Raw genomic sequence first — 288,358 nt, 5'->3', positions numbered from 1 at the left:
CAACAGGCAAAGATACCTAGATAGAGACTTAGGTGATTAGGCAAAAGTCTGGCTATTTCCAGGTCAAGATATAGGCATGAACTGATAGACAGCCTAAATCAGTAGAAACTAATGGGTTGGTTGATGGGGGTGGGGGGTGGGGGAGGTGAAGACATGCTGAGATATGAGAGGACAATGCTGCCCCTTCTTCTTCCAGTGGCTTATTGCCACCAGCCAGGAGGCAGTCCCAATTGATCCTGACAATAATCTAGAGGTATTATTTTATTAATTAATTTAAATTATATCCCACCCTTCCTCCAAGAAGCCCAGAGCAGTGTACATGGTTATGTTTATCCTTACAACAATTCTGTGAAATAGGTTAGGCCAAGAGAGAAGCAACTTGCCCAGAATCACCCAGTGAGGCCATTCTCATAATCAGCTCTACTTGGTCATAGAGCTGCTCGGGTCTGATCCTGGTGCTCTTTAGCCAGGTAGCCAGGGTTTTTTTTAACCCAGGCTAATAGTGAGGTAAGAGAGCACATGTGTTCCCTCCTTACTCATTGCTGGTTGTGAGCAGCTGGGCTGCTGGCAGCTCCTTTTGGGCTGCTGGCCTCCATGTAAATAATAAAGCCCAGGGGAAGAAGCGACCTTCTCCTCCAGCATTTTCACAATGCTCTGTGCTGATCACATGGTGCATTATGGCATTCTTGGGGGCTGGGCTTTGTTTCCCCAAGTTCCAGACCACCATGCTGCTTGCCAGAGAGACAGACAGAAATTGATTATGTCTGACCAAGAACATGTTTTCTTCTGCATTGTGCCTGGTTTGGGCACTCATTCTGTGTCACTGTATACATGTATAGAATTTACTTCTGGGTGCCTGGGCCAGGACCATGTGTGATCTTGGTCAGTCACATGTTTTCTTTTGCCTTATTCTCCTTTTATTGGTGATCTTCATCAGACACATGTTTTCTTTTGCCTTATTCTCCTTTTATTGAACCCCCTCCCCAACCTGAACACTACTGAACACTGAAGTCCTTTGCAAAATCTATCTCTGCATATTTTATTTATTTATTTTATTTATTTTTTACATTTTATATCCTGCTCTTCCTCCAAGGAGCCCAGAGCGGTGTACTACATATTTAAGTTTCTCCTCACAACAACCCTGTGAAGTAGGTTAGGCTGTACTTATGTTGTACTTATGGGTCTAGCCTACGTGCTAAAGTTCCTAGATGTTAGGGTTATAAGAGTGTATATTTGATTGAGTGTATATTTGAATTATTGGAAGGGTGGTGCCACAATGATTTAAATATACCTCCTACAATTGAAAAACTTATGACTCCCTTGGCCGCTTGGATTGCAGGAGCTGTACTCTATTTTGAGTGGATCCCTGTGAGCTGGGACAGCCAAGGACAAAGGGCAATCAACAGACCTCTGTTGCTGTGGAGACCTGTGAGGTTGTAAATTCTGCCACATTTGAAGGCAAATATTGGGCAAACTATTTGGTCATGAATAGAAAGCTCTCTCAGACACATGCTTGTATGACTTTGATCAATGTGACTGTGAGATGCACTCAAAAGAAATGGGACAAGAGGGGGTGCTCCCTTTTGACCCACACTCTAGGTCACAAAGCAATATGGAGGATATAGAGGTCATTCCACATCAGGAGATGAGCTGTGTTAAATGCTACTGTATTCATGTTTATCTTTAACCTATTACCCCAACTGCACAAAGGTGCAGCAGTGGAAGACTCTATATTGGAGCTCCTGCTTAACACAATCTGGTTTAAAAGATGAGGAGAGGAGAGCTGCTCTTGTGGTAGCAAGCATGAAAGGTCCCCTTAGCTAAGCAGGGTCCACCCTGGTTGCATACAAATGGGAGATTAGAAGTTTGAGCACTGTAAGAGATTCCTCTCATGGGATGGAGCCTCTCTGGGAAGTGCATCTAGGTTCCAGGTTCCGTCCCTGGCTTCTCCAAGATAGGACAAGATTTTTTGATAGGACAAAATTTTTTGTATTGAACCAACAAACTACCAAAGCATACAGTACGTTACCAAAGTACAATTATATACAAAGTGGTTGTTTGTACATCATATATCTACAAAGATTTACAAACAAGGATTTGGTAACCCACAGGGTTATAAAGTATATGCAGGCAGTACTGTAACTGGGGTATGGGGGATTACAAGGCACATCAGGTAATCGGGGGGAGGGGTTACGTCCAACGTCCATTTCCACAATTTGTCCCATTGCTGTTTAGAAGAGATACACTTTTCTTTTTGCACATAACCATACAAACTTTTCCAGAGGAAATTTACTGTCTCATCCACGTGAACCTCTTGATCGCGTCTTCCCTCCCTATTCCTATGCAGGAGCATTGCATAGATGACATACAGGTTTACTAACCTGATTATGAGAAAGGGGACGTTCCAATTCCCTAGTATAAGGGCACCCCTTCTGTCCCATTTCCCTGAAGGTTTCTTTCTGGGACCTTGAAAAGAGGTTCTATCACTCAAACTCGAGGTTAGTTCTTCCCAGGTCTGTTTTTCCAAATCATGCCACTCTAACAACTTGCTTACTCCCTGCCACACTCTTTTGGCTACCACACACTCTTTTAAGAAATGTGAGTGAGTTTCCCTGAATGTCTTGCTTAGCGCACTAGCTAAGTAGTGATTTTGCAGGTGATTTTAGGACACTCTTGCTTGTCCTCTGGGAGTAGTTTGCAGGTGATTTTACGACACTCTTGCTTGTCCTCTGGGAGCCATGGCTTAGCCGCGTTAAGTGGCAGTACTTGGTGGTATAAATGCCACCTCATTTCCCATGAATGGAAAGGGACCTTTTTCTCCTTAAAGAGAGCGATAGGGTGATCGGGTTGCAACAAGTACTGTGAAGTGCGGTGTTTGTGGCATTTACGTTCTAAATCCGGTTTTAAAAAACCCACTTCTAGAATCTCTCCATAAATTGTTTTCCTTAGCTGCTTAACTGAGGACGATCCTTTAAATAGATCCGGTTCAACCTTCCATTTTAAAAGTGTGAATAACAGATCTCTCAAGTAGTCCGGGTGTTCTCTTTTTAATACTTGTGTGATATTACTGTTGAAAGATCCTTTCCCCCACCATGCTATGCCCCATGCTGACTTTCACCAACGCAGAGTGAAACGTGAAACCCAGGTTTTTTGCAGGAGGTTGGATGTGTTATGGACATTCATGAAAATCCAGTTTCCAAAACTGTAGGACATGAATTCAGTTACAAAATAGGGTTGCAGGGCAGGTAGGGCTAGGCCTCCCCACTCAACCTCCTTAAATGCTACCGCACGGGCCAAAGGGAAGGACGCCATGTGCCATACTAGATGGAAGACCTGGCTTTCAACTCTCTGAAGGAGATCGAGCGGAGGAGGGTAGACTACTGCCAGGTTGTGCACCGGGGGTATCAGGTAAATCCGGATATAAACCTCTTTCTGGTACATGGCAAGGCTCCATTTTTTCCACATGGTGATTTTAAGCATTACATTTTCTTCCCAATCTGTCCAATTTCCACCCCCAGATTTTTTCCTTAATCCCGTATTCAGTCCCCAAAATATTTACTGTATCTACCCACTTCAGTTTGGACTCTGGGGCCCCTTTACTTTTACATTCAGAAATGGGTAGGCATGAGAGTTGCTGGCATTTGGGGTCCATTTTAACAAATACACTTTTGTCAGCATTTAATTCTGAGCCCAAGATCTTGCATATTCCCAGAAGAGGTCCAGTATTACAGAGATTTCATTTTGATCCGATAACAGTAATGTAACATCATCGGCATGAGCTACAAATTTTACTCTAAACTCAGAATGTGGTTCTGAGTGGACAGGTGGTTCGGCCATCCCATCACTCTCCCTCCTCCTCCCTCCCGGGAAGATCTCACAGGGCGGAGGGATAGAGACCGAGAGTCCTCACAGATGGGGTTCTCTCTGAATCCTGATCAGAATCGGATCTAGGGTAAACACATAAATTAATGGGCTCAGTGGGCATCCTTGGTGGACACCTGAATGCAAAGCGATTGGGTCACCCCGCCATCCATTAATCTGCGGTGTCACCTTTGCATTTGTATAGAGCAGCTGTATCCAAGTAATGAAGAGGGGTGGTATACCTTTAGCTTTCAACAATGTCCACAGGTAATTGTGGTTCACTTTGTCAAAGGCCTTAACTTGATCCAATAAGAGTAGGTGACCTTTCCAACTTCTGCCACTGTGGGAAGAGCAGAAGGTTCCAAGTTCCCTACCTGGCTTCTCCAAGATAAGGCTGAGAGAGATTCCTGCCTGAAACCCTGGAGAAGCCACTGTCAATCTGTGAAGACAATACTGAGCTAGATAGACCAAGGGTCTGACTCAGTATATGGCAGCTTCCTGTGTTCCTGTGTTCCTATGTTCCTATGCAAAAGCATCTGCCGGTGAATTTTGAAAAGCCTTTTGAGTCAGCTACTGAAAGAAGCAGGGACAGCTATAGAGACTGTCCACTGCTGTCTTGTGAACATGCAATCAGGGAAAACAATCATTACTATATGTTAGGCTTAAGTATTGTCTGCCTTAGTGTGCTTATTTTTTAATAGGTCTATGCACATACCTTTCGCCTAGGGCAAAAGGGTATGTGAGAGGGGGACATGTTGTGGCCACTCTGACTACAGCATTGGACCCAGAACTACTAGTCCAGAAGTATGTAGAATCCAGACCAATGTCTGACTCCATTTTATTCAGGAATCAATTAATGCCTGAATTCAGATGAACTGACCAGTGCATGACACCCAGGTCTCATGACTGCCCCTGGTAATTGATTTGTGAAGGCAGAGTTAATCTAACATTGTTTCTCAGTGTTTGTGAAGACACAATGGCCAGATGCTAAAATTAACTTGCTCTCAGGTAATCCCTTACCTCCGCTGCTAGAATGCTTATTGTGTTGATGTCATCTATATTGTTCTGCCTTAGACAGATGTATTAACTAGCCTCAAACATGCACCCCTTTGCTGTTACTTTAAACATGCTTTTTCTTAGAATCACACACTAAATAGTTGTATACAATAAGTAATTTAATTGCTGTCTCACACATATAGCTTAGCTTCTTCCTTCTTAGACAACCCCTTTTGACTTTTAACACTCTTTGGGAGACCAGGCACCAGAGAATCTGGAGACAAAGGAAGATGTCCATTTGCAAGCTCAAGAGAGGCAAATTTGCTTTGGGGAATGCCAATACCCATCATCATCATCAGTTTTATTACGGCCATTGGCCAGCAAAAATGGTAGTAACAAATATACACAATACGTCAATAAAACAATGCTAAAACACAATATGACAGATTACAATCAATAATAATAAATTATTTAAAAACAACAGACAGCTCTCGCAGTTAGGCACTTAATAGGGACCTCAACCTAATGGCAATATAGAAAAATTTAGCCACAACTGCTGTAGTCCCAGGGCTCGAATCCGCGAGGCAGTAATAAGTATAAAAGAGATCACAGCTTCCGGGAAATTTAAGTAACAAAGGGGAAATGAGCTCTTCTCTAGCGTCCCGATACAACGAGCAGTACAACAACACATGGGTGACAGTTTCCAGAAGGCCAACGCCACAAGGGCAGAAAACCACAACAGAATTATCTTTTGCAAACCTCCGATCCAAAAGAGAAGAGGGCAACACATTGAACCGGGCCCGGGCAAATGCAGCCTGAAATTTGGAAAAATGTAGCGTTGTCAAATAACTAGCACCTCTATCTCCCCAGGGTGGCAAAATCCCAAAATGTAAAGGGGAGCAAGTCCTATTGGCCGAAGACCTAAGTTCCTGCCGTTCAATATCGTGCAACCAGAGAAATAATATTTCCTTCACCTTATTATATTCCCAAGTGAGGAGTTCTGAAGGAGAAAGGCCCAGTTGAATAATTTTATTATTTACAAATGTTAGCCAAGGGTTAGGATAAGAATCCACCCATAGATGTTGGAAAAAAGAAAATTCCTGAATCTCAGAACAGAGTTTACTCCATCTAGCGAAAGTAAGCTCCCAGGCTTTACAGACAATAGAGAAAGACCCAGATTCCAAACATAGAGCAGAATAAGGCACACATCTAGGCACTGCAAAAATTGCTCTCAGAAAAATAGACTGTACTCTCTCCAGTTCAGCTGTTACACCCTGGATCCATAGCGAAACTCCAAAAAGTAGTTGGGCCACAATCTTAGCACGAAATACCTGGAGTGCCATGGGAACAAACTGGCCCCCTTTAGAGTAGTAAAATCGCAAAAAGGCACTGAGGATATTGCGGGCTTTGTGAATTGAAGACAGCCTTTGAGTTTTCCAATTTAGATTATATTGAAATGATATGCCTAAATATTTATAGTTGTAAACCTGCTCAATGTGGTTCTGATTTATTACCCATTTATATGTTTCCTGGATTTAGAGAAAACCAGGACCTTTGTTTTTTTGTAGTTAACTGTTAGTTTGTTATCATTGCAGTAGCCGGCAAAAGCACGCAACAGTCTTTGTAAACCTAATCTGGACTGGGATAGCACGGCTGCGTCATCGGCATAGAGTAAAATGGGCACTCGTTTGTTAGCCAGCTTTGGGGCATGGGAGTCCACACTCTCCAGAAATGGAGCCAAATCATTGATAAAGAGATTGAACAGTGTTGGGGCCAAGACGCAGCCCTGTCTAACCCCTCGAGTAGAGCGGATAGAATCAGTTAGGGCCCCACTGATAGCATATCTAACCCGTAATGAGGAATTTGAATAAAGCTGCATCATAAAAAATAGCAATCTCTTATCTATTGTTGTTTTTTCAAGTTTGGACCATAATAAATATCTGGAGATAGAATCAAACACGGATTTTAAGTCAATAAAGGCAACGAAAAATTTACATTTGGGGCCACTAGAGTATTTCTTTGCTAGATGGTGCAAGATCATACAATGATCGAGAGTAGAGCGGCCTGCTCTAAAGCCTGCTTGTTCAATCCCGAGAATTTGATTTTCTGAGATCCATGCCTCAAGCTTATCCAAAAGGTACAGAGCATATAATTTGCCAACCACTGACAGCAAACTAATGGGTCGATAATTGGATGGGTCTGAATGGGAACCATTTTTGAATATGGGAACCACTATTGCTGATTTCCATTGCTCTGGAACACCTGAACTATTGATTGATGTAAATAAATTAGCTAGAACTAAAGCCCACCATTCTATATTAGATTTTAATAGTTCAGGAAGAATAAGATCAGGACCAGGAGCTTTTCCATTTTTAAGGTGACCTATTAGATCCGTTATTTCAGCGGGCGTAACAGAAGGCCAACGGGGCAACTCCCCAATCAGAGGGGGAACAAAGATCTGGCTAGGCTGGGCATCACTATAGACAGCAAAAAAGTGAGATTCCCACGATCTAGCCAGAATTTTACAAGGGATATTAACCTGGCCGGTTGCCGAAACCAATCTCCAAAAAGTGTGGCTATCTTTATGATAAGCTTGTTCCAGACATTTCGCAATGCTTGTTGTTTAGCATATTTAAGACTACTTTTGTATGCCTTTTTAATCTGATAGTAGATTGATGGGACTGTTTGTTCTGTACCCGATCTGTATTCTCTATAGATACTCAGCAGTTGTTTACGTAAAGCCCTGCAACGCAGATCAAACCAGTTATTAGCTGCTCTTTTACTATAGGTCTGTGTGGAATGTAGCTTACTACAATGTAGGAACTTTTGCATAAAAGCAGTTTCCAATTTTCCGTATGCAACAATTGTTTGAGTTCCCAGGTGAGCTTGCACAATGGAATCAAATAAATCTCTACCTTCAGGAGAATCATAGAACCTGGAGATCTCATTTTCTACCTCCTTGGACCATTTTATCTTGCAGCTAAGATTGGCAGAATTTTCCTCAAAAGCACAGGGGAACAAATTACCCCTCCTTTCTTGCGGAAGATCTAAATAGATGTTCATGGGTAAGTGATCACTAAAAATTTGCTCACCCACTTCAAAGGAAGATACATAGGGAAGGATCGATTTGGAAACCATAACATAGTCCACTACACTATTTCCCCGGGAGGGAAGAAACGTATATTCCCCAGGAATATCTGAGGGTATAGTACCGTTTTAAATGGTCAACTCATGTATCTTAGTTAAATAGAGCAATTGAGCTCCTGATGAGTTGATACATTTATCTTTAGAATAACGGTTAATGAGAGAAGCACCATCTATGCAATCTTCCCATTTCCAAAAACGTGAGGCCATCAACGTTTTATCATCGGTACCACATCTGGAGTTAAAATCCCCCATAAGAATTACAGAAGCATGGGGAAAATTCAATAATGCTTCGGTTATATAGATATCCAACTTTTCCCAAATTGTAGTAGTGGAATTAAGTGATTGACTGGGAGGCAGATAAACATTGATCAATAACAAGTCTCCACTCCTAGCCTTGATCAAAATAGCCATAGCATAGGGGGGCAGGTCAGCTAATCGGATAGATTCTACATTTAAGGCTAGCGATATACAACATGCTAAGCCAGCCTTCAGCCTTCCCCTATTGGTATCTGAGTGGGCTTTCAGTGAGTAGATGGTATAGCCACTGATATTGATCTCATCTTTCATCCATGTCTCCTGAAACACTAAAATATCCCACTGTTGGATAAAAGTAATAAACTCTACGTCATTTCTCTTCCCGTTCCGCCCGGCAATATTCCAGCCGAGAATTTTCCAGGTCGACTGTTCACCGCTCGCATAACAAGTCATTGAGCGGGCGGGGAAGAGCTGTTTGGTTGAAAACTCCAAAAATGAGGGACCCACACCATTTCCCATCGTGGACTTTGCCACCAGGGTTTCCAACTCTGAGGAACCTCCCACACTCCCTTCTAGCAGTGCATCCGCAGATGTAAAATTCGGATACTTCGACTTGGCCAAGACCAACTGAGACTGTCATTGCTGCGAAAGAAGATTGGATACATTTACAAAACTTCCTGCAGTCTTTTCCAAAGGGAGAAGAAAATTTGTGATTTTAGTCTGTCTCATAAGATGTAGGTCATCAGAAGCCAAGTTGCTCGGGTGATCCTTCGAGCGGGAGAGATTAGGCTTATCAGTCTCCTGTAGATAAATAGATGAGATAGTATTACTTGCGCTTTCTTCTGGAGAGATCTTCTTCCTTTGATTCCTGTTGTCAATTAAAATAGCCTCGAGAGATTTTAACTTAGAGATGTTAGACCATAAACCATCCTTCAGGAGTGATCCCGCTATTAGTTCAATCTTAGCCATTTCGCCTGACAGCTCTATTGAGCTGGTAGCGTTGGGAGCTAACAGAGAGTTCTTAGAAATAGAATCATTCAGCGCTTCCAAAGGTTGCAGAATATCAGAATCCAGAGACTTCAATTCTTACGAATTAGGAACCAGACTAGACTGGATATCCTCCTGCGTCGCCAAAGATGAATTCCCATGTATTTGAACTATATCACTCTCCTCCAAAAAGTATGGGGGTTGCAATCCATCGGATAGTTCGCCCACTTCCGAAACAGTGACAAACAAAGAATCGTTTGATTCACTTGAGCCTGGTACAAGTGAATGTACAGCAATAGTGTTCAATATGGTACAGCAATAGTGTTCAATATGGGATCTGTGCACCAAGTCTGAGTTTGATTATCTTTCTTAACTATAGGGGAACTGCATGAGGATTTTCTCTTCTGTGGGTTGCCAGTAGCCAGATTTGCTCGTGTGATCATACCTTTCCTCATGGACCCCAGATATAGTTCGACGGGGTCCTTGGGAGTGTTTGAGAGCTCCCCAATAACTCTCCTGGGGAATATCTCCCAGTTAGCTAGACAGTCCCGCATTCTGAGCAAAGATTGAGGAATTAGAGCATACTCAAATCTGAGCAACAGTTTGAACATGTAAGATTTAAAAGATTTGAGTTTAGAGAAGGAAATCAGATCAACTGCTTGAAGAGGAAAGCACAAAATCTGAGCTAATGAAGCTCTAATTTTTCCTTTTGTATTCCAGTGCTGATGATTAGTAGAATTATGACAAATGTCCAAAATAATATGGTTTGGGTGATAAGTAGACTGAGAATTGCCATGTTTGGCACATGAGGGGAGATATCCAAGGGGGGCAAACAAACCTCCCCCTTGGATAAAATAGAATACTCAGTTAAAGACACATGGTCAGAAACTGGAATCTGCACACTTGTTTGAGAATAAGCATCAGCAAGCTGTTTGCCTTCCTTTACTTGCAATGATTTACTGTCTCCAGATCTACCCAATGGAGCTGAGTTAGATAACCTTTTTCAAATCCATGGCTAAAGAGTCCATCTGGGCTGTGATTTTAGAGAGACGCTGAAACAAGTAGATCAAAGTCTCCATTATAAGTTTGGACATTTTAAAAGGTATTTCCTCACTGATTTCCTCACTGATAGCAGGAGTGGGAGATTTCCTTAAATTGCTCGGAGATAAATTAGCTGGGTCATCCATAGAGTGTGAGGAGGGCTCACTCCTCCCGCTCAAATTGTGATGAAAGCCGGGTAATTTATTACATACTTGACTCTGCTCATGGCAGACCCCCGCTGGACTAGTCCTTGGGCTCTCAACGATAAAGTCATTCCCAGAGTTTTCAACATGCAAAGAGCCTGCAGACTGAAGTTGCAAAAAAGAGGAGTCACTCTTCTCTTGAGCAGCTGTGTCTACTGCATAGAAAGGCTTAGAGACACAGACAGAGCTCAGAGCGGTTTTCTCAAAAAGCTTAACTTTGTTAGTATGTTTCTTAGCCTGCCTCCTCCTCATTTCTTACTTAGCTGCAGACATTCCTTGTAGACTGCAGACACTCCTTGCAGATGCTTCTCATTCACTCCTGCTGAAAACCGCTGAGTCAGAAGAGACAAATCTTGCAGTAAAATAAACTTAGTCTTCTGATAGTGAAAACATTCCTCAAAATTAACACAGCTTCAGAACACAAGCCAAACAGCTCAATTAGGCTATAAGCCAAAGGCAAAAGTCTCAATTAAAAAAGAAAAACAGAAAATAAGATAAAAACAGGAGCTCAGAACTTGTGTGTTGCTTCCTCCTTTCTCCCGGAAGTCGGGGAATGCCTCCCTGGCTTCTCCAAGATAAGGCTGAGAGAGATTCCTGCCTGAAACCCTGGAGAAGCCACTGTCAATCTGTGAAGACAATACTGAGCTAGATAGACCAAGGGTCTGACTCAGTATATGGCAGCTTCCTGTGTTCCTGTGTTCCTATGTTCCTATGCAAAAGCATCTACCGGTGAATTTTGAAAAGCCTTTTGAGTCAGCTACTGAAAGAAGCAGGGACAGCTGTAGAGACTGTCCATTGCTGTCTTGTGAACATGCAATCAGGGAAAACAATCATTACTATGTGTTAGGCCTAAGTATTGTCTGCCTTAGTGTGCTTATTTTTTAATAGGTCTATGCACATACCTTTCGCCTAGGGCAAAAGGGTATGTGAGAGGGAGACATGTTGTGGCCACTCTGACTACAGCATTGGACCCAGAACTACTAGTCCAGAAGTATGTAGAATCCAGACCAATGTCTGACTCCATTTTATTCAGGAATCAATTAATGCCTGAATTCAGATGAACTGACCAGTGCATGACACCCAGGTCTCATGACTGCCCCTGGTAATTGATTTGTGAAGGCAGAGTTAATCTAACATTGTTTCTCAGTGTTTGTGAAGACACAATGGCCAGATGCTAAAATTAACTTGCTCTCAGGTAATCCCTTACCTCCGCTGCTAGAATGCTTATTGTGTTGATGTCATCTATATTGTTCTGCCTTAGACAGATGTATTGATTAACTAGCCTCAAACATGCACCCCTTTGCTGTTACTTTAAACATGCTTTTTCTTAGAATCACACACTAAATAGTTGTATACAATAAGTAATTTAATTGCTGTCTCACACACATAGCTTAGCTTCTTCCTTCTTAGACAACCCCTTTTGACTTTTAATACTCTTTGGGAGACCAGGCACCAGAGAATCTGGAGACAAATGAAGATGTCCATTTGCAAGCTCAAGAGAGGCAAATTTGCTTTGGGGAATGCCAATAGAACTCAGACACTGTTTACCCTGGACTGACTTAATATTCTGAGCTAATTTTGATAATAAAAAGACAATTTCCAGAGGAGACTTGATGGAGATCAAAAGGAAGAAGCAACTATAAGAATTGAACATACCAAAAGAGAGCTAACAAGCTTTGCCTAACCAGCAAGCTTTGCCTAACCAGCAGATCTTTGCTCATGTGCCTTGAAATATGGGTGGTTGGTGGCACCCATGGGGACCTACCCACCACCCAAATTTGTTGCCCCTCGGGCCTTTATAAGTGATCTGAATCAAACCAGATCCAAATTGAATTGAATCAAATCCAAATCGAATCAGGGGTGATTTGGGGGTACAGATTCAGACACAAAACAAATCAGGGGTGATTCGATTCAGGTACAAATTGAATTTAAAAAAGTCAATTATTTCACATCCCTAGTTCAGGGCAAGTGGAGGACATTGTCCACTATGTTCTACACTGCCCTTTTAATGATGTGATCAGGGGGGAATGTTGATTTGCTGAGGCAAATTATTGATATGTTTAAGGGCTCAGGTGTGGCATGCTTAAACTACCTTCTTGTGGATACAATTCCATATATTAGTTACCAAGTTATTACCTTTGCTTTATTGTCTTTTAAACTTAGAAAGAGATTTATATCTACTAAGCCTTTCTCTAAATTCTAGAGGTTTGGTCTTATTCTATATGCTTTATTGATGTAAAAACAGATAGGGTTTTTAGGCTATTATTTTTAATATTTTTAATATTTTAAAAATATTTCTTTTTTCCTATGTTATGCTTATGTTAGGTTTCATGTTTTTTGTTCTCTTTTAATGTTATGCTATGTTTTGCTATGTTATGACCAGTGGTTACAACAATAAATACATTTACTTACTAGTCCATGATTAGGAATGATTCCATTAGGGTTTATATAGATGGGGCATAGCTCAGCAGTAAAGAACAAGTTTTGCATGAATGAGGCCCCAAGTTCAGTTGCTACCATCTCTAAGTATGCTGAATAAAGATGTGATTATTTATTTATTTATTTATTTATTTGATTTCTTTACGGCCCCCCCAAAAATGGCTAAGGGTGGTTTACACAAAGAAACAATAAATAAATAAGATAGATCCCTGTCCCCAAAGGGCTCACAATCTAAAAATAAACATAAGATAGACACCAGCAACACTCACTGGAGGTACTGTGCTGGGGGTGGATAGGGCCAGTTACTCTCCCCCTCCTAAATAAAGAGAATCACCACGTTAAAAGGTGCCTCTTTGCCAAGTTAGCAGGGGTTCAAGTTAGCAAGTTGCCAAGTTAGTAGGAGGACAATGACTATGTCCTCTGTCTGAAATACTGGACCAGGGATTATCAACGTTAGGCCTCCAGATGTTCTTGAACTTCAACTCCCATAAACCCCAACCAAAGGCCACTGGGGCTGGGGATTATGGGAACTGAAGTCCAACAACATCTGGGAGCCCAACATTGAGAATCCCTGGTCTAGACAACACTGAGCTTGTCAGACCTCTTCATAGGAGGGAAGTTTATAATATGTAAGCTGTCCATTTGCAAGCTCAAGAGAGGCAAATTTGCTTTGGGAAATGTCAATAGAACTCCGACCCTGTTTACCCTGGACTGACCTAATATCCTGAGCTAATTTTGATAATTAAAAAACAATATCCAGAGAACACTCTATGGAGTTCAAAAGGAAGAAACAACTATAAGAATTGAGCTCACTAAACAGAGAGCTAGCAAGCTTTGCCTAACCAGCAGATCTTTCCTCATGTGTATATTCCAAGTGCTTGCTGCCAGCTGGCAGAGGCCTGAAACCTGTAGACAAGAGACTGCTCAGTGATTCCTGCCACGGGACGAAGAATCAAGGGCTGACTCTGTCTATGAAATCCAGCACCAGCCTTTTTCCATCTGAAGCCTGCATCACTCTCAAGCCCCAGCAATGAACTAGTTCTTTGAAGCCTTCTTCATGAACCTGGTAAGATGCCTATTCAACACACAGCCCAACCTGCTCCCTGCTTCCCTTCTCCCTACTAATCACTGCCATCTCTTTCCTAGGCCCTCTCTTCCTTCTTCTCTCTCTATTTCTCTCTAAATGCTTTATTAGGATTTGTTAGACAGCTGTAATTATTGATTGCACACACATATGATAGCTAGGCACATTGCACTACAACTTGAATCAGAAACATGTTTGATTTGGATGACCTGTTTGAATTTTATCCTGATGAGCAACTTTCTATAATAAAGCCCATTGAATTGTTTGAGAGTATTTTGGATCTTCTTTCTACCTTCGTGCCCAGACTATACATGGTCACCGTATAAAGAACTGGTTACTTTGTGACACCGGTGAAACCAGCCTAATTTCATATGCTAGCTCTAGAGCATATCTAGTATACAAATCAGGCTTGGATCACAACACCGTAGTGATTGTGTGCATAGGCAAGTGGCATGCCCAGAGGATTGCTACAATCTTGTGGGGGAAGGTAGGAACAACCCTGCCTCCCCATCGCACAGCCATTCCTGACCCTGGCTTTTATGGTCATGTGGAAGACCTTAGTGATTTTAATGGCTCTATGGGGATTTGAACTTGGGTCTTCCCAGTCCCAGTCCAACATTCTAATCACTACACCACACTTTAGGGACTGAATAAATACAAGCATTTGGTAAGAGATCAGACAGTGTTGTTAATTATTAGCCTTTTCTTAGTCTTAGAAAAGTCTTAGTCTTAGTCTTAGTCTTAGTCTTAGAAAAGCATGCAACTTTTCCAGGAGTAATTATGCCTACAGCTATGCCCAGTTACCTCTATATCTTTTAATACTACAATCAGACCAGACGCAGTGTGAGCACATCAAGTCATATAAAAAATTGATGACTTTAATAAACATCTTGCATGCATCTGTGTTAAAATCTATTGTTTGCCTAGTCTTCTGCTCTGATTAAGTCATCCCACAGTTTCTGATAATTGCCTTCTGTTAAGAGGCTGGTGAATGAGCAGGTCTTTCAGTTCTGTGGACTAATAATATTTCTACTCTGCTTGCCTATTTTCCAGCCAAACATAATAGATTTGTGTGAATGACTTTATTGATTTATACTATTAGTCAAATTTATGTAGGATATCAATTTGGGTCTTTTTAAAAAAAACTTGCTTACTTTTCTTTTCAAAATGCAGTTCAAGTGGACTCTGTGGGGGATTGATCTCAGCATTGTGGCTAGGAGGACTCTGAGAGCTGGTGACAGTTTCCGTCACGGTTTGCTTCTTTTTTATTCATTTTCAGAAATGCACAGACCTTTCAGTTTGTTTAGTGGAGACTTTAGTACATAGTTGAAGTGTCTCTCAGGAAACCCATATTGAAAAGTCAAGAAGTCAACTTGCCAAAACTTTGGCTTCCATTTTTATCTGATAATGAGTAAAAATGTGATGTGGAAAATACAAGCTTGGGATCAATACATCTGGTTTAACTGAGAATGACAAATGGTCTCAGAAGCTTTACTGAATGGCTAGATGAAACATTATCAGCCTTATTTCTTTCTTCCATGCTACTAGGAGCCTCTCCTAGTATGTTTAGGATCGCTTACATATTATGAACCTCCCTCCTATGAAGTGAGACCATTGGTTTGACTAGCTCAGTGTTGTCTGAACTGACTAGAAGTGGCCCTCCAGTGTTTCAGACAGAGGACATTGTCATTGTCCTCCTGCTAACTTGGCAACTTGCTAACTTGAACCCCTGCTAACTTGGCAAAGAGGCACCTTTTTAACATGGTGATTCTCTTTATTTAGCAGGGGGAGCGAAACTGGCCCTATCCACCCCCAGCACAATACCTCCAGTGAGTGTTGCTGGTGTCTGTTTATTTTTAGATTGTGAGCCCTTTGGGGACAGAGATCCATCTTATTTATTTATTGTTTCTTTGTGTAAACCACCCTGAGCCATTTTTGGAAGGTATAGAAATCAAATATAATAAAATATTCATCATCATCATCATCATCATCATCATCATCACATCTTTATTAAGCATACTTAGAGATGGTAGCAACTGAACTTGGGATCTTCTTCATGTAAAACTTGTTCTCTACTGCTGAGCTGTGCCCCATCTATATAAACCCTAATGGAATCTTTCCTAATCAAGGACTAGCAAGTAAATGTATTTATTGTCATAAGCACTGGTCATAACATAACAAAACATAGCTTAACATTAAAACAGAGCAAAAAAAAAGAAAAAAAAGAAACATAACATAAGCGTAACATAGCCTAAAAACCCAATCTGTAGTTACATCAATAAATAAAACATATAGAATAAGACTAGACCTCTGCAATTTAGAAAAAGGCTTAGTAGATATAAATCTCCTTCTAAGTTTATATGGAACTAGTATTTTTAAGCCCGTTATGATAACGGGCGCTAGCTTTCTATCCCGTCTTTTCTGTCTCTCTCTCTCTCTTTCTGTCTCTTTTTTCCCCCCTTGTCCCCTCTCTCTTTTTGTTTTTGTTGTTGTTGTTGTCTCTGTTTTTGTTCTTCCTTATTTTGCTTATACTTTTGGGGGTGTGTGTGGATGAATAACGGCCAAAATGGCCCATGAGAAGGTGGCCGCCCCCTCCTATCGCCCTCCCGCGCACCCAGCTGCCGGAGCCCACCTTACCCGCTCCAGCCCGAAGGAGAGGAGAGGAACTCGGGAACAGAGCTACTCTCTGTGTTAAGCTGCTGCCCATACTGTCGCAATGGACGCAATAGGCGTCCTTTGCATCCATAGCGGCAGTTTGAGCAGTGACTTAGCACAGAGAGGAGCTCTGCTCGTGAGCTCCTCTCTTTTCCCTCGGGCTGGAGCGGGTAAGGTGGTCTTCGGCAGCTGGGTGGGCGGGAGGGCGATAGGCGGGGGCGGCGACCTTCTCATGGGCCATTTTGGCCCTTAATCTTTTTGGGGGGGGGAGCGGGGAAGGTGATTTTGGGCAGCTGGGAGGGCGGGTGAGCAGGCGGGGGCGACGGCTGTGAGCGGGCGGGGGCCTCGTTGGCGGCTTCGCCGCCACCTCGCCCAGCTTCCCTGTCCCCCGTCTCAGTCTTCCCCCGCCGCCATTGCCCTCGCCTTTTTCAGGGCGGCCGCTTCTGGTTGCCTCGGTCTCCTCTCGCCGTGCCTCGGCCACTTTCCCCCGCCGCCACACACCGGCTAATGGCAGCCCAGGGAGGCAGGGACGCAGATCCCCAACGTTCCAAAGCCACGGCCACTCACTTAGCCTTTTATTATATAGGATTGTATCCACAAGAAGGTAGTTTAAACATGCCACCTGAGCCCTTAAACGTATCAATAATTTACAAATCAGCATTCCCCCCTGATCAGATCATTAAAAGGGCAGTGTAGAACATAATGGATAATGTCCTCCACTTGCCCTGAACTAGTGATGTGCAACAATTAGAACATAAGAACAGCCCTGCTGGATCAGGCCCATGGCCCATCTAGTCGAACATCCTGTTTCTCACAGTGGCCCACCAGATGCCACTGGAAGCCACAGACAGGAGTTGAGGGCATGCCCTCTCTCCTGTTGTTACTCCCCTGCAAATGGTATTTAGAGGCATCCTGCTTTTGAGGCTGGAGGTGGCCTATAGTCCTCTAACTAGTAGTCAATGATAGACCTCTTCTCCATGAAATTATCCAAACCCCTCTTAACCATCCCGGTTGTTGGCTGTCACCACATCTTGTGGCAGAGAATTCCTCAAGTTGATTATGTGTTGTGTGAAAAAGTACTTCTGTTTGTTGGTCCTAGATTTCCTGGCAATCAATTTCATGGGCTGACCCCTGGTTCTAGTGTTATGGGAGAGGGAGAAGAATTTCTCTTTATTCATTTTCTCCACACCATGCATGATTTTATAGACCTCTATCATGTCTCCCCACGGCCGTCTTTTTTCTAAACTAAAAAGCCCCAGGTGTTGTAGCCTTGCCTCATAAGGAAGGTGCTCTAGGCCCCTGATCATCTTGGTTGCCCTCTTCTGCACCTTTTCCAGTTCTACAATGTCCTTTTTTAGATGTGGTGACCAGAACTGTACACAGTACTCCAGGTGTGGCTGCACTATAGTTTTGTATAAGGGCATTATAATATTAGCAGTTTTATTTTCAATCCCCTTCCTAATGATCCCTAGCATGGAATTGGCCTTTTTCACAGCTGCCGCACATTGAGTCGACACTTTCAACGAGCTGTCCACCACAACCCCAAGATCCCTCTCCTGGTCAGTCACCAACAGCTCAGATCCCATCAGCGTATACTGGAAGTTGGGGGTTTTCATCCCAATGTGCATCACTTTACACTTGCCAACACTGAATTGCATTTGCCAACAACCCTGTGAGGTAGGTTAGGCTGAGAGATACATTACTGGCCCAGAGTCACCCAGTATGTTTCATGGCTGAATTGGGATTTGAACTCAGGTCTCCTCGGAGTCCCCGGTCCTAGTCCAACACTCTAACCACTACACCACACCTTCATTTCTTCTGTTCATTTTGACTGTCATTGGTCAGTGCCAACTGTCAACTGCCATGTGTCAGCCGCAACCCCCCCAATCCACACACACATTGGGATACTCAGTTTGTTTTAAGGTATTTCTTATGTATTTAGATTCTTTGCTGTCTTTATGACACACCTTCATTTCTTCTGTTCATTTTGACCCCACTGCTTTGTGGTTGGGGGTGGAGAATTAGTAGCATCCCATGTGCCAACTACCCCCAACCCGCAAACCACTGGAAACTCAGTTTATATTTTAGGAATTATTGAGGTGTTTAGACTCTTTGGTGTGTAATGAATCATCATAGGGATTCATTATGAGGAAAGGTTGTTCGACACCAAAACACTTGAAAAAATTCCTAGAACATAAACTGAGTAGTACCCCACTTCCTTGCGGGTGGGAGGGGGGGTGTAGGTGTCACTGTCCAAAGACAGTCAAAATGAATACAAAAAATGAAGGTGTGCAATGAATCCTCATAAGCCACCTAACGGCGTAGTGGGGAAATCACTTGATTAGCAAGCCAGAGGTTGCTGGTTCGAATCCCCACTGCTACCTATATTGGGCAGCAGCAATATAGGAAGAAGCTGTAAGGCATAATCTCATACTGTGCAGGAGATAGCAACAGTAAACCCCTCCTATATTCTACCAAAGACAACCACAGGGCTCTGTGGTCAGTAGCAGTCTACACTGACTCAACGGCACACTTTACCTTTAATGAGTCCTCATAGCGATTCATTGAGGAAAAGTTATTATACACCAAAGAATCCAAACACTTGAAAAATAGTGGTCACACATTTTGCTCCATAACCATTTTTACTCCACTTCTACAAGGGCTAGAGCTTAGGTTTTTTTTGTGTTTTTTTAAAAAATGAAAGCTGGGGATGTGGGGAAATCCATAGGACAGGCATCCCCAAACTGCAGCCTTCCAGACGTTGCTGAACTACAACTCCCAGCATCCCTAGACACAATTTTTTGTGGCTGGGTATGCTGGAAGTTGTAGTTCAGCAACATCTGGAGGGCTGCAGTTTGGGGATGCCTGCCATAGGAGGAATCTGAATCACAAATCAATTCAAATTGAATCTGGCATGATTTGATTTGAACCTGAATCTAGCCTATGAACCACAGGGGCAATTTGTTCTGTCTCCAAATAGCCCGAATCAGCTAGATTCAAGTACAAATATATTTGTACCTGAATCGATTCACACAGCCCTACCCTGGACCACAAGAGCAAAGATGCTGCTCCACTGGGAGTTTGTGATATCTACCTTCAAGATACTCTGTAGGCGTGGTTTGAAAGCGTAAGATGGTAAATGCCTTCCTCAGTTGTTCACAGGTGAACTTAACCAGTAATCATGGACTAAAGAGTGCACACCCTGGGGTGCTGGGGGGATGCCTTTAAAAGAGCAGGTAAGAAGCTCCTTATCTGCTCATCCCCACCCCATTACCCCCACTGGTGCTGGGTTTTTTAAGAGATGTGCAGGGCTGCAGGGCTGCTTCCTGCAGCCCTGATAGGTGTTGGTGCATGCAAAGTATGCATTTGCAAAGCATACTTTGGCACATGCAAAGTATACATTTGCAAAGTATGCTACCACACAAATGACTCGGGTGTATGTGCCCCAGCCATGTGTGTGCTGAAAAACTGAGTGCCGGGTGGGGAAAAGCAGCGGGGCGGGTAAGACTCTACTTACCTGCTCTTTTTAAGGCAACCCCCCCCCCCACACACACCATTTGGGCCAGTTCAAATGCCAGCGTTTGAGCGAGTTTGGTGTTTCCTTTTGGAAGCGCTGTACTGGTTTGTGCATATCCCTACTAAAGAGATAGAAATCCAAATTATGGCTTCATAAGGATTTCATTCCTAGGCCATGGTCAGGTATTTATGGGGAGGGGGGAGGAAAATCACTGAGTTACATTTTATGTACTTTGACATGGTTGGCTGAAGCTAATTTAAATGACAGACTGTAATGCAGAATGGTTGATACTAGGATACAGTAATTTATTAATTTTGGTTTTTAGTCCATCTAGTCCACTTAACACATGCCATGTTTCCTTTATTTTGTGTTTGGAAACTGCTATGACACTGATACACTGGAGATGCTCTGTGTAAGCATTCAGACATTGATTTTATTGTTCTTCAGCCAGATGAATTCAACTGAGCTACAGTAATTTCATATATAAGAGTCCACAGGTATTGAAAAAATTGTGTGCATATCTTTCAAGTATGAGCAACTTACTGTATTTGATAGTTCCACCATCTTTTGAAGAGCTGAGAGGCTAGGAGGGTTCAGGGGGAAAAGACAAGTTCTATGCAGTGAAAGATGGACACTTGAGGTTCAGTTCCTTGTTCCTATTATTTTCTCTGGGACTTGGGCTCCTTCACACAGATTGCTCCATGACATTAAAAGCCTTCTCATAAATGAGTCACTAATCTCACTGAAATTTAAAAAGGTGCTTAGATCATTGCATCATCCTGTTGGGCACACTATTGGCCACCATCTCCTGACGCCAACTAGCATGATCTAATCATTCAGTTCAAATTAGCTGGGAATGGACTTTGACCAAATTATTACATATCACCAAATGGAGACAAAATCGACCAGGTTATTAGACATGCTCGTAGGAATGTGACAATGCAGATTTGACTCATGTGGGGAGTCATGACACATCCTTCAGGGAAAGATGGAAGTTTCCCAAGGACATCAGTCAATCTGATTCAGCAGTGCCCTGTTCCAAAAAGTGGATCTCTTGAGGTGAGGCAAGCAAATTGAGTTGAGGGTTGTAGCACCTTGGATAGCTCCCAGTGAACATTTGGGTCCAACAAGGGTCAGAGGTGCATTGAGGTCTTAAATACTTCACCTGCCTCCCTGGCTGGAGAGCAGATGGATTTAAAGGGGCAGCCTTCTGCTCCATTAAGTCCCTCATGGTAGTGCTAGCACTTTTGTGGGGAGCATGAGGTATGAGGTGTGGAACAGACCAGTTCACTGGAGGACTTGGACTCAGTCTCTATGCATGGTTCTTGGGTCTCAAATTCTGGAGTCTCCAGTTCTGGGATCTCCCAGTGGGTAGGCTCAGGCTCCAGACTGGCATCAGACTGGGCCTGGGGATGGGAATCGTTATTTGTCCTGACTAATCCCCACTCTTCAGGTCAGACTAAATCATGTTGAGTGGAACTCTGCATGTTTCAGCAAGACTGGCTGCTCAATTTCTCAGGAAAAAGAATGTTTCATATTTTAAAAGATTTCCTTTTCATACTGTCATTAAGAAGAGGTCATCATCCAAAGAACCATGAATTACTTCTGTGAATCCAACAGAGATTCCCTACTGTGCTGCACAGCAAACTACTTTTAGAACTGATTATAGTTTCAAAAGCAGTTTGAAGGGAATGCAGTTTGCTGCTCAGAGAACAAAAACAACAGTTCTGGGTGCATGGTTTGTCTCCTTGGACAAACCTAAAGTAGCTTTTTGAATTCTAACCATAATGTTGGTTTAGAGGCAAAAAGTCCATTGGATGAGATAATATGCTGATCTAAACAATGAAAATGGATCTGACCTCTGTATGCTAATAGGTAGATTGTAGAACTGAATATCTATTTTCTTGGATATGTAATGTTTTCCTTTTTGCTTTGGCCTACATAATAAGTAGTCTTCTGACTCAAGGGTTGGCGGAGTGCCTACAGAATTCATTGTGAGGCCCTAAAACCTTCTGGGAGTTTCATTCTAAACAGAGATCATTGTTTTAAATAAAATAAAAGGGACTACTGCCTAAAATTTCTTAGAAAATAGAGGAACTGAAGTTGATAATGCTGTTTTGCTTTAAATCTTCACATTTCAGAAGTGTACACCCTTGATTATTGAGATAATGTGTAGAATAAATGTATTACTACTACTGCCATACTTACAATGTACGTATTATTTTAGAACCTCTTCTCAATCAAGATAACATACAAAAGGTAAGGCAAGAAATGTCAAAGAACAGTAATTAATACTAGCTGGGCCGGGAGCAGAGCATCTGCCAGCCCCACCCACTGCTGCTGCTCCCCTCCCCCCTGCATGCCTGGCTTTCTGGCTGACCATCAGCTTCTCCCCCCCCCCCACTTTTCACCCGGCCACCCCTGGTTTCGGGTAGCTGGGTGGCTCACTTCTTCTTCACCCCACCCCCACACTTTCAGGCTGGCAGGCTGGAAAACCACCTTCTCCTGCCTGCCCACAGTGGCTGCCTCCTGCTGGTGACTGGCCCACCGCCACCTCCTGCTCCTGTCGGCTGGGCTGGGCTGGCCCCCACCTCCTGCTGGTGGCTGAGTCACCTGCCACTGCCTCCTGCTCCCGCCAGCCGGACTGGCCCGCTGCCACCTCCTGCAGCCAACCAGCTGCCACCACCATTGTCGTCCCCATTGCTATCCCCCAGGCTGCTGTGGGGGAAGCTCTCTTGTGAGAGCTTCCATACATGGGATTAGCGATGGGTACATTTACGAGAATTATATATAGAGATGGGGTTTTTTTACACTGCCTAATACTCCACTGTACTGTTATAGGCAGCATTCGCATGTAACACAGAATCTCAGCCTCATTGGACCCAAGGTTCTGCACCTCTCCCCCTGCTCTCCTATTTGAATTCATGGCTGACCAGCTCCAGACACTCTTGGAGGAAATTGGTTATCTAGATACATTTCAATCAGGCTTCAGGCCTGGCTTTGGAACAGAAACTGCTTTGGTTGCCCTGTGGAATGACCTGTGCGGTGGCGGGGTGGGGGGACAACCCTGTTAATTCTCTTGGATCTCTTAGTGGCTTTTAATACCATTGTTAATGGTAATCTTTTGGATAGGCTGGCTGAGTTCGGTGTTGGAGGCACTGCTTGGAGGTGGTTCCATTCCTACCTCGAGGCCTGTTTCCAAAAGGTGGTGCTGGGGGATTACTGCTCAACCCCTTGGCAGTTGTGCTTTGGGGTTCTTCAGGGTTCCATTCTTTCCCCTATGCTGTTTAACATCTACATGAAACCACTGGGAGAAGTCATCTTGAGATTTGGTCTGAGATGTCATCAGTATGAGGATGACACTTGTATCAGATTCACAGTCTGGGACTGCTCATCGACCCAGCACTGTCACTAGAGTCTCAAGTGGCCTCTATGGCTCAGAGAACCTTTTATCAGCTTCAGCTAATACTCCAACTGCGACTGTAATTGGACAGAGATAGCTTGGCTGCAGTTATTCATGTTCTGGTAACTTCTCGCTTAGATTACTGCAGTGTGTTGTATGTGGAGCTGCCTTTGAAAGCGGTCTGGAAACTGCAGTTGGTACAAAATAGGGCTGCAAAGTTATTAACTGGGACTGGGCATTTTGATCATATCACGCCAGTGGTTTGTCAGCTGCACTGGCTCCAGTCTGTTCTGGGCCCAACTCAAAGTGCTGGTTTTAACCTTTAAAGCCCTAAATGGCTTGGGACTGGGTTACCTGAGAGAGTGCCTTGCCTCATATGTCCCAACTTGGACCTTAAGATCTTCTTTGGAGGCCCTGTTCCAAGTGCCCCTGCCAAATGAGGTGAGGCAGGTGGCTACTAGGGTGAGTAGTTTTTCAATGGTTGCACCCTGTAAATGGAACAGCCTCCCCAGTGAAGTTCACCTTGCATTATCACTTGGTGTTTTTAGATGCCAGGCAAAGACCTTTCTGTTCACTCAGGCCTTTTGAATTTGATTTTTAAAACTGACAAAAAAGTTTTAGAATTGTTTTGTGCTGTATTTTGGGGTTGTTGTTTTTTGGTGTGTTGTGATTTCATGTGTTTTATGTGTTTTTATTCAATGTTTTAATGTTGTGTTGTGAGCTGCACAGAGAATGATTCTAACAAAGTTTATTTATTTATTTAAAGTTGTTTATTATTATTATTATTATTATTTTTAATAATAATCCAAACACCCATTTTAAATATGGTGAGGCAAGCACATCAACTAACTACTTCACATTTACTTAGGAGGTAAAAACTGAGGGGGGGGGGAATGAAACAAGGCCAGAGGAGCAAATGTTAACGTTAATGATGAGATAATTCATGCTTCTATTTACATACAGGAAGTGTCATCTTGTGCTGATTTATGTAGTTCTTGAAGGCCATAATGCTCCCCAAAGTAAGGAGAAGAAAATGCAACAAACTATTGTCTGCTGAACCTGCCACAACCTGGTGATATAATTGTTTGTGTTACCATCTATGTTTATTTATACACCTAGGAAACCCTTTGGATAGTTTACTCATTTCCCCTCCGGTTCTATGTTCTCACTCAAGGAACTAAAACTATGCTATCCCATTGGAAACTGCCATCTATCCTCAATTTATTTAAACAATGATCTAAGCATGTGGAATATTTCAGATGCAATTCCCTGAGTCCCCTGGCTCTCTAAGCATACCTACCTCAGATCCATGTAGTACTTCAGCTAGGATCAGATATCATTGTCTAGTTAAGAGGCACAGGCGTGCAAATTGCATAATGGCAGTTGTTATGGTAAGGTTGGTGCTGTTTGTGAGGCAGCCAACAGCATGAATTCCTGGAACTGCAACCATCATAAACATTGGCACTCCTACACGTGAGGCACTGTTTGCCATTCTCCTCATCAGAATATGCATCACATGAACATCTGCCACCATCCTCTACCAGGTTCCCTTCCCTTAAGTCTCTCGTGTATCTGTGGATTTCTCTTTATTCCACCCCCAGCACAGTACCTCCAGTGACTGTTGCTGGTGTCTATCTTATGTTTCTTTTAGATTGTGAGCCCTTTGGGGACAGGGATCCACCTTATTTATTTATTATTTCTCTGTGTAAACTGCCCTGAGCCATTTTTGGAAGGGTGGTATAGAAATTGAATGTATTATTATTTCTTGTTTACACAGTCAGACGGGTATTATTGACTAGTTTGTTTTATCCAGACATCGAGTCTTTCCCAAGGACCTGGGATGGCTGAATTTTATCATCAATACTGTTGGTTATTATAGATATTGTCGCAAAATATAGGCTGTTCCCAGTAAAGCTGCTTTTTGTAATTGGCTGATGGTGATTTCTGTGGCCCCTATGGTGTTGAGGTGCTCTTCAAGGTCTTTTGGAACTGCACCCAGGGCACTAATTACCACTGGGATTATTTTGGTCTTTTTCTGCCACAGCCTTTCAATTTCAATTTGTAGATCTTTGTATTTGGTGATTTTCTCTATTTCTTTTTCTTCTATTCTGCTATCCCCTGGTATTGCTATGTCGATTATTTTAACCTGTTTTTCTTTCTTCTCGACTACAATTATATCTGGTGTACTGTGTGGCAGTTGTTTGTCTGTTTGTAGTCGGAAGTCCCATAATATTTTTGCATCTTTGTTTTCTACAACTCTTTCAATTTTATGGTCCCAACAATTTTTGGCTATAGGTAGCTTGTATTTTTTGCAGATGTTCCAGTGTATCATCCCTGCTACCTTGTCATGCCTTTGTTTGTAGTCAGTCTGTGTTATCTTTTTACAACAGCTGATTAGGTGGTCCACTGTTTCATCTGCTTCTTTACAAAGGCAGCGCTTGATGTTTGTTGTGGATTTTTCGACTTTGGCTCTTATTGCATTTGTTCTTAGTGCCTTTTCTTGTGCAGCCAATATTAAACCCTCTGTTACTTTCTTCAAGCAACCATTCTTAAGCCATTGCCAGGTCTTGGTGATGTCTGATTTTCTGGTAATATTGTGCAAATATTGACCATGCAGGGGCTTCTTTTTCCATTTTTCTGCTTGGTTCTTGATTTGTTCTTTCTTGTAGGCCTGCTTTGTTTCATTGGTGTTGAATAGTTTTGCATTATTGACCATTTGAAGTGCATCTTCTTCACTGTCCTTGATATATTCTTCAAGGCCTCTTTTCTCCTCCTCTACTGTTTGATGGACTTGCAGCATTCCTCTTCCACCTGAGCTGCGAGGGAGGTATAGCCTATCGACATCACTGCGGGGGTGCAGAGCATGATTGATGGTCATGATTTTCCTGGTCTTATAATCTAGCGTCTCTAGCTCTGCCTGGGTCCAGTCTATTATTCCTGCAGTGTATCTGATAACAGGTATAGCCCAGGTGTTCATGGCTTGTATGGTGTTCCCGCCATTGAGTTTGGACTTGAGGATTTTTCGAACTCTCCTGATGTATTCACTTCCAATTTTTCTTTTAACTTCAGTGTGTGCAATGTTATCAGCCTGGAGAATGCCCAAGTATTTGTAATGTTCTTTCTCTTCCAGGTTCTTGATCTTGCTTCCATTGGGCAGTTCTATTCCTTCTGTTTTTCTTATTTTCCCTCTGTTCATTATTAATGCAGCACACTTGTCTAGTCCAAACTCCATTGCTATATCGCTACTGAATATACGGACAGTGTTTAGCAGTGATTCAATTTCTGACTGGGACTTTCCATATTATTATTGTTGTTGTTATTATTATATTAATACAGGACTCCTGGAGGAGGTGAGGAAGGCAATGCTGGCTCCAAGATTTGGGGATACTGGGAAAGACACCTAGAAATGGTATCATTCTGTCATGCTGCATCTTACTTTGCAAGTAAAAAGGGTGGTGCTGTGAGGTCTTTGTTGGTCATAGCCTTGATAAATGCCTGACCTCACTATTCTCTGGAGCCAGGCCTGTGAATAAGTAGAGAAAGCACCAATCACAGTCTATTGCTTAACTTCTGGCTCTGTATCCATAATGGGGGATAAAACCCACAATCTGTCCATACTTACTGTATTTTTATCCTGCCCTTTCTCCACAGAGCAGCATAATTGGTCCCCCCGTTAGCCACACAAAAACCCTGAGAGGTAGGTTACAAAGAGAGGGAGGGAGGCAGGGACTGACCAAGACTGGCAAACTTCAGGACTAGCCGGATGCTCTAACCACTGCAGCATAAGCATGCAGAAATAAATGAATGAAGAATATTACTTTCTTCCTGTACCTTCTCCAATCCTGACTGTGAATATGAAAATTTAGAATGTGTTTAATATAATTCATCTGCATTTAGTAATGTGAAATATGCTTCTGCCCTTATTTATGAATTGAGTTCAGAAGTTCATTTACATGAAAAAGGCAGGAGCAAAGCAATCAGTAAGGATATCCACTGTTGGGGTTGGTATAATTATTAGCTCCACCTTAAGCCAGTGGCAAGAAAGAAAATAATTTCACCTCCTTTGAAGGGGTTCAGTTGAATAGTGATTGATCATGATTTCACAGCTCATTCAAAGAGATACCTGCTTTAGGAAAAAGATATAGGAGACATGAAAGTTTTCTGGGGAAACCAAAAAGGAAAAGTTGAAACAGGTTTCTATCAGTCAACAGGCAAAAAGCCAGAGTATACCCTATTGAAAAATTTGTTTACCTTGATATCATAAAGAGTTGTTTCCAAATACATACAAATTAGAGTGTAAGAAACACAAAATGAGTAGGTGTTGCCAAAAGCCATGTTTTGGGGTAACACAAAAAGCACCCCTCTGTGAGATGTATTAGCAGCATGAGGCCATGGGATCATAGTCTCCACGAACCTTTCACTGCATGCTAACTCAAGCAGTTTGGCAGAAATCGGTCATTAAGCCCAGGCCAAGTTTGAGTGTGTGTCCTCAGGTTAAAGAGACAACAAACCAAAACAAAATGCACCAACCACTCCTTTAATAGATCCGTCAAACACAAATTGCTCTGGGACCAAGTACTCCCGCCCAAGAGAACAGTTGGAATGCTTTCCAGAAAAGCACAGTAGTGGCCATTTCTCACCCTATTAAGTCTGAGAAGTTGGCTAACAATGATCAGGGAGGAGACGCTTGTGAGCAAACAACACATCTGCATTTTGCACCTAAGACACCTCCATCCTGAGATAGCAAACAAATATAGCCTCATTCTCTCAATATACGCAGACACACAGCCTGCCTTGCTTTTTAAAAATTATTATTTATCAAATTTGTACACCGCCCCAAACTTTCGTCTCTGGGCGGTTAACAATAGCATAAAACAAGTTAAAAACATATACAAAAACAATTTAACAATGTAAAAATAACCCAGAAATTAAAAATTTAGGAAGCTGAGAAAGTTTGGGTGAAAAGATGGGTTTTCAGGTGTTTTTTGAAAATTGCCAGAGATGGGGAGGATCGTATCTCAGCAGGGAGCGCATTGCACAATCTCGGGACAGCAACCAAGAAGGCCTGTCTCTGTGTAGCCATCAAACCAGTTGGCGGTAACTGTAGATGGACTTCCTCAGATGACCTCAATGGGCAGTGGGGCTTGTAGTGAAGAAGGCACTCTCTTAAATACCCAGGGCCTAAGCTGTTTAGGGCTTTATAAGTTATAACTAGCACTTTGTATTTTGTCACGAGGACAAAACTTTTGCCCACAAGGACAAACCTGCAGTGACACATCCATCCCCACAATGAGCTCTGTTGTTTTGCAAAGAAACTTCTTGCCCTCTAGGATGGGATAGCCACCTGATTGAATCAATAGTTGCCCCAGGGCATGTTTGCAACTATAACTACTCTAAGCTAACCACATGGCTTCAGAGTCCAGAATCCCCCAGAGTCTTTGCTCCCTATGACCTCTCAAATGCTGAAAGCTGTGGCTGCTGTCCCTCTGTTGTGGTCCAGGCCTGATTTGTATACTAAATATGCTCATTAGCTAGCATACAAAATTAGGCCTGTCTCATCAGTGTCACCAAGTGACCAAGTTCTTTTACATAGTGACCATGTAGGATCTGGGCGCAAGGAAGAAAGGAGATCAAACCAATCCTAAATTATTCAATGGACTTTATTGAGTATAAAGGAATAACAACATCAATCTAGCTGAGCAGAAAGCAGAACATTCTATCAATATTACTAACAGTATTTCAACCCTAGCCAGCACCAATATTCACCCAGTGTTCCTAACTAACATATGTGCGTGTATTAAATCTTCCTAGAGCCTAATACAATTCAGATATAGATGGAAAATGGGGGGGGGGGGAGGTAAGGAAGGCTGAGGGCTGGCATGGTTTGGGGAGATCAGGGATTAGTAGAGGGACGAGGGGAAAGGAGTAGAAGGGGGAAGGATGGAGGGATCCAAGGCTTGTGGGGAGGCATATTACCCAGATCAGAGGCTTGAGAACAGTAGAGCTTTCAGCTGAAGGAGAGTGGCTTTTGGCTGGAGGCAGGAACTTTTAGATCAAGCATGCAGTTTGCTCAGAGCATGGCTGAGAGTCAGAGCACCATGGCTGGAGAAGTCTTGACTTCTCACTTTGCAGCAGAAGCCACAAACAGTCCCTTCTCCCATGGAAAGAGTTCCTGCCTTTAGCCCCGCGGCTTGGGCAGCAAACCCTTGGATTGCTCATGAGCAGATCTTGCTTGTAGGCACAAGATTGCTTGTAGGCACAAGACTGCCCATCTGCCATGTCCAGAGACTCCTTCTTATAGTGGTTCCATCCTCTGATGTTCATTTGAGTCTTCTGGATCACAAAAGGCATCTATTCCTGCTATCCTCTGAATATTGTCTTTTAATTACCAAAATTAGCTCAGGATATTTGGTCAGTCCAGGGTAAACAGGGTCTCTCCTGTTAGCAGAGTATTGTTCTATTGTCATTCCCCAAAACAAATCTACATCTTCTCCTGCCTTGTCCCAAGAATGCTAAAAGTCAGGAGTTAGTGAAAGAGTTAGTTCTATTTGTGTGAGACAGCAATTAAATTAATTATAACAAAAGGATATTTAAAGTAACATCAAAAGGGGTACATGTGTGAGGCGAGTTAATCAACACATTTGACTAAGGCAGAAGCATCCTGTCAGTGAGGTAAGGGGATTACTGGACAGCAGGTTAATTTCAGCAGTGTGAGACTGCTAATTAAGCCTGACCCATTGTGTCTCTTGTGAGTTCCACAAACACTGATAAACAATGCCAGATTACCCCTGTCTTTACAAATCATTTACCGAGCATTACCCAGGCAGATCTGGGTGTCAATTCACCCTGAGTCCAGGCATTAATTCCTGTCTTAATAAAATGGAACCAGACACAGGCCTGAATTCCACATACTTCTGGGTTGGTACCTCTGAGTCTAAGGTTGGGGTACATGTGCCCCAACACCTCGCCCTTCTTCCTTTTACCAGCTGCATTCTGCTTGGCATCCTACACAAAGGAGGCACCTTGCCTGACTGTCATGCACTGAATGCACCCAGGAAGGATAGGTAATACTAACAACTCAAGCCATCTATCCCTAAACATCCTTGCCTCTCTTTCTGCCTCTGTCTCCACTCTCCAGGCACTCTTTATTGCAGACCTCCAATTAGTCTGTCTGTCTCTTTCTCTCTGATAAATGTTTCTCCACTGAGCCAGTGTGGTGTAGTGGTTAGAGTGCTGGACTAGGACCAGGGAGACCCGAGTTCAAATCCCCATTCAGCCATGAGACTTGCTGAGTGACTCTGGGCCATTCACTTCTCTCTCAGCCTAATCTACTTCACAGGGTTGATGTGAGGAGAAACGTGAGTATGTAGTACTCTGGGCTCCTTGGAGGAAGAGCGGGATATAAATACATAATAATAGTAATAGTAATAATAATAATAATGAAGGATATATAAAGGACAGTGAAGAAGATGCACTTCAAATGGTCAATGAAGAGAAACTATTCAACACCAATGAAACAAAGCAGGCCTACAAGAAAGAACAAGTCAAGAACCGAGCAGAAAAATGGAAAAAGAAGCCCCTGCATGGTCAATATTTGCACAATATTACCAGAAAATCAGACATCACCAAGACCTGGCAATGGCTTAAGAATGGTTGCTTGAAGAAAGAAACAGAGGGTTTAATACTGGCTGCACAAGAACAGGCACTAAAAACAAATGCAATAAGAGCCAAAGTCGAAAAATCCACAACAAACATCAAGCGCCACCTTTGTAAAGAAGCAGATGAAACCGTGGACCACCTAATCAGCTGTTGTAAAAAGATCACACAGACTGACTACAAACAAAGGCATGACAAGGTAGCAGGGATGATACACTGGAACATCTGCAAAAAATACAACCTACCTGTAGCCAAAAATTGGTGGGACCATAAAATTGAAAGAGTTGTAGAAAACAAAGATGCAAAAATATTATGGGACTTCCGACTACAAACAGACAAAAATCTGCCACACAGTACACCAGATATAACTGTAGTCGAGAAGAAAGAAAAACAGGTTAAAATAATCAACATAGCAATACCAGGCAATAGCAGAATAGAAGAAAAAGAAATAGAAAAAAATCACCAAATACAAAGATCTACAAATTGAAATTGAAAGGCTGTGGCAGAAAAAGACCAAAATAATCCCAGTGGTCATTGGCACCCTAGGTGCAATTCCAAAAGACCTTGTAGAGCACCTCAACACCATAAGCAACTTTATTTGGAACAGCCTATATTCTGCATTGATACCTATAACAACAGGAACAACATTGAGAATAAAATTCAGCCATCCCAGGTCCTTGGGAAAGACTCGATGTCTGGATAAAACAAACCAGTCAATAACCCCTATCCTGTGTAAGCAACAACAACAACAACAACAATAATAAACACTAGCCAAAGATACAGAACTTGCTAACCAAATGCTCTAGCCTTCCATATTCCCCCATCTCTACCCTAAATAAAGCCTTGAAACTATATCTCCTCATCCTTTCCATTGCACCAGACTTGCTTAAATTGATACTGTGTCAGAACTGCTCTCCAATTCACCGAACTTTAGCCCCAAAGCATAGCCCAACCAATCGCTCCTGTGCAGTTCTGCTAACAAAGGACAAAAGTCAATAGGCTACATAGTTGTATTGACCAAGCTGTAGAAGTAAATCAAGGCCTTTGGCTATTGTGGTTGGGGCTGATGGGAGTTGTAGTCCAACATCTGTGGACCCAAGATTGGGAACTGCTGAAGTGGGCTGCATCTTGACATTTCTGCTTTATGCTTCAGTGGTTTTCTTTTAGGTGCTTAAGAAATAGCACATATTTCAATTAAATATTATGTAATATGCTAGGTTTCTATCATATCTATTCCTTAGGCTAATCTCTATGGAAGTCCATTCAGAAGTATGAAAAGCAGTTTGCTCCTGTGTATTACTATGATTCTATTGTTTGGTATGCAATACCACTTTGTTTGAGAACCAGAGAAAGCTGCTAAAACTGTTTCTCTGTTAGATGGGAATTGGGAAGGGAATTCAATTTGAGGTTGTTCTTTTGGGCAGAAGACAGTCAAGTATAAAGTCTTATTCCATTTGAAGAGTAGCTCTTTAAAAGCCCACAGCAGCCTTTTGTTCTAAATCACTCGGTTATGATTTTGGCATCACTAAAATATTAAAAGAAACTCCTCTTCTTCCCATACAAATCTAAGGGCAGGGGGAACTTTCCTCCAGCCTCTAACCACCACATTATAAAAAAAATAAAAAATCAACCTCCACCTAATTCTATTTTTAAAAAATATCTTCTAAATTGTGCTGTGAACCTTCCCTGAGGGATAGAATGGGTAGAAATGGTTTCTAATGTAACAGATGTCACAATAGGCACTGCAAAGATGCTCAGATAAACTGGTGATGACAACCATCCAGAAGCCTATAGAGAATGGAATTAAATCAGCCATTACAGCAACACAAAGCAGATGTTTCTGCTGAGCATTATTCTGAGCAAGAGGCCAGCACAAATACTATTGCTAAAGTTAAAAAAGAACAGTTGCTATATACAGATTGTACACCTGATAATATGAACTTGTTGCTGTCCTGGTCTCACTTAAGGGGACGAGAAGTTAACTGAATCAGTGAAATCAGTTGCTGTCAATGCTGCAATGAAGATCTCCTGTGTGGCTACACAGTGCCTCCCACTGAAGGTGAGCTGGGATAGATCCACTGGGCTGTATCCTAAGCTGTTGGAATTAGCAAAAGGCAGGAAGGTTTAACCCCAAATGACTGATTGATCACGAGGGGATTTGGAACCTGCCTGTGCAAAATGTTTCATGGATCAGTTCCAGTAAAGTTAGCCATCCATCTGCAATGTCTTAACTTCTTGAAACAAGAAGTTAACTGATATTAGGGATCCTTCAGGACTTTCTCTACATACATTACTTGTTGTCTAACTGGGCAGAAGGCAAGGGCTTCATTTTATTAATGGTTTTAAAGAACATTAGGTATCCCAGAACACTCATATTCAGTGCAGATGGGTGCAACACACATGCACGTGCACACACACACACACACACACACACACACACACACACACTCTCGCTTTAGATTTGCTCTAAACCACATTTTCTGTTGAATCCCTGAGGCTATTCTCATGACCAGGAGAAATCGGGCTAAGGGAGACTAGCCCGCTTCCTCCTTGTCATGTGTTGCAATGGGAGCAGCATGGCTCCCGGCAGCAAACCTCGCAAAATACCCCTCCCCTTAAATGAGGTTAGCAGAACCCCATTTTCCTGATCGTGAGACACTGGTGGCGCAGCTCTGTGCCATGGTGACTCACAAGGAGACCCTCGACCAGGAAGCTACAGCAAGCCTCCTGGCCTCAGGGGACTCCCCAGAATGCCCCGTGCACTTGCACAGGGCATTCTGGGACTTCCAGGGGCCAGGCGGCCCCCAATGCCCCAACCAGCTCCATGACGGAGCCTGTAATCATGTGGGCAGCCAATCCAGCCACCCAGGGTAAGCTCTCTGCTCGTCTGTGGGGAGAGCAGGTTAAGCCTGCACTGCCCGCAGCGCCCAGTTAGGCTCTACACATGGATTGTGTGTAGAGCCTCCCTGTGTGCTTAATAGCCACCTAATCTGACTTCAGCAAACTCACAATAGGCTGTATAGCTCTCCAAGTGTTGTGGCTGCATTCCAGTGTGGCTTGTGTAAAGGAAGTTCTACTGAAAAGAAAGGAATGTCAGTTGACGATATTTCTCACACCCCATCTCCTTATAAGAGGAGAATTGTAGCTTCATAATATAGCAATTAAGCTCTGGTTATTTTTAAATTGTTAAAGTGTTTTTAAATTTTTGTATATGTTTTTAACTGGTTGTATGTTATTGTAAACCACCTAGAGATGAAAGTTTGGGGCAGTATACAAATTTGATAAATAAATAAATAAAAATAAAACAAACATGATCCAGGTATCAGAACTGTACCCATGGGCTTATGGGTCTGATCTGCCAGCTTTCGGGCAGGTCCTGGAAGCTACTGAGCTATGTTTTGTTACTGTATCTGTTTTGCTTTAGTTGCTTTTTTACATCTGTCACCTGTTCCATTGCCTGTTCAAAGTATGAAGCTGGAAGGTAGACCAAATTTAACAATATTTCAGATTTAAAACTAATGGCTTTTCCATCACATCTGATTCATCTCTGAAATGTTTGTTCTTTTCACTAGATATAGAAGGGTTGTATTTTTCCATTCTTACAAAGCCTTGGGCTGAATAGTTTTCTTCTTCGCTTGACAAACGGATGTAAATTGGATATATTTAACATTTTCCCAAACAACTGTTTTCACTTTACATGCAAAACATGGACAGTTGCATCAAATTACATGAAGCTTATGGATCTTTTTATTAGAACAAATTACTACTCTTTTGTAGCACCACTTATGAATTTATCCAAAATGCTGGGATTGGGTGAGCAACAGCCAGTCAGTCACATAAATGACAAGCACTTTTATGCAACCCATGGATTCTTTTGAGAATCCCATTATCCTTAGCTTTCATGGAAAATGTTAAGTTTCTAGTCCACAAGACAGCAATGATAATTTGAAAATGCTTGTGCTTAAAGATATTGCATAGTGCACTTAAGCCAGGTCCCACTTCCCTTTTCCAGTAGTATTAATGAGCAAGCATGGGTTCGGATTCAAATGTGGTATTTTGCATAGAGAAGGCAAGGAATCGTGTGTGTGTGTGTGTGTGTTTGTGTGATGTTGTTCCACTTGCACAACCTCTTGGAGGTTGTGAAAACTGCTATGCAACACAGCTATCACAGCACTACATGGATTTTATTAAAACTCATGGCTATTTTCCTTTGGACCTAAACCATTGTCATCAATACATTTGAATAATTATCAGATGGCAATCTTTTATCAGTTCCAAAACGCATTTAAACCATCCTAATAGTTGTACTGCGGAAGCAGAACAAAGTTTTCATCTGCTGTTGTTTCGATTCTATTTGAGCAAATAGGGATGCGGAATTCAGCTTTGAAAACTTTTGAAATCTGTTGAATATCCAATTTTTGCAGCCCTGCAGAGTTTTGAAGCCCAAAACTTGACCCCAATTTGCTCAGAAAATTAGCCTGTTATCCTGCATCCAGTGGGTCACCAAAATCAAGATATTTTTTAATAAGGCAAAAACTAATCTTCACCACAGTGTATTTAATTGAACTTTCATGTACAAAACAGTGTGCACATTCTCTAACCTTAGAGCTCTAGTAGTAGAGTGTGGAGCTGCCATTCAGATCAGGACTGTAGTACAGAGGGAGGAGTTTTTTTTAACATGGCATACTAGAGTCAAAAGAAGGCTCCAAGTGGGAGAACGATGATCATGATCTCTCCCCCCTTTAATTAAATCTTCAAAGAGGTCACATGGGGATGTTAATTTGAATAAGGAGGTAGTGCTAGTAGAGTGGTTGTTGAACCTAAATGGCCCCTAATATTACTTTTAGCTTTGTAGAAGGAAAAAGACATACAGGTACATATGCTGCCTTTCTCTGCCCTCTCCCACAGAGCTAATAAAACCTTTGTGGAGGAGAAGTTTAGCTCAGGAAACAGCATGGAAGAAAATGTTTACAGTCCAGCTCCATTTCCACACATCTCCCTCCCCATTCTCCTAGCTCCTGTTCCTCCATCAGTGAAGTACCACGTGTAGTTGTTTTGCAGTTAAAACAAAACCAATCAGCATGTTCTGATCCTAGATTTCCTACATCACCTAGTTTGGCCTTTAGTCACACAGTTATTCTTTTTGACAGTCCATACTGTATGATGCAACATGTCAGGTTTTTCATGCTAGACAGCTTGGAGGGGAAATTTATTTGTCTACCCCAGCTGCAGCGGAAGTGCACAAGTAAGGAGAGCACTGCTAATTAATATTGTCTGGAGATATGGAGTTAAAGTTCCAAATGAAGTCGTTTGTTTAGGAAACCCATCAGGGAGATTGATAAGGCCTGCATGCCTTGCTGTTAATTACATACAGGAAGAGAGACGGAGGATGTATCTCTCTCCATGTGAGAGAATGAAACCAAAGAATGAGTCTAACAAAAGGGAAGTAGAGTAGAGAAAGTGTGGTCAGCGAGGGGATTCCCTTGCTCACTATCTCTATCCCTAGTGCCCCTAGTGGTCAATAGGGTTGCTGGAGTGGAGAGTCGATGCCATCAGGGGCTGCATTTCCAACATCCCTTTTCATCATCTCATGCACTGATCAACAACTCCCATCTTCTTTCACAGAATCTGGAACTAGTCTCTTGGTAGCAGCTTGGTCAGCCCATCTGCTACCATGTCTTGAGTTGGGTAGTACTTGAGCTTAAACAAGTCCATTCTTGTTTAAGCACAAGACCTCTTGAATGTAGTGGTGCTTTGTTCAAGATATAGTCCTTTCCAACAGAGAGAGTTGGATACACACTTAGTTGTCCTCAAACATCTCAGCTGACTTTGGCTCATTGATTCCAAAGTATAACAGTAGCTTGTGTAGCCATGTGGCTATTTGACATGCTTAGCCAGCTGATATGCACTCTGCTTCTGTGGATTAAAGCACAACAATTGACAGCTTCTTGCTAGTCCAACTGATGGCTCCACCTCCATAGAAAAACAGGTGTCTGCTTGTGGACTTGTGATCAATTCTGTCTTTGGCTCAATCTGCATCCGTGTATCCCACCAGTCTGGGTTTGCTGCTTGCAGGTATCATAAATTTGAAGTGCTCTGTACTCTTCATGTATCTTCCCAGTCTTTTGACTGCTGTCCAATCATTCTTGGTTGGTGCACTTACTCTTCTGTTCAGAATTCCACTGCTGCAGCTATGTCTGGCCTTGTGACTGTTGCTATGTACCAAAGCTTCCCAACTGATCTTCTGTATAGACTGTTGTCTGGCAATGGCTCACTGTCCTGATCTTGCTTCAGGAAGTTTGTCTCCATTGGTGTACTGACCTCATTAGCTTCTGTCAGATTCAGGCATTCTAGGAGATCAGGGGCATAGACTGCTCCATTTCCCAGGGAGGGGAGCGCATGGGTCACAGGGCTAAACCCGGGACAGGCCCAAACCCGGGACGGGCCCAGGCATCTTCATCTATATGTATTCATTATTTATATTTCTAGAAATGTATGTTTCTAGAAAAAACAAAATATTTTTTTTCACTCTGAGAACTGAAGCCCTCAATCTAAAATAAAAATCAAGAAGCTTTTTACATAAATTAACACAAATTTATTATAGCCAAAACACTGAAGAGTAGTTAACTACAAAGAGCACCAATGAGAAGAAATGCATTAAGTCTATGCGCTACTAGAATTCTTCCAAACTGAATGTATTTTTTATGATTGGTGCTGACTGGATGAACTCATTAGTTATAATATTAAGATTCATCTCCTGAACTATCTCTTTATGTCCATGTAAAACAGCCATTTGATTGAGTCTGGCTTGCCCCAGGTTTGACTGCAGAAAGGTCTTTATCATACAAAAGACATGAGAATGACCTTTCTGATGTACATGATGAAACAGGTATAATAAGGCTAATTATAATCAGTTTTGTCAGTTCTAGTAGTAGCTGTTAGATGCTTCCCTTGTGTCCCACTCAGAAGATCAACCTCATCATGAAGAGCTGAAAGTTTAACTTTCCACTCCCTTGCAATATCCAACAACATATCATGATGAAGCTGTAATTGAGAAGCATCCATGTCAGTTGCATAAAACCCTGCAATTGATATGCTACCAATCTCTCCATAGCAAACTTCTCAATATTGTCCATCTGTTGGAACACATCTGAGGAAAAGTGATTGCATAAGCTGCTGCTGCTATTATCAACCACACCATAAAAGAGTTTCCTGTAGAATTCCTCAGGAGACAAACTGATGAGGCTTGCACCCAGCATCAATTTGTTGTGGGGGCTTTCTGCACCTAGGAAGGGTTGGACTTTCTAAACTTTGACCAGAACTGTTCAAAGTTGCTCCTCAGTTGCTTTGTACTCTCCTTGGACATCAAAAGAAGTTCTGCTTGATGGAATTGTAGGTTACATTGTTGAAGTGTTGTATTTAATGTGTCCAAACGACCAAACATAAGCATCAATAGCTGCAACATAAAGACTCAAACCTCTGCAGGTTTCTTGCATATCCATCTACTTTTGCCCCAACATCTCCTCACTCATTTTACACATCTTCAAAGAACTCAGCAATCTATAGTTAATGGCAACTGAGTGTAAGGAAACTGCTCCAACAGTTCATGTTGTGGGACAAACTTATTTCAGATGTATGTTCTTAAAATCATGGCTAATATCAGGAAATGTTAAGATGTGTAGAAAGTTTTTGAGTGAAATAACTGACCTCATTGCCTTTGTCATAAGTTCACCCAAGCATCTTGCTTGGTTTAAATACTTTCAAAAGAGAGAGCCCTTGAAAGTATAAGTATTTAAACCAAGCAAGTTGCTTGGGTGAACTTATGACAAAGGCAATAAGGTCAGTTATTTCACTCAAAAACTTTCTACACATCTTAACAATTCCTGATACATCTTGCAGCACCACTAGGTTCACAGCATGGGCTACACAATGCACATAGAGTGCTCTTGCTTCTGCAGTCCACTAATGAGCCTGTAGTCCACTAATGCGTCCAGCTACAATTGGGGCTCTATCATAGCATTGGTCATGGCATCTATCAAGAGGAAGATTAAAGAGGCAGAATACAACCTTCAAAATAGCAAAAATAGTTTTAGAGGTTATGGCACCAGTTTCATAACAGCCCCCCCCCCCCCAAAAAAAAGAATCCTTCCACAGACATATCCTCTGTGGCAATGCAAAAGCAAAATGAAAACTGCTCCTCTGTGGTAAGATCTGTACTCTCATCCAAAATTATACTGTATAATTATACTGTATATATACTGTATACTGTATATTATACAGCTTTTTCAATCCCTCTCAATGTACGTAGAACATTCTGAGCCATGATTTTAAGTATCCCATTCACAACTGAAGGTGAATCCATTTGCAATTTGTGTGATTCAACCATGATCTCAGATGGGGAACATAATCAGGGTGAAGCAGCAAGAGCTGACTAAGGTTTGCCCCTTCCTCAACATGACCACAAACTGCCAGACCCTGATAGGCAAGGTACTTTACAGAGGATAAAATGTTCAGCAGTACTGTTCTAGCTTCTGGCATTTGCTTCTGTTTCCCTTCCAAGCAAAAGACAAACGCATGTACCCCACCTTTAACAGCAGCAATAGCCTGAACAGCTGCAAGGTGAAAGTTTGAATTTTGATGGCTCTGAAATCTTTCTAATGTTTTGTCCAGTTTGAGAACCCTTTCTTCACAAAACTTTCAAATGCATCCCTCTCTCTTGGATTTTTTGGAAGAGGATCATTCATTTCATTAGCTGTTCAACAGGTGCTGCAATATGCTTTGTCCATTTCATAAGAGAGCCACTCATACATGGCTAGCTAGAGGAGAGGGGCCCGTGTTCACCCCTCTCCCCTGTGGCCCCTCGGAGTGAGGGAAATAAGGAAGAAAATAGGGAGCAGTGGAGCTGGGGGACCCTCAGGAGCTGCAACCCTGCACTCATAGGTTCTCTTCCAAGTGTCTTGGACTGGTGGCCAGGTACCATCAGATCAGGAACACTGATCTTTTCAGATCAGAAACAATGATCTTTGAGGGGATATTTTCTGCAATAATGGAGGAGAGGTCTATCTACAGCTACTAGTCGGAGGGCTATAGGTCACCTCCAGCCTCCAAGGCAGGATGCCTCTGAGTACCAGTTGCAGGGGAGTAACAGCAGGAGAGAGGACATGCCCTCAACTCCTGCCTGTAGGCTTCCAGAGGCATCTGGTGGGCCACTGTGTGAAACAGGATGCTGGACTAGATGGGCCTTGGGCCTGATGCAGCAGGGCTGTTCTTATGTTCTTATGTTCTTAAGTCTGGTGGAACTGACAGTGGAACTCTCGCCATCGCCAGTGGCATTAGCAGCACGAACCACAGCATATGTTTTCTGCTTTTTTGTTAAAAATCTTTCCATAGTCGTAGTGGTGATGGTCTGAATCTCAATAAAAGAATGAGGACTCTGTAGGACAGGGTTTCTCAACGTGTGGGTCCCCAGATGTAATTGGACTTCAAGTCCCATAATTCCCAACCAAAGGCCACTGGGGCTGGGGATTATGGGAGTTGAAGTCCAATAACATCTGGGGACCCACACGTTGAGAAACCCTGCTGTAGGAGAACAGAACAGATGCTGTATACATTAAAAAGACAAAATGAAGACCAGAGCATTTCTTCTCTAAAGGAAGGCCAAGGACAGCAGAACCCCTTTACATTCCACCCTTGGGGAACTGGTTTCTTCCCCCACCTCCCCTCCCCCACCAGTGGTGGCTGGTGATTTTTTTGAGGGGTGGGGGGTGGAGATACACACATTTAGATAACCATTGTATGCCAAAAATTATTAATTTTAATAATTTGTTTTAATAACTGGTTTATACTTTTTATTTTAATCTGTGTTTTTAGAATTTTGTACACTGCCTAGAGAAGTACATATATATATATATATATATATATATATATATATATATATATATATATATATATATATATAATATTTCTATACTGCCCAAAACTTGTGTCCCTAGGTGGTTTAAAATTAAAATAATTTAAAACATTACATAAATCAACAATTAAAATCATTCAAAAGATTAAAAACATTAAAAATCCAGGAATAAAATTATTTAAAACTATAAATCTAATTAGAAGTGGGTGAATAAATGTGTCTTCAGTGCCTTTTAAAAAGTTGCCAGAGATGAAGAGTCTCTTATTTCAAGAGAGAGCACATTCCAAAGTCCAGTGGTTGCAACAGAGAAGGCCTGTTCCCGAGTAGCTGCCAGATGAGTTGGTGACAGCCGCAGGTGAACCTCTCCAGATGATCTTAGCAGACAGTGGGGCTTATGGCAAAGATGTTCTCTTAAATACCCAGGGCCTAAGCTGTTTAGGGCTTTTTAGGTAATGACCACCACCTTGTATTTTGCCCAGAAACGTATTGGCAGCCAGTGCGATCCCTTCAACACAGGAGTAAAATGGTATCTCCTAGATGACCCAGAGGCCAATCTGGCTGCTGCATTCTGAACTAACTGCAGTTTCTGGACTATGTACAAAGGCAGCCCCACATAGAGCACATTGCAGTAATCCAGCCTAGAGGTTACCAGCAGATGTACCACTGTTTTGAGGTCACTCATCTCAAGAAACAGATGCAGCTGGCGTATCAGCCAAAGCTGATAAAGCACCTCTGGCCACCGCCTCAACCTGGGACACCAGGGAGAGGTTCGGATCCAGAAGCACTCCCAGACTGCACACCTGTTCCTTCTGGGGGAGCATGACCCCATCCAGAATCGGCAGATCAAAATCCTCTCCTGAGTTTTGACCCACACAATAAGTATCTTATCTGGATTCAGCCTCAGTTTCTTATCCCTCATCTAGCCCATTACTGCCTCCAGGCAGGCGTTTAGGGAGGTTATGCCTTCTCCCAGGCGCGTAACAATGATAGGGCAAGGGGAGACAGTTGTCTGGGGGCCCCACTGCATGGAGGGGCACCCCAGAGGCACCTCACGTGACTCCCCATTGCCCCCTGCCCAGCCCCATATCCTCTCAGCCACTTGCCCTCTTCGCCGTCTCTCCTGCTTGTTCTGCTGGCCCGCAATCGAAGCAGCGGGCAAGCTGCAAAGAGCTCCTTTTCTCCCGCCTCTCAGCTGATCGGCGGGTGGGCAGGGCTTCCACGGAGGCCTCCGTGTAGGCAGCAGTGAAGCCTGAACTCGAGTAGGGCCCAAGCAAGCCAGGAAGGAGGAGGCAGCCAGAGTGTTCTCTGCAGCAGAAGACCCCTTGCTGCCCTGCTTAACCCAGACCAGCATTTGCCAGGTAGAGTGTGAACTCCTTTTTGTGGTTACCTTTCCCGCCCCCCCCCCATATAGGGATCTGCTTGCCATAGGGCTTGGATATGGGGGGGGGGGGGAGGGACCGAGAAGTCTCTGAATATTTATTTTGAAACAGCTTGGAAAATTTGCTGACTTAAAAAAAACTATCTAAAAAGTCCTATAAGTGGCTTGTTTCATGGCAGAAAATTGCAAAAACTTCTGGAACAATATTTTATTAATTTTATTTATTCATTCATTCATTTATAAATGCACTTATGTTCAAGTTGTTTTGCAGCCCAGAAGGTCTGAGTGAGAACTGTGAAGCATGTGTGGTGCTTTTATTTTATTTTTCTTGTGTGTGAACTGCTCCCCAGTAACTTGCAGGGACTTCAGGGTAAATCTGGCCAACATGTGAATGCAGCACCTCCATTCCAGAGGAGATGTGTCTTAAAGGGCTTTAAAAGCCTCCTGTGAAAAACCTCCTGGAATCAAACTTGACTGAATTTGTTCAGAATTCTGAGAAAACAAACATAGGCTCACCCTGCATGGTTGAAAGTCTCCTTTGCTATTCTGCAGCGAGGGGCCCATTTTAATAATTCATCTTTCTAGTGTGTTCTAGGCATTAAAAGTAATACAAATGTATAGTACTCAATGTATATCACTATATATTGTGACATGTGTGTGTGTGTATTCAGTGAAATGTATTTGCAGGCAGCATACTTATTTTGGAATATCAGACTTAAATCCTTGGGGGCCTGGGGTGTGCGGGGGCCCTGGACTTTGAGGCGCTGGGGGCCCATTTTAAAATCTTGTCTCTGGGCCCACTCCAACCTTGCTACGCCCCTGCCTTCTCCTGATGATGTCGACATGGAGAAATAGGTTTGGGTGTCATCAGCATATTGATAACACCCTGCACCAAATCTCCTGATAATCTCTCCCTGCGGTTTCATGTAGATGTTAAACAATATTGGAGACAATACGGAGCCCTGAGGGACACCATACTGAAGTTCAGATTTTGAAGAACAACAGTTTCCAAGAGACACCATCTGGAATCTGCCAGTGAGGTAGGAGCATCACCACTGCAAATCAGTGCCTCCCACCCCAAATCCCCTCAGACGTTCCAGAAGGATACTATGGTCAATAGTATTGAAAGCCTCCGAGAGATCCAAAAGGACCAACAGAGTCACACACAATTCCCAATTGGAGATCATCCATCAGGCCGACCAAGGCAGTCTCCACCCCATAGCCCGCCCAAAAGCCAGTCTGAAATGGGTCTAGATAATCAGTTTCCTCCAAGACTGCCTGGAGCTGGTCAGCCACCACCTTTTCTATCAGCTTGCCCAACCATGAAAGATTGGAGAAAGTCCTGTAATTATTTAACTCTGTGGGATCCAAGGTACGCTTCTTCAGAAGTGGTCTAATGATTGCCTCCTTAAGACAAGGAGGCATCCTGCCCTCCCTCAGAGAAGCATTTATAATCTCTACCAGGCCCTCTAAAACAGCCTCCATGCCAGATAGTATAAGTCATGTCTGGCAAGGATCAAAAGGGCAGGTGGTAGGCCACACCATTCCAAGCAACTTGTCCACATCCTCAGGGATAATGAACTGAAACTGATCCAGGGCAATCACATAAGAGGAGCTGCTGGACACCTCAGCATCTCTAACAATTGTTTAGTTTGAATCCAAGTCGGCCTGAATACAAGTCATTTTGTCCACAAAGAACTCATTAAAAACATTACAGTGTGTAATTGTTGGTTCTATGTATTGATTCAAGGGGGAAAGAAGTGCACGTTAGCACCTTCATGACCCTGAACAACTCTGCCAGACGTGAACTTGCGGAGGCAATATGGGAGGAAAAGAATCGCAAATAATTGAAACAAATACCATACAGGCGCGTAACAACGATCGGGCAAGGAGAGACAGTTGTCTGGGGGCCCCACTGCCTGGAGGGGGCCCCCAGAGGCACCTCACGTGGCTCCCCATTGCCCCCTGCCCAGCCCCAAGGCCCCTCAGCCACTTGCCCTGTTCGCCGTCTCTCCAGCTTGTTCTCCTTGCCGGCAATCGAGCAGCAGACACGCTGCAAAGAGCTCCTTTTCTCCCGCCTCTCAGCTGATCGGCGGGTGGGCAGGGCTTCCACGGAGGTCTGGTGTAGGCCTCTGTGAAGCCTGAACTCGAGTAGGGCCCAAGCCAGCCAGGAAGGAGGAGGCAGCCAGAGTGGCCACCAGTGTTCTCTGCAGCAGACCCCTTGCTGCCCAGCATTTGCCAGGTAGAGTGTGAACTCCTTTTTGTGGTTACCTTTCCCGCCCCCCGCCCCCCGGATACATAGGGATCTGCTTGCCATAGGGCTTTGATATCGGGGGGAGGGACTGAGAAGTCTCTGGATATTTATTTTAAAACAGATTTTTTTTTTTAAGCCAGTAAATTTTCCAAGCTATCTAAGTCCTATAAGTGGCTTGTTTCATGGCAGAAAATTACAAAAACTATTGGAACAAACAGTATTATATTTATTTTATTCATTCATTCATTCATTTATAAATACACTTATGTTCAAGTTGTTTTGCAACCCAGAAGGTCTGAGTGAGAAGCATGTGTTGTGCTTTTATTTTATTTTATTTTTCTTGTGTGTGAACTGCTCCCCAATAACTTGCAGGGACTTCAGGGTAAATCTGGCCAACATGTGAATGCAGCACCTCCATTCCAGAGGAGATGTGTGTGAAAGAGCTTTAAAAGCCTCCTGTGAAAAACCTCCTGGAATCGACTGAATTTGTTCAGAATTCTGAGAAAACAAACATAGGCTCACCCTGCATGGTTGAAAGTCTCCTTTGCTAATCTGCAGCGAGGGGCCCATTTTAATAATTCATCTTTCTAGTGTGTTCTAGGCATTAAAAGTAATACAAATGTATAGTACTCAATGTATATCACTATATATGTGATGTGTGCATGTGTGTATTCAGTGAAATGTATTTCCAGGCAGCATATTTATTTTGAAATATCAGACTTAAATCCTTGGGGGCCTGGGGTGTGCGGAGGCCCTGGACTTTGAGTGGTGGGGGCCCATTTTAAAATCTCGTCTCTGGGCCCACTCCAACCTTGCTACGCCCCTGATACCATAAAAGTATGGTAAATAAATAATAAATAAATTAAAAATAAGCCCTTAACCAAAGAATCAAAGGGTAGAATAGCATCTTCACGGTACTTTTATTATGGTTAATGAAATCATATCTATGAAATACTTTCAAAACTCAGAAACATAAATACTATTATTCACCATACTGAACACCAGTATGGTTTTTTATGTTTTCCCAAAGATAAAAACCCTATTCAGACATTAATTTAAAGTTGCTCTAATTCTGTAGGGCTATAGTCTCTCCTACCAACTATAGAGGCACTAGCAACACAGACTACCACTCACTTCAAGCAAAGCCCCAAAGAACTACAATAAACATACAACCCAGATCCAAACACTTAAAAAATAAATAAATTCCCGGACATGTCTAACTAGAATGGCCCCTTTCTTTCCTCCTTACTCCCAGGTAAGGAACTTACAGTTGACTCCCAGCCCCAAGGCAGACTCCCTTTCTCCTCAGCAGCTTCTCAACTAGCTGCACTATGAGAGGCCTCTAGGGCAGAACTAACCCCCCCCCCCAAGTGAAACCCTCCTAACTCTTCTATAGGCTGTTGTAGAGGAAACACACCCCACACTCTGGGTTGGGCTACAGAAGTTAGACTTTCTCGGGCTTTCCCCCTTATTAAGATAATAATAGGAAAAGCTTCCTAGTACTTTCACATCTACTTTTTTGTTCATGTGCTCCACAATCTCTTGACTGTTTTGTTTCTTTTCATAGCAAATGATCAAGTCATCAACATAAGTCAAAATGTAAGTCCATCTGCTTATTTTTGAATCACAAGTACAGGCAGAGGCCAGCCTTTCCTTGTGTGAACCCCTCCTTGAGTAACATCTGGCTCGGCTTCTCATTCCATGCTCTAGCAGCTTGCTTCAAGCCATAGATGCTTTTTTGGAGTTTGCATACAAGCCGCTCTTTCCCAGGTTCTTAAAATCCTTGTGGCTGCTCCATTTAGATGTCTTCCTCTAATGCAGAAATGCAGTAGGGTTGTGCGTCCCACCCCCCGTTTTGTTTTTGGCCTGAATCCAAAACACCCCCATTTTGTTATTTGTTTGAAATCAGCCAATCCAAAACACCCCAATTTTGTTCTTTGTTCAAAATTGCAAAATCTGAATCAAAAATGTTTTGGATTTTTAAAAAAGCTCCAGGGCAAAACTAGTGGGTGGGGGTGGCAGTGCCCAATGGGTGGAAGCTACCACTCAAATTTCAGAGGAATTGGGCAAAGTGCTGATTTTTGGTGAAAGATTTTTCCCATAAGGAATAATGGTGCATTTTTTGACATTTCTGCAACAAATTGGAGCCTGTGGCACCACACAACCAATGCAAGCAATCTAGTTTGAATAAAAATGATGATGAAGCTAGAAGTCACAATATGACCCAATCTTCATTGCAAAGAAGAAGTCCAGAGAGACAGAGAGAGCGTGCGCACCAGGATGTCCATCCATGAGGTCCCCAAAATACAGCACAACAACCATCCAAGGCATTTGAATTGCATAATATACACATTGTAACTAGGAAACAGATACAAGGGAACAGATAGGGACCAGTGAGGGAAGAGAGATACAAGCAGATACAAATAATATAACTAGTTCCCAGAATAGATACAATTAACTAATACAACAAGAGTGACTAGGGAAGATCATATAATAGGCTGCTGAGCAGAGAATATCAGTTATGGAGCAGGCTTCTGTTTTTTAGAAGTGCCCCCCATCAAGTCTTTGGAGTGGGGGAAAAGACAGAATTGTTTTTTTAAAACCACAAGGATACACTACTCTTAACCACCTACTAGTATGGGGATCTCTCCCACACAGAACCCCTGTTTAAACTGGCTAGCCAGGTGGCCAGTGGCCACCGGGGCTGAGGCTGGTGGCACTGGTGGCTGGCACAGACACAGCAGGCACAGGCAGGGAGCGATTCTCTCAATGGGGTAAAAAAGAAATCTTACAGAGCAAAAAGCAATGCAGCAGATAAATCCATTCCAAGGCTGGCATGCAGTAGCCATGGCAGGCTGAGCTCAGGCTGGCAACAAGGCAGGCATAGGCAATGGCATGGCATCTCTCAAGGGGATGAAAAAAAATCTGGAACAACAAAGCAATGTAGCAGATAAATCCACTCCTAAGCTGGCATGCAGTAGCCATAGCAGGCTGGCAGGCTGGGTTCAGGCTGGCAACAAGGCAGGCAGGCATACGCAATGGCATGGCATCATCATGGCAACTTGAGGCATGCCATGCAATGCAAACTAGTCCTCTCTCTCTTCAATGGGGCAGAAAGGCAAAATGGCAAATGAGTAACTAACTTGTTGAATGAATTGAAAACCCCTCCTGGAACTCCCCTCTCCCTTGCCCCTTCTTCGACCCTTCCCATGGTCAATGTGGGGTCAGTAAAGAGTGGCAAGAGGCAAAAGAGCCAATGGGGAACAAGGAGGGAATCCTCAGCAGGTCAGCCAATGCTTTAGGTCACCAGTTGGAAGGCTGGAAGGGTGGGAAATTTAAAGAGATGTCAAACACAAAATGGAGACTGACTCAGAGATCGCCACAAAATGGAGGTCCGAAACAAAACGTTTTGTAGCCAAAACAGGGACATTTTGTTTTGTGTACAAAACCTTTGGATTTGGGAAATGGGTGTTTTGTTTTTTCTACAAAACACCCAAAATGGCCCGTTTCGACTACAAAAGGTTTTGTACCCGAAGTGTTTTGCACATCCCTAAATGCAGTTTTCACATCTAGGTTATCAACTTGTATCTTTCTTGTTGTTGCTGCTATGCTGCAAAGTGTTTTTACTGAAGTATGCTTCACAACATGAGCAAATGTCTCATCATAGTCTTCACCATACTTTTGAAAGTATCCCTTGGCTATTAATCTGGATTTGTAGTGTTCGATGTCTGTTTCTGCATTGTATTTAGTTTTGAAGACCCATTTGCATCCTACTGACTTTCTTCCAGCAGGTAGTCCACAAGTGTCCAAGGTTTATTTTTATTCTGTCTCTTCTTCTGCAGCTTTCCTCCAACCTTCAACTTCACATGTTGGCAGTCTTTCATTGTCTTTCCATGTACAGGATTCTTGGGTCTCTTCCTTTCTGGCCATGTAGGAAAGTCTCCTGGGTGAAACCCCTTTGTTGGGTCTTTGTGAGCATCTGTTTCCCTTTTGGTTCTTGGAGTGGTTAGCTCCAGGCTTATGGAGTTATCTTGGAGTGGTTAGCTCCAGGCTTATGGGAATTTCTTCTACTTTTGGTTCCTTTTCCATCTGGCTCTCTGGTCCAGTTTCTGGCACTTCACTTATTATTGACTTTTGTTTTTCATCAAAGTATACTACATTGTTTAGTCTCATTATTCCAGTGGCCACATCAAGGATTCTGTATCCTTTCCCTCCTAGTGTATATCCAGAGAATATTTCTTCTTCACATCTGCAGTTCAGTTTATTCCTTTTCTCTTTAGGAATAGTTGTATATGGTTTTGATCCAAACACTCTGATATGTCCTAAGTTGGGTTTCTTCTCATACCATAATTCTAAAGGCATCACATCTGTTGCTTTGGCTGGCAGTCTGTTCTGTAGGTATCTGGCAGTCATGACTGCTTCTCCCCAAAATTTGCATGCCAATCCTGCATCCTAGAACATGCACATTGTCATCTCTAATAGGGAATGATACTTTCTTTCTGCTATGCCATTCTGTTGTGTTACCAGCTGAGCTTATTCCGCTCGCTTCCAGAAGCCTCCCTGGTTGCAACTGCATCTCCAGGCTTGGAGATTGTGCTTTTGCTATGCTCAGGAGCTGCACCACAGTGAGGCGGGTCTCACGATCCGTGAGACCCACTTTTGCTAAAACTGCGGGGAGAGCGGGCTAATCCTGCTCTCCCCGCAGATGAACGGGCAGGGATCCCTGGGCGGCTGGTTTGGCCGCCCACATGAATGCCGGCTCCGTGACGGAGCCAGCGGGGGATGAGGGGAGCGGGGGCTGCGTGGCCCCCGCAAGCCCCAGTATGCCCTGCGTGAGCACGCAGGGCATACTGGGGAGACCCCCGAGCCAGGAGGCGGCTTTTTGCCTCCCGGTCGGGGGTCTACTCATGAGTAGGTGCGGCATGAAGCCACGCCGCAGCTACTCATGAGCCTAAAAAGCAGGTTTGCTGGACCACTCGCTCCGCAAACCTGCTTTTTAGCAGGGGTTCTTGAGCGGGTTAGCTGCTCAAGAACCACCAGGCTCGGCTGTGAGCCCGGTGGTTCTTACGACCAACAAAAATCGGGCTAGGCTCTCCTAGCCCAATTTTTGTTGGTCGTGAGAATCACCCCAATGTGAGCTCCCAGTCTATGTTATATATGGGGACCCTAGATTTCTATGTTATATATGCTTGCCCCTAGATTTGGCTGCAAGCCCCACAAACTGGAAAGGGGATTAGCTTCACACTCTCTATGAGGGGTGCCTAGCTAAGTAGACTCCCAGGACTAGCTATTGCTATTGCTTAATGGGGAGATCTCAACATCTACCCCTGGAGGCTCTCTTGTGCCCTTGCGGTTTGGGTGAACCTGAATCAATGCTCACATTTTACTACGCTGTAGATTCTACAGTAACATTAGATGTTATTTGATTCTGCCGCTTCTTTCTAGGTTTCAACATCAATCAGATGATTTTCTGGTGAAATTTTTACTTGAAGATAATGCACTCTGCATCTCTCATGTTGTAGCAAAATTTTGTTATATCGCAATTAGAATTCGTAGCTCATTGATTGATGTTAAAGTTAATGACTAAGTTAATGTTGAATGCTGGAATAATGTTTATTGTTTGTGTTGTTGTTTTGTTTTGGCCATTGGCCGTAAATAAAGTATCTATCTTTGTTGTTTTGTTGTGAACCGCCCGGAGACTTGCGTTTTGGGAGGTATATAAATGTTTTAAATAAAAATAAATATCCTGAAATCTAAAAATCACAAATTCCAATCTCCTCTTTTGATTCCAAAACAAAATATATCACTTGAAATATTTCTGTTCAACAATGGCTTCATCTGGGAATCTTACATTTTCTTGGGCACATATCCTTGCAGTATCTAGGATTTGATTAACATGCTCAGTTAAATTCTGTCTTCCTCTGAGTTTCATATTACACAATCTGACAGTCAGATCAATGTTAGTATTAGTTGTCTTTCTAGCACACAGGTGTTTTAAAGTCTCCCAAACTTCCTTAGTTATCTTGGTCTTTCTCATATGCACAGTGATAGGTTCACTCACTTTCAAGCAGATGAATCCATAGACTTTTCTATTTTTAGTATCCCGTGCTACTTGTTCTCCAGCTGCTTCAGATCTGTCCTCTTGCAGGATGCTTTCCAGTCCCTGAGCTATGAGAAAGGACTCCATCCTGAATGACCACGTTTCATAATTAAATCCATCCAGTCTTGGGATCTCTGGCTGCCCCTGTGCTGCTGCCTCCATGGCAAAAAAGCTTCTTTCCAATCAAGCAGGCCTTCCATTTATTTACTGTGCCTCTTTGTCGGTTTCCCCTAGGCTTCGTTTGCCTAGGTTCTTTCTTTGGGATCACTGGGTTCACTGGGCCCATAACCAGTTTTTTTAAAAAAATCTACTCCAGCTGCAGCGGAAGTGCACAGGTAAGGAGAGCACTGCTAATTAATATTGTCTGGAGACATGGAATTAAAGTTCTAAATAAAGTAGTTTATTTAGGAAATCTATCAGGGAGATAGATAAGGTCCTTGCTGCTAGCTACATACAGGAAGAGGAGAAGGAAGAAGAAGGAAGTCTCTCTCTCTCCAGGTGAGAAGATTAAACCTGAAACTATTAGTCTAAGAAAGGGGAAGTAGAGTAGAGAAAGCATGGTCAAAGAGGAGATTCCCTTGCTCGCTATTTCTACCCCTAGTGCCTCTAGTGGTCAATAGGGTTGCTGGTGCTAAGAGTCCATGCCATCAGGAGCTGCATCTCTAACATTTCAATCAATACTGGCTAACATCCCGGCTAAGTTACTCAGTAGTACTATTCTGGAGTTACTTCAAAGGGTATTTAATTTCAATAGGACTTCCATTGAGGAATTTAGTCAGGATGTCAGACACTTACCTATCACCATTTTTACTGTGTGCAATCCACTTGTAAATTACACTACAGTATTGCAATTATGCCATTAATTCAGGTGTGTGTGTGTGTGTGTGTGTGTGTGTGTGTGTGGTCTTTTTTGTAATGGTGAAAATACTGTCCTTGTCAGTAGCCAACAACATTTTTATCCACACCTGAATTCTGGAATTGAACCCAGGAATGCTGAGATTGGTTTTAGGCCTACAGAGAGGGACCTGAGCCCTATTTAGATGTTAATCTAAAAGATGCTGTACTCACATACACCATCTCAAATGGGACCAAAAGTTCTGTCCCGACCCATGTTGCTAATGCATAAGTCAGCATTCATCTGAAGAGAAGAGTGCTGTATCCATTACAACAGGCACTTCTGTTATCTGGAAGCACTTGCCATCACGAATACAGAGGCAGGCTGTGGGGGTGAGTGATGGGACCGGAATGGGACTTTCAGTCCCATTTGAAATGTATGTGAGTACAGTGTCTTTTAGATTAATGTCCAAATGGGACTTCAGAATCTGAGTAATCTGTTTTATGACGGCATGGTTTTTATGATCGTTCAGAAGGATCCATTGGTATGTTTAGATTTTAATCTGTTCATACTTACATTTCTATCCTCTTCCTTAACCTAATGATTCAAGCATGCCCTTTTATTAGGACTTGAAACAGATAACTGCTGAGAAATTCCCTACACAAAGTCTAGTAACAACCAACAAAACAAAAGCATCCTTTTAACCATTGTCGTCATTTTCTGTCAGGAACACAGATATACTAATTGTGGGTGTGTATTTCTCAAACAACTTTATAGGAGCTGAATTGGAACCTTGTTCCCTGAGCAACCACCTGTCCCATAAAAAACCACAGATTTCCTGAATTTGAAGCAGCTCCAACAACTCTCTGCATTGCTCTGCTTCTCTCCCACATGACTGATCACTTGCTTTCCCAGTGCTTTCTAAACTTCCTCTTCTTACTAGTAGACATGATCTGTGTCATGAGCCATCCCCTTCTTCCATTCAATATGACTTCTTCCTTCTTGTTTGAATCAGTAAATCTCACTCATCCTTAACTCCATAGCCTTGTTAGACCTTTCCCCAGCCCTTAGCCCTACTTGCTTACTACTAGCCAGAGGCGCTCTTACACCTGAACTTCGGGGCCGAAGTCCAGGGCCTCCACACCCCTGGGGGACTCCCAAATTCTCTTTTGTCTGTCCCATGCTGCGCAAGGCAGCTGAGTGTGATTGCAACCTGCACCGGGTGCTTTAGAGACAGAAGGGGGAGTGGGGAAAGAAATATGTGGGATGTGAATATGTTAATTTTTGTGTTGAAATGTTTCTGCTAATGCATATTTGCATAAATATACCTGTTGCATATTTTTACATTCTTGTGAGCAGAGTTGCTGTTTGTGCCCTCAAAAACCCACATGTTAATAATACTGCATATGCCATGGGGTGTGTGTAGGGGGGTGATGGTTAACTTGCAGCGGGGTGGTGGGTGGTGGGGGTGGGTTCTGCTTGAATTGACTCGAGCTTGACTTCCAGAGTATGTATCTGCCTCATCTCTCAAGGACAGCTTAGCCTAAATTTCTTTGGACAATCCACCCAGTTATACAGTCTGTCCTTTATAGTCTCCCCAGTCTACTTGCTTGGCCAGTAGAGCTTCTGATCATCCAAAGCATGGCAGCCTCCACAAAATCACAAAAGCCAACCTAAGCAAGCAGGTTTTCAAACTGCTTCTGAAATGTGTTATTTAATAAAAAATACCCAAGGATGTTTGTTTGTTTATCATATTTCTATCCATCTCTAGGCGATGTGCAAAATTTAAAAGATTTAAAAGTTACAGATTAAAATACATGACAATAAAAACAATAGAATAAAATAGTTATTAAAACAAGTTTTTAAAAATAATTAAAAAGCGAGACACCAAATGAGTTGTGCTTTTTCTGAGCTGTAGTGCACTTGCAATGACATTTGGTTATGTATGTTTGCATACCCCCACATTTAAGATTGTGAGCTCATCTAGCTGGAATTCATAAGTGTGAATGTTAAATCCGCTCCCAGTGGCAGCCTTTAGGTCAGGGGCATGGCAAGTTTGGAGTGGACTTTAGGACAAAAACCTGAGGTGAGCCCCCGACCTCCCTGCCATCTTCTTCAGAGAGGCGTGAAGGGAAGGGTAAAGAGCAAGTTGTTGCCCTGCCAGCTGTCCCCCAACAGGGGCCCGGGGACATTTCCCCCCCTCCCCCCTTGTTCAGTTATAGCTACACCTCCTGCCTGAGGTTGCGAGATGGTAAGGGCCTGACTTCTAAAGAGCCTGCTGGTTACATTAGATGCCAGAACTATATTCTATTCTTGCCCTTGTATATTTATGGATTTATTTTTTGTCTGTGTTGGCCTTCCAAAAAGTACCCGTTGGTTACTAAGGAAATCTTTTGCACTCAAAAGATTTCCCAGATAGTGAGCCTTGGAGGTGCATATTCTCTGAAAATGTAGTGAATGGGAATTCAGCTATCATGCTAAGTATACAGTATGTAAGCTCTTGTCGCTTATATTGCTTCTATATATGTAGATGCAAGTCTGGACACCATAATTTTGTAATCTGGTTTTTTTAAAAAAAATAAATGTGATGCATCCTCACTGAGTATCTGGTTTGGATTTGATCCCTGTATGAACATTCCACATACTTAATTTTGATCTTTACTTGAGGGTATCTTGTGACTTACATAATGTAGTCCACATTATGGTTTTTCCATGTTGGTTTCACTCTCTGGGAAGATCTGCCTTTGTTTAATGTCCACATTGTTCCAGAATGTATTCATTTCATTGCTAGAAATATTTTGTGTGTAAATATTTTTAGTGGTTAATTATTTCCAATATAGTAGAGATGTAGTTCAGATTAACAGCTGGAGGACCTGCTGTGAATAATTGCAAGACTGTCCTTTCCCTGAATTTTTTTTTTTTAAGTCTTGGAATTGGAGAGTACTTAGCAACAAAAACAAACAAACAATAAAGGCCTTTGTGTTACAATATGTAATTAGTTTACCTAGCATGGTGCTTTTTATTATTATTTGAAAGACTGTGCTATACAAAAAAGTCTCGTGAATTCTAGCACCACTAAAGGAAAACCTACAGCAAGGATATCTACTTCCTACTACCAGTCTGTTCTTTTATTTTATTACTTTCTGGTTAAAAAATATTTCTTAAAGAAATATGTGTGTCATTGGACTTGCTTTTGACATATATACATGTAATGTGCAAAAAGTCCGATATATCAATTGATGATGGAAATCTGGACATTTATTGCAGGTATTCAGTTTTGCTTTTTATTGGTAAATGTTAGGATTTTCTGGCATTTACCTCTGGGTCTCTAAAAGAATTCTTTAGAATTGCTGGTGGATGTTAGCATTCTCCACATACCTGATAGTTACCATAACATGCACTGAATGAACTGCTCGGCACAACTCTGAATGAAGAAGGTGTGTTACCTTGAGGATTCCCACCCCCTGCAGGGATGGCAAGTAGTGTGAAAGAAACTGGGGAAGAAGAGGCATTAAATAATTTGGTGGAATGTAAAATAAAGAGTTACAGTGTGGGTTGGGACACTAGAAGAAGGCCGGGAGGCAAATCATCAGCTGTTTTATGTTTTTGTTTGCAACTCCACTTGCAGTAAAATGTGCCACTTGCAATGGCAACTGCAGTGACTGTTGTGCCCACAGAGATACAAAAGAATTCATTTAAGAGCCCCTGGTGGCGCAGTGGTAAAACTGCTGCCCTGTAACCAGAAGGTTACAAGTTCAATCCTGACCAGGGGCTCAAGGTTGACTCAGCCTTCCATCCTCCCGAGGTCGGTAAAATGAGTACCCAGAAAGTTGGGGGCAATATGCTAAATCATTGTAAACCGCTTAGAGAGCTCTGGCTATAGAGCGGTATATAAATGTAAGTGCTATTGCTATTGCTATGTCATTCGCCATTGCAGACACTATTGGCATTTATAGTGTAACACTGAACTGTTTTTCTCCTCTAACTTCCAGTGCAAAGTTTTTAGGCTTTCACCCTATCATCCAACTCACTTTGGAATCCGTAGGATGCTAAGGGATAGAACACCACTGCTCTGTATCCATAGAGAATCATGTCCAACAGTGGAGTTTGGTTTTTACTGGATGTACAGGCTATGTTTCACTGTAGTATTTTTCAGCTCTGTGATTGTAACTCTAGAGCCTTGGGCAGCCACAGAGTCATCGTACCCACCTCATCCTTGCCTAGATGTGCTCATGCTTGGTATCCTGGAACCATCTCTAACAACCTCTATGGAGGGGTGTGCGAATCAGGTTCAAGTTGAACTGGACCAGCCCTCCAAAAAGAGGGGCTGGTCTGAGTTCAAGCCGAATTGGGCCTGGTTCTGATCGAAGCCTGGTTTGACCATTTGGTTGCTTGTAAAGAGGAATCTGGTAAGGATTCCCCTTTACAAACTTCGGGGGGGGGGTGTTTTGAAAAGGGGTAGGCAGGGGTGAGTGGGAGGTTATCTAATGTACTGCTGTAGCGCAGGGCTCCTTTGTGGCAGCGGTGGGCTGGCAGTGGCTCCCCTAGGGCCTGCCAGCGCTCCACCCCATCAGCCAGGCCAGTGGGGGTCTGGTTTGGGGGATCTGCACAAGCGTGGAGGCCATCAGAGTCACATCTGCACATGTGTGGTGATGCAAATGGTCTCAGTGCATGCACAGAGGTCACCCTCTGAGGTCACCCTGCTGATGCCCAGTCAATGCCCTTCCCACTCCTTCAGGGAGCCAGGGATATCTGCCCCCACCTTGTTCAATTATATTTATGCCCCTGCTGGGTAAACTCTAGACATCAGGGATGTGCAGAACGTTTCACTGGTTAAATGATTCAACTCAAAATGGTCTGTTTTGAGTGTTTTTAGCTCAAAAAGAAGAACCTCTGTTTCGATCAAAGCACCATTTTGGAGGTTTGTTTTTCCCTTGCTGATTGGCTTTCTGGCACTGACTTCTGTTTGGCTTGTGATCTCCTTACTTCTTGGTTCGCTTGTTATCATAGAAATCAAGTGTTGTCATGGGCAACCGGGCCCCATTGGCTGGTGGGAGGTATGAGGGAGGGGGAATACCAAAGGAGGGAATTTCAAATTCAAAATTTATTCAAAGAGACTTGGAGGCAGAGAGAAAGCCATTACTGTGACTCTCTAGAAGAAGAGGACACATCAGTTCAGGAGCAAGGGGGGAGGTTTGATTTTGCATTTTTCTTTTCTCAGCACTCAGTATAATATGCTGTGCTGTTGCCGCTATAACGATCTGGTTTTGCTGGATCTTAGATTGACAAAGGCAGAATTTGAGTGCCCTCCTTTCTTGAGTTGCAGTTTGTTTTGTTTGTGAGATAGTGTTGTGGCGAGAACTGGACAGTGGCAGCTCTCTCTCTCTCTCTCTCTCTGTAATATTTCTTGGTGATTGCTGTGACAAACTCCAGGACTGGCCTTGAGACTAACTTGTGCTTCACTCACTCCTCTGGTCTGCTCTGAAATCTGCATTGCAAGGTGTACTCACTCAAAATGTGAAAGTTGCTCTAGTTGAGTGTATGGCTATACTTGCTGCTAATGGTGCTGCTGTAGCAGCTGTAGCAATGCTAGGAAGTAAGGAGTCCTAATTATGTGTGAGACAGCAACTTGTGCCAATGATATTACTGCAGCACAGGCATGCTGACTGGCGGTGGAATTTGGGTTAGTGATTCTTTTTTGGCCATGTTTGGACTGTGTTTGAAATGTGTGTGTGTGGGGGGGTGGACAGAGTCCCTTTTACTGTGTGCTTCTGAAGTGTTTCTCAAGGCAGGGTTGCAAAATGCATTACAAATTGCTATGCAAAACTTGTGTGCAGTGCACTCTGTGAGTGCAGCATGTTCCGGTCCTAGGGAACAATGGGGAAACTCAAAACACCTATTGTTCCCCATAAGTAGCTCCCAGGGACACCAAAGTGGGTTGTTTCATAGGGCATTATAGATTCTACCTGCCACACAACCCACAAAAGGACTGGGCAAGCAGGTGATATTAAACACATTTTAACCTTCCCCCCAAACCCCATAGAACGATATACACCATTATATAGTGACTTGCCCATTTCTTTTGTGGGTTGGGTGGTAGGTAGCACCCATAATTAGAATGGTCCGCCCGAAGTGGTTATTTGATCCACTAAGATTCCAAGAAGCCTTGGAGGGATTTAATGTTGGCTTTGCTGGTGATCCTGTTGATGCCCTGGTTGAGAATTGGAACAACTTGCTTAGCAGGCCAGTAGACAAGATTGCTCCCAAGCATCCCCTCCGATCCATTTCAGATTTGGCCCCTTGGTATACGGAAGACCTATGGGGGGCTGAAGCAGCAACATAGGTGACTGGAGCACAAGTGGAGGAAGACTCGACTCGAATCTGACAGATTGTGACATAGAGCACATCTAAAGATCTATGCTCAGGCAATACGTGTGGCAAAGAGGCAGTTTTTTCTGCCCGTATTGGCTCTGAGAGTTCACGTCCAGCGGAGTTGTTCAGGGTTGTGAGGGGATTAGTATCTGTTCCCCCTCCCTTGAATCAGAATTTGGAGTCATCAGTTACCCGCTGTGGTGTGTTTAAATAGTTTTTCGCAGATAAAATCTCTCAGATTCAGGCCAACCTAGATGGAGACTCCACAGTTAATCTGATGTCTGGAGGTGCCCAACGATTCCTCTTATGTGATTCGACTGGATCGGTTGCAGTTTGTGACTCCTGAGGATGTGGACAAGCTGCTTGGAGCAGTGAGGCCTACCACTTGTTCTCTTGACCCTTGCCCAACATGGCTTGTTTGATCTAGCAGGGAGGTTGTTGTAAACAGCCTGGTGGAAATCATAAATGCTTCTCTGAGGGAGGGCAGGATACCTCCTTGTCTTAAGAAGGCAATCATTAGACCTCTTCTAAAGAAGCCTGCATTAGATCCCTCAGAGTTGAGCAATTATAGGCCTGTTTCTAACCTCTCATGGCTCGGCAAGGTAATTGAGAGGGTGGTGGCCTCTCAGCTCCAGGCAGTCTTGGAGGAAACTGATTATCGAGACCCATTTCAAACTGGTTTTCGGGCGGGCTATGAGGTGGAGACTGCTTTGGTCGGCCTGATGGATGATCTCCAATTGGCAATTGACAGAGGAAGTGTGACTCTGTTGGTCCTTTTGTATCTCTCAGCGGCTTTCAATACTATTGACCATAGTATCCTTCTGGAACGTCTGAGCGGCTTGGGGTGGGAGGCACTGTTTTACAGTGGTTCCACTCCTACCTCTCGGATAGATTCCAGATGGTGTCAATTGGAGACTGTTGCTCTTCAAAATCTGAGCTTAAGTATGGTGTCCCTCAAAGCTCCGTACATTTTCCAATGCTTTTTAACATCTAAATGAAACTGCTGGGAGAGATCATCAGGGGATTTGGAGCTGGGTGTTACCAGTACACTGATGACACCCAGATCTACTTCTCCATGTCAAATTCTTCAGGAGCTGGCATATCCTCCCTAAATGCCTGCCTGGAAGCAGTAATGGGCTGGATGAGGGAGAATAAACTGAAGCTGAATCCAGATAAGACGGAGGTACTTATCGTGCGGGGTCAGAACTCTAGAGATTATGTCAATCTGCCTGTTCTAGATGGGGTCACACTTCCCCAAAAGGAATAGTATCGCAGTCCGGGAGTACTTCTGGATTCACACCTCTCCCTGGTCTCTCAGGTTGAGGTGGTGGCCAGGGGTGCTTTCTAACAGCTTCGGCTGATACGCCAGCTGCGCCTGTTTCTCGAGATCAATGACCTCAAAACTGTGGTACATCTGTTGGTAACCTCTAGACTTGACTTTTGTAATGCGCTCTACATGGGGCTGCCTTTGTACGTAGTCCAGAAACTCCAGTTGGTTCAGAACGCGGCAGCCAGGTTGGTCTCTGGGTCATCTCGGAGAGACCATCTTATTCCTTTACTGATGAAGTTACACTGGCTGCCAATAGGTTCCCGGACGAAATAAAAAGTGCTAGTTATAACTTAAAAAGCCCTAAATGGCTTAGGCCCTGGGTATCTAAGAGAGCATCTTCTTCATTATGAGCCCCACCACCCATTGAGGTCATCTGAGGAGGTCTGTCTCCAGTTACCATCAACTCGTTTGGTGGCTACACAGAGACTGGCCTTCTTGGTTGCTGCCCCGAGATTGTGGAATGCGCTCCCAGCTGAGATACGATCCTCCCCATCTCTGGCAATTTAAAAAAAAACCTGAAAACCCATCTTTTCACCCAAGCTTTCTCAGTTTCCTAAATTTTGGGGGTTTTAATATCTGGTTTATTTTAAAATTAAAAACCTGATTTTGGGATTTTAATCACTGTGATTGTTTAATTGTTGTTTTAAAATGCTTTTAAATTGTTAATTGTTATATTGTTTTTAATTTGTTTTAGCTCTCTACTGTTTTAGTGGTTTGTTTTAATTGTAAACTGCCCTGAGCCATTTTGGAAGGGCGATATACAAATAAAATAAATTAACTAACTAACTCACTAACTAATAATGCCCCATCATCCAACTCACTTCGGTGTACCTAGAACCTACCCATGGGAAACAATGGGGTGTTTTGAGTTTCCCCATTGTTCCCTAGGACAAAAACACTTGAAATGTTTCAAGTTTGCTTTTCCATCCCTTCACAGTTGCAAGATATATCTGCATTAATGAGTGCTTGCAAATAAAGTGATCAAGGAGTACTGTAAAGTGGTTAACATGAGAACATAAGAACAGCCCTGCTGGATCCAACCCAAGGTCTAACTTGTCCAGCATCCTGTTTCACACATTGGCCTGCCGGATGTCTCTGAGAAGCCAAAAGGTGAGGGCATGCCCTCATACACCATTGTCCTGGATCAGTCATTCATATTAGAGTCAATATGAATGTTGAACATTTTAAAATGTTGTTTTAAAATTTTAAATTGTTGTAATGTTTTAACTTTTACTATATTGTTATTTTGTTTTAAATACTGTTTTAAGTTTCCTGTTGTCATTTATTTTAACTAATGTATTAACTTTTTGTTTGCTTGCTTTTTGTAAACTGCCCAGAGCCATGAGTTTTGGGCGGTATAGAAATATGTTTAGATAGATAGATAGATAGATAGAGGGAGGAGGGGCAAGATGGTGACAGGCTAACAGCTTAATTTCCAAGCTCCTGCCTGTGCTCGTATGTTCCCCCACCCCAGGCATGTCATCCAAGGGGCTGACCCCCCGCACTCCGGGGGAGAAAAAAACTACAGAAGAGTCCCAGCAACAAGAGCCCACCTGAGGAAGGAGGGTGAAGAACTAGGAAGAAGAAACAGCTAAGGATTGCAAACCTCCTACCCCCAGCTGAGGCACCACAGTTTGCTATGAGTACCAAGAACAGATTCGCAGCCCTGGCCATGGAAGCCCCCACCCCCATCGCCAAGCTGGTTCCCCAAGAGACAGATATCAAACAATCCCCCTTAAAATTGTCTCATCAGAGAGAGGAGGAGGGAAACTCCCTGAGACAAGGGGTCCTAGCTGGACAAGCACCTAGCTCCCATTCTGACTTTGTTACCCTGCAGCTAAGTGATGCTTGCCTTATCTCAGCAGAAAGCCTGATTTTAATTTTAGGGCATCTGAACCAAATTGGGGGGCAAATAGAGAGTTTAACACAGGCTTTTGCCTACTTATCAGCTAGGACCCCAAAAGGGGTTAACAGCTCAGCTGACGGCAACAGCTCCCGGCCAGCCCTCCCCTCTTCCTTGACTTCTGACTCACTGCACTGGGTATACCCAGAAGCAGCTGGAAATAACAGGGGAAAGCTACAAAGAATCTTGCAAACCCATCAGACTCTTATCCACTTTCCCAGGAAGGATTCATATTTATGGGCAAGCAAAATAAAGATACTCACCTCCCTTTCGGAGCTCCTAAACCAACCAATATCCCCTTCAGACACAGAACACTTTCACTTTCTACCGGCACAGCTAGACCATAAAAGGCTATTCATAACGTTCAAGTGTGCAAGGGTGCCCACACAGCTAATCCATTCATCCCAGTGCTTGAGACAATTCAACATTACTTCGCACTGTGTTTTTAAAGATTTTGGCTTCAGACTATTAATTAAAGTCCTCAAAAATATTAGCAGCAAGAATCCAGTCTCCTACACCCTCTGAGCCATAGCAGAGGCTCGGGATGCTCTACCAAGGACACAAATCCAAAACAAGCCTTCTAGCTAAGATAAGCCACAACCTTCCCTCTCTACAGAGTTGGCAGACTCTCAACCCTACAGAAAAGATGATCTGATACAATTAAAGAGTAAACCTGCTGCACTTTTGAAGAGATTGAGCCCAAAAAGACACAGAGATGGCTACTCAGCCACAGACCCTACCACAGACTCTGAAACCAATCAGGAATTATCAATGGATGTCTAGCTAAAATCACCCCCCAAAAGACTTTTGAAAGTGATCACAGAAGATCTTGCAGCTGATTCAAGATCTGAAACGGATCTGGAAAGTGACTGTGATTAAGATCAATCCTCCAGGCTTCTCCCTATCTCTAATGAATATCCTAAGACATTCAGGACAGAGGCCCCAGAAGTGGGTGAGGGACCTCCGGCAGGGGCCACCTCCTTGCAAGAACTGCGCCCTGGAATGCTATTTGTCAGTGACCCACACTTTGACAAGGTTACTGCTCTGCTGAACTCAGGAAACCCGTATGTGTCAACCACCCTAGGGGAGGGTCTCCATGCCCCCCCATCATCTCCAAAACCTGAGGAACGACAAACCATCTTGGATACACGTGGCAGTAGTGTGTGTCCCCAGCTCCATTTGTCCCCCTACTTAAGACACGAGCAACTGGTAGACGAGGCTCCTTCGGGACAGCCATCACTTCAGAAGCAACAACAGATGCATACATCACTGGAAGAAGGTAATTTGTCAGAGGTAGGGCCCCCTGCAGTGCCCCCATTGATTGAGCCCCTCTCTGTAACCGCAGAGGACACCAGCACCAGGGGCGTAACAAGGTTGGAGTGGGCCCAGACACAAAATTTTAAAATGGGCCCCTCGCTGATACACACACACACCACAACATATAGTCATGTATCTTGCCTCATGTGACTTGCCTCTGGGGGGCCCCTCGAGGCATGGGGGCCCCCAGGCAGCCGCCTCCCCTTGCCTAATAGTAGTTACGCCCCTGACCAGCACACAAGGCTTGGGTCCAGGAACTCTCCTTGACAGCAACACCCTCTCTGACACTTTTACCATGCTCAACCCTCCAGAAGACTCATCTGCGTCACAGGGTCTTACAACACAAACTGCAGAGATTTCCTCCCAGGGAGGACTGACACTCACAGAGGTGGGTGCCCAGGAACCTGAAAGTGCTCCACCTGCTATCTCTCCTCAGGACATATGCTTCCCACAGCAATCCTGTGTGGACCCAATGATGTCGCAGAATCTCTCCACACAACTGCCACCCTTCAACTCTGTGCAATGACATCCCCCAGACCAGCATGCGACCAGGCTCATATCATGGAACCTTATTGGCTGGGTTCATTACAGACTGCAACAACTTCCTCTCACAATTTGATATTATCCTAGCCCAGGAAACCTGAACAGTAGCTGATCTTACACTCAATGGATTTCACTCATTCTCTTTGGCGGTGGTACCTGGGACTGGGCATGGTAGGCTCCAATGAGGCTTGGCAATACTTGTCTCCACCTCCTTGTGGGCAACACTGACCCCCTCACCTCGTTAAAACAATATGCTATGGCCTTGTTAATCCATTTTGGCCCCAATTTGCTGCTGCTAATCAATGTATATTTACCACAGCAATGGAAAACTGTAATTTGCTCTTTATGGACTGAGCTTGAGCAATACACAAATGGCCTACTGCTGGTGAACCCCAAAGCCCTGGTGGTGATGGGAGGTGACTTCAATGCTAGGATGGGACCAGATGACCAGTCCTTTTTAAATCGACATCAGCTATCCTCCCCTCACCCAGGATCAGAACTCCTACCCCTGACCCGCCTGTCAAAGGATCTGAGAGCAAATCATGCGGGACTCTGCCCAGCACAAACGACTGCCAGACTTAACCTTCAGATCCTAAATGTCTCACTGTAAAGTGACCATCCAGGTGAATTCACATATCTATCCAGTACCAAAACAAGCACCATATACTATATTGCTGTTACTGGGAACCTGCTCCCTTTGGTGATGAACTTTGAAGTCATCCCTCATGTAGATAGTGACCATTTTCCACTCCTCCTTCAGCGGGCACCCTTGGCTCAACAGTTACGCCTGGAGATTCGCTACACTCCCAATATTTTACCAGAGGGTCAGAGGAGATGCCATGCCAAATGGACACCTCAGCTTGATCAAACGATAAAAGAATTGCTTGCAGTAGAACCATTCCTGACTTATCGGTGAGACCTCACGTCAAAGGAGTCATCTCTTGCCTCTCTGGAGAGATATGACGCTTTGGTACGTGAACTCCAATATCATTTAATTAGGAAGGTGGACTACGCTTCAAAGCCCCCCAGGCATCCATCCAAACCCTGGTTCAATAAGGACAGCATAGAAGCAACGAAAGCCCTTACATCCGCTTACCTCTCCTACAGCTCTGGGGCAGACGCCCTAGAGGGCCTCTCACATCTTAAGAAACAATATCGGACCTCTGAAAAGTATAAGCATGCATATGTATTCAGTACTTGGTTTGGGCCCCTTTTGCAGCAATTACTGCCTCAATGCAGCATGGCATGGATGCTATCAGCCTGTGGCACTGATGAGGTATTATGGAAGACCAGGATGCTTCATTAGTGGCCTTCAGCAATTCTGCATTGTTTGGTCTCATGTCTCTCATCCTTCTCTTGGCAATGCCCCATAGATTCTCTATGGGGTCAGTTCAGGTGAGTTTGCTGGCCAGTCAAGCACAGTACACTGTATACTTTTCAGAGGTCCGATATTGTTCTGTTCTTCAATCCTTGTCTTATTGGTTCCATGTAATATTCTAATTTTCTGGGATTGTGGATTTGGGGTTTTCATGAGCTGTACGCCATGATCATCACAATTATAACAAATTAAGGCTTGACTTATCTTGCTTTGCATGTAATGCGTCTGTCTCATATATCAGTTTCACCTTTTAATTTGCATTACTGAAATTAATGGACTTTTGCACGATATTCTAATTTTCCGAGTTTCACCTGTATATCAACACTGGTTTTAGAGATGTGTAAACACCATATACAGAGCACTTATGCATGCAAGTACTTTGCTCATTCATTCAAAGCTGTTTTCTCTACAGCTGTTCCTCAACTTGCTTGGCAAGTACGTGTCTGAGAGTGAGCAGGCTGGAGAGTAAAGTGCGCTTTGTCCCATAAAAACAAAAATGGTTGTATGTCACCTGGAACAATGATTATGCCCATGCACATATGGACATGAATGGATGATTTGCTAGGGTTGCACACAGTCAGGATTAACGAGCAGATCCTAATCCTGGCCATTTGTGCATTGTGTTAACAATGTAGTGTGTAGGCAAGATTATATTGAGCTGATAACTGGTATCAGGATGCGGGGGTTGACCATTAGCAAAGATCTGGCTTCTGTGAAGGCATCAGCCACCTGTAGCAGTGGCATTTTAAAACCCTACCTTCCTTGCTTGGTGGCACCCTAGAAAGCACCAGGAAAGGAAGCAACATCATGACCTTGTGTTCTTTTCCTTGTGCATTACTAAAAAAAAAAAAGACCACATCCTGTAACTATAGGACATGACTCCCCCACCCCCACCCACTGCACCAGGAAAATGATGCAATGTCTTGACATTGCATTCTTGATGCACAGCCTTTGTATGCATGATTGTCCTTGATTGTATGCATGCTTGGTTGGTTGGTTGGTTGGTTAAGTTGGTGTTGACTCTTAGCGACCATATCAAAATATTCTCTCCAGGATGATCTGTCTTCAGCTTGGCCTTTAAGGTCTCTCAGTGGTGCATTCATTGCTGTCATAATCAAGTCCATCCACCTTGCTGTTGGTCGTCCTCTTCTATCTATCTATCTATCTATCTATCTATCTATCTATCTATCTATCTATCTATCTATCTATTGTTGCATTTATATACCACCTTTCATTAAAAACCATCTCAAGGCGTTTTACAAAAGTGAAAAAACATACAATAAAATGACAATAAAAATATTATGCTAAAAATATAAAAACAAGCCAAATTTAAAATCTATAAAATACAAGCATAAAAACTATACACGGGCAAAAACACATAGAAGCAGCAATATTCTTCTCTTTCCTTCAACTTTCCCCAGCATTATAGACTTCTCAAGGGAGCTAGCATAATGTGTCCGAAGTATGATAGTTTGAGCCTGGTCATTTGTGCCTCGAGTGATTCTGGGTTGATTTGTTCTATGATCCATTTGTTTGTTTTCCTGGCTGTCCATGGTATCCTCAAAAGTCTTCTCTAACACCAAAGTTCAAAAGCGTCAATGCTTTTTAATCTTCTTTTTTCAAAGTCCAGCTTTTGAATCCATAGAGTGTCATGGGGAAAACCATTGTCCGAATGATTCTAATCTTTATAGATGTAGATTTGCATGCTTATGGGTGTGCAAATTGCTTTTGGGTGAAGAGGTTATAAGTATACAAACTTGGTGGAAGAAGATGCCAAATAGGAGCTTATTAAAAGCAGGGGCCAGAGCTCAGCACATTCATGTCAAACGTCCAATGTTTGGTTCCTGGGAGAAGGATCTCAGATAGTAGGGCTCAGAAGATAATGTGCTTGAGACCTTGAAAAGAATGGCTGTCAGTTAAAGTAGAAAGCATTGGGGTCTGACAATAATAGGCTGATAGTGTAAGGAAACTACATCAGTCCATCAGGGCTGCACATTGTTTAAGTCATCTCTCATTCAGAGCATGAGATTCCTACTGCAGTCATTTGTAAAAGGCAGTAAGTGGAATAAGGTACAAATTAGTAGAACTCCATCTGTTTCTCAGATTTATGAGATCACATCTGGGGACAACAGCTGAATCCTAGTATTTTGTGGTAGTAATTTGAGTGCCTGCTTGAGACTCTACAGCTCAGGGGAATTGTGGAGTTATATGACCAAACATGGCAACCAGGCCTTGTCCTCTCCATCCCAGATTTCAAAACGTTGCCCCAACCAGTTTATCATCACCAAAGGCATTGCTTAATGGCTTCTCATTCTGAATTAAGGGCTGATCCTGCCCTTAGAGATCACAAAGATTTCTATGGCCCTAAAGGGATTATTGCATTCAGGGCAGAGCAGAAAAGGAACTTAATGGTTTTCCATTCCGTTGTCATGCTTGCTATCCAGATCATTATCAGCAAACTGAAGAAAGTGGGAGAAATTGTGGTTTTGGCAAACAGGAGCTCAAGAGTATGTTAAATACAATTGGAAGTATTAAGTCCCCAATAAGACCACAGGCAATAGCTGCAGAGCTGAAAACCATCTTGTACAAGGACAGGCCAACTACATGTGCTAGCTGGGAAGTTTTACATCCATCTACTGAATACAAAAAGGTTCTGAAATACAGAAAGTTATTCTGTTCCATGGTGACCACCTTTTAACTGGCCTAGAGCCTGTGACCCGTAATGGTGGCCTGACAAAGGCATGTACCATGTGAAGCTTTCCCTAAAGCCAAGGTGAGACTGAGGCTTCAGATAGCTGTATAACAGAAATGTAGCAGAGGCCACTTGTCTTAACACTGCATTTCCACACTGAGAAAAGCTGTACATGTGGGATTTTTGCCTGTCATGCAGTGGTGGATGGATCCTTGCTTTAAAATAGAATGCCACCACGGTGTGATATCTTTTCCTTTAAAGATTGTTATCTGGGAATATTTAATTCTCTTTCTCCATTTCCTTATCTGTAGAGCAGGAAGATGTCCCATAATCCAAATTATGGAATGTAGAGCTGGATGAATGACACATCCAAGTTGGCCCTGCCCACCCTGTGATTAGGGGCAGCCACAATCACGCCCCACTTCCCCTCTTGCACAACCCCCCTCATTCTTCTGATTGCATAACTTGGCTGAACTACTCACTCACTTATGATCTAAATACCACAGTAATGCTACACTATTTAGAACAAGTGTGAGGGGCCCTTCAGATGAGCCACCTCTCACAAAAGAAGGAAAAAGGTGCACCAGGCAGGGAGCAAATGTGCTTGTGCACATCATTAATTGTATCATGGAAGGGCTGGCTTGGACATATTGTTTAAACTGACTCACTGGCTGACATAGTGTGCAAGGGAATGCAGGTGCAAGGGAACAGAACTGCCCATGAGGTTTGGCAGCAGGGCAACTCTGGTATAAGCACTCTGTGCATGCAGTTGCGTGAGGCGATGCCCATTGGACGTCACATTACCAACTGTGTGCATAAAACACTTATCCCTGCTAGGGATGCGCACAGAACTGGGTGGGGGTGGCTCGAAGGGGTGGGGGGTAGGACTTTAAGGGCGGGTGCACTTACCGCTCCCCCTGCTTTCCCCTCACTGGCACTGGAGTTTAGTAAAATGCCTCGAGGTGGCAGCGTACCTCCCTGCCTGCCGCCCCTTCTCCTTCTTCGGCCCCAAGTGACCAGAAGCGTGCAGCGTGCGCGTGTGTGCGTGCAGCGTGCACACACGTGCCCGGTACTTCTGGCCACTTCCGGCAGAAGAAGAAGGGGTGGCAGGGAGGTATCCTGCCACCCTGAGGCACTTTGCTAAACTCCAGCACCGGCGGGGGGAAAGCAGGGGAAGGGTTAAGTGTACTTCCATCTTATCATTAGAACAAGTATCAGTTACAATACCCAAGTCTTGCTGGAATTTAATTGTTCTCCCTGGTTCTGCTATATTTTAATGCACTGAGGGAGTATGTGTAATGTTAGGATAGGATTCACTTGTTAAAGAAGCTAACAGCCTGATTCAAGTTTACTCAGAATCAAGTGTCACAGATTTCAATGGGCTTTTTGCTAAGAAAGTGTGCCTAAGTTTGCACACTATGTATATTTTTCCTAATGGGGAAAAGAGCTTGGCAGTGAGTAAAGGAAAGGATCAAATGTTAAAAACATGCTGCTATTTGTTCCTGCACCACAGTTCCGATCTGCACATGTGGAATTTTTGCCTGTCAAGTAGTGGTTAAAGGCAGAACCTTGCTTTAAAATATTACCCCACCATGGTGAGTTATCTATGGTCCCTATTTGCAAACGTTTAAAAAGAAAAGCGATGCATTCACACACATCATCTTGAACCTTAATTGAACATTTATTATTGAACATTGGGATTTACTCCTAATTCTATAACTACTGAGCGGTATGGTTCATTATTCTGAAAAGGATAAAAGACCAGTTGCAAGGACACAGAGTTGTTAAGAACATAAGAACAGCCCTGCTGGATCAGGCTCAAGGCCCATCCAGTCCGGCATCCTGTTTAACACATTGGCCCACCTGATGCCCCTGAGAGGCCCACAGGCAAAAAGTGAGGGCATACCCTCTCTCCTGCTGTTGCTCCTCCTGCAACTTGTATTTAGAGGCATCCTATCTCCGAGGCTGGAGATGGCCAATAGCTACCAGACTAATAGCCGTTGATAGACCTGTGCTCTATGCATTTGTCCAAGTCCCTTCTAAAGCCATCCAAGCTGTCACATCTTGTGGCAGAGAATGCCATAGATTAATTATGTGCTGTGTGGAAAACTACTTCCTTTTGTTGGTCCTAAATTTCCCAGCCTATCGTTTCATGCGATGACCATTGGTTCTTGTGTTGTGAGGGAGGGAGGAAAAAATTCTCTCTGTCCACTCTATACTCCATGCATACCTTTTTACACCTCTATCATGTCTCCCCACAGTCGCCTCTTTTCCAAACTAAAAAGCCCCAGATGTTGTAGCCTTGCCTCATAAGGAAGGTGCTCCAGGTCCCTGATCATCTTGGTTGCCCTCTTCTGTACCTTTTCCAGTTCTACAGTGTCCTTTTTAGGATACGGAACCAGAACTGCACACAGTACTCCAAATGTGGGTGCACCATAGTTTTGTAATATAATAATGTTATTATATTAACATTTTTATGTTCAGTCTCATTCCTAACGATTCCTAGCATGGTATTGGCCTTTTTCACAGCTGCCATGCACTGAGTTGGCACTTTCAATGGGCTGTCAACCAAGACCCTAAGATCTCTCTCCTGGTCAGTCACTGACAGCTCAGATCCCATCAGTATATATGTGAAGTTCAGTTTTTTTGCCCCAATATGCATCACCTTCCCGTCTTCTGGTACAGAGCCTGATTATAGGGACAAGTTACATTTTTTGCTAGGAGAGCAGCAATTTCACATTTGAGTTCCTTCAGAACTCTTGGGTGGGTGCTATCTGGCTCTGGCGATTTGTTTATTTTTACTTTTTCAAGACACATTAGAACATCCTCGCTCATCACCTCAAATTGGCCCAGTTCTTCAGCCTCTAAGCCTGAGAAGTACAGTTCCAGAGTGGGGATATGGTCAGTATCATTCAGCTTCTCTGCAATCTCCTTATCCTCTTTAATAATTCCTTTCACGACCTCATCATTGAAGGGTCCAACCTCTTCCTGGGCAGATTTTCTGTTTTTAATATATTTAAAGATGCTTTTGCTACATTTATTCCCTTTAACTAGCTAAATGCTCCTCAAACTCTCTCTTTTTTAAATCCCTTATTCTCCCCTTCATTTCTTTTGCCAGAGTTTATGTTCCTTCCTGTTCTCATCATTTGGGCAGGACAGGACTTCCATTTCCTGAAGGAAGTCTTCTTCCCTTTTATAGCTTCCTTCACTCTACTCGTTAACCATGCTGGCATCCTCCTGAACTTAGTGGTATCTTTCCTCCTTCTTGGTATGCATTCCAGCTGAGCTTATTATTTTGGTTTTTAATAAGTTCCATGCTTTCTGGAGTGATTTGACTCTCTTGACTTTCCCTTTCAACTTACTTTTTATCAATCCCCTCCTTTTTAAGGTTTCCTCTTCTGAAGACCAACGGATCTGTGTTGGACTTCCTTGGCAATGTGCCACTCACATATAAGCTGAACTGGATCACACTATGGTCACTATCCCCCAGTGGTTCTATAACTCTGATATCTCACACCAGGTCCAGGGCAGCACTCAGGATTAAGTCCAAGTTCGCCATCTCCCTGGTTAGTTCCACGACTAACTGTTCTAAGACATAGTCATTTAGCATGTCTAGAAATCTGGCCTCTCTTTCATTACCTGAATGTGAATTTACCCAGTCTATGTTTGGGTAGTTGAAGTCACCCATTGTTACTGCCCTGTCTCTCTTGGATGCCTCTCAGGGTGTAGCTGTAATTGAGCATATATATGGGTTCAAAGAACCCGGGGCCCCCATCTCCTGAAGGCCCCCCAGATCCATCTCTCCCTATTTTATTCATTATCTACCTCACTCGAAGGGGCCATGGGGGAGAGACGTGAACACGAGCCCCCTCTCCCCTGATGCCTCTCTTATTTGCTTCTTCAAATCCAGGTCACTCTCAGCATTTGATCTGGAGAGTGATAGTATGTCCCTAGTAACACAATTCCTTCCAGACCTTTTATTTATTTATTTATTTAACATCTTTTTATACTGCCCAAGACTTACATCTCTGGGTGGTTTACAAGACAAAAACAAAAGTAAAACATTAATTAAAAACAAAAAGAAATTTAAAAACAAGAAATTTAAAACACAATTCAACATTTAAAACAATATTCTAAAAACAACATTAAAACAACCAAAACAATATCAGTTAAAATCCTGGGTGAACAGATGTGTCCTTAAAGACTTTTTAAAAGTAATGTTACCCATAACGATTCTGTGGAGGACTCCAGTCCACCTAGGTTTTCTAGCTTGTTGGAATCTATCCCTTCTTTGATATACAGTGCGACTCCTCCCCCAATCCTCCCCTCCCTGTCCCTTTTGGAGAGTTTATGTCCATTGGTTCTCACCATTCTACCAGGTTTCCGTTATACCCACTATATCTATGTTTAGTTCGTGGAGACAAATCTAGAAGGTAATATAAGCGGTTAAAGTCAAAGCAAACATCTAATTTTTTTGAGTGTGATTATGTACCCTAATCCAAATTCTTTGAACCCATATATATGCTTAATTACATTAAGTAATTAAGAGGCATCCAAGAGAGACAGGGCAGTAACAATGGGTGACTTCAACTACCCAAACATAGACTGGGTAAATTATGTACCCTGATCCAAAATTTGTATACAAATGGGCAAGTCCACCACTGGTGATAGAACCTTTTCTATTGTATTTTCCCCAACATTTTGAGGATCGATCTGAGTTGGATGCTGCTAGCATATTTGGGGCACGGTGCCAGTGAGTGAGTTGTACTGCACTCTTTGATAGTCTGGGTGTCAGTCACTGTTCTCGGAGATTAAATTGGGATCTGTATCTGGATTAAAGCAGCAATGTTTTAAAGACAAGGTATTGTAACTTCTTTATATTCCATACGTATATACTTCATAATACTCATACGTATATATTTCATAATACTCATTCTGTTGACAGAGTTGTGCACCACAGCAGTTCTACTAACATTACAGAAATGCAGTTGTGTAATGGGACATCAATTTTTTCCTATGGGCATCCCATTCCACAACTGCATTTGTGCAACATTACACTGGAGTGGGGCTGCCCTGGTGTACAACTCCTTAAGTTGAGTTTACACTGATGCAGCAGCACAGATGGGTTTCTTACCACCTGCATTGCATTGCTCAGTATGTGAGTGGCTATCTATCTATCTATCTATCTATCTATCTATCTATCTATCTATCTATCTATCTATCTATCTATCTGTCTGTCTATCTACACACTTCATAATGCACGTAGTAATGTAATGAAGACATAGGAAGCTGCCTTATCCTGAGTCAGACCATTGATCCATCTAGCTCAGTATTTCTTAGACTGGCAGCGGCTTCTCCAAGTTTGCAGGAAGGGGTCTCTCTCAGCCCTGACTTGGAGGTGCCAGGGAGGGAACGTGGAACCTTCTCCATACAAGCATGCAGAAGCTCTTCCCAGAGCAGCCTCATCCCTCCGGGGAATATCTTACAGTGCAATTCATGCTTGAACAGCTCTCCTCACTTCATATGTCTAAGCATCACCTTTTTATTCTGGGCACCAATCAGGATTAAGCCCAAGGTTGCCTTTTCTCTGGTTGGTTCTGCGACCAACTATTCTAAGTCACAGTCATTTAGCATGTCTCACAGTCATTTAGCATTTCTCAAAATGTGACCTCTCTGTCAATATCCATACATGAATTTGCCTTGTCTATGTCAGGGTAATTGAATTCACCCATTATTACAACTCTGTCTCTCTTTGACACCTCTCTGATTTGCTTTTCCACATCCAGGTCACTCTCAGTGTTTTGATCTGGAGGGTAATAGTATGTCCCTAGGAACACATTTCCTTTCAGTCCTTGTATTATCACCCATAATGATTCTGTGGAGGATTCTGGGCTTCCTAGGTTTTATAGCTTATTGGATTCTATCATTTAATATACAGTGCTACTCCACCTCCAATCCACCCCTCCAATTAACCCCTCCCTGTCCTTTCTGTAGAGTTTGTGCCCAGGAATAACAGTATCCCACTGGTTCTCACCATTCCGCCAGGTTTCTGTTATGCCCACTATATCTGTGTTTTCATTAGCAACCAAGCACTCCAGCTTGCCCATCTTGGTTTGAAGGCTTCAGACATTGGAATATAAACACCTACGGTATAAGCCGAGTATCTTATCTGGCGCTGGCATGTGCTTTCTCCCTTACTGTCACTTGACCTTTCTGACCAGCTGTCATATGTTTCTGTCTGTTCTACTCCTGGTTCTACTCTTTCCCTTCTGGTTTATCAGAAACATTGGCACCTTAAGGGATTTTGCTTGCCAAATCAGATACCACCCAGTTCCTGTTGGCAATCTCCAAGGTGTCATTTTAAGAGCTGCTCTGCGACCTTTTTGATTTTAAGTGCCAGCAGTCTGGTGCCAGCAGTCTGGTTCCAACTTGGTTCAAGTGAAGCCATTCCTTTTGTACAGGCTTTGCTTGCCCCAAAATGTATCCCAGTGCCTAACATATCTAAACCCCTCCTCCTGGCACCACTGTCTCATCCACGCATTGAGACCCCTAAGGTCCTCCTGTCTCTCTGGCCTGCTGGCCCTGTGTGTGGAACAGATAGTATTTCAGAGAACCTGACCCTGGGGGTCCTGGACTTAAAAAAACTACCTAGCATCCTACATTTGGCTTCCAGGACCTCCCAACTGCAGTTCCCAACATTGTTGGTGTTGATGTGCACCACGGCAGCTGAATCCTCCCCAGCACTGCCTAATATCATCTCTAGATTATGTGTGATGTCCGTGACCTCTGCACAAGTCACTGTGCGAACTACACGTGGGACACAAACCCATCTCTCTATACCCCTAATGATCAAATCTCCCACTATTAGGAGGCCCCCAACCCCTGGATGAGTATCTTCTGTGCTAGAGGATATGGGCCCATCACCCAAGGAAGGGGTCCCTTCTAAGGGAGCATTCCCCTCTTCCTCAGACTGATGACCTCCTTCCTTGAGACCATCCCTGAGATCTTCTCAGCAAAGTATTTTAGCTGTATGCAGCAAAATGAGGATGTGTAGGCAATTGGCAAATAACAAGAATTTGTAATTTCAAACAGGCTGTTAAGAAATACCAGCAGAAAAAAACATGTACTGCAAGTTATCACGTTCTCCTGGTTCAGTATAATAGATAGGAAAATAATTCAAGCTCAATAACAAAACAATGGTTGTTTTCTGTTCTGGTCAATAGGATTTTTCAAGCAGGCTGTGACGAATCTGTGTTATGGTGAAAGCTCCCTTTGCATGGCTAGAATGCAAACAGAAAGCAGATTCAGAGCATCTGTCAGGCTCCACATATTCCATGGACCCTGATGAAAACAAACAGGACAGCTCCCTTCTGTTTTTGAACTTGGGTGTAGGTGTATACAATGAGATCATGTGCACCCAGGTGCAGCCATTCAGGAAATGTTCACATTTCTTCAGAGCAATGGTTCCTCATATTTTTAACTGTTTCAGTGGATGCAAAGGACACTAGAAGTGGGATACTACTTCCTTGTAGAGATTGTCATACTTTTAAGGGGTGGCAGAGGGGGCCTGGTCCCCAGATGGCCCCATTAGCTAGTTTTGGCAAACAAGCTGGCTAAAACTGGGGGAAGGCTTAGGGTGTCTCCAATGACATGATAACTAAAGCAATGGGCAAGGGGCTACAACCCTTGTTCTTTTCAATATCTTCAGATTAGTTTGAGAATTTAAAAGACATAGGCTTTGTGTGCATGTAATGTCATGCAAATAGCAGCTTGTTCAAGGAGGATAAGCAAGTTTGGGGTGTGCATGAAACTTTCTGCCGCCTCCCAACATGCATCTTGCTCTTTGGGTATTGGTGGATTAAAGGAGAGGCAGTAGAGGCAGCTGCCTACAGCAGCAAAATCCCCCCAGAGGCAAATTTTGGAAACTATTAAAGACCAGGCCTGATTTATACACCAAATATGCTCATTAGCTAGTATACAGGTCTGGCCCACAATGTCATCAAGTTCTTTATATGGTGACCCGTGTGTGATCTGGGCGCAAGAGGAAAGGAGATCAAACCACTCCTAAAAGGGTTCAATGGGCTTTATTGAACATAAAAGGCTTAACAACAACCTAGCAAAGCAGAATTGCTAACAGTATTAAAACAGAACATCTAGCCAGTACCAATATTCCACCCAGTGTGCCTAACTAAATTTAAGTGTGTGTAATTAAATCTTCCTAGAGTCTAGTACAGTTTAGATACAGGCGGAAAAAGAAAGGGGGGGGGAGGCTGCGGGTTGATAAGGTTTTGGGGGAGATCAGAGATTAGTAGAAGGGAAAAGGGGAAGGGAGCAGGAGAAGGGGAAAAGATGAAGGCAATTCCCAAAGTTTGTAGCATATTACCAGGATCCGAGGCTGGAGGCTAGAGAGAATCACTTCAGTTGAAGGAGTGAGGCGCTGGCGGAGACAGGAGCTGTGCAGTTGCTTCAGATCAGGAAGCTAGGGCAGCAGAGCTCAGGCACTGCTGTAGTTTCTGTTCATGAACAGAGTTCCTGCTTAGCCCCGCAGCTTTAGCAGCAAACTCTGGGATCTTGTGAGCAGCTTTGCTGTAGGCAAAGATTGCTAGTTCTCTGTCTCAAAAGCCTCATCTTATAGTCATTATCTCTTTGATCCTTGAATAGGATCTATTCAAAAATCTCCTCTTTTCCTGTATGTCCAAACAGGTGTCAACTTCCACCTTCTGAACAAAATCTTAATTATTCAGGATATCAGCTAGTCCAGAGATATCTTTGGATTTCATCTCTGTAAACAGGAAGGGAGGAGTGGGGAAATCTGCATCTTAAGATGCTGCAAATTACATCTTGGCAGTCTGGTCCCCAGAAGGTGTGAAAATTCAGCGTTAGTAAATGGAATTTGTGGAATTGGTCCTATTTGGTGTCAGTCATTTCATTATGTACCTTTATCCAGTGTTTTGCTTGTAATTGAAAACAAGAGAATATTTAGAGGAACATACATGTGTGTGAGACTTGTAGCATTAGTGAGGTGAGAATTAAAGTCTACAAGCATCATCTCTGTATCCATTTGGCTGTTCCTATAGACAGCAATTGAGCTTAATCACTTGGGCCTTACAGGGCCATTACTGACAATGGAAGGAGGAACTCAACAGGTCTGGCCAACCCGTCCACAGCCACCTTGGTAGCTAGTTGCAACTTAGCATAAGAAAGCTTCAGGCCAAAGCCTTTGTTCCCTTGCATATCCCATTTTAACAACACAATGCCAGGTTCCTCCTGCCTCTACAAATCATTGACCAGGCAGTCATGAGATTCACCTCCAGTTCAGACATGGAACTGAACTCTTAAAATAAATCAGAATAAATATCTGCCTGAGTGACTGAGGGGTGTGTGTGTAGAATGCACGCGGGGATGGGCAGATAGGATGGTGGCGATGTGAAAACTAGTTGGCCTTGGTTGGGCAGGAAGGAACTAAGCAGCCTGAAGTGGGGTGTTATTTTTCTGTTTGCAATTCTCTATGGCAGCAAATCTTGGGGAGCAGCAGATCTTGGGGGGGCAGGGGAAAGTTATATCTTTTTTCAACTTTCAAAACTGTGCCACAGCAAGAGCTCCCTTTGCTAGTAAAAGGGCTTGTGGGGGAGGAGTTGAGTTAAATCTATTTTTTAACCTTCAAAACTTTAAGGTTAAAAGTTTAGCACAGCAGCGAGAGCTCCCTGTTAACCTGCCCACCTCCCAAATTATGATGGTGTGGCAGGTGCAGGATGGTATTGGCGGTGGAGAGGGCAGCAAGAGAGCTCCTGACACGGGCCCGCCTGCCTCCCAAATGACAGAGATCAAGCCGATTTCAAGCCTCTGTGCAGGTGCAAACCGTCATCAGTTTGGAGGTGGGCAGGCAGGTCCACGAGGAGGTCTTACTGACGCTGTGCGGTGGCAGTTTTAAAGGTTAAAAAATAGATTTAACTCAACTCCTTCCCCCACAAGCCTTTTTACTTGCAAAGGGAAGGGGAACCCTTGCTGCAGGAGCGTTATATCTTTGGCTGCCTACCAGCAGCAAAAAGCTTAATCCGCCCCTGTCTTTGGGCAATAGCATGGATGTGCAAGGCCCTTGAACATCCACTTGTCAGCATGCTTGATACTGTCCAAAGCCAGCCATCAGGGTCTCAGACATGTCAACTAATTTCAAATGCTGGTGGTATTGCCTACTTACATCTCTTTTGGTCTTGTAATTACATGTTTCTAATTCACTATTTTAAACAGAGAGTCTTATTAGGTATTCGCCATGGCACTGAGCCTTCTAAAGTGCGAGTTTGTGCTTTCAGTGGTTTAGAGTTTTGTTGAAAACTATAATAAGCATAAGAGAGTGTGTGTGTGTGTAAAATACTTTCTGCAAGACTGAAGTAATGCTTATTGATTACAAATTTATAAGGATATTAATTATGGTGCAAAAATAAATGCTACAGCAAAAATTTACATCCATTCATGTTACCAGATTAAACCACTTTTCCCCACCTGAAGTATTATGATGAGGCTTTTAAACAATATTTAATTTACCTGGTTGCGTAGCAAAACCCATCCTCTCTCACTAACAGCAAGCTCTCTTATCTTTATTCATATTCTCCAGAGAAATGAACACCTGAACCAATTTGAAAGACTGTTAAGTATATTAATTCTAACCTCATCTATTTTGATTGATGGGTTTTCAGAACTTTTTGTTGTCAGTGCAGGCACGATTAAGAAAAACACATGCTACTAAAGTTAACACCTGGCACATTGCTGTGTGGCAGTCAAGTAGGAGGAAGTAGGAGACAAATTCTTCCTTCTTGTGAATGCTGGGTTTTGCTGACATCCATTATGGCTCCTGGAAAATTGGCAGTCTTGGCTTGTTCTGCTCTTCTTCCCTCAAAACACCTATCCCCTTGTTTGCTTGCAGTTGGCACAACTTGATGCTAGTCTCCATGGCTCCTGTGGGTCAAAAATACATCGAAGGTGGGTTCAGATCTCACACAGAACCTTGGTTGAAGCCAAGCTCCATGTGACATCCCTCAGCGGCAGGAGCACTTGCTTCCCATCCCCATATGAGTGTCTACTTCCTATCTAGGTTAGAATAAGCCAAGAGTGGTTGCAATGTCTAAAGCTACCAGTCTCAGCTTATTCTAATCCACTTATTTCAGACAACCTGAGACCTGAACCTGAGATGATGCCGAGTTATAGCAAATGCCGAGATTGGTGGGATCAGACATTGCAACCAGTCTTGATTTATTCTATCCTCAAGAGGATAGATGCTCGTATAGAGATGGGAGGGGGAGCATCTGACCATAGGATTCTGTGATAACCTTCGTTCAGTGGTACAGCAAGATTTGCATGCAGAAAGTCCCTAGCTCTGTCCGTGGCATCTCCAGTTAAAAAGAGCTCAGGGAGCAGAGCATCTACCTGGGGCTCTGGACAGCTCCTACCAGTCAGACTACACTATTCCGGACTCAGTGGATCATGTGTTTGATTTGACATATATGATGCGATGCAAGGCAGTTAGAGGCAACCTTGTTGTCCATCCTTTGGGACTAGATGTGGGAGGGGAAGAGCTCTTCAGTAGCTTGGACCTATTCATCAGCTTTCGGTGCTTGTGAAAGGGCCACTACAAACTCTGTAGGTGCTATTTCATTAAAATGTTTCACAGGACCAATCCATTATGGACCAACAGTTGGCAGGCAGGAGGCATTGCAAAACTGGTCCTACTTAGCAATCTCCTTCACTAAATAGTTGTTTCAGGAGTATTTCAGAATGTGTGGATGCACTGCTTCCCTGGGTATTTTTACTTGATCTTGTTTCTGTTCTTGTGATTTGTAAGCCAGTCCCATTTATTTTGGTAGAGTTTACTTCCAAAGCGCAGCCACTAAGGATTGTTCTTTCAGTCAAATGTCCATCTTGGGCTATTGGATTCATATCAGTTATATGCCCAGAGGACAACTGAACAAGCAAAACTGGTAGATGAAGAGGAAATATTTCTCTTCCATCTACTAGGGAAAAAAATAAATATCTTTATCTACCAGGCGGGGTGGTGGTGGTGGGGACTTCTGTTTGTTTAGGTTCAGGCAGTTTGTCTCAGAGTTTCCAAGGGCTGAATAAACAGTGGTCACATCATTACTCTGGAGCTTCTATATTTCATTCACCAGAAATTCAGCTCAGAGATATTCTGTATTTAGTATGCAGCTTATTCTCCTTAGTTTGTTACATGTATATCAGACTCTTCCTCCAAAGAGCTCAAGACAGTGGCTGATATCTAGACTATCTTACACATGAGTAATCCCATTGAAATGGAACTAACGTCTATTAATTTTGATGTGACTATTCATAAATAACTTTGTCTGTTTGGCCACATTCACATATCATGCGGAACCATGGGTCCAATCCGCAGTTCCGCTTCCCCCTCCCCCCACTCTTTGCATTCACATGTAATGGAATGCAGTCACAGAGACTGCAGAGAGAAAGAGGAACTGGTTGCATCGGCTTCCTTCTTAACTGAAGGACACCCCCCTTCCCCCTGAGGGAAGCCCTGGTTACATTTTCTGTCCAAACTGAACACACATTTGGACATACACAAATTTCAACGAGAGGCCCCTTCAACTTCGGTTTTGTGTTGCATGTGAATGCAGCCTTTGTCAGCCAGTGTACACAAGACTGTCACATGTTACCATTATAACAGCTTTGTGAGATAGATTGGTTAGGCTGAGAAAGAGAGTCCAAGTGAGCTTCTAAAACTGGAGCCCGTGTCTATCCAACCCAACCCAACCCAACCCAACCCAACCCAACCCAACCCAACCCAACCCAACACTTCATCCATTGAACCACACTGATTCTCATTAGGAAACATGAAACTATTCTGTTATGTCTAAAGTATAAGAATGGTTCTCAATTCTTGGGTACATGGCTGAATTATTTGTTGGTTGAGGCTGTAAAGAGGTGACACTGTACTTTACCAAAGGTGACATTGTACTTTACCAGTTAAACCACTGCTGAGTTTAAATAACTCCTTATGTGTAGCAATGAACTGTAGGAGTAACAAAGACTTTTACACATTTCACATGTATACTAATGAGGTTTTCTATATAAATATATGGCAATTATCTACTTATGTCCCTTGGACATAAAAAATGTACTAATCACAATAATGGGTGTCTGTGGACTATCACTAAGGGAAACAGTGAGTGACATCCAGTCTAACCCTCCACCGACATGATAGGATTTTCTGTTGTGTGAGGGGAGAGTGTAGTTTTTAGCAATTCACACTTCCCTCTGCAGCTCCCTGTGTTGCTCTAAACTTCCTGAGGGTTGGAGGGCCTCCAAGAGATTGTATTGGTAGACATAGTCAGCTGAAAAGGGGATTGTCAAAAACTGGTCCTCCCTCTCACTCAGTGGAAAACTCTGGCATGTTTGTAGAGGGTTATGAAAATAGGAACATTTCCGGAGTCAGACCATCTAGTTCAGTATTGTCTAGTAGACAATGTCTATACTGACTGGTAGCAGCTCTCCAAGATTTCAGGCAGGTATCTTTCCCAGCCCTACTGGAGATGCCAGGAATTGAACCAAGGACCTTCTGCATGTAAAGCCAGATGTGATACCACTCTGCTGTGGCCCCATCCCCATTCCCACTGGGCTAGACTGGTTGTTGGCCAATGTTTCTTTAAACTAACGTACTTTCAATGAATGCATTGATTTTGTATTAGAACATCAGTTACATAATATCTCCATTTCAAACAGCCTCACTTTCTTTATTCTGTCCCCGTCCCTCACAATATTCCCGCTTATTTCAAGCAAGCATGTTTAGGATTACAGCCTTAATCTGAATCCAGCCATAAGCAAACATTTGCAAGTTTAAAGTCTGACTTTGAGCATACATTTTTTTTTTTAAAAAAATTGAATGTTCTCCTTTTCCCTTCTTAAGCACTGATTGTTGACTCGCTTGCTCCTAGCTTCTATTCAGTCACTCCAAAATAACACGTTAAGGGCTGGTCTCTCCCATTTTTTTAATTGACAGATTGAGACCCTGACATATATCAGTCCTATCTCTTAAGTCTCTTTGTAAAGGATCAGAAATAAATTACCTGAGGTCAAGTTCTGTTTATACAGTGGACTGTTCTTTCAGAATTACCTCCTTGATTTAATAGCTTCCTTTTGGGTGACATTTCTCCCAGAAAGAAGACAAATTGTCTAAGGTCAACCGGCAGATCAGCTCAGAGTGTAGGAGGAAATTGTATGGGATCAGCTAAATTGCACCAGGTCTACCAGCCAGCATTTGGCAGCACGACGGCAGTTGCAAGATGCAGCGAACAAACGCAGCCTTCCCTTAGTGGACAGAAAAAAAATGCAGCCAAATGTGTAAGAAGGACTCTTGAATTAGGCTGTGAGACATCCTAGTGCTTGAATGCTTTCCTGTTTAGGCTCTTCATGAGAATGAAAAATGAACCACGCATGACGAGTGACACCAACATAAGATCAGCATATGTTTCATTCTGGCTTCATAGTGAAGGATACATTCCCCCCTATTTCTTTGAAAACGGAAAACACAACAATTAATTATTTTGCTTGAAGAAATTAGCTATTTAGCTGATCCCATAAATTATACTGCATAGGCTGAAAACATCTTTACTTCCCTTCTTCCTGTGCTTTTTGTCTTGTGATGGACATAGGACCTTGTGGAACTGTACAACCCAATAGACAGGGATTTCTCATTGTTTATAGCACAATGGAACATTCAAAATGAGTGGTCTGCAATGCATGGTCACTTCCCCCTTTGTTCCTGACGCCTATAAAATGCATGTGATTTTCCACTTGCAGGAATAGACTTGGAAAAGCATCCTCACACCACCTAGTTCATGTGAAGTAATCTCATTGACTAGTAGGAAAAGTGCTTGAATTCTGATGACAAGAAGAAGCAAGAAGTTCACTTGTTAATGAAATCCTGAAGCTCCAGGCCCTGACTTCTTCCAGTCTTAGACAAATAAAGGTCTTCCTGTATCCATCTACAAACAGTAGCAAGTAATTTGAGCTTGGTATGATATGAGCATTTGCACTTGATATTTGAGGTTGGTAAGTTTTTCCCTTCCCCATGAAGGGCTTGCTTAGCCTTTCCCCTCTCCATCAATTCTTCCTGAAAATGTTCCCAAGAATGTTTTTAACTAGTTTTCTCCAGCTAGACTCTGAAACCAGGACAGTTATAAGAGAAATGGCCTTAGAGGGCATTTGTAGAGTTAAGGACACTCTCCAGTTCTCCCTTACTTCAGTAAACATAGGGTTGGGGATGTGTGTTTGAACAGGTTATTCTGTTAGGTAAACTTAGGTTTGGCTGAACAGGTAAAACTGAAGGATTAAAAATGCAGAGATTCGTTGCATGGGAGTCCTGTGAATTCCATTCATTTTTCTGGCCTCTGGAGAAAGGAAATAAAAGGTGGAGTAAGATTAAGCTCAAACAGTATTATTTTATATATAAATATGTGAAGTCAGTGAAATACTAGTGATTTGTCAATATTATTGATTATGAAGTTGTACAAATAAGCACAGCAAAGCTCTCCATAGCGTCCAAAGGTTCTCAGCATCTCAGATGTGCATGGGCTTTCAAGAGCAACTGCTTCATATTTATAAAATCATGAAAGGATTAGAAAGATTTGCAAAAGGAAAGGGGAAAGGAAAAGGTATTTTTCCACCCATCTTACAAAAAAAGACAGGGTTGTGAGGGGGGAGAGAAAGAAATACAAGTCTCATTTTTAATTAATCTCCTTATCCTTTGAAGTTTTCTCTTTTTTTCACATTGATGATGTAATTTATGTAAATAATCATCTATCTATGAAAGGAGTGTGTCTGTCAAAAGCTAAAATAAAAAACATCCGTCATTTTGAAGTGATTAACATTCTCCAGATGTTTAAATCCTCAGATTTCAGGAGTTTCTCTTTGTTGTGATAATGATATAGTATCCAGAACAAGATTGTTTACTTTTTTTGTATGGGTCAAACACAGATTTTTCACAATCCTATTAAAGCATGCCGTACATTGTAATTGTATGTACAGATGAAAGCCTATTCAGTTATTATTATTCCCCTTTAATGGTAAACTGCTGCTGGTAATTTTACTGTAAGGCTGAAACAAAAGGAGCGAACATGAAAGGACCACCATTGCCCACTTATGTAATCAATTTATAGATGTCAAGTTTGCGCAAAGATGGTTATCCTTTTCTGTTACCAGACATGAGACATGCTACCACCCTGCAGCAGTAGGAAATGCACCCTTTGCTTGGGCAAGCCCTCCCCCACCCCCCGTCTTTTCTGGTTGCTTGGAAATACAGTAGATGTCGTTGATAATATTAAATGACAGTTTAGCATTGCTTTATCCTGAACCGTTCAGCTTTGCAGTCAAAGGAGGCTGAAGTGGAAGAATATATTCTCCAGTGAGTAAGATTCCAGGAACTCTCAAAGACCACTGGCAAGGCCTAAAGCTCCAGAATTATTATTATTATTTTAAAAATAATGTCTTCAAATGAGTTTCTTCATTCAGACGATAGAACATTTGTAGTTAGCAATTTGATTTACTTTCAGGAAAACTTGCTCATATCTAGAAATTATTAGCAGCTTTAAAAGTAATGGAATGTCCATCTTTTGCTCCTTCTAAATAGTCTTCATTATTTCATTATATATTATTTATTGATAACCAAACAAACGAACTTATGGTTTGGAGTTTTCTAAAGCTATTATTATTAGTCTGGCAAAGTTCTGTCTGCTAATATTTTTCAACCCAATGATATTATTTATTTATTTATTTATTTATTTATTTACTCAGTCAGACAGGTGTTATTGACTGGTTTGTTTTATCCAGACATCGAGTCCTTCTGAAGGATCTGGGATGGCTGAATTTTATTATCAATATTGTTATTATTATAGATATCATCGCAAAATATAGGCTGTTCCCAGTAAAGTGGCTTTCTGTAATTGGCTGGTGGTGATTTCTGTGGCCTCTGTGGTGCTGAGGTGCTCTTCAAGGTGTTTTGGAATTGCACCTAGGGCGCCAATTACTACTGGGATTATTTTGGTCTTCTGCCACAGCCTTTCAATTTCAATTTGTAGATCTTTGTATTTTGTAATTTTTTCTATTTCTTTTTCTTCTATTCTGCTATCACCTAGTATTATTATTTCTTGTTTACACAGTCAGACAGGTGTTATTGACTGGTTTGTTTTATCCAGACATCAAGTCCTTCCCAAGGACCTGGGATGGCTGAATTTTATTGTCATAGATATCATCGTATTATTATTATTATTATCTTGTTTACACAGTCAGACAGGTGTTATTGACTGGTTTGTTTTATCTAGACATCAAGTCCTTCTCAAAAACCTGGATGCCAGAACTTTGTGATAAATATTGTTGTTGTTATAGGTATTGATGCAAAAAGTAGGCTGTTCCTAGTAAAGTTGTTTTTTGTAGTTGGCTGATGGTGATTTCTGTGGTGTTGAGGTGCTATGGTGTCAACACCCAATGGTGTTGAGGTGCTCTTTAAGATGTTGTTGTTGTTGTTGTTAGTAATTTAATAATTAGTAATTAATAATAATTAATAAATCACTTTATTTGTTAGCCACCCCATAACAAATTGTTCTCTAGGTGGCTCACAAAGGAGGATTAAAAAATACAATAAAAACACATAACACATTAAATCATAACAGACAAAAACAAGGGTGAGAAGAAAATTCAAAATACAATACAAAGCAGCTTAAAAACTTATTTTAAAATTAGTTAAAGATCAGATCAGATCTGAAAACTAAGAATTAAAAAGGCTTTGATGAACAGAATGGTGTTTACCTGGCATCTAAAATAACAAAGTGATGAAGCCAGCAGGGGTGTATCTAGGGTAGGGCAGGCAGGGCACGTGCCCCAGGCACCACTTGAGGGGGGGGTGCCATTTTTTAAATGGCAGCCAAAAACAAAATGGCCACCGCGCATGGCATGCTAGGCCATGCCAGGCCTTGAAGAGGCCATTTGAGCATGCGAGATGGCCATTTTGTTTTCAGTGGTCATTTAAAAAAAAAAAATTTAAGTGGCCACCGCACATGCTCAAATGGTCCCTGTGAGGCACTAGAGGCCAGTGGGGTGAGGGGGAACGTTTGCAGACCCGCCATGGCCTTTAGGAAGCTCCCTGAAAGGGCTACACGTTAAAAATGTTTTTAAATTTAATATAAGTCATGGTACACATATTCAGTTTGGCACTATGTACAGAGAATCAGGACTTGTGAATACTGAGCTGAAGCTTATGAGCTAGGATTGTATTCATTTGCTCTTACTTTGCTTCTTGTGATAAGTGAGTTAAATGTGATGTCTTTATAATATGGCTATTAATGGTGAGTTTGTCTTTGAAACAGTGTGAAATCCTTAGTATTAAGGCCCACTGGGAGTTTCTTGCTCTCTTGCTCTCATTTTAACGTGTCTTTCTGAAATACTAGAATATATTCCAAGCAGTGACACAGTTTACTCTGCATATCCTTTAATTATTTGCAGAGTATCTGGGAAAAGGCAAATACTCCATTTATTTTTAAAACTTATATAATAGTGATGCTACAATGCATAGTAGAGAATTAGACCGGCACTTCTGTTTAGTTTTCCAAGTACACCTCCACATAGTATTTGGGTATTTCATGGGCCCCAGCATACTGAAATTTGTAGTTTTCCAGCATTTTTGGTCTGACTAAGTCCACTGCTAAATAGTTTTTGAAATATTAAAAGATCAATGAGCTTTTCTTGTATTTTTTAGCTGATATTATGGTAAAGTTATCTGAAAGATGTGTGTCAGATGTTTGGACAGGGGGCGCAATTTCAGTGCTTGCCCTAGGCGCTATTTCCCCTAGATATGCCTCTGGAAGCCAGGTGAACTTCCCTGGGGAGGCTATTCTATAAGTGGGGTGCAACCACCAAAAAGGTCCTCTGCCTGGCAGCCACCCACCTCACCTCCTTTGGCAGGGGCACCTGGAAGAGGGCCTCTGAAGAAGTTTTGATTGGGACATATTGGGCAATGAGCTCTCTCAGGTAACCTGGTCCCAAGCCATTTACGGCTTTAAAACCCACACTTTTAAAATGGAAATGGACTGGGAGACAGTGCAGCTAATAAAGTACTGGCATAATGTGATCAAAACGTCCAGTCCCAGTTAATAATCTTGCAGCCCTATTTTGTATCAGCTGCAGTTTCCGGATCATTTTCAAAGGCAGCCCCATGTACAATGCATTGCAGTAATCTAAGTGAGAGGTTACCAGTAACGGTGGCCAAGCTATCTCTGTCCAGATAAGGTTGCAGTTTGTGTATCAACTGAAGCTGATAAAAGGCACTCCAAACCACAGAGGCCACTTGAGCTTCTAGTGATAGTGCTGGATCAATGAGCACCCCCAAACAGTGAACCTTGTCCTTCAGGGGGAGTGCAAGCCCATCTGGAACAGGCTGAACATCATTCACCCGGACAGAGAAACCACCGACCAACAGTACTTCTGTCTTGTTTGGGGAGACAGACAAGCTTATTCACCCTCATCCAGCTTAATAAGCTTACTCAGCTTATTCACCCTCATCCAGTCCATTACTGCATCCAAGCACTGATTCAGGACAGTCACCTCTTCATCTGCATCTGAGGAAAAATGAGATACAACTGAGCCTCATCTGTATATTGATGACACCTCAAGCTAAATCTCTAGATGACCTCTCCAAGTGGTTTCATGTAGATGTTAAACGGCGTAGGGGGAAAAGTAGAACCCTAAGGAAGCCCACAGCATAACTGCCAAGGGGTTGAGCAGTAGTCCCCCATCACCACTTTTTGGGAACAGACCTCGATGTATGAGTGGAATCACCTCCAAACAGTGCCTCCCACAAGCAACTCGGCCAGCCTATCAGGATACCATGGTCAATGGTATTGAAAGCCGCTGAGAGATCCAAGAGAATTAACAGGGTCTCTCCTGCAGGGCTACCAAAGCAATTTTTGTTCCACAGCCAGGTCTGAAGCCTGATTGAAATGGATCTAGATAGTCCATTTCCTCCAAGAGTGTCTGGAGCTGGTCAGCCTCTACTACATGCTCAAGCACCTTGTCCAGATAGGGAATATTGGCCACAGACCTATAGTGGTTTAAATCCTCTGGGTCCAGACTGGGTTTCTTAAGGAGTGGTTGAATAATAGCTTGCCTCAATGAAGCTGAAGAGGATGATTGCATGATAAGGGCCATTTAACATTTGGCTAAAAAAGTTACTTGCCATTTCGGGAATGATAATGCTTAGGAACACTCTAAGTTCTGTGCATGTTCCATTGGTTACGAGCAATGTGTATAACATACTGCCAGTCTCCCCTGTGTTTCTAATCCTCTTTTTACAAGATCCAACACTCCTGAAAATCACTTTGAAGGTGGATTCAGACAGCCCATTCACACCATTCCCACTTGCATTTTACTACGCATGACTTTTTCAGTCATACACTGAATTAAGATGTAACAGGAAACTGCCTGAGGTGCCTTCACCTCTGGTTTCATTGGACATACGTCCAAATCCGGGAAACTGGGGTTGAAGGTGAGAAGGGACCCACAGTTTCCCTCCCTGAACTCCATTCAGAGTGGAGTTTGGGCACCTCCAACTCCAGTTCTGTGGCGCCAGAGTTACATCCCTCTCTATCCCCTGAATCCCTGTGTGCCTCTCCCTCTTTCGGACAAGCTCTCCTGCATGTCCAAAAGAGGATGGGAGAGCAGGGAGGGGGCGCAGAACCACGGGTCCATTGGACCTACAGCTCTGCATTAAATCTGAAGGAGGGTAGTTTGTTGGGAATTGTTATTGTGTATGTTACTATTCTTAAATACCTGTGAACGAATTTCAGTTCTTTTATATTTCTCTGAGCCAATGTCTTTACCAATTCCCATCAGTCTTCTTCTCTTCTTATTTTAGGGACAAACTGGATGTCCACTGGGAATGTGTGCTCCCCAGGAACCTCTGGTTCCAATCTTAATTACTTTTGGGTAGTCATGTGAACCAGCCTTGTATATAACAGGGTCCTGCTATCCCTTCCTGCCATAAACGACGTGTTTATAGTTTTCTCAAGAAGTAGTTGGATTGTACGTACATTTCAGGCCATGGGATTAGGGAATTACTGTAGAAAGTAATTCTCTTTGCATTCTAGCTATGTCCATCTGCCTTTTGTAATGCCCTAACCCTCGTCCACTCTGTGAGTTGCCAAATATCCATGTGGTAGCTTTGGCGCTTCATTTTAATGTCTGTGACTTGAAGCATCACAAAATATACAGAATGTCATGGAAGGAGGCCTTTTCTGATATTAACATATTTATAATATGTTAAGTATAACACTTAATAGTTAAAATTGTCATTCACTGCGCCTAGGGTTGCCACATGTCCAGGATTGATCTAGATAGTCCAGGACCTATCCGGGATGTATGAAAAGTGTTCACCTGGATAGGAAAATGTCCAGGAAGTTGAGTGGGAAGATTGCTTTAACAAATTTTACCAATTTTTCTGTTTTTTCTTTCCAAGCATTATAGCTATATGGTGTCAGTGTTTTAAAGCTCCATGTTCTTACTCTTTCTCTGACATCAGTGCTGCTAAATAGCTAGGTTGGGTCTCTATATACAATTCAGGAAACCCCTTTTCTACCTTTCTGGATCATCCCTAGAGTTAATAAGGGTGGTAGTGGTCCTCTGGGTTTAGCTATAAAATATATGGACAGCTTTTCTACAGTGGCATTTTTGGGGTCCCACTTCTCTCTAGAAGAGTACTGCACAACTTTGGCCCTCCAGTTGTTTTTGGACTACAACTCCCATCATCCCCTGCCACAATGGCCAATAGTCAGGGGTGATGGGAATGGTAGTCCAACAACAGCTGGGGGTGGGGCAAAGTTGTGCAGCCCTGCTCTAGAGCACTCATTGCCTGATATACCACCTTCAGTCTTGTGAGAGTCCCTCCTTCCAACAGGAAATCTCTCCTGTGTGGAGTAGCAGAAAGAAATAGAACCTTAAAACACAACTGTCCTTTATTGTTACAACATGAAAGCAGAAGAGGCTCCTCATTTCGGGCAGTTGCCTCCCCTCTTTGCCAGTCCCACATTCGCTCACGAAACATACAATTTCTTTCTTTTTGTCTTTCCCTCTGTGTGCCTGTCTTTCTTGCCTGAATGTTGTTTTTGTATTTTCACTGCTTGCCAGTAGATGGCACTGGCTCTTAAATTCCTTTGTAAAGCCATTTCCTCCCTCTTAGGGTGTTCAGTGGGATCCATTGCCCCCAAATGAAGTAATTACCATACTTAGTCACTACCCAAACTGCGTATTTAGCGCCTCAGCACCAATCAGGATGTGCCGTTCTTTTATCTCCCCATCCCCCACAAACATGGGCAGGGGCTAGCCCCGCCCCTAAACAGTCAGAATAGCTTACAGGCAGCTATTCTGGCCAATAGCCAGCAAACAAGGCCAGGCCAGTCATTTGATTTCCCAGGGTACTTCTAGTCAAGCTGAGCAGACTCTCTGGAGATTTGTATGCAAAATGGGAGCACTTAGTCTACAAGCAAATGGATTTCAGAACAGGTAGGAACCTTGGCTACCTTTCTCCAGCCTCCCCTTCTCCAGAGGTAAGCCAGAGGACTTTTCTCAGTTCCCCAACCAAGCCCTCAGGAGGCACTGGATTTTTTCAGCATTTGGTAGGAGTTCTTTCCTTTCACTTTTTAAAATGCCACTAGCAAATCTGGGCAAAATTCAGAGATCTACAGAATGAGAGGGGAAGTGCGGGGTATGGTGGACTGGCCCTCCTCTTGGTAGTTCTTTTACTAACTAGCAAGCAGCCCTTAACCTTTCCTCTTTGGGACTTGAGCAAAGCCTCGTGCTAGCTTCTTTGTCTGTCTCTCACTCTCTCACCTTTCTTGAGGGTGAAAGAGAGGAAGCAGGGTTATAGCTTCCAAATAAAACATGGCATTTTAACTGAAGCCAACAGAGCCGGTGCATAGCATCTGCGCCGCTAGCTTGTTGCCTCGCTTTCCTTCCCCTGCTGGCGTCCACCTCCTCTCACCTTTCCCTCCCCGCCCACTGGGAGCACTTTCCTTCCCTGCTGGGACCCCAGCCAGGCTCCTCTCAGTGGTGCAGCTCCTGTTCTTGCCTTTCCCTCCCTGCCCACCAGCCCAGCAGCACTTTCCTTCCCCGCCAGGCACAGCGCAGGTCCACCGCCCGCCCGCCCACCCGGGCTGCTCTGGGTGGTGCCATTCTGCCGCCCGCCTCCTCTCAACTTTCTGTCCCCACCAGCCAGCAACACTTTCCTCCCCCCCCCACTTTCTCCCCACTCCTCCCAGCGGCCAGGCCAGGGCCCTCCTCCTCCTCAGCCTGACGGCTGCTTTGCCCACTAGCCGTCCGCTTCCTCCTAACCCTCGCCACCTGCCCTAACCTTAACCCCCTTGCCACCTGCCCCGCAACTTTCTTGGCCAGTTTGCTTCTTCTCCTGCCTCTCCGTGAGAGTTCCATGTGAGAATTTGGCGGCTCTCACAAGTTTTCCCTTTCATCCACGCATGGACTGTCTTAGTGAAATAAATATATAGAAGATGACTAATTCAACCGCTTCTATTAGGGATGTGCACATGTGTGTCGGTGCCGATCGGGGCTTCAGGAAGGAATGCTGCAGCCCTACGTGTCTCTTTCAAAATCAAGCTCCGGTGGATGGAAAGTGGTAGGGAGTGGGCGAACAGGTAAGGAGCTCTTTACCTGTTTTTTTAAAGGCACCCCACCACTGCCTGTCAAGCCGGCTCAAATGCCAGCATTCGAACAGGTTCAGCACTCCAGAAAGGGAGGGCCGAACCTGTTCGTACACATCCATACTCCATAGTCCTTATGCCAGTTTATGTTTGTTGTTGTTGGTTATTTTGTGTGTTACCTTTGGTGGGGGAGGGGTGAGTGGTAATAGTATTGAAAGGAGAGATCCTCAGCCTAAGTTCTTTGGACAGGTTTGTGATTTATATGGCTTAATTTTCAAATCTGATAAAAGATTCTCTCAAGTAAATGTTGTGTAGAACTGCAGCCAATTCTATACAGCTTATTCCAAGTGAATGAGCTCATTGGGGCTTATTCCCAAGTAACTGCTGTGTGCATAGGATTGCAGCCCAAGGACATATCCCAGGCTTGCTTAATAAATAAACAAATATGCATGTCCATATGTGTGAGAAGAGAAGAAACTAGTGGGCTCTGTGTGTGGCCAAATGCATTGTGGTATTTTCAAGCAGGGTGAAACATGTGTAAGCAAATGCTACCTGCAAATAGGCACTCAAGATTCAAAACCCTCCCTCCCCCACTAAGTTCATCTTAGCCTAGTCCTTCATGGGGTGAAGAGGAGAGGATTGAAATTGCAAGGAGGAGGAGAAATGGAGGCGATGCTGATGGAGCTACTGAGGGGAAGGAGAGGCATGGGGACTTGAGAGAGAGACAGACAGAGAGAGAGAAGGCATTGCTACTTTCCACAATCACACTCACCATGAACCTCTCAAGGCAGGCGTACATTAGTCACAGCCAACCCATGGGTGAACTTAGCACTAAACTAGCACTCAATAGCCAGTTGCCAAGTACTGGTGTGACTTATGGACATTTTGGTTGAGACAAGTACACAGCTTTACAGATGAAGAAAACATATTAGAGCATATTAGAGTGGATTCATGGTGTCTCATTGAAAATCTCATTTGCTATCATAGAATCCACACTCAATACCTCAGAAACAAGAGAACCCTGTACCCCATGGGTTAGAAACCCATGGGGGTGGTTGGCACACTATGTGCACTACACCACCACTCGCTCTGGGCCACCCCAGCACCCCCCAAGTGCAATTATGGGGCTGCTGAAAGCTCCATTATAACTTATTATGAGGAAAAACCTTAAAGATGCGTAAACTTCAACAATTAACCAAAAATCAGCCCTCTGCCCAAATCCTTTGAAAAAATTCAGGTAGCTTCCTTGCCCCTACCTGGCACTACCACCAACCCCACACTGCTCTAGGCCACCCCTTTGCCCCCGACGTGAAGCTATACATTTGCTGACACCTCCATGCTTCTTTATGGAGAAAAACCTTAAAGACGCGTAAACTTCAAAAATCACTTAAAAACCACCCCTTTGCCCAATTCCTTTCAAGTAATTCTGATAGCTTCCTTGCCCACCCTAGGAACTACCACCCACCACACTCCACTCTACGACACCCCTTTCCCCCCGACGTGAAGCTATACATTTGCTGCAATCCTAATTATTCTCTATGAGGAATTCAAAAATACTTTAACAATTCACCAATAATCAGAGGAGTGTCCAATTGCCTTGGGATTTTTTGGGTGGTAGGCACCCCTGTCTGTCTACCACCCACCCTGCCTTTGTGCCCCTAGGTGCTCCACAATAGGGGATATGGACTGGTTAGGGTCCCATTATACTCTATGAGAAAAATAATTAAAATATTTCAAATATTCATAAAAAATCATAGGGGTGTCTGATTGCTTCAGGGTTTGCATGGTTGTTGGCACCCATGGGTGCTCCACAATAAGGAATAATGGCCTGGTTCGAGTCCCATTATATCCTATGAGAAATAAATAAAAATAATTTTCAAAAATTCATAAATATCGTACGAGTGTCCGATTACTTTGGGGTTTGGGTGACAGGTCCCCGTGGGTGCCAGCTACCATCCTACCAATTTTTGGGTGTCTGAACCAATCTGAACCAGTCCGAACTGGTCCGAATCAAACCACCCCCGGTTTGGTTCGAATTCGAACCTGCAGCCCGAACCTGATGACTGTGTTCAGTTCAGATCCGAACCGCCGAACTGCCCCGGTTCAGATTCGAACCGGTTCAGATTCGAACCGGTTCACACATCCCTACTCCACACCCCTCCTCTCTCATCCTTGTCCTCGCACAAGAAAACCTCCACTTTTGGTTTGAACTAAACCACAATTCTGTGATGTATAGACTCAAAGGACAGTAGTTTAATGAAACCCTAGTTGTGTAAAACAAGAAGGATCATCCTGAGGTTTCAGATCCTGGTTTGTTTCCTAAATGTGGGTTGAATAAAACACAGCTTCCTGAGAATGGAATGGTGGCTTGGTTCAAACTGAATCTGGAACCATTTACTCTCCTTTCTTGTGTAGGGAGCTAATCAGCCCAGGGGCCTCCAAGGCTCATTCCCTCATGGTAAGCCATGGTTTCCTATTACACCTGAAATGTTCCTTCTTTTACATGAATCATCTGGCAGTTAAAAGAACATTGCTTTTTGAAATGAGCAAATCCCCAAAGTACAGCTCACCATAATACCTGTTCCTTATTTTGGAACATATTTTAGAATGCATTATTATTGCTTTACTGGATTGTTTGATGACTAGCCTGTGTAATCGTAATCATTTGTAATGTTTTTATTTATTTATTTTATAAAAAACCTGTCTGTTACACCTTTCTGTCCCATAACGACTAGCCATGTGTGGATCATAACCAAAGTTTAATCACAATTACAAATAACTTTACATTAAATTAAAACGAGGATCTACAGCAGAACAAGATAACATCTAACTAGAGGACAAGCTCTCGTTTTCCTTAGGCATGTCTAAACAGAAACATCTTTATCAGAAATCTAAATGTTAGCAGAATGGGGCCCAAATGAGCCTCCTGGGCGAAGCAATTCCAGAGTCTCAGCACCACAGCCAGGAAGGCCCTCTTCCACACACACCCCCATCGCACATTTATCAGGAACATGCTGAAGGCTTCATAAGAAATATTTCCAAAGGGAACTGTTTTGAATGCTCATTAATAACACCCCTGCTAATTGAGCAAAAAGGCACCTTTCAAAGTAGTTTTTCTTATGTTTAGCGGGGGAGAACAACTTGCCTTATCCCACCCCAGCACAGTATCCCTCCAGTGGCTGTTGCTGGTGACTACCTTTTATTTATTTTTACACTGTGAGCCCTTGAGGAACAGGGAACTATTTTTTATTGTTTTTCTGTGTGAACCACTTTGAGAACTTTTCTTGAAAAGCAGTATAGAAATATTCGTAGTAGGAGTATCCACCCTTATTTTGGAACATATTTCAGAATGCAGTATTATTACTAATGTTTCATGCCATATTGAGATTAGATGTTATTTTACCACCACTTACACTACTATACACAATTTTGATAGCAAGTCTCTTAATTTTATAGCAAATCGTTTAATTTTAGGGTCTCAGAAAGGCTTATTTCAAATTGCTTGGCATTCAGAGCCCCAGATTGTAAATCCATTTCCCACAAAATTTGAAATAAGTTATTGCCAGCTACTTTAAAGCAATGAGAATACACAAAGTATCGGCATTTTGAGACCACAGCTGCAATTTGTATCCTTTTTCATTTCAGAAGAGGTTTTCATGTCCTCGCACTTTTGCTAGCTGTAGTAAGAACAGACAGTAGAGCCTAAAGGACTCTACAGGTATAAAGGTGTATGGATTTTTGTCATAAAATTGTTAAGATTCTGTTACCTCCCTAGAAAAAATATTAGAAAGTGTATTTTAAATTAAAAGTCTTCGTTCAGACAAACCAGTAAGAAACCTTTATAAAGAGGTGCTCGAAAAACATGCTTGCACAGAAGTAAATTTATACCTGTTAATACTGTTAAGTAGAAGATGGTTTTGAATGTATATGAGCAATCTGGACCATGCTATATAGTCGCAGAGCCATCCACATTATCAAACTGGCCTTAGAAGAATTGCAACTGGAGTTAATCCTGTCTGTGGATTGAAGCCATCTGTGTTGCTGTTTAAGCCATGGTAAAGCAGTTCTCTAAATGCTGCAGCATGTATAGAGATCGTGACTGACTGATTAAGTACCGGCAAGTCAGTGTCGACCCTTAGCGACCACATAGATAGATTCTCTCCAGGATGTTGTGATTCTGGAGGTTGAGAGGTTGTTGTGATTCTCTCCAGAGATGGTAGCTACTGCAAAACTTCCAGAAGTGGATTGAGTGTACCAAACTAGAAGACTATTTGCCACAACCAAGCCAAAGACCAAGCCATCAGAACGAGTCACTTTAATCCACTTATTGACTTGCCAAATAGTGTGCAGATAAGCCGGCTTTTATCAACGGACTAATCCCCCACTTGCAATCTAGCACCAGATTCCCTGAATTCACAAATCCCTACATAGCTTTCAGGATCCCCTTCCCCTTCCTTATCAGTGCAATCCAAAGCCAGCGATATGGTATGCAAATGCAGGCATGAATTCTTTTTTAAAAAAAAATCATTCTCAGCAATGCAAATCCAGTGACGCAATATCAGCTAATTTTGGGGGCTGGGGGAAATTTCTGTCTCTCTCTCATATATATCTATAACATGTAGTGTACACACACTCTCTCTCTTTCTCTCTCTGATGGAGGCTAAAAGGTGGCAGCTGTGCCAAAGTAGTGGACCCCAAATCGCTGAGCAGAAATGAGCGGAGAAAGCTTTGATTGCTTCTAGAACAGTAGTGAGTAGTGTCTCTCAACTACAAATCAAGCAAGCTACGAGGGGGAAAAAAGACCCAATCAAGGCAATAATGGCCTCCACTTCACAATCAGACAAGTGCTCCTACTTTAGAAATCCTACCATTTATGGCTGATTGCTAAGCCTGGCCTCATTTCTAATCTAAAGGGCGAGTAATAATTTGAGAAAGGAATTATAACAACTTCCCAACAATTTGGTAAATTGTTATTATTTAGAGCGGGGGGGGCTAAGAGGAAGAGGTTGTTGTGAAGCTATAGCTGTTTGTAAATTATTTCCCACCCACCCCCCAAAAGAAGCCTAGTGTACTGCTGTATCCTCCACATAGATTCTTAGGAGTTCCATCCTAGAAGGAAAAGTAAGATACCATTGAAATACAGAGAGAGAGAGAGACTGAGAGAGAGAGAGAGAGAGAGAATCCATTGACTATCTCAAGCTTGCAGCAAGTTGACTATCATGAATTTTGCTTTCATAATTATGCAAGAATCCAAATGAGCTGTTTCATCTGGAAATGGGGTTGGAGAGGAACATGCTGTCCAGGTAGTCATAGACAATGCCGCCAACATTTTATACCACTGAAATATTGTTTTTAATAATGTTATTTCAGCATTGTAGTTTCTGCAACAAGCAAAAACTGATTAAATTGCACATTAGGAATAGATTTGGCGAAATAGTTTTAATCCAAGATATATTTTCTTACTGGCTATTACATCCTGATGTCCACACTGTTGACAACCTCTGCATAACTCTGGATATGGGCAATTCTTGTGAAATTGTTTTCCAAATAATAGCAGATTTATCTGAGTTACATAGTTTTGTTGTTTGTTCTTGTCGTGTAGTGTTAAATAAATAGGATATTAATCATGGGCAGCTGGAGGGGAAGCAGGCAGAGGCAGTTGCCTCCCTGGATTGATCCAGTCCCATTTAATTCATAGGGACTGAAACCAGTAATTGGATATAGGAATGCAGGCTTTGTTCTCCCTCTGGAAAAAGTCCCACAAATGCACATGCATTATGTTGTTAACTCTCCATTGAAATCAGTGGAGCTTGCAAGTGCTTAACTTTGGCTAGATCATATGTATAAGCTGTAATATTTAATGTCATTACTTCTTTTACAATCTGATCAGAAGCAAAATATTTGGATTTTTTAATGCCTAAATCCTAAACACACTTACTGGGAGCCTCAACTTACATCCAAGAATTACATTCAAGGGAGTGCGTTTAAAATCATAGTGAAATACAGAGACAAATCTATGAGTAGCCCAGCTTTGCAAGTTGGACAACTCTTTACTGTGTAAGTTGAACTGTTCCTGCAATTTTATATTGGTTTTCCAGAACTTCATTCAAAATTTTGGATACCAATGAGGTCCAATTAATCAGTGTTCATTTTGATCAAAGATTAAATACAGAGTTTAAAACAAACCATAACATAAAAATATTTCAACCAATTGGATCATGACTGTGTCACTTGTCATGTTTTCCCTGCTGCTACACAGAATTTAGTTACCCTGCAGGATGGTTTGACTTGTATCAGAGAGCAATAGCTTAGTATATAGAACCCCTCCAGTCTGTCCGGGTGCCTCTGCAGTTGGATACCAATTCATTTTACTGATATTATGGCTGGGATGGATTTGTATATGTTTTATGTTTCAGTTTTCTTTGTCAATTGCATATACTGTATTCTGAAGTCTCAGTCTCCCTCTCAGTCTTTTATTATGTCACCTGTGACAGCTACCTCTAAAAGTAATACAGCTTTCTGGTCTTATGTTTCATCATGTCATTACTGTGTTTCTAAAAAATTACCACAATGTTCAAGAACCTTCTAGTTATGAAGTGTTTGGGGCTGGCACATCTGCAGGAAAACATCCTTCCCAGTTTGAAACTTTAATCTGTAAGTGGAAGTATTGCTAATAAAAAACCAAACAGGAGTATGAGAACCCTTTTCTAAGGTCCAGCCATCAACTGTGGCTGACTGTTTGCAATCCTCTTTCTATGTCTGAATGCAGAACTGGCACAATGTGTATCAGATATGCATCCAAATCTGTGAAATAATGCCTGGCAGCTAAGGAGGCTGTTCTCACATGCAGTGCAGCCTAACCTGAGCTAGGGACACCCAGCCTGAGTTAGGCTACACGTGAGAACCACTGGGATAGGGTATGATCCCAGTGGGCCAGGTGCCACTTAGCCTGGTGGGCCAGCACCGCCTAGCCCAGCTGTTAAGCCCGGCTGTTAACAGGGCTTAAGAGACTGAACGCCACTTACGGTACCTGCTCATGTGTGAGTATGGGCGGCTTCCAGCCCAGCCCCACACAAAGATGGACACCTAGACCACTCATCTCTTGGGAGAATCCCCCAATGCAGTGCACGTGTCACATTCTGCATTGTGGGCTTCATGGAGGCCTGGAAAACGAATCCTGGCCTCAGCTCAATCCTCCCTGTTCCATACTGGGCAGAGCAGGGCTGATCATGTGGGAGCTCAGAGGCCCCAATGTCTGCCTCATTTGAGGGAAAATGAGTGCATAGTTTAAACATTTGTGTTTAATCAAGGTTATAGGTAATTCTCATGAATGGCTAGCTTATTTTGAATGTAATTTGCATTTTAGTATTCTTAAAATATATATTTACACTTTGAAAAATGTAGCACCCATAAAAACTAATATTTGCTTCAGTTTATTACTCTAACAAATATTTTACAAAAAAATGACCAGTTTTTCTGAAGACATAATGAGGAGATTATGGCTTGTGAATTTGCTGAAAACTCTGTACTGTGTAGCAAAAGTGGGATGGTTTTAAAGCACAGGCTGCAATTTAAATATGCACAAAGAACTGAATGTTTTTTTAAAACGTAGTACAGGCCCAAATCATGAGCCCAGTAAAAATGTTGCATGAGAAAAAGCACAAGTCTTGACAAAGACTATGTGCCATTTGAAAGGTTTCTGTGGTACAGGGGGCATGCCTTTACCCAGAAATTATAATGTGATTATACTTGATAATACATTAACAAGTGTCACTTTATCAGGTGCAAACTAGAATGTAACACTTCAGAGATTAACACATTTATAATAACAAAAGTAGGATGCATGACTATTTTAACAGAAGAGAATATATTTTAGCTAAAATATGTAATTAAATGCCAGGGAGTACGGTGTGTGGGTGTGTGAGGGAAATAAAAACCTAATATAGTTAATCACAGTAAAGAACTGATGTGAAACCATTTAACCGACAGACAAATGTTGATTTTTGCCAGCAGCTTAAATAGTATATATTTAAGTTAGTCCAATATATTTATAAATGTTCATAAACAAAAACTTTCTATAACGCAATGGGATCAATTTACAGCCATATTAATAGAAAATTGTCAGTCAAGACCCAGGAAAATGGTTTTCCCAGTACAGCTGTATTCTAGGAAATTTGTATTATCTGAATGTTTAGTATTTCACAGCAGGAGTGTAAGCTTAAATGACCCCTAGTGTCAGAACGCAGCATGCTTAAGACAATTACAAGAGCTGATTTTCCCCCTTCAAGTATAGTGTGGTGTGTGTGTGTGTGTGTGGCGGGGGAGAATGAGAGAGAGAATCTAAACTACATGAACAGTTTGATCTAAAAATAAGATGCCAACTGCTTGCAAGATACAATTACATAACTAAAAGTAAAACAGAAAAAAATCCTGGAAAATACATTTTATGAAGAAAAGCTGACTATTCAATTTGATATTATTTCATAAATGTATATAATATGAGTATTCTAACAGAATATGAAGTGAGAGTATATAATCAAGAGTTGCTCTACCAAACTGCAGAAGTCAGAAGCTAGAAGTTTTGAATCTGTCCTTCTAACATAGCTGTCATTCTAACCAGCATAATTCTGGTGCAACCATACTAAACAAAAAAGCCACCTGTGCATTTAAATTCATGAGAAAAACATGCATTATTCTATTTTCTAATTTTAGAAACTGGTATTAAAGGTTGTGGGATATTTTTGTAAATCTGTTTGGCATACTATTCCACACACATTAAATTTTCTATGGAAACTGATTTCTTACATTAAATATTTAATGAGATATGATACAATTTCTTAAATCTGTAATTTTATTATTAGCAAATATTTTAACCTAGTTAGCCCACTAATCATAATACAGTAAAATAAATCCCAATTGTTTTTCAGAACACTGGTTGATACGGAAACCATGTTATAGATTAACAAAAGTACTCACTGGTCATAAGACTGGAGCTTTGCAAGTATTATACAGATGGAGAAGATGAAACTCTTAAGGTCCTTTAAATGGTTAAGAATCTTAGGAGGGAAAATAATTCCTAAAAGATTATAGAGCTGACTATAAAAACTGGAATGTTTCTTTCCCAGAGAAACTACATGTTCCTATCCAGTGAGTAAGTCTACAGATATAAAACATTGTATAAATATGGAAATTAACAGAAAATCTTTAGAGTCAAATTAAGGGTAGGCTTTGGGGGTAATTGGAACTGGTTAGGGTTTAAATCACATTCTGTACTGGTGAACTTCTCCCAGTTATCATACCAATAACCACCAATCAAGAAGTGAGAAAATCCCAGGGTTGTCATTTCAGATTTTAGTACTGGGAAGAGGGGTGTAAAGATGATGGCTGACACCCATATGAATAACACACATGTGGTTTGCGGCATTCCAGACAAAAGTAGCACAGGTGCTCATGTGGAGAGGATTTTTACCAATCTCCCCTTCCTTCAGGAGCACTCTGTGCCACCTGAGAATATGTTCCTGAGGGCTATGCAGCCTTCTGGAAAATATTGTTGTGTGGCACAAAAGCCACCTACAGAGTGAAGGAGAGATTGGCAAAAATTGCTTCCCCATGCGAATACGCACGCTGCTTCAGCCTGTTATACAGCATCTGCATGCATTTGTTTACTGCATTCGTTTACTGTACTCTTTTTACATTTTAAAAAATTGTTTTAGTAAAATTAAGATACAAATGGCAAGATAAAAGGAAGAAACATTTGAAGAAGACACATAAAGATCATAGTGGATTGCCAAAATAAGTAAGAAAAAGTATTTAAAGCAACCCGCCCACCACACCACTTTTTGGTTATATGATTGTGAGTGAAACCAAATACACTGTTGAGCTTTACACAAGCTTTATAATTTGGAAACAGGTGTTTTGTTTTTAAACCATTGATAGGCCAACCAAGCACAGATACAATTAAATGACGAAGAGTCATATACCAGGTCTTTTCTGGTTTCTACATATAGCCGATAATTGTTCCATCTACGGGTAAACCACTTAGTGTGATGGTACATGGTGTCTGGTTTCAACATCGAGAAAATCTTGTCCATCAGCATGACAGATCATACTCTATGAAACCAAGTTTTAATTGAAATGTGCCCCTAGGCATGGGAGGAGCCAAGTGGTGGCCAGTGTTCTGCTGCCGCTGCAGCCCCCAAGCCCTGCCCCCTGTGCCTGACGTATGATTCAGGGCACATTTAGCTACACCCCCTGCATCATACGTCAGGTACAGGGTGTGTGACTTTGCTCCCAAATGGGGCCGCAAGGACCCGTTCAGGAGTGAGATCGGCCAGTGCTGCATTTGCAGCACGGCCAAAGTAACTCTCCCTGACTTTTAAAGGCAGGGAGAGCCGCTCTGGCCACACTGCAAATGCAGTTCTGGCCAATCTAACAGCCCTATTCTAGCAGCCCTGTATGGGAGCGAAATCAGCCAGCACTGCGTTTGCAGTGTGGCCAGGAGCGGCTCTCCCTGATTTTAAAGGTGAATGCAGTGCTGGCCGATTTCACTTGCAAACAAGGGATACACCTCTGATGCCCCTGACTGGCGGCAGCCCGGGCTCTTTGAACCCATTCACCCAATGGTGGCTCCGCCGCTGTGTGCTCCTTTGTTTTCCAGTTTGCTGGAATTTCGCAGATATTGATAAAAGGCGAAACAGTTCTTTCTGTGAAGAGGAACATTTAGAACATAAGAACAGCCCTGCTCAGGGTCTGCCCTGGTTGCTTATGAATGGGAGACTTGATGTGTGAGTACTGCAAGATATTCCCCTCAGGGGATGAAGCCGCTCTGGGAAGAGCAGAAGGTTTCAAGTTCCCTCCCTGGCTTCTCCAAGATAGGGCTGAGAGAGATTCCTGCCTGCAACCTTGGAGAAGCCTCTGCCAGTCTGTGAAGACAAAACTGAGCTAGATAGACCAATGGTCTGACTCAGTATATGGCAGTTTCCTATGTTCCTAAGTTTCCTAAGGTCCATCTAGGCCAGCATCCTGTTTCACACAGTGGACCATCAGATGCCTTTGGGGAGCCCACAGGCAAGAGGTATGTGTATGCCCTCTCTCCTGCTCTTGCTCCCCTGCAACTAGTATTTAGAGGCATCCTGCCTCTGAGGCTGGAGGTGGTCTGTAGTCACCAGACTAGTAGCCATTGATAGACCTGTCCTCCATGAATTTGTCTAAGCCACTTTTAAAGCCATCTAAGTTGGTGGCCATCACCACATCCCATGGCAAAGAATTCCATAGATTAATTATGCGCTGTGTGAAAATGTACTTCCTCTTGTCAGTCCTAAATTTCCCGACCTTCAGTACCATGGGATGACCCTGGTTCCAGTGTTGTGAGAGAGGGAGGAAAATTAATCTCTGCTCACCCTCTCCACTCCATGCATAATTTTATATACCTTGATCATGTCTCCCCTTAGTTGTCACTTTTCCAAGGTAAAGAGCCACACATGCTGTAGCCTTGCCTTATAAGGAAAGTGCTCCAGGTCCCTGACCATCTTGGTTGCCCTCTTCTGCACCTTTCCCAGTTCTACAATATCCTTATTAAGATACAGTGACCAAAGCTGTACACAGTACTCCAGATGTGACTGCACCATAGATTTGTATAAGAGTATTATAATATTAGCATTTTTATTTTCAATCCCCTTCTTAATGAGTCCTATCATAGAATTCACCTTTTCCACAACTGCTGCGCACTGAGTTGACACTTTCAATGAGCTATCCAAAGATCTCTCTCCTGGTCAGTCACAAACAGCTCAGATCTCACCAGAATATATGTGAAGTTGGGATTTTTTGCCCAACTTTACACTTGCTTTCATTGAACCGCATTTCCCATTTTGTCGCCCTCTCCCCCAGTTTGGAGAGATCTTTTTGCAGCTCCTCACAATCTGTTGTGTATTTTGCTGCCCAAATTTGGCCACTTCAGTGGTCACCCCAACTTGTAGATCATTTACAAACAAGTTAAAGAGCACTGGTCCTAGTACTGATCCCTGGGGGACCCCACTTCCTACTTCCCTGCATTGTGAAAACTGTCCATTTATTCCTAACCTCGGTTTTTTGTCCTTCAACCAGTTACTGATCCACACATGAACCTGTCCCCTTATCCAATGACTGCTAAGTTTACTCAAGAGCTTTTTGTGGACAAGATCCTGGGCAGTGTGCAGGCAACATCGTGTGCTCTTGATCCTTGCCCTTCATGGCTAATAAAAGCTGCCAGGGAGGGTACACGTAGATGGTTGGAGGTGATTATTAATGCCTCATTAAGGGAGGGCAGGATGCCATCATGCCTCAAGGAGGCAGTAGTAAGACCATTATTTAAAAAGCCCTCCCTTGATCCCTCCAACATGGACAACTATAGACCGGTCTCTAACCTGCCCTTTTTGGGCAAGGTGATAGAGCGTGTGGTGGCGTCCCAGCTGCAGAAGGTCTTGGATGATACGGATTATCTGGACCCTTTTCAATCTGGCTTCCACCCTGGATATGGGACTGAGACTGCCTTGGTCACTCTAATGAATGACCTACTCCAGGAACTAGACAGCGGGAGTGCGTCCCTGTTGGTTCTGCTGGACCTCTTGGTGGCTTTCGATATCATCGACCATGGTATCCTTCTGGGCCGCCTCTCGAGTATGGGAATCAGAGGTACTGTGTTGCAGTGGTTCTGGTCCTTTCTTGGGGGGAGGGTCCAGAAGGTCGTGCCGGGGGTCTACTGCTTGGCTCAGTGGCCATTGGCCTGTGGGGTCCTTCAGGGTTTGGTCTTGTCCCCCATGCTGTTTAACATCTACATGAAACCGCTGGGAGAGGTCATCCAGGGACTTGGACTGAGTTGTCAGCAATATGCAGATAACACACAGCTCTATCTCTCCTTGGCAGCTGATCCTAGGGAGGCGGTGGATGTCCTGAATCGGGGGCTGGAGGCCGTTATGGGTTGGATGTGGGCTAATAAACTGAAATTGAATCTAGACAAGATGGAGGTGCTGTTGGTTAGTAGGAGAGCCAATCGGGATGAGGAGATTTTCCCGGTTCTGGATGGGGTTGCACTCCCTTGAAAGAGCAGGTGTGCAGCTTGGGGGGTATTGCTGGACCCAGCTCTGCTTTTGGAAGCTCAGGTGGAAGCAGTGGCCAAGGGTGCCTTTGCACGGCTTCGGCTAGTACGCCAGCTGCGTCCCTTTCTCAAGAAGGCAGATCTGGCTACAGTTACCCATGCCTTAGTCACGTCATGGCTGGATTACTATAACGCACTCTACGTGGGGCTGCCCTTGAAGAATATTCAGAAACTGCAGCTAGTACAAAACGTGGCAGCTAGGGTTTTATCTGGAGCTGCCCGGTGGGAGCACATCACACCCATTCTGAAAGAATTGCACTGGCTGCCAGTTTGTTTCCAGGTCCAATTCAAAGTGCTGTTTTTGACCTTTAAAGCCCTTAACGGTTTGGGCCCAGGATACCTGAGCTACCGCCTGCTGTCAAGGATTGTTGCCCGCTTGATGAGGTCATCTGAGGGGTCTCTGCTCTGGGTGCCGACAATGAGGGAGGCTAGGTTGTCGTGTACTCGGGACAGGGCCTTCTGTTGTTGCCCCCAGACCATGGAATGCTCTCCCGGTGGGTATCCACTCCTCAGTCTCCATCACAGTTTTTAGAAAGCATGTCAAGTTGTGGCTTTTAACCCAGGCTTTTATATTATTGTCTCCAATGCTGCTTCTTGTATTTTGTACTGTTTTTATGCTAGTGTTTTATTTTTTATTTTATTTTTTAAAAAATCAGATTTGTTTATATATTTTTAGCTTAATATTTTAATGTGTCTTTTTTATAATCTTGTTTTTAAATTTTATTGTGAGCAGCCTTAGGATTTTCTTAATGAAAGGCAGGGTATAAATTTAACAATAAATAAATAAATAAAATAAAAACTCTGTCAGAAGCTTTTTGGAAGTCCAAGTATACTATTTCAACTTGATCACCTTTATCCACATGCTGTTGACTCTAAAGAACTCCAAAAGATTAGTAAGGCAAGACTGGTCATTGCAGAAGCCATGCTGGTTCTCCTTCAGCAAAGCCTGTTCTATCTGTTTAACAATTTTGTCCTTAAGTATGCTTTCGATCAATTTACCCAGCACCAAAGTTAAGCTGACTGACCTGCAATTTCCTGGATCTCCCTCGGATCCCTTTTTGAAAATTGGTGTTACATTGGCTACTTCCCAGTCCTCTAGTACAGAGCCTGATTGTAGGGACAAGTTACATTTTTTGCTAGGTCAGCAATTTCACATTTGAGTTATTTCAGAACTGTGGGGTGGATGCCATCTTGCCCTGGCGATTTATTATTTTTTAGCTTTTCAAGACAGAACATCTTCCCTTGTCACCTCAAATTGGCCCAGTTCTTCAACCACTAGAGCTGAAAATCTCAATTGTGGAGAGAGTACATGATCAGTATCCTCCGCCGTGAAGACAGATGCAAAGAACTCATTCAGCTTCTCTGCAATCTCCTTATCCTCCATAATAATCCCTTTCACACCCTCATCATCTAAGGGGCCAACCGCCTCCCAGGCAGATTTTCTAAAGTAAAGTGTGCTGTCAAGTAGATTTCAACTCCTGGCATCCACAGAGCCTTGTGGTTTTATTTGGTAGAATACAGGAAGGGTTTACCATTTCCTCCTCCCACACAGTATGAGATTATGCCTCTCAGCATCTTCCTATATTGCTGCTGCCCGATAAAGTACCAGTGGGGATTCAAACCCGCAACCTTCTGCTTGTTAGACAAGCATTGCCCCACTGTGCTACTTAGGTGATCTGACTTCTGATATATCTAAACAATTTGTTGTTATTCCCCTTGACACTTCTAGCTATATGCTTCTCAAATACTCTTTTTGTATCCCTTATCTTCTCCTTGCATTTCCATTGCCAGAGTTTATGTTACTTTCTGTTCTCTTCATTCAGGAAGGACTTCCATTTTCTCAAGGAAGTCTTCTTCCCTTTTATAGCTTCCCTGACTCTACTTGTTAGCCATGCTGGCATTCTCCTGAAGTTAGTCAAACCTTTCCTTTTTCTTGGTATACTTTAGGGATATGCACGGAACTGGGAGAGGGACATTCAAAGGTGGATGGTTGTATTTAAGGGCGGGGGAGGGTGCACTTACTCCTCCCTCCATTTCTCCCAACCAACACTCGGTTTTTTGAAAGTCCATCGGGGTGGCAGCATACCTCCCTTTTGCCCCATTACCCTCTAGACTGGAAGGACCCGATGTGATTGTGTGCATCAAGCGCGTGTGCGGATGCAGCAGTCACATTGCGTACATGCACCCAACGAGCACAAACACGTTGGGTAATTCCGGTCTAAGGGGCAATGGGGCCACAGGGAAGTATGCTGCTGCTCCGATGGACTTTCAAAAAACCGACCGGTGGGGGGAGGGGGAAGGGGAGGGAAGGGTAAATGCACCCACCCCTGCCCTTAAAGACAAACCACCCCCACCTTCGAACTGGCGGAACCACTGGTTGTTCAAACTGGTTCAGAGGCCCATAAAGGGCCTCCGAACCGGTTCTGTGCACATCCCAAGTATACATTCCAACTGAGATTCTAGTATTGTGATTTTAAATAAGCTCTATACTTTCTGGAGTGATTTGACCCTGCGGACTTTCCCTTTCAACTTCCTTTTTACCAGTCCCCTCATTTTTGAGAAGTTTCCTATTCTGAAGTTCAATGCATCTGTGTTGGACTTCCTTGAAAATTCTCCAATTGCATATATGCTCAATTGGATCACACTATGGTCACTATCCCCCAGTGGCTCCATAACTCTGACATCTCACACCAGGTATTGGGTACCACTCAGGATTAAGTCCAAGGTCACCATCTCTCTGGTTAGTTCCATGACTAACTGTTCTAAGACATAGTCATTTAGCATGTCTAGAAATTTGGCCTCTCTTTCATTACCTGAATGTGAATTCACCCAGTCTCTGTTTGGGTAGTTGAAGTCACCCATTATTACTGCCCTGTCTCTCTTGGATGCCTCTCAGGGGTGTAGCTATAATTGATCATATGGGTTCAAAGAACCAGGGCCCCCCAGTTCCTGAGGACCCCCAGCTCCACCTCTCCATATTTTATTCATTATCTCCCTCACTCCAAGGGGCCACCGGGGAGAAGCGTGAACACAAGCCCCTTCTCCCCTGATGCCACTCATATTTGCTTCTCCAAATCCAGGTCACTCTCAGCATTTTGATCTGGAGGGTGATAGCATGTCCGTAGTGACACATTTCCTTCCAGTCCTCGTAATGTTACCCATAACGATTCTGTGGAGGACTCCAGTCCACCTAGGTTTTCTAGCTTGTTGGAATCTGATATACAGTGCGACTCTTCCCCTCCCTGTCCCTTTTGGAGAGTTTATGTCCATTGGTTCTCACCATTCCACCAGGTTTCTGTTATACCCACTATATTTATGTTTAGTTGTAGAGACAAGTCTAGAAAGTAATATACGCGGTTAAAGTCAAAGCAAGCATCTAATATTTTTTGAGTGTAACTATGTACCCTGATCCAAAATTTGTATACAAATGGGCAAGTCCACCACTGGTGATAGAACCTTTTCTATTGCATTTCCCCCAACATTTTGAGGATCGATCTGAGTTGGATGCTGCTAGCATATTTGGGGCACGGTGCCAGTGAGTGAGTTTTACTGCACTCTTTGATAGTCTGGGTGTCAGTCACTGTTCTCAGAGATTAAACTGGGATCTGTATCTGGATTAAAGCAGCAATGTTTTAAAGAAATGCTGTTGTAGCTTCTTTATATTCCATACGTATATATTTCATAATACTCATTCACAGTATTCATCTGTTGACAGAGTTGTGCACCAAAGCAGTTCTACTCCGACATAACATTACAGAAATGCAGTTGTGTAATGGGACATCAATTTTTTCCTATGGGCATCCCATTCTGCAACTGCATTTGTGCAACATTACACTGGAGTGGGGCTGCCCTGGTGTACAACTCCTTAAATTGAGTTTACACTGATGCAGCAGCACAGATGGGTTTCTCACCACCTGCATTGCATTGCTCAGTATGTGAGTGACTCTCTCTCTCTCTCTCTCTATACACACACACACACACACACACACACACACACACACACACACACACACACACACACTCTTACGGTGCTCACACATGTACTGTAGTCTCCCATTCAATAGCAATCCAGGGCACACTCCTTAGCAGTTAGCAAAGGGGACAATTCATGCTTGACCAGCTCTCCTCACTTCACATGTCTAAGCATCACCTTTTTATTTATGAAATGAAGAAATGTATGACTTTGACATGTTCACATAGTACATGGCATGTACTATTGCTAGACTGGCTATTAAAATTTGTCTGCACGGAGGTTTCCACTGGTTTCCACTCACATTAGGTAGGCCACTTCACTGAGTTGACACAGCGAGGCTGTTATCACAACCAGCCTAACTCTGACTGGGCTGCACCAGGCAGGGTTAGGCTGGTTGTAAGAAGCAGTGGGATCCTTGCAATGAGTGTGCTGCACATTGCATTGAGGGATGCCTGGAGGCTGAAACAAACAAGTTCCGGCCCCAGATCCCTCCACTCTGCTCTGTGCTTGACGCAGTTGCACAGAGCAGGGCTGCCCGTGTGGGCGCACTGGAAGCACGCCAAAGAGGATCTGCTTGGTCGTTTGGGGGGAAGGTAAGGTGAAGACAGCCTTCCCCGCACTGCGCTTCCCTGCCCAGGGAAATTGTGTGAATCGCCTCATTGAGTGTCTAATACGAAAACATTCTAATAGCCTAGATTAGCATATGGTACAATGAAGTTGCCTGGAAATATGTGCCCATGGGGAAACATCACCCATGGTGTGATATATGGGAGGAGGAATGCCCTACCTAAAATGTGAGTGAAAACTGGCGAAAATCTCAGTGTAGACAAACCAGTAGCCAATCTAGCCCAGTATTGTTAAAAGCTCTCTAGTAGGGGCCTTTGCTGCTCCTGCTAATTCTTCAAGCTGGAATACTTGGGACCTCCTCCTGAACCTGGGACCTTTTGGCTGACATCCAGACTAGCACTGCGCAGTTGCAGTGATCACAGATGCAATCACAAGATGATTGTGTAGCTGAGTAGATGCTCAAAGTTGTGCAGTCTTTCGCAGTCTCAGCCTGCTTCTGCAACTGTTGTGATTGTGCAGCAGGGATAGCAGATAGCTTTGCATCATTCTCTGCAAATATGCATGGACTGAGGAAGAGGTTTCACAGCAGGAGGCTCATTACAGGTTGTGCAAATGCACCCAGTTGAACTGATGCCACACTAAACTAGAACAGAAGCTCTTGACTTGGAACTAGCTTGCACATCCTTGCATTAGTGCAACATGTTTGCACTAGTGCTGCATTAGTCTATGTACAAAGCATGTTCACTTTCATTTCCAGTTGAGACAACTTGCTCTTAAAACCATACACATAATACACTCCCACTCAAACCTTTCTGCTGCATATTATAAACTAGGGATGTACAGAGCTTCCTTGAGAAGGTTCACTAATCAAAACTCTTTGGGCTTCTTTTTCCCCTCTTGGCTGTAAAGAATCTCCAAGAAAAGGATCTTGGTTTTTTCTTGAAAAGAATCTCCAAATTTGCTTTGAATTACCAAGCCACACTTCCTCTTTCCATTACCCCACTGAAACATCTGTGCACGAATGATTATAGAACTACTCTTAAGTATCAGTGCACGCGTTTCCAAGAAATTTTAATTGTAAACCGCCCAGAAATGCAATTTTATTGGGGTGGAATTAAAATGTTAAATAAGTAAATGAAATTGCATTTTATACTGTGGTTTTAGTAGTGCATCATAATATTTACTTGACAGTCAGATCCTCAAAGTGCTTCACCAGAAGAATTCACCAGAGAAACTACTTCAGCCCTGTTGCCCTTCAGGGAATTTTATGAGTTCCTGGGTTAAAAGCTTGGTTAGGACTATCTGCCAGTAACATATAACTTATGAAGTTCCCAGTTGTTTAGTCCTTGGGATTCTTATTAAACTGTCAGGGCTGTAGAGTTTTATATTTCGAAATTACCCCTGCTGTCTTGTCTGATTAAGTGAACATCTACTTCCATGTCAGCAGAAGTATCAGTTTTCAGGAAAAAGATTATTTTCATGAGAAAATTGATAGAAATAAAAAATGTATAATGTAATTATAAAATATAAAATGCTAAATGAAATATTAGAAGTAGCACATAACAACTCTGTATTCCTGTCCCACCCATAATTAAGGTAGGTAAACAGCATTTACAATGAAAGTAAGCATATAATTTTATTTTGTGTGTGTTGGGATCTACTTAGCTTTGTTTTGCTACAGAAACAAGAGAAAAATACTGAGCAATGCATAATTTGTTCTCCCACCAGAGTTGAAAAATCAAGATTCCTAGAGGTTTTGGTTTCTTATGTAAAATGATCTGGGGCTCTGGGGGAATTTTTAAACCAATGAAAAGGAGAAATCAGATACAAAGTCACTAGAGTACCCCCCCCCCTTCTTTATTGCAATCTAAACTGCTTTTTGCTTGCTACATCAGAATTTTCATTAACTGGAACCAACAATTTATGATGATGTTTTGGGAACCATAAGGTAAATAAATCAAATTGCATTTTTTTTAAAAAAATAAAAAAGATAGTTATTAGATGTGAAAATGGCCTTACAATATATAGCTGCAAATTGTCAGGTATGCAGAGATGCCATTGCACATCAGGAGGGTGAAGAACAGAAGATATTTCTGTAGTTTTGGGTGTCAGCATTCAACAAAATCCACAATTCCAGTTACAGATATATGAAAAAGCTGTGAAAAAGTAAATGTCTGTGCTTTTTATTTTCTACTGATTTAATTAATACCCCACGAGACTAACTACTATAGCCAAGTATGGTTCTGTGGTGTGCCTCAGGCTAGGATCCTGTGCACACTTTCCTCAAAGTAAACTCATTGAGCTTCAGAGGAACTTACTTCTAAGCAACCATGCATAGGGTTGCCTTTCTAGTCCTCTGTCCGGAGAAGAATTTGCCAGGCACCAACATTATTAGCATTTAGCTGCCTGGTTAAAGTTTTGCCTCCATGCTTCCACTCTCCAATAATCCAGTGGTAATTTGAGCTATTAGGTTTGTTGTTGTGATGCTGGCTCTTGCTGAATGGTCTTCATTTAACAGTAGATTATTCATGATATTTCATTACAATTATTTTTAATGTTTTATTTTGTTAGCTCCCTTGGAGACATTCTGGCTGAAAGCTGGCATAAAAATGTTTTAAATACATGAGTATGTTTAACATAGGCATGTCTTTGAAGCAAATATATACATGTTTTTGTTGTACAGACTTAGTAGAGAGACATATTTAATTTATAACAATAACCATTCAGGGCAGTGCCATGTATTATGGAAGGATAGTGTTAGCACCAGAGTTCTCCACAGCAAATGTGACAAATACAAAAGTAATATAGGTGTCCTCACACATGTAGGAAACTGGGTCCATCACATTTGACATGGATACTGCAGAAAACCTAGTGGGAATTGTGCATGGTAGGTTGCCTAAGTGTGTAAAATGTCAGAACTGACCACAGGCGCTGGTGAATCTGGTGAATTCACCACCAGATTCATGTGGTCTGAAATGCTTCCCCTCCCTAAGTGGTACCCCTGTTTACATAAGAAAAATCACATATAAGAGAAGGGTTAATACCAGGTACTTGAGGACTTGTTTAAAATATCAGCATTACTTTGTTTTCAACAGTGGAATTACCAACACAAATCTTGAAAAACTAGTCATTTTGAACAGAAGATTAGAAATATGATACCAGTAATAGCCTTTTAATGTTTTTATGAAAGCTCTCAAGTCATAGACACACACAGAGCTCGATGCTGGGTGAGGATAACTATTCTGAAGTCTATGACAACAGATGGGAAGGAACTGACTGATGTTTTGGAATTTGAGCAAACACAGCTGTAGGTATTTTAGTACTAACGAAAGCTATTATTTGTTACACATGCTGAAGATGCACAGGTTACAAGATTGATTTAACTTGATTCCAATACTTTTCCATACCTGATTGTGACTGAAAATTGATGTTATAGTATGTTTTGGTTAAAAGTTCTAGAAAAGAGATAGCTCGTTGGTTCTCATGCACATATGTGCTAACTGGTGCCAAAATAAGATTTGATTTGATTTTTTAAAAAAACATTGAACTAACCTTCATGCATTGCTTGTATTTCTTGTATATTGGTCTGTGACCGTAATAAAGTTCTGTTCTGTTAACCTTCACTTAAAAACTGTCAAATTGGGGTATAGGCAATGGTCATAAAATTTTATGCAAAATAAACTTTAAGCAAAATAAACTTCAGGAAGCTTAGTAATATAACCAAAACGTCATGCTTCGGTGGAGACCCTTTTGCTTGCTTTGCTTTGCTTGTTCCAGTGGGAACCCTAGTCTTGTTGTTCTCCCGCAGAACCATCTCAGAGGAGACACAGTAGCTTGGCCTTTGCATGTGGGTGCATCCCTTGCTTTCTCCCCTTCCATTGCTGCTGCTGCGAGGCTGGTGACTGAGGCAATAACAGATTTAGTGGTCCTTGGAAGCGTATAGCGTGGGCCCCTGTCTGTTCTTCCTCCCAACAAACTTTGTCTTGCTCTTTCCCCCTTTCTACTGTTTGGTGCTCTGCTCTTAAGGCTACAGCCTAAGGCATAGTGGTCCCTGGACGCACATCTTTGGTCTGTGTACATAGTGTGAGATCCCCTTTCTATCAAAGTAACTAAGAGCTTCAGCAGTAGTGCCAGCTGCCTCCAAAACTGAAATCATAACAAAACATTTTTAAAAGCCCATATCAAATGCATAAACCCCATAAATCGGCACCTCTAATGTACAAATGTAAACTTGAGAAGTTTCTTTCACAGTGGAAAAAAAGTCACAAATGTTTTAGAGCATTGTAACATTTCATATGTGACTCTGTGGTTGCACATGAGCAGTTCCAATTTTTCCAATTTTCTCTCTCTAATGAATCTTAGATAATTCATTCAGTTAGCATGAAGTTCTATTCCCTGGCATGCTTCTAAAATAATAAGGGCAAACACTATATATTTTCTTAAATAATTTTAAATATTTTAAAAATGCAGGCTTAAGATTGCGTTTTCCAGCTACAGTTCACGTTGACTGTGACAGCTATTCTAGGTGATGACTGGTAATAATTGGGTACTGACCTTGTAGATTTTTCATTTAGTGGAATGGGGCATTACTGCTCCATTATTAATAATTTTGTGACCCTCTTTGTGTGTTTTTTTCCTGATGTTAACTGCTTTATTGAATGGCCAATTGACACACATCCTGACACAAAATATGAACTCTTTGGGCATATGGTTAGTTCAGTCCTTTTTTGAAATGAGATGAATACAAAGACAAAATATCATAACTAAAGTTTAATTATCTGAATATGACATTAATGTCACACATTAGTCTATGCTCATTCATTCCTATTATCTAGTTTCTTACCAGAAACATTTTTGGTACTGCATATATAATCTAACATCTTAGGAGATACTTTATTAGTACTTAATATATTTTCTGGCTAACCTAATATGCGAAGGAACAGTGGTTTCCAATATTTATGTAATAGTAGGATTTATTAAAGATTTAAGGAAATTGCCTGTAGAGCATTAACTACAGTTGGTCAATACATCACTGTCCTGGAAGTAAAGCATTCTACATTAAAATATTATACCTTAAAAAAAAAGCCCATATAATTTATTTCTCTCATTCCTTGAGAGAAAACAGCTTTGAGGCTGTTCTCATGTGTCCCCTAGCATGGGCTAGGGACGCCCAGCCCATTTTAGACTGCACATGAGAACCACCAGGATCGGGCCCGATCTCAGTGGGGCAGTGCTGCCTAGCCCCATCTATTAAGCGAGCAAGTGCTCCCTTACTCTCAGCTACACGGGCTGCTTCCAGTCCAGCCGCACACAAGGGAATTGGGGGAATCCCCCAATATAACGTGCATGTCACATGTTGCGTTGTGGGATTCAGTGAGTCTGGAGTAACAAGTTCTGGCCCAGAATCCCTCCACCTTGCTCCATGCTTCACAGAGCAGGGCTGCTCATGTGGAAGTGTGGAGCGTACTCCCACCATCAATCCCTCAGTCGTCTGTGGGGAAGGTACGCTTTTTGGAACCTTCCCCACCTCTGCTCTCAGTGATTGTGAGAATCGCCCTCTTTTCTCATTGGACACTCCCGCCCACCTCCGCTTCTTATCCTTTGTCTCAGGTCTTCACTTCCCATTTTTAATCTCCCGTTACCCCTCCTTCATTTCTTTTCCTGTATCTGGGTGTTTTTAAGAAGGACCTGAAAACATAACTGTTTAGACAGGCTTTTAATTTATAGTTTGTAAAGTTCAAAGTTTTAGAATTTTTATCTGTATTTTAAACTGTTTTAATTGTTTTGATGCTTTGATTGTTGTGTTTGTAGATTGTGAACTACCCAGGGACTTGCGTATGCGGCCGTATTAAAATGCGTTAGTTAAATAAATGTATGCTTTAGAGTGTAAGCAGGGACTCTGTCTACTCGCTCTATGAGCAGCATTTCAGTGCTGTAGGCACTTCATAACGCTCTTTTAAAAACACACAATTATTAAGACACAAACAATTAGAAAGAAGACAGGAACGGCATAACTTGTTAGTCAGTGGCTTGTTAAAATCACATGGTCCCGAGCATGATTTTTTAAAAAAGGCAGTTCCACTGTGTGGATACAAAAAGGCTGCTGATACCACATCTGCCTGTATCATCTATGCAGCATTGCCTGTCACTGTGGAGGGTCCTCTAGACTTCAGGAGTGGCTTGTCAGAGGGGAGGGACTCCAGTCCAAAGGGACTCCAGTCCAAAGGGAGGTGCAAAAGGTCTGGTCTGCAAGCAGATCGCCATGTGTAGCCCTTTGCAATATGTATTGGCTGTGATCCAAACTTTGTTTCCCCCCATAATTAAAAATATGAAAAATAATTTAGGCAGAGGCCGTACCTCAGTAACAGATCACTTGCTTTTTATATAGAAGGTTCCAGATTCAGTTTTGGCATCTCATGCTAAAAACAGCAGGGCTCCAAATCCTTTGGTTGAGACTTTGGGAGGCTGCTGCTCACTCAGAAGAGACAAAACTGGAGTAGATGGATAAATGGTCTGATGGTATAAGACAATTCCATGTGTTCACTGGGCTTGGCATGGGGACAGGATGCTGCACATGCCATGGCCTTCACACAGCATCCAGATGTACTCAGATCCAGAGGAGATACATTATCATGGCTGATGGCAGAAGTGGATTGCAATCCACCCCAGGGCCTACTTCCATTTGACCATGACAAACATAGGAACATAGGAAACTGCCATATACTGAGTCAGACCATTGGTCTATCTAGCTCAGTATTGTCTTCACAGACTGGCAGCGACTTCTCCAAGGTTGCAGGCAGGAATCTCTCTCAGCCCTACCTTGGAGAAGCCAGAGAGGAAACTTGAAACCTTCTGCTCTTCCCAGAGCGGCTTCATCCCCTGAGGGGAATATCTTACAGTGCTCACACATCGTCTCCCATTCAGATGCAACCAGGGCAGACCCTGCTTAGCTATGGGGACAAGTCATGCTTGCTACCACAAGACCAGCTCTTCTCTGTGACAAGGCCATCCTGTTCTAATTTATTGGGCCTTTCTCTACATACATGGTGGGATCCAGTGTGGGTTTGTGAACTTAGAACAAGCTATTCTATGAGTACTACTCCCCCACAGTGTACCCTCCAGGACAATCATTTGGGTGCAATATTAATTCTTTAAAAATCTTTTGCCCTGTAAACAATGTTGATTTTAAACACATTTTAGTTTGCAAAAAGTATATGCTTTTAAAAAATGATGTACAGCTTGTCTGCTCTGAGACTGGAGAAGATCTAATCTAGGTTATAGTTTGTCTACAATATGTTATGCTATGGATACATATTGTTCATTTTCAACTTTCACATTTTTACTGACTGTATGGCATTTATGTTCTGCAGACATTCTAGTATTTTTTTTTTTAAATCAGCCAAGCATTCTGAATGAGCTGTTTGACAGGATGTTTTCCACAAAAACCTGAGCAGCTTGCCTTTATTATTATTATTTTTAAGTACAAAAAAGCCATTGGAGTACAAAATTTGGAATACAGGTCTCTGTATGGACTATATGTAGCATACTGCCACCTGGTGGTCTGCCATAAAAACTAAAAACATAACATTACATACTAAGAATTCTAATGTTCTGTACACTATTGTCTGATCGACACTGCTTACCGTCTGTTCAAGCAGATGTTTCTGATAGCTGATGCAATTTCTGAACTAGTTTTAACCTCACTTAACAATGCAATTGGACGGAAGAATGTAATATTAAAAGTTGGGCTGATGGCCTCCCCCCACAAAAATGTTGATTTTATTTATATACGATCATCTGGCAAATATTATACATTTTACATTCATTATGTAGCTTGCACCTAAAGAGTGCAGCCTAAATATATAGTTTTGTATTTACAGTAAAGTCAGGAGCCATAAAATACTGATGTCTGCATGTGTTGCTTAAGTCATGACAACTGCTTGTCATTGTACAATGCTGGGCTTGCAGCAGCTCTCTAGATGATTTGAAGTGAAATTAAATTTGCTCTGATGAATGAAGAGGCCAACTCTGGGTTAGTAGAACCAGCCGTATACATTGGTGAGATTCAGTGGGTGATTTGTGACTGAATTCTGCTCCTTACACTTAACGTTTATTCAAAAGCCAATGGATCAATTTCTTGGCAGAGTTGTGTGTGGCAGCCCAGGGTTTGTGATGCCAGAGCTTCACAGTCTTCACAATGACTGCAGCACTGGATGGCAACTTGTAGCGTAATCGTCGTAGTGGTAGAGCATCTGCTTGCATGCCAAAGGTCCCAGGTTCAATCTCTGGCATCTCCAGGTAGGGCAGGGAAATACTCCTTGGGGAAGCCACTGACAGTCAGTAAGGTTAATCACACGACACGAGCCACCTAATGAGAACAGCCGCCGCGCTTGTGGCATGGGGCACTCTGGGATGTGGGAGGAGGAAGTCCTCCTTCACTGCTCTGTCGCTTGTGTGGGTGCACAGTGTGGTTAAAGCAAAGATGATGCAGCATGTCTGCTGGGGAAGACAGGCATGCTCCTGCCTTCCCTGCAGACCCCCCTAGTGGGGGCATGAGGTCCTGTGAACAGTCGCAGTGTAGCTAATTCTGAGCTAGTTGGACTAGTGGTCTGACTTGGTATAAGGCAACTTCCTATGTTCCCAATGCTTTTACAAAACAGAGTCAATGCACACATTTACCAGTGGGTTATCACATGTTAATCAGATTGAGTCAGTTCTGTGTAAACTGTCCTTTCCTTTTTTTATATCAGACTTGGGATAACCTCTAGGACTAGGTTTCTTAGACTTGTGCAGACATAACTAACTAATCTAGTTGCCTAATATGGCTAGGCAATTTGGAGGACTAACCATACTTATGTACACTGTGTGTGTGTGTGTGTGTGTGTGTATCTATATCAGGCAGTATATAAATATGATAAACAAATAAAGAACATCATACAAGTGTAGGAAGTTACATCATGAAAATTGAAACATAGATTGGTTTTATAAAAAAGCATACAATGGTTTAATGTGTAAAGAACAGGTAGACTCAAATATATTATTAAGGCTACTGGTTGAAATACCATATGGAAACTTTAGTAACGAAGTATATGAGTGCAATGAAGTTAACCATGAAACATAATAATCCTGCTGTACTTTCTTATCACATATCTCAAAAATATGGTTTGGTTTGTGAACTATTACATAAAAGTGTCAAGTACATGTTAAACTGTGTCTCGGAAAACTCTCTAATTTCTGTCTGTGGATATGCTATAAATCTATGTGCCAATAAGCACCCATCACCCCAACTTCGGTAGTGTACTTATAAACAATCCATTTACTACTTCCAACCAGAAGAGGGATAGAAACCATTCCAAATATATGTATTCGCTTAGGAGTGGTGTGGCCTTCCCAACATAACTCATCACTCAGGTGAACAAGTAGCTGGTGACTTTTCTTTTAGACCACAAATGATTAATGTAGGTATGTTCTGTAGCCTAGTAACTTTTGCCAACTTATTTGCAAACTATGGCAAAGCAACATGAAGTCCATTAAGTATGTTTGTGTGATATTATGAGCATACTAAAAACAAGCTAACAAACCTGGTTTTTCTTATTTCTTTTTTTCTTTTTAATGAAGCCACATGATTTCAAGTTTAAAATAAGAAAATTTGATGCCCAGTGTTTCATTGGAACTCTAGAATGTGTTTTGGCTCAGTCTGAAATATGTGAAGTACAGTAACAATAGATTTGTTAGATTGTCATTTGGCATATGCACGATGACTCCCTGCCCCACACCCCCATGTATATCTGAAGTCTATGAAACAAGTCCTATATTTCCCCCAGTGAACTAAATGCGAGTTGAATTTCTTGACCGAAAAGGTACTGACACACTAAAGGAAGAAATCTGGAAGTGGTTTATTGATATAGTAGCAATTTAATACTGGCATTAATGATTAATAATAATAATTAATAAGGCATTTAACACTATAAAGCAATGGAACATAAGTCATATAAATGAAGATAAACATATAAGACAGAGATAAACAAGAAAACAAATTTACAATGTCGCTGAGTACGAAGCAAATGATTCATACGATTCTGTGGCCCCACATTCTATTTCTATGTATCCCAGCTCTACACATTTCTCCTGCCCTTACTATCCTAAGCTCTTCAGTTTTTATCAAAATCACAGAGGACTCTGTGTGTGTGTGTGTATGTGTGTGTGAGTGACAGACATAGAAAGCACATGAAAGATTAGCATATGTCACTGAAAAATGTTGCATCCAAACATTAAAGCAGAAAGGAAATATGAAAAATACTTAACGAATCAGTAGGTACAAGAACATACTAGCAGTAACCAAATGCCAGCCACATCACTTACAAGAGAAACGCTCATAAACAAACTGATCTTTTAAATGCTTTTAACAGAATTTAACATATTTTAACAAATTTGAACTTCTACCAATTTTGCTGCTTGAAAATCTTCAGGCAGTATTGTGGAAAGATGAGAAAACTAATTTATAAAAAAGGAATAATTAAAATTAGGTTATCTTGGAAGAGAAAAACACTCCACACCAAATAAAAGAATTCCAAAAAAGAAAGGCTAAGATATAAGAATGAGGCTAAATAAAATGATTTTCTGAAAGAAATGGAGATGTCCCACATCCTCTGTAAGGTTTCAAGAAAGGACAAGAATACATTTTTGGTGAAAGGAGAACTCAAAATGCAACTTTCCTTTAAGTTGTCAAATCAAAAGGATGAGTAAAGGACTCAGCAATTTTTTTTAAAGCTCTGTCTTCCTTGCAGCATATAGTTTTATATCTTTACAGACCTATCCTACTTTGTTTCATACTCATCTGTTTATTTCCAGAAATAACCAAACAGGTCAGGATTGAACAAGGGTGGTTTCCCGAGTGGCTGGAAATGACTTCTGGTTTCATTTCTGGCCACCATTTTGAAGCACAGAGCCATTTTGTGGCTCCTTCTTGTTTTAAAAAAAATTAAATGAAAAATGAGGATTTGGGGGAATTCCTGGAGACCTGGATACTATGCTTCCCTACAACTGTAGCAAATTTGGTTCAAATCAGTTAGGTGATTCACAAGTTTGTCCACTTGCGCCTCAAACGTTTATGCATCCACCATCTTGAATCAGGGTGGATGACATTGTCACAAACGACACCATTGAGGTGTCCCTCTGTGTCACTCGCTACAACTATACAAAAATTGGTTCCAGTTGGTTAGGCAGTCCACAGGTTTGCCCACTTGTGCCTCAAATGTTCATGCATCCACCATCTTTAATTGGGGTGGATAACATCATCACAAACCATGCCATTGAACTGCCCCTGTGTGTCCCTACACTTATTTCTGCCCCCTACCTGCTTTTTTTGCATTGTTTTAAGCTCAAGGAACCTATAATCCCCAAAGGATTAAGGTCTCTTTATTCACAGTTTCATTATCTGCAGAAATTTGTGGGAACGGAACCCCCACAAATAACGATTGCTACCTACATATTGTGAAGGGCCAAAATGGTGTTTTGCAAACTTTGATTCAGACATGGCCTAGCATATCTCTATAAGTAGAAGAACTCTCCCAGCATTAGGACCCAACACAGCCAACTCTCTCAGGAACATAGGAAACTGTCTTTTATCAAGTCAGACCATTGGCCCATCTAGCTCTCAGTATTGTCTACGCTGACTGGCAGTGGCTCTCCAAGTCTTTTCCAGCCCTGCCAGGAGATGCCAGGGATTGAACCTGGAACATTCAGAGTCATTTCGACCGAAAGCAAATATCCATGCTGAAACCAAACTACTTTGTACGTCAATATCTTCTTGAACAGACAGCACCCAATTATATAAAACTCAGCTTTAACACCATGGCTTTGTTACTGATGCTGACTAGAAAGAAATCTGAATTGCTGAAAGTAGACATCTTTTTTTTAAATATACAAGGACTCCTTGTACAATAATGTATTTTGGGCCAATTTAATTGCTGAATTAAGATCAACTATCTTCTTCCACATCTCCTGAGAACTGTCACATCTATACTCATAAGAGATCATGCAAATGTTATGGAGCAGTGTAAAATGTATGTACCAGCCATGATCTAACTACTAAATGATCACAAATGGTTTTTTCCATCTGCAGCTTATATGAGCTACAGCTGTGGTGTCAGTGAAATGAGTTGTGTACTGTTCCATTAATGACCATTCTTTTAGCAATAAAACAGATTTTGGGAAATCCTTCCAAGGGCAGGAGTCTTTAGGGCTGATTCAGCCATTTTTCCTCCTGATTCATGCCTATGAGATTCACAGAAAAGGGGGCAGAAAACTGCCAAAATCTAAGAAGTTGATATAATGATGTGGTTGTAGATCTAAACACATTTCCTTAGGAGAAAGTTCCTCCGAAACCAGCGAAACCTCTTTCCAAATAAATGTGTTTGGAACTGATGTGCAAGTAGAAAAATCTCTTTCTGTGGGGAACTTGCTCTGAATTAGGAAAAGCACCAGGTTAGATTTGAATCTTCTCATTTAAGGAGTTAAGTCAGGAGAGAAATTAAACTTGGAGTAGAATCTATTAGCCTTCTGATTTATATTAATTTAGAGATATCATTTAATAAAGAAGTCTTAAATAAGAATAATCACTTTCCCCCCCTCATTACCATCAAATTCCCTTTGGCTTGATTAACCCTGGCATGGTTGTATGAGAGGGGCCTTTTTGGCTATTCACAAAATAAATCTGATGTCCCCTGCTTGTTATTTCAGTGTCTGACATTCTCTACAATTAAATTTTGGTGGTACAGATCCTGCCACAGGTCTAAATAGTAACTGGCCCTATCCACCTGCGGCACAGTACCTCCAGTGACTGTTGCTGGTGTATATCTTATGAGTTTTTTTAGATTGTGAGCCCTTTGGGGACAGGGATCCATCTTATTTATTATTCTCTGTGTAAACCACCTTGAGTCATTTTTGGAAGGGCGATAAAGAAAATGAATAAAAAATAATAGTACAGACACTGCTGCATAAGGCCATACTGTTCCTACTAACCATTGCATAATCACAGTTGTATGCTTCTTCCATTGGGAATATTGCAAGGCAGTTGGTAGGAGCTAGACTGCCCTCTTGCACAGCAGCATCAGTGGGAGATTTAGAGCCACACCAGCAGGATTGTATTTGTTACTTTTAGCCTATTTTCCAGTAGGCCTATGAGATCACCCAGCATTCCCTGTGTGCATGTATGTCCCCCACCATCAACTTCGCAGCGCCTGGACCAATATGAACCAAATCAGGTTCAGTTGTAGGGACACATAGGAGCAACTCAATGGCATCGTTTGTGATTATGTCATCCACCCCAGTTCAAGATGGCATGAACATTTGAGGCACAAGAGGGTTAACCTATGGACTGCCTAACCAGTCTGAACCAAATTTTGTACAGTTGTAGCAAGTGACAGACAGGGACAACTCAGTGGTGTAGTTTGTGATGTCATCCACCCTGATTCAAGATGACAGATGCATAAATTTTTGAGGTGCAAGTGGGCTAACTTGTGAACTGCCTAACCGATTTGAGCCAAATTTGCTACAGTTGTAGGGACATATAGGGATGGCACAAGGGTGTAGTTTGTAATGTCATCCACACTGATTCAAGATGGTGGACACATAAACCTTTGAGCTGCAAGTGGATACCAATTTGGACCAAATTTGGTACAGTGGTAGGGATAGTGAAAGGAAAGTAGGCAGATAAAGTCTTACTAAAACAACCTATTTACACTTATATTCCAGTCTTCCTCCAAGAGTGGTATACATGGTTATGTTTATTCCCACAAGCACCACGAGAGGTAGGTGAGGCTGAGAGTTTAGTGACTGACCCAGTCACACAGTGAATTTCATGGCTAAACAGGGATTCGAACTCATGTCTCCCTGGTCCTAGTTCAACATTCTAACAAGTATACCACCCACGTTTTACTGTGGAAAATGTTAGCCCGTGTTTCAGGCAAATATCGCCACATAAAACCTTTAAAGCAGCAAGAACAGGAGCAGAAATGACATCTTCAGTAAATATATTGTGCTCTATCCACTAAAAAGTGTGAAAAGGTTCACATACTTGAATTTACAACCATGTGGATATCTCCTATAATTTTTTTTAAAGGTTTACTCATCTGGAGAATATAAAACTGATTATTAATGGTGCTTGGGATTAATACTTGTTATTTATTTAGCAGCTTGATCAAGCATGAATTTGTCTCATGCTTTTCTTCTTTCAAACATTTTTGTAGAAAGCAAAAGCATTTACTCTCAGAAGAGACCCGATGGTCTCAATTACACCTACTATGTGACATAGGAAGAAATAAGTCTGTAATAGAAGTGTGTTTTAGACCAGTATTTAATCCCCCAAGCTGCATTTTCAGGCAAGGAAAGCACATATAGATCAAAAACAAGGTTTTATTGATGATTTATTAGGTACAGCTTGGAATATTCCATATCAATCTATATATGTAACACTTAGATGGTACGTGGCAAGCCCCAAGCCTGCTGCAGCCATAACCAATGAAAATGCAGGCCAGGGGCAGCTGGAGGTGCCTGGAGGAGACAACACAGAAGAAAGCTGCCATGACAGCCAGTAAGGGGCCTGTCAACCCCCACTGCTGCTGCCCGAGGGAGGGGTGGAATAAGCTTTTCACTGCCTGTAGGCAAAAAAGATTTGCTGTCCCATCTTGAGGGCTTGGGCAAATAAAAACTTATTTCTTTAACCTTTAGAAACTGCCATTGTGTGGCAGGATGGCGGCAGCGGGGATGCAGCTGGCGGAGCACGGTACTCCAGCAGTGCTGGCGGCAGAGAGGGGAGACCGAGGTGGGGGTGGTGGCTGATGGCAGCAAAAGCCCCTTCCGTGAGCCTGCCTGCTGCGCAAATGTCAGGTCATTTTTGGCCCATTTTGAGGCCCTCTGCATGCATGTGCACACAGAGGCTAAAACTGGGCCAAAATCAGCCCAACCTGATATTTGGGTGGCAGGCAGGCTCACGGAAGGGGCTTTTGCTGCTATCTCAGCCACCATCCCCACCTCGGTCTCCCCTCTCCGCCGCCAGCATTGCCCAGGGAAGGAGCTTGAACCTCATTGAACTAGGGCCCTGCAAGGAGGAGGAGGAGCAGGGCTGGTGTGAGGGTGGGGAGATCTCTGGAGTGAGGGGCTGTGGTGCAGGGCAAGAAGAACAGTCTACTAAGCTGCAGATGCTCTGCACCAGTCAAACTAGTTTTGTATTAATGTAGCTTTTCTTTGGTCCATCTTTAATGCCAGTAAAAAAATACATCTACAGAATATCAATCTACAATTTATTGAATTTTATTACATTGCTATTAACTTAATATCGATAGCTGTATTAAGAACATGTTACTTTCTAGAGCACAGTAACCTAAGCTCTTACAAAGAGCAGAACCAAAACATTATACAAACACGTGACTATACCTACAGTATTTCACAAGATCCTATTTTCAGCACATTTCAGTGGAAAAAGTTAAGATTGCTCTCTGTATCATCTTCACTTTCTAACCTTCTGTTTCTCCCTGGAGAAGCATAATCATCATCCTTTTTGTTTCCTTTAGATTTGCTTTTTCTTTTGCAGGAGTCCACAATATTATTCTTTACTTTCTCCTCAAAACGTAAAGTATTGCCATGGTCTCTGTTTTCCAAAGCAAACTGTAGAGAGCTGTAAAATCTGAAAAAAGTACATGGATTTATGTTTCTCATTCCACTCCTTTAAGCGAGTAGCAAGTATCACACATGTAACTAATATACCAAAATGCTGCTACAATTACTTTCAAAAACACTAATCTAGGTGCTTTCTTCTATGTTAATTACCATACATGTTAATCACCATACTAATTCATGAAACGTTTCCCTTCCGCTATGCAATGGAGTTGTCCCTGGAACTACTGCTATTTTTATCAGCCACAACTATGATGGAACTCCCATTGTATATGAAACTGTCCAGAGGTTCATAAATATGTCAACACAACACTTAAGACTAATTTCGAAGCCAGTTCTTACAACGATGGGTGTGTGTGTGTGTGAGAATTATTTCAATTCAATTAGCTCTTATAATCCAAAAGCTACAATTTGAGAATACTAGCTACAGAATGAATTAATTATGTATATCTCTATAATGCAGTGGCGTACCGGGGGGAAACGGCACCCAGGGCAAGCTATGGCCCTGAAATGGTGCTCCCCCCGCCCCCACATACCTGGCCCGGCGCGGCAGCCGGCGATTCAGCGGTGGCGGGGTGGCGATTCGGCGGTGGCGGGTCGCCCGCCGAGTGCGGCGGTGGCTGGTGTGGTGGCTGGCGGCATCCCATGGCCTGTGTAGCGGCGGCGCGGAGTGCAGGCAGCAACGCCGAGCCGACGCCAGGCTGCTCGGCTCGGCGTTGCTGCCTGCACTCCGCGCCGCTGCTACACAGGCCATGGGATGCCACCAGCCACTGCTGCATTCGGCAGGCGACCCGCCGCCGCCACTCGGCGGGCGACCCACCGCCGAATTGCCGCCGCACGCACGCCACCACACTTGGCGGGCGATCCGGGGGGGCGGCGGGGGGAAAGCCACTTTTTGGCACCCCCCACGTGACCCGCCGGGGTGGCGCCCGGGGCACATGCCCCCCAGCCCCCCCTATAGTTACGCCACTGCTATAATGGCATGGGTAGATATTTGTGCATTCATGCAAATATTACCGTATCCACTTATTAACAGAGGCTGGATTTAGATATAATGTGAAACATGGGCGTGCTAGCCAAAGTTAAGAAACTACACTATGGGCCCATCTCCCAAAAGTACAGTGGGCAAACGATGGTTCAGAACTGCTTGTCTGCTATTGTTTTTCATCTGCTCAGGATTACACTTCCTAAATTCATTCCCATTTCCATGGTGCATCTTAAGAACAGCCATGCTGGATCAGGCCCAAGTCCTATCTAGTCCAGCATCCCATTTTCCACAACTGACAATCAGAAGCCTACAAGTGGATGATAAAGGTATGTCCTCGCCTGCTCTTGCTCCTCTTCAATTGACATTCAAAGACCCTGGAAGTTGCATGTAGCCATCAGGTCTAGTATCCACTGATAGACTTATTCATTAATTTGTAACCCACTTTTAAAGCTATACAAGCTGGTGGCCACTGTCACATCCTGTGGCAATATATTCCAGAGACTAATTATTCACTGTGTGAACAAGTGAATGTTTTTGTCTGCCCTAAAATTCCTAGCAAGCACATTAATGGGATGACTTCTGGTTCTACTGTTGTGAGAGAAAAATTTATCTAACTACTCTTCCCACACCATAAATTATTTTATAAGCCTCTATCATGCCTCCCCTTAGCCGCTTTCCACCAGAACATTGATGGTGCCTAGGGGCTCTAATGGGAAAGTAGGCATGTGCATGAACCGAGGTTTGTGAACTGGTTCGGCACCGTGGAGAGGGGAGCGGCAAGTGGGATCTTTAAAAAAGAGGAGAGCAAGTCTTTCCCTGCTCTCCGCTGTTGCACGCGGCTTCCCAAGAATCCTTGCACAGCACTGGCAAGCACACAGCATCTGCGGGAGCCATTTGCGTGGGCAGTATACCATGCTGCCCACGCAAATGGCATCTGCCATGACGCCATATGTGTGCGAGTGCCATGCACAGGTTCTTGGGATGAGTGCCCCCCACAACAGGAAGCTTCATGTGGTGGCAGTGAGCACGTAAGGACCTGCTCTCCTCTTTTTTAAAGATCCCACTTGCCGCTCCCCTCTCCACGGTGCCGAACCAGTTAACGAAACTCGGTTCATGCACATGCCTACTTTCCCATTAGAGCCTCTAAGCACCATCAAACAACATGTGAGAAATCACAGGTATTATTCTAGTTAAGAGGCGAGGTAGAATAGCAGATAGATGAACAAAATCACACATACCTCTTTAAGGGGGGCTGCCAGACTAGTAACATGAATTTTGAGAAATGATAGAACTGCACAGGGCACTAACAGTATTTCACTTCCTGTCATTCAATCAGGCAGCTCAAGATTTAAGAAATCCCCAAGTGGCATACCTTGGCCACTTTTGTAAATATGGACAAAATTCCATGTTAATGAATATAAAACTTTGATATTACACTGAGTAAATTTTAGTTCACCCATTTCTTAACTACTATCCATCTATATATTTTACATGTTTCTACATGTAATATTTAAACTATCAGGATGAAAATTATATATATTAACAAACCTGTCAATTCTCTTCCTATTTTCTTCCATCTTCCGATTAGCAACTTGAACTACAAAGTCAACATATTCTTCACTAACCATCAGTTTTCCTTTCTGGCTTAGTGGAACTTCTAAGCAATGGGTACTCCGGACAGCCTATAGCAATACAAAAGCAAGGAAGCTTCTCCTCATTTTTAAAAGTCAACCAGCATATAGGGAGGAAAATTTATGAAATAAAACACTAGTAATAATATACTGAGCCCTTTTTCATGATCCATTAGAAGGACTTGAGGGTGGGAAGTAGGGAAGGCTTTGAAAAGTTACCTTCCCTGCAGATGATCGCCTAGTCCATGTTGGGCGGGTGGGTCATCCACCAGGATGGTTGCCAGTTGCCCCTGGCAGCACGGAAGGTTGGGGGCCAGGACATGTTGTCCAGACCCCCGGAAATCCCACAATGCACTGCACAAGTGCGCAGTGCATGGTGGGGATTCCCTCGGTGCTCGCCAGGAGCCCCATAGTCTCCCAGCACCGGTGCTGACAGACAATTAGAAAAAACGGGCTAAGGGAGTGCATACTCCCTTAACTCCGTTTAATTGGTGGGCTCCACAGGCATGTTTGCTGCCGAAGCACTGCCAGAATTGGGCATGATCCCAGCAGCTCTGATGATCAGCCAAGACCAGGCTTGGCTTCCTTAGTCTGGTTTTGCTTGATTGTAAGAACAGCCTCACTATCTTTTAGGAATAAAGAATAATTGCGGGAGTTCCTATTTTTCTCTGCATGCAACATCCTTTTCCGCTATATATTTTTTTAATAACTACTGAATATTTTACACAATTGGGCCATTGCTATGCTTGGTGTCTGACCAAGGTGCTTCCACATGAATATTGTACTGCACCTATACAGCTACTTTTACTCCTGCGATGGCACTGGCTCAAAAAAAGTGCCTTTGTCATACAGGGGACTTAAGGTAGCCACAGTGCATTCACCCAAGTGAACTTACTGGTTGATATACTAATGTTGCCTTCATGTGTTCTCAACCAGAAAGTAAATCCAGGAGAAGTTGTGCAAATGTTTATAGGTAACTGTGGCCATATAATGCAAAGCACAGAAAAATAACATACCATCATAATTTTCCCTTTACGACCAACAGTTATACCAGAATTTCTAAATCCAGCTTCTATAGCCACTGCATGCTATAAAAAGAAGAACAAACAGCAAGTTGAAACTAGACACTACAGTAATCTAAGGACTCAAATCTTGAAAAGATTTACAATAGTTCAAGTAAACTGCATTGTCAGGTACCAACTTCTATTCCAAATGCCTTGACGAATGTGGCAAATCAGACTAGGTGTCCCATTATATTTGAATATCAACAGTTGTTTCTGGTTTTAATTATTCAAAAATGTCACAGCAGAAGGAACTACTGCAAATAGTATGCAACTATAAAAGAATTTATAGCTTTAATACCTTTTTAACACCCAGCAGCGTCCAACAATAGTGTGAAGATATTTACAGAATTTGAACAGGATTTTAATTTTATTAAAAAGTTTTATTAAGGAAAGTAAGCTTATGAGATCACCCAGTATTCTGTGTGTGAGTCCCCCCATATCATCTTCACAGTGTCTGGACCAATATGAACAAAATTGATTACAGTTGTAGGGATACCTCAATAGTGTATTTTGTGATGATGCCATCCACCCCAATTCAAGACGGTGGATGCGTGAAGGTTTGAGGCGCACATGGGATAACTTGTGGACCGTCTAACTGATTTGAACGAAATCTGGTACAGCTGTAGGGACACATAGGGACATCTGAAGGGCACAGTTTATAATGATGCCATCTAACCCAGTTCAAGATGGCGGACGTGTGAATGTTAGAGGAGTAAGTGAGAACCAATTTGTACCAAATCTGGCACAGTTGTAAGGATACATAGGGACACCTCGAAGGCATCGTTTGTGATGATGTCAACAACTCCAATTCAAGATGGAGAACATGTGAAAATTTGAGGCACAAGTGGGCTAACCTGTGAACTGCCTAACCGATTTGGGGCCAAATTTTGACCAGTTGTAAGGATAGTGAAAGGAAAGTAGGCAGATTAGTTCTTGCCAGAACAACTTGTTTTAAAGGATTTCTACCTCACTCTTCTCTGAAGATTCAGAGCTGCTTCCATCAATCAGTAAAACAAAATCATTAAAACTAACAACCAACTATACCAGTGTGCATCAAAAATCAGATTATACACCAATTTGTGCCCAGAGAACAATTTGTTATGGGATGCTCATAAGTATTATTATATTAAACAAATAGGAGATTGCACAGAAAACTGCAGACATAAAAGGGTGGATAGTTTACAAAAAGCTTGTAAAACTGCTGACTTAAAAGAGGATTTAGTTTCAAAGCTTGTATAAATAGCCAGGTATTCAGTTGGCTTCTGAAGACAAGGAAGGAAGTTGCTGTACGCATTTCCTGTGGAAATGAGTTCTACAATGTGGGAGCCATGACTGAGAATACCTGTTCACACATCGTTACCCAGTGTACTATGGCTGGTGATGGGATACAGAGTAGGGCTTCTCTAGCAGACCTCATGGAGCAAGGCAGTCTTAAAGAAACCAGGGCCCATGTTGTTTAGGACTGCAAAGGTACTCACTGATACTGCACTCATAAACAAACTGGTAACCAGTGCAGCTTTATCAGTACAGGTGATATGTTGATGATATCAGACTTCAGCCAGAACCCTTGCAGCAGCATTGTATACCAGATGAAGACTCAGAATGATCTTTATGGGAAGGCCCATGTACAGTTCAGTCTGTACTCTTAATTAGAAATAATAAGAGTGTGGGAAATGATAGCCGGGTCTGTCTGATCTAGGAATGGACATATCTAGTAGACCAGCCAAAGCTTGGCAAAGGTTGCCAAAGTCACAGCAGCCATCTGGCATCCAAGGGCAAGGCCAAGTTGAGGAGCACTACCAAGCTGCAAATGTGGTATTTTAAGGGGAGTGAAATCCCATCCAGAATGGATTGATGTACCATCATCAGATCAGTAGATTTCCTGGCAAGAGCAACCTCTGTCTTGTCCAGATTTAGTATCAGCTTGTTCACCTTCATTCATACCAGTTTAGGCACTTGTTCAGGATGTCTACAGTCTCTTCAGACAGGGCTGTTACCAATAAGTACAGCTGGGTGTCATCACCATATTGTTGACCTCTCCCAACCACAAACCCACAAATTATCTCCTAGCAGTTTCATGGAGATGTTAAACAGCACAGAAGGCATTGAATAAATAACTGAATCCCACAGACACTATAAGTCAAAGGGCATAGTGTCAAATAGGAGTCTTCAAACATCACTTTCTGGAATCTACCCACCAGGAAGTATCAGAGCCTCTGCAACGCATTGCCTCTCAGGCCCATCCTAGCAAGACAGTCCAGAATAATATCAGGACTACACAACTTCAGTCCTCCAGCTGTTTTTGGACTACAACTCCCAGCATCCTCAGCCACAGTAGTCAGGGATGATGGGAGTTGTAGGCCAACATCTGCAGGAAGACCGAAGCTGAGTAGCTCTGCCATAGCTGATAGTATCAAAAGCTATTGATAGGCCTAGCAGAAGTACCAGAGATTTATCCCTCCTCTTTAGTCCTTGTCATGGGTTATCCTCTAGAATGACATAAGGTGTTTCAGTTCCATATGAGATCAGAAAACTAATTGAAAGATCAGTAGTATCAACCAGAAATATCTGGAGCTGGGACACCACCACATGCTCAAGCACCTTGTCCAAAAAGGGGAAATTGCAAAGTGGCTGGAAATTATCTAGTATAGCTAAGTCAAAGCACGGGTTTTTGAGCAGAAGGTGGATAATTCTGAGGAGCTCCATCTCCAGTTACCACCAGTTCGTTTGGTGGCAACTCAGAGGCGGGCCTTCTCTGTAGCTGCTCCTGGGCTGCGGAATGCACTCCTGGCAGAAATCCACAATCTGAATTCTTTATTGACCTTCAGGAGAGCCTATCTGTTTGGCCTGGCCTTCCAGGGTTTTTAATTAGTTTTAATTGTTTTAATGCTGTAACCTGCTTTTCAGGGTTTTTTAATTGTTCTGATTGTTTAATTGTTTTTATGATGTTTTAATTGTTAATTGATGTTTTATATTGTTTACATTTCTGTTTTAACTGTTATTGGTTTTAATAGTTTTGTTTTTAATTGTAAACCGCCCTGAGCCATTTGGAAGGGTGGTATAAAATTGAATAAATAAATAAATCCATAAAAAAATTGCTAATTTTAAGCAGCATGGAATCATACCTTCTACCAAAGATTAATTTGTTACATCCCCTGCCCATAGCCAGTCCTACCAATAGCTTTTATTAGCCAGAAAGCACAACCTAGTCTACCAATGATCCTGTCCACATCCTCAGATTGTACAGCTGAAAAAAATCCATAAATGCAGGACAATCTGATGTACGTCATATTATAGGGGGAAATCCAGCAATTCCTTTGTAGCATGAAAGGGCTTGCGTGTGCAGAAGTTCCATTTTTTCTCCTAAGCAGAAGACCACCCACACCATATCAACGTCTACTTTTGAAGCAGCCTAGAGTGAAAAGCATCTTGAAGTGACAGGGGTATCGTCCAATAAAATGTGAAGGAAGAACAGTCATGGTTAGACACTAACAGGCACTGGCTGCCAGGCTTTGGTTGTCAGATAACAGACAGCTCAGAAAGCTGCCAACTAACTGAAAAGCAGGTTCTATTTGTTTCTGAACTTCTTATTCCAAAAGCCAGTGGGAGCTTTGCCATTGGTTTCAACCAAACCATAATTTCATTATGAGCATCACATCTGTAGAAATAATAAAAAAAATTCAATTTTCCCCCATCATCATATTTTCATAGTCTCGGTTATTAAATACACAATGCTCCAGGGAACACTTCTAGGTGTGAAAAGTTAGGCAAGTGCCAACTGTTACTAATGTAGTAAATATGGAATTTAAGCACTAGAACAACTTTTTACTTTACCAGAAGTTGTGCATCTTGAAGCTCTTGACACTGTACATGAAGTACAAATGGTTCAAATTTGAATATGGCATCATCTGTAGCTCTCTGTAATGCTGTAAGCTAAAAGATCCATAATAAGTTAATATCAATTCAACAATGGTGCACATACATAGAACCGCCTACTTAGGATCTAAACATGGCATAACAGAAGCTGATTCAACCTAATTAAAATACATTTCAGCAACTTGTAATATGTATACACTTTGCTCTGTATTTTCTCTTTGGCATAATGGTTATGGCACAGCATTCTACTGGGATTTGACTTTCAAAAAGTCATGTACAGATGATAGCATTTTAGAGAGCTGGAGGCAGTATTGCACACTGCCCGAAGTACACACACTTATTTTTAATATCTCATCAAAAGTCTCCAGTTAAACTAATTTTGCACGTCCCTTAGGTTTTGAAAAACTAGTTTTGTAGGTTCCTTAGGTTTTGAAAAAGCTAAGATAAATTATAGGAACAAACTAAGAAGTGTGTAGATGCTGGTGTCTGTAAGTCCCATCCCTTGAATAATTTTGGATCTAGATTTTATTGTTGTTTCAAAGTTAAACTATCAGTGCACATCTACACATTGAATAACCTTTTCCTTTGGGGGTGGAGGAAACTGAAGAGAAATGAACAGTGCAAAGCAACCTTTTCCTCTCAGCAGTGCCTTTATTCGATAACATTTTGTTTTAACATTGGGCTGAATAAAAAAGTGTACTTTTATAATCTGCTCTTGGATTCAAATAGTGGACCCAGAGTAAGTAAAACATGAAAAATGTTAAGGATTGCTTTGAGCATGACAGCAGTTGAAGGTGGTGGGTGGGTGAGACCTTCACTAAGTATTGCCTTTTGGCAGAACAGAAATAGAAAAGCAGTATAAATAATGGGGTCACGGTGATACCTTTATACATATTAAAGTTATTCAATAGGTACTGGTCAGTTTCAGTTTTCCATTAAATGCAACTGGTAACTAGGTAATGCAACTACAAGGTAACTTGGGATGTGCACAGAACAAATTTTGCATTTTGTTTCAAGCTTGAAACAAAACGCAGATGTCCAAAATGTTTCATCCAGTTGTACAAACTGGTTGTTTTGACAGAATAAAACTTGAAACCTTTCGAGTGTTTTGGCCATAGGGAAACTTGAAACACCCCACTGTTCCCCATAGATAGCTTCTAGGGACACCAAAGTGGGTTGTGTGGTAGGGCATGATGGGTACTACCTACCACCAGTGCTTGTGCCTGACTATTCTGCACCCCAGGCAAGGCTAAGTACTTGCACTCCCCATTGTGTTCAACACAATGAACTGGTTTTCCCCCTCATATTTCTACTCATTATTCTGGTTTCTCATACTCTTAACACATTGACACTCTACATTCTGCACCCCTCTGAGGTCTGCACCCTAGGAGGCTACCTAGTTGGCCAAATGGTAGCACCGGCCCTGCCTACCACCCAACCTACAAAAGAAACGGGCAAGAGGGCAATTTTAAACAAATTTTAAAATTAGGATCTTATGGGGGTTTGGGGGAAAGGTTCGTTTTTTGTTTTTGTTTTGAGCTTAACACACTCAAAATGGCCTGTTTCAAGTCAAAACGTTTTGCACATTCCTAAAGATAACCCCAATACCATCAGAGCAAACACTTTAATTTACAAAAAACAAAACAAAACAAAAACCTTACAAGTGGAGATGGAGCATCACAGGGCTTTTGACCATATTAAAATTAAAGAATACAAAGAAGGAAAAAACTCTAAAAATGTCTTATAATTTTTTTCCACTTCACTGGGTCAATTTTACCCACAATACCCACTGGCAAAAGTTGAAAGAATACACTTATCATGATGGTCTTTATGCAATTTAAAAAGACTATCATCTGTTATCTAACTCAACAATAAGCCCAAACGAAACTTAACCCAGGCTACCTTTAGTTTTTTTTAAAAAATCCTTCTGATTTTAGCAGAGAAAAGAATACTGTATATTGCTTTCTTGTTAAGGAACACATGTAGCTCAGGGGTAGAGCACTGTTTCACATGCAGAAGGTCCCCGGTTCAATCCTTGGTATTTCCATATAAGACTGAGAAAGACCCCTGGAGAACCACTGGCAGTCAGACAGTGCAGAGCTAGATGGTCTAATTCAATACATAAAACTGTACAGGATTTTTAGCTGATGAAAGTCAGCAAATGCTTTCTTTGCCTTTTAATAAACTGCTTCTTCAGTCTTACAGCCTGACTTCATGGCTGCTTAAGGCATTAGCCATGAAGTCAAACCAATTCAAGAAATCATGAAAAAAATAGATCTGAGTGCTTTTTTAAAAACTAGTGCTTTTTTAAAAACTAAGTTTCTTGTAGATCCAAAATCCATATTGACTAACTATTTAGAGGTTTCAGTAGATAACTGTTACTCTCTTCTCAGTTACGTAGAGTGCATTAGTGTATAAACTTGAAGCAGGCTAAGCTTCAACTGTATCACCCCACTCAGTGAAAGTTGCTCAGAAGGATTTAAAATACTCTCTTTTCTTCCTCCTTTCTTTCTATCTAACAGCAATTCTCTCCTCCTTTTAATCTGCCTGTCCCTTCATCTCCATTTCCTCTCTCTTTTTCTAGACTTGTCTCTTGACTAGCCCTTCCCCACCTCAATCCCAGCTCAACCCTCTCCAACTACTCCAACAGTCATCTCCCCCTACTTACATTAACTGTTCTCTCTTTTCACAGCATTCTATCCAATGGCAACCATAACATTCTCATCACCACTGCAGCACAGCCATCGAACAACCAATATTTGTTTGATGGAGAACTCTTTGTTCTCCATTTATTCCCCAAGACTCTTCACAATAGCATATTGGTAAAACACTTTCACTAGTTTACTAAGAACTAAGGATAATAGGATTCTTTAAATACAAATGTATAACATTCTAGATTAGCCTCTTAAGCAGTTTAAGACTAGGCTACTCCCAAGTAAATACTTTTACGATGAATTGGCCAGAATATATGCCCCTACAAACTCAGCAAAGAAGCACCTTTTAAGTGGTAGCTCTCTTATATTCAGAAGAGCAACTAACCCAATTTATCCCAGCAGTATCCCTCCCAGTGGCTGCCTGCTGCATGTTTTATACTGTGAGCTCTTTTAGGACAGGGATTTTCTCAATCCTTTTGCCATGTAAACCACTTTGGAAAATGTATTTGTTGAAAAACTGTATATAAATATATTCTTAACCACAACTGGCAATTTAATTGCTCGCATAAGTCTTGTGGTATATATTTCTTCATCTTTCAGATACAGTGAACGGTAAAAGGAAACACACAAAATATGCCTATATGATCACCATCTTAAGGCCTTGATTAGAGTAAGAGGAAAAGATATATGGAGGAAAAACTCAAGGTGCAGCAAGAGGTGGGGTACTGTTTTTTGGAAGTTTATGTTTGACAGAGACCAGCTCCAACAGATAATTCAGTTTAAAAAGCAATGGTTGGTTATCACAGCGGATACAAAGAATCTTGCAAAGATAGTTCTGGCTGTTCTCTCTCCGCATCTTTGGCTTCTGGCCTAAGTCTACAGAAACTTATAACTCATGTTTCTTCAAAATAAGTATTTGAAATACATATTGTGATTGAAGGACGTTGTTACCTTATAGCTTCTAGATCACTAATTTCCTGCAAAAGGCTCAACTTTAATATTGAAATACTGAAAGTAATTTCCTATTATAGCTTCAAAATGTACACCACAGACGTTCATCTACAAGAGCCAACCGCCAAACTCCCAGTGGGTGTGGGATCAGGCTCTCAATCAATAAATATGAAAGCATAACTTCTGGAACTGTAATTATATACTGCTGAGCTTGAAACAAGTTCTTTTTCAGATTTCTAAAATATCCATTTTTCATTAAAGTAGAATACAGAATTTTGCCATGTGGTCTTTTGATTAAGGACATGGGTGTCAGAGTCAGATTTTATGCAGTTACTGTGGCTACAGACTTCCTTCCTTAGGCTCAATCAGATCTACAGGTGTAGACTAGTATATATGTCAATTTGCAATAACTGGGTTCAGGTATCAAATATCTTACATTAGGTAGAAATTACACTGTTCATATGATATCATAAGGCATAATATATTATTCATAACGAAGTACAGTGCTTTTGTTTTGTTAACATAAGCATCAATAGAAAAATGTTATTTTCTTTTCAATGAACAAAAGTAAAAAACCAAAGTATCCAAAAGTAATTTCAGTGCTAAACATACAGTAAATCTGCAGTGCAACTCTTACAAGTGAATATATGAACAGTGAAATCAAATGCTTTAAAAAACAACAATACTTTAGTAACTCTCCTCTCCTTTCTATTTTTAAGAACTGGAACACAAACTCCCATATGAAACTAATTAATGAACATAGTTCAAGATCTCTCATATTTTCAATATAACAGCTCTATTAGATAAGAATCTCTGGGGGGAAAGACAAAAGAATCTATGGCAATTAGTTACATCTTGATGCAAACTCCCCTATGAACAATCCTCAATCTGCCCTCTCCTGGTAGAAACTGGATGCTGTTACAAATATGTCTAGCAAAATTTGCCTCAATAGTCAAAGGTATAATCAAGTATTAATTCAACTCACAGTTACAGAACAATCATGGGCATCTGAAGGAGGGAGGACAAGGGGAGGCATCCCACCCTCCTCTGGATTGAGCTAGTTCCACTGAATTCCATGGGGCTTATTTTAAACAATTAGGTATAGAATTGAAGGCAGCGTTGACCTCCATCTCCAGGAAAAAATCCCGTGGACACCCATGAACACAATCTTATGTACTTTACTCAGAAACAAGTTTAATGAAGTCAATTAGATTTACTCTCAGTAAGTGTGTATATCATCACAGCTTTAATGAAATTAAGTGAAATTTCTCTCACAGAATTAATTCCATCCGCAGAAGTCACTAAGCAAAACAAACACAGTGGCTGACATCCTGAATAATTTTACAAGAGGAAGTCCTACTGAAATTAAGTAGTTCTTAAAGAGTAACTCCAGAGTAGTACTATTGAGTAACTGAGTTTGGATACCAGCCACTGAAAGCAAGAAATTCCTGTGATACTGAAACATCTTCAGCTCAAATGCAAAATGATCGTAACCAATCAGTATGACTGATAAGTTCAATGACAGAGAGAGCTTCCCCTTAAACAGAAGTGTTCTTTTTCTATTCTTCATTGACAAGCAAAGCAAAGGAAAAACAGTTGCAGAAATCATCCATACAATCCTGCTCATGTCGAAGGCAGCATCTATAATCCCATGGTTAAATTCTACCATCCCAACATAGATGTATTTATGGCCACCATGCAAAATGAAGCAAACAAAAGCATTCTTGAAGCAAGTGCAAAGAAGTGACACTAGTGTCTTACTCTTACCACATTTTCCATTGTACATGTTTGATGGGTCACCATGAGCCAGGTACAATTTTGCTTCTGTATCTCAAAGCCAGTGGTAGCCTAGTGGGGTTCAGAAATTATATATCATCAGTTTTCATAGAGCAATCCAGTTGTGTGCATGCATACTTTCCCATAACAAAACATAAACTGAAATTCCTATAACACTGTGATGTGATGGAGAGAGCAGGGCAGTGTAAAGGTCATGAGAAGAGGGAGAAAGATGCCAGAAGCCATTCTTTTTTATTTGCCACATCTGGCTCAGGCAAAAGAAACCTTTGTGGGCTGAATGGAGAACTGTCAGTCAAAACTCTGAAGGAGTCTGGAAGGAGGGTGTGGTGTGTCCTCTTACGAAGGACTAAGCAAGCCTGAATTGGGGTCAGGTGATGAAGCTAGCCCAATGAATTTACCGAGATGGGGAAAGGATTCAGCAGCAACAGTAGCGGCTGTTCCGGATTCATGCAATCCAATTCTACGGACATTTAAACCAGAAGCAAGTCCCGCTTATTTTCAGGAAGGCTTACTCCAAAGCAAAACTGAACTCAGCTACTCTGTGCTTGTTTTCGCAGTCTAGAAATCAGCATAAATAAAGTGATAGTCACTCTAATCCTTTGAGAACTGAGAGCGGGAAGAAAGAGCCAGTCAGCCACGCCGCGTCCAAAGCAAACCGAGGCTAGGTTTACCTCGGTGGGGGGAGGAAGAGGCGGCTGCTCCAGCACTACCAAGCGCCCCGAGCACGAGCTCGTGGTGCAGAAGCAATCGTGGCCATTGAGAAGCCTCACAATCCCCGCGATGGGCTCGTCCACGCTACCCTTCCGGCTGCCATCCGCGCGCGAGAGCCGCTGCTCTTTCCAGCGTTTGAAATCAGCCATAGGCAATCCAGCGGCAGCTGCTCTTCACCCCTTTTTGCTGACTTCGCCCACAAAAGCAATGGCGGCTACTAGCATATACGGGCGCCGCCATTTTAGCCCGACGGCAACTCGCCTGGGACAAACTTGCTGCCAGTCCTGTGCATGTTTACTCAAAAGCAAGCCCCATTAAGTTAAATAAACCTCACTCTGGGCATAACCTTTGAGCAACGCTACTCAATGCCTATGCATATTTACTCATCATGAATCAAGTTCCACTGGGTTCAATAGGATTTACTCCTAGGTAAAGAAGATTAGGATGATATCCTTACTGTACTATAAACCTGGCTTAGCCAAGTATCCTTACTGTACTAGCCGCCTGGCTTAGCCAAGTATACGTTCTATGTTAGGAGAGTAGTAGTTTTCCAAGAAGGAATAGGGGTGTGGATGTGTATTTGAGAAGGATTCCCAGCACGACGCTCAGGGAGTATTTGCCCAAGCTTCCACGACATTTCTTAGGGTGCTGTTAGAAAACAAGGTGCTGAATCGGGTCTAGCAGAGCAGTTATGTGTGAAAGCAGTGCAGAGGCTGAGGAGAGTATTGTTCCCAGGGAGATTAGGATAGCGGACGTTCTAGGCGACCTGGAGGATGAAAAGCACCAGAACTCGGAAGGGAGGCGACTGCGGGAACATTCTCAGGTATGTGTGCCGACTGCTCTTCACCCAAGTAACCTTGCCCCGTGCACTCCGATCCTGTGCATGTTTACTCAGAAGCTGTGTGTTCAGTGGGGCTTGAGCTCACACTGCGCATAGGATTGCAACCTACGGCTGCAGCCCGGTGCACGCTTAAGAAACCTTGGTGTGAGCACTTGACACACTTAGCTGGGAATCGGTGCCCGAACGCAATGGGATATACTTCTGAGTAAGGACTTGTTTGTTGAGAGTATGTCTCAGTGAGCAAATAAGCAAACACAAGATCGGGCTGCAGGTTCCATGTGGTCTTGGCACAAGAGCGATGCTATAGGTAGCACACGCGGGGAGGACAACGTGTGCCCCAGCTATGGATAGCTCTGCTTCCTTATGCTGCAGTCAAGCTGCTTATGACCAAATAAATGCGTGGTTTTTAAAGTGCCGCGAGTCTGTCATTTTTAATACAAGACAGATTAACTAACAGAGTTACCCCTCTGGGGGTGGTTACCTGTCAACCCAACCCTTTTTCAACAGGGAACAAATAGATATGCTCCACTGTGCCTGCGTATGCCTCCCACTTTGTTGAGCAAAGGCGGAGCTTTTCTGGCGCTTGCGCACTAGGATTCTCTAGACTCAAGTTCGCCCTGTCGAATGAACCGGAAGATACTCATTGCGCAAGCGCATCGAAGATAGAGGGATATGTAGGTTGGACGAAAGTAAACTGCTGCACAGTTTAGTTGGGGGAGCACTGCTTGCCTGTAATCACGGCTTTCAACAGTAAAAGGGTGAGCGCCGCAAAATGGGGTCTATAGGTTAGAGGGAGCGATGGCAAGAATAGCTTGGCTGCAGTTGTCCGATCTCTAGGGTGCGAAACTAGAAAACTAACACCGAAAGGCTCCAGCTCAGTCAACTCTCAGCTGTACTAGATTTCTACTTTTAGAGAGTCTTGCGTGCTATGATATCTCCTCTTTCGAATCAAACTATGGTGTTCCCACTTGCCGTCTGCAGTCAGTGATACAGCCTGTGCTACGTTAGGGCTCTGTCCTGACTTTCATCCCTATATCTGAAGTATCGCATCGAGAAGGGAGTTGCAGTTTATGACCAGCGGAGTTTTTAATGTGGTGCAACACTTAAACATATGACACCCCCCCCCTCACCCCAGTCTGTAATCTGTCGTCTCTCCTGAATAGTTATTCGTTCCTGTCTTTCCTGAGTAGAAGTTCGTTCTTTTTAGCGGGGCTCCTGCATCGTTAAAAGAAGGCAGAACATCACTAGGAGAAACTTTCATAATCATCATCACTGTATCTCTGTGCCCACAGCTGTTAAAGCCACAGGAGGATTGTGGCAAGGGAGAAAAGGCACCAAAAGTCGGGTGTGCGTGATTTTCTTAATTCAGCAAATATTAACAAACCATAGGGAAGTTGTTATTAAACCCATCTAAAAACAAATATGCTTCAGAACTGTGTATGACTGGCTTAATTTTGTAGAGGTGGAGTGCCTTGAAATCGGACCTTGTGCTGTGTATATTTTTAGTTCTGTAAGATGTCTTCTAAAATATACATCGTGTTGTTCTACTTTGAAATAAATCTTAAGTGTAGGGTTAGCGTGAATCTGTTGACCTTCCTGATAGCTGAGAGTTGTGATTTTGAAGGCATTTTTAAAAAAATATACAGTATTGGAATGAAATGTTGAAACTATTGGATTTGTTATGTTTAATATTGTTTGGTGGTGTTTACAAACTTGTAAATGGTTTCAGAATTTGGCTTCTGCTTTAGTTGTGTTATGAGATTCTAAAGACTATGACTGTGTGAAAGAGAGGCAGCATAACTTTTGTGCAAATAGAGGCTGATTGTCATGGTTACTAGGCAGTATTGCTAGAAATTTTGATACAAATGAAAAATGTTTTTATTTGCTCTCTCAAATTATTTCTAGTTGGGCCCCAGTTGTCGTCTTTAGGCCTCTTTTTCACACAGAAAAAGGACTGATTTCTTTATTATCATTGGCAATCAAAGTTAAAAATTATTCACATCTAAAGTCCACTGTTTTTGCAAGGGTACAAAGGTTAAAATACTTGCTGTTGCTGAAATGTAAATATTAACGGATAGGTATCAGTGTTGGTACAAGAAGTAAAATGGAATGGTAGGTAACATGCTCTCCCAACTTGTCGCCAATGAAAGTCGGAACTTTTCTTGAAACCTGTTTGTTTTTACATGAAGCATTTGGGCTATTTCCTTCTCTCTCCCCCCTCCCATTATAACACATTGTTGACAAGACTCTTTCAAATCTTCTATTCATTTTTTATGAAATAGTCTGCCCCACACTTGTTTCTGAAGCAGGGGGGTGATGTTTAGCATATGTTTAATCTCTCAATGGATATGATTATCCTTAAAGAAAAGTTGCATTTCAAATAACATTCTGGATAGATGTGGTGGGGGGTGGTAGGGAAAATGCATATGCATTTTCACAAGAGAATATGTATCTGCTCCATCTAAAATTGTTGCATTTTCTGTTGCTTTACAGATGAACTAGAGAATGTGCAGCAATGACTAACCTTTTCTTTTATCCTGGCCATATGGGCTGAATGGGCTGAATATATCTTCAACAAAAACAATGAACTTAATATCAGGTTGAATATGTGTGCTGATTATATTGAATTATTCAGGTTTCTGTCTTCCTCAAAATGTCTTTGTTTTGGCATCTGTAAGAATGATTTTGCTTTTTCTTGGTTCCTAAAATAAGACAGGCTAACAAATTGTTGTACCGGCCAGTCAGGCCAATTCCACATTGCATGATTTTTATCTGTGAGTATGAAAGCTTGCTGATGTTGACTCCTGAATTTCAAGCTATTCTTCAAAAAGATCCCTTTAAAAATGTAGATTGGGGTTATACTGACTTAAAAAAACAACCCACAATTAACCCAGAATATGGTACATCTTCCTGAAGATATGACAAAAGTACTATTTCTAACTGGTGCAGATGCTTGCACATGATTTTATGTGTTTGATTCATTTTATTTTATAAAAGTTTATTCTCCTTTGCAGCTAAAGAGTTTTATTATAAAAGCCCCCACATTTTAGAATACAGTGAAATGGGTGGTGAACCTAATTTAAATTTCAGCTGAAGAGCATGTTATTTGATCCTTTCTCTTTGAAGTGGAGAAGGCAGTGAAGATTAAGATATTGTATTTTATCTCTCTGATTTTTTTCAGGTTGCCATGGCAACAGGGAAAAATGTGATGAGAGCTGTCAGAGTATTTGAATTTGGTGGACCTGAAGTGCTTAAGCTGCAGTCGGATGTCTTGTTGCCAATTCCAAAAGAGAACCAGGTGGAAATGAATGCCTCAAAGTGATACAACTACTGTATACTGTATTTATTATGATTATTTCAATTATTCAAAGATTTTTGTGTTCCAGTAGGGAAGCGCACAAAGAGACTTTAAGGCAGAGCAAAATCTGATACAAAAACATAGAATAACACCTTATATTTGTGGCAAAAATAATAAAATTATATAACTGGCATCAATAGTACATTAAAAATGGTGTTCATGTGCTGGTGAAAGGAAAGCAAAGTAGCCATATGGCTCTACAGCATAAGCCCTTCCTTGTGCTGCTGGAACCATTCTCGCTTCAATAAGAAGAAAGAACATGCAGTGATCTGTCGCCCCATGTTCTGAGAGGGTGGTGGTGGTACAAGCAGGTGAACAGAAAAATGGAGGATGGTGAATAGGCAGCACCAAAAACTGAGCTAAAAGGGGGAAAATAGTAGATAGGTGTGAAAAATAATGTGTTTATTAAAAAATCCCAACGCATTTTGAGCTATGTGCACTTCACCAGGGGGAAGAATCAAGAAATCACAATGATACAGCAAGTATCTTTTTTGGAACACCATTATTTCTTGATTCTTTTTCCCTGATGAAGAGCACATAGCTCGAAATATGCTGGAAATTTGTAGTAAACATTTTTTTCTGTACCTATCTACAAGTGGGTGAAGGCATTCTCTGAGTACATATGGGAGAACAGTGATGGGAAGATTCAAATAAATCCTACTTAACTGCCTGTTTTCAAAGAGTATTTTTTTCAGCATGCTTAGAAACTGTGTACCAAAAAGGCACATTATTAGGTGTTGAAAAAGAATACCTTGCTACTCATAGAACAGTACAAACCTTTGCATACTGGTGAGTAGAATTTTAGGAGTTTACCTACCAGTGGGCACAAGAACACAGCCTGAAGGGATACAGCTGGGGTGTATGTGTGTGAGTGTAGAAGAATCAAGTGGTGCTAGGCCAGACGCATACTTCCTATAGCATTCTGCAACATATTATGTTTCCCCTCTCTCCAAGCAACTGACTGGTTCTCTCCATTTTAAGGCTTTTTGGAATTCTAGATTGACAGACTTTGGCTCAGTTCACACATACTATGCAAACCATGTTTTGTCATTATTGACAGACATACATATGACATACAGAGGTGATTCTTGCAGTCCTTATGGAATACTCTGCCTCCTGAGATTCATAATGCCCCCTCTCTTCTGTCCTTTAAGAAGCTCCTGAAAACCTATCTATTTTGCCAGGCTTTTAGGTTTTAATGTGCGTGGGGGGGTCCCCCCCATTTTTCTTCATTCCCCCCTTCACCCCCCTTCTTCTCTTGCCTTCATTGTTTTAATTATGTAAACTGCCTCATGTAAACTGCCTTTAATTTATGTAAACTGCTGTGAAGCTCCATGCTTCATGGAGCAGGGTTGCCTGTGTCGCAACGTGGAGTGCACTCCCACCACCATCGCTAGGTTGTGCGGGTGGGTGGGTGGAGAATGTAAAGCTTCCTTTCCCCGCAGACGAGCAAGGTGAAGCTCCACGTTCCGACACAGGCAGCCCTGCTCCGTGAAGCTCCATGGAGCAGGGTAGAGGCATTCGAGGCTGGAACTTGTTCCAGTCTCCAGGCATCCCACAATGCACAACGTGGCCAGTGTTCTCTCTAATTTTTTTCATCTGTGTGCAGAATGAATTTTGTTCTGGGCAGCAGTATCAAGGCGGTGTGCACACACATGCATTCAGAGTGGGGCATTCCTGATTCAACCTGAGCAGGATCTAAAATTAACTGAGCGTACATCAAAAAACTTGTGAGCATGTGCACGCCTTAGAGGGAACACTGCATGTGGCACACACATTGCGTTGGGGGATCCGGAGCATCAGATGGGCGCTCACCTCTGTGTCTTCTCGGGTTGAACTCAACCTGAGGAGAGACACAATACCCGGCAGGCAGGTTAAGGGTGTGTGCACACCCTTAACATCGGCGAACAATTGGGTTTCTTAAGAGGGTTAGGTGGGTGGGAAGCAGAATGATCTGTGCGGATCCCACCACTTTTCATGACCAGCCTAACTCAGGCTGGGCTGCCCCAGGCTGGATTAGGCTGCTTGTGAGAACGGCCTCAATGTGTGCTCCCTTGGGACTCTGATTTTCTTCCTGACTTCTTGTTTTAGCGCAAATCATGGTCTGCTATTACATGCAAACTGGAGAGCTATGCTTTACACTAAACAGCATGTCAGGAAGGAAATGGGAGCCTGCAAGGGGGAAGAGGGATTGCGTAAGCCCATTCCTTATTCTAATGCTGCATGAACTTCAAACCTCACATAACACTGAACCATGGATCAGCATTATTTGAACCAAGCCATTGTAATTGTCTACTGTTTCAAACTAACTTTCAGCCAACATCAGGCTCTGTAATGTTGAAACTAAATTGCTATTAGGTCACTAGGTGATAAATACTTTCCCCAGCTGCCAAATAGTAAAATACAACGTCAGTACAATCAAATATTATGGTTACACTATAAAGCAATTCCAGACCTAGCTTGTGTACTCTACTCCTCCTCTCCTTTGTATGCCTACTTCCACAACAGCTTCAAAAGTAGTTAGCATGGGGAAGTGGCTTCTGTGACAGGCAGAAATGTTGAAAGCCTTCTTGCCCACCTAAAACAGGATCAGTGGTGTGTGACAATTATTTTTAAAAGACACATCCCTTGATATCACTGCCTGACCCCCAGATTAATGTTATGCAGGCAAAAAAAAATTAAAATAAATAAAAATTAAAAAAAAATGTTCTGCACGTACAATAGGGGAGGGGTGACTTTCTGAGAGTCCCTCTTGTGGGACCCTCAAGGACATTTTTGGGAGGTACAGTGGGCTGCAGAGGCAAGGGAAGATGGCAAAAAATGGCCCCTTTCCTGTTGCGCATGTGGAATGTTTTCCCACATGCCCATTGTTAGTCTGGATGTTGGCCACTGTGTTGTATGGTGTAGACTAAAGTGGGGTTTTTGAGGAAAAGTAATAGCCAGAGGTCCAGTTCCCTAGAACAGTATGTTACTAAGCCTGAGAGTCTCACCAGTTCATACTGAAGTGTTACACATCTTGTTGTTTTGTAGTATAAACTACATATTCTAATGTTTCCTTGAACACCTGAATGGTTTAATGTTTGCAGGCTTTCACTGAAAAGAGCTGTTATTACTTGGGAAGAATACTGTTTATCCTCAGCACTTCGTAAACCATGCATATAGATCAATATTTTCCTATTTGTTGGAATTATCAGAAAGCCTGTGTGGAAAGAGATCATAAGTCAGCGATAGTACTAGATATATAGCCTTCAAGGAGAGGCAGTAGCATCTAGATTACTCCTCCTAACTGGAATCCCTTTGTTCAGCCCGTAAGAGGTGCTACACATTTTTTGTAGCAACAGCACTGACTGGAGAAGGAAGGCCACTGGTGCTCTCTAAGAGCATGGAGAGGCTTGTTCTAATCCAGTCTTTCACTTCAGTGGAAGAATACCAATAGCAATAGCACTTATATTTATATACCGCTCTATAGCCGGAGCTCTCTAAGCGGTTTACAATGATTTTAGCATATTGCCCCCCAACATTCTGGGTACTCATTTTACCGACCTCGGAAGGATGGAAGGCTGAGTCAACCTTGAGCCCCTGGTCAGGATCGAACTTGTAACCTTCTGGTTACAGGGCGGCAGTTTTACCACTGTGCCACCAGGGAAATGAGGGAAATGAGAAAATATGGTGGCTCACATAAAATGCAGCATGCCGCCCATGGAAGGAGGATACACTTGCCCTGGCTCCGTGTAAGTCAAAATGGCATCCTCATTTCTAACAAGTTTACAGAATCTCTGTGGCTCCTAAGAATTGCATCAGTGCTGCAGCAATCCGGCTCCCATTGAGCAGGGTCACTGCAGTTCTTAGCCGTCATGGGAGTCCTGCAAGCTTGGTAGAAGTGAGGATTTGACTAGCATGGAGTCAGTGTGTGTACAGCTGTGCCGTATGTAAGCCTCTGATGCTCCTGACTCTATGGTAGTTGTGGCTCAGGCAGTTCCAATGGGAGTTATCCCAGGCTGGTACTTCTGACCCTTGAATCTGCAACTGCTTGCCAGACAAACTATATGTGTGAATATGTTTTAGCAGGATGCTGTACTACAGTATTTTAGGAACTAGATGTTGTCCTGCCATATGCAAATGTTCTGAGTTTTTCTAATAATAAGTAACTGGCTTTATGCTGCTTATCCATTGAACTTAAAAAAAAAATCTGGAAAGATGTATATTGAAATGGAGCAAAAATATCTCATTCCTATTGGCCTTATAATTGATTGATTGAATACCCATTTCTTCCTCCAGGTTCTTATTAAAGTTCATGCATGTGGTATTAATCCTGTGGAGACCTATATTCGTTCTGGGACTCATGCTAAAAAACCAGCTTTACCCTACACACCGGGGACAGATGTGGCTGGGGTGGTCGAGGGAGTTGGGGAACATGTAACTGCTTTTAAGGTACAGTATTTCATTTTAAACAAGTTGCTAATGTGCTGTATCAAATAAAATACAGCTCCCTGGAATTTTGAGTATTTTTGTTTTGGAAAATGTCCACTATACTTATCCTGATTTACAAGCTGCTTTGGAGAGGTTCCCTTTCTTTGTCTCTTATTCCCATACATTCCAATTCTTAGGAGTAGACCTGTGCATTCTTGCTCTGCAGTACGTTATATTGCCCTAGTGATAATGACAATAAGCCCCCACAAGTGAGCTTTGAGTTATGAAGTGCAATTGCATTGTTTTGTTCTGAAGTCTTGACATCATAATGGCTTTCTTCATGATCTGAGTTTGTGAAATGACCCTTCATGAGGTTTTGTGCCAAAGACTGATTAGTAAAACAACCAGGATGAGCAGGGGTTCTTCAGACATCAGGAATCTCCTAAAATGATTTCCTGTTTAACATTTATCTCTGGAAAGTTGCATCTTTATCTGTCATTAACTTGGTCTTCTAATAATTAGTGGACACGTCTGTTTTAGTTCAAATTAGACAGCTGTCTAGACTAATGCTTCTGTTGTTATGTCATGTGTACTTCACCTGAAACAGGGATTTATTTAACTTGTAGAAAATGACAATTTTTAACATACAAATTGCAGAAAACATGTTGGCACAATGTTTCACCTTGTGCATTTGTTTTCTCCTATCAGAAAGGAGACAGAGTTTTTACCCTTGGTACAATTTCTGGCGGTTATGCAGAATATACCGTTGCTTCAGTTGACACAGTCTTTTCATTGTCTGATAAACTGGACTTCAAGCAAGGTGCAGCAATTGGGATTCCATATTTTACTGCATATCATGCTCTCTTTCAAAAGTAAGAAGATACAATTTGAGCAATTAGAATAAAACTTCCCCCCTCATCCATTAGGCTTTCCACATCACATATTCAGGTCTGATAATTTCTCAGATCCCCAAATCTGTGGACATTCTTTTATGTCCCCTGCCACACACCTAAGTATTTGTATGAAATATAATTTGGCAAAGTCTTCTGGAGGTTTTAATGTAAGCCTGTTGTCCTACCTTTCTAGGATCGCTGGCTGTTTGTGAAAATTCCATTCTGTATTGATTGCTCATAGCATAGGAAATATGATTGATCCACCCAATACCACTATATTTCTTGTCCATCTCCTCATTTGCAGGACTGGTCTGTGGACACAGATCCAGATAGTATGGTAACTATTATATGTTAAAAAAAAGTTTTACATCTATAAAACTTACTGTATAAATACTTCCATTGCCATGGACTAGATTTCTGAAATCTAGAATACTTTTGATATTTCCCAAAGCTCTGGCACATAGCTGTGCTACTGAACATAATCTTGACTGATTTTATTTAAGTCTACATTAAACCACTAGTATATCAATAATGATAATGTTGATAATGTTCTGTATTTGTTTCCCCCAGAGGATCTGCCAAAGCAGGAGAAACCTTGCTAGTTCATGGAGCAAGTGGAGGAGTAAGTATCTTGAAAAATCACTCTGTGCTTCAGCTAATGTCTCCGATCATAATTCCTTAACAGAGCAGAGCAGCAACATGTCGTCGTCATAAGGAGATACTTACATACCCTTTAGTACTTTTTTTGTTTTCTTCACAGTAACTTTAATAGCTTAGCCGTGTAATACAGGAGTATTCAAAATAGCTCAGAGGTCTTCTGATGTTGAGAGAACCTGAGTTAAAATGCAATGATAGTTGTAATCATGTTGGTTCCTGTTCTGTGTGTGTGAACATAACATGTTCCGGTGTTATATATATTGGGGATGCTATACTTTGTACAGAGTATGTTTGGAAGCACCAATCCCATGCTGACACGCTCTGAAACGTTGCCCTCCTCCCACTTTCCATAGTTCAGCATTTGTCTGCAGAGATTGGTGCTGTACTTGAGCCAAGATTCCACATCATGAGGAGGATCTCTTCATGAGAACAGCATTTGTCTTGCAGAGACAAATACGCTTAACTGCGGCAAGTGGGAGGGGCGGATTTTTAGAACATATTGGCACGTGGGCAAGGCTCCAAGCAACTCTCTGTAATGCCTGGACATGGCTGCTGTGACATTTAAATCTAGCTTTATGAGAGTCTGCTTTCATTATGTGTTTCGTCTTCAAGGCCATAGAGAACCTTTTCAAAATGTGCAATGTTATAACTAAATAGGTTCTCTTCTAGTTATGAAATACAGTTTATGTGTTTTCTTTAGTTCCTTGTCTCTGTCCCCAAGCTTAAGTGTGGAATTTGGTTTTCTTTGCCCAAGTTGCCATGGTTTGGTTGTATTACTTCATTCTCTGCAAAATAGAAATTGATCTTTAATTTTTAGTCCTAAGCACTGAAATCATGCCAGGCATTTGGATTGAGAAATGAAGAGAAATTGAAAACTTTAGTCTTCCACATCACTAACTTGACAGCACGTCTGCATCCAAACACATCTAAAACTTTCAGGCTACCCAAAGATATTGGCACAATTTCTCATAGCAAGAGCAATTTCTGAAAACAAAAAAACAGACCTATGAGAATTCAGTATTGGCTTGTGGATTACATCTAAACCTTGCTGCCATATGTGGTGATGCAATGTCTTTCTGCTCATATACAGCTATTTATTTTAGGCAGTCACTTCAGAATTGTCTCATAGTAGACTTTATTCTTTTTCTTTTCTTTCTTTTCTTTTCTTCTTTTTGCATCCATAGCTATTAATTCATTAATATTGGCTTCATCCTTGAGTGAGGTGGCCTTTTAAATTTTCTTTTAGTCAGATGTGAAGTGCTTTTCTGTGAGTTCATTCCATGGCACTTCTTAGCAATCGAAGGCCTGCAAACAGTGATCATCCTTGTCCACTTGGCGGTAGGCTTTTTAGTGCTATAGGTGTGCCATGAGATGAAAACATGCCTCCTGAACTCTTTTGTAAAGTTTAAAAGTGTAAAGTGTGGTTCTACAGCATGAGTTTCAAGTACTGCTTAGAAGCGCACTACTGGTGAGTAATAGTCATTGCATTACAAACCTGAAGACTGGATGACTGTGTTATGCCCATCAGCAGGTTCAGTAACTTGGGGCGCAAGGTGAAACAAAAAGGTTATTCACATAGATAGCCCTATCCGGACTTGCACAGCCCTACCTGGGTAGGGCTGCTCTTGTGGGGCATTGGGAGCAGTCCCAGTCCTGGTGCTCTGCACTGGGTTGCCTGGGTTTTGTACCTGGGCTCATAGGTAGAAGAGCGGAAGTGCGCCCTTCTACTCCACTCTCTAGTCTGCCTGCAGCCTGAGCATTCATAGAGTTGGACGGCAGGAGAGCTCAACGGTGGGGAAATCTCTCAATGCACTGTGCTTGTGTGATGCATTGTGGGATTTCTGGAGGCTGGGCTTCATTCCCCAGCCTCTAGATGGCTGTGCCACTCACCGTAGCATGGATCATGTGAATGCACAAGCACTGCAAAGAAACCAGCAGTCTTGGGGGAAGGTATGTAATGACCCTGCTTTCTCCTCACCCTTCCCAACCCCACAGAGAGTGGATATGTGAACAACTTCATGGTTTTGCACCCTGCTCCCTGCTGTCAGTATATGACAGTAGTAATAGTATGTTGGGCAGCCCTGTGGGAGTCCTCATGCAGTTTTCCCTTCCTCTGTAATACTGCAGAATCTATTTAGGGCATCAGGAAATTATGTATAGTAACTTTTTAAAAGAGAAAAAAGCAAACTTTATTCAAATGGGGAAGAAATTTGCGTGGGAAAATTTTCCAGTTCAAAATTTTCCAGAATGCCTACATCTCTGGAGTAGCTTAATGTGGTGATTTAGCTGAGAGTAAAAACTAGCTTTGAAGAGGAAGCAGGAAGTATTGTTTAGCTTAATTATTTATTTCCCTGATTTCATTTCAAGAAAGTTGTGGCTACTATGAGAAACAGTATATTGTTTTGTGCAGGTATCTCAAGGAATACTTAACTGGAAATATGGCATACTGTTGGCAGAAATTATAAAAGAAGCTGCTGTGGTATTTTTGTTGATATAGGACTGGGAAACCAGTATGCTATTTTACAATATCCCATTGGAAACTTTAGTGGACAAAGAGATTTGTTACACACATCTTCTTGTAATTGTCTAGGTTGGAATAGCAACATGCCAGATTGCGAGGGCATATGGCCTAAAGATCTTGGGCACAGCTGGGACTGAGGAAGGAATGAGTCTTGTTTTACAGAATGGAGCCCACAAAGTATTTAATCACAGAAAGAAGGATTACGTGGCTCAGATTAAGGTAATTGTTATATTTCAGCTCCTTCATTTATTAAAATATTAAAAACTTATTAAAATTCATTTAATTTATCCCCTTCTTAATGAATTTGTGAAATATACTGCAGGTGATAAGTCTTGTACTGGCAGCATGTGCAGACAGCTGGCTTTCCTAGACTTTTGATACTGCAAAGACCAGTTCACAAGCTCGTCTTTCTAACAGTATCTTACTCGGATTGTGTGGCATTAGGGCTGTAAGTTCTCCCACCACAGATATACTCTAATGTAATGTGGCATGTACAGCAGTAAATGACTGTGTACAGGCAAACTTTGTTAGCCATGAATCCAGCATCTGCAATTTCATGTTTCCACAGTCAGGGAAACTGAAATCTGACCATGGCATACACGGAAAAAAGGGGGGAGAGGTTGAATTTGTGTTAAAACAGGTCGAGGGGGTAGGGTGACCGGAAATGGCTTCAGAGGGAGCCATTTTGTGGCTCTTTCAATTAACACTCCCCCCCCCGCCAGTGAAAAATCGCAGAATAATGGCAAAATTCGGACTTCTGGGGGCATTGCTGGACTGCTGGAGGCCCACAAAGCAAGGTAGGGCAATTTACTTAAAGATTTTTGCCTGGTTTTTACAAGATTTTCAGGCCTCCAAGAACCTAACCCCCAAGATCCCATAGACTTTAATTACTCTTTATTTGCGGTTTTGCTGTTTGCTGTAATTGCGGAGAACAGAACCCCCACAAATACCGAGGTATACCTATTTATGTTCCTGATCCTTCTGGTTCCAAAAAGATGTGGAAGGATCATGGAGTCAATTGTATGCCCCTTACTATACATTGAGGGGTAATTTGATTGAGTCCTGGATTTCTGTAGAAATCTAGGAGAGACATTTAATATAAACTAACATAACAAATGCACTTGCACACAGAAGAATAAAATTAATTCTAATGATGCCACTTAAACATAAAAAGTGATGCCACTTAGTGATGCCACTTAGACGTAAAAAGCTTATCTAAACAATATAGTCTTCACTGCCCCATTGAAACTTGGCAATAATGTGTCCAGGCATTCCTCTCTATCACAGATCTCTAAAACCCCATATGTAAACCACATATGCAATGTAAAACCACATATGCAATGTGAGAATCATGATGACATGAACTGAATCTAATGGAGACCTGTGAATTTTGCCTAGAATTGATGTGCAAGAGGGAAATGTATTGCATTTCTGACTCTGAAGTCTATCTAATGAATAACCTTAACAGTTCAGTATTAAGTATAATTAATGTTCAGTAGTGTAAATAATTGGTGTTTTGGGTTTTTTTAAAGCTGAGGTATATGTTTACTTACACATTTCCAAGATATCAGCTTTTTGTTCATAAGAATATATAAAAGGTTCCTTTTAACATATATCAGTTCTTATTATTGAATCTAGACACACTGGCATGGCTCTCTTGAGGCTAATGAAACGTGTATAAGAGTTGTCAGAACTGGATGTTTAAAAAGTTATGGAATAAAACTTTTGGTATGGTATCATGTCTTAGTATTGTAACTTGTGATACAAGTCTCCCAGACAAGGAACTGACTTGATTTTGTAATACAGAATAACTCATTTGTTTTTTATTAGGAAACTGCTGGTACGCAAGGCATAGATGTGATTGTAGAGATGCTAGCAAATGTCAACCTTGCCAATGATTTGCAGCTGCTGTCAAAGGGAGGAAGGGTTATGGTAAGCATATGCTTCACTTTTATAATGAGAGATGTGGAGTGGAGAACATTTTGGACATCACCCCCCCTCCCCTTGCCCAATACTTTATATTTCTGTCGGGCCGGGGTGGCGGGGGGAATCAATTTCTAACATTTTTAATTGGCCACATTTAGGTACAGTGACGAGAAATTAATATGGTGGAGGTATATTTCTACTGTATAACTACAGGTGAAACTCGGAAAATTAGAATATCGTGCAAAAGTCCATTAATTTCAGTAATGCAAATTAAAAGGTGAAACTGATATATGAGACAGACGCATTACATGCAAAGCGAGATAAGTCAAGCCTTAATTTGTTATAATTGTGATGATCATGGCGTACAGCTCATGAAAACCCCAAATCCACAATCCCAGAAAATTAGAATATTACATGGAACCAAGAAGACAAGGATTGTAGAATAGAACAATATCGGACCTCTGAAAAGTATAAGCATGCATATGTATTCAGTACTTGGTTTGGGCCCCTTTTGCAGCAATTACTGCCTCAATGCGGCGTGGCATGGATGCTATCAGCCTGTGGCACTGATGAGGTGTTATGGAAGACCAGGATGCTTCATTAGCGGCCTTCAGCTCTTCTGCATTGTTTGGTCTCATGTCTCTCATCCTTCTCTTGGCAATGCCCCATAGATTCTCTATGGGGTCAGGTCAGGCGAGTTTGCTGGCCAATCAAGCACAGTACACTGTATACTTTTCGGAGGTCCGATATTGTTCTATTCTACAATCCTTGTCTTCTTGGTTCCATGTAATATTCTAATTTTCTGGGATTGTGGATTTGGCGTTTTCATGAGCTGTACGCCATGATCATCACAATTATAACAAATTAAGGCTTGATTTATCTCGCTTTGCATGTAATGCGTCTGTCTCATATATCAGTTTCACCTTTTAATTTGCATTACTGAAATTAATGGACTTTTGCACGATATTCTAATTTTCCGAGTTTCACCTGTAGGTCATATAATTTTTTAAGGAAAAATGCAAATGAGGGGGAAATTTGCAGGGGGGAACTTTCCAGTTCAAAAATTTCCAGAAAACCCACATCTCTGGAGAAGCTGAATGTTCAAACCTTACACTTCCATTATATCTCATTCTTTCTATCACTTCTGTGACAGATTGTAGGTAGTAGAGGTCCCATTGAGATCAACCCTAGGGATACTATGCTGAAAGAATCAAGCATCAGAGGACTTAGTTTATTCTCAGCATCTAAGGTAAAAAAAAAATTATACAATATTTTTACAGAATTCATGTAGGGGAGCTAACGTGTCATTTATAACACAAGCTCAGCTGTGTACTCTGAATTATTTGTAGTTCCGAACATGGGAAGTTCTTAACTCTTCCAACCTATAGTTGGATATGGCCAACTTTTCAGTCTGGGGAACTTTATGTAAGCTCTTGGAATACATTCATTTCCTGTCCACTGAAATCATGTTCTCTCATAGCATTAGTATCTTGAAAAAGAGCTGATCTTGAGACTTAGAATGACAGATGTGGTGTTGTCACATTTGTAACCCTTGCCCCCAGGCAATTATAGATTAACAGGATTCTTACAACTGTGCCCCCCCCCCCAATATCATGAATTCTATTTCTGACAAGTGGAGAAATATTATCTGTTATGCTAATGATTGATTAAAATGTTGTCCTCTCTCTTTAGGAAGAGCTGAGTGAATGTGCGGCATCACTGATTGCAGGGATAGAAGCTGGCTGGGTGAAACCAGTAGTTGGCCCTGAATATCCAATGGAGAAGGTGGCAGATGCTCACAAAAATATAATCCACAGCCAAGGTGCTTTGGGGAAAATGGTGCTTCTTACTTGTTAAATCATATTAAGTGCTTCTGAATGTATCCTACAAATATTCATCATAGCCAATATGCAATACACTTTAAATACTTTGAGGAGTTTCACATGATCACCTGAAAGCAAGGTAGAGGGAGCTGGAGCTTCCTGGGGAGCACACGCTACTGGCACGAGCGGTCACTTCCAGGTCATCTGAACCCAGAAATGTTGGGTTGCCAATGTTGGGTTCCCTCCGCTTGACATCTATAACTAGCATTTGAAGTTGGCCACAGAATGTCGGGTGGCAGAGGGAACCCAATATTGGCAGCCAAACATTTCTGGGTTTGGACAATACAGAAATGGCCAGAAATAGCTGCCCACGCCAATAGCAAGTGCTTTCCGGGAAGCTCTGGTTCCCTCCACCTTGCTTTCAGGCAGTGATGTGAAGCCACCCTTTATAAATGTAATTCAGAGGCAAGATATAATAGTTGCAATAGGCACTCATTTGGACAGATACACAGTACCTGTTTTATATCAAATGTGTAAATATTAAAGGCTTATTTCTGGCCTGTCCTAGACACTAGTTCTATTCACTAGTCCCCTGTGTTCACTGAAATGTGGGGAGGAACCAAAGCAGAAACACACCGTCTGGCCACCCCTTTGGGCACCTGGCTGTAAAGGGCAGTGCTGGATGTGGGGATGAGTCTTCCTTGTGATAGAGGATCCTAGCTGTTCTGAATCATGGGGAGGGTCACTCTTCACATGCCGTGCTACACTCTACAAGCAGGTGTTGAAGTCAGAGATGTGCAGGGGTATTACCAGCCAACAAATTGGCTCAGGGTGTGCGGTTAGCTGGTGTGTTTCGGTTTCCGCATCCCTGCCTTCACTCAACGTGGGGAGAGTATCAAGTGAGTAGTGCTTATGCTGTTCTTTTTCTGCATCCAGATGCAGATGTATCATGTTCTACTACTTTCTCTTGAAAATGCTAAATGTCCATTTGGGTCTATCTCGGATTATAAAGTATAAATGCTTACTGCAGTGTTTTATATCTGCTTTTCAGAGAATTGTGCTCTGAAATCCCTATTGTTTCAGAATTTTAAAAAAACCATCACCAAGCAAACTAGCCCCATGAATTTCTGTACTGTTTATTTCTAAACTGTGAAACTGATCAGTAAGGCATACCATCATTTAGGGATACATATCTGCAGCAGGAATGCATATTCACTTGATAGAACTCCAACTCACACACTTGCTGAATTTTGCTCAGTGTTGGGAAGATTACATATAAGCAGTATATCCTTGGAAAAGGAGGGAGAGGACACAAATATAGGATGTATGTATGCACACCAAACTGCCATCAGACCCTTCTCTCTAAAAACCTTTTTTAAAAGATTGTAAGCTTTTTGAGGAGAGGATTTTTTAAAAAATGCTATAAACCACTCTCAGATAGTACAATATATAAATCAGTCAAATAAATGGGTTTTTCCTTAATATGCAGCGATCGTAGTTATGCCACTGAATGCTGGGCAGCAGTGGGAGAATTTGCGGTTGTCTGCACAGTGAGAACAACTAGGAAGTGATCATGTGCTGGGGCTCAATTGTGGTGGTTCAGTGTGGCAACTGAATAGGCCACCCTACTTCAAATCTAAGATCGACAATCATCAGTACTACTTGATCTGTTTTGGAGCAGTTTTACCAGTGCAGTGAGGGGATTTCCCATGACACATGTGGTTTTATGTTTTTCTGCATACATGGATTTAGCACCTACAGCATGGATATCCTTCCAGTGGCTGTTGCTGGTGTCTGTCATGTTTCTTTTTTAGATTGTAAACCCTTGAGGACAGGGAACCATTTTATTTATTTATATCCATGTAAACTGCTCTGGAAGCTTTTGTTGAAAATGGTATATAAATATTCATCATATTCCTATTTTTGCTGAGAAAATTGCTGTGAAAAACATAAAAACTTTAGTGAATCGAGAAGCATTTTTGGAAAGATGTGCTTTTCAACATTTTTTCTCTACTTGTAAGTAAGTTTTTCTTCTTTCAAAGACGTAAATAATGCAGTTATACATTTGAATTGCCTACCCAAAACTAAAACATTAGGATCCTTTCCTGCTGCCACTTGAGTTCTTTTTTTTAAGCAGCATGTGATTATTTCTACTTATGCGCACCTTTCATGTTCGATGAAATGCAAGTATATATTATTAGTCATGTTTTTGCCAGAATACAAAATGTAAGGTTCGACTTGACCATTATTATGAGTTCCAAAATCATATATATTCGCCCAAATAGGTAATAAAGCAAACCATGTTCAATCTACAAGATAGAAGTTGGTTTGCCCTTATAAGGATCATGTAAAATGTTGCTAGGGCATCAGAAAGAAAAGTAAGTAGTGAAATCTTGTCATTCACTGACACCATCTGATAATCTTATGCTAATAAACTACCAGTCAGCAAAAACAATAACACTTTAGCACTGTCTTGAATACAACTGAAAAATACAAGGTGAATAAAAAGGTGGAAGTGCCTGATCTTTACTGGGAATTCTACAACTAATACTGTGGAAGCTAAATGCTTTACAAAAAATAAACCTTAATTTTAAATGGATTTTCTCAAAGAATAGGGCCTACTGCATTACAGGTTTGTGTAACCTTGTTGATTGATTCATTAGAATGCCTGTTTATCCTGGGAGTGCATTTTGGCTTACTGCCTGTCTCAAACAGCTGAAGCTAATTGGACAGAGTAGCTAATTTGGAAGTTAGAACACAAGTTAAGAGTTTAGGCAGCCCTCTAGACCAGTACAAGTGTAATTAATAGCAGGTCTCTCTGTGACAGATGGAGCATCATCTGTCAAGTGTTCTATTTTATAGAAAGCAGAAACAATTACAGTGCCATTGTTAGAAAGCATATACCATCCTTGCTACATTTAGGGCTCAAAGGGAGTGTATGAAATGTTTTTGGGAACTACTGTGGTTCAAGCCCTTGCCTGGCTAATTAGCAAAAGGCTTGCAGACAGAAGAAATTATTGGTGTGTGTGTAAATCAACTTCTCCTAAAATTAAGCCTAGGAGTATATTTGTACTGTTCATGCATTGATCTTAATTTCCTATTAAATGTCATCTGAACTGGTTATGCTACAGGATTCTTTGGTTCACCTATCTGCATTAGAGAGATGGACTTGAACATTGGCATCTGAAAGGAGAATCCACCTTGCTTGAAACAGCCTGAAGGCTATATAGCTATTGACAGGGTTTGCGCTGTTGTCAATGCAAAGTGTTATTGAACATGAGAGATTACTAATGAAGGCCACCCGATCACCCTCCCAGTTCACTCTGCTGCTCGCCAAGGAACATGAGTGGTGCTGCTGCGAGTGGCAAAGCCGGCAACTAGAAGAGGAAGTCCTTCGGCATCCCTCAGTGCACCAAGCCAGGAGTGTAGTGCATTGAGGGATCCTCCCTCAGCTGGGCACTCTTGCCGCCTGACTCTGTTGCTCTTGCTGCCTGGCTCAGGCTGTGTGCATCCCAAGCATACATACAACCCTGGCTTTGGGGATAAGAGTGCGCTCACACCCTTAACCCTGGCTAAGGGCTGGGGTAAAAAGTTGGGCTACCTGCAAGGGTTAGTTAGTTATAAGTTTATTCGGTCATTGGTTAATCCCAGTGCTCCAGAAGAGCACCCCACCCCTGGCTGGGCTGCTCGTGAGAACAGCCTTTAATATAGCAACAGAATACAACTGACCCTCTTATAGATAAGCCTTGCTTAACTACCATTATTCTTTATGGATGCCAGGGCCTGTGCAAAAAACCTAAATAAAACAAACAAAAAAGCTCTATGACCAAGCTCTGCCCATTGCATTATAATAAGAGAAGCCACATTTCCAAGAAACTGCCTTGTGCCCACTGTGTGTGAGATGCTGTACTGAACCTTCCCCCATGCCAGACACTATTAAAGCTAGAGAAGTATTTTTTAAAGTCAGCAGTGAGCAAATACATGCATCAGTACAGTGCCATTTTCTAGGGCATCTAGAAGTAGTTGTTAACACACATTCTGTAATCAAACCAACTGTTTCTGTAGGAGTAATGCAGGCAAAAAAACCCCAGGTTGTAATCCTATGCACAACTGCCTGGGAGTAAGCTCCACTGAACACAGGATCTTACTTCTTAGTAAACCTGCATAGCCTGTTAATGTATCGTGTCTTGTTTGGGGAATTTATCTTTTTCATTTTGTCTCATGTTAGGAATTGCAAATAGGGGAAAAAGAAGGATATATTGTTACTCTACACAATAGATGTGTAGAGTCAGATTCTTGGATCAATTGGGAAAAGCAAGAAAATATGCAGAATGAAGAAGCTTGACTTAAACTGGGATAAAGTAAAAAGGGGGAAGTGTTGTTGACTTTTCACCAGAAGGTGTCATACTAGTTCTGCTTTTAATTTAGTTCTTATCTGTAGTGATGAGATGTATCACATTTTTGCCAGTGAAAAAAGAGAAATAACAGTATTTATCTGAAACATAATTTTACACTTTCTACCTAAGATTCATGTAGAATGTTACCCAGTGAGAACTGGAACTCTGCAGGACTTTACTCTTTTTCTAATAAGTTATTTAAACTACTGTTTAATTATATTTTGTTTGCCATGAATATAATAAAACCTTCCCCCTTCACAAAGAACAAGACCACAATCGGTCTGAAATGCCTGCAAATTCCTCAAAAGGCAATAAACTGATGATGATACTGTAAATGCAATAAGTATCTGAAATGCCACAAGAGGCAGAAATATTAGTTATTAGAAGAGCTGAAATGTTATAAATAGAAACCAGGTCTGGAGAATTCATTTGTTCTGAAGTAGAAAACATGGCTCTTTCAAATGTAAGTTTCCTACACAGAAATAAGTGTCATGTGGCAAAAAGGCTCTCCATTATCATGCATGGTGTGGTGTCTTTACTGTGCAACAAATATATGTCTCAGACTGCAATTTTTTTTGTGCTGGGTGCCAGAATCAAATTCTTAGTTTCAAACTCAATTTTTGTGTTGTACCTGGAATTGTTCAGCCCTCATATAAACTCTTATTACCAAGAACTGAGTCTTTGATTCAACAAGCAGGTAGGCTTCCAGAATAGATAATGGGAAGCTGGAATGCTAGGGATACTTTCACTTGTCCGGCCGATGTGAGCATATATGAAAGTAGGATAATGACTAGAGATGGATTCAGTTAGCAGCTTAATTTCGCTTAGCCCACAGCTTCCCTCAGGCAGGCTTCAGGGAGAGGCTGGAACAAGCTCCAGAGTGCACATTGTTGGTAAGAATAATAACATATGGAATGGGTTATGAAGCCTTTATAGGGACTCAGCTTCAGCTATCATTAGATGACATATACTGTATTGGGAGAGTCTGTGAGAATGATGGCTCTCTGATTTCCACTATACTTTTCTTGTGACACTGACTAAACTTTGGCAGGTTCAGTGCTATAATAAAAGAGCAGGAGCTGTTTCCACCATTCACAGTTACACAGACATGCCTCATCTCTCTTAAAACAAGAGGTAAAAATCCAGAGATAAAAGAAATGGTACACAAGAAAAATTAAAAGAAGAAAACATGCTTGTTTTCACACCTGTGATGAACTTTAATTCATCTTTATTGCTGTCCCTGCCATGCACAGCTATATCTCCGCGGCATTCGATACCATTGCCCATGATATCTTTCTGGACCACCTCTCAAGTAGGGATTGGAGGCACTGTTTTGGAGTGGCTTCGGTCCTTTCTTTGGGGGGAGGGTCCAGAAGGTGCTGGGAGACTACTGCTCGGCTCCATGGCCATTGGTCTGTGGGGTCCCGCTGGGTTCGGTTTTGTCTCTCATGCTGTATAACATCTATGTGGAACTGTTGGGAGAGGTCATCCGGGGACTTGGACTGAGTTGTCAGCAATATGCAGATGACACTCAGCTCTATCTCTCCTTGTCACCCGATGATAGGGAAGCAGAGAAAGTTCTGAATCGGAGGTTGGAGGCAGTGATGGATTGTATGTGGCCTGAGACTGAATCCGGGTAAGACTGAGGTGCTGTTGGTCAGTAGGAGAGCCAATCGGGATGAGGAGATTCTACCGGTTCTGGATGGGGTTGCACTCCCTTGAAAGAGCAGGTGTGCAGCTTGGGGGTATTGCTGGACCCAGCTCTGCTTTTGGAAGCTCAGGTGGAGACGGTGGCCAGGGGTGCCTTTGCTCAGTTTCGGTTAGTGTGCCAGCTGCATGCATCCCTTTCTCGAGAATGCAGATCTGGCCACTGTTCCCACAAGTTGTTGTTTTTTGTTTTTTGTTTTAAATTTAACACATTTGTATACTGCCCAAAACACAAGTCTCTGTTAGTCATGAGAGTTATTTATTTATGTATCTATCAAATTTGTAGACCCCAAACTTTCATCTCTGGGTGGATTATCATGGCTGGATTACTGTAACGCACTCTATGTGGGGCTGTCCTTAAAGAATATCCAGAAACGGCAGCTAGTGTAAAATGCAGCAGGTAGGATGTTATCTGGAGCTGCCCACTGGGACCATATTATCCCTATTTTGAAAAAGCTACATTGGCTGCCAATCTGTTTCTGGGTCCAATTCAAGGTGCTGATTTTGACCTTTAATACCTGAGGGACCACCTGCTCCCAAGGGTTTCTGCCAGCTCGACAAGGTCATCAGAGGGGTCCCTGCTCTGTGTGACGACAATGAGGGAGGTTTGGGCCTTCTCAGTCATTGCCTACAGACTGGAATGAGGAGACCAGCAATGGCCTGAGACAACTCTGTTGTTGCACCATTTTTGCCAGAGGCGTAGCAAGGATGAAGTGGGCCCTGGGACAAGAAGTGAAGCTGGGCCCCCAATGCCCCTTGCCTTCTTATCTCCCCCTGCACCCAATGTCATTGCTGCAGAAAAACTATATGGACATGATGAAGAACAAAACATTCAAGGCATGCCCTTTCTTTTGCTTCTATGCAAACAATATCATACACGTCAAATCAGGAGTTGTCAGCACCTTGTCAATATGTCAGGGAGGCAACATAGGAGAGCAAAGAGTGGGCTGTTTCCCAGTCAGTGGGCCTTCTTCCCTCATGGGCCCAGGGACACCCCCCCCCATTCAATTATAGCTATGCCCCTAATTTATTTTGTTACAACATTTTAAAATTAAAAACCAGCATGGCAGAAAAGTACTCTATACGTGTAAGCAAGGTTTGAATGCCAGGGCTCAGCCCTGGAACACAGTAAGTACATCTCTGAAAATTAGATTAGTATTTTATATTCCATTTTAATTCTTATGTAGTTTTTATGGTTTTATATTATAAATGTTTTATAAACCGCCTTAAGATTAATGAAAGGCGGTACAAAAATGTAAAAATAAACACATAAATAAATGTAGCTTTCTCTTGTTGTGTGCTCCTGTGCCACTTCACCCCTCTTGGTCATATGCCTATTAATTTTGTTTTCAAAAGTGCTATTGGTACATATTGGGTGGATTCTCATGATTTGTTTACTGCTGAAAGTAGGGTTTTGCACAAACCAGTTTGAATTAGATCCAAACCGCCGGTCCACAAACCAGTTTGGTCGAACCACCATCTAGTCCATTCGATTGTACTGGTTCAGTGGTTCTAGGGGCTATGCTTGTAAAGGGGAATCCAGTGAGGACCCAGCTGCCTTTAGAAGCCTTTTAAAGCCAGGATTCCCCTTTGCTTGTAAAGGGGAATCCTCACCAAAGTCCCCTTTACAAAGCATATTCCCCTCAAACGGCCAAACCTGTTTAAACCAGTCCACCACAGACCGGGCTTGGTTTGCTTCAATTGTGAAACTTAGTTCTGATCTATGCAGGCTGGTTAAATGTCAGCACTGCACTGAGCTGAGATCCACCTTGTTTTTATACAGCACACAATTACTCCAGCTGAGATTTAAGGGAGCATGTCTGCCTTCTCCTGATCTTCAGTGGCAAATGGATTGGGGTTTCTTTCCTTTCTTTTACATTATTTTCAATCCAGAACAGATTTATTTTTCTAATATGATCATCTGAGTTGTGGTTTGTTGTTTTGCTGTTCTCTCTTGACAATCTCTCCCTGGGTTATCTCATCAAGCCTCATGACTTTCAGTATTACCTCTATGCTGATGACATTCGTCTGTATCTCTCAACTCCAGAGTGACCTTCTGTACATTTCTATATCTCAGTCTTCTTATCCAATATATCCACTTTGATGCTTCATTGCTTCCTAGTACTCAACATATCAAAGACTCAGCTATTTCCTCAAGACCCAGAACAACTGTCTGGAGGCTCATCGCTGTCATGCTGATCCTCAATAGTCTGCCTGCATTTCAAGTGTCTTCAGTGCACCCCCTCACTTTAGTCACACTGTACTCCCTTGCAGCCTTCGAAAGACAAGTAGTTAAGGAGACCCCTTAAGCCTAGCCACTGGCTGGCATTCACATTGAGGAAGCACTAGTGCAGCGAGAGCAGCAGACTAACATCACTGCCAGACTAACTGCACCAGTGCACCAGGGAAGGGACAATTCTTGATGCCCCTTCCCTTTTTGATGCTGTCCTCTTCCCCAAAATACCCTCTGTGTCACCTGAAAATATGTCCCTAAGAGTTGTGCAGCCCTCAGGTCTGAGGATGGCACAGAGGGTGTCCTGTGGAAGGGGGTGGCATCCAAAATAGCCCTTTCCCCACTGCACTGTGCAGTTAGCTGGGAAGTGCTGCTAGCTTGCTTTCTCTCTGTGCCACTGCTTTCTTGCTCTAAATGGCAGCCACTGACCTTTCCTCATAGGGAAGGTTCTCCCCAGAAGATTTTGGTTTCCTTTGGCGGGGGCACCTTTTCCAGTTGTACAATGTCCCCTTTCAGACAGAATGAGCAAAAGTGTACAGTGACATAACTCTCAGTGATACACAATCCCTGGAGCAAAATATATGACCTGCAGTGATTAATGAATCTGCATCCTTACTTATCCTTTTAATTCTCCTTCCCAACTGTAACCAAGCCATAGGACCCATGACTGTATTGGCCCACATTCAGTCCTCCCTACTACCCCCTGCCCTTGTCTCCATTGTCTACTTTAGCTTGTAAGCTCCCTGAGCGCAGGGACTCACATGTGACTCCATAAGGTGCCATGTATGCTGATGATGCAACATCACTAATAAAGTTAAGGATCACTCGATTTCCTGTTTTTTGTTGTAGTATCTCCCATTCCCATCCGCCCCCACCTACATTGACTTATGATGCCATGGAGACCCAAACAGCAAGTTGCTCATTTCTTGAGAGCTTAATGAAGAACTCTAGGTGGTATACAGCAGGGGTTCCTAACGGGGTACTAGTCCCAGGGATACCTGGAGGGGTACTCAGACTCCCCATGCTGTGGCTGTGCTCTTTATTCCCCATCTAAGGATCACTCACTGGTTTGAAACTGATACCACCTCAGCCATGTGTCTCCGCTCCTGTTTGGGTAGCTACCTGCTGAAGCTCAGCATACTCCTCCCCTCTGCCTGACTGACAGACTTCAGAAAACTATCACCGAGTACTCCCCATGAAATGAAAGGGACAAGTAAAATTGCCTCATTAATTTCAATAGGATTGCTTGTGAGTAACTTGGTGTGAATGAATGTGAGCCAGTCTCCGTAATTGCGATATTTAAATTTGTGTATGCTTTCCGCCCGGGGAACCTGAGCTGAAGGTTTCTGACAGAAGAGTTCCCAACGTTCTTTCAGAAGTTTGGGAACCCCGGTATTGTGTACAGCAGAATCAGTCCAAGTAATAAGTATTGGGGGACTTAGAGTCATGTTGAATCCTGAACCTTACAAAAACAAAACAAAACAGGAGGAACGATAGACTACTAATATAGGCAGCATTCATGGATGGCCGCATGATGGTGCTTCTCTGTTTCGAAGCACTTCATAAACCATAAGCAGGCACAGGCAGAGCCTCCCTGTGATGATGAACCCCTCCTGAGAGCTAAGGCTATTTTCCCAGCGGTCACCACCGCCGTCTTTTCCGAGCTCCCACGGGCTTCCCAGTCCGCAGCTCAGGACAGGAGCTGGCTGCCCGGCTTGTGTGTGTGTGTGTCCGTGTGTGTCGGGTTACAGTCAGGCGCCTGGGGAACCTGCTTGCAACACTGCACAAATGGCAGCTCGGTTCCCCCTATCAGCCGAGAGAGCTTCCAACACGCTCCCAATTCATTGGGCTAAGAGGGATTTTTGCGCCCTCCTCCTTCAAAAGCATCACCACGTGGTCCTCCCTTAGCAACGGGAAGAGATGTCTTGGTACAGTCAGCTGGGGGCAAAGCTAGGACTCCGCAGGCTGCCTCCTGAGAGACATTGGCTGGGTTAGGGCATTGGAAAGAGTCTAGGCAGATCAGCAGCCAGCCTCTAAGATGAGCTCTCTCTTTTAAAAGCATTCAGCCTTTAAACACCACAATCTGCACTTTTTTCCCCTTTTGCATCAGCCAAAAAAAAAGGGGGCCAAAAAAAAAAAAAAAAGCCATTCTGAAAAAATGAACCATCCTCGCCCTGGGTAAGTGAGAAAGTTCCAGATACTCAGGTGGGGTGGGAGGTGGATCGATGTGATGTGAAGAAAAGATGCGTTTCTATTGGGTGGGGAGACTTTAAGGCAGCAACTGTGTGGCTGTGTTACTTACTTAAAATCTGCCTATTTAACAGCCCAGGTTTTTGTCTGTTTTTATTACTATGCCTCAGAAACCTCAGGCCTTTTCTCCCCATTACCGAAATGTCATTTCTTTTAAAATGAAATATAGACTCGTGAGCATAATGATGACATACGTCACTTCAGCAGCTACAGTCACAGGCGGCAGTAGCTAAGCCTCAATTAAAGGAGGGGAGTTAGAGGGAAAGATAATATTTAGTGGAAAGTTATAGACAGCAAAGGAATATGAACAGGGAGAGCCAGGGTTCAACTCATTCATATTCTTCAGGAATGATGCAGTGGCAAGGAGCATGGAGGAACAATTTAATATTTAAAAGCTGTTTCCACACTAAAGTTGCCATTATCTTCTTTTGGGGTTACCTGTTTGAATACAGAATTGGCAGCTCTTCCTATTTAACCATTGCAATCCTTTGTGTAAAACCAATGCAAAAAGAATCCTAGTATTCTCTAAGCCCCTTGCCATGATGAGTTTTTCCTTTTTTTTAATGAGTTATAAGAAATAAAAAGGGCAAGTAGGCAAACTACCCCTGTGCTCATGCTGCAACTAATGTAAGCATTTCTCCTCCCTTTCTCTTGCATTTATTACCCCTTTGAAGAACTAAAAAAGAACAAAAACATCTAAGAGCAGCAAACTAAAAAAAATTCACAAGTTCCTTGTGTTAGAAACGCAACAGTAACCTTGATGTTGAATGTTCATAGTCAACATTGACAGTTTCTGTTTTTTCTAATTAATTCTTGGGGAATAGTGAAATCAAATGTAAGGAAATAAACAACTATAATGAATTCACAGCTAAATCTATTTCACTGCTAGAACATGCAGCTTTTTAGTAGGTAATATTCACACAGGAGCTGGATCCTGGACCGATTATTTTCTTTAAGGAGTAAAGGAATTTCTGATGTAGAAATACATGCGCACCAGTGGAACAACTGGAGATGAACTCATTGAAGGCTAATTCATGCATCATGTTTTAGCATATATTTGTCCCATCATAAGCCAACCCACTTAGAATACTATTTGTGCAATAGTTTAGTCTGGTTGTCTTTGTACAAAAATCTAATCCATAGGTTGCTCATAAATTGGCAATGGACCTACACATTATGAGGATTCAGAGTAAGCAATATTTAGCAGGGATAAATTTGGGAAATTTAGGACTGACAAGAGGACATACTTTTTCACACAGCACATAATTAATCTATGGAATTCCTTGCCATGGGATGTGGTGATGGCCACCAGCTTGGATGGCTTTAAAAATGGCTTAGACAGATCTGTCATGGTGGACACAGGTCTATCGATGGCTACTAGTCTGGTGGCTGTGGGCCACCTCCAGCCTCAGAGGCATGATGCCTCTCAATACCAGTTGCAGGGGAGCAACAGCAGGAGAGAGGGCATGCACATACCTTTTGCCTGCGGGCTCCCCAGAGGCATCTGGTGGGCCACTGTGTGAAACAGGATGCTGGACAAGATGGGCCTTGTGCCTGACCCAGCAGGGCTGTTCTTATGTTCTTATGAGTTGTGTGATGAAGCCTAACTACATAGTGCAATAATCTGTGGATCAGGTGTGGGCAGCCATAAGGCTTCTGAGAGTTACTGCCCCCCGCCCCCGGCATGCTTTTTTGTCAGAGCCTTGGGAACTACCAGCACAAAATAGTAGCTGCAGGGAGGCAGAGCCTGTCACAAAACTGCAGCTTGTACAAGATGCTTTGTTGATAGCATGAGGGATTTTAACATCAACCCCACTGAATTATAGGATAATTTTGCTGCAGGATATGAAGGGAGTAAGAAAAGTGGAAAGTTTCTTTGTGGGAGAAGAAACTGGAGGTAAAATAAGATAAACCCTCAACATTCAAAGCAAGAGAGATTAAAAAGGCACAGCCATCCCCTACTCAGCCAGCCAATCAGATCTGCAATATTGGTTGGAAGAGAAGGGTAGGGTGGGGAAACAAAAGCAAGCCCAAACTTCTGGACAGCTAGTTCAGATGAGCTCAGGAGCTACCAGTACCTCTTGAGGTACCTAATGCCTGCCCCTGCTGTAGATGGCTGACCTGTTGAGTAATATATTCAGGGCTGATATTTCTGATATCAAAATTTGATATCCACCGATTAACATCCTTTCCCCAGTGATCTAATCATGGGAAGAATCTGCCCAAGAGTACTAATTGTGCTGAGCAGGAAGGCAGGGCTTTAGGCACATCCTGGCAGGGGCAAGGCTTGCTGGTGCATTCTTGGGGATGGTGTAACTATATGCCACACACACACACTCATTCATGGCTTCTGAACAGAGTTTCAGTTGATCCCATATTTGAGATTTTTCAGGACTGGAAGCTGCAATTAAAGGTTTAGCTCCTGATTAATGGAGATTCAGGAGATACACTTAATTTATTTCTAGTATTTATAGATTGTGTTTCCATTCAAACAATATCCAGAGCGGCTTATATAAAACCAACCAACCAGTCCTCTTTTTTTTTTTTTTTAAGGCAGCAATAATGACAATAAATCTTTTTAGGCTGAAGCAAAGGTAATTTTAAAAAACCCAAACCCTTAGGTAAGATAAAAAACAAAATAAAAATAAAGAGAATGGACAATTGGAAAAGCTATAAAAAGCATTAAAAAAACTTTTAAAAGCCTCCAGTAACATAGAGGTCTTAAAATATCTTCCTGTCTTTTAAAAGAAAAAAGCATTGGTGCCTCTCTTTCACAAATGAGGTGCTATGCCTGAGAAGGCCCTCTTCCTGACTGCTATCCCTGAGAAGGCCCTGAGGCTGCTATCTATTTAACCTCAGCTGTCAGAGGCACCCAGGAGAAGGCTTCTGATGCAGATCTTAAATTTTGTGCAGGTTTGGATGGGGGGAGATGGTCCTTTGAATTTCAGAAGCAGGAAAGAGTCCCATGACATCTCGAAGAGTAAGATCTAATCCACAAATGAGCAAAAGCATTTGTGGTTTAGATCCTATATCATCAAATGCATAAAGTGTTATACATTTAGTGAATTAGTTAATCACATTTAGTGATTTAGTGAATATCTAAATTTATGTAAAAATAAAAGGTAAACAAAACAGTCTCACATTCCAATACAAGGTCTGTATCACTTCTGACTGCAGGTAGCAGATTGCATTTTTGAACGCTCTCTTACATAAAACTTTTGGGCTGACATCCAAACTAATGCTGCACTAGTGCAAACACGTGTCACTAGTGCTAGGATATGGCACTAGATAGTTCCACTAAAGCCAGAAGCTTGTGTTCCAGACTAGTGTTGCACTCACTGCTGCAACAGGGTCTGCTTGGACAACCTGGCCTCCTGCCATTAAACCTTTCCCTCAGTCCATATATGTTGCAGGGAATTATGCAAAGTTCTCCACTATCCTTGTGCAATGCTTACACAAACAAACCAAGACAGCAAGAGCTGGAGCAACTTTGAGCATCTGCTCAGCTATGTGACCTTCTTGCGTGTACGCGTGCATCTTTCTTTGTTCCACTAGTGCAGCATTAGTCTGGTTGTTAGCCCTTGTATGTAGAAAAGTAGTGCATCCTGGAGAAGAAAGGTGGCATCCTAGTGAGCACTAGTCAATGTGGTATGTTCTCTGTAGGTTTTTTTGCTTGCTTTTTGTTTGTTTATTTATTTAATGTATTTATTTATTGAATTTATATACCACCTAGTATAGAAATCTCTTAGAGGCCAGAGCATTAAAAACACGTAGAAGCGCTTCACATGACATTTGTGAAGCGCCTGATGGGGTTCTGCGGGGAGAGTGGGCTTAGCCCGCTCTCCCCACAGATGAGCAGCCGCTCATAGCCGGGTGGCTGGATTGGCCACCCACAAGGCTGCCGGCTCCGTCACGGAGCCAGCAGGGGCTGTGGGGAGCGGGGGCTGCATCACCCCCGTAAGGTCCAAGATGCCCCATGCAAGTGCATGGGGCATCCTGGAGAGACCCCCTGCTTGCAGCCTCCCGGTTGGGGGTCTACTCACGTGTTGCCACGTGCCGTGGCGACACACGAGCAAAAAAACAGGTTAACGGAGTGATTGCTCCGTTAACCTCATTTAAGGGGAGGGGGATTGAATGAGGTTAGCCATGTGGCTCCTGTTGCAGCACACAATCAGCCAAAAGCAGGGTGGGTTCCCTTAGCCTGCTTTTGGGCGATTGTGGGAATAGCCTCATAGTCTCTTATTCTGAAAGTAGTACAGTCTCAGAATGACTTGACAGTGCTATCTTTCTGAACCTGCTGATTAACCTTCAAGGACTTTATCAGAAGTCTCCACCTAAGGAATTGGCTGGTTAGTTCCAATCAGTATTATAGTCGCCTTCATGGTCCTTATTGCCCTTTTAGGATAATCAGGCCATGATGCTGCAATGCAAATAATCAGAATTATTATTCTGGCAATTCTGAAAGGTTCAGTTGTCTTTAAGCAAGTCGAGACTACATATCTCTGACCAAGTCTCCCCTTGAGGCTATTCACACGAGCAGCTGAAACTGGGCTAAGGGAGCCCAGCCTGGTTTCAGCTGTTCATGTGCAGCCATGGGAGCCGTGCCCGCCTAATTGCCTCTCCTTAAATGAGCAGTCAAGCCCATTTTCCCCACAAACCCCCTTATGGTGCTTCACACTGCTTGTGTGAAGCACCTCCTTGTCTCTCCATTTTCTTATGATCCTAGGACCTCTGAGAAGTTTTGCCTCAGACGACATACCATTGCATTGGCTCTACATCTTGGTCACCCATTGTTTTCTCAGATCACCATGTAGTCTCTTGACTAGTCTCTTCCTGGCATTAAACACTACTGTATTTCTTCAGTACCCACCCCCACATCAAACCCTTCTTGCCTTTCCTCAAGCCTTCACTATCTACCCTTTCCTCAGCTTCTTCTGGCTTCTTCTATTACCTACTTGGCAAGCATCTTTCAGCCAGCTGGCTTTTGAGCTCCTGGCCCTTTACAGTCCAGGGTCTCTTCCCAGTCCTCAGTCTGTCCCCCACAGCTGTTATGGTTCCTAGAAACTTTGGGAAGTTAACTTTTGATTCCATCCACACTGGCAATTCTCTTTCCTCTCAGAAGCTGTACTCTAAACATCCTGACTGTTTCCCACAGTTAGAATGTTTAGAATCTACATGCTGCCTTGCTAAACATCTCCATTTGCGCAGGTAAAGGACACACACCCTGAGCTTTGTCCAATTGCTCTCTCACAGTCTGCTTTGGCAGCAAGCTTATGTTCTATAGCCCCCAGCCTCAGACAGCTGCAAAAAGCAGGCTCTTTAAGGAATAAACAGTAACCCATCTGAGTGAGTAAATTAGCTAATCTACCTGGAGTTCTCAGTTTATCACTGAGTTGATATGTCTGAAGTTCATCTGCTTGTAGTTTGTGCATCATTTGGTGGAACTGCTATATTCCATGGCAGCCAGGCAAGAGGTTGTGCATGAGTGGGCTCTTGATAGTTAATTATAAATAACATTTACTTCCCTGTTGAATGTATGCTTGTTCTGTTTGCAAAGGAGAATGAGAAGAGTTTGTCTTTATCACCATCTGGAAATAATGTAAGATTGGCTAGAATATTAAAGCTATTAAACCTGGGAAAGTACTGCCATTCTAGTAGGTTCTCAATGCAGTTTAAGTGTAAAATTGGCAATAAACTGCAATTGTACAATATAAAGCAGAGATTGTAATTCCTAGTGTCTGAGCCTACTGATCAATATCTAGGATTCTTTCAGATTGTTTCTTTGGTGTACTATTGCTGGCGTAATTACACAGTGAACAATTAACCATGAAGATTTTGTTTCTCAAAAATAATGTTAGAGGCTCATGGAAACTGTGTTCAAATTCACTTTCAAATCAATATAAAACAGGGGTAAACACTTGTTACAACAGATCACATTGCTGGGGCTAGAGCTACAGAACCTAATGTACTGTGATGCCAGTAAAGGGCAGATAATGCATTTGGAGCTTGCATTGTAAGTGCTTTAGAACCCGCCAAGGGGACAGGCCTTCACTTTCTAAGTGCACTAACTCAGCATCGTAATCCCACATTGTTGTATGATTAGGCACTGACTGGACTTGGGCATGTGGCCCACTCAGCACAGGCATTCCTGACTGGATGGAACCAAATATCACATGCAGTAATGGGGGGAGGGGGTCAATGGGGCAGAGGAATGATGAGAATGGGTGATGCAAGAAAAGCAGTGGGAAAGGGGGATTGTGAGCCTTGCATAATGCTGATTGGCGTGCTCAGGCTCCTTAGCTGACCAGTTCTCTTCCAGTTGCCTGCTGCGATCTGGCACGAGGGCCTGGTGAATCCTGGAGCACTCCAAGATGGCTTCAGCACAGCTGCAGCCAAGGAGTTGGGTATCTAGCATGCCAGGAAGAGGCTGGTCAAACTACCTATTTTGGGCCAGGGCAGGAGAGTTCCTGGCTGCCACTAACACCTCCGAATTGGTGCAGCAAGAGATTATTTATTTATTTATTTATTTATATTAAGTGATTTAATATACTGCCCAATCCACAGACTCAGGGCAGTGTACAGACAAGAACAGCATCCGAGATTTAAAATTAAAGAGGAAAAGGAAAAGGAAAGCGAGGCGGGGGGGAGGGAAGGGAGAGATAGAGATTTAAAGGGCAAACGCCTGGCAGAAAAGAAACGTCTTCAATAAGATCTTAAAGGCTCAAAGGGAGGAGACAGACCGAATCTGGCGGGGAAGAGCATTTCAAAGTGAAGTATTATGAGCAATAGCCTGCCAGGACAACACCCGCAAGGTGGGCCAGAGGGCCTCGGTATAGCACTTAGCACTTACATTTTATATACCGCTCTATAGCCGAAGCTCTCTAAGCGGTTTGCAATGATTTTAGCATATTGCCCCCAACATTCTGGGTACTCATTTTACCGACCTCGGAGGGATGGAAGGCTGAGTCAACCTTGAGCCCCTGGTCAGGATCGAACTTGTAACCTTCTGGTTACAGGGCGGCAGTTTTACCACTGCGCCACCAGGGGCTCTAGACAGCAAGGAACAATCAGAGAACAGGTGGGCCAGCCACCTGGCAGCAAACAAAGGTGTCCGTGTCTGGGTGGCCACAAACACTGTCATACTAACTCCAAATAACACACTGAGTAGACTGAAATCTGACTGGCCTCTGCTGTGTGACAAACCTGTCCCTGTCCCTTCAGTGCCTAACTCCTCCAGGGGTATGTGATCCCAAAAGAGATTTCAAGTAGAGAAATGGCTGGAGAGGAAAGGGTTAAAGAGCATCGCCCTTGCCAATTGTCCACTTAAACTGGGAGCCCTCTTGGACTGCTTTTGTTTTTGTTTTCAAAGTAAGCATTAACATTGGGAGGAAATTACAGAGGACTGCATAGTTTGTCCCCGAGCATTTTCTGAAGCAGCTATGTGTTGAAGAAGTCATGTGACTGGGCCTGCCCTGACTTGTTGTAGTGGCATGGGAGAAGTATATAAATAAGGACATGGAATTATTGTCTCCTTAAATGGGGTTTAAAAAAACCTGTTTGAAAGTCCTCTTATAGTGAGGGACACTTCAATGCTTGTGACTTGAAGTCTCTGAGAACAATGGCAGGGTTTTCTTTATTATGGCAGTATGGTTCCCAGAGAATTGTCGTTAAGATGACAAGAACAAACCTTGGTATGGACACATTGTCTCAGGGACAGATATGACACCTGCTGTGTACAGAATGAAACCTTCTGGCTTTTGGGTAATGAATTTTTCTGCCTTCAGAGGGGTGACTATAATGATATGTGAAAATCCAAAGCAGCCCTCCTTCAGAATTCGCCTATAAAAGGCCATGCTTGAGTCATGAGCTGGAAAAAGAACAAAGAGCAAAGCTGATGGGTGTCTAGTTTAACGACATAAATGCCTGTATTCTTTTTTCTGAAGAACTTGGGGTTCTGTTACTTGAAGTTCATCACTCATGATGTTTCTCCTCTCCCATCATGATTGCTCCACTTGCATTTTAAAGACACAAGTAGGTGATGGTGGTGGTGGGGAAGTGAATACATGAGTACTATAGAAAAGATCTGTATAAGGCCAACTCACATACTGAGGCTGTTCTCATGCGCAGGCAAAACTGAGCTAAGGAAGCCAAGCCCAGTCTTGTCTGTGTGTAAGAACCACTGGGATCACGCCCGATCCCGGCAGTGCCTCAGCGGCAAACCTGCCTAGGTAGCCACCCACTTAAATGAGGTTAAGGGAGCGAGTGCTTCCTTAGCCCTATTTTGTTAATCATGTGGCAGCCTCTGCTGCTTTCAGCTGATGCTGTGACATTGACCGGTGCTTGCCCATCACTGGGGGAAATCACTCACGCAGTGCATTATGGGAGTTCTGGGTGTTGGGGCAACGCATCTTGGCCCCCGTCCTTCCGCACTGACACAGGCAGTTGCATGTCTGGGCACGCAATCTCTGCGCCCAGCGTGGACGGAGATCGTCTGTGGGGAAGTTAAGCTTTTCAAGGCTTCTTCCTTGCGTGCCCCGGACCCTTTTTCACTGATCATGAGAAAGCGCTCCCTGTTTCTTCACTGTAGGTGGCTGGCATGGTGGGTATGGCCAGCCCCATGAGTGTCTTTTAGCTGTTAGATGACACATGAATTGGGTATTTTTTAGCTCCACTCTCTCTTTTTATTGCAGCTTATATCTTAATGTTGAAAGCAACTCTGGCAAGCTAACACGGCTGCTTTACTTGACAATGTGTTTTATGCTATTTATTTATTCTAGTATTTCTAGGTCACTCCCTCCAATAAAGCTAATAATCACAGTAGCTTAGATTAAAAACATCATCATCAATAATAATAATAATAATAATTTAAAAATTATAAAAGCTAAATGATAAAACACAACAGCTACAACAAGCAAGGCAACCAGTTCAATTCAGGCCAAATGCCTGATTAAACAACAACAACAATAACAAAATCATAAGATCCCTGAAGTGTGCCAGCCATGTGGGCTTCTAGGATGGAGGGGAAGGTCATTTCTCAACCAAAGTGCCACTACTGAAGAGGCCCCATCACATGTGGCATTAGAAATACAAAATGGAGCCCGCATTTTTTGCTCAGTATTGGATGGGGGGAAATTGCCTATTCTGCCATCTGTTTGTCTGCCTGTCCATTTAATTATTTATTAGCTGTTTATTTGCTTACCAATGTAGAAATCAAATGGTAGATTCTCGGATGTTACATCACTTCCCCTGCGATTCTAGGATGTTGCATCACTCTTTGCTGCAATTCTCAGATGTTACATCACTTTTTGCTGTGGTACTTGGATGTGAGTACAATTTCTAGATTACTTTTTAAAGTTCACTAAACATCAATGGATGGAAAGATTTAATTTAAATTAAATACATAGACTGCATTCACACACAACATGGAACTGTGGGTCCAATGGACCTGCAGTTCCACGCCCCCCTCCCCATGCTTTCCTGTCCGAAATCAGATGTACTGAAGAGTTCTCTATCTGCAGTCAGCGAGACTACAGAGAGGAAGGGGAACTGGCTTCCGGGTCTTCCTTTTTGACTGAAGGACAGCCCCGGTAGCAGCTGGAGCGAGGAGGAGCTTCCTCCCTCAACTCTGATAGAAAAGCAACCAGACTGCAGGGCCGTGTGCAGATGTAACACTGGAATCGCAGGACCAGAGGTCCAGGTGGTAAACCTCACAACAAACCGAAGGTACATATAACTGTCGGGGGAGGAAAATCATGGGTCAGTTTTCTGCCATAACTGCAGTTACCCACATTCGGGCATTTAGAAATTGAAACTGGAGGCCACTTCACCTCCAGTTTTGTGTTACATGCGAATGCAACCACAGAGTGCTGCCATTCTTACCTACTTTTGTGCCAAATTCCAGAGCTCCCTGCCCAGCTACTTTTCATATCATCTACTAATATGAAATTTGTGATCATGCACAGGCCTAGTTCTTTGACTGCCTTGGGCCCAAACCATATATTAAATTATATAAACCAAAACCAATCCAAAATTTTAAATTGTTGTAATGTTTTACACTTTTTGTTTTAACTAATGTTTCACTTTCTGTTTTTATTTTGTTGTAAACCACCCAGAGATGCAAGTTTTGGGTGATATAAAAATAAGATAAAATAAGATAAAATAAGATAAAATAAGATAAAATAAGATAAGATAAGATAAAATAAAATAAAATAAAATAAAATAATGGTTTTAAAATAATAACCAGCACTTTGAATTGTGCCTGGGGGAAAAATCAGGATCCAGTGAAGTTTGAACCACAGGGGAATGACATGAGCTATGTGTGGTATCCAAGAGCAGTCTGGCTACAGCATTTTGGGCCAACGTTTTGGTTCATAGTTTCTGAACACTCTTCAGATACAGCCCCATTATAGAGCATGTTGCAAGCGTGGATGTGTGTGAGTAGTCAACGCTTGAACTTTGCATCTTTCTTCTGATGAACTGCTGGCCACAATGCTCATCCACTTTATTTTAGACTGATCTGCTGGGGCCAAAGAGCCCCCCACCCCCAAAAGCTGGAGGTGGTGAAACTTAATTAAGAACAAAGTTGCCTTTAATCTTATTTCCAATTACAAAACGCAGTGATGCCTTCTGATTCTCAAATCCTTTCTGTACATACAGGTACTTACCTTTATTCATGTATTTCTCTTTTTTAAAGGGCATGGGGGAGAAGGAAAGGAGCAGAGATGGCAGCAATTTATTTCCTTGAAAGGTCTGCTTGGGTGTTTATCTAATACTGTGTAACTGATTCTAGAGTGGTATTAGCACACAGCTGAAATGCCACTTCTTGTAACTGATGTTGGATCCATCCATCAGTTACCATAACTACAGGAAGTGGAATGAAGTGTCAGAAACCAAGGACCATATGATAGGGATAAATCAGTGCTGTGACTATACTTGAAAATGTGTGGACCCTGGGTGTATAATTGCACCACCAAGTATGCTTAAATTGTGCCAGGGGGCAAAGGTAGTCTCATGGACACAAAGGCTGGGTGCATCTACCACAGGATTCCAATGGCATTTTGCTTCTCTGATGTGAAAAGGTGGTATTTCAGGTGTTCCAAGGACTCTTTCTTTACAAAATTAGTGGTGGGAATACTCATCTTGTACTCATGACAACTTAAAGACTGTAAGTGGCTCTTCCACACAATCAGGGTTTCTCCTTGCAAGTACAGAGCCTATGTGGGTATACCCCATTTTCACACCTTCTGCTGAATGCATAGAGGGAGGGTCAGTGGGTATGATCTTGCTCCCCTTCCCAAAACATTCAGTGAACATGCCAGGGCTATGGATCAAGTGTATTCAAACCATTCTGTTATGGAAGGACAGTTGGTCTTATGTTAGCAAGCATGAATTGTCTCCTAAGCAGGGTCTGCCCTGATTTGTATTTGAATAGGGGACTACATGTGAGCACTGTAAGATATTCCCCTTAGGGGATGGGGCCTCTCTGGGAAGAGCATCTGCCTGCCTGCATGGAAAAGGTTCCAAGTTCCTTCCCTGGCATCTCCAGATAGGGCTGAGAGAGACTCCTGCCCGTAACCTTGGAGAAGCCACTGCCAGTCTCTGTAGACCAGGGATTCTCAAACTTGGGTCCTCAGGTGTTATTGGACTTCAACTCCCATAATCCCCAGCCTCAGTGGCCTTTGGTTGAGGATTATGGGAGTTGAAGTCCAATAACACCTGAGGACCCAAGTTTGAGAATCACTGGTGTAGACAATACTGAGCTAAATGGACCAATAGTCTGACTCAATGTATTGCAGCTTCCTATTTTGCTATATTCCTAATCCAAAGAAATTAAGTAATCTAATTAAGTTTTAAATCCAAAATTCCTAATCGAAACCCATCATGAGAGTTTATATCTTAAAGAAAAAGCAAATGTACCCTCTAACTTATTGGCATACATATATAAAACTAAGCCTCCCTTGAAATTAAGGTCACATTTTTTATTTTTCCATCCTTTCACCAACCCTACTTTGAACCTGTTTTCCACGTTCCCCCTTAGGCATGATTAACAAGCTTCTGGCAAACAAATAGTGCTCTGTGGGTTGTCAGAAGTAGGTAACATAAGAAGAGTGTTGCTCATTTGTTCTCTTTCCTGCACTGAACACATAATATCTCTACCATAGTTTGCTGTTAGCACCTGGAAACAGGAGCCTGGTTTAAGCTTCCAATAATTTGTGTGCTTTTGAATGAAAGCTACACATTCAATTAAAAGGATGGAAATTATATCTACTGTAATCAGAGGTGCTCTATTAAGTGGCATAGTATTAGAGTTCCTGGGTAGAAAAGGCTCACATATATATCTGAAGTATTGCAGTCTCCCATGAGATATGCTGAGACATCCCATTGCTGTATTTCTAAAAAGAAATTATCTGGAATTTGAGTCTCAGGATGGAAGCCCTTCTTTGTAATCCAAAGAATATGGAGAAGCCGGTAACTGTAATTACTCAGTGGTGAGATAAAAAGCTGCATTTGCACTTAATGCGAAACTGGACATTGCCGAAACCATGGTTATTTTTTCTAACCATCAGTTGCATAGCAAACATTCATCTAACCAGTCTGACAACCTCTGTATTCAGTGCAGGGGAGCCCCTCCCTCTTCCTGGTCTGCTGAAGCCTCATCCCAGAAAGCTCTGTAGTAGGGATATGCATGGAACTGGTTCTGTGCACTCCTGGGAGGACAGGTTTTTTTCTTTAAGGAGCACATGTGCATGCCGTTTGGAAGCATGTTGGCCACTTCCATGGCAATGCTGACCGGGGCGCAGGGAGGGATGCTTCAGTCTCACGCACCCACTTTTTATGAGAGTTCTGGCAGGACTGGCAGGTAGGCAGCGCCTCCCTTGCCTCTTAAAGAAACCCCCCTCCGAACTGACTCAAAGGCTGGTCCACGGAACCAGTTCGGTGCTCCTAGAATGGAATGCTGAACGGTTCCATGCACATTCCTACTCTGTAGTGCTCACCTCGCCAGACTGTGGGCAAGGCGTCAGCATGTCTCCAGGGAATCAGCCATTGGCCACTATCTTCAAGTGAGCATGCCAAGCACGATTGTGCCTTTTTGGAATGGTCCGCCTGTCCTCGGCAGGGAAAGGGCATTTAAATCCCTTTAAATGCCATGCAAGTCCTTCTTATGACAGCAATTGCACCGCAGCCCTTGTAAGAGCCCTGCACAAGCACCATTTCTGGCAGCGGGGGTTTGGAGGGGCACTGCTTTTCTATTACTCAGGAAAGGGAAGGGGACATGATGACTTCCTAAGGGGGATATGTATATGAGGGAGGGACCCCCTCCTCTCCAGGGAAGCCTTTCATGCACTCAAAGGAGATTTTGACATTCCATGTGTCTGGGTGTAGCTGGGTGGGCAGACTGGGGAAACACCGGGACTGGGGACAGATCTTTATTCTCATTCAAATTTCCCATGTTTGAACCAGCATTGTGCTGTATGTAGCTCTGCCCCCGCGGGGAATTGGGGAAGTGGGGAGTCCTGGTTGTTTGACTCCAGTAGAGTGGGGTCACCATTCTGGGCAAAAATAAAGATGGTCATGTTTAAGTCGTTGGACAGGCTAGTAGAGGGCACACTTTGACAGCTTCTTTGCAGCATTTGTCAAGCCAGGGAGAGCTGTTGTCAGGTTACCCATCCCCGCAGCTTGCTTGTATAGAGTAACGAGGCTGAGTGGTATCTGCCATCCCGCCAGCATGTGGGTCTCTATGACCTGACACTCTTGTGAGAGAACAGTCTGTGGGAGAAGGGATATTGTCACACATTATTAGTGATTCTGCCTGACACCCCTGTCCCCACAGATGGTTCTTCTCATGAGTTGTGAAGGGGTATCCCCATGGGTTGACACGCTCATGAGTGAGTGGCCCACTCAGGAACAGCATCCGTCATCGTCATCATCATCGTCATCATCATCCCACCCCCAGCACTGTACTTCCAGTGACTGTTGCTGGTATCTATTTTATGTTTCTTTTTAGATTGTGAGCCCTTTGGGGACAGGGATCTATCTTATTTGTTATTTCTCTGTGTAAACCGCCCTGAGCCATTTTTTGAAGGGCAGTATAGAAATGGAATAATAATAATAATAATAATAATTATTATTATTATTATTATTATTAATAATAATAATAATATATGTCAAATTGCTTCTTTCATTGGCTGCAATGCTGCTCCTGCTGCCCGACCCTTCGCATGAGTAAGCCTAGTAACCCCAACATCATAGTGCAAAAAATAGAGCTGAGCCATTCAAGAATTCCTGGTTGGGGCTGCCCGTTAAACCCAACCCCTGGTATTGCCACCCTGCCATATGTTCGCACCCCAGTGATGTAATAGGGTTGTCCTTTTTATGTCACCACTGCGACTGCCTGTGCTTGTGAGCATACATCTTGATTGCTTCATTTTCAAAGGACATAGTGCCTATCTTTCCATCCCATATCCGTTCTCTCCTGACTGCCAGGAGGGGGGGAACAAGGGACAGAATGGGGAGAGGACATGCCCATTTGACAGGCTTTGAAGCCTGGGATGGGATGTGCTGGCATCCCTGTTGCCAGGTAACTACTTTATTGGATTGGAGACAGAGGGGCAGGGCAAGTGTTCAGAGAAGTGGCCAGTGAGACGCACCACAGGCATGGAGCAGGCGCAATCCCTGGCAGGTCTGGGTCACCCTCTCTATGATTATGGTTCTAGAAATTGCATGGGACTGCGGTTATGGTGGCATCTGAGTTCGGACGTAACAGTGCCAGCAGAAACCCTCAGGTTGCGGCAGTGAAATACACTACAAACCTAAGGTTCAAATTGGAGTTTGATGAGGCAAACTGCAGGTCACTTTTGCTGCAAAATTGCAGTTGCATGCATTCAGATGTTCATAAATTCAAACCTCTGTCCTATGTAACTGTGGTTTTTTGTTACATGCAAATGCAGTCAATGGCTCTCTACACATTCTCTACAGCATGCTTTCCCTTATTATACTCAGGGGTGGCTTGTCTGTGAGGTGAGGTGATGACCTCAGGTGGTGCCCCATACCATGGGGCAATGGGTGTGATATCCTGCCCCCTCTACCACCTATGATTGTTGCCTCACCTGCCTGCTGCCACCACTCTCTGGCTCTTGGTTGCCCCACCACCCTCCTTTTCTGTCCTCACCCACGTCTTGTTGAGATTTCCCCAAAGACATTGTCTCAGTTATTTGTATGGGGCATGCTTCTTTAATTTGAATGTCTCTATGTACTGGCTTGGAGTGGAGTCACAGTATTTGCTGGCCTTTTACTTGCTGCTACTTAATTCAAACGGAGAAGTTATCCCTCTCTCTGCATAAGAGACTGTTAGTCTCTTTATAGTTTTCTTAGCCTGTGTTTTAGTTAGTAAAAAATATCAAACTCTTGTTTCTCAGTTCAAGTTGCTTCTTGTACAGTTCCTTATAGAGGATAATTAATTTCTCGGCAACACTTCTGTTCCAGCCTAGCCCCTGAGGCCAATGTCAGCCCTGCCTCCTTCACCCATGCCATCATTCCCCATCTCCCGACTGCCTTACAGTGTTCCCTCTAAGAGGGATTCCCAGATGTTATTGACTACAACTCCCATAATCCTCAAGCAGAGGCTATTGCAGTTGGGGATGCTGGGAGTTGTAGTCAACAACGTCTGGGAATCTCTCTTAGCAGGGACACTGCTGCCTTACCTTCTGGGCACACCAGGGTTTTAAACTGCAGACCGGTGGTGAGGAAGGCAAAACAGAGCTTCTAGCTTCACTAGCTGAATGTTTATCCTCTCTTTTTCACCCTGCCATATACCTCCCACCTACAGGCTTGTGCACTGCACTTTTGCTCCCAAAATAGAGCACACACAGCACACGAGCCCGGGTTTTGAAGGTGTGCAGGGAAGCGAGTGCGAGAGAAAGCATCCATCTAATGAAGCTAGAAGCTCTGTTTTTGTCTTCCTTACTGCCAATCTGTAGTTTAAAACCCCAGCATGCCAGAAGATAAGGCAGTGGGAGATGGTGTAAAAGAATAGGTAGGCAAGGGAGGTGAATCTTGCCCTGCCCACTGACACTGGTGCCAGCATCAGAGGGTGTGTGGCCAGTGGTGTCTCCTCAAATAGCACCAGTGCTTCAGCTAGCACTTATCATAGTTCTTCCTTTCCATGGTACAGTTAGCATCTTTCCTGCCTGCAATTAAGAGTAGGCTGAAAACATCTTTGCTCATGTATGTTTCTAAATGGTCACTGATCTGCTAGGTGCTCTGATATGTTTATAGTTTATTAATATTTGCCTGCTTCTGTCTCCTCTTAGTGGCTTACATACTACACAGTGCTCCACCAATCGAAGGCTAGCATGCATGTGCTGGTTCTGTACCATTCCAAACCATGCTGCAAGCGAGCTCTCAGAGGCTCCATGGCAACTAAGAACTGTGTCAGCGCTGAAGTGATGCTTCAGTACTTAGTTGCTATGGAGCCTCTGTGTGCTGTTTAGAAGTGTGGACGGGGTTTGGAATGGCATGGGACTAGGGTTTGTGCCCTGCCCTTGGATCAGCAGGGCACTGTGCTGTACATAAGCCATTGTTTATATTATTTTGTGATTGTGTAATTGCTGCTTTAATCTCTTGAATTTAATATTCTTATGTTATTAATTATGTCTTGTGAACTACTTTGAATTCCCATTGAGAAAATAAAGTGGGATATAACTTTTTAAAAATAAACATATTATTGCTTACTGTGTTCTAGGCCTGAGCCTTGTCATTGCAAATGGCTTCTGTTGCTGAGTCCTGCCCGTTGAGCCCTGGGTTAAATAAGTCCTGGCTGTATCAGTGTGCATAAGGAATAGGAGAGTTAGTTGGTGATACATGGTAATGAGGAAACTGGGCACTGGCACGAATCTTTAGCAGCACATGATGCTCAAAGTGGGTTATGCTCACAGAAGTGTTTCTAGTAGCACATACAACTGAACATGTAGTAAAGCTAAAGCTTGTAGACTAGTCCACAGATTTCACACCTTCCAAGCACATAGCATGTCCACAATTGGAAGCTACACAGGATTCTGTTGTATTCTATCCAGTATCTTTTATGTTTTGTTGTTTAGAAGTTTGTCCCAGTGGAGATTCTGTAGAGGGTAGAGTCAGAAAGAAAAAAGGAGGGAAAGGAGAAGGAGAAAATGGAGTTGTTTTAGAGTAAGCTCTTAGTTAAATCCATTTAAGATTACTTTGTACTTGTGAGGGAAGCAGCTATGACATTTGGTGATGAGATTTTGAACCAGCTAAATGTATGAGCCTGTGAATGTCCCTGCAACTTCATTTTATTGCATTACTGGGCCTACATTCCTGAACTGCTTTCTACTCTTGCTGTTGCTGGTGGTTTCTCCAGCTTCCTGGCCCGCACTGCCCCTGAATGTACTCTTTCCTTATCCGTTCTGGACTCTGTTGTTCACTGGATGCCCACTGCTCATATCCCATCACCACATTTTTTCTTGTCCACCCCAGGAGAACCTGCTCTTCCCGGGAAACAATGGAGGTCCTATTTCTGCAATTACCTCCTCACTATACCTCTCCCTGATTTTATTCAAGCAAAGCAGAAGTCTTTATTTCTTCACTGCCTGAGTCCTGAAGGCCAAATAATATATCGTTATTTGCCCTTTCCTTCCAGCTTGCAATGGGATGCCAATTCATATGAAGCTGCTCTTCAAGCCTTATATGATCATTTCAAACCTACTTTGAATGTGATTGTGGAATGTTACAAGTCCTATTCTAGATTCCAATTGTCTGGTTAATCTATAAATCAGTATGTCACAGCACTGCATGCTTTAAGTGTAACCTGAGAGTTTGCCAGTTTTACTAATGAACTGATCTGGGATCAGGTTGTTATGGAAAAAACACGCCGCTCCGAATTATGTGAAAAACTGCTATTGGAGCAAAACTTACCTTGGATAAAGTTATAGAGATGACTATCAGGGTGGAAAATACTTTTCACTGTGTCAAATCACTCTCTTTGGTACTCCAAAACCAACCTCCTGAAATCTAGGATGTTCAGTCTAAATCCTTCCAAGCCCCATCTACTCATATGGCACTGCCACCCAAAAATGGCAGCACAAGAAAGGAGGTGCTACCACTGCTACCGATGTGGAGACTCTGCCCTCAATGCCAGTGTTGTTCACTGTCTTGCACAGAAGGTCACTTGCAACAGGTCACTTGCAGGTCACTTGCAAGAAAAGGGGACATTTTGCTAAGGTTTGTAAGTCTGCTGTCTACTCCATTACTGATTCACTATATGATAAGAATGAGGCAGATGAACCATTTCTTGACAGCATTTTAAGTGTGACATAATCAGAGCCTGCTTCTCCACATTGTCAAGTAAAGCTTAATGGCCATCAAGTATGGATGCTGGCTGATTCTGGTTCTCTTTACACTATCATTTCCCATCTACTTTACATGAAACTCTTTACTACACCAAAACTGCACCTGCAGCCTTCAGATATGCACCCATGGGGATATGGAGGTTCCCATATTGCCATAAATGGATACTTCACTGCTGTACTGGAATACAAAGGATGTACTGCAGAAGGGAAAGTGAATGTGTCACCAAAAGGAGTCTCAATATTGGGCTGGAAACATCAGAAAGATCTACAGATTTTGTTTGACCCAAATAGCATGGAACCCATATTAGCATATGTATGCTCCAACATATGTGATTTCTCAGACATTTTTGTTGATACTCCTAGCACTGCCATACTTTTCAAACATAAAATTCAGATGAAGTCAAATGCAATTCCTGTACAACACAAAGTGAGGAACATATCCATAGCATTGTGCCAGCCACTTAGAGAGGAGCTCTTAAGACAGCATGCTGACATCATAGAGCCTATTGATTCATCAGAATGGGTCTCTCCCATTGTGAGGAAATCAAATGATTCACTTTGTGCATAGATTTAAGAGATGTGAACTCCTACATGGTAGTATATTGTCATCTATTACCCAATATCAATGAAATGCTGCTTACTCTGAAGGAGGCCTCAGTGTTCACAACTTTGGACTTATCTTCGGTCTATCTGTTCAGAAGTTCTCGCAAATATACAGCCTTCCTTACCTGAGAGGGTCTGCTTGCCCTTTGGATTTGCGTGTTTGGTATTTCAAAGAATGATGCATGCAGTTTTTGGGACAAAGGACGGCATTACTTACTTTCATGATGACGTGTTTGTGTATGGCAAAATCATGGAGGAGCATGATGCAAAACTGACAGAAGTCTTATGAAAACTACGACAACACAGACTTACTATCTCTGCAGAGAAATATCAGGTATGCACACACTTGGTGATGTACTTGGGACACACAGTATCTCAGAGTGGCATACATTCCAAAACAGACTTGTTGAAAGCTATTCGGGAAGCACCAGAGCCACAAAACAAAGATGCACTTCACTCACTTTTAGGACCCCGTATTACTCTAAATTTGCTAGACAATTTGCCTCCAAAGTTGCTCCTTTGTGTCTTCTTTTTTAAAAGCATGTAGCATTTAACTGGCATGCATCCTGTAAGGCTGGTTTTCAGACTATCAAATCAGTCATTGTTGAACCCCACTACTTTTGCTTCTTTTGACACCAACAGACACAATGTTGATGCTTCTGAATATGGTTTGGGTGCAGTCTTGACCCAGCAAAAAGGGGACAGGGAAGTTACAGTTGCTTTTGCTTCTAGGATGCTTACTGCATCAGAGAAGATGTATTCTGCCATTGGGGGGAAAAAGTTCTAGCATATTTCTGTGCAGTGAGGCACTTCAGGACTTACTTGTGGGGCAGAAAATTCACTTTACAGTCAGACCTTAAACTCTTATCTGCTTTATTTATTACTCAGGGATCAAGTTGAGCAACCCCAAGAACAGCCTAATGGATCAGACTTATGGATTATGATTTTCAGATCTATGATCTTCAAGATCTTCAGAATAAACTGCAGATTGTTTATCTTTACCCCCTTCCAGGCCAAGAAAAGATCCCAGAAGATGAGGATGAAGGAGTTTTGCACAAATAGTTTTGCACAAATTGCACAAATAGTTTCATCCACTCATGGAGTGATCACGTCTTCTGAATGGAAAGCTGCCCCCAGTGCTGATCAAGTGCTTACTGAACGTAAACCTTACATAACTAATGGATGTCCATGCAAAAACAAGGTACTGGAACATCTTCAACCATACATGCACATAGCAAGTGAGCTGTCTCTTTTCAATTAGCTGGTGCTGAGGACTGATAGTTTGGTTGTGCCAATGTCCTTACAAGCAAAAGTGATCAAAATTGCCCATGAAGGTCACCTGGGCATGAGCTTGAATAAAAGATGAATCAGAGAATGTTTTTGGTGGCCAGGTATAGACAAACACATTGAAGATGTGATCAGGAACTTTATGAATTTTGTGGAATCTGACAAATTGCTGGAGAATTTTCTACTCTCTTGACTCCAGTAAAGTATCCCAATGTTCCCTGGATAAAAAACATGCTCTAGATATAATGAAGCCTTTTGATAACCAACCCACAAATCAAAGATTTGTTATGGTGATGGTGGCTTACAATTCCAAGTGGCCAGAAGTTTCATTTGTTGATAAGATTACTACAAACAAGGTGATCCAATTCATGGCTGCAGGTTTTGCGAGAGAAGGCCTCTCTAAAAAACTAGTGATTGACAATGGGACACAGCTCACCTCATTTGAAGTGCAGCAATATTTGCATAACCATGGGATAAAACACAAGACTATTTTCTTGTAACATCCTTGAGGGAATGGCTTAGTGTAAAGAATGAACAGATCAGTGAAAGAAAGTTTACAACTGGCTACTACGCAACAACAATCCAGGAAAGAGGCAATCCGTGAAACTATTTACTTATCAGACTACTCCTCATTCCACTACGGGAAATCACCTTTTGAATTATGAGAGGATGCAAAGCTACCACCAAACTTACACAATGGCAACAATTGATAGGGCTTTCCATGACATCTCTCTCTGAGGATGCAGAGATTTGTGATTGGACAAGGGAGAAACAACAAAAATACAAACTGTATGTGGTGCGAAACAGCAAACATTTCAGGTGGCAGACTTTGTTAGAGTACAGCTGCCTTATAAAGTGAGGGGTGTTTCTGATATTCAGGACCAAAGCAAATAATTGAAATCTGAGGAGATTCTGTCATTTTGGATGATGGAAAGAAATGGAACAGTTCAAGATTTTTCAGCATTTATACCATGAAAAAAGAGGAAAGGGAGTCTAGGCTCAAAAGAGGAACTGGAGAGGGCTTTGATCTTGACTCCAGTTTTGACCTCACAGAGGATGCTGATGAAAGTGATGGACAATCCTCTTTACCAGAAAGAACATTGTTAACAGCTCCTGTGCCAGAGAACCCAAGAATTAGGAGAAGTGTGTGTGATAGGGATGTGTTCAAAACATGATTCAGCATCCTAATCACAGCACAATCTGCCCCTGTATGATGCTGGCATGCACATGGTCACTGCACATGGCAGCATCATGCAGGGGCAGCTGGGAGATGCCCCACTGATGTGCAACCATAGCTGAGGGGAGCACCATGATTATGGAAGTGGTGGCGAGCGGAGGAGGAGCAGGCACGGACCTGCTCTTCTCTTGTTAAAGGTGTGGTGTGTGCCCTCAGTTTTAAAGAGATTGTGCTGCGATTCAGACCCCTGCTAACTGGGCAAAGAGGCACCTTTTACCGTGGTGATTCTCTTTATTTAGCAGGAGGAGAGTAACTGGCCCTATCCATCCCCAGCACAGTACTTCCAGTGACTGTTGCTGGTGTCTATCTTATGTTTCTTTTTAGAATGTGAGCCCTTTGGGGACAGGGTTCCATCTTATTTGTTTGTTATTTCTCTGTATAAACCATTTTTGGAAGGGCGATGTAGAAATCAAATTAATAATAACAATTCCAAGCACATCCCTAGAGTGTGACAGCAGATTACCTAAAAGACTTCAAGACTTTGTAACTGAATTTTAAATCAATTCAATTATGGTTGTTATAAAGGGGAGGAATGTGTTGTATTCTATCCAGTATCTTGTGTGTTTTGTTGTTTAGAAGTTTGTCCCAGTGGGGATCCTGTAGAGAGTGTGGTGGCGTGGGGTGAGTCAGAAAGAAAAAGGGAGGGGAAGGAGAAAATGGAGTTGTTTCTGTATAAACTCTTAGTCAAAGCTATATAAGATTACTTTGTGTTTGTGAGAAAAGCAGCTATAAAACATTCCAGGGCAGCTGGATCTGCCTCATTCTTATGAAAGGTGAGGAATGCTTCCCATGCACAAAGCCTGTGAATACTGAACTTTTCCTAAATCCAAAGAAAATGAGGTATATGTGTGGACATCAGTGTGCACATCGAGTGGAGTACATACACACTGTATGGAGTACATTGGAGCATAATGTGCACTTTGGAACAAACCCATTGCATGCACTAGAGCTGCTAGATTGGCCAACTTGGAATCACCTGACCTGGACAACAGCTATTAGCCCATGGACATGTATGTTGGGAATATAGGTTAAATCAAAACTGTCCAGACCAGAATGTTTGGATAGGGGTGAGCAGGTGAATAACAAGGCTCAGAAGTAAAGAGCCATCTCTGCACTCACATACAGTACAATGCGCTGCCCATGGAAGGACTGGATGTACATGCTGTCTCCATCCTCAAATCCCACACTTGCATCAAGCAAACTTTCAGAGTATCTGTGTTTTGTATGAATTGTGCAGTTGCTGCAGCAATAAGCCTCCCATTGAGTCTCTGATGCGTGGCACCCTGCACTGTATGTAAGCCACTAACAGGTATCAAATGGAGTATAAGGGTTCTGAGGTTCTTCTCCAATGGAACTTGGGGCCAAAAGAAACAATATACCTGTTACACTGTTTGAGCCTATAAAGCTAGATTTTTCAAATGTAGATATAGCTGCATGGGTCCCTAATCCAGAATAGGACCATGACTTGGGGAGGGGAGGACTTTGACCCTTCCCCTCTATAGTTCCAATCTGCATCAAACCCTCCTGGGGCTGCTATTTGGCAAGGGAGAGAAGTGCCCATTGGCACCAGTACTCTGTTGAGTATCACAACCCTATCCCTGGCTTTTCAAATATGTGCTCTTTTAATCCTCTGATACAGTTGGGCATTTGCTAAGGGGAGGCTATTTGCCATTGAAATGAAATTAAAGTGGGTCGGCAGCTAGGGTTGCTCTGTCCCTGTGATGTCTGAGGTTAGTTATGTTTTAACTTGTTATCTGGGCCATGAAATATTGAGAAGGAAGTAAACATACTAGGCTAAGTTTGCTCCCTCCGGTCTCTATTCATGCAACACACTAGTGACAGGAGATACTATAAATCAATACTCAGCATAATTGCTGTAATCTGGCAGTTTCAGATGCAAATGCAAACAACAGGATAAAGCAGGTAACATAAAACAGTTGCTATAGCACCAGTGTTTAATCACCAGGCATAACACGGCAAAGGAAATTGCCTGCTTAAAGTTTAATTTATCTGGTGTAGGCTACCTGTGGGATTTTTGTGAAACCAAAAATAAACTTCCTGTAAGTCTCATGCCTTTGTCATGTTTTTCTGAAGAGAATATTTTTATTCCTCCTCTCTCACCAGGAGAGCTCTTTTGTGTACCATAACTCAATAACCTCATAGCAAGTCAATCTGTTTAAAAGTGATAGGATTATTGCGCAGTAGGAGAACAGAGAAAAATGGCTAATGGCATGTATCATTTTATTTAGGATCTGCAGAGGTGTAGGTTTCCTTGGCTTACCTGGTATCTAAGAGGCAGTTAAACTCACCCCTTCCATATTTTTACCAAAGCAAATAGATAAAGTACCAACACCGGCCATGCATCTTTAAAGTAACACTCTCGATTGCCCTGAGTGAGCTCTGGCTCTCTGATACATGTACACAGGAGTTTAGGACACATACCTGTCACTCTCATTTGAGTGGCAGGTATGTATCCTAAATCCAATTGTGCATTTGTTGTGGGAAATACTGCTGTACCCAAGACACAGACACAATTGCCAGAGAAAAATGAAAAGCCACCTTAGTCCTGAAAATAGCAGCTTCGCTATTGATGTTGTTAGGATTCCATGTCTTTTCCAAAAGCATTCTCTCATTTCTTATGACATTCTTATAGAGACTCTATTGGTTTCAGATCCCTTGCAAACTACAACAGCCTAACAGACAAGCACTTGGCGGGCTACTTCAGCAACACCAGGATAAGACGTCATCTTCAGAAATCAGGGCTGGTAGGTATCAGTGGCAGCAGCGGCTTCTTGGGGCTGGGGGAGGGGGGAAGGTGGAGGGGAGGAAACGAAACCAGGGTTAACCATAGGTGGGGCTAATAGTAGGCAGGTCTAACCCTAAGTTAAAAAGAAGTGAATCACCAGCCCATGGCTTTCTTCATTTGTAAAGCTGTTTGCCTGTCTCAATCAAAACAGAGTACTAAATTCACTCATGGGTTGGCTGTGACTAAAGGAATCCTGCCCTTAGAGTGGTTCATGGTGGGTGTCAGTGTGTAGCAATGCCCCCCCTCTCAAGTTCCCATGCCTCTCCTTCCCCTCAGTAGCTCAACAGCATTGCCTCCATTTCTCCCCCTCCTTGCAATCTCAACCCTCTCCTCCCCACCCCATGAAGGACTAGGCAGGCGCAGAGCCAGCCGAGCGGTGGCCTGCATCCAGCCCCGCTTGGTGGCCCGTTCCGTATTTGCCCATGTGCGTGATGTGTGTGTGTGATGATCCAGAGGAGCCCAGAGCGAACTCCCCGCTCCCATGCCCAGGCTGCAGAGAGCCCAGGCAAACTATCTGCTAGATATTTCAGGCAGCGTAGACTGCCCAATAGAAAGTTTTTCCCTTCCTCTCCCTCTCTGGAGGGAGAGAAAGGGGAAAACGTCCTATCAGGCAGCTGGTGCTGCCTGAAATGACGTGCTGAGAGCTCTTCGGGCTCTCGGCAGCCCAGGCCATGCCCCCTTTGCATGTGACATCACACGCAAAGGGGGTGTGGCCTGGGCTGCCGAGCGCCCGAATGAGCTCTTAGTCTCAGCTGGTCATTTCAGGCAGCGTTGGCTGCCTGATAGGATGTTTCCCCTCTTCTCTCCCTCCAGAGAGGGAGAGGAAGGGGAAAAATTTTCTATCGGGCAGTCTGTGCTGCCTGAAATAACTAGCAAATAGTTCGCCCGGGCTCTCCGCAGCCCGGGCATGGGAGGGGGGAGTTTGCTCTGGGCTCCTCTGGAGCCCGAGCCACGGGGCTTTGGTGGCTCTTTCCATTGGCAGCCCGGGTTCTTTGAACCCGTTTGCCCAATGGTGGCTCCGCCCTTGGGACTAGGGTAAGAAGATGAACTTAGTGAGGGAAGGGACGGTTTTGAATCTTGAGTGTCTATTTGCAGGTAGCACTTGCTTACACATGTTTCACACTGCTTGAAAATACCACAATGCATTTGGCCACACAGAGATCCCACTAGTTTCTTTTCTTCTCACACATATGGAGCCCTTTCTCATGATCCGTGAGAAGGGCTCAAAGGGGCAAGGGGAGGAAGCCTCAAAAAGTTTGCCTTTCCCACAAACAATCCTCTTCTTGTTGCTGGGTGGCCGGATCAGCCGCCCAGACAATTTCTGGCTTCTGCTGGGAGCGCTGATGGTTGGAGTGCCGGGATGTGTCGCCCCGTGTTGCCTTGCCCTGGAACTCCCATAATGCAGTTATGGGGATCCCCCTCTCCATTATGGGGATCCCCCCTCCCCTTCCTAGAAAGAAAGCAAACCTTCTTTCTCCCTTTCTCACAATATAAACATTTCTGGGATATGTCTTTGGGCTGCATTCCTATGCACACAGCAGTTACTTGGGAGTAAGCCCTAATGAGCTCATTAAGGCTTCACTGGGAATAAGCTGTATGGAATTGGCTGCAATTCTATGCAACATTTACGTGAAAGAATCTTTGATCAGATTTGAAAATTAAGCCATATAGATCACAAACCTGTCCAAACCACTTATGCTGAGTTCTCCTTTCTATATTATTACCACTCACCCCTCACCCCCAAGGATAATACACAAAATAACCAACCAATAGCAGATGCACTCTTACCCCTGGACTTTGGGGCCAAAGTCCAAGGCCTTCACAGCCCCTGGAGGCCCCCAAATCCTTTTACGTCTGTCCCGGGTGGTATTGTTGACCGGTGGAGCATGATGGTGCTTAATTTGCAGGGGAGGGAAGGCTTCCAAAGGCCTTTAGGTCCAGGCTCCAAAATTACCTAGGTGCACCTCTGACCAACAGTAAACAAGAACTGCTATAAGGACTGTAGAGTGGTAGGGCTACTTGACTGTTTTGGACTGGCCTGGTTTCCAAGTTGTGCCAGTTCCCATCCCCACCCTCCCAGTTTGTTTGCCCTCCCATTGTCCACCTCTTCACAGCGGTGTGGCTTCGCTCGCCGGCCATCCACCTCCTCACAGCAGAGGGGTTTTGCCCGCTGGCCAGCTGCCTCCACACGGCAGTGGGACTTCGCCCGGCAACCCCCTTATCACAGTGGCGGGGCTTTGCCCACTGGCTGGCCGCCTCCTCACAGTGGCAGGGCTTCGATGGTGGCAACTTCCTCAGTCAGATCCAACTGCCTCACAGCCAACTGACCAACCCGCCCAGCCACCAAACTCCTTGCTGCTTCCCAAAGCGGCCAACCGCCAGCCACCCCCAACCACCCAACTCTTTGCCGCTTCCCAAAGCGGCCAAAATCCTCTCTGTCAGCCACCTCCTGTCTTGGTCCTGCCCAAAGCCTGGAACTCTGGTGAGTGGTGCTGCCACTTTCGTGAGAGTTCCAGCACATCCTCACACATCCCAAGCAGCACATCTTGGAGAATTAATTATCTAGATTTCTGCATTAAAGACATACACATTTCAAACAGGATAAGTTTGAAGCTGTTGAATTAGTCATTTCAGTTAAAATGCCTTGTTTTATTAGGGAGCTATAACCTTGCTTCCTCTCTTTCACCCTCAAGAAAGGTGAGAGAGTGAGAGACAGACAAAGAAGCTAGCACGAGGCTTTGCTCAAGTCCCAAAGAGGAAAGGTTAAGGGCTGCTTGCTAGTTAGTAAAAGAACTACCAAGAGGAGGGCCAGTCCACCATACCCCGCACTTCCCCTCTCATTCTGTAGATCTCTGAATTTTGCCCAGATTTGCTAGTGGCATTTTAAAAATTGAAAGGAAAGAACTCCTACCATATGCTGAAAAAATCCAGTGCCTCCTGAGGGCTTGGTTGGGGAACTGCGAAAAGTCCTCTGGCTTACCTCTGGAGAAGGGGAGGCTGGAGAAAGGTAGCCAAGGTTCCTACCTGTTCTGAAATCCATTTGCTTGTAGACTAAGTGATCCAATTTTTCATACAAATCTCCAGAGAGTCTGCTCAGCTTGACTAGAAGTACCCTGGGAAATCAAATGACTGGCCTGGCCTTGTTTGCTGGCTATTGGCCAGAATAGCTGCCTGTAAGCTATTCTGACTTCTGACTGTTTAGGGGCTGGGCCACCCCCTGCCCACACTTGTGAGGGGCAGGGGAGAGAAGAGAAAGACACATCTTGATAGGTGCTGAGGTGCTAAATATGCAGTTTGAGTAGTGACCAAGCATGGTAATTACTTCATTTGGGGGCAATGGATCCCACTGAACACCTTAAGAGGGAGGAAATGGCTCTCTCTTAGGGTGTTTAGTGGGATTCCTTTACAAAGGAATTTAGAAAAAAGACCAAGAGCCAGTGCCATCTAATGGGCAAGCTGTGAAAATGCAAAAGCAACATTCAAGCAAGACACACACACACACACACACACACACGGGAGGAAGAGATTGTACAGGTATGTTTGGTGAGAGAATGTGGGGCTGGCAAGTGCTGTTGGGGGCAACACCCCCTCTGCCCCAAATGAGGAGTTTTCTCCGGTAGGTATGCAAATCTTTCTTTTTAGTTTCTCAGTTTAATACTTACATTTCATTCTGCCTTTCTTCCAGAGTGACACACACAATTCTTCCCCATTAGTCACTCCTTTTATCCTTGCCCCAATTGTGAGGTACTAACCTGAAGCTGAGGGATAATGACAGGTCCAATGTTATCTTCATGGCTGAGTGGGTATCTGAAATTTGAACCCAGGTTTCCATAATCCTAACCAGGGGCCAAACAGTGATAATTTTACTGTTGTGTTTTGTTTTCTAGTAAATAGTAATAATCATCACCATGACATTTTTTTTAACCTTTTGAGATTATTTTACTTGGTAAACTACTCAGTACTTCAAAATGGACTTGCAACATTAAACGAGCATAGCAACAATATTTGTGGATGCCAGGCTATAACTAGTAAGGTATGGCAATTTAATTTTTATCTCTTTTTTCACAACTGTCATTACTCATTGTGACAGCATTCATTTTGAATAAATTAAAGTGGCACTATTATCTGCTATTGAATAGGTAGTAAGGCTGTAATCCTGTGCATATTTTCTGAGGAATGAGTACATTTGTACTCAATAGGATTTATTTCTTTTTAAAATAATTGTATTATTATAAAACAACCGGCCTCCAAAAAATCAATTAGCCTACTTAAGGCCAATTTGCAAGTATGCAATGCAAGGTAGTGTTGTCACTTATAATTCAAAGTGAAAACTTCACTGCCTATGTTTTTAGCCCACAGAAGAATTCCACCGTAAAAGAGGCCCCAAGTTTTTTTTAATAGTATGTCACTTACAGTAAGTTCTCCATCCCATAATTGCTATTTCATTGTTAACGTGTACATTAATATAATGTACCAGTTCTTTTCAAAGTAATATTTTCATAGCTGATAAATGATCCCATGTTCAGAATTTGGCCATGAATGTTCTAAGTGCAGTACCACCCAGAGACTAAGTTTGGGGTGGTAGACAAATACATAAGATAGACACCAGCAACAGTCACTGGAGGTACTGTGCTGGGGGTGGATAGGGCCAGCTATTCTCCCCCTGCCAAATAAAAGAGAATCACCACATTAAAAGGTGCCTCTTTGCCAAGTTAGCAGGGGTGTATGATGAATGTTTTATTTTATCCATTTGTGTGAATTTGTTTACGAACACCTTTTAAACTCTTCAAATACAAAAATATTTAAAAATACATTTTTCTCCTCAGATAGAGGAATTCATTTTATAGAGTTTCATTGCAGGCAAAAGTGTTTGCATTATTCTGCGTGAAATGCATATAAGCCAGTTCAGAACTGGTTCAATGTGTTTAAGCCAGTTACTAAACCAGTTTTTAAAATTATGTCTAAACCAGAACTGAACCAGAGGGTTAACAATACTGATGAACCAGAACCAGAACTGAATCCAAATGTTTAATGATTGACTCCTTGGGCCAAATTTTTGTGCCATTTTACCAGGTATTCTTGCAGATCTTTTACACTTCCAACAACAATTATTCACTTTCAAAAATATCTTTGGTAAACTTACAGGAGTATAATGCCAGGTGTTAGCATGATAAAACAATGCACTTTTAGTCCATCCAGTATCTAATGCACATTTACTCAGAGTAAACATGCATGGACTGGGCGGTGCAGGTACCCTCACAAGTGTGGCAGGAATGCCTTTTCATCCAGGATTGTTATTAGTCACTTGACTGATAATTGTGGGCAGATAAAATTGCCTTCATGTAGCTAGGTGAGTTTCTACTACTGCAAGCCAGGAGGAGCAGCCTGGGTGAGTGGATCAGGTGGTGGTCAACTATCATGTGAATCATGATTGTCAAGGCATGGATTGCATCAGCTTGCGCCTCCAGACTAGTGTTGCTACTGCCTAATTTGTTTTCATGGGAAGTTTTGCATGAGATCACTGTAGTGCACAGCACAACAGCTCTTGCGCGTCTCCCCTATTTTTAGTGCAACCTGCTCATTCTGCAAGTGTACCATTGCTCTGAATCTCAGCCAGTCAGCATACTTTTAGACCATGGTTTTATTAACTTGTGGTTGTGGACCTTAGAAATGGACTCCACTTAATGAATATCTCGTGCTACTGTTCATAAGGCCTGTAGTCCTTTAACTACCTAAAGCTGTAGCACAGAAGAATGGCTCCTGTGTTAAGCACTAAAAACAGGGCCAAAGTCCAGGGCCTCCACTCCCCCTGCCCCCCCCCATCCTCCTTAATTTGTCCTGGGTGGTGTAGTTTGTGCCATCAAGAACCTACGTGTTAAAAAATGATGCTTAACTTTCAGTGGGGGGGGGGGCCTCCAAATACCTTTAGGTCTAGGCTCCAAAATTAAGTGGAGAGCCAGCGTGGTATAGTGGTTAGAGTGCTAGACTAGGACTGGGGAGACCCGAGTTCAAATCCCCATTCAGCCATGAAACTACCTGGGTGACTCTGGGCCAGTCACTTTTCTCTCAGCCTAACCTACTTCACAGGGTTGTTGTGAGGAGAAACTCAAGTATGTAGTACACCGCTCTGGGCTCCTTGGAGGAAGGGCGGGATATAAAATGTAAAATAAAATAATAATAATAATAATAAGTAGGTGCACCTCTACCTGCACTTTATGGAAGGGGGGTTCTTTTGCCCTTTAATGTTGATTTTGTTTGTTCGTTCGTTCCTTCCTTCCTTCCTCTAGACAACTGATACTGCCTTTTGACAAAAACCTGAACTATAAAATTAGATGAGATAAAAACTGTAGGTGAAGGACTGTACTGTGATCATGCCTGCTGGAAGAGCAGCATTTCTTAATACTGAGGCTGAGTTGTCTCCCATTATGTTTCCCTTAAATTTTTGTCACCCTTGTTCATCCTTGATGTATTTCTCATCCTCTTGTTTGAAGTCATGCTAATCCCATACTGGACAGATTCTGTTTTCCAGCAAATTCTGTTACATGACCATTGTTTAACTTGATGCCTTCCTTTTTATGCAAAGCAACCTAATAAAACAATGGGGAATGCAAAGTCCTCCTTCAGAGTGAGACATTTCAGTGTATTTGCTCAGACTGAACTGCTTCGGAAAGTGGTCTCTGAGACAGGGGCGTAACGATAGGGGGGAGCAGGCAGGGCACGTGCCCTGGGTGCCACCTCGGTGGGTCACGTGGGGGGGGCGCCAAAAAGTGCCACGACCCCCCGATCCCCCCTGGATCGCATGGCGGTGGCGGCGGATCGTTGTGTGCCCCTGGGATTGTGGCGGTGAGCGTGGCGGTGGCGGGCAGCGGCGGATCGCGCGGCGGTGGCAGGAGAGAGCGCAGCAGTGGCGGGCGGCGGCGGATCGCCGAGTGCAGCAGAGCAACGCCGAGGCCTGCCGTCTGGCCCGGCGTCGCTTCCCAACTGCACAGGCGCGCCGGGCCAGATGGCAGGCCTCGGCGTCGTTCTGCTGCACTCGGCGATCCGCCGCCGCCCGCCACTGCTGCGCTCACTCCTGCCACCGCCGCGCGATCCGCCGCTGCCCGCCACCGCCGCGCTCACCGCCACAAGGGGCACACAATGACGATCCGCCGCCGCCCGCCACCGCCGCGCGATCTGCCGCCGCCCGCCACCGCCGCGCTCACTCCGGAGTCCGGCCAGGGTGCAGGTATGTGGGGGTGGGAGGAGGGTGCAATTTCAGGGGCAGAGCTTGTCCTGGGTGCCGTTTTCCACAGCTACGCCTCTGCTCTGAGAGGAAGCTGTGCAAGTGTTCCTGCCCAGCAGGGGCAGTCTGTAGCTTCCATGTGGGAAGACAGGGTTCCAGTGGATGAAAAAAGCAGTGGAATTTTTTCGGATGGTGGGCTTTTACAGATGAGGGAATGCAGGGAAATGAGAATCTGAAGTGTATTCTTGATCATATGGAAGAATGGACTCCGTGGTCATGAGACAGTTGAATAAAAGCTAATTTAGAGGGAATTATATCACTTAACGAGCCACTTAGCATTCTGAAGTGACAGCTGAAGCAAAATAAGACTATTCGATGCTCAAAATGTCTTAACATTAGGAATGACTCATGAAGAGGTATTAATGGAAATTAGAGCTTTGTTCCATCTTAATAAACACAACTCACTATCAATAATACAACAGTAACACATTTTCATGCTACAGGAGACCTTTGGGTGACATAGATTGATTAGGTCTTCCTATACTTGCACAGGGTATGAGCTTATGGCAGAGTTACATTATATGGATACTACATACTATTTATTTATTTTATTATTTATTTATTCGATTTTTATACCGCCCTTCTGAAAAGGCTCAAGGTCGTTTACAATTAAAACAGAAACCATTAAAACCAACAACAGTTAAAACAGAAATATAAATATAAACACCAATTAAGAATTAAAACACCTTAAAAAACAATTAAAACAATAAGAACAATTAAAACCCTGAAAACCAGGTTAGAGCATTAAAACAATTAAAACTAATTAAAACCCTGGAAAACCAGGCCTTCTCCTGAAGGCAAATAATGAACTCAGATTGCAGATTTCTGCTGGGAGTGCATGCCACAGCCCAGGAGCAGCTACAGAGAAGGCCCGCCTCTGAGTTGCCACCAAACGAACCAGTGGTAATTCTGATAGGAAACTATTTTTCACTGTGCTTGTGTTGTGTACTTTTTCAGGCATCATTTGTGTTTGAGTAACTTCATAAATCTAGCATGTTTTTGCATGTTTCCAGTTGTTAACTGGAAGGCTGCTCTTTAAAACTTACAACTGTGCTGGATCACTGTGGGAAACAGGATACTGGACTAGATAGGCCTTGGGCCTGATCCAGCAGGGCTGGTCTTATGTTCAGCCCCAATGATAGTGGTATAAAGGAATGCCAAAATTAACCAAAATGAAAAGGTTGCCAAATGATCCAAAGGACCTCACTGGGCCTTTAGATGGCTACTTTCCACCCACAACTGTGTGGGAAATCTGGTCTTGAAAACTGGGAGATCCTCAAAGATATACATTGTGGGGAACTGCAGTGAGATGGGGACATGGGCATAGTCTGTGTACTAAGGATGTGCATGAACCAGAAGTCATGGTTCGGTTTGAATTCATATTTAATTCAAACTGAACTGCATGTTGCCAAATTGGTTCGGTCCAATTCACTGAATCGGTTCAGCTATACATGTAAAGGAGAATCCAGTGAGGATTCCCCTTTACAAATAAAGGGGTAGGGGAATCAACAAAAGGGTGGTGGAGTTGGTGTGTGAAAAAAATAATGCAAGTACTCCTCCTTAACACAGCTGGTGGTGCCGCTGCCACTCCCTCCCTCCCCAGTGCTGCCCAACTTAATGCACAGAGGTCTGTGGCAGCATGGTTATGGCCTCTGCACACGCCTGGAGGCCATTTGTGTTGCCTCCGTGCATGCACGGAGGCTGCAAAAATACCATCACCGCATGGGCAGCTTGGTAAATACAGGCCTCCACACTCTGTTGGGCAGCACCAGGAAGGGGCAGAGTGGCGATGGAGCCAGCAGCCACGATGGCTGCTAAGGAGTGTTTACATTATATTTCTCCTCCCCCCGCTACCATTCTTCGATGCAGAACTGGTCTGTTTGAACTGGGCTTGGTTTGGTTCAATCACTGACCCAAACAGCCCTGGTTTGGTCTGTAACTGAATCGCCAAACTGGTCTGGATCGATACAAACTGGTTCTACATCAAAGGGTTTGTGCATACTCATTGTGTGTCCAAGATCATTCTTTGGGGATATGCTGGTTTCTTTAGATTTTGGCCTTAAACGTGGCTATGCTTCATAACTGCCATATGAGAGCAGTTCCACCATGTCACAGCTCTGTTGAAAACTCTTAAAGCTTCCCACAAATAGATTTTAAAAGGTTGCAGAAGAAGTCACCCTCATAGTGACAAGGGTGGCTCCTGAGGGGGAACAAATGCCCACTCAGACAAGTGGCTCCCCCCACCCCCATGAATGCATTTTGCCCCTTAGGAACATAGGAAGCTGTCATATACAGAGTCAGACCATTGGTCCTTCTAGCTCATTATTATCTACACAGACTGGCAATGGCTTCTCCAAGGTTGCAGGCAGGAATTTCTCTCAGCTCTATCTTGAAGATGCCAGGGAGGGAACTTAGAACCTGCAGATGCTTTACCCAGAGTGGTCCCAACCACTAAGGGAAATATCTCACAGTGCTCACACATGTAGTCTCCCATTCATATGCAATCAGGGTGGACTCTGCTTAGCAAAGGGGACAATTCATGCTTGCTACCAATAAGACCAGCTCTCCTCCCTTCTATCCCGCCCCTCAATTGTTGGAAGATAAGCAAGGGGCAATGAAAGGCAACCAGAAGTGCCACCATTATGTATGGGATTTGTACTCATGCAGCTTTCATGTGATGAATGTAATGTGTAGCCAAACTCTTAGTTTTGGAAGGTCTCAGTACCAGCCGCTCATGGAGCATATTGACTTCAGGTAGAAACACTTACAGTAGATATCTGTACTCACAGCTGATATATGCTGCATCAGATGGAATAGGTATATACATATGTTATCTGCTGCATATCCTTTTAAAAATAAACAGAGGCGATTACTGGGGAAGGACTTTGTCTCCACTTCAGTAGCTTTTAAAGAGATAAGTAGCATACTATACTATATACATGCCTTTTATAATAACTGACACTGAGTGCATATTGTGTTCTTGTACTCGTACCAGAGTACAACATTTCATGAGATGCTGTTCTGAGAACCAAATGCAATAGCTGGAATCCATGGTTGACCTCTTTAAACAACCTGTTTTAAGAAACAAACTGTTTTTGAAACTCCCTTCCATTTCAACAATAGTTGCCCTTGGCCATGATACATATGGAGCTTCTGCAGGGATAACAGACCTATGGTCATAGATCTTTGGGTTCTGACCAATATATTTTCATTTTTCAATAGCATTTATTTTTTTATTATCTTACTGATGACAATGCAACACATGAGTACATGATGCTGTGGCTTGAGTGCATAGGTGGCAGGCTCCTAGGGACACATGAAGATGCATATGGAGTTTTTTTTCACTGACTTTGAAGAGAATGGGGAAGTCTTTCCAGTGATTCCACGTGCACAGTGGACCTCTCGGTGATTTAGATTATGGCCAAGATATGCATGCTTGTTACATCCATCTTATTATTACATCCTCTATTACCCTTTGTAACTACATTTTATTTTTACATGGCAGATCTCAAGAAGTGGAAGAATAATATCTGAGAAGGATTACCGGCTAAATGCTATGAGGAAGGATCATCAGAAGTATATACGGGAATGTTTGGCTCAGGCCATATTCCACAAAGTCTTGGACATGGAAGTATGCCTATTTCATGACTGCTTCTTCTAAAGGCTTCTCAAAGGAAATGTCCATTGTCTTATTCGGGTAGTATTAAGATAGCTTCATGTGTGGAAATATCATGCAAGTTTGTGGTTTTCCCTTTAGTCGAGAGCATGGCCTCATGAGCATAGCAATATGGTGGTTGCAGGAATTTATGGTAGGAGTTACCCATCAGTGCATTGGAACCATCAGTTTCTCCTATCATTCATGTGAAAGTTATTAGGAATTAATAAATGGATTTAATTGTAAGGCTACTCTCAAACATATGTCAGAAGGAAATTTTTTTAAAAAAATCACCCTTTTAACACCTTTGAATCACTCTGTCTGAACAAAATGTTAATGAAAGTTCATTAAGAAGTAATCTGCATTATATTTTCTCTCTGAAATATGTAGAAGTGGTGGTTCTGATCTGTATTAATGATTGTGAGGAAAGAACCAAGTGTGTTCATTTATTCTAGATTGGTTAACCTGGTAAATTCCAAGATAACACCTGAATGATACAATAAATTATTGGTCAATGGTCAACCAATAGCTTTAGAAATAATAGTAAATAATAACAGTATCTCTGACAGTAATCTCATATTTATGGGGAAGGAAGGCACGCTGTAATTGGCCAGAACTGATAGCTTGGCAGCATCTCAGAATGTAGAGGTCCCTATGGCCACCAGATTCCACACAGTCATCACCTGAGGCCAAGGCAGCAGGAGGTCATGTCCCAGCAGTGTACTCAAGAACTTGTCACGGCCCATCAGAAAAATGCTCCTCTCTACCCATATGAACACCAAAGGCCAGGGAAGGCCGATGAGAACAATGAGGAGCATAGATGTAAGGAGCGAACAGGGAGGATCAGACACTATCTCATTCACACAGAAGGTGGAAACATGGCTGGAGGTAGGCCTCATTTTGGCTTTGTTCCACCCATGGGACCTTCTGTTTCCCTTTTTTGAGACTGCTGTCTCCCATAGTTGATCCCATAAAACATTAGCAGTTGTTACTTCAGATTCAGTGAACATGAGAAGACCCACAAAGCAGATTCTTCTACATGGACTTCAGGTCCTACAAGATGTCAGCTTGTATTGTGCTGTCTTTGGCCCACTTCAGACATCCATGCACTGCTTCTCTTACTTAGAGCATAGAGCAGCAGTTGAGACCAACTGTTTTAGAATCATGGAATTGTTGCATGATGGTACATGGGAAGTACTTCAGCCATACACAAACTAGATGGAGATTATTCAGTAGCGCACTGTCCTCATTCCTCTCTCAAACAACCATACAGTCTACAACATGTGGCAGGCAGCAGCAACACCTCGCTCAGCCAGAATCTGGATGGGACTTTATGTGTTATCTAGCCCAGTGGTAGTCCTAAACAATTAGCCAATGGAACCCATGAAAATAATTTTGCTGTGAGGTGTTTCCTTTACCGTTTCTCCCCCTACTATATTCATGTAGACTAGAATTGTTAGCAATGAAAGAGTGGTCAAGTGTAACTAATATGTACCACTTTTAACGATATTCATTGTGAGCACAAAGAAGGGGCTGATGTATGTTCAGGTGATCTTAGGTAAATGGGCTCCTAGATGCCAGTCCACATATCTCTGGACTGCTTGTAGCATTTATACCTCAATCCTTGTTTACTCAGAAGTAAATCACACTTAATTCAATAAGACTTTCTCTCTAGTAAATATGTTTATGATTGCAGCCTTAATTCCCAATACCCAGGTGTGGTAGATTAATTATAAATTATCAGGATGTTTGAGCAATCTAATACGGAATCAACAACCTGTTCCATGTACTGAATAATAAATCAGAAGTATCCAAATCCATGTCTAATGATCCCCCTTAATACAAACAACAACAAATATTTATATAAGGCTTTTCAACAAAAGTTTCCAAAGCAGTATACATAGAGAACTAAATAAATAAGATGGATCACTGTCCCCAAAGGGATACAAACCTTTGTATACCCTTGGTTTGGAGTATAACAGAGTTTGTCCTTCCCTTCTTCCCATTCCCTTTCTTGAGACAGGCCAGAAGGAAGGGAAATTGTCAGAAATAGTTTGAAAATACTTGGTAATGGCTTGAAGTGAAAGACATGCTTTATTTCAATTTTATTTAATTTTATTTTTACACCTCCAGCATTTGTAACATATTCAACCTATATAGGCTGAATGCACATTTGACTATAAACTGATTATCTCCGACTGTCATTACAACATTCAGAACTGATGCATTCTTAAGTAAAAAGTATATGTGAAAACATTTAAGGACAGAGATGCCTAGTGAGATTTGCTCCGTGGGGTCTATGAATGGAAGGTGTTGAGAAGTTTCAGTAACAGAGAGGTGGCTCTTGGCCATATCTTGATCTCTTCTCAGGACTAAGAACTTTAGTTTTCATTGGGATATATTCACTGCCCAAGCATAATTTATCTGGGCCCAGTACAAATTTCTAATGCTCTGCACACCCACTCCAGTCCCTGTGTATATAGAATCTTCATGAGTTATGGGGTGGGGGATATTCTTGCATATGGCATTAATCAAGATCATGTCACATTGTAGCCTGTGGTTTTTGTTTATCTAGGTCCATAGTACATTGCCTGAGTCATGTTATAGAAAGGCTTTGTCTGACTGGAAAATTGTAATATTTATTGGTGTCCTGCACCCCACCCCCTTCTACCTGATTTGTATTTATTAGCAATAGCAATAGCACTTACATTTATATACCGCTCTATAGCCAGAGCTCTCTAAGCAGTTTACAATGATTTTTTAGCATATTGCCCCCAACATTCTGGGTACTCATTTTACCGACCTCGGAAGGATAGAAGGCTGAGTCAACCTTGAGCCCCTGGTCAGGATCGAACTTGTAACCTTCTGGTTACAGGGGCGGCAGTTTTACCACTGCGCCACCAGGGGCTATTAGGGATGTGCAAAACACTTTGCCAGTGAAACTTTTACTCAAAACAGGCTGTTTTGAGTGTTTTGAGCTCAAAACAAAACACCCCATTAAACAGTTGCTCTAGTAAGAACTAATCTGCCTACTTTCCTTTCACTATCCCTACAACTTGACAAAATTTGGTCCAAATCAGTTAGGCAGTTCACAAGTTAGCCCACTTGCACCTCAAATGTTCAAGCGTGTGCCATCTTGTATTGGGGTGGATGACATCATCACAAACTACATTGTTGAGGTGTCCCTATGTGTCCCTACAACTGTACTCAATTTGGTCCAAATTGGTTCCCACTTGCACCTCAAATGTTAATGTGTCTGCCATCTTGAATCAGGGTGGGTGACATCATTACATACAACTCCCTCGAGCCATCCCTATATGTCTCTACAGCTGTAGCAAATTTGGTTCAAATTGGTTATACGGTTTACAAGTTGCCAAATTGCACCTGAAATGTTTGTGTCCACTATCTTGAACTGGGGTGGATGACATCATCACAAATCATGCCATTGAGATATTCCTGTGTGTCACTCACTACAACTGTACCAAATTTGGTTCAAATCAGTTAGGCAGTCCATAAGTTAGCCCTCTTGCACCTCAAATATTTACTCATTCGCCTTCTTGAATTGGGGTGGATGACATTATCACAGACTATGCCATTGAAGTGTCCCTATGTGACCCTACAACTGTATGCAATTTGGTTCATATTGGTCCAGGCATTGTGAAGTTGGTAGGGGGACACAGGGGGACACACATACGGAATTCTGGTGATCTCATAAGCTTACTGGAAAGTAGGCTAAAAAGGGCCTGTTTTGAGCTTGGAAAAGAACAATCCCCATTTCAGTTGAAACATTTCAACACTCCAAATGCCAGTTTGAAGGTCTGTTTTTCTCTTGCTGATTGGTTTTCTGGCACTGGCTTCCAATTGGTTTGTTATCTCTTTGCTTCTTGGTTGGCTTGTTGTTATCACAATCAAGTGTTATCATGGGCAACTGTGCCCCCATTGGCTTTGGCGGGGAGGATGAAGGAGGGAGGGGAAGCACCTTTGAAGGAAACTTCAAAACGTATTAGGGACTGGATGGCAGAGCGAACCCTTATGCCTCTCTTGAACAGGACACATCAGAAGAAGGTAGGTTTGATTTTATGGTTTCCTTTTCTCAGCACTGAGTATAATATGTTGTGCTATTGCTGCTTCTACTGTATGACTATCTGATTTTGCTGGATCTCAGATTGCCAAAGGGAGAACTTGGGTGCCTGCCTTGAAACTTTCTTGGCTTGTGGTTTGTTTTGTTTGTGAGATATTGTTGTGGAGAGAAATGGACAGTTGCAGGTGTGTGTGTGTGTGTGTGTGTGTGTGTGATTTCTTGGTGATTGCTGTGATGAGCTCCATGAGCCTTGAGACTAACTTTTGCATCTGCTCTGTAATCTGCATTGCATGCAGGGGCGTAACTATAATAGGGCAAGGGGAGACAGTTGTCTGGGGGCCCACTGCCTTGTGGGGCCCCCTCAGAGGCAAGTCACATGACTGACTCGCCCAGCTACGCACCCGCCCGGGCTTCCTTCAGTTGTATTCATCCTTCAAAATTGATATGAGTGTTAAGACCTGGAGCTACCAGAACAGCATGTCTTTCTCTAGTACCATTAAATGATGTCCACAATTTACAAAATCTAAAAAAAAAAAAAAAAAAAATTAGAATGATGTTCTATTGTGGCACATAGGTTTTATATAAATTCTAAATTTTACTATGCTTTTTGTTACCACTATTCAGCCTCACTTAAGATTTCTTTACTTCATGAGCTGAGCTTCAGTGGTGGTTGGCATTTTAAAATCTTGTCTCTGGGCCCACTCCAACCTTGCTACGCCCCTGATTGCATGGTGTACTTGGTCAAAATGTGGCTGAAGTTGCTCTAGCTGAGTTTATGGCCATGCTTGCTACTAAGTAAGAGTGCTGATGTGGCAGCTGTTGCAATGCTAGGAAGTAACAGAAGGAGTCATAATTGTGTGTGAAACAGCAACTTGTGCCAGTGATGTTACTGCATTGCAGGCACTGTGGCTGGCAGTGGATTCTGGCTCAGTGATTCTTTTTTGGCCATTTTTAGAATGTGTTTGAAATGTGTGTTCTGTGTTGGGAGGGACAGATTCCCTGTGTTCTTCCACAGTGTTTTTCAAGTCAGGGTTGCAAAATGCATTCCAAATTGTGTGTACTCTGTGAGTGCAGCTTGTTCCAGCTCTAGGGAACAATGGGGAGACTCAAAACACCTCATTGTTCCCCATGGGGAAACCAAAGTTGGTTGGATCCTATGGGGATTTGGGGGAAAGGTTGAAAATATGTTAAAAATTGTCCACTTGCCCATTTCTTTTGGGCGTTGGGTGGTAGGTAGCACCCATTATGCCCCACCACACAACCCACTTTGGTGTGTGGTGTGTGTTTCCCTATGGCCAAAACATTCAAAATGTTTTGAGTTTGTTCTGTTGAATTAGCAAGCTCAACCACTGTTTCGATTGAATTTTGGGGCATTTTGCGTTTCGTTTCAACTTTGACAAGTATCCCACCATGCATTACATGTTTTTTCAGGATTATTGTGTTTGTTTCTGTCACATTCTGTTGGTTTCAGACTGGCAGGGGCATATCTAGGGTAGGGCAGGCATGGCACATGCCCTGGGTGCCACTTGAAGGGGGCACAAATTCTTAAAATTATTTTTTTTAAAAAAAAAAGGCCACCAAAAACAAAATGGCCACTGCACATGCTCAAATGGCCTCTGTGAGGCCCTAGGCCATGCCATGCCTCGCAGAGGCCATTTGAGCATGCGCAGTGACCATTTTGTTTTCAGCGGCCATTTAAAAAACAACAATTATTTTTTAAAATGGCCACTGCACATGCTCAAATGGTCTCTGCGAGGCCCTAGAGGCCAGCGGTGGGAGGAGTAACCTTTGCAGACCCCCCCACAGCCTATAGGAAGTGCCCCGAAGGGGCTACAGGTTAAAAAATAATAATTTAATACAATATAAGTCACTGTACACATATTCAGTTTGGCACTATGTACAGAGAATCAGGGCTTGTGAATACTGAGCTGAAGCTTATGAGCTAGGATTGTATTCATTTGCTCTTACTTTGCTTCTTGTGATAAGTGAGTTAAATGTGGTGTCTTAATAATATAGCTATTAATGGTGAGTTTGTCTTTGAATCAGTGTGAAATCCTTAGTATTAAGGCCCACTGGGAGTTTCTGGCTCTCTTTCTCTTAACTGTCTTTCTGAAATACTAGAATATATTCCAAGCAGTGACACAGTTTACTCTGCATATCCTTTAATTATTTTCAGAGTATCTGGGAAAAGCCAAATTCTCCATTTATTTTTAAAACTTATGTAATAGTGATGCTACAATGCATAGTAGAGAATTAGATAGGCACTTCTGTTTTAGTTTTCCAAGTACACCTCCACATAGTCTTTGGGTATTTCATGAGCCCCAGCGTACTGAAATTTGTAGTTTTCCAGCATTTTTTGGTCTGGCTACGTCCACTGCTAAATAGTTTTTGAAATATTAAAAGATTAACAAACTTGACTTATATTTTTCAGCTGATATTATAGTAACATTATCTGAAAGATGGGTGTCAGATGTTTGGACAGGGGGCACAATTTCAGTGCTTGCCCTAGGTGCTATTTTCCCTAGATACGCCTCTGCAGACTGGCAGTAGGATGGAGAGGCAAGCACCATAATAATAAGAGACAGTGAGATCCAAAGGACAATGGAAGCTGATGCTCCTTAAGTATAACTTTAGTCTAAATTCTTCTATGCATTCTGGAGGACAGAGGCCTAACTCATTTCCTCACATATTTTCTAGGCCCTTCAATCTTAAGTATAACTTCTCTCTTTCTCTGAGTCAGCTTAGACAGTTCACCCTGTGCTAGAATTGGAGTTGGAGCTGGTTTGGACTATATACCCCCCAACATTATGAAGAGGAGGCATGGAGGGTGCACTCTATGCAGAGGGCCAAGGTTCACCTTTCAGATTGTTACTTGTGATATACTAGCACTGGTTATGATTTGCCTTAGTACATCTCACAAGACCCTACAAGAACTGGACCTTACAAGAACTGGACACCCCATCTAGATAAAGATAAATAAGTTGCACCCCCAAACATGATTTAAAATCTACGTTTCCCCACCCACACCTCATGGTAATGGGCTTGTGGCCTAGACCAGACCCCATAGGCTTCTAGGACTGGGCAAAGGAGAGGAATCTACCTTGCATGCAAAAGGATTTTTGAGCAGCACCATTTTTTAAAAAGATAAAATGCTGGCATAAAGCAGCCTAGTACAAGTAACATAAATTTCATGTTAATTTAATACTCTCCTCCATATTCTCCCTGCCCTCTCTTTATGGCTTGTGTTCTTAAAGACAATATTACCTGTCATCAGCTGGGCTTGGAGCACTGACTGCTAGGAGATGAAGTATGAGAAGGCAGGAAGGAGGCAGATTGCCTAGGCCTCAATAAATTTTTAGATCTATGCAGCTTTTGTTATGTGAGCTCTAGTGTTTGCAATAAACTTTGCTGAACCTTAACCTTCATCACCTGCCATTTATTCAACATTTGACCTTGTGCATTGGGCCTCAATGAAGGAGTTTAACAGACTGGCAAGCAAGAAGCAACTAAGCAGCACCAGAGTCATTGCCCACAGCCTCACTGGGGAGCTTACTTTCTTTTCTTTTCTTTTCTTCAACCTGAATGGGTTGTGTTGGTCTGAGTAGCTGATGTCCAGATTAATTTACTAAATGCTACTACTCAGGAAGTAACCTAAATGACTGCTTAATTTCTATAGGACTACAAAAAGTAACTTGGGGACTGCACTGGCTTCTTGCACCTGTGATAGGATGCTCAGAGAACCATTCTGCAGGCTTACCATGGACTGAAAATAATCCAAAAACCAATGATAAGAAATAACCCTAATCAGACCAAAGAACCCTAAAAAATAAAATAAAATACCCAACACAACTCATTAAATATATGAACTATTGTGTAAACATTTAATAGTATCAGAGCAACAAGATTACTATAAAAATCCTCGTAAACCAAAGTAAGTCAAATAGAGACCCTATATGGATTCCAAATCCTATATACTGAAAGGTCCCAAATTTCCTAAAGAAACATCGCAATCTGTTGAATAGTAAGATGATCCTAAAATCCTATATCTTTTATCTCAATTTCACTTGATATATTCATATTGGATTCCCAAATGTCTTTCCCAAGTATGGTATCAGAAGAAATCTTAGCATGAATAATAAATAAATAATTTTTAGGGTTCTTCATTTGGTCTGTCATTGTTATAATCCTATAGCACCTGGTGTTGTGTTTTTTAAAGAATTAACCCTAAGACATCATGCTTCCAGTAATAATTCAATATTCCCATGATAATTCAATATTGTTTTAAATGTGACTTTCTTTCTTTTAAAAATTTTGAACCCTGCTAGCGTCATCACCAGGTTGAAATAAAAAGAAAACTGGAAAGTTCTGCAATGAAAGAGCGTGTTCAGAGAATTAAAGTAAGGATTTTTAATTTGCAGTTTTGAATTTTTAATATTTGTATTATTTTATATATTTATATTCCACTCTTCCTCCAAGATGCCTAGAGCCATGCATGGTTATGTTTATCTTCATAACTAACCTGTGTGGTAGGTTAAGTTGAGAGATAAGTAACTAGCCCAAAATAACCCAATGAGTTTTATGTCTGACCTAGGATTTGAACCAGTCCTATTCCAACACTCAGTCCTAGTCCACCAGGAGCATAGCGAGATCCTCGGGGGCCATGGGACAAAATCTGTGCAGGGGGCTCCCCAATGGGCATGTGCCCCAGCACCCTAAGTCATGCCCCCTGAATCTGACATCAGATGCAAGGGCTGGGGCAACCAACAACTCCCCGCCATTTCTCCTACCTCCTCCATGGCCGCCCCCAACGCCACTGCTGCTGCTATCCTTGCCCCAACACTTCTTATCTTGGTCTCTGGGGGTGGGGGGTGAGTTGAGCGGAGCAGGCCACCCCGTGGTGGCGGTGGTGGCTGGCGGGCCTCTCCAGCCAGCCTATGCACCTGCACAGCTCAAATATGGACGTCACATACCCATGATGTCACAGGCATGGAACATCCAGAGTTGAACAGAACAGGCATGCAGTTCAGCCAGAGAGGCCCACTAGCCACAGCCGCCATCACCACAGGGGTGGCCCTCCTGCTTGGCTCACTCTGGCAGGGTGGGGTGGCAAGGCAGCCTGCTTGGGGGCCCCCTGACCCTTTGAGCTCAGGGACATTAATCCCTGCTTGTCCAATGGATGCTATGCCCATGTAGTCCACTATAACATGCTGGCTCTCTATGATTCTATGCATAGAAAAAGAACCACCAACACTGTGAATATGAATTATAGTATGTTAGGAACTATTTTCTCTCTTTGATTATGCATCCATTTACTCATAAACAGACAAACCTCATTATACGCGGAACTGCTATTCATGGTTTTGCATATCTGCAGGTTTCAGACTTCCAACCTTATCCGTGGGTACAAAAGGGTTAAAACACACACATCCACAGTTCCTAGAAGGCTGGAAATGACTGAATTTTTTCTTTGCTTGTGGTCAGTTACAGTAATTATGAAAAATATTTTAAATGCAAACCATTTACCAGCATCCAAAGTCTCAGTTCCTAGTCTTGGCTGTCTTTTGAGCCCTGGTGATCAAAATCCTGGTTTAATTGCCTAGCAAAGCTGTTATTCAGTTTTCTCATAACAGCAGGGTTACAAGGAGTATATTTGTTTCCTAATGATGCCACTTCTTCAGGCAGCTTGGACTAATAATTTTCTCTTCATATAGGTGGAACGATCAAGAAAGTCAGCAGAAGATACACATTTCCTGCTTTCCCCACACCCACCCACTGTGCCGAGAAATCGCCTTGGACGCCGCAGATTTGGTGACAGAGGACAATCGGGTCATTTGGTGAGAATATAATGAGGACCTGTAGGCCAAGTGATATCCTATTATACTCCTGTCCTACATTCAACTTCCTAATTATACAATGATGGGATGCAGTCATGTTTCAACTGAAATAAAAAAAATGAAGCCTACTATTTGCTACACTGGGAGATCACACCTCTTCATTTATCTACCTGTCACATATTTATCCTGTTTTTTTCTGCAAGGAGCTCAGGGTAGGATACACAGAGTTATCCCATTTGTCCTCACAACTTCCCTGTGAAATAGGTGAGGCTGAAATATAGTGACTTGCCGGCTTATTGAGCTTCTGTAGCCTTATTCAGACATAATATTGTACCTGTGTTTAGATGTCCATACACAAGTACATGTTTAACTGCACCTATGTTCATTTTCAAGGTGAACCTGGATACAGACCTCTCATATGCATAGTAAAGATAGGAAGTATACACTGTACAGTTACGAACGCATATTCACATAACACGTGAATAACTCTACCTGTGTACATATCTGTACTTGTGTACAGTGTACACAGATTGCATGAGTGTTGAACATAGGCATTGAATAGAGTTAATGGTGAGTGGGAATTTGAATGTGGTTTCACAGCAGCAGCAGTGGCATCGGGGGTTGCCAATTTTTTTATATTATTATTATTATTATTATTATTTCTTGTTTACACAGTCAGACAGGTGTTATTGACTGGTTTGTTTTATCCAGACATCAAGTCCTTCCCAAGGACCTGGGACGACTGAATTTTATTATTATTATTATTATTATTACATTTATATCCCGCTCTTCCTCCAAGGAGCCCAGAGCGATGTCCTACATATTTGAGTTTCTCTTTCACAACAACCCTGTGAAGTAGGTTAGACTGAGAGAGAAGTGACTGGCCCAGAGTCACCCAGCTAGTTTCATGGCTGAATGGGGATTTGAACTCGGGTCTCCCCGGTCCTAGTCCAGCACTCTAACCACTACACCACGCTGGCTCTCTTTATGCTGCATCTGTCATTGTGTTGAGTTTTTTTAAGGTGGCTTTTAATTCTGCAACAAATCTGTTGTACAAACTGTGTTGTCTTATACAAAACAATAGATTTGTATAAATACAATAATTGCTGAGAAGAGAGCAAACCAAAGCTCTATTCACACCTTATGTTCAATGCACGTACAATCTGTGCATAGTGTATGCATGTATGGATCTGAATGCCTATATTATTATTCACATGTTATGTTAAGTGCATGTACAATAGTACACTTCCTATCTATAACCCACATTTGAGGGGACCTCTATCCAGCTTGTCTTGTACATGCACATGTGTGCAAATACCTGAACGCTCTTACAACATAATGTCTGAATAGGGCCAAAGTATCTGGTGTGATTCTTGGGAACAGTTATGCACCTTTATAGTTTCACTTAATGAGTATCAGTATTGTGTGCCAGACCTGCTCCTCACACATTTTGAAGCACTTGTTCATGTTGTCCTAAGGTTTTGGGGTGTGTGTGTGTTTGTGTGTGTGTAAGAACCAGGAACTAGGAAGTGTGGTGCCTTAACAGGTTGTTCTGGATTAGGGATGATATGACAGTGGAAGGTGGACAGGTCAGCCTGTCCACATCAGCTGCATTCAAACTGGTGCTCCTTCTGGTCCAGCCTGCCATCCAGGGTGACCTGTTTTATCCCAGTGTCCTGTCCTGGCTGAAGCTCCTGCTGCTGAATGCTAGGCCAATTAGTGGTAAGATCACAACCACCCAAGATTTGATCTTTGATGAGCATGTGACTTGGCATGTATCATGGACACCAGGTTGGATGAGGAGGTGTCTTCCAGACTTCTGTGTGCATCATCAGCCAAGGCATGATGAGCAAGGAGGTAGGGTAGCCCTGTTGCATTGGAATTTCATCTTCCTTTCCAAATGCTCTGTCCAGGAACTCTTTCACATGGAATTTATTTGTGCTTGTGTCCTCAGTACAGGACTGGGATTCTGTTGGTGTAGCGCTCTCCCCATTGTTCAACATGTCAGTGATGGTGCAAGACATGATTTTCCACCACCATTGCCAGTGGATTGGCCAGTGGAGCTTTTGTGTTTTTCTCAGGGACTTTTGAATGTGGGCCCTGACTATGAGCTGACAGACACCTCAGTAGCCTGCCTGTGACCAGTTTGCATTACATGTGAATAAAATTGTTTTTATCCACTACAACCTGTACACTGTTATATACAGCCAGAAATGGATGGTGTCAAGGCCCAATCTGGTCCAGTTGTTTTGAATACTTTTCAGACCGTGTTGTCTGAGGATGTGGACAAGCTGCTTGGGTGTCTGAGATCAATTGCTTGTGTGCTTGCTTGACCCTTGCCCATCTTGGATCTTAAAACTGACCAGAGATAAGCTGTGTACCTGGGTTTTAGAGCTGCTTAATGCATATGTGAGGCAGGGAGGGGTTCTCATCGGTTAAAAAGATGCTTCAACCCCTTAGTCGAAAGATCTACCCAGGAGCGATTGATTCTTAATATCCATTGATCGGTTTCCGATCTGCCTTTTTTGAAAATATGGTTGAGTGTATAGTGATGTCTCTACTCCATGCAATCTTGGATGATACTTATTATTCAGATTCCCTCTAGTCCAGTTTCCAACCTGGGTTTGGGATGGAAACTTGCTTGGTTGCCCTGGTGGATTACCTTAGCTGGGAAACAGATATCGGGAGTGAGACTCTGTTGATTCTTCTTGAACATTTAGCGGCTTTCAGTACCATTGACCATGGTATCCTTCTGTATTGTCTTGCTGACTGGGGACTGAGAGGCACCATGTTATGGTGACCTCAGTCCTGCCTGGAGAGACTTACCCATATGGTAATGTTGGTGATTTTTATTCTGTTCCATGACCTGGTGGCTTACTGAGTCTCTCAGATCTTCATTTTGTGTCTTTTGTTATTTAATATCTACATGAAACCACTGGGAGACATCATCCAAAGGTTTAGTCTGTAGTGTCACTGTGTGAGTAATGATACCCAGCTCTACATTTCATTTATGCCAGCTGATGCCAGGGGGGCACTGGAAATTCTGAACTCATGCCTGGAGGTAGTTGTGGTTTGAATGAGGACAAACAAGATGAAGCCTAATTCAAACAAGACAGAGGTGCTCTGATTTGAGAAGCCAACTGAATGGGGTTGTGATCTTGGTGTTCTTGGTGGAGTTCTACTCTCCTTGAAGGACCAGGTTCATAGCTTGGAGGTGCTCCCAGATCTAGCATTGGATGATGTGACAGTGATAGCCTGGAGTGCTTTTTACAAACTCCAGTTAGTGCACCAGCTACTATCCGATCTGGAGAAGGCATATGTGAGTTCAGTCACACATGTATAGTGACTTGGTGGACTATGCTAATGTAGGGCTGCCTGTGAAAATGGTTCAGAAGCTTCACTAGTGCAGAACGCTGTTGCTTCTTGAATACTTGTGGGAGCACAGCAGCATATAAATGTAGCATCTATTCTGTGTCAGTTGCAGTGGTTACTAATTTGCTTCCAAGCCCGGTTCAAACTGCTTATTATAACCATTAAAGCCCTACATGGCTTGGGTCCCGAGTATGTGAAGGACCACCTACATCCATATTTATTTATTTATTTATTTATTTATTTTAATGAAAGGTGGTATACAAATTTAACAATAAAATAAATAAATAAATAAATAATCTCAAAGTGGGTTACCAGACAATTAAAACAATAAAAAACTATAAAAACTGTACAATAAAAATCAATTTGGAATATAAAAATACAAATCTAATTAAAAAGTTTAAAAGTATACACTTATCTGGGGCTTAAGACTGGCCTCATAAGCCCTTCTCTCTGGCCTGCCATTGTCTTGTTTTCCACATGATCAGGACAGGGCTTTTTCTGTGGTGGTACCAAAGTTGTGGAAATTTGTCAGGCTCTTTCTTTAGCTTCTTTCAAAATGTTTCTGTTCTTCAAGGCTTTTAACTGATCTGTTTTTAGTTTGTTTTCATGTCTGCTGCTGTTTTTCCTATGCATTCTTTTTTACCTCTTTTAATTTTATGTGTTTTTAAAATGGTATTGTGAGCTGCCTTGTGACCATAGGTTTGAAAGGTAGGGTATATATTTTTTAAATTAAGAAAGCAAGCAAGACGTTGCTCATTGAGTGACATTTAGGTTTCAGAATTGTGCATGGCTTTTTGCCCTTAAGCGTTTCCCCCCATTTATTTAAATTGTGCAGGCCACCTATCCTCGACCAAGCACTGCACCAGGGAACATACAGCATCCAGTCCGACTGCAGCCAATTTACAACAATGCCACAACAGAGTCTACAGCCAAGGCTACTTCAAGTTCCAGGCTAAAGTTCTCAGCACTTGAAAAAGAACATCATTTTGTCAGTGGGGTTAGACTTTGTTGTTTTATATACTCGTGGTGATAGAGAGAATTATTTTAAGATTTGTTCAATATGCTCAAACACAGCTAATCACCTACTACTTCTATGGTTTTGGATAACATTAATGAAATGACTTCCTCTCAAGTTAATTTCCATTGATGTCAAGGGGACTTATTTTGGGCCAAACTAGAAATATGCAGGTTTCATGGCTGAGGCCTACGTGTGTGTGTGTGTGAGAGAGAGAGAGAGAGAGAGAGAGAGAGAATGTAAACAGCCATGTGAAATATTGATCCTTATCTGGACCATGATAGATGCAAAGGATTAAAGCACCTCTTCCATTCAGTCAGGGCCCCGTACAGCTGTTATTTACATTTAAAAAACGCGAACATGCAGGCTGCATGATTGTGCAGTCTGCGTATCATATGGTTTGGTTCTTAGATGATACTTTTTGTGGCCAATGTTTTCTTTTGACTTCATACTGGTCTATGTCATTGTTCTGTCATGTTTGCATATATGTGTGTTTGTATGTGTTGTCATTTTCCAGCTTAAATCACAGCTCAAATACTTTAGTGTAGTATTTGAGGACATGTGCTTTCTTTGTACTAGAGTTTGTCAAACCACATTTTACCTCATACTACAAAAATGCTTTACATCAGTATCAAACATTAAATAGCTAACAAAAACCAGTTAACAGAATTGTTAATACTAGACTGAGGTGAACATTAAGAACACAGATAAAACAAAACCATCACATTATGAACACTATTAAAGACAATATTACAGTTTTTAACATTGAGGTCATTTACACAATCAAAAACTGTGTTCTACCCAGGTTTGGGAGCTGTGTGTGCTCCCAATTTTCAGTTGTGTGGAAACAAGGCAAGAAGAAAACCTGAGCTGAAGTGATTTTGTGGAAGCAAAGTAGGAGGAAAACCTGCGTAGCTTTTCCTCTTACCTTGCGTCCACACAACCAAAAATCTGGAGCACACACAGGTCCCAAACCTGGGTAGAACACAGTTTTTGATTGTGTTAATGATCTCAATGTGTTAAATTCTAAATTATTTTAATGTTTTAATTTTGTTTTAATTTGTATTGTTTTATTGTAAACCACCCAGAGATATAGGTTTTGGGTAGCATATAAATGTGTTAAATAAATAAATAAATAAATAAATACACATATGCAAGCCAATATAAGAAATAACATTAGAGATGCATATACTGTCAACCCATCAAAATGCTATACATAGCTTATTTATAAATACATAAAACACAAAGCATCCATTGACCATATATTTTCAAGAATATCTTCAGTCATATGGTCTAAAAATTGGAGTTTTAAAAAATTATTTATTTATTTACTTATTTATTCGATTTCTATACTGCCCTTCCAAAAATGGCTCACGGCAGTTTACACAGAGAATAATAAATAAATAAGAACTATTTGCTGCAGCTTGTGTGCAGCTGTGCAGAGTCACAACATCAGTCCTGTGGATGATGATAGCCTGGCTTTTGCCAACCAACCTTCCTAGCCCTGACTCTTACCTTTCTTCTTGTTTATCTGAAGATTATAAGCATGAAATACAAGCTAATGATGATTTTAAAAAATCCTTTGGAAACAATGTCAAAATTTTGGTTTAAAGCATTATGGATTATTTATTTATTTACATTTCTATCCCGCTCATCCTCCAAGGAGCCCAGAGTGGTGTACATAGTTATGTTTATCCTTACAACAACCCTGTGAGGTAGGTTAGGCTGAGACACAAGTGGCTGGCCCAGAGTCACCCAGTGAGCTTCATGGCTGAATGGGGATTTGAACTTGGGTCTTCCTGGTCCTAATCCACCACTCTAACCACTATGCCATGCTGGCTCTCCAAGAGAATTCAAAACATATATAGTCATGCATATATAGCATCACTGTTACAAAATGACTTTGTAACAATGCATCATTAGTTTCAAATATAGTTAAAATGAACTTCAGGTAGTCTGATCCTCATCTTCATTTTAGAAGAATCCCTCTGAACCAGAAAAGATCCATCTGGTCCAGTATTCTGTTTCCAAAAGTAGCTAGCCAGATGTCTCTGAGATGCTGACAAGTAGGGCATGACTGTAATAGTCCTTCCCTGTTGCTTGTTTTCAGCATCTGGTGTTCATATGTATAATGCCTCTGTAAATGGTTCCATCAGCTATTGTAGCTAATAGCAATTGATAGGCCATGAATGTATCTAATTCTCTTTTAAAGGTAATTTTAATCTCCTTTTAAAGCTAATTTTGGCTTTTGGCTATCATGATGTGACAAAGAATTTCATACCTTAATTATTTCTTTTGTCTCTCTATTGTCAATCAATTTCATTGAGGGAACCCAAGTTGTTTAAGAATACCTCCTCTATTCACATGTAACGTGGAACCATGCGTCCATTCTGCTCCTGCCGCTCTCCTGTCCGAATTCAGAAGTAATGAAGAGCTCCCGTGAGACTGCACAGAGGAGGGGGAACTGGTTGTGTGGGCTTCCTCCTTGCATGAAGAACAGCCCACACAGCCAGCTTTGAGGGAGGAACTTCCTCCCTCAACTCCAGTTCCAGGGGCTGCAGTCTGCAGTTCCAAATTTGGACGTACTGCAGGCTCCGTCCAACCTCGGGTTGAGGTGATGAAACTCAATACAACCTGAGGGTTAAGATTGGAGTTACAAATCAGAAACCTCAGGTTCATTGCTGTGTCAAACCGCATTTCCACACATTCGGATGTAATGCTTGCAGAACCTCTGGCCCATTCAACTGAGGTTCCGCGATATTTGCAACTGTGGCCTTTTGCACCTGTTATCAGTTGCCAAACCACCATGCCTGCATATAATTATTTAGACTCATGATTCATATGTACTCATTCACTAGTAACCACTGGGGGGCTGTTTTGGCAAGAGAAAATTTACATGATATGCAGCCAATGTGCTTGCTGCATCTACACCGCAGTCTTTCCTGGCAACACTGTGAAGTGAAAGGGAGACAGGCTTGTAAATGCATGGAGAAGTTGAATGAATGTGCCTGCTGCATATTTACAGACATGACTGGCTTTCACACAGTGTTTACTGGTGTACATACAGCAAACATATCTGCTACATAAAATGTAGATTGGCTTAATCAAACAAAGGGCACAGGAAAACCCATGAGAGTTGGGACTCCTAGCAAATTTGTGTGACACTTTGTGGGTTTCCCCCAGGCTTCTGAGGACAATATGACAGATTGGGCTAAGGAAGATCTGGCCACTAGTCCCTTATATATAAACATCATACTTGGATTCTCTAGATTTATGATTCTGCAATATATATATTTTTAAATCAAGTCCTGCACATGTAATCTCTAATCTTGTTTTTTTTTAATGTTACACCACTCATGAGCATTGATGGAATATGTTAAAAGGGCATCTTTTTATTGAGAATTTACTGAAAGGATGTTTCATTTTATGAAATGAAAATGAAACACTATACAACCAGCCGCTGGGGGTGGGGCGGCGGTAGGCACTTTTAAGTGCAAATTGATAGGTGCTTACCTCTGCTACCGCTGCACCTGAATGCTGCAAGCAGCAGCACTCCTTCCAGCATCCCCTATGGTGGGGGATCATCTCTGCCACTCACCTGGCCTCCACAGAGCCGATCCCTCACTGGCGGCCAGGTGAGTGGCAGAGGTGATCCCCCACCACAGGGGATGTTGGGCGGCATGCTATTGCTCAAAGCAGCATTCAGGCATGGCAGTAGTAGGGATGTGCAAAAAATTTCGGGCACAGAACAATCTGTGCCCGAAACGAACAATTTCGGGTGATTCGGGGCCAAACCGAATCACCCCCGATGTCCCCCGATATTTTTCGGGCATGAGCCGAATCACCCGAATTTCGGGCACAAAAAATTCGGGTGATTCGGTTCACGGTTGATTTTTGGCGATTTTTTTAAGTTTTAGTGACTTTGGGGCAGTTCGGGGGCATAGCATGGGATCTGGGCAAAAGGAGTGGGGTGGGGTGGTAGTGCCTAATGGGCGCAGGCTACCACCCCAATTTCAGGGGGATTGGGCAAAGGGCTGATTTTTGGTAAATTTCTGAATTTCTGAAAATTTCATGTCTTTGGGGCAGATTGGGGCATATTGGGGCAGAAAGTGGGGCCTGGGGCAGAATAGTGGGGTTGGGTGGTAGTGCCTAATGGGTGGAGGCTACCACCCCAATTTCAGGGGGTTTGGACAAAGGGCTGATTTTTTTAGAATTTTTGAAGTTTTAGTGACTTTGGGGCAGTTTGGGGGCAGAAAGTGGATCTGCCCCAAAATAGTGGGGTGGGGTGGTAGTACCTAATGGGTGGAGGCTACCACCCCAATTTCAGGGGGATTGGGCAGAGGGCTGATTTTTTGAGAATTTTTGAAGTTTGGGTGTCTTTGGGGCAGATTGGGGGCAGAAAGTGGATCTGCCCCAAAGGAGTGGGGTGGGCTGGTAGATAGTGCCTAATGGGTGGAGGCTACCACCCATCCCCAATTTAAGAGTGATTGGGCAGAGGGGTGAATTATGGTGAATTTATTTGTATGAGGTTTGTCTTCATAAGGTGAAGTGTGCTAAATTGATTACTTCCTCATATTATTCGTAGTAAAGGAAAGTGTGAAAAAGTGAAAGTGGGGTCATGAGAGTTGTTTAATTGAAAAATAGCTCAATTGCTATGACAGAATGAGAATTCACACCTCAGAAGACATGAAATTTTCAGAAATTTACCAAAAATCAGCCCTTTGCCCAATCCCCCTGAAATTGGGGTGGTAGCCTGCGCCCATTAGGCACTACCACCCCACCCCACTCCTTTTGCCCAGATCCCATGCTATGCCCCTGAACTGCCCCAAAGTCACTAAAACTTTACAAATTCACCAAAAATCAGGATTTTGCCCAATCCCCCTGAAATTGGGGTGGTAGACTCTACCCATTGGGCACTACCACCCCACCCCAAAATTTTGCCCCTGGGCCCCTTTTTACCCCCCTGAATCGATTCGGATTCAGATTCGGATTAAATCCGAATCCGAACCGAATCAAGGGTGATTCGGGTGACCCAGATTCGGGCACAAAACAGAACAGGGGTGATTCGGTTCAGGTCCGAGCCGAATCACCCGAAATCCCGAATTGCACACCCCTAGGCAGTAGTGGAGGTAAGCACCTGTTAATTTACACTTAAAGGTGCCTCTCGCTACCACCTCCAGTGGTGCTCACACCAGCCGCTATTGCACACAACTAATTTCCCTTCTTCACCATCTGTATAAAAAGATTACAAAAAGCACAACCTTGACTGTGAGCCACAAAAGAGTGGCTAAAGCATCTTAAGACTAACACATTTACTTAGTATATGCACCAAATTTAGTTGTCATATACACGGGTATAAACAGGGGAATAGAGAAAGAGAGAGAATAAAATAAATGTAAACTGTGGGGTCAAAAGGCGATGGAATGCATTTAGTTATTTATGCACAAGAATATGTGTTACTCTTTAAGAGGCTACATGGTTCTTTATTGTTTTTCTTCTAAACACAATTATTGGAAAATTAAAAAGGGCTATCCACTGCTGCTCTTAGAGCATGATTATTAAATAAGTATAATGTTAATGGTTGTAAACTTGATTTCAGGGAGAGAGAAGTGTGTTAAGGCCTATGTATGCAACTGATTATTCAACTGGAATATCCCCTTACCGACTTCCTATCATTAACAACTATGTGATACCTGTCCCACCACCACCACCCAAAAGTGAAAAGAACATAAACGCAATGAAATCTGGGACATTAAGAGGTCGACGATTTCGGCCAACAACTGCGCCAAATGGCTTGGAGCAATTGATAATGAAGGTAATAGAGCTTTTCTCTGCTGGCATCTCCCTTTGTTTAGAATTTTAAATGAGTTATTTCCTAGAAGTGATGAAGTCTAGCATGGTTTGCTCTTTCTAGGAAAGTCCAAACCACTCCCCCACCTCACCAAAAAAATCCCAAAACAAAACACCAAAGGAAGAAAAAAGGAAAAAGACCAACCAATGTGCAATGATTCATTAACCCACTTCAAAGTAGACTTTGAATGAATGTAGTTTGCTTATGTGGATTCTTCTTTTGTGGAAAATGAAGGTGATGTTCATAAAATCACAGGATGACATCTTAATTAATAAATGCTGTGCTGTGCAGCTAAAAGAAGTATGCCTGCAAGTGGATGCACCCCTGAACACGACTACTCCACAGCTACCCCACAACATGACTACCTGCTCTCATGCAATGAGAGGTTTTCTTTCTCCAAAACATACTTGTAATTTCCCATGCCAGGGAAGGTTTCAGCTTATTGCTGTCTTTGTACCATGAGATCTTTCACCAGAGAAGTTGAATGTGGACTTCATAATCAGACATACCCCATGAACATAAAGAAATTTTATATGCTGATCAGAGCCCATGAGATAGAGCAGGATATCAAATAAAGCATATTAAAACCTGTTGATAATGCATTTAAACTGGATAAGTTGGGGAAATGAATTTTATTCAAATTTCCTTTATGCAAAGAAGAATATAGATATGCTTTTCAATTAGTGCATTTCCATGCAGCCCGGGTTAATTTTATTTATTTATTTATTTATTTAAAACACTCTATCATGTGTTTCTCTTTCTAAAAAGGAGACATTCAAGGCAGATAACAACAATAATATAGTTAAAAAACAAAAATATAACAACAAAATAATATTAATTTTTAAAAAAGAAATAGCATCCAGTACCAAAAGCAGGAAAACCCCAATCAAACCAACATAAGGAGCAAGAACAGAAACCAAACAAAATGAAAGCAGCATTCAGATGAGAAATCAAGTGTAAGCTTACCAGAAGTGGGTCTTCAGTTGCTGATGGAGAAATGGCAACGAGGGGCCAGTCTGATCTCCTGAGCAGGGGCTTCCACCTACTGGGTGTCACCATAGAAAATGCTGCATGTCATTCCCCACGGAACAGCTGATTATGGCAGAACACATAAGAATGTCCCACCAGCAGACCTCAGGGAATGAGCAACTTCATATTAGAAGAGCATAGGTGGTTGCTTGGATTGTAGTGGAGTATAGATAATAGCTTTGGATTTGCCATGTCAAGCTGCCAATTATTGATCACCTTACTGCATGTACCACATGTTATCACTAAATGCTGATATCACAGAACTGAAATGGCACAATGCAGAACCAAGTTTTGACTATATAGAACTGGAAATATCTCAGTAGATTGTTGTGCTTTTGTTGCAGGACACAGGAAAGTTCTACAAGCCTCAAATACATAGCAATGCATATGTTACTATGATATATTTGGGGAAAACTGTGCACCTGTCCTATGACCTTTTTGACTACCGAGATGAAATAAAAATATATCAACAGCACTGTGGAGGAGAAAATGTGTGTGTCTATAGAGGAAAACTACTAGAGGGAGGTGAGCATGAAAAAGCCCAAGAGTTCATTTTAAGTCTGACAAACTCTTATTTTATATGGATAAACTGTTGAAGTGGTAGCGAAATTATTTCCGCGAAGCTCAGTCTCGTTATGCGTATCGAGGGACTTATATACAAGCTGCCTCAAACTAAGTCTAGATTTACTGTTCCATGATTGAAAATGAGGCTGCAATTACTTTTGCAAATTATGGAAGAAGGGATGTACAGGGGTGATTTAACAAAATACTGCGGGTTAGATTAATTTTTGGATGGAGATATATGGTTAATAAAATGCTTGCAGGGGTAAAATGAATACCAAATTATCTGCTTACAAGAAGCTGTAATATATCAGCATGAGCTGTTTATTGCTCCAGAAGGGAAATGAATACATGCTTGAGGTTTGATTCTGAATATGGTGATGATGTTGACTTAAGCAGAGCTGTTCCAGGTATAATCACCAGTGCAAACGAGGGAAGGATAGCATGCTGGGTAGAATTAATCGTATATCATGGTACTGAGCTATTGTGTTGAGGAAGGATATCAGTTACTATTTAACATTTATTTAATTCATCATTATGCCATGTGCTGTACAGACGGGGGGGGAAAGATGCAGTCCATGCCCAGAAGCGTTATTCTGAATTAAGAAGGTAGGGACAGAAGCAAGGAAGAGGTCAGGGTAGTGGAGACTTAGCAGTAGAGGAGCAACTAAACTAGAATGATTAGAATGATTAGAATGATAATTTAGAATGCTTTGGGCAAGAAATAGGATTAAGGAAGGACTTGAAGATGATGAGAGAAGTGGCTTGCTTAATGGAGTGGAGAATACTGCTCTGTACATACAGAACTGCACAGCAGAAGATACAAACCTAGTGAGTGGGAGAATCATTATACAAGCTGATGAGCAGAGGAAGCAAGAAGGCTGGGAAAGGAGACAAGTTGGGAATATAGCCAAGAACACAGATCTTGAAAGAGAGAGCTTTAAAAATAAGGACTACAAGTTTGAGATGGAATCAACACAGAGATTTATGGTCATAGCAATGCAAGACAGGAGAGGGACAGTAGTGCAAGAGGAAATTCTAGCAAGGAATTTACAATGGTGATGATAAGTTGTGATTGGGGCAATGACAAAGGCCTTAGAAGTACTTATTACTTAGATATAAGTTATAGATATACAATACTTAGCAATATTTATAAATGTGTGCAGTGTGGGAGAGGACAGGGCTTATTATTTGTCATAGCAAATTGAAACATGCAGTAAAACCATGTGGTCCATTCCTCCCAGGATTGTTCCACTTACCATTGCAGGGTGGGGGTGTGGGGGTGAATATTTATTATTTATTTAGTAGATTTGTATACCACCCTTCCAAAATGGCTCAGGGTGGTTTACAGCATGATAAAAACAATTAAAACAAATTAACAATTAAAATCAAACTATTACAACACAATAAAACCAATTAAACAGCTAAAAACCCTGGAAATCAGGGCAACAATTTAAAACAGCTAATCATTTAAAACCCTAGAAGGCCAGGCCAAACAGAGAAGTTTTAAGGGCTCTCCTGAAGGACAGCAATGATCTCAAATTATGAATTTCTGCCAGGAGTGCATTCCACAGCCCAGGAGCAGCTGCAGAGAAGGCCCACCTCTGCATCGCCACCAGATGAACTGGTGGCAACTGGAGATGGACCTCCTCAGATGACCTTAACGTGCAGTGGGGATCATGTAGAAGAAGGCGCTCTCTTAGATAACTCGGACCTAAGCCGTTCAGGGCTTTAAAAGTAATAACCAGCACTTTGTATTTTGCCTGGAAACATATTGGCAGCCAGTGTAACTGTTTCAAAACAGGCATGATATGGTTTCTCCGGGTTGCCCCAGAGACCAATCTGGCTACCGCATTCTGAACTAACTGAAGTTTCTGGACTACGTACAAAGGCAGCCCCATGTACAGCGCATTGCAGTAGTCGAGCCGGGAGGTTACCAGCTGATGCACCACTGTTTTGAGGTCATCCTCTCCAAGGAATGGGCGCAGCTGTAGAATCAGCCAAAGCTGATAGAAAGCACTCCTGGCCATGGCCTCCACCTGAGAAATCAGGGTGAGGCCTGGGTCCAGGAGTACTCCCATGCTGCGCAACTGCTCCTTCTGCGGGAGTGTAACCCCATCCAGCACAGGAAGATCTAACTCATCCCTCAGATTCTGAGCCCCCACAATGAGCACCTCCATCTTGCTTGGATTCAGCTTCAATTTGTTCTCTCTCATCCAGCCCATTACTGCCTGTAGGTAGGCATTTAGTGAATGAGTGCCATTTCTTGAAGATGAAAAGGAGAAGTAGATTTGGGTGTCATCAGCATACTGATAACACCCAGCACCAAATCTCCTGATGACCTCACCCAGCAGTTTCATGTAGATATTAAAAAGCATTGGTGACAGAATGGAGCCCTGGGGCACTCCATATAACAGCTCCCATTTTGAGGAGCAGCTATCACCAAGCTCTACCATCTGGAATCTACCCGAGAGATAGGAGCAGAACCACTGCAAAGCAGTGCCCCCTATCCCCAACTCCCTCAGGCGATCCAGGATAACATAGTCGATGGTATCGAACGCTGCCGAGAGATCCAGAAGAACCAGCAGAGTCACACTCCCTCTGTCGATTGCCCGGTAAAGGTCATCCATCAGGCCGACCAAGGCTGTCTCAACCCCATAGCCAGCCCTAAAGCCAGTTTGAAATGGGTCTAGATAATCAGTTTCCTCCAAGACTGCCTGGAGTTGGTTGGCCACCACCCTCTCAATCACCTTGCCCAACCAAAGGAGGTTGGGGATTGGCCTGTAACTGTCCATTGCTAAGGGATCAACTGTTTGAACATTTGACTGTTTCCCCCAGCTAAAAATCTCCTTGTATGTTTAAAGCTTGCACAGTGAATGACATGTGTAACCTAGACTTCTGCTGGACTTATTACCTTTCTATACACAGGAAGTCTTTAATGTGGGAGTGTTCAAACATGCTATCTCCTACTTTCAGTCTGAAATAGTGCAGCCCCAAGAAAAATGGACCACATATTTTTCCTGCACATTTGGATTGACTCTTCGTAATATATTTTTCATTGTATGACAATTGGTTATAATGATAGAAAACAGTGGGGCTGTTCATATGACCATGTATGCACGGTCAGGCAGTGCAGAAGGCAGGGTTCAACCTACCTTCCCCAGATGACCCTTTGCAGCCCGGGCAACATGCAAATCTCACACCCACATGACCAACGCTGCCAGGAGCAGTGCAGATGACTCTCTGCTCTGCTTCCAACTGCGCTGGTAAACAGAGGTCAGGACTCATTGTCCTGGCCTCCGTGAATTCCACAGTGCACCTCCTGCCTAGTGCAGTGCTGGGGGATTCCCCCAGGGGATGGGCACTCTAGGCGCCCATCTCTGTGTCACCATGAGCTGCAAGTAGCTTGCACTGACACATGACCCTGGAGCCGGGATGAAGGGTGCGTTGGCAGCCTTAACCTTGGCAAAGAGCTGGACTGCGGCACTGGATTTGGTGCCACAGCTCCACTAGGATCTGTGCGGATTCCGGCAGTTCTCATGAGCAGCCAAACCCAGGCTTGGTGCTCGTGAGAACAGCTTCGGTATGTTATGACATTGTTAAAATTGGTGCTTACCTCAACTTAAATACATTCAGAAAGCAAACCGTTTTGTTTTCTCCAATGGCAGAAACGTTCCAGTTTATCTCCAAGCGGCATCATGGCTTTCCCTTCAGTCTTACCTTCTATCTCAATGGAATCCAAGTGGACCGGTTAAGTTCCTGCTGTGAATATAAGCATCGGAAGGGTGCTCGACTGGGAGGCAAACATGGACATTTTGGTTTTGTCAATGTGGAAAGATCATCTCCTTGTTATAGGTATGGATAGTTGGATGCTATTTCTTTAGCTCTGATTGGTTGTCAATACTATAACTGTTGTAAAACAGACATAAAAGAGAAACATCTCTTGAATGTGCCGCCAAACTCTTCTTTCAGGATCCTCTTCTTTTCAGGATCCTGACCCTGTTCAGGTGTCAATGTAGACTCTGCTTGCCATCCTGGATCCTGTTGCTTCCAAATTCTGGAAGAGTCACCATAGTAGTTATATCCAACAGAGAGTCCTGTGCCATCTTCAAATGCAAGCCAGAAATCATTTTATTAGATGCATTTTGCATTATGTATCTGAAAATGGACCTTGGCTCATGAAAGCTTATGCCAAAGTATAGTAGTTAGTGTATAAAGGCAAAGTGGCTCTTTGATTTGTAGCCATTGTTATAGAGGGGTAGCCATAATAATATGCCTGTCCCTCTGGATATTGTCTATAGCAGCAAGAAGAGATAGTTGTCCTATTCATATGACCTCTAGTACACAACAGCCTACTTCATTAGAGGTGTGAGGGAGTCTGAGAAGGTAGTAGGTACATATACATGTACTAAGGTAGACTTTAAGATAAAACTGAGACTGATTGCGCAAACCATCACACAATATCCTTAATTTCACATGCTAGCAAAATAATGCTCAGGATCACCCAACACAGTTTAGAGTCCTATGTGGAAGGGGAAATGCCAGATGTTCAAGCTGGTTTCAGAAAAGGCCAAGGAACAAGAGACATCATGGCTGATGCACGCTGGATAATTGAGAAAGCCAAAGAATACCAAAAAGAAGTCAATATGTGCTTTATTGACTACAGAAAAGCCTTCGATTGTGTTGACCATGTCAAGTTGTAGAATATCTACAGGAAAACGGGCATCCCAGAACATCTCATTGTTCTCATGAGAAACCTAGGGCAGGAAGTCATAGTCCAGATGGAACAAGGTGACAGACTGGTTCCAGATCGGCAAAGGAGTAAGACTGTACTACTTTGCCAATCTTCAGAGGAGAGCTAGTCTTATGGTAGCAAACATGATTTGTCCCCTTAGCTAAGCAGGGTCTGACCTGGTTGCCTATGAATGGGAAACTAGAAGTGTGAGCACTATAAGATATTCCCCTCAGGGGATGGAACCACTCTGGGAAGAGCAGAAGGCTCCAAGTTCCCTCCCTGGCATCTCCAAGATAGGGCTGAGAGAGATTCCTGCCTGCAACCTTAGAGAAGCCGCTGCAAGTCTGTGAAGACAATACTGAGCTAAATAGACCAATGGTCTGACTCAGTATATGGCAGCTTCCTGTGTTCCTAAGACAAGGCTGTATACTTTCTCCTTATTTATTCAACTTATATGATGAACATATAATGAGAGAAGCTGGACTGGAAGAAGGTGAGCATGGTTTTAAAGTTGGAGGAAGAAACATTAATAACCTGTGCTATGCTAATGACACCACTCTGATAGCTGAGAATGCAGATGATCTGCAAGCTCTAGTAATGAAAGTCAAGGAGCACAGTTCAAAAATGGGACTATGACTAAATATAAAGAAGACTAAACTAATGACAATGGGTACAGCAACCAGCCTCAGAATTGATAATGGACATTGAAGTGGTGGATAGCTTCTGCCTTTTAGGATCAACCATCAACAGTAAAGGATCCAACAGTCAAGAAATACACCGCAGACTAGCACTTGGTAGGGTAGCAACGAAGGCCATGGAAAGGATATTTAGATGCTGTGACGTGTCTATATCTACAAAGATTAGAATAGTTTGGACAATGGTTTTCCCCGTGACACTCTATGGATGCGAGAGCTGGACTTTGAAGAAGCAAGATTTAAAAAGTATTGACGTTTTTGTACTTTGGTGCTGGAGAAGCCTTTTGAGGATACCATGGACAGCCAGGAAAACAAACAAATTGATCATAGAACAATCCAGAATTTTCACTTGAGGCACAAATGACCAGGCCCAAACTATCATACTTTGGACACATTATCTGAAAACTCAGCTCCCTTGAAAAGTCCATAATGCTGGGAAAAGTTGAAGGAAAGAGAAGAAGAGGATGACCAGCAGTAAGATGGATGGACTAGATTATGACAACAAGCAATGCACCACTGAGAGACCTTAAAGGCCAAGTTGAAAGCAGATCATCCTGGAGAGAATCTATGTGGTCACTACGAGTCAACATTGACTTGACGGCACCTAATCAATCAATCAATCAAATCTCCCTGGTCAATCTGGCACGAAGCCTCCTTGGTTCCTAAGGGCACCCGAACCGTCTACTGCCAACCCATGGCCCTCCACGAGGAGCAGCTCCAGGCCCATTTCTTCCAGAAGGCCCTATCCCTGGGGGCTTCCAAATTCGTCACCCTCTAGCATTCCAAGTTCAAGCTTGCTCTCAGTCCTGAAGAGTCCCCCCAAGTGATGCACTTAATCAATGAAAAAATCAAGGTACATTAGAAGATAAAACGAGAGATCTAAAAATTCTGGAATGGCAGAAGAACCAAATTCAATCCTGAACATTTGGGGCTGAACTTGAATAAAAGGCATAATCAAACAGTTAGCTGAATATTGTATTGTTTTTTGTAGTGAGAGTTTCTCATAACTTTTTTTCAGAACACCTTAGTGTTTACTCATTGCCTGTAAGATTTTTTTTTCCTTTAAAAGAAACTCCATACCCACCAATAGCTCACCACTGTGCATTTCAAATTGTTTCTGAAACTCAGTTTCCCCTAGTTGCAGAGATCTGTGGATTGTGTTTATATTGAAACCTAGGAAGACTATTCCCAGGGGCTACAAAATCTGCTTATCTTAGATACCTGCTTCCTAAATGCAGACATTCCTTCAGCTGATTTTCTTAAATCTATATTTGCATCGGTCTGGGGTTCAACTTTATTGTACAGGACAATTTCAGAGCCACTTGCTTAGGCTATAATTCAGTGCTCTTTTTAAGCACTTAAATCCTTGTCAATTTCATGTCAGTTTCAGTCTGAAATGCACCTCTGTGAGGAATAAAACTGGAACTCACCTAGTTATTTTAAAGCGATGTGGAGATGTGGATCTCAGGTCGCAGGCCTGAAAAGAGTTGTCAATAAAATGTAATGTCTAAAGTTAGCCTGTGACCCCAGAAGGGCGTTTTTGTCTTCCTTGGCAGTGCATAGCCAGGTTTCATTGCTTGATTCATTTGAAGCACTTCATTTGCTGGCACCACTTTGCAAAATGCCTTTCACCTGGTTCTATTGCCTGGATTGGTGTGGGTTGATTTGTGGGGTGTTTTACAGGTTAATAATCCTGCTTTACAATGGTAGTATTTTAATCCTGTCCAGTACTGTGTCTATAATTATATACCTCCCAGGAGAGCAGTCATTGTTTTATTTTATTTTATATTTATGTGTTTTAAATTTGTTTATTTATTTATTTATTTATCAAAACACTTACAGTACATCCCACCTTTTATTTGTATGAAGGCTCCCAAGAAAAGTAAGAGCAATAAATTTAAAATGTGCTACAAAAGCAACCAAAACAAGGAACAACTAAAAGAAATAAAACAGCCCCCAAAAATCCAATTAAAATTATATCAGCAACCAAATGTTAAACTAAAATGAAACTAAAAGCTTGAAATTGACTGGTATCTGTATTCTAGCCTCTATTTTCAAGACTGCTTTGAAAGTATGATACTGAGAAGGCTAGAATTTTATTTTATTTTTAAAAATCCCAAACATACTGAAACATTAGATCTTTTTCAAGGGGATTCTTCAGGACATTCCCTGGTTAAGAAAGATACTGGATTATGCTCATATTGCAATATGGGCACACCAGAACCCTCCTTTTTGTCTTTTGCCAAAAATCAATGGAAACGTGGACAATTTTTCTTAGAAGTTTTAATTTCCACAACATTTCTTTTGATTTTGCAAAGTTATATCAGAAAGGAGAATGCAATTGAAATGTTCCAGTCCCCTCCTTCTTTCCTATAAAAGACTTTATAAACAACAACAAACAGTACGAGAAAGTGGGGGGGGGATGGGAACCCCCATAGAGCCAAATTACTTTTCAGATAAGCATACTGTATTCCACTAGACAGGAATGCTTTCCCCCTCTTCAGACTAACATTTGCATGATTTATGTAAATATTATGCTATCGCTGGTGTGATAAGGGCTTTCTGAGGAGTGGAAAGCATGTGAATTAGGATGGTTGTACTTTCCCAGTAAATGTCCAACCAAACTAGCCACACATTTGTGCACCAATTTGTATCTATAAAAACTAGTATGAACTTCGCAAAATGCTTGATTTCTCTCTTCTTTGGGAAATAATTTCAGTTATGGCACACCTATACTATACTACAAGTCTAAATCATTTTGAATATTATGACTTCACTTAAAAAACCTTGTGATTATCTATCCATCTATCTGTCTGTCTGTCTTTTGCACATTCTGAACTCCTTCCTAGTCTGATCACAGGATGATTTACCAATAACAAGGTAGCAGGGGGTGAGTGAAAAGAAAAGCCATGGCAATGAAAATGCATTCGGTTTGTAGGGTCCACAGGCCATTAAACTAAATGTAATAGATACATTTGTTGTTCACCTATAGGCTATTATACATTAAGCTGAAGAATTACATAATAAAATTGCATCATTGAAATACAGGGTATCCATAAACCTCATATTACTGACCATAAGAAACATCAACCTAATGATTGCTGCTTCAAAAACAAACTTTAAGTGTCTTAGTAAAAACACGACTTTCCGGAGCATATGACAAAGGCCAGGGACTTTTACACACAGCAGGCTTTACCGTGAGTTTGCTGGGAGGCTTTACTGAGAACTTGAAGTTGTCCCAAAAACCTTGGGACAAGGACGACGCAAATAGTGGAATTTTTTATCCTGGATATAAATTGGGTTACACTTGAACTCACAGTGAAAAACCCGAAGTGTGTGTGAACCGCTCCCAAATAACTTGCAGGGATTTCGGGATCAATCTGGCAGATATCTGAATGAGGGTTTGACAACGCTCATGACATATTTTTTGAGAGCACAGAGCTGTAGCAGGAGGTGAGATTCATGAAAATTTCCCCTCCCCCTCTTGCACAAGTGGAATATCTTCTATTGTGTAGCCCTTGGGGACATATTTTCGAGTGACACATATGACTTCCTGGGGAAGGAGAGGGAGTCAAAAATTTCTGCTTCTCCACTGCACTGGTGCAATTAGTTGGGAAGTGCCAATAGGCTGCTCTCATGCTGCACCAGTGCTCCTTTGCTTTGAAACCAGCCTCGGTAGTTAAATATCTGTTAAAACAAACTCAGCTGTTATATATTTCTGTAGCTGATCAGTGTCTTCACTGATTCTCGCCGTTCCCTTTCCCTTGTTTGTCTCATTGTAGGAGCAAACGTAGCTTTAGTCTAGATGTCACTTTAGTCCCTGATTGTTATCAGCTTTTGTCCCTGATAGTGTAGAGAACCTAGATATATAATGTGTAGAGAACCTAGATATATATACTTTGTTTAATAACTTTAAAAAAAAATACAATAAGGGAAATCATATTTTTGTTTAAGATGCAGCAAATTTATTTATTTTTGTTTCTTGCTTTCAAGTAACTAAGTCTGCACTTCGTATTCTTTCCATATCTATTGCCTGTTTTTCTCCCATTATATTTTTGCCAGGTGTATCATTGCAATGGGTCTGGACAAAATGCCTTCCCCTCCCAAGAAGAAGATGGCTGAGGAGGATGAAGAAAAGAAGGAAGACTCTGGGAAAGTAGTAAACCATAAGCTAAGAGAGAGCAGCAGCAGCAGCAGCAGTAGCAGCAGCAGCAGCAGCAGTAGAGAAGAAAACAAAGATGCAATGTCACTGTCTTCTTCAGGTCCGGATGAAAGGAAAGATCTTGTAGAACATGTTGCAGAAATGGAAGTGGAGACAAGAAAAGTTGAAATAAAAGGAGCTAATGATAAATGTGAAAGGAGCCAGAGAAGTACAGCTAATTATGGTAGGGTATGAAAAGGAATTTTTACCAGTTCTCTCTCATTCATACACATGTGTACACCCATAAGCACACATGTGGAAATTGTGTGATCTCATGTGATAGGGTGCAAGTAACATCAGAGACTTATTTTTAACAGACAGCCATGCCATTTATGATGAGTCAATTTAATTCATTACTTAACCAGAAGGCCACAAAACAAACTTAAAATATGGAGGTATACACAATACAGCAAAGGATGTAGTCAAAAAAAGCATAACATAATCATGCACATATTAGTTTACAGAATGTCCTAAGCAAAAATAAAATAAGCAATAAACAGTGGTCTCTGCTCCAAGAAAGTTACAATGGAACTTCAGCAGTGAGAGTGACAATGGAGGTAGGGGCAAAGGAAAGGCAAGAATGGGTCATGGACATAGGAAGCTGCCATATACTGAGACAGACCATTGGTCTATCTAGCTCAGTATTGTCTTCACAGACTGACAGCGGCTTCTCCAAGGTTGCAGGCAGGAATCTCTCTCAGCCCTATCTTGGAGATGCCAGGGAGGGAACTTGGAGCCTTCTGCTCTTCCCAGAGCGGCTCCATTGCCTGAGGGGAATGTCTTACAGTGTTCACACTTCTAGTCTCCCATTCATATGCAACCAGGGTGGACCTTGCTTAGCTAAGGGGACAAGTCATGCTTGCTACCACAAGACCAGATCTCCTCACTCTCCCCTCTCTCACCACACAGAGCAGGGGCGGAGCCACCATTGGACGAACGGGTTCAAAGAACCTGGGCCGCCACCAACCAGGGGTCGCAAATGCGGCCCCAGACACACCCCTCACATCTGACGTCAGATGTGGGGGCATTATTTTGGTCCCAAACATGGTCCCGTTTGGACATGAAATCAGCCCGCACTGCATTGACAGCACAGCCGGAGTGACTCTCCCAGCCTTTAAGGCAGAGAGAGTTGCTCCAGCCTATGCTGCTCAATGCAGCGCGGGCTGATCTGCCCTCCAAATGGGGCCACATGGCCCCGTTTGGTAGGGAGACCACATCCGCCACATCTAACATCAGATGTGGGGGCGTGGTTAGCTGGGCCCCTGCGTCTGACATCAGATGCGGGGGGTGGGGCCACAGGGCCACAGTGGCGGCCACTCACAGGCTGCCGCCAGCCTCCCTACACTCCTGACACAAATAAAGGGGAGAAGTAGATGAATGTATATCCATTCCAACTCTGCCAGCTCATACATTATGAGGCATTAGCCTTCAAATTTATCACATGTATTAAGTTGAGTAGTAGTAGTAGTAAGTAGTAAGTTGAAGCTTTGAAATGATATAATAATTTTCAGTTTCAAAATTCAGTTAACAAATTAATCTCAAATGCATATATTTATGGATGCAGGAACATCAGTAGGATGGAGGTCTCACTTTGCACTGAGCATATATGGGGTGTTTTGGTCAGGTTCTAGATAGAAGTTAATAAACTTGTAATCCAAGACCCAGAACTGATCTTGTTCTTTTATTTCCTTCTTATTTAACATGAGGCTTCTCTGTGATCTCCCCCTGCTCAAATATATTTCTTTCCACTTCCTACTTCTGAAATTCCTTTTGTAAGTTTATTACAATTTTCTTATTTGTTACCAGCTGTACAGTTTTGTTTTATATCCCATTTTCCCCTTCCGGAGGTGGACATCTCTCAGCTAATTGTTGAGAAGGCCCTGCTGTCTCAGATGCAGCTGAAACCTCAATCAATATGATGACATCTACTTACTACTTAAATTACACTGTACAGATAATTGTTTATTTGCCTAATTGGTTCCACATGAGATACTTCCTCCCCCCCCCCGACTCTTCTTTTCTCCTTGGCATTTTGTCATTTGAACATGGAGGAAAAATGATAAGGGAAAAAAGGTGAGAACTTGAGCGGTGAGAAAATGTGGTCACAAGGAAGAGCTGGAACTTGTCTGACTGATGTGACAGCTTTTCTTTTTTGATAATATTTGCTTGCGTTGCTGAAAGGTAGTAGGAAAACAAGAGATATGTGTTATACAAAAAAAAATCCATATGCATGCTAGTTTATGGAGATAAAATTAATCAATTTGTTTCATGTTAAGGTAGGCATCTTAATTGGCATAGAGGGCACCTTTGAAAATGGGCCAGGAATCAGAAAGCCAAAGATAAATTACCCAACTTTTGCATAACTGGAATAATGCTATGCTTCTATGAGGTGAATGCTGGTTGAAAGATACATGATACTGAGGCTGTTCACATAAGCAGCCCTACCCAGGCTTGGGCAGTCCTATCTGGATAGGGCTGCTCATGTGAAGTGCACGGATTGAGGCCGATCCTGGTGCTGCCCTCCTGGGTAGCCCAGGATTTTTACCCGACAGTTTACTGGGTTACTTTTACCCAGGTACAGGGTTGTATGTATGCTCAGGCTGCTTGCAGCCCAAGCAAACACAGAGCCGAGTGCCAAGAGTACCCGACTCAAGGGGAATCCCCCAATGCACTGAGCTCATTGTGCAATGCATTGTGGGATATCTGAAGGCCAGGATGCATTTTCCTGGCCTCCAGAATGCCATGTGGCTCACAAAAGTGCTGGTCATGTGGGTGTGCAAGTCACATGGCCACAGGACCCCACCGGATCCTCTGGGGGGAAGATAGGTGCTATCTTGCTTTCCTCTCTCCTGTCCTCCAAGGCATTATCAAAGGTTGTGTGAATGACTTCACTGTGTGTGATGGCAAGTGAGTCACATTTAACACTCTTGATCTAATAAGATTCCTGCTATGGTGAGAACTCCATGCTTTCAGCGAAACTGGGCAGGCACAACGCCCTACTGTTCCTTACCTCATTTGTTTGAAATCATGAGACCACCATGGCCCACAATTATTTTTAAAAATACAATAAAAATATATAATAAAACAAAACCTTAAAAATTCAATTAGCAAATTAAAACAAAAGGCAGCAGGGTCAAATCAGCAGGGAGACAAATAGATCAATTTGAACATCTGGCAAAATGAAAACTTCTTAACCAGATGATTGAACATAAACAAAGAAGAGGCCAAAAAGGCTGCTGGGGGCAGGGAATTGCACAGTGTGGGATGACTCTCTGTCTCTGTCTGTCTGTCTGTCTGTCTGTCTGTCTCTCTCTCTCTCTCTCTCTCTCTCTATATATATATATATATATATTCATTTATAAAATGATGTTATATTTTAAAATCAGCACAGATTAAAATACATGAAACAATTGAAACAGTAGCATAAAACAGAAATTAAAAAGTAGCATAAAACAATTATTAAAATTAATTCTAATTAAAAGCCTGTGAGAACAGGTGAGTCTTGAGGGTCTTCTTGAAAACAGAGAAGGAGATGCTCTTATTTCAGTAGGGAACATATTCCAAAGCTCCCGAGCAGCCAAAAAGAAAGCCCGGTCCTGAGTCGCCACCAAACAAGTCCGTGGCAACCATAACTGGACCTCTCCAGAAGGTCGTAGCAGGCAGCAGGGTTCATGACAAAAGAGGTGCTCTCTTAAATAGCCCGGAACCAAGCCATTAAGGGCTTTATAGATAATAACCAGCACTTTGTATTTCACCCAGAAACATATCGGCAGCCAGCACAGTTCCCTTAAAATTAATGTTATATGGTCCCTTTGAATTGTCCCAGAGACCAATCTGGCTGCCACATTCTGTACCAATTGTAGTTTCCAGACTAAGTACAAAGGCAGCCCCATGTAGAGTGCATTACAGTAGTCAAGCCTGGAGGTTACCAGCATATGTACCAAGGTCATATGACCTGTACCAAGGTCATATGACCTGTACCAAGGTCATATGACCTGTACCAAGGTCATATGACCTGTACCAAGGGCATATGACCTGTACCAAGGTCATTTACCTCCAGAAATGGACACAGCTGTCGTATTAGCCAAAGCTGATGAAAAGCAGTCCTGGCCACTGCCTCAAACTGAGAAACCAGGGAGAGCTTAGGGTCCAGGAGCACTCCCAAGCTACATACCTGATCTTTCAGGGGGAGTATAACCCCATCCAGAACAGGCAGATCTAAACCATCTCTCGGGTCCTGACCCCTCACAGTCAGTACCTCCGTCTTATTTGGATTCAACTTCAGTTTGTTATCCCTCATCCAGCCCATTACTGCCTCCAAGCAGGCATTTAGAGAAGATATGCCATTTCCTGATGAGGTTGACATGGAGAAATAGATCTGGGTGTCATCAGCATATTGATATCGCCCAGCACCAAACCTCTTGATAACCTCTCCCAGTGGACAATTTATTTTGCCTGAGGGTTATGTAAGTTGTAGTTCTGCAGCAACTGAAGAACCACAGGTTGGGAACTCCTATTCTAGGGTTTGTGTAACACCTGCCAGAGAAGCCTTCCTTAGGAAGGGACACAGTTGGTACAGCAGTTGAAGTTGTGCAAAGACTGTTATTTGCCACAGCTGCAGACTGGCTGTCCAGGAGCAAAGCTGGGTTCAGGAGCATCCCCACACTGTAGATCTGATACAGAATAATCTGTGCATCCCAATTCAAATTGACTTTGCTACTGATCAACAACACCTCTTTCTTGTCTGAATAAAGCCTTAATTTGATAGCTTTGGTCCATTACTGAGCTTGGGCACCAATTCAGGATGTCCACTACCTCACTAGGATCTGATGAAAATGAGAGGAAAATGAGTTGGGGGTCATCAGCATACAGATGACACTGTAACTGAAACCTCCAGAAAAGTAGATGCTGAAGAGTAGAGGAGACAAGAGGGAACCCTGAGGGACCTATATGTCAAAGGTCAAGTGGTTGAACTGTAGTCTCCTAGGATCACCTTTTGGGATCTATTCTCCAGGTTAAAATTGAGACAATGCAACACAATGTCCATCCTGCCCCCTGAGCCAATCTTGCAAGATAGATAATTAGTCTTATGAGCCAGACATGAGGTTGGGTAGTTCCACTTCCAGTGAATTGGTTTCACTTTTCAGAGTTAGTTCCCAATGTAGTGTTTTTGTTCCTTGATACTTAAGGATTATATTCATGAAAGAGAATCATAGAATACATTCAAGTTTAAAAATCATTTGAATTTTGCAGGAGACTTTGCACACATTACATAAAAGCAATCCTGGGTGGTCCAAGTGTACACTCTTCAGGGAGCTGCAGATAATCCTGACTTTCTGAAGAGTGAATCTGCATGATACACGTATGTCCAAGCATCCTAGTCTTATTCATACATTACATTTAGAACTTGAACACTTAAAAAGGTACAGCTTTAGATATACTCCAACATCATAATGTGTGAGATAAAACATAGTGAGCAGAATTCCAGATGGTTCCTGCAGAACAAATCATTCTTAGTCCATGTGGATTTAGAATAATGTATAAGAACTCTAGTAGTTCATTCTTTCACAAAAATAATTCTAAATTACTTAATATGGAAGAAATAATTTACATCAGATCTGGTGCTTTCTCTGTCTCTCCATGTAGGAATAGGAAGGAGAACTCTTTTTAAAAGTCTCGTTGTATCATTGTACAGTTTTAGTTAAAAGCTCAGCATGTTAACTTTATTGTTGATTTTTTTATTTTATTTTAAGGACTCAGGGAGAGGGTCAAACAAAACAAAAATTGTTGATTTTTAAATTTAATTTTAAGGACTCGGGGAGAGGGTCAAACACAAAGGACAACAAAGGCTAATGGACTTAACCTCTTTGGGGTTAATGAGAACTTCAAGTCATATGCATTCCATTTTCTATCTCATGGTACAGTTGTCCTTTTATTTCAGCATATGATGAAGATTTTGAAGCAGATGAAGAGAAATCAGATGAGAAAGTTAATGAAGAAGGACAGGCTGATGATCAAATGAATGGAATGTCAAAGTCACCCTCAGATGATGAAAAAGATAATTTAGTCCATGAAAAGGAGAGTAAAAACTCATCACAGAAAGCTTTGCAGGCCTCTGACAGTGAGCGAGATGAAAGTGATGGATACTCAGAGAGTGACTCGGAGGAGGATAAACAAGGTTAGTTGTTTTCCTTAAAGTGGCGTCAAGTGGCTGGCCTAATGCATGTTTAACTTGTTACATGTGCCCTGTAATGGGCTATCTATTTTGTGGTTCACATTTAAGTACCCATAAAATTAGATTGCCAGATTGATAGGGAATGCGCCACTCAGCACAACTGAGCTGCAGCCCTATGAGCTGCTTTTTAAACATTTCTGCCTTGGTACTGAAAACTTCTCTTGTCCTTCAGTTAGTCTCTGAGAATGTCCAGATCTGCTGCAGCAGCAATAAGAGGAGTGGAGGGGACAGGAAGGAAGGCCTCTTGCAGGCCATTGCCTTTGTTCCACTGGAAATCCACATCCATTAAACTGGTAGAAACCTTGTCAACGTCAACCTGAACTATAATAAGTGCCTGGGAGTGGTCCATTGTCTTGTGCTGTTGGTTGTGGATGCAGAGGCATATCTAGGGAAAATAGCGCCTAGGGCAAACACTGAAATTGCGCCCCCCTGTCCAAGCATCTGACACCCATCTTTCAGATAACTTTACCATAATATCAGCTGAAAAATACAAGTCAGGCTCGTTAATCTTTTAATATTTCAAAAACTATTTAGCAGTGGACTTAGCCAGACCAAAAAATGCTGGAAAACTACAAATTTCAGTATGCTGGGGCTCATGAAATACCCAAATACTATGTGGAGGTGTACTTAGAAAACTAAACAGAAGTGCCTGTCTAATTCCCTACTATGCATTGTAGCATCACTATTTCATAAGTTTTAAAATTTGACTTTTCCCAGATACTCTGAAAATAATTAAAGGATATGCAGAGTAAACTGTGTCACTGCTTGGAATATATTCTAGTCTTTCAGAAAGAGAGCAAGAAACTCCCAGTGGGCCTTAATATTAAGGATTTCACACTGATTCAAAGACAAACTCACCATTAATAGCCATATTATTAAGACATCACATTTAACTCACTTATCACAAGAAGCAAAGTAAGAGCAAATGAATGCAATCCTAGCTCATAAGCGTCAGCTCAGTATTCACAAGCCCTGATTCTCTGTACATAGTGCCAATCTGAATATGTGTACAGTGTCTTATATTATTATTTTTTATTTTATTTTTACCTGTAGCCCCTTTGGGGGGCTTCCTAAAGGCTAGGATTTGTTTGTTTTTGCAAAGGTTCCCCCTGACCCAGCTGGCCTCTAGGGCCTCTCAGGTACCATTTGAGCATGTGCAGTGGCCATTTTTAAAAATAATCTTTTTTTTTAAAGGCCACTGAAAACAAAATGGCCACCGCACATGCTCAAATGGCCTCTGCAAGGCCTGGCATGACCTAGGGACTCACAGAGGCCATTTGAGCATGCACGGTGGCCATTTTGTTTTTGGCAGCCATTTTTATTTTATTTTTTAATTTTACAAAATGGCACCCCCTTCAAGTGGCGCCCGAGGCACATGCCCTGCCTGCCCTACCCTAGATACGCCCCTGTGTGGATGCTCCCATCTTGTGCAGAGTTAGGATTGCTCTCTGGGCTTTTCTTGACCTTTGAACCTAATTGGGGGAGAAGGAGAGCACAGACGGATGATTGTCTTTTATGCCTTGCCCTCCCACTTATGAAGAACTAAAATGCTGCTTATTTTTGATAACTATTCTGATGATAGTCTGATAACTATTTTGTATATATTAATAATCTATTTGGACAACATTAATTTCCCTTCACTCCTAAAATGTACTGTGAGATCAGGAATGGGTCCCAGAAGTAGGACCCAGTAATGGGAGATTCTGTCTGCATTTCAGTATGAGATCACCCTGAACAATTTTCCTGTGCAAAATCCTTTTAAGACTTTATTAGGGTTGAACGTTTTGTATTTTTTCTGTTTTGCTGTGTACCAAATCCGAATCAACCCCATTTTGTATTTTCTCTGAAATTAAGCCTTCCGAATCACCCCAGTTTTGTTTTGTATCCGAATTAATCTGAATCAGAATTAATTCAGATTAAAAAATGGGTCACATGGTCAAAAGAGTGAGTGGGGGTTATAGTACCAAATGAGTGGAAGCTACCACAAAAATTTCAAAGGAATTGGACAAACGGCTGATTTTGGGTGAATTTTTGAAGTTTACGCATCTTTCAGATTTCCCCCATAGGGTATGATGGAGGTTTCAGGAAAAGTATAGTTCACGCAGGGCAGGGGGAGGGGTGGTCCAGATTGGAGTGTGGTTGGTGGTAGTGCCAAGTTGGTACAAGGAAGCTACAATTTTTTTCAGAGGAATTTGGCAAAGGGCTGATTTTTAAAGAATTAATGAAGTTATGTGTCTTTCAGATTTTCCTCGTAGGGTATAATGGAAGTTCCTGCAGTCCCATAACTCCACTTGAGGGGCAGTGGGGTGGTCCAGAGCAAGTGGCGGTATAGTGCACATAGGGTGCCAAACACCCACATGGGTTGCCAACCCATGAAGTACAGGGTTTTGTTGTTCTAGAGGTGTTCTGAGAGTAGTTTCTCTATTAGCATATGAGAGTGGATTCGTGGTTTTTCATTAAAAATATCATTTGCTACCAGAGAATCTAAACTCAACACCAAGAAACAACAAAGCACAGTACCCCAATGGGTTAGCAATCCAGGGGCGTGGTTGGCACCCTCTGTGCACTACACCACCACTTGCTTTGGGCCATCCCAGTGCCCCCCAGGTGGAGTTATGGGGTTGCTGAAACCTCCATTATTCCCTATGGGGAAAAATCTTGATGCGTAAACCTCAAAAATTCCTAAGAAATCAGCCCTTTGCCCTATTTGGAATCTGGTTGCACCACCCTTGGGGCACTGTCACCCAACCCACTGTTTTGCCCCTGAAGCCCCACATAAACAAGTTGAAAGAGTGAAGAGAATGATGAACAACAACAACACTTATTTTTTTGGCATGGTTATTTGAGAATTTTGCAGCGGGGGTTAGCCTGTCCCTGTGGCACTAGCACAGCAGCACAACCCATTTGTGGATCCAAGCAATCTTTCAATAAAAACACTCCCTCCCCATGGAACAGTGACCACAGGTCATTTGAGATAGCAAGACAGACCAATGAACTGCCTTGGTACTATGGAACAGCTTCAAATGTTCATTTAACTGAAGTGGAGTGAGCCGTAGCCCAAACAAATCAGCCTACTGTTGAGAATTGTTGAGATTTATCATCACTGCATTTAAGAAAGTGCACAACCATGGATCATGGTTACAAGAAAGAGAGAAGCAACTAAGATTCCTGGGGATGTCAATAGATTGACAGGGGTATTCCCCACCCCCTCCTTTTGTTTCCTGTAGTCCCATGTGGATGACCTATCCCTGCAATGGCAAAAGTTGTGAACCACTGGCTTAGACATCATGTCCCACCAAATTACCTTGTGGACTAAATTACATTAGACTGCTCAACTTGGGCATCAAAACTTAGACACCACTATAACTCATAAAAATCAGAAGAAAAACAAAATAGCTCTTCAAAAGAGCCCTGAACAAGTCAAGAGATTCTTTCTAAACCTTTGGAAAGAAAAACCTGTGTAATTCCAGAACTTTCCTAACCAGCTTCTCAAAAAGCTTCTCCACACAATTTATACCATGGCTTTTAGCAAGAGCTTTAGAACTGCATTGAGCTCCCAAAGATATTTGGGTATTTCTGTCTCAAAATGCTGTCTTCCAAATCCCTTTGCAAGGTCAGTTTGCATTTCAGTCACACTGAATACAACACATACTTAACTAAACCAGTCATGCTCAACAGTTTTTGCATATCTTATCTTCTACTAATCACTCAGTGCCTCAGCTGGAGTGGAGAGAGTCAGAGAAGTCAATTTCAATTGCAATGCTTTCCCAAAGAACAAAGCATTCTGTCCGAAACACAGTCATTTTGATTTGGAAACAAAAATCTCTGATTTTTAATTCTTGATTTTGTTTTGGTTACAAAACCTCCGAAATTGTCATTTTCGGGCACAAAATATTTTGTACCTGAATCAAAATGCACAAGCCTAGACTTTATAAATAAGTACCACCAGCAGAATGCCCTTGAGATTACTCAAGGGTTGGCAATGCTTGTTTGTAAAGTGAAGCTGCACACAACATCCAGTTCGGCACTCAGCAAGGTGAGGACCAATTCATACATTACAATTGAGCCACACCATCTCTTTTTTTAAAAAACTAATAGCATAACCTACAGCATTTGTGGTCATCTGTGAGTTCCCAGTTCACACTTTGCACTGCTCATTGAGTAAGTCACAAGAAGGAAAAAAGAACTATCCAGTGGATTGTAACGTGTGAATTGACGCTACATAGCAGGGTAAGGTGAACTTTTGCAATGAACATATCTTTTCATATGAACAGAAGCATTTTTTATGATAGCCAGTAGATGTCACTTTTGCATTGTAAAGTGCTAGGCACCATAGGCATACTATATAATGAGAGCCAGTAGCAGCAATATTAGCACGCCGGCGGGGGGGGGGGGGGCTTCTGCCATCTCTCTGTGCTCCCTACTGAACAGAATTCGCAACACATTGATTTCTGGTTGAAGATTTCAGCCTGTCTCCATTTCAGTCTAAGAATGCCACGCTCCCAGCCTCGAGGTGATGAATGTGCAATCCTGTGCCTTTTGGTTCTTAGGGGTCACAAGCTCGGAGTGATAAACCCCCAATAATTATTTGCACACAGAGATTAAAATGTTTTGGAATTATTTCCAGGAGCATAAATAACATTGTCAGTAACCTCTGTCCTCCCCAGTCAGCATAACTGATGGCGATAATTATTTCCTTTATGCATTCTGAGCCGCACACCTTCATAAATAATCGAGTGGGAAGCATGTACAGTATCTCATTGCCCATTTATTAATACAAACAATTGATGGGGTCCAAACTGGGCATGCTTGCAAAATCACAGGAGTTGCCAGCTTTTTGGCTTTTCGTCAGAGCAAGGCTGATTTCTTCCTGTTTGTTTCCCATCCTGCTGTTTCTTTTTGATACTGACACAACTTATGCAACTGTTGCTTGTCAGGCTGCAGCAGGCATTCTCCCTTTACTGCTCCCCTAAAATCCATTGAAATCCCTCCCATTTTGACACGCCAAATAGGAGGGCTCTTTTCTCCAGCCAAATGTAAACATTGCTTTTATGTCTGTATTTCTGTGTGAAATAGGCAGAGGTAAAGCAGCTGATTGGGAAAGTGATGCAGCTGCAAGAAAGATCCAGTCTTTTTATAGGAAGCACAAAGGTCGACGGCAAACGCAGGGAGTCAAACCAGGTTTGCAGTTGGTTTGCATGGAGAAATCTTTGCTGTGATTAAGGGGAATTTGATTTTTCAGCCATCAGTGGCCGTGAAGGATAATCAGCTTGCTGCTTTGCTAATCACTAGCAGAAATAATTACATTTTCCTTTTCGAAAATCTGATCTTGCTTCTCAGACTTGTGGCCCACAGAATGTTTGGTTGTCTGTAACTGTGCTCCCCAAACAACATTTGTCTGGGTTTTGTGCATGCTCAGGCTGATCTGAGCATTGTGGATATGATCTGACAAATCATCCTATTTGCTATTTGGAGAAAGAATCTTCCCTCATGTCAAATTGGCTAGTGACCCTGAGGATGTTCTGCCTGTTCCTGAGAATGTGTCGTGGCTCAGTTGTTTAAATCATATGGAGCTTTTTACTATATAGGCACCTCTTTGCTCTCTGCTTGGGGCACATTATGGTTGATGCAGATTGTGTTCGGTGGTGGGTACTGGTAGATGGTCCTGTTTATAGGAGAGGTCATCTTGGTAGTCTCTTGGTTTCTTTGAGCTCTATGATTCTGTGTTGCTTAATTTACTTGCTTGTAACCAAATCCCTTGTTCTGCATTTGTGTTGTTTTGTTCTACTGAGATAAATATTGCAAGTGCAGCTTCATTTACACAAACGTTTTATCCAAGCCATTAGGCGATGAGGAAGAGCCTTCATTATACAGGCTTCTACTGAGTGGCTACATAATTAATACTGATGTTTAGATTCTCCCTCCTCTCCACTAACTGAATATGGATCTTTAGAATTCATTGAGGTTGTTTACATGATCGGGCGGGCGGGGTGGTGGGTGAGTGGGGGGAAAGCTGGTTACACTCACCTCCCCCCACCCCGATGAGTGACTGCAGGTTTCTGGGAACTTGGACCATGCTCCTAGACGAGCAGCACTGCCTGGTGCAGTGCACAGCTCCAAGGCTGGGACAACGTGTCCTGGCCTCCAGGAATCGCAGAATTCACCGTGTGACATGCACAATGTATTGGGGGATTCCCCTAGCACAGACGTAGAGCCAGCCGAGTGGCGGCCTGGATCCAGCCCCGCCCGGTGGCCCCTTTGACGATGTCCCATGCACGTGATGTCACACACACATGGTGTGCCCCAAGAGAAATCCCCTCCCCGCCCAGGAGCGAGTACTTGTCCATCCTTTTCAGGCAGTGTTTGCTGCCTGAACGCATCAATTTCCCTTTCTCTCCCATCATGCACAAAGGGGGTGTGGCCTCGAGCTCCGAAGAGCCTGAGAGAGCCCTTCCCTGTCATTTCAGGCAGCGCTTGCTGCCTGAAAGCATCTATTCTCCCTTTCTCTCCCTCTCTGGAGGGAGAGAAAGGGGAATCGATGCGTTCAGGCAGAAAACACTGCCTGAAAATGGTGGGCAAGCACTTGCTCAGGGCTCCTAGTAGCCTGGGCGTGGGTGAGAGGGTTTGTTCGGAGCTCTTCTGGAGCCCAAGGCAAGCCCCACTGAGGGCTTCAGCAGCCCCTACCATTGGTGGCCCGGGTTCTTTGAACCCATTCGCACAATGGTGGCTATGCCCCTGCCCCAGCAGATGGGCACTCTAGGCACCCATCTCTGTGTCCACTGGGGCTTGCTTCTTTAACCTCGGGTAACAGCCAGGCCAAAAAGCTTGCCTAGGCTGTTTGGCCACATCAGGTTCGGGCCCAATCCCGGCGGTTCTCATGCACAGCCTAACCCAGGATGGGATTCCTTAGCCTGGGTTAGGCTGCATGTAAGAACAGCCTCAATGTCAATATGGAATGCTATCATGTAAAAAGGGACATTTCTCATGTCATTATTTTTTAAGAACAATTCTTTAAGAATTCTTTAGTTCTCAAGGCCATTTTCCAATGCAGCAGCCACAGGTTTAAACATTATGGAAGTGCTCCTAATGTGTGAAGCAGCTCCCTTTCTGATGGCCAATGTTGGCCCCTCACAATATGGTTTCATGGTTCTATACACAGTGGGTGGAGCGGAGGGAGAGATATGTAGTAGCCTTAAATATTACAGTGTAGAAGCAAGTAATGCTAGATGTTCAGAGTTTCTTTGTGACTGGAAATGCTCTGCTCATTTATAGGAACACCTCTTTTCCCTGTTCTTCAAAACTATCAGTCAAGCCAACTTTATTATTTTGACTTTGACTATAATAATAGCATCCTAATTTTTGTTGTTGTTAGTCAAAGGCCCTTAAAAATGAAGGGCAAAATGTTTTTGGCTTTATGTGTCACCTTTCTCCTTCTCTGCTTATCCTCCCAACATTTCTCTTTCTTTTTTGTGCCCCCCAAAGTCTCCCCTACTCCTCTTCTCCTCTAGCTTTCAACCATCTGAAGAAAGAATCTCTTTCTCCAGATTATCTCCCTGCTTCTCCTCTCTTTCTCACCTGTCTTCCTGATGCCCTCTCCTTCTCTCTAGCCTCGTGTTTCTTCCAATATTTCATTGCACTTCCTTCTTCCATTCTTCTTTCTCTCCTTCAGCTCCCTCTATTTCATAGCACTTTTTCCTTATATGCATTATCTTTGCTAGCCCTCCATCCCAGCACCCCACTTTTCCATCTCCCCTCCTCTTCTCTTTCCTACACTGCTGTTTAGGTGTCATCCTTCCCCTACCCCCACCCATCCCTTCTCCAGATTTTCCCACTTCCTTGGCTGTTCCAGCACAGAATATTTGCAATGCAAACCATCTGAGAACCATTGCTCAATTGAAAACAATGCCACTTAATTTAAGGGTGATTAAAGGAAATTCAAGTTCTGAGGTGCCAATTTTCTCTTAGGGATCTATATTATTAACTCTCCTGGGTGTGCCTGATTGGCTGGGCAGCTGATTGGCTGGGCGGCGGAGGCGCCTGATTGGATGAGGCGCACCCAGGAGGCAAGTGGCAGGCCCGGCCTGGCCACAGAGGCAAGTGGCGGCGGCGCACCCAGCCGTGGAGTTGGACGGGGGAGGAGGGAGGGCAAGAGAGTGGGGTGGGAGGGAGGGGAGAACAGCCGGCCCCAAAGAGCACACAGGTGCTCTGTGCGGGTCGGCTAGTTGGAGTGTATTTTAGGTTGAATTTTAAAAGCCTTTAAATGTCCTGGAAGGGGAGATGGAGTACAGGTTTTCGAGCATGAGCAACAAACTCATGGCATAGGCTTGAAATTATATATATTAGTGATGATGATGATTTAGAATATATATTGATTTTTTAAAAAGTTAGACAGTTTTACAGTTTACATAGCAAATGTGTTTTCCTTCTCATGCAGGCTCTGAAAGCAAATAACCATAAGCAGAAATTTAAACCATAAGTAGAAAGGGTTTATTTGCCTATGTTTTCTGACACCTGGAATCCTCAAACCAAGGTTAAATGACTTCTTAGAAAGTATACCAAAGCTCTAATGGAAACAAGTCTATGCTCTACAGGAACCCAATTAAGGTTGTTCTAAGTAGTATGACTTAAGAACACAAGGAAATGTAAAAACATTTCCTTCTGAAATGTAAAAACTTCTCTTCTGAAGCCCAGCTGGATGTGATCAAGGGTCTGTTTTGTCCAGCATTCTCTTTCCCATAGTAAACAAGCCAGATGCTTCCAGGAAGGCCAGACCTTGCCACTTCTAATATACTTGGTGTGAAGTGGTGTACCTTAAACATTCCTCTTTGTTTTTTGGAGACATTTCATTTGTACCAGCATTTGATGGGATTTTCTTCCATTGTAAGCATGTACACTTGCTATGACATGTTTCCCAATTGTGGGGAAACACAGTGACTAATGTCCTGACTTATGAAGTGTAGGCACTCCTAACAGCAGTACTCACACTTCACTAGTCACTACGCTGCTTCTGAAATGCGGGTGGTATTGTGCTTTTATGCAAGAGTGCAAAGACTTTCTGGAGCTTGCCTGTGTTCCAGAAGCACTCTTTTAGTCGGGAAACATGTCTCTGGAGATCAAGTGATATGTTTCTAGTCTAACAGAGCACTTCTGGAGCACGGCTGAGTTCCATAACGTATTTGCGTAATAGTGCAATACTGCCTGAGCTTTGGAATCAGCGCAGGGCTACCTAAGTGTTGGCACTGCTGTTAGGAATGCCCACGCTTTGTTAGTTAGGATGCCAGCCAGTGTTTGAAAACTGATTTAATACTGTGGAAACTCTTTAATTCTATTTGGAAATGATGCAAAACTACTGTGCAAATCCTTCTGTGCTAGGATAAATCTGAGCTCTTCTCGTATACTATCCTGAGGAGGACAAGAAGCATGGATGCTAGCTTTCTCTTGGTTATTGTCTTTTTAAAGAAAGTATGAGTTAGCTCCCCCCGCCCCCTTTGTCATTGTGAAGGTTACACATGGCAAACAACGAAAGCCCAGAAAGAATACACTGGTAGCTACAGTACTTGAGCTAGTGGAGGTGGTTGATATCATCTGGAGGGAAGGGAACAAATGCTCATTGTGATTTTTGACAGGGTCTACAGCCCTAAAGATGGAATATACAGGTGAAACTCGGAAAATTAGAATATCGTGCAAAAGTCCATTAATTTCAGTAATGCAAATTAAAAGGTGAAACTGATATATGAGACAGACGCATTACATGCAGAGCGAGATAAGTCAAGCCTTAATTTGTTATAATTGTGATGATCATGGCGTACAGCTCATGAAAACCCCAAATCCACAATCTCAGAAAATTAGAATATTACATGGAACCAAGAAGACAAGGATTGAAGAATAGAACAATATCGGACCTCTGAAAAGTATAAGCATGCATATGTATTCAGTACTTGGTTTGGGCCCCTTTTGCAGCAATTACTGCCTCAATGCGGTGTGGCATGGATGCTATCAGCCTGTGGCACTGATGAGGTATTATGGAAGACCAGGATGCTTCATTAGCGGCCTTCAGCAATTCTGCATTGTTTGGTCTCATGTCTCTCATCCTTCTCTTGGCAATGCCCCATAGATTCTCTATGGGGTCAGGTCAGGTGAGTTTGCTGGCCAATCAAGCACAGTACACTGTATACTTTTCAGAGGTCCGATATTGTTCTATTCTTCAATCCTTGTCTTATTGGTTCCATGTAATATTCTAATTTTCCGAGTTTCACCTGTAGGTGATAGTCTTGCAATACTTTCAGTAATCATGCTTTTGTTATCTGGACCATTGGGCCTGCAGTGACCAAATTTGCAATGGTGTTTTAAATGCTTTTGAAATACAAAAGTACTATACCATTTCATGAATGCTGTCAGTGGAATGGAAATGAAAATTGAGAGGAGTGTCCTCCAAAGATTCTACCATGTGGCGAGTACAACCGTTTCTTCATTGTTACCCGCACTTTTTCCTCTGGAAAGAAAATGGCTGCACTTTTATTCTAATGATTTGGGGGTAGGGATAAAGAAGGGTAATAATGACAGGAAGCTGTAACAATGCTATCGCCAAGTTTCCATCTCTAGGGGGATAAATGAAATGTTGCCAAAATTCACTCTGAGCATTCATGCTCCGAGGTGGTACCAATGGCCAAATGTATGGGTCTGTCTCATGAACTTCTGTGAACACTGGTATAATTAATAAGGGGCTGTACTCAAGGTAGTGTGAGCACAATTCAGTTCATGCAATGGGGCTTTTCCACCTGCTCCTGCACATTGCAGCCCGCTGTGCTGTTTTTGACAATCCATTCTTGAGCATTGGGGGATTCTGAAGCACTTTGTAGGGTGGGCTGAAGGTGCTGCAGTGGGAGAGGGGGACTGGCAGAAATTGGGGGCGGGTCGGGTGGAATGGCTTGCACAAACAGATGTGCCTTTCCATTAGGGATGCACACAAAATGGTTTGGGCGGTGGAGTGGTAGCTTTAAGGAGCATAGGAACATAGGAAGCTGCCATATACTATGCCAGACCATTGGTCTATCTAGCTCAGAATTGTCTTCACAGACTGGCAGCAGCTTCTCCAAGGTTGCAGGCAGGAATCTCTCTTAGCCCTTTCTTGGAGATGCCAGGGAGGGAACTTGAAGCCTTCTGCTCTTCCCAGAGTGGCTCCATCCCCTGAGGGGAATATTTTACAGTGCTCACACTAGGGATGTGCAAATTGATTCAGGTACAATTTGTACCAGAATCTAGCTGATTCAGGTGATTTGGGGATAGAACAAATCACCCCTGTGGTCCATTGGCTAGATTCGGGTATGAATCAAATTGTGCCTGATTTGATTCAAATCATTTGAGATTTGGATCCTTCCCATTAATTCCACCGGATCTCCAGCTTTCATTAAAAAAAAAGAAAAGCTAAGCTCTAGCCCTTGTAGAAGTGGAGTTATGGAGCAAAATGTTTGATCACTATTTTTCAGGTGTTTTGATTCTTTGGTTCATAATAACTTTCCCTCAATGAATCCCTATGAGGATTCATTACACAACTTCATCTCTTCTATTCATTTTGAATGTCTTTCCGACAGTGCTAACTGTCAACTGCCATGTGCCAACTACACCGCACTCCCACCTGCAAGGCAGTGGGGTACTACTCAGTTTATGTTCTAAGATTGTTTTCCAGGAGTTTAGGCTCTTTGGTGTCTAATAACCTTTCCTCATAATGAATCCCTATGAGGATACATTACACACCAAAGAGTCTAAACACCTCAAAAATTCCTAAAATATAAACTGAGTACCCAGTGGCTTGTGGGTTGTGGGGTAGTTGGAACATGAGATGCCACTAATTCCCCACCCCCACCTGCAAAGCAGTGGGGTCAAAATGAACAGAAGAAATGAAGGTGTGTAATGAAGACACCAAAGAATCTAAATACTTAAAAAAAAAATAAACTGAGTACCCGTGTGTGTGTGTGTGTGTGTGTGTGTGTGGTGTAGTGTGGGGTATAGTTGACACATGGCAGTTGACAGTTGGCACTGTCCAATGATAATCAAAATGAACAAAAGAAATGAAGGCATATGATGAATCTTCATAGGGGTTCATTATGAGGGAAAGTTATTAGACACCAAAGAATCTAAACATTTCAATATTCCTAAAACTTAAAATGAGTACCCCACTGCCTTGCAGGTGTGTGTGTGTGTGTGTGGGGGGGGTGTAGTTGGCACATGGAAGTTGGCATTGGCACTGTCCAGTGACAGTCAAAATGAACAGAAAAAATGAAGGTTTATAATGAATCCTCATAGGGATTCATTATGAGGAAAAGTTATTATACACCAAAGAATCCAAACACTTGAAAAATAGTGACTGCACATTTTGCTCCTTAACTCCACTTCTACAAGGGCTAGAGCTTAGTTTTTTAAAAAATGAAAGCTGATGATCCGTTTTAGGGTTAGGATATAGCAACTTCGAATCCCCATTGTTTCCTATGGTGGAAATATTCAAGATCAGTAAAAATTTTAAAAAATCATTAAACATCAACCAAGTGTCCCACTGCCCTGAAAGTTGGTTGGTAGGTGGCACCCATGGGGACCTACCCACCACCCAAATTTGGTGCCCCTAGGACCTCGTTAAGTGGTCCAAATCAGGCCAAATCCGATCAAGGCAAATACAGATAGAATCTGGGGTGATTTGGAGGGGGTAGATTTGGATACAAAACAAATCAGGGTGATTTGTTTGGGGCACAAATCAAATAAAAAATCAATTTGTGCACATCCCTAGCTCACACGTTTAGTCTCCCATTCATATGCAACCAGGGCAGACCCTGCTTAGCTAAGGGGACAATTCATGCTTGATACCACAAGATCAGCTCTCCTCTCTGAGATATACAGGTCCTTACTTGCTCTGCTGCCACTCAACTGCCATTCCGGTTGTAGGGGTGTGCACGGACCGGTCCGGGGCCATGCAAGAAGCCTCTGGACCGGTCCGGAATTTGGCTGGTCCGGCAGGGGGCAGGGAGTGTGGCTTTAAGGGTGGGGGGGTAGTACTTACCCGCCTCCGCTGCTCTTCTCTCTCCGGCGCTGGAATTTGCTAAAACGTTTTTGGGTGGCAGAGTTCCTCCCTGCTGCCCCTGCCCCCGTTGTCTGAGAGTTTGCAAGTAGTAGAAGCTGGCGCCACACATGCGCATACGTCATTGTGACATATACGGTGCACGTGCCGCCGCCAGCGATGGGCGCATACGAGCCGCAACGGGCGCATGCTTAGCGCCAGCTTCTACTACTTGCACACTCACAGACAATGACGGGGGCAGGGGCGGCAGGGAGGATCTCTGCTGCCCCAAAAATGTTTTAGTAAAGTCCAGCGCCAGAGGGGGAAGAGCAGCGGGGGCGGGTAAGTACTACCCCCCACCCTTAAAGCCACACTCCCCCCTGTGCCGGACCACGCCTCCGTGGTTCCGTTCACATCCCTATCTGGTTATGGTGCTGTGCTTCTCAAAGGCCACACACGGCTGCTTCCCTGTTCCCAGCAGCCCTGTGTGTAGCATTGGCACACACATGGCACCTGCATGGATCAGGGAAGCAGCCGTCTTCAGGGCAATGCTTGCAGCACAGGGTTGATGTGGTGTTTTCATTAATAATCTGATTACATGCATTCACATGCATAAGACACACACAACACGCTGAACTGCTGGATTAGTCATTGACAAGGCTAGTAGCCTGTTTTCTTTGGACTGTTTCCTTAGCCCATGCTTTGTACAAGAACATGCTTGGTTGCTCTTGCATCCTATGCTGCTACTACTATTTAACACTAATTCAGCATGCCGCTCATTAAGCAATTTTGAAATAGTTTTGTTTTAATTGTAGACTTAACTAGAAGCCCAATAGATCTGCCCCTGTGCTAGCTCCCAGCAGGGAGTTAAATAATGCACTCTGAATTTTACAGATGAACAAATTTCAGATAAGTAGCATTTAACTGCAAATCCTGACCCATTTTGTGGGATAGTAATTGATCCATTCAGTGCAGAAATCCCAACGAGATATTACTTAAGTGGAATGATCATGCTAATTGGAAAGGCGTGACAGTCTTTATTGAAGTGTTTTATTAATAGCATGCAAGACTGGTTAGGAAATGTGTGTATTTACAGCTAGAAGCTGTTGAAATAAGATGACCAATCATATTGGGTTGCCACTCACTATCACCTCACTGATTACAGTTTTCATCAGCACCAGCCATAGCTTGCTTTGTTTTCCTATCAAGTCTGATAGCTAAAGTGAAGCAGTTTATAATTGTCTACATCTTCAAGGGAGACCACTTGTCATTCAACAAGATCTGCTACAGAATGGAGGCAGTAGACCCAATGCTCTGCCATAGATGCGGTGGGGATCTTGGGTGGTTCACTCTTTCTCAGTTCGTCTGTACAGTGGAAACAACAGAGATCTGCTTCATAGAATCTGTGCTGTATAAATACTTAGCACTGAGGAAGTTCTTCAAATCTGTAATGGGAGCTGAGGCTGTTTGTCAGGAACTGAAGTTTGGGGGCTGCCCACAGCGAGGTCCAAGGGTTGTATACAGGTTTGGGGGCAACATGCCTTTGGTGGGCTAGTCATCCTCCTTCTCCTCTTCTACACTGATTTACTTAACATAAAAGTAATTTATCATAGGAAAAAACCATGATTTTTCTTATTTTAAAAAGAAAAACATTCTTATACAAATAGCAATATATATCCCATCTTTCCTTTTTGCTCAAAGGTGGTTTACAAGAATTAAAAGCAAACACAATTAAAGTACAACAATCAATTAATTTTTTGAAAAACCAATTAAGGCAAATTTCAAATTATAATATCTTAGTCACATGTTAGAAAAAGAGTAGCAAATATCTAATGAGTTATACTGACAGATTGGTGCTTCCTGGCCAATTTAAGCCGCACTGAGATAGTTGGCCTTTATAACTATCCACAAATAGCAACAAGAATGAATACCAGTCTGCAAGCTGAAGACTACCTCTGTGATTGTATAATACAGTGGTTCTGCTCTAAATTCTGATGTGCTGTTTTAATTTTATCCTAGTTGGAAACACATCATTGTACACATGAGGGGAGTAAAGAGATCTGTCAAATAATTTTTTTCCTGTTGCTGCAACATTGTTTCCTATACTATGGTAATAATGCACCTGAGTGGGCCATTTTGATGATACAAGCTTGAACCATTAAAGTAGACACTTCTGATATCTATTGGCTTGAAGTATGTAGCTTAGTCATAAATCTTTTTATGTGGTCCAGCTGCCTTTGGTGTGAATTAATTGGATTTTTACTTAGTTGTCCAATTTTTAGCAAACAAAAAAACAAGATTCTGTCAGTTCTCAGGTGTGTTGTTCTACACTGCAAGATATCTTCTAGATAATTAGTTATAAGTAGATATTCCTCCTTGCTTTGGTCTTCGGGGGGGGAAGATAGAAATGCCTCAGTGGAAAGCCTGAAGGAACATATTTGTCTATTTCATAGTTAAGCTATGATGCTTTTAGCCAATCAGGTGCCAAGGCAAAGTCCCTTGACAAAGCTAGTCATTTCTTTGACATCCCTCAAGTTCTGTTTTTGTATTTTCATCTGGCCTGTTTGTAGTCTGCTGTTCTTTGTTTAATTTCTATCTTAATATGATTTATTGTATTTTATTTGTGTGTGTTAATTGTGACAATCTCAGGATCCCTCTGAGGTCAAAAGGCAGCTGGATAAAAACACAAATAAAATCTGAGGTCAGCTGAGACAGGCTTCTTTCTCTTGCCTTTAAAAAAAAAATAATGTAATAATGACTAGTATAACAGACGGTGTGTATTTCAGACCTTCTTAGGGCATTGCTTTTTCCTGCTTTTTTCTTGAAGTAGAGGGACTAGTGAAAGCTATATGCATCTTTATCAAGTCTCAATTGATAAACTGAGACTTGGACTTGAGAGATCAAGTTTAATGCAATAGCTTGATCAAACATGATATTTTCTGGGGATAATGTAACATATGATCATTTTATGACTATAGGAAACATGCCACTGAGCATGTATACCCATGCAAAATTGGGGCAGCTTCATAAAACGTTGTGATTTCATTATGAAGTATGCACAAATTTGGAAACATTAAATGGTTGACATCCAGACTAACGCATTGCTGGTGTTCTAACACGGTACCGGTGTTACAGGGGAGGGGCAATTTTCATCAATCTCCCCTTCCCTCTGAAGCCCGTTGTGCCTCCTGAAAATACAGTATATCCCTGGGAGTTAGGCAGCCCACAGGCACAACATTTTAGGAAGTGTTGGGGTCTGTCCTTTATCAATATAATGAAATGAAGGCCAAGTTATATCTGTGCATGGCTTTCACAGCTTCTACTTTCACAGCTTCTGAATTCAACATGTTGTGCAGGCCTAACTGAAGGCAGAAAGTCTCCAGATATGGAAGATTTTAATAGCCTCTCTAGATAGATGAGGATCCAAAGTCCTCATTTTTCCAAGCAGCATCTTTCGTGAGGCATAAATAGGGAACTGGTCAGAGACTCTGAACTTATGGTTTTCAAATCCTAGTAGACCATAATCCTGTGAATAAATCAGAATGACTCATTAGCTGGAAAGCAGTGCAGACGGTTTTGCTGAAGCAAGCAGCTATTTCTGTACTAGGCTGTTTATATTCTTTAAAAAAAGAAAGAAAGAAAGAAAAGAAAGAGGGGGGGGGGAACCAACCAAACCCCTCATAATATTTTTAATGAGCTGGATAGCTCAAAATCAAACATACCATCATTATTTCTGGTCATGTTGAGGGGTATGCTAATATCTAAGCAAAAGTGATTGCTGATGCTGTCCATTTTTTAGAGTGCTGAATTTGGACCTGCAATGCTTTGGGTTGAATTCCAGCTTTTACTATTTAGTTATTGGCTGTGCATATTTATTGGCCATGTTCCCTTTAGTCTTGCTTTCCCATCTGGAAAATGGGGTTTAGTGTGACAAGTCCTACTGCGGTGTTATAAGAATGAATAGGAGCACATGTGTTGCAAAATACTTAGCACTACAAGTGTACAATGCCACAATTAAATTATACATTGTTAGCTCAGGCAAACATGTTTTATTGAATTTTTCTTTTTACAAAAATTTACAAGCTCTGTAGAATATTCAGAAGTGCACAGATGGAAAGAATAATTTAAAATATTAGCAGAAATTATAACTAATTATCATCAGAAGCAGACAAGAATGAAAGGTGCTCAAAAATCAAAATTGTAGATCTGTGAATCAGAAGCCACAAGCATTAAATATGTTACAGTATTGATTTTAGCTTTGTCTGTAATGGATTGTTGATGGATCCCTAGAGTGCAGTTGAAATATTAGGAATTAGTTTGTATTATTAGCAAAGCATATATATATATGTGAGATATTTTCTGAGCAGGGGTGGATCTTATCTATGGGCCAAGTGGGCAGCACTCACCTTAAATTTCTCAGTCAAGTGTGTTGTCTCTGACTCCACTTTGTGTGCCTACTACCACTTTGTTGTTCCCTGCTTCTCTTGCCTGCAGTCTGCTGCTGCTTTAAGAGTTGTAAGGTAGGCAATGGTAGCATTGATCTTAAAGAACAAATGAAAAGCCCCAAATCATTTAAAATATGAATATTAATAAGGCAGGAGCCAATAAGCATGCTTACTCTTGTTTTTGCAAAGTGAAAAGCAATCAGAGAGGGACGAGACTGATTGACTCCTCAGGTAGCCAATCCAAGTGCCCAGTGGCTGGGGAAATCCTTTTCTTTTAGCTACTCATAAGAATCCAGTCACTAGGGATGTGCATAAATCATGGTTTGTGCATTGGTTTGAATACTATCTGGTTCATGGTTCGGTGAACCAATTCGTTCCGGTTTGGCTGAACCACGAACCAATTAGGCTGTTCAAGTGTGGCACCAGGCGGATGGGCAGGGAGTGGTACATTTAAAGGTGAGTAGCAGAGGTCCTTACCTGTGTGCCAGCCACTCCATGCAGCTTTCTGCTGCAGTGGCACTACCCCCAGCAACTCATGTGTGCTGCCGGCACACACATGTCCTCCACGCATGCACGAAGGTCTTATGCATATCAGTGCTGCACATGGGTTCCTGGGGGAGCACCCCCACTGGACCCACCCCCTGGGGCCACATGGAACTGGTTCATGGGTTGGCCAAATGAACCTTCATCAAACCATGGACTCGTTCATATTCAAACCAGTGTACAAACCACAGTTTGTGCACATCCCTACCAATCACCATTTTGGTTAGAGAGTAGGTAGTCTGGCTGGCTGTTGGGAAGTCTGACCTTTAGCTGGTTTCTTTGTGTTTGTTTGGAGGGGAGGAATGCTACCTCTGCTTTCTCTCCCTTGCTCTCTAATCTGATCTGTATGTGAAGCATTATGGCCAATTTCCAAAATGACATTCCATAAAACATTGGAAGGAACAGCAAACTCTAAGACTGGACTATTTATATTAGAAACTGGTGGAAGAAGCCAGAATTTCTTTTAGGGCATATGTATGGATTTCTTGGTCCAAACTGCTTTTCAAATATTGTAATTGCAGCAGTAGCTTCCCATCTGGTTGTGGTGTAAAGGAGGAATGGATTATGTTGGAAGAAAAATAATTTTAAAAATCAGTTTGCTATGTGGAGAGCTAACCAGGTTTTTCTCTGGATTGTAGCCAGTATCTGTAATAGGGGTGTGCACAGAACTGCTCTGGGCAATTCGATTCAAGTTAGAACCAAACTGCCGGGTCTGCAAGTCAGTTTGTTAGAATCAGATGGTGCTTTGGTTCTGCACTAGAACCAGGTCGTTTTGGCCTGGTTTGGCCAGTTCTTTATGCTTGCAAAGTTCTTTATGCTGTAAACGCAAAGGGGGGACCCTATGGGATTAAAAGGGTGGGCAAGGGGGTGGAAGGTCACCTTAAGCACCACAGCAGTGGCAGCTCCTGAGTGGTGGGCCGGCAGCAGCCTCAGTTCCCCTAGGCCCCGCCAGCACTCCTCCCCCCCCAGCATGCGGTGGTGGGGACCCATTTTGGGCCTCTGCACATGCATGGAGGCCATTAGTGTGACCTCCACACATGCATGGAGGTCATGCATGGAGGTCATGAGCCCCTGGTGGCGCAGTGGTAAAACTGCTGCCCTGTAACCAGAAGGTTACAAGTTCGATCCTGACCAGGGGCTCAAGGTTGACTCAGCCTTCCATCCTTCCGAGGTCGGTAAAAAGAGTACCCAGAATGTTGGGGGCAATATGCTAAATCATTGTAAACCGCTTAGAGAGCTCCGGCTATAAAGCGGTATATAAATGTAAGTGCTATCGCTATTGCTATTGCTATTTCCATCACCATGCAAATGTACATGGTGATGCTAATGGCCTCTGTGCATGTCTGGAGGTCACTCTAATCGCTTCTGCACTTGTGTACAGGCCCGAATCACAACCCCACCAGCCCATGTTGATGGCAAGAGCACTTGCAGGGCCTAGGGGAGCTGAAAATGGCCTCTGTGCATATCCGGAGGTCACCCTAATCACTTCTGCATGGGTCAAAATTCGGCCCCCACCAGCCCATGCTGATGGTGAGATCACTGGCAAGGCTTAGGGGTGCTGCCACGACACATAAGATGACTTCCTGCCCACCCCTGCCCTCCCTTTTCAACCCCATAGAGTTCCCCCCTTTGCATGTAAAGGGGAATCCTTATTGGATTCCCCTTTGCAAGCAGAAAGAACCAGTCAAACTAGACCCAGTTTGGCTCAAACTAGGACCAGCCCCCACTTTGGGGCTGGTTCAAACTCCCACTGGCCATACCCAGTTCAATTCAAATTGGTTTTGCACATCCCCAGTCTGTAACATCTATATGTCCATTAGGGGATATGGTTAATTGGGCAAGGATTCAGGATGTGATTTCTATTTCAAAATATAGTTGCTTGCTAGGATGGACACCCAGGCTACGTGGTGATCACCCAAGGTGGGCAGAGAGTGGCACGCAGCTGTTCAGCAGCTATGGAGTAGGGAAAGAGTGTCTTCATGCATCTTTGCTTTCCATGGTGTTCTGTAAATTACAGGAGATGGTTCGTAGCTGCAGCAAGCCTAATAGAAGAACCTGTGATTTTTCTATTATTTATGTACGTTTTTAAATAGGCAGGCAGAGCTGCCCTTGTAACTTCAGAATGCATTTGTTCTCCACTTTTGTAGCTGGTCTCTGCTTTACTTTTGGTTTATAGAGATCTATTTACATGTATAGCCTGTGCTTCCTCCAAGAAGCCCAAGATGGTGCACCTGTTTACATTTATCCTCCCAACAACCCCAGGAGGAAGATTATTCTGAGAGATAAATGAGTGTCCCAGAGTCACTCAGTGAGTTGCATGGCTGAATGGAGATTTGAACTTGGATTTCCCCAGTCTAGTCTAGTACACTAACCACTGTACCACTCTGGCTCAGAGTTTGTTCTTGTTATTTATTATTAGTAGTACAGGGGCTTCTTGTTTTTTTGCAAGTTCTCCTATTATGGTTTCTGCTATTCTCAGGTGGGTCATAAAGACCCAGTTTCTTGGTTCGTGGGCCAAAAATAGCCCTATTTTTGGAATAGAGAACCGGTTATTGATTAGTTTGCCTAAAACTAGGGCTATTCTCAGCTATTCATGATACAGATACCTAGTTTTTTTGTTTGTGCAGTAGAACTAGGGTTATTTTCAGCTATTTGTGGCTAAGTCCCATCTGGAAATGACTTTGCGTCATTCCCAGTGGCCATGTTGTGACTTTTCCACCTCCGCCCCCTGAAAAGCCCCCAAATAGGAGGATTTGGGGGTTGGAGGGCATTGCTGGACAGCTAGAGAGCAAGGTAATGTGCTTTACTAATCTTATTTCTGCTCCCCCCTTAATGAGATTTGAGCACAGTTAAGTGTAATGAGGAACCTACCCCCCCACCCGTTCACTCAAGGTTTCTTTTTGCGCACTTTCCCTGTTCACTGCAATAGGCCAGAATGGAACCCCTGGTGAAAGAAGAGGGCTTCCTGTATTCATATTCAAAATAATCAGGTAGACAGAGCTGCTCTGGTGATTTCAGAATGCATTTACTGTCCATAGAAGCAGCCTTTTGTAGCTGGTCTGTGCTCTACTTGTGGCTTGTACAGTTCTTTCCGTGTGTGTGTGTGTGTATGTGTCTGTGCACATGCGCGCACTTGTGTTTTGATCCTGCCATGTTTGGTACAAATCTACACACTACTGCAGTCCTGCTAAGCACTATAAAGCAATTGATGTTTTCCATATTGCTTTGTATCTATGCTGATGAGCAACTGAGATTTGTGTGCTTGTGTATGTGTTTGTATTTTGATCCCACTCAGCTACAAATCTACCCTTTGCCAGTTATTGGAAAGGCACCTGCCTAGTCCTGGCTCCATCTCCACAGCTGCTCACAATTGGCATTGCCTCCTGCACTGCCCACTATAGACCCCACCTCTCACTGCTTGTGGCTTCACCCATTACCTGCCCTGCTTTCTACACCTCCATACCCCAGTCCCAGGAACCACCAGATGCCACTGTTTCTGAGATACCACTGGCTCATCTTTATCACTGGCTAACATGCATATTTTTGGTAACTTTATTTATTTATTTAACACATTTTTATACCGCCCATAACTTACGTCTCTGGGCGGTTTACAACAAGATAAAAACAACATTAAAACATTAGTTAAAAACAAAAACAAGAAATTTAAAACACAGCAATTTAAAATTTTTAAAACAATATTTTAAAACAACATTAAAAACAATCAAAACAGTATTATTATATACTACTAGTAAATGCTTAGACTTGGATTCAAAGTTGCACAAGTGGATTTCCACTCATGCAGTAGAGCTTTCCTGACTTCTGATCCTACTGCAGTCCACTGTGACCCCCCCCCCGCCATGACTCTTAAGGGTTGGGGGATCCTGTTCAATACATAAGATTGACAGGGAGCTACACAGGGAGCTACAGTGGACAAGAGAAAGAGAAATTATAGGGCCATTCTTGCACAATGCTTTAGACACTATTGGGTACAGCATCTAACCTATCTGTTGCATTTGTTAACCATAGATACATTCTTTGCTGCCACTGGAAATCCCGCCCCTAAACAGAGGCTTCTTAAAGTATGTGAAGAAGGAACTTGCACACTCCTCTGTTCTGTTGTGCATGTGCCTGTTTTCATACATATGACCCCAGCTGCCACAGCAAATCCTCTATTCTCCAATACTAACTCAAGTGTATGCAGAGGGTTTCCCCCATCTTTCCATTCTGTCACAGATGTGGCTTGGCTTTCTTTCTTTCTGCAGGAGCACTGAAGTAGAATTCATGTCCTGAGTTTTAAGTGAGTTACAGAAATATGTCTCGTTCGGACTTTCTGTGTAATCAGGGTATATATTTGACTCTGTGTGAATCCATTCTTAGATTTCTATTGGGTATGAAACTATAGTAATTATTTTGATACTCCTGGGTCCTTCATACATATGTATGCAAAAATATTGCTATTAAAGTTCTTGATTTGGAGTCTTAACCAGCAAGAATCCCCGAGTTGAGGCAAACTGAACAGCACTGAAACAGCTCACTGTCATCTGAAGCATAGGATCTGATACTGAAGATCACCACATGAGATATCCATGGGGGGAAACCAACAAAAATCCTTCAAAAGGAGTTAAGGGGTTGTTCAATTTGCCCTCCTCTTCTCCCATATACTACTACTGCTTTTCAACAACAACAAGTTCTCAAAGTGGTTAACATTTTTTTAAAGGCTCCCTCTCCCCATAGGGCTCACAATCTAAATACAACAGAAGGTAGAGATCAGCCACGTCCACTGGAGGGATGCTGTAGTGGGGTTGGATAGGGCCAGTTGCTCTCTCCCTGCCTCTTTGCCCATTTAGCATAGGTGCCAACACTAGAGTAGCTATAGCTAACAACTTTTATGAAGTTGTTAGCACACAAATATTATCTCTATCACTTAAAGCAGGATATGGAAAGCACACGACTGTTGGCTGTCATAAGGCTGACTAAAGAATATTAAAAGGTGCTTTATACCAGTAGTCTATCTGGCTTAGGGCATGGCAAGCAGGTGACTGCCCTGGGCCCTGATCTTTTAATCCCCATGAGAACTAACTGGAAGGGGGCCCCACACTGGCTGATTTGCCCCGGGCCTCATACCCCGCCAGGGCTCTCTAAGGACAGCTCTGATCTGGCTTAATTCTTTCTGCTCTTAGCGGCAAGTGGCTTAGGCAGGAGAGGGATGGGCATTGCTACCCTGCTACCTAGATCGTAGATGCCTACGTTTGAGCCAGGTGTCTTATATATACCCAGCATGGTGATTTATCACTGAGCAGCAGAATTCTCACTTTCCCCTAGCAACACTTTTTACTTCCATGAAGGAAGGTGCATCTCACAATATCTAGGTTTCTCCACATGACCTGGCAAAGAATGACTGCAAGAACTGAATGCAAAGCCATTAAAATGCAATTATGTTTACTGTTTGTAGACAGGAAGTGTGTGCCTTCCCTCTCATCCAGCAGCACATTGTATAGCAGTGAAAATGAGTCTGAAGGTGAAACAAGAAAGCAAGATGATGAAAAAGATAATGCTGAGATGCTTTCGGAATGCGACAATGAAACCGCAGAAACCCAAAGAGAAGAGGGTCAAGAAACTGATGTGGAGGAAGAAGAAGAAGTAGGTGCAGTAGAAAGCACAAATGCCAAACATGTACCAGGTCCCTTTGATGAAACAACAATGGAGAAGAACCTTCTGCACACGACTCCAGTCAGTGAGAATCTGAAGCTTGTAGGGCCAGTAGATGTGAGCGAAAGTGAGGACAGGGAGGACGATGTATTTGTGCACTCAGAAGGCAAGACCCTGGAAGTGCAATGCAGAAGCAGGGAGCCTTCAGAAGATGAGGAAGAAGGTGGTGAGTATGGTCTGCATTGAGAACAGTGATAGGTTCACTACATACAAGTGTGTTGTTTTGTTGGTTCTCCAGTGCACTTCCATGTTGCATTTTGATTTGGCATGTGAAATATGATTGCCTGGCTTGTTAAAATGGTGTGATTTTTCTTCTTCTTCACCATGTGTGCCAAATAATCGGCTGTGATGTGTCCTGAAATGGCTGTGTTATCTTATGTTCTAAGTATTGTAATGGTTTTGTATGTGATTTAACATGTAAGGCTTTGGTGAGCCTTTCTCTTGTCTCCATCACTACTGTCTGTTGGACTTTTTGTGACAATTGCATTTATTCCTTTCCTCGATGAAAACAGAGACAGTCAGGTGAAATGGATCCCAGAGAAACCAATAAACCCAGACCTGATAGCTATTGCTTCTAAAATTGTAGCTGGAAAGACTGTGACATCTGTAAGGAAATCCTGAAGAAAGATTGTATCAAACCACATTGATTGGTGGATAGTTCTTTTAGGCGTCTACATGATGACACCTAAAATGAGCTTTTTGTGCTTTTTATCATTTAGGGCAGTGAATTATGAGTTTATTGGTGAAGTTTGTATTCAGATTTTTTCTTTGTGAGATTTTGGATAAATCCCTTTAGTCATACCAAAATAACTGAGGCTAAATGACTGATTATTTTCCCTGAATCAAGTCCCATGAAGTAAAAACAAAATGGAAGGTGTGCATTTTAAAATCTAGATCATGGTGCAATAATCCCAATAGTGCATCAATTAATATTAATCAGTGTGCTGTCTGTGGTGATGTAGACTTGAAAGAGAGCCATAAGTCATACTGATATTTTTTATTTGTATTTTTGTATGTATTGTTCTGGTGGTAAAATATGTATGTCTTAACTTGATTTTAATAGATGTTGATGGTTTGTTGGTTTGGTTTTTTGCTTTCTGTTGGATGGGATGGTTTGGCATGTGCAGAATGTTGTAAAATTTGAATTGTTTGCAAACATATTGGTGTTGGATTGCTGATCATTGCCTTTCAATTTGTTATGTATGTAACATGCAGGGAAATTGAAAAAACACAGTTCTGGATAATTATGCTGAATTATTTATAGGTGTGCAGTTGTTTGAAATTTTTCCCTTCATCCATATGCTGGATTTCTTGATGTGAGCGACTTCCCAATTAGACTGTTAGATGAGATGAATATTTAAGTGCTGTTGAAGAATGAAGTTATTAACTGCTTAACAAGTACACATGTAGGAGTAAGTGCTCTAATACAAAATGGAAACATGGAGTAATCATTTGGGTTGAGTTAATGGCCTGCCACAGATTTTAGAGCAAAGGGTATCATCATTTTTGTTTAAGTTCAGATTTCTGGGATAATTAAACAGTCATTTGATAGTTCTGGATATGAATTAACATAATATTTAGCATAGAGAGTATCTTCAAACTCTGCTGCTTTAGTTGGAGGCAGTGAAATATTGTATATGAGGCTACTGAAATTGTTGTGTAGTGTTTGGAAGATGAAGTGTGTCATCGCAGATCTAAGGATAAAGTAAAAATTGTCATTTAAAGGTTTCACAATAGGAAACATGAGCGCAGCTAATGCATTGTTCTGCGTGGGGGGACAGGATATAGAACAATGTATGTTTGACTTCAGTGAAGTGTGGAAAGACCACATGACACTCATCTAAGCAACTGGGAGTTGATATGAGGGTGCTGGTTCTAAGGGTAGCTGGAACTAGCTATCAATTTTGACCCAATTCTTTCCCCTCAGAAAGTTAGAAACATTCATTCAGATGCATAACGTATCTTGTCTTTGCCCCCCTATTTATCAGAAAGTGATAATTTTCACATGTTACACATATGAGCCCAAATAACACTGGAAAATTTCCCAAGTAGCATAAGATAAAATATAGATAAAACAGAGGGGAAGTTTGTAAGGGGAAAAGTAAAAAAGAAGCAATAATAATAAAAATAAGTTCTACAAATTGAAATTGAAAAGCTGTGGCAGAAAAAGACCAAAATAATCCCAGTGGTAACTGGCACCCTAGGTGCAATTCCAAAACAACTTGAAGAGCACCTCAACACCATAGGGGCCACATAAATCACCACCAGCCAATTACAAAAAGCAACTTTACTGGGAACAGCCTATATTTTGCAACAATATATATATATAATAACCAACAGTATTGGCAATTAAATTCAGCCATCCCAGGTCCTTGGGAAGGACTCGATGTCTGGATAAAACAAACCAGTCAATAACACCTGTCTGACTGTGTAAACAAGAAATAATAATACATGAAGATTGTACATTGTAAAAAACAAACAGATTGCTTCCTAGGAATATGATTATCCATACAATCTCAGCATGTTTAGTGGGACTTACTTCATAGCCAGTTCCCAGAATCTAGCAGAGAGATCCACCCACCTTAGCAAGCTTTTCCAGGTATGTAGCTGAATAGTGTATAGATCAGGGATTCTCTCTCTCTCTCTCTTAAAATTATTTAATAAGAAAATAAAAAGAAATAACATGATTACATTATCATCTCGTGAACTTCCAACAAGTTACATATGACAATCCAAGATTCCGCTTCCACCCTTTGCCAGCCTTCCCCCCACATCAGATATTACAGAAAGATATAAGTAATGTTAATCAGCCCAGAGTATAAAACAACCACCACCACCACCAATGGGAGTGATCCTGTGCTAAATTGTAACTTATGAAAGGTTTCCAGTTTAACGCAGATATTTCATCTGAGGTATTCTGCAAATAAGCAGTGATCTTAGCCATCGAAGCATATTCCCATAGCTTTAGTAGCCATTCGTCCAAGGTCAGGGTTGCCTGTGACCTCCAACTGGCAGCATCGAGAATCCTGGCAGCAGTAATCATATATAAGGACAACTCTGTGTGTTTAGTAGGTATATAAGATTTAGTCATCTTTAAGAAGAAAAAGCTCAGGTGAATAAGGAGAGTTTATATTTAAAATTTGTTGCATCTTAGAGTGAATTTTTTTCCAAAATTGTTGTGCTTTGCCACAAGTCCACCACATATGATAGAATGTCCCCGCATGATTCTTACATTTCCAACAGTCTCCCGAGTAATTACGGTCCATCTTTCTAAAGGTCCTAGGAGTAATGTACCAAATGAAAATACATTTTGTACCAGTTTTCTCTTAAGGTACTATTTGCTGTAAAGTTAATATTCACATTCCTTTGATGTTCTCATTGTTGAATATCAATTGCCCTGTTTAAATTTTGCATCCACTTAATCATGCAGTCTTTTATCTGTTCTGTTTCTGACTCATATTTCACCATCAACTTATATATCAATTCCAATAAATGATCAGCATTTTTTGTTATTAGTATTTCAAATTCTGTTAAATCTCTAAGCTTATCACCTTGTCTTTGTATTTCTTTCTGCACTATGGAACTAATTTGTAAATATTGAAACCATGAAGGTTCCTCGGACTATTCCAAAGTGAGGGTTTGAATAGATTTAAGTTTTGCTTTTCCACTAGTTAAGCTTTGCATATTATATGCCTTCTCTCTCCAAGGATCAAACTTATTAGATTTATCTTCTTTATGGAAAAAATATTTAAAATAGATGCCAACGGTGATAGATGTGGGCTGATCCTTTTCTTATAGTTGTCCCAAACACTTAGCAGACTATTTCTGATTGTGTGGGATTTTATATCCTGGTCCTTTATTTTTATGTTAGTCCATAAAAGCTTATGTAACCCATCTGAAAGATCTGATCCCTCCATATTCATAATCAGACCATATGGTTCTCTGATCCCATCTGAAATTCATGTCAAACAACTGGCATGATAGTATAATTTCAAGTTAGGGACAGCCAATCTTCCCCATTCTTTTGCATTTTACATAATCCTAAACTTGATTCTTGTTTTCTTATAAGCCCAAATAAAGGAGTGTATATGATTCTGCCACATATTCAACTTCTTATCTTCAATCTTAACTGGAATCATTTGATATAAAATATTCATTTTAACTGATGCTATCTTCCCCAGCCAAGAAAGATTTAGTTTTTTCCACCTATTTAGGTCTGCTAAGATAAGATTCCACACTAGTACGTAGATCAGGGATTCTCAACATTGGGTCCCCAGATGTTATTGGACTTTAATTTCCATAATCCCCAGCCCCAATGGCCAAAGGCTGGGAATTATGGGAATTGAAGTCCAACAACATCTGGGGACCTAAGGCTGCGAACCCCAGGTGTAGATGACAATCTGTATGAGTATCTGCATCTTCCTGTCAGTGTTCACCTGGGTGCCTCTAATTAGCTGGATAGGAGTTCCTGTCCCCATTTATGACCAGTAGGCGCATGTGGCTTTTTGTGCATGATGAGATCTAGATCAGGGCCAGTGTACTAAGGATTTATTGCAGTCTTAAGTCCTTCATTGCAATGACCTATCAGTTCCATCCACATTGCAGAGACAGAACTAAAAGCAGCCTTAGACACCAAACAGTTTAACCTTGTTATATACATTGTGTGTAGCCTAGGCAATTTGTAGGGAAGACTCAGCTCTCAAACACATTAATATAGTGTTATAGCTATGCAGAACCCTTCAGGCTTTCTTTAAAAAACATAAATACCAGAGAGGTTTGCAACTTTCTCACATTGATTCCTTTTTCATATGTCATTTTGGACCGAAGAAGAAAAATCTTCTGTGTTTGTTCTGGGAATAGCAGTTGCTAAGCTGATAGGGATGCAATATTAATAATACATATTTCTAGAGCAAGTAAAATGTAAATAACTTTATTACATAAGCACTGATGTTACGATGAAAGTATTAGCACAACTTTAAACTATATTATGAGCTTAATAGGAATGCAGTAAAAATGTGGCAAAAATAGTAGACATAATTTCTCATGCAGTTAGGAATATCAGATATTTGTGCGTTGATGCATAGGGATTTACATTCAGATCAGTCCATGCATCAAGGTGAGGGGAAGCTTGCAAGCTATTTAACTTATTTAGGGAATTGACAGAATCATCTGAATAGTGTTTGGAAGTTTATTATTCAGATATGGCCTGAGTTTATCTGCAGTATAACAGCTTTTCTGTTGTATAATTGTTTTGGTTACTTGCAAATTAAAAGCATTTCTGGACAAAGGTCACTTTATGGCTTGGTGGTATTTTTGTGGCAGATTTTTGTGCTTTGCATGGTGGTGATTTTGCTGCATGAAGTTTTCATTTATTAAAAATTGATTGCTGTTGCCTTTATGTAGGAGTTTAATGCATCATTGTGGTTGAGGGTTTCTGGATTTTAATTGTTCCCCTTAGCTGCTAGTAGAGTCAATTGTTAGCTAATTTATGATCAACATTTCCTCCCCCACCCCCAATTTCTCTCCTTTGCTCCTCTTTTTGTTTTAAATGATTGTGGTGCTATTTTTTGAAGACTGCAAATCAGTCCAAGAGAAAATAGCTGAGGCCATTGAAAATGATCAGTTTTTGAGTTCTGAACCTGAGCCTAGTGATTCCAGTACAGAGGATGAGGATGAAAACACAGCTGCTGTACAAGATGAAAATGAAGGTAAGGTCACCTGATAATGTGGGGGCGGGGGGCGGGTCTGCTATAAATGTCACTGCCCGCTGAAATCCATTTACAGGGGTGTTGCTAGGACCAGAGCTTCACTTTTGATAATTAAACTCAATCATACCCCCCAAAGAATGATTACACATGCTATTTAAAGCCTCCATAATACAGCACCTATGAAAGTTGAAGCAACAAGAGCTACTTGAGGCTAGGTGCTTTCTCCCATGCTGTGTGCAGGTGCCTCCATGGCTGCGCTTTCTTTCTGGAAAAGGTCATGGAGGCTGCTGATGCAAGGCCAGTATAATGAACTTTTTCTTACCCTGTCAGCTTTTCTTACCCTAAGCTACTGAGCGTGTTCAACTGTAGAGGAGCATGCTTAGTATGATTAAAGGAAACGGCTTTCTTCCCCCCGCCCACAGCCCAGAATTCCTGAGAGGAGAGCTGGCCTTGTGGTAGCCAGCATGACTTGTCCCCTTAGCTAAGCAGGGTCCACCCTGGTTGCATTTGAATGGGAGACTAGAAGTGTGAGCACTGTGAGATATTCCCCTCAGGGGATGGAGCCACTCTGGGAAGAGCAGAAGGTTCCAAGTTCCCTCCCTGGCTTCTCCAAGAAGTGTGAGTACTGTGAGATATTCCTCTCAGGGGATGGAGCCACTCTGGGAAGAGCAGAAGGTTCCAGGTTCCCTCCCTGGCTTCTCCAAGAAGTGTGAGCACTGTGAGATATTCCCCTCAGGGGATGGAGCCGCTCTGGGAAGAGCAGAAGGTTCCAAGTTCCCTCCCTGGCATCTCCAAGATAGGGCCGAGAGAGATTCCTGCCTGCAACCTTGGAGAAGCCACTGCCAGTCTGTGAAGAGCTAGATAAACCAATCATCTGACTCAGTATATGGCAGCTTCCTATGTTCCTATTTTATTAGCTCAAAATGGGAACAAAACCAATGCAACTTCTACAGAAAAGCATCAGGTTTTGTTGCTTTTGTTATTTGGCATTTGAAATACAAAGAGGGGGAAACTATAAAGCTTATCCCAATACTAAAATCTGCCAGGGTAATGAAAAGTTATGGTCTAGATTAACAAAAAAATTACTCCTCAGAAAAGCTTACTTCGGTCCTGGAATCTGACAGAGTCATGAAAATATATGGTGCAGTTCAGGGGTTGGCAACCTTGGCTGTCCAGCTGTTGTTGAACTACAACTTCCATCACCCCCCAAAAAAATTATGACTGGGGATGATAGGAGTTGTAGTTCAACAAAATCTGGAAAGCCCAGGTTGCCTGCCCTTGGTATGGTCCATCCTAAAACATCACCCATCAGAAAAGCTTGCCTCAGTAATGAAATATGACAGGTTTCATTAATGAAAATTTTCAGTCTTGTCCATCATATAAAACATTGTCCATCAGAAAAACTTGCACTGGTATTGAAATGTGAATGGTACTGGGGGGAAATGAAATTTGATGAAGTCCATCAGGAAACATTATTGAACAATACTGAAATCTGACAGAGTAATGAAAAATTATGGTCCAGAAAACATTACCCATTGGAAAAACCTACCCCGGTATTGAAATGTGCATGGGTGCTGAAAAAATCCAGTCTAGTCCATCAGAAAGCATTACCCATCAGAAAAGCTTGCCTGGTACTGAAAACTCAGAGGGTAGTGAAATATTAGTTCTTGTCCATCAGGAAACATTACCAGGTAAATAAATCTGACAGGCTAAGAAAGAAAAAAACATTCACTACACCAGCTGATGAGATTTGGGTCTCTAAGCAATTCAGTAGAGGCTGGTGCCCCATGCACCACCCCCTAATGGCGCCACTATCCATTTGATCTTTAATCTTTGTGTTTTTTCATTTCCCTTTTCCTTCCTTCCATACAGTTGTGTCACTGAATAACCACTTTATTTACAAGCCTTAGTTATCAACTGTCTTAGCTTCAGGAAACATCAACTTGTCTGCCATAGGATCCTGCACATTGCAGAGGATTCTGTGGTGTGTTTTGGGGCTCTTGGTTACTTGAAGTGGCATTTTGGAGTTCACTATGAATTGCCTTGTCGGGGAAGCTTGACTGCCATTATTAAGCTTGTCACCGAGAGAGTCCAATAAACTTTCAAGGAACTCTAGGGCTCCTAGGTGCACAGCTTGAAAAAACATTACTTTGAATATGTTGCACTAGATGGTGACTTGCAATAGATTTTCAAACTGCTTCTTGGACAGCACAGTACTTTCTGCCCTCGAGTGTTTCCTGCCCTATAGTTCTGGGGAGTAATGGGCAGGAGAGGGGGTCTGCCTTCATCTCCTGCTTGCCCACTGTTACCCATTCCCAGAAGCATCTGCTTGTCCTCTTTTGGAAGTAGGGTGCTGGACTAGATAAGGCTCTACTTCAGCAGGGCTCTTCTGTCCCAGCACAGGAGGGTGCAATATAAATAATAAGTGATGCACATGATGGTGCAATATAAATATGTTAAAAGTTGTGCATGTGAAAGTGGGGATGCCAACTTTGACATGGATAGAATCTGATGTGACGAGCTTTCCAGGAAAGAGAACTTGGGGGCAAGTGCATAGCTCAGTGATAACATCAACTCAGAATGCACTGTTGGTATAAAAGGCAAATGCTAAGTTAGGAATATTATAACAAGGTATAGTAATGCCTTCATAGAAATCCATGCTATAAATGCAGTTCAGAATACTTTATCCAGAGGCGTAACTAGGGAAAATAGCGCCTAGGGCAAGCACTGAAATTGCGCCCCTGTCCAAACAGGAATGATGGGACTTGTAGTCAACAATATCTGGAAATCCCTGTTAAAAGGAACACTATACCATCTAGACATGGTTGTTGATCAAAACCTGAAAACATGAGCCATCTCTGTAAGACTTAGAACAACAGTCAAGAGTTATGCAAGGATTCCAAGTGTCATTTTCTCTGTCTCATCTCATTCTTTTTAAAAAACATGACTTTGTCCTAGAGGATCACCTGCCCAAATAGCTACTAGCAAAATAGGGGAAGAAGAAGGTGGTGGTGTGTGTGTGTGTCTATAAACCAGTGAATGATTCCTGCCAGCCTTTGTCTTATGATGACTGTTGGCTCATGATGGGGTATGTATGCATTCACCACACCAGTGCTTACTTTGACACCAAGAGGGAGGAGGATACGTTAGTTTGCCACACTAGACAGAGGCATTTGCAACAGGAGCAGACAGCCAAGTTCTGCCAGGGCCAAAACCAGCCCTTGCCAGACTAAGAAATCATTGTAATTTGCCCCTTCATGTCACAAGCAGTGTGCTGTTCTTTTATTATTGACTCTAACTCTCAAATATCCCAGTCATGGATGGAAAATTCAGGGTCAATTTACAAGAGACACATTTTCTACATGGAAGTTTCTTCTGTGCAGGTGTTGTGCAGAAACCCATGTGTAGTGACCACCAGGGGCATAGCAAGGTTGGAATGGGCCAAGATGAGATTTTAAAATGGGCCCCCAGCCCCTCAAAGTCCAGGGCCTCCACACATCCCAGGCCCCCAAGGATTTAAGTCTGATATTTCAAAATAAGTATGCTGCCTGGAAATACATTTCACTGAATACACACATGCACACTTCACAGTATATAGTGATATACATTGAGTACTATATATTTGTGCTACTTTTAATGCCTAGAACACACTAGCAACGCTAATTATTAAAATGGCCCCCTCGCTGCAGATTAGCAAAGGAGACTTTCAACCATGCAGGGTGAGCCTATGTTTGTTTTCTCAGAATTCTGAACAAATTCAGTAAAGTTTGATTCCAGGAGGTTTTTCACACGAGGCTTTTAAAGCCCTTTAACACACATCTCCTCTGGAATGGAGGTGCTGCATTCACATGTTGGCCAGATTTACCCTGAAGTCCCTGCGAGTTATTGGAGAGCAGTTCACACACAAGAAAAATAAAATAAAATAAAATAAAATAAAATAAAATAAAAGCACCACACATGCTTCACAGTTCTCACTCAGACCTTCTGGGTTGCAAAACAACTTGAACATAAGTGCATTTATAAATGAATGAATGAAAGAAAGAATGAATAAATAAATATTTGTTCCAGAAGTTTTTGTAATGTTCTGACATGAAACAAGCCACTTATAGGCCTTAGATAGTTTTTGTTTTTAAAGCCAGCACATTTTTCAGTCTGTTTTAAATTAAATATCCAGAGACTTCTCAGTCTCGCCCCACCACCCATATCAAAGCCCTATGGCAAGCAGATCCCTATATACGGGGGTAACCACAAAAAGGAATTCACAGCCTACCTTGCAAAAGCTGTGCTGGATGGTCTGCTCTGCTGCAGGGAGCTCTGCCAGCCTCCTTCCTGCCTTCCTTGGGGCCTGCGAGTTCAGGCTTCAGGGAGGCCTAATCGGAGGCCTCTCTGGAAGCCCCGCCCACCCGCCGATCAGCTGAGAGGCGGGGAGAGAAGAGCTCTGCAGTTTGCAGGCTGCTCCGATCTAGGCCTCGCCGATCCTAGGCCGGAGCTGGAGGCAAGTGGCAATAGGGTGGGGGTGGCAGGAACTGGCGTGGCACCCCCACCTCAGTGGCGCCTAGGGCACATGCCCTGCCTGCCCCCCCAGTTCCGCCTATGACTTTATCTACTGTAATTCGGGTCATCCCATCTCAAAAAGGTTACCATAGAGCTTGAAGAGTTGCAGAAAATGCCAACCAAAATGATGAAGGGGATGAAACACTTTTTCTACTAGGGGAGGCCAAAGCATTTGGAGAATGTTAGTTTAAGGGGAAAAAAAGATGAGGAGTGGGTGGACATGATAGAGATTTATGAAATGATGGGTAGTATGGAGAGAATGGATAGAGAAATGTTCTTTCTCCTTTCATAACACTCAAGATCAGGGTTAATTAATCCATTGATCAGGTTAGGAAGCAAAGGAAAAAGCACTTCTTCACAGAATGCCTTGTGAAACGTATTGGAACATGGTGATGGCCATTAGCTTAGATGGCTTTTTTAAAAAAGTAACAAATCTATCCTAGCAATAGCTATTGGCCATAAGGGCTAAATGGAGGCTCCTGTTTCATAGGTGGTATACTTCCAGATGGCAGTTTCTGGGAGGCAGACAGTAACAGAGTGCTGTGTGTACATGTTCTTCTCAGAAGCATTTGGATGGCCTCAGTGGTTAACAGTTTGCTGGACTAGATGGTCCCTTGGTCTGATGCAGCAAAGTTCTTCTTATGTTCTTATAGCCATATATTCACCAAGCTGATCCACCTTGTGACTAGTGTCCCCTTTCTGAACACCCCCCCCCCCGCACAGTTATACCCACAATGGCCAACATCCAGAGAAGCAAAAGAAAGGTGGTATCAGTCTACTCAGGCTTCCTCGCTACAGTCTCCTAGCTTAGTGCTGGTTAAGTTTTGTGCCTTTGTGCAACAGTGAAAATACCTACACATCAGAAATGCTACTTTGATTGGAAACACATTGCTTGACCTTCAGCACTTCTAGCATTTGGACTCACCTGAAGTATTATGCTGTTCAGGAAAAGCACAAGGCCATCAGTGTTTTGCACTACAAGCCTGCAGTAGTGCCCACATTACACTGCACAACACATGGGCCACTGGCTTGGTTGCATACCGCAAAGTCTACCCTTGTTCTAAGCGAGATGTGCACTTGCTGCTGTGTCCTACTGAAAAATACACCGCCACTACTTGCAAATGTGCAGAGCTTCTGTGGTTCCTAAGCAGTGCCATCACTGTAGTGATGGTGTTCTCATGATTCCCAGCGGAAGCACTGATGCTATAGCAATGAAGTTGTGCTTAAGAGCCACAAAGGCTCTGTGTGAAAGTGGCATGTTGAAGTAGAATGCAGCTGCATGTGGGCATCTTGCTTAGAACAATGGTTGACTTCATGGTGTGGAAGCCACTGTCTTTTACTTGACAATGTAAGGAGAAATGGGTCAGCAGCTGCTATGCATTGCTCATAACATCTCGTTTGCGCCTTCATTACCTAAAACCCTACTTAAAGCCTTGATCTATGTGGTAGATATGCATGTGCTTGATGGGAATGATCAGAGGGTGAAGCAGAAAGACTTAGATGCTTTTCTCACCTTCATACAATACTGTTCAAATTGTCCTGCTTCTATAAACAATTTTGTCACCAGGCAAATGGTGCTTTTTGCTGTAATGCTGCTTTTCTTCTCCCTTGTTCATCTGGTTGAATTATAACCACTTTTGTCAGCTCTATTCCCCCCAGATGCAGCTTTTTGATTCCAAGATTTGTCAGGTTTGATTGCATTGTTCATTGAACGTCACACATAAAGGCACAGATGATGGATGCCATCAGCCCTTACAATTTTTGTTGCAGGGTGTTTAAATTTATACAAGCACACCAGCCAGAACAACTCTTTCTTCTTATACATTCCAAAATAAATTTAAATTTCAGAGCACAGTTTATTGAACATAATTAAGAATGAGCGCTACAGACTGTGTGCTCATAGAGTATCCAACTAAAGGAGATAGATTTTCAAAGTTTCAAAGAAAACTAGTTGCACTTGAAATCAAATTTAATCCCAAACTAGTTTAAGAAACTATTCTCACGAGCAACCTAAGCCAGGCTAAGGCAGCCCAGCCTAGTTTAGGCTGCTCGTGTGGGGTGCCAGGACTGAGACTGATCCCGGCACTGCTGTCCCACCTAACCTGCCTTTTTATCCTGGCCAGGGCTGTGTGTGTCCTCGGGCTGCACACAGCCTGAGCATACACAGAGGGAATCCCAGGGGAATCCCATAATGCACTGCACTTGTCGCATGGTGCATTGTGGGATACCTGGAGGCCGGGACTCATTTTCTCAGCTCCCAGCTATCTGCATTGTTGAGAGCAGTGCAGATTGTGTGGGTGCATGGCTGTGCACCGAAGAAGGAACCACTGATCGTCGGGGGGTGGTGGTGTAGGTTTAACCCTGCTTTCCCTCCCTCCCACCCCTGCCTGCCCTCCCAGCCACAGGAGAAGGTTGTGTGCATGGCCTTTAAATCTTTATATCAATTAAATGTAAGCACTGCCAGCTTCCTTTGGTTCAGAGCCAGGAAATCTTTTAACCTGAAAAAAGCATAGATTCATACAATCTGTATCTAGCAAGTAATTAGGGTTATTTGACAATAAATAGGATTCATTCTGCCACATGACTAGATATGATCCACTGAGAATTTTACCAGTGCATCTCATTGAAATGAATGGGAGTTGCACAGGAGAACAATTGACTTTGAGAGAGGGGAACACCCTACACTCAACACTCACAATGGGGTCCCATAGAAGTATAATCACCAATTAGCAAAAACCATTCTCTCAAGCCACCTGGGCATTTTTCACATAGCAGGCATTACTACGATTTTACTGTTGGACTTTACTGCGAGTTCGAAGTTGCCCAAAAAAACCAATGCAAAAAGTGGATTTTTTAAACCATGGATATAAATCGGGCTACATCCGTAATGCGCAATTAAAAACCTGAATCATGTATGAAGTGCTCCCTGACAACTCTCAGGGACTTTGGGGGTAAATCTGGCTGATATGTGATTGAACACCCTCCATTCCGGAGGAGATGTGATCTAAAAGACCTGTGTGAAAAACGCCATGGCAACACTGCTCAGCCTCACTGATTCCTGTCTGCTTAGGTATCTACCACATAATTTAGAGTTGGAATTGGGGGATCAAAGATTGAGATGCTGCAGTCTACACATGGAAAAAAGCATAGAAAATGGTCCAATCATGAGGGATGTGCGAACGGGTTTGAATTGGAATCCATTTGACATCGAACATGGCCAGTTCGATTGTAGATCCACCCCTGAAACCGAACTGGCCCCTGTTCAGCCTGATCTCGGTCTGAACAACCTCTGGTTCAGATTTGGGGGTTCATTAATTTTTTTAAAAAAGTTTTTAAACGTAATTAAACTCACCGCCACCTGGACCGGGGGCTTCTGCACAGCCACGGGGTGTGTGTGTCTCCAGAGGTTCCCTCTCCTTCTGCTGGCCCCCAGTCTCCAGAGGTTCCCTCTCCTTCTGCTGGCCTCCATTTAATTCCAAATAGCCCAGTTTGGGTGGTCTTCAGCCTGTTCCGGGCCTGTCCTCCATAATGGTGGCCATTTTGGAGGCTGCTGCACATGCCCAATGGCCTAGAATGGGCCAAAGACCACCCGAACCAGGCTATTTGGAAATAAATGGAAGCCAGCGGGTGGAGAGGGAACCTCTGCAGACCCACCACCACCATGGCTGCACAGACACCCCTGGACTGGGAGGCAGTGAGTTTAAATGCATTAAAAAAAAATTTTTTTTAATGAACTGAACAGGGCAAACTGGTTTTGTGCACACTCCTACCAATCAACTTGTTTTTCATCCTTTTTGATTTATACTAATTATTATTGCCCAGTTATTATTGTCTCTCAGCATCTACCCACCTTCTGTTAGGTCTCGGGGATACTTGCAAGTGGCAGCATGGGATGCCTCAGGAAATCCTGATGGGTCATTCCTCCCTTTGAGGAGGAATTAATGCTGCATGGGGCCTCTCTACTCCAGCGGGCATAGATTGATGGATGCACTCAACATGCATTCAACAACAAACGGCCTAAATAGCCTGGGACCAGAGTATCATGTCTTTATCCAAATAAATCTTCTTGACCAATGAGATCATCTGTTGAGGTCCTATTCTAGGTCCTCTTGCCACCTGAGGCATGGCAAGTAGCACAAGAGACAAGGTCTTTTCTGTGGTGGCACCAAGATAATGGAGTGCCCTGCCAAAAGAAGTGTGAGTGGCTTTATTGCTGCTTAACCAAAAGGTGAGCAGCCAAGACTTTTCTTTTGCAGCAAGCCTTCTTAGGTATGTTTTTGCTGTCCATGTTTTGTCTCCGGTTTTTATCAGTTCTGTTTGCTGATTATTAAACAAATAATTTTAATGTGCTGTTTAATTTTTTTGTTTATTGTTTTAATTATTTATGCTCTTGGCAGCTTTGAATAAAGTAAAGTTTTTAAGGAAGGGAGAATATAAAATTTGAAAATAAACATAGGCCACAGTATGGCAAGGTTCTCTTATTGAAATCGTCAATGGATTATTTTATCAATCACTGCTTTGACTGATAAAATATGTAATTCCATGGGATTAAAATATCGAGTCCAGTATTCTGCCATGAGACAGAATCCTCCAGAGATCAACCCCTCACAAGTTAATTTGCATAATATAGACCACAGATTACCACAAAGAAAGCATAGGGAAACAAGATACACCACACAGAGCAGGTCTTATCAAAAGCAGGTCTTATTCAAAATGGCTGGGTTGAGCAAGGGAGGGTAAAAAATCTGATACCTCTCCTAAAGGTGTATTTTTAAAATCCTAATACTAATAGAGTTATCACAAATTACAACTCATGCTGTGCTTATTTTAATAGTACCAGATGGAGATTCCTTGGCAGAAGAATCAAATGAGCTTGAGTCACAGAAGGTTGCAGAGGAAGTGGAACAAGAGAGACAGATGGTGGGCAAAGAAAGAGCACTTGAGGAAGTGGAGCTTATAGATGAAGAAGGCCCCCAGAAAATAGTTCTGGATGAAGAAGTTCCAGCCAAAAATGTATCAGTTCTTATGGCAAAACAGGCCGTAAAGAATGAGCTTATGACAGAAGAGACAGAACTGGAGAAAGCAGTAGAATTGGATCTGGAAATGGACAATATAGAAAACCAAGTAACATATGAGGAACAATCTGAGGGGAAGATAAAAGTGGAAGGATTCAAATTGCTGAAGGACACAGTATTAGAAAATGTAGCCTCTGAGGGACAGGAAATATTGGAGGAAGGCCAGTTAGAAAGGGAGCAAGAAGAGTACCAGAATTTTTCAGAGGGGTTAATGGCTATTGGGGAGGCATCTGAAGGTGAGGAAGATACAGAAGAGACAGCAGAAATATTGGGGACTAGAGAATTGCTTGGAAATAAGTCTATGGAGGAGGAAGCACATAAGGCAAAGGTGGTTATAGAAGAAGTGGCTGAGTCTGATGAGCCTCTAGAGACTATATTTGTTAAAAAGGACACTGTGGAGAAGTCATTGAAAACTCTGGAAGAAGCTGATTTTGAAGGAAGTGAATCTTTGCAAGAGAGAGAACATGAGACAGAGGCTGTAGAAAAAGCTAACATGCAACATGGATCTATAGAAGACATGTTTTTGAAGGAAGATGAGTGCATGGAAGAGGGAAACTATGAAAAAATTGAATTGAGGAATGGTTCCATCACGGAAGCAGAGCTAACAGTGTCTGAATCGGAAGAATCTTTGCAAGAGAGAGAACATGAGGCAGAAGCTGAGGAAAAAGCTAACATGCAACTTGGAACTATAGAGGACATGTTTTTGAAGGAAGATGAGTGCATGGAAGAGGGAAACTATGTAAACATGGAATTGAGGAATGTTTTGATCATGGAAGCAGAGCTAACAGGGCCTGAATCTGAAGAATCTTTGCAAGAGAGAGAAGACGAGACAGAAGCTGTAGAAAAAGCTAACATGCAACTTGGAACTATAGAGGACATGTTTTTGAAGGAAGATGAGTGCATGGAAGAGGGAAAATATGTAAACATGGAATCGAGGGATGTTTTGATCATGGAACCAGAGCTAACAGTGCCTGAATCTGAAGAATCTTTGCAAGAGAGAGAAGACGAGACAGAAGCTGTAGAAAAAGCTAACATGCAACTTGGAACTATAGAGGACATGTTTTTGAAGGAAGATGAGTGCCTGGAAGAGGGAAAATATGTAAACATGGAACTGAGGAATATTTTGATCATGGAAGCAGAGCTAACAGGGCCTGAATCTAAAGAAACTTTGCAAGAGAGAGAACATGAGACAGAGGCCGTAGAAAAAGCTTACATGCAACTTGAAACTATGGAGGATATGTTTTTGAAGGAAGATGAGTGCATGGAAGAGGGAAACTATGAAAAAATTGAACTGAGGAATGGTTCCATCACGGAAGCAGAGCTAACAGTGTCTGAATCGGAAGAATCTTTGCAAGAGAGAGAACATGAGGCAGAGGCTATAGAAAAAGCTAACATGCAACTTGGAACTATAGAGGACATGTCTTTGAAGGAAGATGAGTGCATGGAAGAGGGAAACTATGTAAACATGGAATTGAGGAATGTTTTGATCATGGAAGCAGAGCTAACAGGGCCTGAGTCTGAAGAACCTTTGCAAGAGAGAGAACACAAGACAGAGGCCGTAGAAAAAGCTAACATGCAACTTGGAACTACGGAGGATATGTTTTTGAAGGAAGATGAGTACATGGAAGAGGGAAACTATGAAAAAATTGAATTGAGGAATGGTTCCATCACGGAAGCAGAGCCTACAGTGCCTGAATCAAAAGAAGAAGAGAGTGTCTCCACAGATGAAAAAGCAGCTGCTTTAGAAGAGTCATCAGACAGTCTCACACAAGAAGCTTCATTTGAAGTGAAGATAATCCAGAAAGTTCCAGTTATGTGGGAGGAAGAGCTAGACAATACATCTCTTGAAGCAAGTGAGACAGAAGATATGTCTGAGGGCAGCATTTCATCAGCAGAAGAAGAAAATAAAAAGTATCAGGGAGCAATAATAAAAACGGGGGGAAAGGAATCAGGAGACATGCTTAACAATGAAGGAGAAGCAATACTCAAAGGCCTAGTGGTGACTGAGGAAACAGCGCAGGAAGAAAGCATTAAGAAGCTGGTAACTGACAAAGAAGATGCTTTTACTGAAGAACCGGTGAGAGAAGACCCAGAAGCTATTGCACTGGTGACTGAAGAAATAACAGCGGGGGCAGGGGAAGAAAGGAAGGTGGATCCTGAAGAGATAGATAAAGATGTGGTGGTTAAAGAGGAGATGGGTGCTGGAGATGCAGAAATGGAAGTGCTAGTTAAAGGGGAGGTGGAAGCTGAAGAGGCAGAGACAGCACTGATGGTTAAAAGGGAAGCAGAGCCTGAAGAGACAGAAAGAGAAATGATGGTTAAAGGGGAGGTAGAGGCTGAAGAGAGAGAGGGAGAGTTGATGGTTAAAGGGGACGTGGAGGCTGAAGAGACAGAAAGAATGATGGTAGTTCAAGGGGAGGTGGAGGCTGACAAGACAGAAGGCGAGATAGCAGTTAAAGGGGAGTTGCAGGCTGAAGAGACAGAAATAGAGGGGACAGTTCAAGGGGAGGTGGAGGCTGACAAGACAGAAGGAGAGGTGGTGGTTAAAGAGAAGGGAGACCCCAGTGAAAGAGAAGTGGCACTCGATAGTGACGTGGAAGCTGAAGAGGCAGGAAGCAGAATGTTCGTTAAAAGGGAGGTGGGGGCTGAAGATACTGAAAGAGGGGTGGTGATTAAATGGGAGCTCGAGACCAAAGAGACAGAAGGTGAAGTGGCAGTTAAAAGTGAAGTGGAAACTGGTGAAGAAGATCCAGAGACTGATGAAGAAGTGGTGTCTGATGACACAGGACCTGAGGAAGAAATTGATTCTGAGATGACTATAGTGGAGAGGCAGAGTGTACACAATGTGACAGGAGATATGGTAGCAGAGACAGAACTAATAGCTGAATCATCAGCACAAAATGTAGCATTCGTAGGAGGCGAACTGAACCAAGCAAAGGGAACAGAGAATGAAGCAGGCCCAAAAGATGAAATGGAAAACACATCTAAAGAGGTAGCAGGCGCAAAAGCATTAACTAACATGCAGATGAAGAAGCAAGGGAGAACTGTTGAGGAGGAGGAGGAAGAGGAGGAGACAGACACAGAAGAACAGATGAGAGGAGAAGGAATAATATCTTTGAAAGATGTGGAGGAAGCTCTCTTATTAGGAATACAGCAGTTGATAACAGAAGTATCACAGATAAAGGTGGAAGATATAGAAGAAGAACCTGAAGTGGAATGTTTGCCAAGTGGAATTTCATCACATGAGGATCCCAATACAGAAGACCTTTTTGTAGGTGCAGTAGCAAAAGAAAGGCAGATTACTCAGAGTGACAAAGCTGAGAAAAGAGAAGATGATGAATGCATGGAAGATGTCAATTTGGAGGAAGAAGATGAAAGAGAAAACAGAAAAATAGGAGAAGACCACCCTTCAATAGAAAATCTGCCAGTGATAGAAAGCATTACCATGAGTGAACAGCAGTCTGAAAGAGAGCAGCAACAAGAAGTCTCTGCACAAATGATCAACCTAGAGCCTGCTGGAGAACCATAAGACAAGCACTAAGGGAAAAGGTGAGTGTGTGCAGGTATGATGGTCAGGCTTCAAAGAGCTACTTCAGGCATCCCCAAGGTCTTCTGGAGCCTAGTTTGAAGTTTATTCCATTTCATTTACATAGTAGATACCCTTCCTACCAATGACATACTACAAACTGCTTTTGAAATTCCCCTTATTTCTTTGAATTCACAACTAAGAATCTGAAATACTGGGTATGGTTCAGCAAAAATTAAGTATTTTAATTCAAATGAGAGGAAGTTAAGCCTGTAATTAATCCATTGAGAGAAATCAGTGGGATTGTAAAAGAATGTATGTTTGGTTTCCATGTCCATATTTGACATTGCTCCTGAAGAGGTCAAAGGAGTTTAAATTAAAGTTAAGCTTAAATGTGGTTCCCAGACGTGGTCTCCATCAAGGCAGCATACAGGGCGAGATCTGCTTAGATTCTGCAGTAGAATTGCTGCATGTTCCTTCAAACCATCCTCTGGACCAATATTTACTTGCTTAAATGGCAGTTTTCATTGTTGCTATCCAAAGAATGTATCCTGTTTCATTATATCAGCAAAATGTTGCACTCTATATTAGATAAATAGCTATAGTCACAACCCCACTGTTCTGTTAAGGCAGAGGTGGTCAGCTTCATTTGTGCTGAGGCCATTTCCCATGGTGCTCAGTGATACATTATCATTGCTATAGCCCTGCCCACTTTTGATAGTATTCCCCCTATTTTGTGTGACACAATGATGTTGCAGTACTAAAAGACAGATGACACAGTGGACTGGTTCAGACAATCCAACCAATCTTAATTTGTTGGCTTGTGAACTAGCTGATGAACCCATGCGTGCCATTCTTCTTCATCCCCGTGGGCGTCTGACTGCATTGAACATTTCCTGTTTTCTTAAAACACAGCTTCTTATGTCACCAATGCCTGATTGAAACAATCCCAACAAAATAGCATCAAGCTCTGATTTGATATCCTGGTTTGTTTGGATTGCAGTTTCCCCATTTGGAAATTACAAGACAGTAAGGCAGTGCACGCAGTGATTAAAAGGGTAGGAGACGTGCCCTTCCTAGGAGTGGGAGGAAGGTAGGAGTGGGAGGAAGCTGTTGTCTGCTAAGCAACAGCTGGCTTGGAGGGCTCCATCCTTCCCAGTAGCTGTACCCAGGTCTTTAATGAGGTAGGATGAAAAGCCCTCCAACCCAGTTGCTGCTTAGCAGATGATCACTTCCTCCCCAGCTCCCAGACCTGGATAGGATGTGTCTTCTACCCTTTTAATCATCATATGAACTGCCTTACTGTGGCTTAAGAAGACAGGAAGTGTTCAGTTCACCTGGGTGCTGCACAAGGAGAAATGAAAAGGAAAGTGGGAGAGTATGCACAGGCTCTTTGGCTCATTTGCATTCCCAAAAACTGTATGGTGAGGTTCAGGCATTATGTGGAACCATGACTTATTTTAACTAACGTTTAACAGACGTGGATTCACACAATAGGCAATCACCACATCTTGGTTTGGTTTGCTACATATTGAGGCTCTAGGGGGTTTGCTGGGAGAGTGGGCTTAGCCGGCAGTCGTGTGGGCGGCCGCGGTGGGCACCCAGAGCGGACTGCTGCTCATCTGCGGGGAGAGTGCTGGCTCCACCATGGAGCTGGCAGGGGCTGGGGAGTTGCGCCATGGCAACACAAGAGTAAAAAAAAACGGGTTTGTGGAGCACTCGCTCTGCAAACCTGGTTTAAGGGCAGGGGTTCTTTGGCAGGTTACCCGCAAAGGAACCACCAGGCTGGCAGCCAAGCCCGGTGGTTCACACGATGGGAGGAAATTGGGCTAGCCTCTGCTAGCCTGATATCCTCCCATCGTGTGAATAGCCTCTGTGATTTGTATGAGTCCCACTCCTTCATATCTCCCATGATCTATGTTTGCCTTCCTCAGTGGATGAGGGTGGATGTACAAACCAAGATTAAACCACAATTGTGGGTTTAGACATTATACAAGACCATGGTTAAGACAAACAAAAACCATTCAGAATTTGAGTTCATAACACTGCAGTTAGATGAAATAAACCATGGTCTTCTGTAATATCTGAAACCACCCACAGTTATTGTCTGATCCAGCAGACTATAGATCCTGAACTGAACTTAAGTATCAAAAGCTGTTGGAGTAAAGTGTCATGTAACAGCCTGATTCTGTGCTTCAGGGCACCGGATATGGATCACTAAGAATGCATAGCATCACAGTCTCAAAATCTACAAATCTATCTGTTGTATAAACCTTATTTATATATGAGTCAGATCAATGGTCCCTTAGCACAAGATTGTGTTTTCTCTCCAAGATCCTAGAAAGCAGCTTCCCTCTACCACCTATTACAGTGCAATTGGCAGGGACTGATCCTGGAATGTTCTATATGCAAACCATGTGCTTTGCTGCTGAACTATAGGTCTCTTCCCCAAAGGTGTACCATCCGGTATGTTGTACTCTTCCTTGGCAATAGGAGAGTCCCAGGGTACGAAACAATGGGACCTTCTGCATGGTAGATTATGGCTCCCCCCCACCGGCCCTGCAAGTGAAATGGCAGCTTTAATTGTGCTGTGACTGACCTCTATCTCAGTGCAAATGCAAGAGTAACAATTGGTGTTGCTGTAGTACGTGTGGACACATGAACTTTCCTAAAACTCAGTTAGGCCATTGGTTTATCTAGCTCAGAATTTTCTCCTTGGACTGGCAGTTGCTCTCTGGCAGAGCTCTTTCCCAGCTCTGCTAAGATCCTTTGTCCTGTGGTGCTCAGGATTAAACCTGGACCTTTTGCATGATGTGAAACATTTGCTACATCACCATGACCCAGGTACTGCCTCTTTATTTCATCCAGCATAGGAGTACCAGGCTTTGGAGGAGGAGGACAGGAGGGAGAGAGTAGTCCTATCTTATGTGGCACCTTAGGGGACTTTGGCTCCATAAGAAAAGATGTAGGTTGGCATTGGGCTGTGTGGCACTGGACTGTGTTGACACTGGAGAGATGTAGGTTGGCATTGGACTCTGTGCCTTTTCCCTTGGCATCAAGGAATTTGCTACTCTACTACTTTATTTGCCAAGCAAAGAATTCTGCTAGCTGCAGGAGAATAACCCAGAGTTTACATCACTGGATTTGCTAAACCTGTTGCTCAGGATGCAGCAATTAATATGTGCCAACAAGGTACATATTCTGCAGCCAAACTATTTCAAATGCTGCATCAAGAAAATCCAAATTCTGCAACACTGCTTATGCTAATAAATTGCAGAATATAAACTAAGTAGTGCTTTATGAATATGCTAAATTTTTGAATTGTTTTCATTATGAATGTTGCTTAGATGTCAAAACTATCACCACCATGTAACGCTTTGGAAGGCTTTGCTTTGGTAGCTCTGAGATTACTGCAGTGAAAAGCATTATATTGATTTTTAAATTTATATATATACACACATACATACATATACATATAGATATATATACATACACACACACGTGTGTATGTGTGTGTGTGTGTGTGTGTGTGTGTGTATACACACACACACACACCACCCTTTGCCCTAGGACCCCAGGATGGTTAACAACAAGATAAAACAATAAAATTCAATAAAATAAGCATAAACACAAGATAAAACAACAATAAAACATAGTTGAATGTAGCAAGACCCTTTAAAAGAGCAGGGACAGCTCATAGATATTTGTCCTTAAAATTTCCAGGTGTTTCAACTTCTAAAGTCATTGTCAGTCCTTATTTTTTCAGAGCTATACACTGTACAACTAATTTCCCTTTTCTTCTCCCTAGAATGCAATGGGGTTGGAATCTTGTCATCATTGCAGTCCCAAGATGTGGCAGAAAAAAGACTCACTCAAGCATGCGCTCCAGTTCCTTCAGTGCTTGTAGTCCCTGATTTCCATTATTATTATTGTTGTTATTATTTAGTAACTTTTTCACAAATCCCTCTAGATTGCTGCTTGCTGGGATGTCTGCTCTCTTCTTTCTTTCTTTCCTTTATGAGTAGCATAAACATCTGTCACTTTGCACCAGATCAGCTCCAGAGAAGTAAAATAAGCCTTTCTAGCCTATTTCAGAAGTAGCACTCCTTTATAATTATGAAGAGAATGATCATGAGGCTCATCCAACAGCTGCCACACATTCTTTTTGAAAAACAGAGAATTATTATGTTACTGGACCTTTCTAAAAATCCACCAGTTCACTGTAGTGACAGCGAGGGCCACATGAGGACTATATGTAGAATAATAAAGTACCTGCAAGCGGATCTGAGAACTGTATATCTTGTGATTGTTTATGTCTCTCTACCACTTGGCCTTGTGTGTATCATTTTTCTTTAAAGATAGTAAGCAAGGCAAAGATACATGTTCACATACATATGTTCCAAGAGAACAGTTTGTGTGTTCTGGCTAGGACTTCATTACCTTGGCTGACATACCACACAGAGAATCATGGATTGAAGATAGAGAGGCGTGCATGCCATTGCAATACTACACCCAACATTTTCAATGGGAGTAGTGTCACAACTGTGATTACACAATGCTTTGTAGGCATGAAGCAGCCTACATGAAGCATGTAGGCATGAAACAGCCTACCTTTATGTGAATGAAATACATTTTTGCTCTCACCAGCTGTGTGGGCCTTCGCTTTCAGCAGGTTTCCCTGGCCACAGCTTGGTGTGCAACATCACACATGGAGGTCTTTCACACGGCCACGCTGGGGAGGGCGGGTGGGCTGCAGGGAAGGCAGGACCTTACCTGCCTTCCCTGGCAGACGGGTGGCAGCTGTCCTCCCCTCCACCCTGCCGCATGCCCACACGAGTGGCAGCGCAGCAAAGGGAAATGCTGGGAGCAGGAGGACTTGCCCCTCCTGCGTCCCAGGATGCCCCGGGGCATGAGTGCAGCGACTGCTCTTGTTAGAGCAGCTGCCACACTCGTAGCAGCTGCTCCTTCCTCCTGGTCCACTGCCAGAAATGGCGGCAGGCCAGGGGGGAGCTGTTTAATCTGACAGTGATTGCTCAGATGATTGTCGGCCGAGGTTAAGTGAGCCTTGGCTAAACGCCAGGTTAAAAGTGGGGCTTGGTGCGGGGGCAGTGCCAGGAGTGACCTCACTCCCGGTACTTCACACATGCAGCCTAACTCAGGCTGGACTGCCCTAGCCTGGGCTAGGCTGTGCATGTGAATACCCTTACAGTCTTGGTGTCCGAACCTGACGCTAATGAGCAGCTTTTCAGCGGGGCAAGGGAGGAAGGTAAAGGAAGGAAGGTGAAGGAGGAAGCAGGAAGGGAGACAGGAAAGCCTTATTGTGCAAGTAGAATTCTGCATATGGTTATTTAGGTCCACATCTTTTGGAGGTGTCGCCATCACATTGTAGAAGACATCACAACAGTGCAGTGTTGCTTCATGTTTTATTTCAGTGCTGTAATTGTGACCAAAGCACATGGGTGGTGGGGCTCTGTATGGCTACTCTAATGCATGCAAGAGATTCTTTATAAGATCTGCACTACTGCATGGAAAGTGGTCCACAGCATACCATACCATATCATAACAGTTGCTTAAGCAAAAAGAGATCTTGGTACTACACAGTACGGATGTTCTTTTCTCCTTAGCTTGAGCTTGCAGATTTTACCATAACAAACCCATCTGCCGAACTGACTGAGGGGCTGGTGGTCATGATTTGTGAGGCCTGAAGGGACAGAGGATGTGTGACTCAATGAATCACAGGACAGCCTTATCTTCAGCCTTATCATAATCTTTATTGTTGACCAGCACAAAACAGCCTTATCATGGCTTCTACATATTGGCCTTAAATTTGTCTTTTCAGTAGATTATACCATTCATTTGGGGAACTTGCATACCCTCTACTATGACATGCTTAGGAATGTTGATTTCTCTACATCATAGTATGTGATGTGAGAGAGTTCTGTGGTAGTCTGTTTCTAACTGCACAGTTATCACTCACAGATGTATGCCATTGTCAGCTCTGTGTTCAAGAAATCATAGGAGAAAGGAGAGGAACTTAACTGCAGACAAAGATTGTGCTACCCCCATAGATACGAGGATAGTCATGTACCCAGTCTGTTCACATACCCAATCTGAGCCAATAGAAAGCATAAACATGTTTGTGTGTGTGAAAGAGCGAAATTGTGGCGGCAGGCCCTGTCCACGTCCCACAAGTATTCTGTCTAATGTTTGAACAGATGCTATGTGTTCAAACATTAGATGGAGTGCTTGTGGATCACAGAACTCAGGGCCTGACTTCTGGGTACATATACATAGGATTAGGCTGCATGAAAACCACTCAAAATTTGATTGGTAGAATGGGAAGGAAGAAATAGGTAATACTTCTTGCATTCGATAAGCTTAGGTTTTGTTCTTTGATTTGCCATTATCTTACTATGTGTTCCATGGTAGTTTTTCAGCATTGAACTTTATACAGATGAATAGCACTGTAGAAGAACATGACATCAAAGAAAGTCTAATCAGTATTCCAGATCTAGTACATATTGAAATCCTCTATACTTCTACTACCATTTCTGCATCCTGATATGACTGGTACTAGATAGATATTAATTGAAAGAAGAGAGCTTTTCTCTTCAGTTAACTCTCTTTAAGATTAAAAATTATTGCACTCTAAATTCTGTATATAATTGGTGGGTTCACACCCTAACAGTGGCAAATAAGTTTCAGAAGAACTGCAGTAATACAGCTTCAGCCACTGGTGACTTTACCAGCAGCTTTACCGGATAATTAACAATATAGCATATGAATGCCTGGTTTCTACATATCAAGCAGCTGTTCATAGCACAGGAGGAAGCTGGGTCCATATTTCTTTGGCCAGTTGGCGACTCTAGACTTAGATGCCCAAAACTGAGTTCCTCAGACCACTTGAACTGTCTTCTTAAGGTTGATAAACTAAACACAAACGCCTTAATTTGCTGTAAGTCTGTGATTCCTCTTAGAAATTTGCTTGACGTGGGGCAGAGTGGTAACTATAACTGGGAGGCAGATTCTGGTGTTGTGCGTCCAAGGGGGTGTGCATGCATCGCAAAAACCTTCACCAATGTGGATATCCAATTAGGCACACAAGCAGTATTTGTTAAAAGATATGAAACAAAAGGGAACTGTACTATGCAAGAGCCATCATCACTTTTCCCACTTCTCTGACATTCCCTATGAAATCATGTCCTGGGTATCCTGCAGTAGTGACTTGCTGATGCAATAAGATAAATCTCTAATATTTTAAATAGTTGTGTAGATCGTATAATTTCAGCAGAAGTTATGGTTTTCCCCTGAAACATAGAGATATGACAAGCTACAGCCTGGGTGACATATTTGCTGTGTCTGGATTTCCATGTCCATTCTGGGATCTCTGAAGCCCTTTTGACAAGATGAGAAGCATCCATGAAATGGATGATAGCCTCTTCACTCAAGAATGTATGTGTATCTTTACAGTGTGATATTAATGGGACTGCAGCAAAAAAAAAAAAGAAAAAAGAAAAATCTACTGAGCTATTGGACTTGCAATACTTCAGGCAATCCTTTCCTTGATCTCATGCACTGTATGTGCAATACTGTTGCTTTCAAAGTGTGAACTGTGAACTCTTTGTGGCTATTCAATCAGGTTATTGGTTCAGAGAATGTCTTTGGGTTACGCCAGATTCTATTTCGGAATAACATAATTTCAATGTTTTTCCAACAAGCAAAGAAACTGATGTGTGTTTTACAGGTGAATAAATAAGTTTATTAATTGTGGATTAAAGTGTTTTTATAGTAAGTACATCTACTGTACGTAAGCATCCATGACAACAGAAGTAAAAACGTATGGCTGGGTGTCTCCTGTCTTTACTACATACATACATGAACTAGCAATAGCAATAGCA

The 288,358-nt window shown here is 42.5% G+C and overlaps 3 protein-coding genes and 1 long non-coding RNA gene across 16 annotated transcripts; 2 read left to right on the top strand and 2 right to left on the bottom strand.

Moving 5' to 3' along the window:
• Positions 1-89,732: 89,732 nt before the first annotated feature.
• Positions 89,733-157,545, top strand: CRYZ (crystallin zeta). Of its 5 annotated transcripts, none has more exons than XM_053246359.1 (10): positions 89,733-89,869; positions 90,853-90,970; positions 142,018-142,134; positions 146,473-146,625; positions 147,313-147,476; positions 148,068-148,119; positions 150,745-150,894; positions 152,506-152,607; positions 153,755-153,850; positions 154,294-157,545. In XM_053246359.1, exons 3-10 carry the CDS (start codon positions 142,024-142,026, stop codon positions 154,456-154,458), a joined length of 993 nt encoding a protein of 330 aa, XP_053102334.1. In that variant the 5' UTR covers positions 89,733-89,869; positions 90,853-90,970; positions 142,018-142,023; the 3' UTR covers positions 154,459-157,545. The 5 variants fall into 5 exon arrangements, with proteins under 5 accessions (XP_053102334.1, XP_053102332.1, XP_053102330.1 ...); XM_053246358.1 differs by lacking the exons at positions 89,733-89,869; positions 90,853-90,970 and adding exons at positions 139,239-139,594; positions 141,330-141,435; XM_053246357.1 differs by lacking the exons at positions 89,733-89,869; positions 90,853-90,970 and adding an exon at positions 138,211-138,424.
• Positions 123,937-138,342, bottom strand: TYW3 (tRNA-yW synthesizing protein 3 homolog). Of its 2 annotated transcripts, none has more exons than XM_053246360.1 (6): positions 137,956-138,342; positions 137,255-137,335; positions 131,841-131,939; positions 127,959-128,030; positions 126,860-126,993; positions 123,937-124,333 (listed from the first exon to the last, which is right to left on the bottom strand). In XM_053246360.1, the coding sequence occupies exons 1-6, from the start codon at positions 138,142-138,144 to the stop codon at positions 124,120-124,122; spliced, it is 789 nt and encodes a 262-aa protein (XP_053102335.1). In that variant the 5' UTR covers positions 138,145-138,342; the 3' UTR covers positions 123,937-124,119. The 2 variants fall into 2 exon arrangements, with proteins under 2 accessions (XP_053102335.1, XP_053102336.1); XM_053246361.1 differs by lacking the exon at positions 137,956-138,342 and adding an exon at positions 137,683-137,769.
• Positions 157,546-164,692: 7,147 nt separating the features above from the next.
• ERICH3 (glutamate rich 3) lies at positions 164,693-284,751 on the top strand. 7 transcript variants are annotated; one of them, XM_053244570.1, is made up of 16 exons: positions 164,693-164,939; positions 175,705-175,758; positions 189,175-189,268; positions 200,097-200,222; positions 208,653-208,724; positions 210,039-210,161; positions 214,369-214,521; positions 220,148-220,363; positions 221,773-221,953; positions 225,658-225,844; positions 231,482-231,804; positions 237,562-237,798; positions 261,341-261,763; positions 267,171-267,305; positions 276,694-280,483; positions 284,269-284,751. In XM_053244570.1, the coding sequence occupies exons 1-15, from the start codon at positions 164,920-164,922 to the stop codon at positions 280,461-280,463; spliced, it is 6,114 nt and encodes a 2,037-aa protein (XP_053100545.1). In that variant the 5' UTR covers positions 164,693-164,919; the 3' UTR covers positions 280,464-280,483; positions 284,269-284,751. The 7 variants fall into 7 exon arrangements, with proteins under 7 accessions (XP_053100545.1, XP_053100544.1, XP_053100546.1 ...); XM_053244569.1 differs by having other exon boundaries at positions 214,369-214,530; XM_053244571.1 differs by lacking the exon at positions 175,705-175,758 and having other exon boundaries at positions 214,369-214,530.
• Positions 251,936-271,655, bottom strand: LOC128322728 (uncharacterized). Of its 2 annotated transcripts, none has more exons than XR_008305928.1 (4): positions 271,576-271,655; positions 264,179-264,243; positions 255,307-255,441; positions 251,936-254,426 (listed from the first exon to the last, which is right to left on the bottom strand). It is a non-coding gene; the product is annotated as an uncharacterized LOC128322728 (long non-coding RNA). The 2 variants fall into 2 exon arrangements; XR_008305927.1 differs by having other exon boundaries at positions 251,936-252,487.
• Positions 284,752-288,358: the final 3,607 nt, after the last annotated feature.

The sequence above is a fragment of the Hemicordylus capensis genome, chromosome 4, assembly GCF_027244095.1.
Source record: "Hemicordylus capensis ecotype Gifberg chromosome 4, rHemCap1.1.pri, whole genome shotgun sequence".
Classification (NCBI taxonomy): Eukaryota; Metazoa; Chordata; class Lepidosauria; order Squamata; family Cordylidae; genus Hemicordylus; species Hemicordylus capensis.
The sequence above is the reverse complement of the archived record's forward strand: the minus strand, read 5'-3'. Positions and strand labels throughout refer to the sequence as shown.

Bases quoted from the DNA above. Each gene is read 5' to 3' on its own strand.
- TYW3 (XM_053246360.1), bottom strand. From the start codon at position 138,144: ATGGCTGATTTCAAACGCTGGAAAGAGCAGCGGCTCTCGCGCGCGGAT. The intron at 128,031-131,840 runs GTAAAGTAAAAA...TTCTTTTTATAG, and splicing joins TTCAAGATGCACAACTTCTG to CATGCAGTGGCTATAGAAGC. The intron at 126,994-127,958 runs GTATGTTATTTT...GTATTGCTATAG, and splicing joins GTAAAGGGAAAATTATGATG to GCTGTCCGGAGTACCCATTG.
- CRYZ (XM_053246355.1), top strand. From the start codon at position 138,687: ATGTGTGAAAGCAGTGCAGAGGCTGAGGAGAGTATTGTTCCCAGGGAG. The intron at 138,819-142,017 runs GTATGTGTGCCG...GATTTTTTTCAG, and splicing joins GACTGCGGGAACATTCTCAG to GTTGCCATGGCAACAGGGAA. The intron at 150,895-152,505 runs GTAATTGTTATA...GTTTTTTATTAG, and splicing joins ATTACGTGGCTCAGATTAAG to GAAACTGCTGGTACGCAAGG.
- ERICH3 (XM_053244569.1), top strand. From the start codon at position 164,920: ATGAACCATCCTCGCCCTGG. The intron at 189,269-200,096 runs GTAGGTATCAGT...TTTACATGGCAG, and splicing joins ATCTTCAGAAATCAGGGCTG to ATCTCAAGAAGTGGAAGAAT. The intron at 210,162-214,368 runs GTGAGAATATAA...TAAATTGTGCAG, and splicing joins GAGGACAATCGGGTCATTTG to GCCACCTATCCTCGACCAAG.